At 34.6% G+C, this 288,358-nt stretch overlaps 1 long non-coding RNA gene and 1 other non-coding gene across 2 annotated transcripts, besides 1 other annotated feature; both read left to right on the plus strand.

Moving 5' to 3' along the window:
• Window positions 10,403–10,939: an enhancer, noted in NCBI's record as "OCT4-NANOG hESC enhancer chr13:55574112-55574648 (GRCh37/hg19 assembly coordinates)". NCBI's record gives its function as "activates a minimal SCP1, AML or CMV promoter by ChIP-STARR-seq in naive and primed H9 embryonic stem cells {active_cell/tissue: H9 hESC(naive and primed)}" and the evidence as "EXISTENCE:reporter gene assay evidence [ECO:0000049][PMID:30033119]".
• On the plus strand, window positions 64,233–193,162 carry LINC02335 (long intergenic non-protein coding RNA 2335). The gene is made up of 5 exons (NR_186625.1): window positions 64,233–64,884; window positions 73,298–73,428; window positions 117,196–117,262; window positions 171,383–171,558; window positions 189,430–193,162. It is a non-coding gene; the product is annotated as a long intergenic non-protein coding RNA 2335 (long non-coding RNA).
• Window positions 184,880–184,974, plus strand: MIR5007 (microRNA 5007). Its single transcript, NR_049804.1, has one exon. It is a non-coding gene; the product is annotated as a microRNA 5007 (primary transcript).
• Window positions 193,163–288,358: the final 95,196 nt, after the last annotated feature.

Consider the following 288,358-nt stretch of genomic DNA (forward strand, 5'->3'; position numbering starts at 1 on the left):
AAATCTGCTGAGTCCTTCTGAATGCAGCAAAGATTTATCAAACTTTTTTCTTCTCCTGAGTTACGAGAAAGTTATGCCACTTTGTTCCACTAGAGTGTAGGCCCTTGCAACACAGCGCTCCCCAGAGAAATACTTGAAGCATAACTTCTCTCTTTATCCATGCTCTTTCATACCCACAATGTGGATAGAAGAGGCTGGAGTCAGTAATCAATTTTGGTTAATCTTCTTTTCCAAGAACCCCATGCTAGTCAATATTGATATTTTATTTTATTCAATATTGATGTGCATGCTTCATTCAAAATTAGAGAGAACAAACTCGATATTTATATGCTGTTTGTCTCTATGTATCCATCTATGTATCTATCTATCTATCATCTATATATCTATCTTCTTTTTTTTTGACAGAGTTTCACTCTGTCACCCAGGCTGGAGTACAGGGGGCATGATCTCAACTCACTGCAACCTCTGCCTCCCAGGTGCCTCAGCCTCCAGAGTAGCTGGGATTACAGTCACGTGCCACCATGCCTGGCTAATTTTTGTATTTTTGGTAGAGACGGAGTTTCGCCATGTTGATCAGGATGGTCTCGAACTTCTGACCTCAAGTGATCTGCCTGCCTCAGCCTCCCAAAGAGCTGGGGTTATAGGCATGAGCCACCGCACCAGGCCTATATATCTATCTTTGTATCTTTTCTTTTTATCTATTTACCTATTCTAATTGGTTTTACTATACTATATGCTTGTAGTTCAGAGTAAATTAGGTGGCATTCCAACAGGATCTTCTCATTTGCAATGTCTGCATTTAAGAATTCAGAAGGGTCTATTTTCTCATTGCCAAAATAAGCAAAATTTGATTCACCATCTTTAGATTCTCTTGTAAATCTGATATTTAAAATTATTTGTCCCTTGTTCCTACCATGGGTCCTCCGTGGAGCAAGTAAGTAAGGTATATACCATGTTCTAGATATAAAATTATTTTTTTCTTAATATGGCAAGGCATATAAATAAGTCTCAATTATGAGTGTAGATAAGCTACATTGGGTTTTCTTCAATTTTCATACTGTGTATACCAGTTCACTATAACTGTCAAGTTTCATGTAGATGAAAAGCAATATATGTGTGAATGTGAGCAGTTAAGAATACAAACAAAGAAAAGTGCCTTAGGATGCCAAATAAGATTTAAAACACTAACACAGACACACAAAGCATGACTGCAGGAGAGTTATACCCACCAGATTTGTGATAGAATCTCAAAGTTACACATTGCAACAAGGAATAGCAAATATACAAAATACACTTTCTAATAGTGTCTGAGTAAAGGAAGTACATAAATAATAGAAAAAAAGTGAAAAAGAAGTCTCACAAGATTGAATAACATTCATATGAACAAGCTCCCTCTGTGCTTAAAAAAAAAATACAGTTCGGCCGGGCGCGGTGGCTCACGCCTGTAATCCCAGCACTTTGGGAGGCCGAGGCGGGCGGATCACGAGGTCAGGAGATCGAGACCATCCCGGCTAAAACGGTGAAACCCCGTCTCTACTAAAAATACAAAAAATTAGTCGGGCGTAGTGGCGGGCGCCTGTAGTCCCAGCTACTTGGGAGGCTGAGGCAGGAGAATGGTGTGAACCCGGGAGGCGGAGCTTGCAGTGAGCCGAGATCCCGCCACTGCACTCCAGCCTGGGCTACAGAGCGAGACTCCGTCTCAAAAAAAAAAAAAAAAAAATACAGTTCATATTCCTGAATCACACTAGTCACTTCGACATAAAGCAGGGACCTGATTGTTTCATCTGCTTCCCTTATTGAATTGCGTGCATGTATATTTTGGAGAAGTTCTCAAAAGGAACTGTTTTTCCACCAGTTTATATCAAATTATATGTAATCATCCAAATACAAAGTTCAAGAACTCTAACCTCTAAAAAACAGCGAAACATATTCATTTTTATTTCCTCATTTTGACTTTTAAGTATGCATATACTTTAAAGGGCCTATTTTTTAAATGAATTCATGCTTTGAATGTTTTCTTGAAATCCTCTCTTCTGAATATGACTTAATCCATGTTGGTTTTATATGTCAACTTTTCATTGACTATTAATATTAATAAGGCTGTTTCATGCATGTTTATACTACTTGAATCTACATAACTTCATTCTTCTAAGTGTTTTGTACTGTATATTTATTAAGGATATAGTCTTTTTATCATTTTCTGTTTGTAGTCATTAGCCTCATTTTCCTACATTGTTCTATAGTGAATATCACAGTCAACTATAGTCATTAGCTAATGATCCATTGTCTCTTAGATGCAAGATTAGAAACAGAGATGCTCATGCTGAGCAAGTGAAAACTGACTATCTCACACCTTGTGAAAAGGAATTAAAGAGAAAAATCCAATTAGATACTCTTAGTAGGGGTCAGAAGAAGTAAGGGATTTTATTAGTTATTCTATATTCACTTTGTCTTTATAGCATAGAAGAAAATTATGCATTGAAGAGGCAGATATTTATGAAGTGGGTTACTGGACAATTACTGAAGTTTCTGTGGCCAAAAAAAATGTAAATTATAAGCAATGGCTTAATTTCAAGTCAGCCTTTACTCTTTAGTCAAACTACCTCTGTATGTTTCAACATACTAATTTCAGTATCAAAAGTGCTCAATAACAATAACAATTTTTGAAGGTTTTTCCAGAATGTACTGTTGGCAAAGATTCACAGATCCTTATATTTAGTGTTCATTTCCTAGAATTAATTTGATAAAGTAAGAAGTTAAGAGTACAATAGACTCCTTTAATTGGGGCTCAGTTGAATAGTTGATATTGAATAATTTTTGTGTTACAGAATAATTGTACTTTTTCCTCATTACACATGTACAATCTTACAGCTCTATCTCAGGCCATGATATAATTATTCTTTACAACGTTAATTATAGTGAACATAACACTGTGTAATGTCGACATAGGGTTTTTAATTTTAGGTCTGTGACTTATGTACACAGCATCCAGAGTTAATCATATAAATTTCACCCCCTCTCCACCAATTATTTTAGTAGATGTGATCATTTAAAACAGCAGTAAAGAGAATGTTTGGTGGCAACTTTCTGTTATTTTATATGCCATCTCTCATATTCTTTGTTTTTAATGTTTGGCTCACCTTGTATCAGTCTTTAATAGACATTTGTTATTATAATTTAAATGTTTAAATTTCTTCTTTCCCATTATTTCTATGATGTCGTTCTTTGCAATTTAAAATTTAATTAAATTCTGATGAATCTTTCTTGCCAGAGTATTATCAATCATGCCATGTGTGTTATCACTGTTTTATATGTTTAAGAAGTATGTTGCATGTGGGTTTATGTGTTACAAAGGTGTTTCCAACTACAGTCATCTGATAGTTTAATCTGATATTTTAGCAAGATATATTTAATTTCTAATTTTAGAAAGCTTAAAATTCAAAAGGTAGAAAAACAACTATGAAATAGCAGAAAGAGACCAAAGAGAAAGGCTGAAAGCCAGAAGGTGGCAACGTCATAGAAGTCAAGACAGATTGAGATGCTAAAGTTAACATGAGAAGAGAAGTGTTCCCTCTGGGTCTCAGATGAGGAATGACGGATGTATTCATGGTGTAGGTTGTAGGGTTATGCTTGGATTGAGGAGAATACTTCTTTCAATATGACAGGAAGGGAAAGGAAGAATAAATGCAGATAGTGATTTATTAGCTGGCAGTAAGATGGGGAGTGGAAGTGAAACTGACCCAGTTGTCCTATAGAGCTGATGTTTATGCTTTCTTTGAATAAACATGGAAATTGGCCCTCCTCCTCTTCAAATCTGAGAAAGTTATATTTGTCTCATCTGAGTTCCCTTCTTGGGAAACCAACCTTCATGCCTTCCAGATAGTATCAAGGAGCTGCAATGAACCAGATCACTGCATTTGGACAATAAGACTCCAAACCCCTCACCCATTATGACTACCTAATCAACCACCTGCTTCCTGTTAACCAAATCTTCTTCCTTACCCCTCCCTAATTCCTGTTTTACCACACATGGTTACATTTCTTTTCTGCTATATAAACCCGTAATTTTAGTCAGTCAGGAAGATGGATTTGATAATGATCTCCCATATTCTCAGCTGTAGCACCTGATTAAAGCCTTCTTTCTTGGCAATACTCATATTCTCAGTGATTGGAATTTGGTGTGGCAAACAGGAGGCACTAGACCTAATCCCTGGTGTTTCGGTAACAGGAGTTCTTGCTTAATTATTTTATTTGCTGAGAAGAAAAAGAGAAAGTGGTGAGGTTTAGAACCTAAGGTGACAGATGTGGGCAGAGAGAGAAATAAATGTCCATGTATAAGAAAATGAATTAATAAACATCTTTGACATTCTGGTTGAGTTTAGAAACAATGGGTTTCAAGTCATGACAATGTTTATATTTTTATTTTGCAATACTTAATAACATAAACTTAAAAATGGAAGAAAATTGTCATTTGAATAGATTTAAAATTTTGTAATTTTGGAATATGTCTGGGAAAAAAAATGAAGATAATTAAAGGTCCCAGAAAGAGGGTTCTTAAAGTAGTAGACCATAGGTTTTAGATCTAAAATAGAAAAAAAAAGTCCCAGGGGTATGTGGGTAGACCAAGAGGACATAGAAAGATAAAGGAAATTGAGCCCTCAATTAAAACAAGCAAACAAACATAAAAGGAGTAAGAATGAGGGAAAAAAAGAACATGAATATGAGGAAATTGAAGTGTTAGATTTTAAAGTTGTAAATGTCTGACAGATGTAATTGATGCCAAGTTTCTGAAGTGCCTATTAGAATGAATTACTGAAGCAGAATATTAGTAAAGATTATTAAAAATGAAAAATAATTTCTTAAAAGTTAAAGTTTGTTGGCTGAGACAACTAGAGCCAAATTGATAGTGGGGGTGGGGGGAGCAATGAAATAACAGGAAAATGAATCCACATATAAAAGCTCTTTATCAGCAAAAGGATTGTGGTGAAGAAGTAGATGCAGCCAGGAAATGATAGGTGAGGGGAAAAAAAAAAAGACAATAGGAACAACAACAAAACCTCTCATTTTTAATGTTTTATTACAATTTTAATTTTTGTCATGAGTCCTTTCATATTTTATGAATAATTTTGAAAATGTTTATTCTTTATTATTGTACGTTATATTAGATATATTTGTTAAAGGACTTTTACAAAATTTTGGAAACTACAAAGTTGGCTGTGATAAAAGAAAAAAAATCCTTGTAAAATAAGCATGGACCCACTGCTGAGAGTCATGAGTGTGCTCATTGTGCTCATTCTGTAAATAGGAATAACTGACTAGCCATTAAAGCTAGCAGTGGCCTTATGTTTACTCCTTTTAATCTAGCAAAAAGGCAATTTTTATGTTGTTATGTATGTTAATTATACCATTTGTAATTATTTATCTTCCTTAATTAGTAAACGTACAAAAATAACTCTAAATTTAGATTGGTCTTACTGCATATTACTTACAAGAGAGAGAAATATATTGCTGAGAGTTTTGACTTGTGTTGTTATTAGGAAAAGATAAGTAGCAGGAGTCTGTAACCAAATTATATTACTTTCACACTATACAAATAGGTATTTTCTTATTGCTTAGCAGAGTGTGTTCTTACCTTTGGGTTTTTGCCCTAAAATAGAGACAGGTGTGCTGACAAATTTTTACTTATGTCTCTTCTTTTAAAAATGCTTTAATTTGCCTTGGTAAACAGAAAAAAACTCATATCAGCTGCATTAAAAATGTCTTTTGAGGACAGATATATGTGTTTTTTTCTATTATGTTTTATTACATTTGTTTATTGTTTCTTTGTGCTTGGTGTGTGTGTGTGAGTGTGTGTGTGTCTGTGTGTGCTATAAATTCTCTCTTTATAGAAATTTTAGCAGAGAGATATGGTGTAGGTCATGATGATATTCATAATTTGTCAAGATTAAGATATTAATTTGGAGTGGTGAGATTGTCATTTGGACAATTTTCTGTTCGTTTCAAAGTATTGGTATGGTAATTTTTCAGATGGGCTTAGATTTTCAGAAAATGTGTCTCCATTTCCTGAAAGCAACCACACTTTCTGCCATAATAGACAATAGTGTGAAACCTTAGTCCTCAAATCTTTGGATAGAAATGTCCATGCAAATTTTTGAAAGTATGTCTTAATTACCATTGTGTTAAATAATTATTTCTGTATTTTATTGTTTTAACTTAATAGAATAGAAAACTAAGTAAACATATTGAAAATAAATAGTATGTTTTTATCTAATTTTTATGATTATCCATCTAATTTGCCAACTTATATGACCATGCAAGTTAAGAACTGAGAATTATATTTTACAGATGAATAAACCAATGATTAGAAAATTAACATGACAGTTTAAAAGTTCAATGAACCTTTCTCTCCAATGAGAAGGGAATTTACATCAGCTTTTTCACTACAACATGTCTCCTAATATTTGGAGTATGTCTAACTCCTAGGACAGTAGAAATGGTAGGAAGCCAATTCTGAAACTTAATTATTTCTTAATGAAACTGGCCCAAGAGTCCCATAGACAGTTGTTTTGGGATAAACACAGAAGTTGGCCCTTCTGCTCTTAAAAAGCTTGAAAGTTGTATTTGCTTTATCTGAGTTCCTTCCTCAGGGAAGGATCTTTAGGCCTCTCACGAAAAGTATCAAAGAACTGAAACCAGGTCCACAACAGATGCTGGATTCCTCATTTACCATGATTGCTTTTTTGCCCCTCCCAGGTTCCTATTTTCTTATACATTGTTAAATTTCTTGCCTGCTATATAAACCCCTGGTTTTAGTCAGTTAGGACATGGATTTGAGACTGAGCTCCTATCTTCTCGGCTGATGCACCCAATTAAAGCCTTCTTCCTTGGCAATACTTGTCATCTCAGTGATTGGCTTTCTCTGTGGTGAGCAGCAGCACCAAGACCAAATCTCTGGTGTTTTGATAACACTAATAAAGTATATGAAACCAGCTTCTGGTTTGTGCATTTCACAATTGCCAAATTCAGCATGTCGTATTGTTCTGTGGTCTATGTTCTGTGTTCTGTAGTCTGTGGTTAAAAACATAAGTTAAGGTACACAAATCCCATTGTTCAAGTTGCTAGAAAACTTGAGGATTAAATATACATCTCTTCTTCAGTAATGATCCAAAACATTAAAAAGATTTAATATAGGTGAGTCCTGATTTTTAAAAAAATCCTTTACTGTTATAATGAGCATCTCTTGTTAGAGAGAAAATGTGCTGTAAGAATGAGTGACCATTTATCTCTTCTGAACATTACATCAGAATATGAAATTAATCTAGGACTAACACGCCCGTTATAAGTTTAAAATGACTCTTTCAATTATTTTCAACCATCTTTCACAACATTTATTTATGGATATTTCCCACCATACCAAAATGTTGAGAATTTGACAATAAAGACTCATATACCCAGTACCATGACTCTACCTTAAACATTTCATTATACTTGTTCAATCACAGAACTTCCCTCTATCCATTCTTTTATCATTACACAATCTTATTTTTTGATTTTTATAGAAAATTGTTTAGGTATCAGTATACTTCCTCCTAAATCTTTTGTTATACGTATCATTAACCAGAGTTCACTATTCTATTTTGTATACAATGAAATATAGACAAATTTTATAAGCATATGCTGAGTTTTGACAAATGTATAACCAGATAGTGCATGTAACCTATATAATCCAAACACCTGTATGGAACACACAGCATTACTATCATCCCAGAATGATTGTCCATGACCTTTTCTAGTAACATTGTGTCTCCATCTCACCATATGAAACCATGAACTGTTTTTTTTTTTTTTTCACTGATGGGGTTTAGGACTCATTATCCTAAAATATGACTGCTCATATTTTGAAGAACGGAATTTGCTAGCCCAAAATATGTCTTTTTGGCATAAGCATTCTTTTGAATTGGTTATTTTAAGAAATACAGATACATAAGACGCTCCGGAAAGTTACCCTTTTGTAAGAGAAATTTAAACCTATAAAATAAATCTCCATTTGTAAGGGTATTTCCTTCTCTGCACCACAAAGATAAGGATGACTAAATTACTAGACAGTTTTAATCAATGCAGAAGGTATTTTAAATCCTAAATTAAAGGTGTAAATGTGCAAGACAAACCTTACTCTTGTAACACAATGCTCTTACTGGCCATTTTGCCTTAAGTAGAGCTTTTTCCACACCCTACTTTCTTTGCCTCAGAGAATGATAGTATTTAAGCCTGAGGTCAAAGCCACTTCTCTGAGATCTCCTGTAGAGATTTACTCATTTCTCTGGCTACCTCCCATATATACAGGAAGAATGCACGTTATAAAACTTCTCTTTGTTTTTCTTTTGTTAATCTGTCTTTCATTACAGGAGTCTGTCCCTACTAAAAGGTATAGAAGATAGAAAATATTTATCCTTCCCTACACTACCATATATTAATTTTGTTTGTTTTAAAGTTTCATATTATAGCACATACTCTTGTGTAAGGCTTCTTTCATGCAGCATAATGTCAATTTTCCTTTCCATCATAGTAGTCAATACTTTTATTGACCTAAGTAAATGAGAATAAGTTTATCCTCTGTATAGATAAACTGAGAGTATTTGATTGTATCTCAAACAGTGACGAGACATTGTTGTTGGCCTATCATTTCTAAAGCTCTTTAGTTTAATATTCTTTCATTTTTTCATAATTAGAACCTTCACTCTACTCATTTGTAATCACTGATTCTACAATTATATAAATTGCTTTAGCTTTTCAATCTATCTCTTTTGTCCCCAGAATTTCTCATCCTCACTTTCTCTCTAAAGCACAGATAATTCTTTCTTCAGTTACCCTCCCTTCTGACTCTAAAGTAAAACATGCCTGACCTTACGTAAAAGTGAAAATATATTGTTCGAAATGACATTTGTTTTTTAAGTTTTGAAATTTGGGAAAACTTTTTTTCTGATTATCCTTATACTTTAAAATAGGTGCTTAATAAAAACCCTGTTAACAGAAACTCTTTCAGTGTAATCAACTGAAGGGTTCTTTGTGCCCACTACGCAGATGAAATCAATTCACTGAGACTGCGGCATTGAAGTAAAGAGAGTTTAATTGATGTGAGGCTAGCCATGCAGGAGACGGAGTGATTACTCAAATCAATATCCCCCCGAATGTTGGAGGTTAGGGCTTTTCAAGGATTATTTGTTGTGCAGGGGCTTGGGAATGGGAAATGTTAATTTGTTGGGGATGAAATTTTAGGGGTGTGGAAAATGGTCCTCATGTGCTGCATCAACCTCTGGGCAGGGTCAACAGGATTGGTTGAGTCACAGGTCATAGGTCTAGGTGGAGTCAGCCAGTTGCCAGAAATGCAAAATTCTGAAAAGACATCTCAGAAGTCCAATCTTATGTTCTAAAATAGTGATGTTATCTACAGGAATAATTAGAGAAGTTAGAAATCTTGCGACTTCCCGAATGGGTTGGCTGATTATTGTTTTACTACGCCTACATAGGCAGAATGATTTTCATTACTTTTACAAAGGCAGTTTAGTTTTGGGAAGGACTATTATCATCACTGCTTTAAAGTTAAACTAGAAACTAAATTCCTCCCAAAGTAAGCTTGGCATATGCCCAGGAATGACCAAAGACAGCCTAGAGGTTAGGAGCAAGATGGAGTCAACTCTGTCAGATTTCTCTTAATGTCATAATTTTGTAAAGGCAGTTTCATTAGCACAGGCTAGAAATAGATGCTGTTGGTACCTACTCAGACCCCATTTGCTTTGCAGGTTCCCATATTCCTCGGCTGGTATGAGTATTAGCTTCTGAGAGCTCACAGCTGCACTTGTGGCTGGAGAATTTCCCAGTACTATTGGGCACAATCTGATGTAGAAATTCATGGGATGCTATAGCCTTCCCAGACACTGTATCACAGCCAATTACTTGCATACAGAAGGCCGGTCCTCTTACATCAAGTGGAAGTAACTCTAAGATGCCATTCACAAATGCAGCTCCCCACGGGATCAAGTTGAGACTTCAACTGAAATCAAATTTTGCATATCTTTTCCCCCCACTCAGTCCTGCTTTTTTCCCTTTCTCATAGGACTCTCCTGTGGGCATGCCCTCAATAAATCACTTTTAAATGAATCCCATTCAAAGCCTTTACTTCTGGGGAACCCAACTAATTGAGCTTCACTGCCTCTTTTATCTCCCTGTGCTCCATAGTGAGTCACCAGTTAATAGGAATGAATTAGTTAATATGTATACTCTTTGGGGGTAGTATAATCTTTTAACTCTTCAATAATTTTTCTTGTAATGAATATTTTAAATTTTAAAATGTGAAGATGTTACAGGGGCCAAGGGAAAGTTTTTCCTTAACACTCTGAAAGTTCACTGAAGAATCAACTGACAAAAGGCAGATTAATGGAGAAAAGACGCAAAATTTATTAATGTGAACATAAGTGAGAACCACAGAGTGATTCCCCCAACTTCCCAATGCGGTACAGAAACTTATATGCCATTTTTGGAGCTACACAAAGGATGAGGATTCAGAGCATGGTCACAAGTAGGTTATGGTGGTTAAAGCGGGTTATGGTGGCGAGACAGGTAATGGGAGGGAGAGCAAAGGAGGCCTGGCTAATAAAGGTGATTTGTTATTTAAATGAACCTCACAGGTAGCAGCCCTCAAGAGAACAGATGGTAAATGTGTCTTTCAGACCTTCAGAGGTGTCAGACTCAGTTAATCCTTCCTGAATCAGACAAGGAAAGACCTTCAGAGAAATTCTAGCTACATCAAATGCAAATATTCTCTTACAAATGCTTATCTCCCCCACAAAAGACAGTTCTGCATGACTACTTCTGTTTTCTGCCTATCTGAAAACCCATCTCAAAATATGTCAAAGAAGTATATATTGTGGGGTAAATTATTTTAATTTCCTTATTGTACATACCTTTTTTTCAATTTTCATTGTCACTCTATTATTACCTTTCTTTAATGATTTTGATATTTGCTTTTTAACTCCTTTTTGATTGTATTTGACAAATTTTCTTAATTTTGTTACTTCTCTATTTTTAACATTAAAGTTATCCTATGTTTATTTCTTTCTTTAGTTATTACTTTAATTTATTCTTTTCCTTTTTCATGCATATTTAAAATTTACTTTTAATTTTTGGATTCAATTTCTAATATGTTAAGGTTCATGATTATTTTCTCATTTATTACTGAAAATATTAATGCTATGATTTTACTTTTTAGTAGAGGATAGCTCTCTTCTGTGTGTTTCATATTGTCAGAGGCATTTGAACCAAAGAGACTCCATCTTGAGCGAGGGCTAGGAAAAATGAGGCTGGGACTTGCTGGGCTGTATTCCCAGGAGGTAAGTTATTACTAGCCTCTAGATGTTTACAGCCTAAGGGAACACTGTATCACAGTGGGCTTTGGGTGTAACAGACACCTACCCCTAGTCCCCGCCACGGGGCCGGAGCCCAAAAGCACTTGCACCAGCCTCTGCACCTGCCCATCTGCATGATCCTACTAAGGGTTTGAGCTGTAGGGTGACCAAGCAGGTGAGCCACACCCCTTGCATATCCTGTGAAGGGAATCAAGGAACTCCCCCATTTCAGTAACATGAATGATAATAGCAGCACAGTTTTTACGTTTTTTCACAGCTTTCTCCATGCTTGGTTATTTAGTTAGTATATTTTTAAAGGCAAATTATTATATACATTGCTCTGCAATTTTCTTATTTTCCTTAACATGGATATGCCTCTTAAACAATGGATGTAGTTTTAACTCATTCCTTTTAGCAGATTATAAAATTCCACAGTATGGTTCTAGCACATTTTTTTCTTTTTCAATTTGTGATGGTTAATTTCATGTGTCAATTTCACTGGGCCAAGGTATGTCCAGCTAGCTGGTAAAACATTGCTTCTGGTTGTTTCTAAAAGAGATTAGCATTTGAATTAATGAAATGAGTAATGATTACCCTCACCAAAGCAGGTGGTATCATCCAATCTGTTTCATGTCAAAATAAAACAAAAAAAGCTAAGAAGGAAATTCACTCGGTTTGAACTGGGACATCCATTTTCTTATGCCCTCAAACATCTATGCTGGTGTTTTCTGGGTCTTTGGACTCAGACTGGAACTTACACCAGGGGCTCTCCTGTACTTCCAGCCTGCTGATTTTCAGACTTCTTGATTCCATAATCAAGTGAGGCAATTCCCATTTTGTGTGTGTTTGCATGTGTGTGCACATGTGTATATTGTTGGAGTGGGGGGTCAAGGCCCTCGGCCACTTAAAGATTTGCTGAAAAATTACTGACATGAGGCAGATTGATTAATAGAAAAAAAGGCACACAAACTTAATGTGTACGCATGGGAGCGTTCAGAATGAAGACCCAACCCCCCTAAGGAGGTACAAAAGCTTGTATACCATTCCACAAAAGGTGGAAGAGTTTTTCACCTCTGTGGTGAGCTCATGGAAAAATACTGGAGGATGTTGGAGGGGAGGGTTGGTCATTGTGATTAGAACATTTGTGTTTGTTAATTGTTGCTTACTGACATTAGGCTCCTACCCTCCCCTACAAACCAGGAGATTGGGATGCTATCTCTTTAGATTATTACATTTAAAACAGATGACCCCCAGGTCCTTCAGAAAGGCATTTCTGGCAAGAGGCTGAGAGAAGATTTATATCTCAAAAGGACAGAGAAAGAATTTACAGTTGGAAATTTTCTAAAGTAAATGCTCAAATAAAGGGTAGGTCAGGGGCCTACAGTCAGGAAGAATTCTGTCTAAAAGTTTAGTTAACTTGATGGGGACTAAGGCCTTTCCTCTTATTTCTTAGGAAATCAGGTTCTTTTGGGAGTAAGAGGCGTGCCTTTTGAATTGACCTTCGGGTATTATTTTAAATCTGACAGCAACTGTCCCATCACTGCAGAAACCCCAATTTATGACACGTAGAGGGCACTCACTTTTGATTTCCAGAGCTGTTGCATGTTTCTTCCTAGTTTCATATTGTGACATTCCTTCCAAGGGACATGTGGGAGCATAAGGGTAAGCCAGAGGCACTGTCATTTTCTTTGAGTAGCCATGAATGATATGTTTTAAGTAATGGTTGGAAATCAATGAGGACAAACCTCTCATTTTATAAATGAGGAAATTAAAACCCAGAGAATGTAAGAAGTAGCTTTCCTGAGATTCTAAAACTAGTTAAGAAAGTAGCTGGAAAGTTAATATCTTCAAAATCTGTATTAGTTTTGAAGAAGTAATAGCTTACTTCTATTGCCACTTTCAGTTAACCTTAAAAATTACCTCTTCAACAGATTACTATTTTCTCTTCTTGAACTGTATTCTGATATTTGATTATTTTTAACCAATTGAAATGTTGCTATAAAATAATTCTTATTTAATTTTTCTTCTTTTACATAAAGTTAATAATTGAACTCCTTGTTTTGCTATGGACATGCACTTGCTCCTTTTGCCTGAGAACCAGTAGTTATAATAAGTTTTGAATAATTTGGAAAATGTGTGGCTTAACAAGAAATGTTGTATTTTTATATTATGTAATAATTGTAACATGTTCTTATTAACAGCTCATTTTTTGGATGTATTTCAGAGAAGTGCTTTAGTAAAGTGCCATTACTTCTGATAATTTCATGCTCAACATATATTATGACTCAATTACATAAGATTTAGTAAATTATGCTATTAAAATAGGTACTTTTAATAGGATAATTTACGTAATTAATTATATTAGGTATGTTACAACATATGACAAGTAGATTCCTAGAGCAGGAAAGAATACTTGAAAATTATAAATCAAAAATAAAGTTCTAATTCCCCCAGCCAACTGAATGGACCCCTCCTTCTCAGCCAAGGGCATTGCAAAGTTAACCCAAGAAACTAGTTCAGGCCATTGGTGGGAAGTGGGGGTTAGACATGCCTCGTTATACCCTTGTCCCTTTTGAATTCAGGCACAACTGACCAGCATTAACATTAAAACAGACTTTAAGACTGACAAAACAGACTCTTTGTAGCAATAAGATATCAACACGACAGCAGGCCCTGAAAGCAATCAAAGTATTTTACCATAATATATATTTATTTGACATATTTTGAAATGGCTCTGCAAAGCTGTCTCTTGTGGGGAAAATTTACATTCTGTAGAGAATCCTCTTTCCCTTCCAGGTCTCTTCTCTGATCCAGGAGAGAATTAACTAAGAGTCTGTCATTTTTTAAAGTCTTGTCTGAAACATTTATAATCTATTCTCTCTGAAGCCTGCTACCTCGAGGCTTTATCTGCATAATAAGACCCTTCGTCTCCACAACCCCTTATCTGAACCCAGACACTCACTTCTATTGATTCTAGGTTTTTAGATAATTTCTTAACTCTTTCAACAAAATTTCACCCAATTGCCCATCAGAAAATCTTTGAATCTACCTATAACCTGAAGACTGACCCTCACACCATCCCCACCCTGCTTCAAGTTACTGTCCTGAACCAATGTACACCTTACATGTATCAATTGGTATCTTATGTCTCCCTAAAACATATAAAACCAAGCTGCAATTATACCATTTTGGGCATATATTCTCAGGACCTCCTGGGGCTGTGTCACTGGCCATTGTCACATATATTTGACTCAGAATAAATCTCTTCAAGTATTTTACAGAATTTGGCTCTTTTCATTGACAAAATATATCTAGACTTTATAGGAATGCCAGTAATAATAAGAGTTATCTGTGTTAGTCTGTCCTTGCACTGCTGATAAAGGCATACCTGAGACTGGTTAATTTACAAAAGGAAGAGGTTTAATGGACTTACAGTTCCACATGGCTGGGGAGGCCTCTCAATCATGGCGGAAGGCAAGTAAGAGCAAGTTACATCTTATATGAATGGCAGCAGGCAAAGAGAGAGCTTGTGCGGGAAACTCCCAGTTTTAAAAACCATGAGATATTGTGAGACTCATTCACTATCATGAGAAAAGCACAGGAAAGACCTGCCCCCCATAATTCAATCACCTCCCACTGGGTTCCTACTACAACATGTGGAAATTGTGGGAGTTAACAATTCAAAATGAAATTTGGGTGGGGACACAACCAAACATATCATTCCACCCCTGGGCCCTCTCAAATCTCATGTTCTCACATTTCAAAACCAATCATGCCTTCCCAAGAGTCCCCCAAAGCCTTAACTCATTTCAGCATTAACTCAAAAGTCCACAGTCCAGTTTTTCATCTGTGACCAAGCAAGTCCCTTCTGCCTATGAGCCTGTAAAATCAAAAGCAAGTTAGTCACTTCCTAGATACAATGGGGGTACAGGCATTGGATAAATACAGCCATTACAAATGGGAGATATTGGCCAAAACAAATGGGTTACTGGCACCATGCAAGCTCAAAATCAAGTAGGGAAGTCAAGTCTTAAAGCTCCAAAATTATCTCCTTTGAATCCATGTCTCACATCCAGGTCATGCTGAGGCAAGAGGTGGGTTCTCCTGGTCTTAGGAAGCTCTGCCCCTGTGGCTTTGCAGGATATAGCTTCCCTCCCATCTGCTTTCATGGGCTGGCATTTAGTGTCTGTGGATTTTCCAGGCGCATGGTGCAAGCTGTCAATGGATCTACCATTCTGGGGTCTGGAGGACAACGGCCCTCTTCTCACAACTCCAGTAGGTGGTGCTCCAGTAAGGACTGTGTGGGGGCTTCGACCCCACATTTCGCTTCCTCACTGCCCTAGCAGAGGTTTTCCATGAGGGCCCTGCCCCTGCAGCAAACTTCTGCCTGGGCATCCAGGCATTTCCATACATCCTCTGAAATCTAGGCAGAGGTTCTCAAACTTCGATTCTTGAATTCTGTGCACCCACAGGCTCAATACCACATGGAAGCTGCCAACGCTTGGGGCTTCCACCCTTTGAAGCAATGGTCTGAGCTATACCTTGGCCCCTTTTAGTCACAGCTGGAGCAGCTTGGATGCAGGACACAAAGTCCCTAGACAGCACACAACAGAGGGAACCTGGGCCCAGTCCAGGAAACCTTTTTTTTTCTCCTAAACCTCTGGGCCTGTGATGGGAGGGGCTGCCTCAAAGGTCTCTGACATGCCCTGAAGACATTTTCCCCATCGTCTTGGTAATTAACATTTGACTCCTTGTTACTGATGTGAATTTCTGCAGCCAGCTTGAATTTCTCCTCAGAAAATGGGATTTTCTTTCTATCCCATTGTCAGGCTGTAATTTTTCCAAACTTTTGTACTCTGTTTCCTTTTTAAAACTGAATGCTTTTAACAGCACCCAAGTCACATCTTGAATGCTTGCTGCTTAGAAATTTCTTCTGGCAGATATCCTAAATCATCCCTCTCAACTTCAAAGTTCCACAAATCTCTAGGGCAAGGGCAAAATGCCACCAGTCTCTTTGCTAACACTTAACAAGAGTCACCTTTGCTCCAGTTCCCAAAAAGTTCCTCATCTCCATCTGAGACCACCTCAGCCTGGACATTATTGTCCATATCACTATCAGCATTTTGGGCAAAGCCATTCAACAAGTCTCTAGGAAGTTCCAAACTTTCCCACATATTCCTCTCTTCTTCTAGGCCCTCCAAACTGTTCCAACCTCTGCCTGTTATCCAGTTCCAAAGTTGCTTCCACATTTTTGGGTATCTTTTCAAGAGTGTCCCACTCTACTGGTACCAATTTACTGTATTAGTCCTTCTCATGCTGCTGATAAAGACATACCTGAGACTGGGTAATTTATAAAAGAAAGAGGTTTAATGCACTCACAGTTTCACCTTGCTAAGGAGGCCTCACAATCATGGCAGAAGGCATGGAGGAGCAAGTCACATCTTATGTGGATGGCAGCAGGCAAAGGGAGAGCTTGTGCAGAGAAACTCCCATTTTTGAAACCATCACATCTCTCGTGAGACTCATCCACTATCACAAGAACAGCACAGGAAAGACTCGCCCCCATAATTCAATCACCTCCCACCGGGTTTCTCCCATGACACAAGGGAACTCTGGGAGTTATAATTCGTAACTCAAATTACAAAACGTGAGGACACAGCCAAACCATGCCACTATCCTTGGAATTTTTTTTTAATAAAAACAATCTCTATAAATAACAGTTTCAGAATATATATTTATTTAAAGAAAATTTTAGCCTTTTTTTGTTATATTGTAGAAAAACAAAGAGCTTGGGAAGAACCACAAGCTCCTTGAATTACTATAGCCTTTTTGAATTCTTCTGTAGCCTTGCCTTCAATTTGTGGTATGTTGTGAAATGGCAATTTGGTATTATTGACACCCAGATTTTATAAGAGATTAGATCCCTGAACTCATGCATGTTAACATTATCATTATTTTTGCCATATGTTTAATAGGATAAATATTAACTCCACTATACAAAGTGTTAAACATGTCTCAGATTGAAAAAATAAGATGGACTGGACTATTCATTTTCATCTAAGAAAATCTTATCCTGGATTAGCTCTTAGATAGCATGTTGTACAGAATTTAATTTTATATGGGGGTTTCATATCACCAATAAACTATGAAAGATATTAGACTCGAAGAGAATGAGACATATTTCATGTCAAAAATAAATTGGTATTGATTTTCAAACTTTGCCTGAAATAGAAGAAGGAACAGAAAAGGTTTTCTGTGAAGTAAGCTACACCAGCAAATGCAAGTAAATAAAGATTATTTGGATATTCAAGAGTTTTAAATGTGATATAAATGGATGTCTTACAAGTATATGTAATGTTAATGTATGTATGTCTTTTTGGAAGTATGCTTGTATATCTTTGTATATGTGTGTATTTCCCTATTTGTTTATTTTATATATTCTACATTGTTCTTAATGATTTAGGATGTTTTTCAAATTACCATTAGATACGGTTAAATTTTCTCTTACTAACAATTCAACATCAGGAATGAGTTGAAATTTAATCTTTATTTAGGTCTTTTATTTACATTGATAACTTTGACCTTTATCTTGATTGAATAATTTAAATGAAATCAGTCTTTTCTTAACAGCTTTTCAATCTGGTAGTAAATTCTTATCATTTTAAATTGCCTCAACATCCATTTTGAGTACACGTTTAACTTTCTCATACCAGAAGCAGGGCTTAGCCACCCTTGACACAATTTCTAGTTCTACACCAAACCCAAATGGCACAAGCCTATGGCCTGAGATAAAAACTAGAGCTCTCTCTCCTGCCTAGCAGACTGTGCTCCTACTTTCCCTCTGCACCAGAGCAACGGTCAGGCAGGCATGGGTCAGCAATGGGTAAGACAAGAGCCATAAGAGTGTTTGCCAATATAAACAAGTTCCCCATGTGAGTGAGCCCTGGTCGTGGCTGGGAGAGCTAGGCATTAGGCTGCTGCCAGATAAAAGAAGTATCTTGTTGAGGTAGGAGGTAGAACTTGATTCTGAAGGCTGGGCTCAACTCCAGACCAGGTTGAAGACTGACTGACATGCCCACCAGCACCATGACAGTTTACCCATTCCCTGTCAATGACCTGGAAGTTACCACCCTTTTCTAGGAATTTCGGAATAACTTGTACCTTGATGCGCGTGCAATTAAAAGTGGATATATATGTGATTACAGAACTGCCCCTGAGCTGCTACTCTTGATGCACTGTCTATGGGGTAGCTTGCTCTGCAAGAGCAGTCATGGAGCTGCAACCCTGCCACTTCAAAAAAGCTTTCTTCTACCACCTGCTTGCCTTTGAATCCCTTCTTGGAGGAAGCCAAGAAATTTCACAGGTGGAGGCTCAAAGTTGGGGCTTCCTTTTCCTGCAACACTGTGAGAGACACACTGTAAATACTCATGTCCAGCTCCCCTCATTTCCTATTAGGGCAAGGTTGATAATGGCTCTGGTACTAGAACCTCAATTTAGCCAGAGGCTCCCAAGAAAGTCCTATAGCATCAGATAGAAAATAGTAAGCTTATATTATAGAAAGAAATTATTAATATTTGAGCAAAGGATGACTAAAACATGAATAGCTACCATTATGTTTATTAAATACACTTTGTATTGAATCATCCACAATTTTCATAATTTTTCTCATTTTCCCATTAGATCATAGTTCCAATTTTTTTTTTTTTTTTGAGACAGTGTCTTGTTCTGTCACCCAGGTTGGAGTGCAGTGGCGCAATCTCGGCTCACTGCAAGCTCCACCTCCTGGGTTCATGACGTTCTCCTGCCTCAGCCTCCCGAGTAGCTGGGACTACAGGCACCTGCCACCATGCCTGGCTAATTTTTTGTATTTTTAGTAGAGACGAGGTTTCACCATGTTAGCCAGGATGGTCTCGATCTCCTGACCTTGTGATCCTCTCACCTCAGCCTCCCAAAGTGCTGGGATTACAGACATGAGCCGCCACGCCCAGCCAGTTCCATATTTAATTTTTCTTCCTGCTATACATAGCCCCAAATTATTTGAAAACATTATGTTGATAAAGTAATTTATCTCATATAAAAATGAGGAATATTCCTAGGGAAAGTAGAAAGATTAAAATGTAAATTCATATTAAAATGATAAAATGTATTCAATATATTCTATACTTTAAATATATCTAAGTTTTAACATATACTCAAATTGTTTAAAAGAATAAAGCATTTTAAGGTTTTAAAAGTTTTTTATATTAAAATATAATACAATTCTCTCTTATAAAAATAATAAAATATTTGTTTCTTTACCTACGAAAACATGTTCATCTCAACAATGCTTCACATTTTCTTCCCTCTTATAAGACAGTGATCAAAGATGTCTGAAATATTTTTAAATGAATCGTGGTTATTTTGTAATTCATAAATGTATATATCTAGCAAAGTGATTTTTATAATAAATGGTTTAGCTTATGGTTTATTGCCTACTAAAATACTTCTAATAATTTTATGGTGGTAGTGGTAATCATGCAGTGAAAAGTGCCAGTTTGATGGTTTCCACAATCTCTTAAAGAAAAATGCATTAAATAAAATAACATTTTATATTTCTACATTTATAAATAACTACCTAAGCAGCCAGAGAGAAAGATCGGGTTACCTAAAGAGGGAAGCCCATCAGAATAACAGCAGATCTCTCTGCAGAAATCCTACAAGTCAGAAGAGAGTGGGGGCCAATATTCAACATTCTTAAAGAAAAGAATTTTCAACCCAGAATTTCATATCCAGCTAAATTAAGCTTCATAAGGGAAGGAGAAATAAAATCCTTTACTGATAAGCAAATGCTGAGAGTTTGTCACCACCAGGCCTGCCTTACAAGAGCTCCTGAAGGAAGCACTAAATATGGAAAGGAAAAACGCTACTAGCCACTGCAAATAACATACCAGATTGTAAAGACCATCGACACTATGAAGAAACTGCATCAACTATTGGGCAAAATAACCAGCTAGCATCATAATGACAGGATCAAATTTACATATAACAATATTAACCTTAAATGTAAAGAGGCTAAATGCCCCAATTCCAAGACATAGATTGGCAAATTGTATAGAGTCCAGACCCATAGGTATGCTATATTCAGGAGACCCATCTCACATGCAGAGACACACATAGGCTCAAAATAAAGGAATGGAGGAAGATTTACCAAGCAAATGGAAAGTAAAAAAAAAAAAACAGGCGTTGCAATCCTAGTCTCTGATAAAACAGAATTTAAACCAACAAAGATCAAAAGAGTCAAAGAAGTGGATTACATACTGATAAAGAGATCAATGCAACAGGAAGAGCTAACTATCCTAAATATATATGCATCCAATACAGGAGCACCCAGATCCATAAAACAAGTTCTTGGAGACCTATAAAGAATCTTAGAATCCCACACAATAACAGTGGGAGACTTTAACACCCCACTGTCAATATTAGATAGATCAATGAGACAGAAAAGTAACGAGGATATTCAGGACTTGAACTCAGCTCTGAACCAAGTGGACGTAATAGACATCTACAGAACTTTCCACCCCAAATCAACAGAATATACATTCTTCTCAGCACCACATTGCACTTATTCTAAAATTGACCACATAATTGGAAGCAAAACACTCCTGAGCAAATGCAAGAGAACGGAAATCATAACAAACAATCTCTCAGACCACAGTGCAATCAAATTAGAACTCAGGATTAAGAAACTCACTGAAAGCTGCACAATTACATCAAAATGGAACAACCCGCTCCTGGATGACTACTGGGTATAAATAACTACCCAAGTGAAAATAAGGAATAATAAAATAAATTTCACTGTTTATTTTAGCATCTGTTATGTTTAGAATTTAACACTATTTTGCACTTATATTAATTGCCTAATAATTATTTTCATTACAAAATCATTACAATCTAGAAAATTAACATGAAACTCCAAGCAATTATATTTAATTTTTTTATCTAGTCATCAGCTCTCAGATAGTTTAGTTTGAGGTCATTCATTTTAGATTATTTTATGTTATTATAACTATCTAAAATATACTTTATATTATATATTTTTCTTATTTAATTCCATATCTTCTTACCAACACAATTTTTATTGATTGGCCAACATGAAAAATCATACCATGTAATATAATAACAAGTTCTTTTACTCACATTTATTTTTTAATTAAAAATTATTTAGCTAAATAATATTTAAATTTAAATAATTTAAATTTATTTTAAAGATTTAAAGATTTAAATAATTTTTTAGCTAAATAATTTAGCTAAATAATTTCCTTGCAAGGAAAATAGGAAAAGCCAGACATTCTTTCATGTTAGATTGTTAGAGACTGTAACAATGTTAATAATAAAACATTTGCTGAGTTGAAGAACATTGATATAAAGTAGCCCAAGCTCACTTGGCTTATAAAAGTGTAATGGTATTTCATATTCAGATCTCAAGGTACTCTCGAGATTACCTGTTCTGTATATTCTTACTCTTTCCACAGACATAAATCTATGATGATATTTTTGTTCTTTAGATTTCCTTAAAATCACTATCTTCCAGAGTAGAAGTTGTCATTCTCAATCCTATTTCTGGAACAAAAAATAAACATAGCTGTGCTCCAAATACATTTCTTTGAAACTATTTTTGATGGTTTTTATTAAATAATTTCCAAATTCCCTCCTTTCTCTTCCAAAATTTATCCTGCTTGCTTAAAAAAATGTTCTCATCTTCTCTTTCACAAGCAAACCCAGCCTTCAAAACTTTCCTGCTTTTCACAACATCCAAGCATCTTTTTTCCATATCTCAGATTATGTTTTTAACTTTTTATTAAAAAAAAATTCACATTAAGTTACAAGAAACACAGTTCCATGCAAACTCTTCCACTCTCCTACAATGTTATTTGCTCATATAATTGTAGTACAAGGCAAGAAAATAAACAGGAAGAAATTTATACTGGTGCAAACTAACAGAGCTTATTCGGATTTCACCAGTTAAATGTACACTTATTTATGTGTGTGTGTGCATGTGTACTTATGCAGCTCCATGCAATTTTAACTCATGTCTATTTTTGTATTACTATTGCCACAATCAATATAAACATATGATCACCACAAGCCTCTTTTGTGTTATTGTTTTATAACTACATCCATCCCCTCCACTACCCACTTCCAAGTCCTCACAATTAATCTCTTCTCTATCTCTGTATTTATGTTATTTCATAAATGTTACATAAATGAAAGCATGCAGTATATATTAAATATCATTTTGAGACTGGCTTTTTAAAAACTCTAGGTTCATCCAAATGTTTCAGGGAACTAGTAATTCATTCCTTTTTATTATTTTATAGTATTCCATAATATGAATTTACGTTGTTTGTTTAACCATTTATCTACTCAAAGGCATAAGATGCTGTGAACTAGACTAGCTCCTATAGTAATTGAATAATCTCACATTTCTACCAGCAATGTATGAGTAATTTAATTTCTCCACATCATTGCCCACAATTGGTGTTACTACTTTTTATTTTAATCATTCTGATGGTGGGTTGTAATATCTCATAGTGGACTTAAGTTGCATTTCTGTAATGGAAAATGATGTTGAACATCTTTTCATGTGCTTATTTACCACCTGCGTATTCTTGTCAGCGAAAGGTCTCTGCGTGTTTTCTTTTAGCACATTTCTAATTGGCTTGTTTATTAAGTTTTGAGAATAAGTGGTATATATTAATAATTCTGAGGGTAGTATATATTTTTGAGAATAATTATGTGTTCTGTATTCAAGGCAGTTGTCAGATACTGAAGCATCCCCATTGTGTGGGGTAAATACCAAGGTTCTTCGTCTCACGGCCAAGGAAATCGAGGTTGTGGAAACACACACACAGGGTGAGATTGGAGCAGGAGTTTAATAGGCAAAAGAAAAGAACAGCTCTTTGTCACAGAGAGGGGTCCCGAGTGGGTTGCCAAGTGGTAGTAAAAATGCCAGGGTTTTTAAAAATTGGCTAGTGAGGAGGGGGTGTCTTATCTTCCTAAGGCTCGAAGATTTAGTTGGGATCAGGTGTGCTATCTGTACAGATGTACAGAGCAGAGTTTTCTATAGGCTCTCTCCCATTCCTTGATCAGGTAGGAAGACTTAGTCTGTGCCGCTTTGTTTTGCTTATCTGGGAGGGAGAGTTTCCATGTCTGTTCCCAGACATCTTCTAGCAGCTGCAGGCACCTCCTTGCCCCCCACCTCTGTCAGCTCCACTTCTAGCTTCCCTATTTTAGTGTGCCTAAAGGGAAAGGAATGTGCTTATTAAGGCCCACTGTTTTTTACCAGGGGCCCTTTGCAAGAGTGTGAAGCTTGGTGATTACCCAGGAGACTCCTCCGCCTCGTTCTGTGCCCGAGTTTGTCTGTGTTTTACAGCCTGATATTCCAGGCTGCTTTTTGTCAGAAGAAAAGTGATTTCTTTGAACTGCATGAGGTTAGAAAGGGAGGAAATTTTGAGTTGCTTTGTGTTAAAAGTAAAGTTTTCTGCCAGGGACTCTCTTTACCCTGTCTACCTAAATAATTTCCTTCTGTCTCCTATAACAATATGTAATTTGTAAATATTTTCTCTCAGTCTTTAATTTTGGGATGTGAATGTCTCTTCATCCTTTTAACAGGATCTTTCACAGAGCAAAAGGTGTTCTTTTTGATGAGGTCCAATTTACCAATATTTACCTTTATAAATTGTGCTTTTGATGTCAAAGTTAAGAACTTAGTCCTAGGTATCAAAGATTTTTTCTTATGTTCTTTTTCACAGATTTCAGTTTCATGTTGTACTTTTAAGCTCGTACTCCATTTTGAGTTAATTTTTGTGTGAGGTATGAAGTTTGGGACTGAGTTCAATTTTTTTGCTGATAGATCCCCAATGCTTCAGTACCATTTGCTGAAAAGGTTATCCCCTCATTGATATCACATTTGCTTCTTTTTAAAAAATTAATTAGCCATATTTGTTTGGATTTGTTTTCTGGGTTCTATATTCTTTTGCATTTATCCCCTGCCAGTACCAAACTTCCTTGGCTATTGTGGCTATATGCTAAATATTATCAGGAAGAGTTTTCACCATTTTATCATTCTTTTAAAAATGGTTTTGGTTTTTTTGTAAGGCTTTCCTTTTTATTTTTTAGAAATCATAATCCTCTAAAACTTCATCTGCCACATTGTTGACATTACTAACACTCATTTTTTCCTACATCTTTAGGCCTTTGTCTTCCCTAATCATTATACTTTGAATAATTACTCTTGCAGAGTCAACATTACCATTTAACCAATTTTGCTTACCGTCCTAACACAAAGTCAAGATTCTTTTTTGTTGTCCTGTAATTCCTTGTCTTTTAAACTTTCTTTTCTTTTTTGTTACCAATTTACTTTTTCATCCTCATCACATCTCTAAAGGTTCAAACACACTACATTTACTCAATTTATTATTTTTTGTTTTAACTTTCACTTACCTCCATGCTAAATTTGGACTCACAATCAGTAAACTCACAGTCTACAACATATCACAAAAAAACAGAATTTCTGTCTTCCTTTTTGGTTAATTCCAAGTCTTTAGTAATATCCACTTCCTATTTCATCTTTTTTTATTCCAGCTAGTGAGCAGCCTAGAGGAGAATAATAAAATTATCTAAATTCCTTGATTCTGTACAATTATTTTATTAATTTTATGTTTATTTCTTCAGAGCTCATTCATTCCAGAGATAACTCTCTTCCACTTTTCTCAGAAACCTCACATTTACTCTGTAGGTGCTCTCACCTCCAATTTTCCAAAGATCTAAGCTCTCAATATGATTTTATTCAACTTCCTTTTTCTCATGTCAAAATAATTTCTTTAAATTTTCACTCCCTTGTTTTTGCTTTCCCTCTCCTTAAATTTAAAAAAAGACGTATTCGTTTTATTCCTTTCCAAACTAAACACATCTATTTCAGCTTTTCAACTTTAGATTTCAAATATATAGATGTAGATTTTTATTGTTGTTGTTGTTTTTGGCAGGATCTTACTCTGTTACCCAGGTTGGAGTGTAGCGGCGTGATTACAGCTCACAGCAGCCTCAACCTCCTAAGTTCAAGCAATCCTCCTGCTTCAGCTGGGAATACAGGTGTGAACTACCATGCCTGGCTAATTAATTTTTTTTTTATTTTGGAGAGACACTATGTTGCCCAGCTGGTCTTGAATTCCTGGGCTTAAGTGATCCTCCCACCTTGGCGTCCCAAAATGCTGGTACTACGTGTGTGAACCCCTGCCCTAGGCCTCAAAAATATTAAATGTAAGCTATGAAGCATTTCCACATTAAAATGTACAAGCAAATTTCTTTTAATGCTTTAATTAAAAAAAAATTAGGCTGAGTGCAGTGGCTCTCACCTGTAATCCCAGCACTTTGGGAGGCCGAGGCAGGTGAATCACAGGGTCAGGAGTTTGAGACCAGCCTGGCCAACATCATGAAACCCCATCTCTACAAAAAAAATGCAAAAATTATCTGGGCATGATGGCGTGCACCTGTAATCCCAGCCACTCGGGAGGCTGAGTCAGGAGAATTGCTTGAACTGGAGAGGCGGAGGTTGCAGTGAGCCGAGATTGCACCACTGCACTCCAGCCTGGGTGACAGAGCAAGACCCTGTCTTGAAAAAAAAAAAAAATTAAATTCCAATGCACTTCAAATTAGAAAAAGTGTTACTCACATTTGTGTTTCATTGATTTATTATACTATATACTATATATGTAGTAAAGAGTTATAAATCAGTATACTGTATATAATTTATAAACACATCTCTACTAGAAGCCTCTGAATAACTCATGTAGGCATTGAAGTCAAATGATCTCATCTTCTTGAGCTCTTTCATAATTTCAATTATACCTCCTTCTTCTTAAACTCATATTTTTGTCATCCATAAATTTCATGTTTTTCCACATTTTTCTCTTGTATAACATTTATTCTCTGTACCTTCAGTAACTCTAGTTTCTTCTTTATATTGCCTATAAATAATAATTTTATTCAAAAATGATTTGTTTTATCCCTTTCCATGACTTCACATTACCCTTTTGTAGGTAAAGTCAATTACAAATATTACTCACTTCTCTTACATTATTTCTGTTAAATGTTTTCATTTATCTTTTTGAAGATATTCTACTTGGCTGTCTGCCCAATATCAGTGACCAATTCTTCTAAAATCTACTTTCATATTTCTTGTTCAATTTGTGTCTATAACTTTTGTATTATCATCTTAATTCTTGTTTTATATTAGATTATTAAAATAGCTTTCTTGTTCATTTCTCTCATTTAAATTTCCCTTTAATACACCCCAGTTGATAGATCTTCTCAGATCTCTTCTCACATCACTTACTTATCAATAAATACTTTCTCATTGCTTACTAAACTAATTTAGAAGTTTTCCTTTTGTGACTCAAAAACCTCCAAATCTATTTTCTCCATAACTATTTTTCTACAAAAACTGGAGCTCTTGTCAAAAAAAGAAAAATAAAAATGAACAAAAAATGATCATTCTCACTCATCTCTAGAATTAGATAATAAAGGTTTCAATATCTGCTCTACCACTAACTTGGGGCAAATTTCCTCCACTTATTTGTGTCAGTTTTCTAGTCATTAAAATGAGGGCAATAGTATTATTTGTCATAGAGAGGCACTGAAAAGTTTAAATGGGAAAATATGAGCAACAGTCTTAGCATGGTCTCTGTCACATAGTAGGCATATTTGGTGGCTGTCCACTTCTGTAGCTTTAGTAGCCATTAGCCTAGTGGGTCCCAATGTGGTGGTCCCTCCCCCGTGGCAAGTTTTGACTGGGCTTTCAGGCAGTCTGTGGAATTCTTTAATTTGACAAATATCCATAGTTATGTAAGCCATTATTTCTTTTCTTTTTTGTTTGTTTGTTTGTTTGTTTTTTGAGACAGAGTCTCACTCTGTTGCCCACGCTGAAGTGCAATGGCATGATCCCAGCTTACTGCAGCCACTGCTTCCCAGGTTCAAGCATTTCTCATGCCTCAGCCTCCCAAGTAGCTGGGATTATAGGCATGTGCCATCATGCCTGGCTAATTTTTGTATTTTTAGTAGAGACAGGGTTTCACCATGTTGACCAGGCTGGTCTCACACTCCTGACCTTAAGTGATCCACCTCTTCTTGGCCTGCCAAAGTGCTGCGATTACAGGTGCCATTATTCTTTCTTATTTAAAAGCTGCTATAACATGGGAAGAACTTACGAGTATTTATTCTTGCATTTATCCAGACATTAGCAGAATATAATAAGATGATACAGAAAGAGAAAGCACTCTTACTTTTTGCTTCATGCTGTGGGTTGAGTGTGTCTTATATAAGTTCATTTGTTGGAATCTTAATCCCCAGTACAACAGTGTTGAGAGGTAGGACATTGAGAAGGTGACTAGATAATGAGAGCTCTGCCCTCAAAAAAGGGTTAATGTTCTTGTTGTGAGTGTAGGCTTGGTATTGCAAGAGTGGACTTCTGATCAGTTTGGCCCTCTTCCTTTTTCTCTGTCTCATGTTTGTACTTCCTTGCCATATCATGTCTTCCTTAATGAGATGATTCTTGCCAGATGCTGGTGCCATGCTTTTGAAGTTTCTAGCCTCCAGAACTGTAAACCAAATCAACTTATATTATTTATAAATGTTGTAGTCTGTAGTACTCTCTCATAGCAGAAGGAAATAGTCTGAGACAGAAAAATTGGTACTAAGAAGTAGGGCTGTTGCTGTAACAAATAACTAAAAATGTGAAAGCAACTTTGGAACTGAGTAATGGGTAGAGGCTAAAATAACTTGAAGGAGTAGGCTCCAAAAAGCCTGTATTGCCATGAATGGAGCATTAAGAATGATTCAGGTGAGGGCTCAGAAGAAGAGGCTATAGGGAAGGTCTGAATCTTCTTGGAGATTACTTTGACCAGAATGTTAGTAGAAATATGGATAGTAAAGGCCATTCTGATGAGCTTTCAGATGAAAATGAAAAGCTAAGTATTGGAAACTGGAGAAAAGACCATCATTGTTATAAAGCAGCAGTGACTTTGGCTAAAATGTGTTCATGTCCTAAGACTTCATGGGATGCAGAATTTAAGAGCAACAACTTAGGATATCTAGTGGAATAAATATAGAAGTAGCAAAGCATTCGGGCTGCTGTGTGACTACATTTAACTGAATACAAGGAGATTATAGAGGCAATAAATAACTTAAAGACAGAATTTATAATTAAAAGAGCAGCAGAATGGAAAGAATTGGAAAATTTACTGCCAGTCCATGTAAAGAGTGTGTCCAATCAACAATTTGCTAAAGAGATTAGTGTGGAGAGAAGGATACCAGGTACAGTAGTACCTGGAGTAGACATTTGAAATATTTCTTCTAACAGACAATGGAAGAATGACCCTGTAGGTATTTTAGAGATCTTTGATGCTTCTCCTGACATCACAGGCCCAGAACCCTAGGAGGGCAGAATAACTTTTAGGGATAGGCTAAGGGTGGCCTTTACAGTCTCTCTTCCCAAAGTTGCCTTGGGTTTTTGATCCCTACTTCCCATCAAAGTGCTTCTTGGCCATCCCAGCTGTGACTCAAGCATGCCTAGCTGTGACTCAAACCTTTTCTCTAAAAATATAAGCCATAAGCCTCATCAGTGTCCATGTAGTGTCAAGTCTGTGGGTACCTAGAATGGAAGAGCTATGGAGGCATGACTTCCTCCACCTAGATTTTAAATGATATCACAGGATGCCTGGAAGGCCAGACAAAAACCTGCCACAGGGTTGGGACCACCACATGGTCCTCATTAGGATAATCACTATTGCAGCTATGGGTGTGGACAGCCATGAAGACCCAAGAACTGTAGAGCTACCCATGTGCAATGCCAGCCTGGGAGAGCTGTATGGATTGAGCCTAACAAAGTCAGAGAAATGGGATGGCCCATTGCCTTGGGGCCCCAAACCCAGCCCCAGTACATCCAGGAACCAGGACATGGAGTCAAAGAGTTTTTTCTGCAGCCTTAAGATTTAATGCTGTTTGCCCTGTTGGGTTTTGTACTTACTTGGGACCTGTTTCTTCTTGCTTACTTCTCTCTTTCGGAATGAAAGTGTCTATCCTATGCCTGTCCCACCGTTGTATTTTGAAGTAGGTAACTTGGTTTGATTTCACAGGCTCAGAGTTAGGAAGAATTTCCCTCACGATGAATCGTGCTTTGAGTCTCACCTTTATCTGATTTAGATGAGACTCTGGACTTACAAGTTTTGAGTTGATACTGTAACAAATTAAGACTTTGGGGGATACTGTGATGGAATAAATGCATTTTGCCTTTTGAGAAAGACATAAATTTTGAGAGCAAAGAGCAAAATGCTGTGGTTGGAAACTGTCTTTCAAAAGTTTATGTGTTGAATTACTAATGATCAGGCAAATGCAAATTAAAACCGCAATGAGATACCACCTTACTCCTGCAAGAATAGCCATAACTAAAAAGTCAAAAACCAGTAGATATTGGCATGGATGTGGTGAAAAAGGAACACTTTTACACTACTGGTGGAAATGCAAACTAGTACAACCACTGTGGAAAGCAGTATGGAGATTCCTTAAAGAACTAAAAGTAAAACTACCGTTCAATCCAGCAATCCCACTGCCAAGTATCTACCCAAAGGAAAAGAAGTCCTTATATGAAAAAGACACATACACACACATGTTAATAGCAGCACAATTGAGAATTGCAAAGATATAGACCTAACCTAAGTGCCCATCAACCAACGAGTGGATAAAGAAATGTGGTATATATACAGCATGAAATACTACTCAGCCATAACAAAGGAACAAAATAATGTCTTTTGCAGCAACTTGGATGGAGCTAGAGGCCATTATTTTAAGTGTAATAACTCAGGAGTAGAAAACCAAATATTGCATGTCCTTACTTATAAATGGGAGCTAAGCTATGAGGATGCATAGGGATAAGAATGGAATGATATAATGGACTTTGGGACTTGAGGGGGAGGACTAGAAGCAGGGGTGAGGGATAAAAGACTACATAATGGATACGGTGTATGCTCAGTTGGAGACGGACACACCAAAATCCCAGAAACGACCACTAAAGAACTTATCTGTGTAATCAAAAACCATCTGTACCTCAAAAACTATTGAAATAAAAATAAAAAAATTTAAATAAATTAATAAATAAATAAATATTTGCAATGAAAAGAGTTTGTATGTTGAAAACTAAATCCCCAGTGAAACCGTTGAAAGGCAAGACCTTACACAGGTCATTAGGCCATAAAGACTCTGTCCTTATCAATGGGTTATTTCCGTTATCACAGTAATGGGCACTTGATAAGTTTTATCCTTTTCTTCTGTTTCTCCTGCGTGCTTTCTTACCACGTGATACCTTCCTCCATGGGACAACCTTCCCCAGATACTTGTGTCATATTCTTGGACTTTCTAGCCTTCAGAACTATGAGTAAGATAAAGTTTTATTGTTTATAAATCACCCATTGTGTGATATTCTGTCATAGCAGCAGAAAATGCACTCACACATTTCACTACATTTTTAAAGAAGAATTGTGAACATAAAGTAGAAAAATGCAATGTAATATTATTTGGTATTGGTAATAGTATCTTTGATTCTAAATCTCCAAGTTTTTTAAAAATTTGTTATCCTATAAGTTTCACTTTTATTACTATAATATAAAATATAGGTGGATAAAATTTCTTTTATTTTTGTTACCTCTTTTTTCTCATATATTAAGAATGTATAGCAAGTCATTGATATCATGTCATTGATTTATGGACCTTTCTTCAGCTTTTATTGTTTTATCCAAGGCACCAGCAAGTTCAAATGTTCTTTCTGTTCATTATCTGCCGCTGAATTAACGTAAACTTGAATAAATATCCTGATGACTGGTGATTCTGTCATATACCTTGCTTTATAAAGGTCTATTTGATGGTTTTGTCCCTAGATCATTTTCCATTTTTCCATATAATTTATACCACATTAACAGAGTTTCATTATTATTTTTCAGTGAGTTTTGTTTCTTCCACTGAACACATTATGAGTGTATTACCATAGTTTTGAAGACTACCCTGAATATTTCTCCATTAAATTAGAAGAGCAAATACCACTGGACTTTACAAATATATATATATATATGTATATACACACACATGCATATTTATATATATATATTTGTAAAGTCCAGTGGTATTTGCTCTTCTAATTTAATGTGTGTGTATGTGTGTGTGTGTGTAACTACATTGTGACAATATGCAGAAATCGGAAATCAGACTGTCTCAGGCAAACCCACTAGATAATTGTAAGGGTTAAATAAAGAGAGTATTTAACATGGAAAATGGTACAATATAAGCACAATAAGACATTACTGTTATAGAGAATATCTCAGGCATTAAAATACTGTTCAGTGCAGTGACTTTTACTTTATCATTTTTCTCTGTGAACACTCTGAGTTAATCTTTTAAGAAAAAAAATACTAAACCCGAATTTCCCTACTTTGGGCAATGTTTTTAGAGTATAATATTATTAACTCTAACTGCTGAGGAATTTCTAAAAGTCATAAATGTAATTTGACAAGCTTAACATCAACATTGTTCCTTGACTTGCTTCCATGACCAGTGATGGAAACTAAATATTAACCACATGAGAGATAAATAAATGTCATGGACACAGTTCTAGATATTTACTATAGTAATTATAATAATTTACATCTCAAATTACCATGTTATATGATAAAGGTAAAAGTAAGAAGAAACATAATCAATATTAAATAATACTGCCTTAAGCTTTACTAGATACCCAAAAGGTTAAAAAAATGACTCTGTATAATAGTATCAACTCCTTGGTCATTGGCTCATCACAGTAAAATAGTTTTGACTGAGTTTTTCTTCTTAAAGTACTGATATAGACAATAGAACTAAGTGATAGTGGGTTATACACACGAAATTAGAAATATATAAGAGCCCAGGAGTGTGGTATAAAACATATTTACTTATTAACCATTTACTAGCTAGTTGAATAAATAAATAAAACACTTCAGAAATCAAAAATAATGTGTAATTTCAGAGGTAAATTTGTTAACAAGCATCCAGACTTCACACGTCTATATGTATTTATGCATACACACAAACACACACATACAGATGCATACTCATTGTCCAGGATATTATTGTTGCAGTACTTTTGTTTTTAGTTCAGCTAAAGACAGAATTCTTTGTCCCATGGCCATGAAAATTCAGGCTCGCAGACAATTTGAATGGTGATCAGACAGAGTTTTATTGGGTGAAAAGGAAGAAATGGGAGAAACAGAGACTTTTGCAACACCAGAGTCTCTACTAGAGCACTTCATGCCCAGTTTTATTTATCAAAGACGTAGAAAAATAGTCTTTCTTATATAAATATTTTTCATAATATTAAAGAAAGTAGCAACTTTGTGTTGTTTAATTTTCTTTATCTCCCATCAAAACATACTGCTGTGATATTGATAAAATATGGCACACAAGTAAACCTATTGATGGTATTTTTGATTCCAAAAAAAAATTACCTAACTAACACAGACGATTTTTTATTGCTGTAGGAAACACTTGCATGTAAGAAAGAATAAGGAAAATCAGTATGAGCTGTTACAGAAGGTTTTCTATCATGTATTGAAATAAGAAAAAAACATAACAAGTATAAGAGTATCAATAGTACGCTTCTGCTTTGTAAAGAAGAAAAGAAAATAAATGCGTATGTGGTTATGTAGCTGCATGCAATCGCAAAAGATATGTAGGGGGAATACAATGGAAATCAATAAAACAGATCTACTCTGTGGTAGAGGAGAATGGAGTAGAAGAGATAGAAAAAAAATAACACTTCCCTGAGTATTGTTTCTTAAAGTTTTGACTTCTAAATCATGTTACTGTCCTGCTTACTTAAAATAAATAAATCAACAGATACAGGAAAAAACAAACCTCAAAACTGAATGTAAACAGAAACAAATGAATGCAAATTAATTTCAAATGAATTACATAATCATATTGAAGGAGAAACAAACAAGAACTAATCCTGGTTACTTTTAACACAACAAACTGTATTCGCTTAAACAAGAAACAAAAAAAATGCATAGTTTTTTAATAGTATTATTTGTTGTATAGGTTTAGTAATTCCAAAATGATTAGCTATTTTATGCCTATTGTTGGAATGAACAAATTAGTAGATATATTGATGTTTTGGGCAACAGACTTCTCCCTGTGAAAACAAGAGATACAAATATGGAATAAGGAAAGTCAGAGGAGGCAAGCCTCAATCTGCTTTAGCTGTGTCTGATGAAATGGCCTAGAAGCAATGATATCCCAGCAGCAATGAGCATACTTTATGCACATATCAATATTTCTAAATATCATTTCCTTGGATAAATGGTATTCTCCAGCAAATGTTTGAAGGAGAAACATTACAAAATGAACCAGAAATATCTTTTTAAGCAAGAAGACAAGAGCTTAAAAATTAATGGTGGCCTGAAAAGACATAGAATCCAGCTTTAAAGGGTTCCTAGTAACCAACACTGCGAGTTTGTGAATAACACAATAAAAAAGGTGTATTCTTGGGTCATAAATAGTTGAATAAAATAAGAATCTATCTGTTTATACTAATGATAAATGGATAGATAGAAAATGATATAAGTGGAGACTCTTCTTTAGAGTAGAATGCCAACTAACAAATACAGAAGAAATGATGGAATAAGAGACCCTGAAAGACAAAATGTTCTTGTTACTTTAATAAAAGACACAATCTAAAATACAGATTTATTATTCACCTGACATTAAAATAAACGAGCAAAAATACTAAATGGAGTAATAATATTACCATTTCACATCATATTAAGAATTCCAGCAAAAATAATCAATGGTTAAAACACTTACAATAAATTTGGTGAGACTCATGAAGATATCTGATATGGTATGGTTGTGTCCCCATCCAAAATCTCATCTGGAATTGTAGTTCCCATAATCCCCACATGTCATGAGGGACCCGGTGGGAGGTAATTGAATCACAGGGGCGGTTACCCTCGTGCTGTTCTTGTGATAGTGAGCGAGTTCTCACGAGATCTGATTGTTTTATAAGGGGTGTTTCTCCCTTTGCCAGGCACTTCTCTCTCCTGCAGCCATGAGAAGGACATGTTTACTTTCCCTTCTGCCATAATTGTGAGTTTCCTGAGGCCCCCACAGCCCTGCAAAACTGTGAGTCAATTAAACCTTTTTGTTTCTTTTTTAATTACCCAGTCTCAGGTATTTATTCATAGCGGCATGAGAACAGACTAATACAGTAAATTGGTACCAGGATAGTATGGCTCTGCTGTAAAGATACTCAAAAATGTGGAAGCAGCTTTGGAATTGAGTAACAGGCAGAGGTTGGAACAGTTTGGAGGGCTCAGAAGAACACAGGAAAATGTAGGAAAGTTTGGAACTTCTTAGAGACTTGGAAAGCTCAGAAGACGGGAAAATGTGAAAAAGTATGGAATTTCCTAGAGACTTGGAGGGCTCAGAAGACAGGTATGTGGTAAAGTTTGGAATTTCCTAGAGATTTGTTGAATGGCTTTGACCAAAAGGCTGATAATGATATGGAAAATGAATTCCAGACTGAGGTGGTCTCAGATGGAGATGAGAAACTTGTTGGGAACTGGAGTAAAAGTCAGTCTTGCTATGCTTTAGCAAAGAGACTGGTGGCTTTTTGTCCCTGCCTTAGAGATCTGTGGAACTTTGAATGTGAGAGAGATGATTTGGGTTATGTGGTTGAAGAAATTTCTAAGCAGCAAAGCATTTAAGGGGAAGCAAAGCATAAAAGTTTGGAAAATTTGCAGTCTGGCCATGTGGTAGAAAGGAAAGACACCTTTTCTGGGGAGAAATTCAAGCCTGCTACAGAAATTTGCATAGGTAATGAGGAGCCAAATGCTCATCACTCAGACAGTGGGGAAAATGTCTCCAGGGCATGTCAGAGTTCTTCACAGCAGCCCCTCCCATTGAAGGCCCAGAGGCCCAGGAGGGAAAAATGGTTTCCTGGGCTGGGTCTAGGTCCCCCTGCTGTGTGCAGATGGACTTGGTGCCCTGCATCCAACCTGCTCCAGCTGTGGCTAAAAGGGGCCAAAGTACAGCTCTGGCCACTGCAATGGAGGGTGAAAGCCCAATCCCTGGCAGCTTCCTCATGGTGTTGGTCCTGTGGTTGCACAGGAGGCAAGAATTGACGTTTGGGAACCTCTACCTGTATCTGAGAGGATGTAAGGAAATGCTTGGATGTCCAGGCAGAAGTCTGCTGCATGGGCAGAGCCTTCATAGAGAACCTCTGCAAGAGCAGTGCAGAAGGGAAATGTTGGGTTGAAGCCCCCACACAGAGTCCCCACTGGGCACTGCTAGTGGAGCTGTGAGAAGCGGGCCACCATCCTTCAGACCCCAGAATGGTAGATCCACTGACAGCTTGCACCATGCAACTGGAAAAGCTGCAGACACTCAACACCAGCCTGTGAAAGCAGCCAGAAGGGTGGCTGTACCCCATAAAGCCTCAGGGGTGGAGCTGCCCAAGAACCTGGGAGACCACCTCTTGCATCACTGTGACCTGGATATGAGACATGGAGTCAAAAGAGATCATTTTGAATCTTTAAGGCTTAATGACTGCCCTATTGGGTTTTAGAGTTGCATGGGGCCTGCAGCCCCTTCGTTTTGGACAATTTCTACCAACTGGTATGGGTGTATTTACCCAATGTCTGTACCTCCATTGTATCTAGGAAATAACTAACTTGCTTTTCAATTTACAGGCTCTTAGGTGGAAGGGACTTGCCTTGTCTGAGGTGAGACTTTGGACTTGGACTTTTGAGTTAATGCTGGAATGAATTAAGACTTTCAGGGACTGTTGGAAAGTCATGGTTGTGTTTTGGAATGTGAGGACATGAGATTTGGGAGGGGCCAAGGGCAGAATGATATGGTTTGGCTGTGTCCCACCCAAAATCTCATCTTGAATTGTAGTTCTCATAATCCCCATATGTCATGGGAGGGACCCAGTGGGAGGTAATTAAATCATGGGGAACACCCTCATGCTGTTCTCATGATAGGGAGTGAGTTCTCTTGAGAGCTGATGGTTTTTATAAAGGGGATTTCCCCATTTGCTTGATACTTCTCTCTCCTGCTGCCATGTGAAGAAGGACATGTTTGCTTTACCTTCTGCCTTGATTGTGAGTTTCCTGAGGTCTCCCCAGTCCTTTGGGACTGTACCTCATTTAAACCTCCTTTCTTTATAAATTCCCCAGTATCAGGGTCTTTTTCTTAATAACCTGGGAGCCATCTTTTTGAAATGTCATGATCAAGGAAGATAGCACCCCATCTCTCAATTTCTGTGGAAGTGTAGGAGCCTAACTTCAGTAGGCACTTTAAATTGTAAAACTACCTTCTGTCATTAAGAAAAATACAAGAAAGTTTACATTTTATTCGGGTAAGATCAATTAGAAAATGCCGATGGCCTAAGATCCTTCCCACTTCAGCCTTTAAAGTATCTACAGCCATTTTTTTGTTTGTTTGTTTGTTAGCAGAGATGTGAGTTCTGGCCCCTCCTACCCATTACAACAGACTTAAATAAAGACTTTCTTAACCTGTCTAACTTTGTCTGTTGGAATTTTGGAACTTTTACTTTGACAAAACACAGGATATTTACAGGCTTCATGTATCTCCCTATCACCATTATTTTAATTCACAAATGGAAAATATCAACTTTACAATAGAGAAACTGAAGGAGTCCCATGGTTGTGATCTATTTTACAATGGAGATTCTTGCCCACAGAATGACACAGGGAGTTAGAGAAAAGAGAGATTCAGACTAAGTAGATAATAAAGCTAATGTGAGAAAATGTTAAACCTCAATGAAATGAATAAATGATATCTCGGAATTAGATGTGTCATTTTTGTTAATTTTTGAAAATTTTAATGTATTTTAGAAAATAAAGTAATTAGTACAACAAAAATAGCAACAAAGCAAATGTTAGGCATTGAGTACTTCTTTCCACTGCCTTACTTACCAGAGGCTGTTTCCAACAAACTGAGGAATAAAGACAAGAGTATGTCAGATTTGTATCAGTATTACCTTTATTACCAATAAAGATAATATTGAAACATGTAGCTTATGTCATTAGTTAAGTGGAATTATTTAATACATTCAGATTAAATGTTGAATTTGTGGTCATTTGAACTATCACTCTTCCTTTTTTGAAGGTCAATATTCCATCAAGATGGGCCTAATTTAACCTTCATAAAGCCAATTTACAGTAACAACCCTGACTTCTTGCATATTCCTGAGATCACTGGGCACTAGTGGATATTTTGATACCAGAAGACTCTCAAAAGAATCAGAGTAGTATATTAATTAATGCTTAGGTTACTTTGTATGTGAGGTTGAAATTAATTTTTTATTCTATTCTTCATCTTAAATTGTATGCAGCTTCATTGTTGAATAAAGTCATTGGAACTTTAAAAATGAAAGGAAATGGCACAGAATCTGAACTAATATAATTTTATCCCATTATCAAATTCTCACAGAGAAATAAAGTTAAAATAAAATCCAAAATATCTGATTGGTCTTAAAATCTAAAACCAGTGTTTCAACAAAAAAAGTTAAACATTTATTCCTTCCAATTTCTTATTTCCCAGTATTAGGGAGAAGGGTGCTTAATTCCTGGGTAGAGTTGGCATTCCTCAAGCAATTGCCATGTGAAGTGCCTCTGGTTAGAATGAGTGTAACTTCTTAGTTTGTTTAGGACATAAGATGTTTTATGCATTCAAAGTTTTTTATTTGCCTCATTTTTTATAAGGTAGAAAATATTTAATAGGGCAGGCAAAATCATTTCAGCAATGGACTGAATACCCACAACATTTAATAAACACTCCATTTTAGGCCTATATTGCACATACTCTAAAACAAATTGTTTCTAGAACCCAGTATTTGCTGTTGCTTACATATAAGTGTGATTCAGTAGTATGTGAGTATGTAAAATCTACATTCTTGGCTTTAGACTTGTCAGTATACAGTCTGTTGATTGGGTGCCAGTTGTTCAGAATTTGTAGCCTGAAAACATAAAGCAAACCCAGTCATATGATCCAATTTAAGCCTTTATAAGCCACCAACATCACAGCTTCCCAATAATATACTCAGGTTCAAGACTGAGCCACATGAAAAACCTCAACCACTCCATTTGTATTTTATTCTATAAATTTTACTTTCTTTGCCTATTTCTTGAGGCAGACAGATCAATGCAACAAATTTTGAGTGTTCAAAGAGCTAAATAAATATCATCCTATTTTTTCTATCTGAGTGTCCATCCAGTTGAAAATATAATGACATATAATAAAGTTGTAAGGATAAAAATATTACCTTTATTATGAACAAAGTTAGTATGGAAAATATGGCTTTATCTGTATAAGAAAGTCGTTTACATTAGATTTCATGCTCTCAATGGTCAGCAACGTCTTAAGGGAAAGAGAAAGAGCAAGGCACCATGCCTAGTTTCTCCTTCCAAAATCATTAGTCAGGCAGTTTTCCTTCTCACTCCAACCTCCATCCCTAGGAAAAGAGCAAGTAAGAGACAAAGAAAACATAAATGTTTTATTAATAAAGGTCTCTCCATACTACACTGCTGGGCATAAACATTAGGACTTGGATGCAAATATTACCCCTTCAACAGACATTGCAAAATGTTACATTTCCAGTAAACCACATGGAAACAATGGGAAGATCACTAGAAGTTGAATATTGAGGGGTGGGGGTAAAGGGGATACAGCAGAACACCTGTCGCTAAACACAATCTTATAAATCTCTGGCTTGCTAACACTTTCTACTTCTATTTCCCTTAGGTAGAGTCAAAAGAAAGTATTAATTAGTGCATTTAACCTAACATAAACAGCATCATGACCTTGTACGTGATACGTATTCCTGCTGACAAGAATGCTCACCAGAGACTTTGTAAGCAAATTCTTGTTTGTTTTCCTGTTTCTCTGGATTTCTCTTATATGAGCTTATTAGTAAATGGTAAGACTTTTTAACAAAGTGGGATTTCATTATTTATTTTGAAAATTTTTGACATGCATGAGTAATTTAATTTTGCAATACAATTTTATAGCCGACTAATACTTTTTGTCTAGCCTGATCTCAATTGTTTGTTATAATAGATGTCACACACTAACTTATCTAGCCAAGTACTTTCTAACAGGTACAAAATACACATTTTATATGGAACTTTTTTTTTATTTTTAGAGATCAACTTTTAAAACATTAGGGTGATACTAGAATACAGCTTATATTCCTTTTTAAATTTACTGGTTCAGTCATTCATATATAAATGAATTCTAAGTTCAGTATTAACTTATAAAGCAACATTTTATTTTTAGTTTATTTCCCTAGTGTTGCTCTGGAAGTACAATTTGGGTAAGTTAAGTTCTAATCTGAAGTCTGACAATAACTTGATTTACAAATATAGACAAATTGCGTAATTTCTGTAAGCTTCATTTTTTTTCAAACTACAATAATTTCTCAGCCCATTTCCATTCCAGTTCCACCGGAACATGTTGTTAATAGGCAGGTTGTTTCAGCTGGAAGGCACTGGGATTGAAAGCAATGCATCTCTTTTGAGAGTCATACACTCAGGGCAAATTCAGTAACACTCTCTTGATATTCAGTTTTATTATTTTCAAACTAATATTGTCAATGATATCATCTGTTTCAAAGAATCAAAGGGAAGATCAAATAAAATAAGATTACATAAAATTATTTTGTATCTGTAGAGTATTATTAAATTGTAAAGAATTCTCTAATTCCAAAAAATATCTTTCATGCTTCAAAGGTAGTGTTTAATGTATGCTATTATATGGTTTTATGACTGATACATTTGTTTTAGCTATAATTTGTATTTTATTTAATCAGAAGCCTTTATAGTACCTATTCTGTAACTAATATTGATGCTATTAATATATATTTACAAGTCATGATGTTCTCACCTTTGTTTCTGATAGAATAGTCTTTGTTCTACTAAGGCTGTTCTCTGCCACCTTGGTCATCTTTGAGCCATACTTTTGGAACTTATTAAAGAGTACCATGGCTTTTTGTGTGTGGATAAACAGATAATAGAGCAAGTAAAGATACTATATTTTTGACATGGAACTAAATAATAATTCCTTTTCTGTTTCTAACACTCATTCTAATGGTGAAATGCTTAAATCTGACAACTTATAGTCCTCATATTGCTGATGAAAAGCACATCAATCATCATCTTAGTGGCATTTAGTAGTCACATAGGCCAGATGTCCATCAGCTTCTGGACATTTTCCAATCCAAAGTAAAATATGAATATGGGTTATTGGCATCTACTGTATGCCTGAGTTGTTAATAGGCATCAGTATCAAGCCTTTCTAAATGATTACCAATATTTACTGGCAGGAGGAGGAGCAGTGTGTCACTTTTTATAGTTGGTCATTTTTCCAATCTGATTTCTTGATATCTGTATTCTCAGAAAGCAAGTTATTCTCTGGGTTTCTTGGATCTGGACTGAGAAAAGTAAAGTCTACCAAAAATGATCCTCAATACTCAATCATACTCTTATCCTTTAATCAGACTCTTAATAACTTTATGTATAAAGTGTTTCACTCTTTATAGCATTTTTGGTTAGGGCTTTTCTCTTGAACTGATTCTGTAAGATTCTCTGCCCTACATTCTCAGAATTTATACATACAGAGGACTTCAACATTTTCATCCATTAATGTAATAAAAATGTATACTCCCTTGAGATAAAAACAAAAGAATGAGAAAGTAAAGTATAATAATTCCCCAAAGATACTTATTGCTGTACATTGACATTTGTGACCTCAAATGTGAACTTAAATGTAGGACTTTTTTTTTTAAAGCCATTATTAAATAGAGAGCATTGGAGTAAACACTTCTTAGAATTAAGAATATTTGGATGTAGTTAGGAATACACATGCCCCATTTAGTGTCAAAAATAGATTAAAAATATGTATTTATCCTTCATTTCTCTGGTTAACTCTTAAAGGTTCCACATGTTCTCTAAGCAAGACAGTGTACAAAGCAGTATTTATCTGAAAAAGACAGGAGTGAGACATAGATCTTGTCTTTATCACACTTACAGTCCAGTGCAGTTGGTACAGCAATTACGGGGAGGTAGGGGCAATATAAAATTGAAAGGGAAAATAAAAAAATAATGAAACCACTAGGGAATTCACAAAAGAGAGGTAATTTAAAAGTCATTTTAGTATAGCAAACCCTCATGACACACAATTACGTATGTAACAAATCTGCACATCCTAAGCATGTACCCCTGAACTTAAATGTTTTTAAAAATGTTACTTTAACTTGACACGGTAGTATGATATGCCACATTTCTTAAATTTCATGATTTGATTTTGCAAAATTCTGGTAAGGAGCTAACTCCAAAATAATATTGTGAGTCTAGAAGAGAACCATGGTATACCAGTGCTCTTGTCCACATTATTTTCTTCCTTTGTCTTGCTGAAATTTATAATAATGCATCCCGTTTTTTAACTCTAGATCCACAGTTACAATGATTAATATTGGGGCCCCTGCGTCTTTCATAAAAAGGTCCTTTCTTGACCAACTACTGTTGTTACTATTCAAAGAACTCCCCAGTCTCTCCCAGGTTCCAGGTCACACAGGAAGTTTGTGTTTCCATTTCACTGAAGCCAATTGAATCAGATTGGAGTTGTATTGTCAGTGCCGAAAAACTGTGTTAATTATACACCCATGAACTTAATTCAAATAATAACTACTTAAGGCATCAGATATTCTCAACCCATTTTACATATAAGAAAATTAAGATTCCTAGCTTGTAATGTGATAAAATAATGCAGCCAATATGTCACAGGTCTAGGACTAAATCTAGTTCTGAACTTCCTGCTATGTTTCCAGCAAAAAAATCACAAATGTAAATCTTTTAATGACTTTTTCGTTTTTAAATATTTAAGACTAAGTGTCCTTTTGTAACTTCCATTTAACTTAAAAATATGTGAAATCATGCAGCAGGCACCTTAATAATCCCTTTTGCATCCCGTACCCCTCCATGCAGTTGGCAGAATTTATTAAAATAAAGCCATCATGTCATTTCCCAGATCAAATATATTTTATGTATCTTCATATTCAGAATGAAAACACTAAATAAACTTCTTCACTTGAAAAACAAGGATCTTCTCAACTAGCCTTCTTCTTTTGTTTTTCTTGCACTGCTCACAAGTATTCAAGCCCATCCCTAACTACTTACTGTTCCTCAAAATTGCCGTTCTCTTTCCTACTAAGGAATTATGAATTCAGCACATCCAAGCAAAATGAAGTGCTGAGAAGATATTTGAACAACTCTGGTTTGTTTGTTTGCTTGTTTGTTATAGAAAACAGACATTTAGGCCAGGCGCGGTGGCTCACGCCTGTAATCCCAGCACTTTGGGAGGCCAAGGCGGGCAGATCATGAGGTCAGGAGATCGAGACCATCCTGGCTAACACAGTGAAACCCCGTCTCTACTAAAAACACAAAAAATTCGCTGGGCGTGGTGGTGGGCACCTGTAGTCCCAGCTACTCAGGAGGCTGAGGCAGGAGAATGACATGAACCCGGGAGGTGGACCTTGCAGTGAGTCGAGATTGCACCACTGCACTCCAGCCTGGGCGATAGAGCAAGACTCAGTCAAAAAAAACAAAAACAAAAACAAAAAACCCTAATACAATATTCAGTGAAAAAAAAAAAAAAAAAGGAAAAAGGAAAATTTGGTAGGCTTAATTGCCTAGAAATAGAAATATAACTTTTGATTTATGTCAACTTTTTCCTTGGTTATATTTTATTCTTTCTGTTCCTCATTATTAAATGTATTTCAGTGAGTTGTGTCAAGGAAATAAGGTTGAAGCTGTAAAGAACATAACTGAGCTATGACACTTAGAAGGAACCTTATAAATTTTAATAGATGACCTTTCCAAAAGTTGTCAATAGCAAAAGCTTTAGGCGATAAATGTAGTGATTTCATTTTATATCTACCTACACACACACGTATGGTTAAAATTTACAATTATACATAAGGAAGAAAAGTAAAAATATATTAATATTTCTAAACACTGATACTAAAGAGAGTTTATTTAAAGCATTGCTCTTATTTAAATTTTAAAAAGTTTTATAAGCAATACTATTTTTTCAATATGTTTAATATACAACTCAAAGGTATAGGATGTGCATAAATGTACACATGTAGAGAAAAAAAAATGTATCCTAAATAATGTGGTTGTCAGAATGCTCAAGGCCTGCTTTTCAAATGATGTATAATATCACAAAGCAAGGGGGAAATCCTGTCAGTTTAGCTATGGAGATCAAACATGCTAATGAGTACATATTCTGGCATAAATGAGGTTAGAAATATACTGTGTCAAAGAGATTGATCTCCATAATAGTTAATGAATCTGAAATGAAGAATAGAAGATACAGTGTAGTAGATCCGATTTTATTGCTTGAAATTATATTTGCCCTTGGCAAAGCAGCTTGTTTATTGGTGCTCATTATAGCTGATACAGTACAGTAAACCACTTTCATCTAAAAATAAAGGTTATCAAATATCATAACATAATACAGGCAGGAGACATTTTCACAACATTTCAGCATGCTTTTATTGTTGACTATAATACAGCAATACATGTAGTGTAAGTATTAGCATTACAATTATATTACCAACATCTTACCTGTAGTTTTAGTGTCAGAAGAAATTATATTTAGTCAAGCTTGGATAATGGTACAACTAAGAGCAGTATTGAAAAATCAAAACTGAATGCATGGCAAACATTTGAAAACACGTAGGAACGATTTATTATTCATATTGAATACAATTATTTCATATTATCAATGGAAAGAAAACACAAAAAAACATGACTCACTAAAGACTTCTATTGTTTTAACCTCAATTTACTGGGAATCCTCTTAGCTTAAAGAAGCAGACAGGGGTGTGGGACTGCTGTATAAAGCTATCATGTTCCCTACAAATTTTATGGTTTAAAATGTATTGGATTTTCTTTCATGCAGAGGTTTTTCAAAGGCAATAATTTTATTATACAAGTTATATTGAAGCCATACCTAAGCAAAGTTTGAAAACTTGAAATAATCTTAAAATGAATTGGCTTGCTATTAGGAATCTTTAATTACATGTCTTTTTAAAAGTAAGTAGTTATTGTATAGTAAGGTAACTATAATTAATGATGATATATTGTATTCTTAAAAAAAGAAATAGAGTGGATGTTATATGCTCTTATCACAAACATGATAACAATGTGAGGTAACATTTTGGTTAATGAGCTAGATCTAACCATCCCACAATGTCTATGTACTGCAAAACATGATGCTGTACACAACAGAAAACACGTGAAAAATAAATAAAATACAAAGTCAGTAGAGGGCCAGGTGTGGTGGCTCATGCCTGTAATCCCAGCAGTTTGGGAGGCTGAGATGGGTGGATCACTTGAGGTCAGGAGTTCTAGACCAGCCTGGTCAACATGGTGAGACTCCATCTCTACCAAAAATATAAAAATTAGTCAGGCATGGTAGTGCATGCCTGTAATCCCAGCTACTCAGGAGCCTGAGGCAGGAGAATTGCTTGAACCTTGGAGGCAGAGGTTGCAGTGAGCTGAGATTGTACCGCTGCACTCCAGCCTGGGAAACAGAATAAGATTCTATCTCAAAAAAAAAAAAAAAAAAAAAGTCAGTAGAGGCTGTTAATTTAATTGAGGAAGGTAGTCATATTACAAACCGTGACTACCCAACAGTATAAAAATGTATGCTCCAACAGTATAAAAATGTATGAATAAACAATTAAAGGGAAAACAAGAATATCTTGAAAAAAATCATGAAGTGATAAGTGTCGAATGAATGAATATAAGCTTTTGATTTCAAAACTAAGCTTATGGAATTTTCTAAAGCTTTAGAAATTTTCGTATAGGTTATTGAGACTCTTTGATTCATTTTGTCGTCACATACTTATGAAGAAAAAATGTGCTTCATTAGCGCCCCTTATAGAGTATTTCTTATTGTTCTGCTAAAATACCTATAAGAACAAAGAAAAAGATGTAACTAAAAGTAAGGGGTTTTCAAATAAATAAATAAATGACACCTAACATTTTAAAATATTGTGAAACTTCCACTGACTAAATTAATGATTTAAGTATGAAGAGAAACATATAGACATGAACCAGAAATGCTTAGTCATGGGTGACATTAATGTTTAATCAATCTGTAATTCGTTCTTTTCATATATATCTATTTCAGAGGCTCCATAGGTTGGATCTGTTAAACAAGAAGCTAATTTATGATATCACAAATCCAATATTTAAATTACCATGTTGTCCATGGATTCTGAGTGTCAGAGAATAATTAGGGAAAGTATATCTTTAGCAAACATTATTGTTGATTTAATTCTTGCTATACAGTGTTAATTGGGCTGGGTGAAGGCAATTTGAACATTTCTCATTTAGGAGGTGAGAGTAACGGTATAATTTCAGAAATTCAGATTGTTTAGCAAAAGTCAACTGAATAGAGTTTTCGTTGTTTAAGAATGATTAAGGTTATCAAAAGATGTCATTAAAGAAGAAAAATGCTGTGGAAGAGAGAACAAAGTTTTCATCATGCTTAAGATGAAGGAGGCTTATTTGTGAAACATAATATTTCTTTCACAAGTTTCAAAATAAAATTTCAGAAACGTGGCTAATATATTCAATAACATGCAAGAAGAGCATGGTGTTTGTATCAAAGATTTGCTATTAGGAGATAAGTGTTTATTGAGATAGAAAATAAATTAAAAAAACACAATACATTTCAAAGAGAAAAGTTTAGATTAAAAGTCAGGTGGTTGAACTAAATAAAGGACTGCAAGTTAATGGTAGAACTAACATCACATTGGGTAAAGTAGGAAGCAAAATTAAAAAAGAGGAAATTGAATGCTCATACAGGAAATAAATCAAGACAAACTGCTGTAATGCATAAACCCTGGAAAGACATGGTGAAAATAATTAGAATATATAAGGAAGAAACAGTAAATTCATATAAGATTCATTTAAAGAAAAAACAAAATCAACAAGAGAAATGTCAAAGGCATGATTTTAAAAATATATATTGGGTTGAAAAATAGGCTTTAACAATACAGATTCAAATTATTTACTATAGTAAAGTAAAATAAATAAAAAAGACTCACCTGTACATGAAATTAGTCACATTTTTCATTTGAGGAAAGAAAATACAAGCATTTAGGTAAAATATATTGCAAATAATAACAAATCAAGCAGTGTTCAGTGATCTCCACTATAATGATAAATAATAGATAATAATGGGGTTTGGTAACTAGAGAAATAACTGAAGAAAACTGCAGTTGTAAACAAGGATTCCCTACATATTAGTTACTTGTTCATATGTGAAAGCCGCTTCCAAATTTGCAAGATAATAACAAAGAGGAAGACGAAAATTAAAAAAAAAAAAAAGGTGTATTTCTCTTTTGACATAGAACAAAGTCAGATAATATTGTTCAGGGTTTTTACAGGGAAAAATAGATTAAAATAGGTTTGTAAACCCTACCAAAAACTTTAAGTTCAGAATATAGAGCTATAGATAGAGATATGGATATAAGTATCCGTGATGGTTAATACTGAGTGATAACTTGATTGGATTGAGGGATACACAGTATTAGCCTTGGGTGTGTCTGTGTGGGCATTGCCAGAAGAGATTAACATTTGAGTCAGTGGGCTGGGGAAGGCAGATCCACCCTTAATCTGGTGGGTACATTCTAATCAGCTTCCAGTGAATAAAAAGCAGACAGAAAAATGTGAATTGAGAGAGGGGTCTAGCCTCCCAGCCTACATCTTTCTCCTGTGCTGGTTGCTTCCTGCCCTTGAACATCGGATTCCAGGCTCTTTAGCATTGGGACTTGAGCTGGCTCACGTTGCCCCTCAGCTTGCAGACAGCCTATTGTGAGACCTTGTGATCATGTTAGTTAATACTTAATAAACTCCTATATATATATAGGAGTTGAATGTGTGTGTATATATATGTGTGTGTTTATATATACACACATATATACACACATATATATACACACACACACATATATACACATATATATACACACATATATATACACATATATATACACATATATATATACATATATACACATATATATACACATATATACACACACATATATACACACACACACACACACACACACACACACACACACACATACATCTATCCTATTCTGTCCCTCTAAGATAATCCTGACTAATACAGTATCTATATCCAGGTCTTCATAAAGAGCCATCATGAATTTTAATTAGGCGTATGCCATGGCAATATTTGCATTGAGGAATTTTATGGTGGCAGCAATGTAAAATACACTTGAAGGTAGCAATGTTAGTGAATATTAAAAACTAATAGTTCTAATATGACTTTTGGTATAAAATTATGAGGCATGGGAAAGGAGGAAAACTGTTAGTGATTGTAAAGAGAAATAGCAACATACTGAAGAGATAAAATCAACTAGAATTTATGAAAAAATTGAAAGTACAGATTTAGGAAGGAGAGAGAAGTAAAAATGACTTCCCCATTTCTTGCTTGACAGAATAAATAGATTATGGTATTTTCATTTGGGGGATGAAAATTACCAAGTTAAATAAAATTTTAGGAGTGAGGAAGTTGAGGAAAGATGGAATATTATGGCTTCATTTCATGTACTGGTTTTTCAGTGCTCATTGGAGTCTAAAGAGAGATATAGAGTAGGTAATTCAATATGTAAATATGGAGTCAGTAAGGGGAGAGTGATAATTTGAGTTGCAGCTAAAGTTGGTTTTTCAAACAATAAGAATAGTTGGCATTCAGCTGGGAAGGTGTATAGATGCAGATTTGTGATTAGTGGGTCGTGGCATATTGGTATGCTGCAAAAGGCTTCAAAGTGGCCTTGAATATATTTCCCATTATTTTTCATGAAGGCCTGGAAGAGCTTATTGTTTCAGGGGTTAGGACACTGTGTACCTCAACGCTTTCACACCAGTCCCCTACAATACAACACTAATATATAGACTTCAGGCACTTTATCAGACAGAAGCAATTGTAATGAAACAATTAAAGAAATGATGTCCTAGAAGCCAAGAAAAAAGATTTATCAGTTGAATGAGCTAAAATATCTAATTTCCAGCAATGCCAAGTGATTGCTTGGCATGGTAGAAGCTATCTCAATTATAAACCTAGAGATCAGATGTAAATACATTGAGGAGGTAGTGACATATGGTCATTACACATTAGCTATTCTTTTGAGCAGCTTGGCTGTAAATGAAAGAAGCAAGACACCTTAATAGTGGGAGATTTAGCATAAAGAGAAAGGGAAACTATGTAGCATACTTGTTGGTGGAGGGAAGAGAGGTAAAGAGTGACTGATTTACAATATAAAAAAGAGATTTACAATATAAACAAGATTCCGGAAGAGAAAACAGATGTGAAATTATTCACTGAAGAAAAAAATGGGATTATGGGATTACATTGAGGTGAAAACAAAACTAGAGGAAATTCCCACATCAAAGCTTCTATTTCTTTAGTAAGAAGGTAGACAGTGCCATTCACTTAGAGTGAGTGGGAAATCTTGAGTAGAAGGAGTCTCTGGAAGAATAAACTATTTTCTTGAAATAGTGGTTTCAAGAAAAAAAAGAAAAAGAAAGACATTACTTTGTCAAACAGCTAAATTTGAAACCACAAATTTGTAGTGTTGCAAAATATACTGTGTATACTAGCAATGCTACCAGCATTTATCTATTTCATATAAAATTATCTGGTACTGGAAAATCACGTTATATTGCACAAGTTTTTTTTTTAATCCCTGCCAACTTCAGAATGACTTTATTTTTTAATGTGGGAGTGAATGATGATTATTCCCTAATACATTTTAAATCTGCTGAAATAATCTTGATATTTTCATTTAACTTAGATTTGTTCATTTTATTCACATTTTTCCTAAATCTAAACCATCTATGCTTTCCATGAATAAGCTTCTCTCTAAAGTTAGAAAAAGCAGAAGGAGGAGCAGAGATTGAAAGAGAAACCTATGGTATTAAAGAAGGGCTTTTTCATGAGCTTGTTAAGCAAGGTGCTAAGTGTATGTGACCTTTCTCATTTAATCTTTATGTGATTTTTACTGTGATTTTCATATTTAAGTTAGGTCCCTGTTGCCTAATGGTAATAGAAATGAGAATCGTCTACACTAGTATTTGAGTATGTGTGTTACATGATTTCTTTCTAATTCAAACTCTCTGGCTGTTCTGCTGAAGAGTGGCTAGTCCCAGTCAAGTTGTACCACTTACAGCTGTTCTTTAGACTAAAAGGAGAAGAGTGTAGTTATTTGGTTAGTCTAATTGATGTTAGCAGTCACTTGGATAATATAGACCAAAGATATAACTTTCTTCTCATTAACATAGCCTCTGGGCCACATTTCTTCAAGTAAGTGACCCATTTTTTTCTTTTACTTTAATTTTCCAGGGTGGTGTATAAAGTGATGCGTTTCCTAACTAATACAGCTTGCTTTGTGTCCCCACCCAAACCTCATCTTGAATTGAAATCCCTTAACTCCATAATCCTCATTTGTCATGGGAGGGACATGGTGGGAGGTAATTGAATAATGGGGTGGTTTCCCCCATGCTGTTCTTGTGATAGTGAGTGAGTTCTCACAAGATCTAATGGTTTTATAAGCATCTGGCATTTCCTCTGCTGGTACTCATTCTGTCTCCTGCTGCCCTGTGAAGAGGTGCCTTCCACCATGATTGTAAGTTTCCTGAGGCCTCCCCAGCCATGTGGAACTGTGAGTCAATTAAACCTCTTTTCTTTATAAATTATCCAGTCTCAGGTATTTCTTCATAGCAGCATGAGAACAGACTAATACGTGAACATACTCTGGTTTTGATCTCAGTGACTGTGAAATATTTGGGAAATTATTTCAATCTTGAATATGCAACTGTGTTAAATCACATGCTCTAATATAACATTTTACCCCTCATTTGAATTATTTATGGAATCTGTAATTCAAGCTACAATGCCAAAATATTGTTGTACAATGTTTCATATTTTTAATTCTTGACCTAGACTGTTTTCATAAAAATATACACTTGGCCCAGGAGTTCAAGGTTGCAGCGAGCTATGATTGTACCATGCACTCCAGCCTGCATTACACAGCACAGCCATGTCTCTAAATAAAATAAAAATGTCCTGTTGTTAATCTTTTAGAGTTGAAAATGAGTAAAAATAATTAAAAGTTTTCTGAATTGGAGATTGATTAGGAGGAATACTACAAACAAATACTATTATTTTTGTCAAATCCCATGTTTTATCTGAAATAGTAGTGTTCGAGCATTAGATTAGTCAGGAAACATGATGTTTCTTTCTAAATTTGAATTTTATTTTGTTTCCTCTTACTATCACAATACTTTTCAGCATAGCATTTGTTTTGAGATCTTAAAAAACTCTCCTGTTTGAAAAATTATTATAGGAAGGAAGAGGACACCAAAGACAAACAGTAATTGCTATAGTTACTCTTACAGAAAGCCTGGATTTGCAAGACATTTTTTAAAAAATCAATTTGATATGTATTTTCTCTTCTCAAAATAATTGACTATAGCTATTCATGCTAAATATACCCCAGAGTTGTATATATCTTGAAGTCTATGCTTACCCTTTTTAAAATAAATTTTCTAAAATTAGCACCTTTAAAATGGATCTGCGGCAAATACTCCCTTCTTGTTCCAATATTGTATTTTCTTTTAATTTATAGCTTCGCTTGTGCAATTCTGTTGGAGGACAATGTCTAAATGAACTGATTTATTCCTACTTGAAATGGAGTATATTTTTAATAAACACAGACTATATCAAAATCAACCACACACAGTGAATCTCTCTGGCTGTAGCTCATAGCAACAGAAGCCACAAACTGCTGCACATATATTTGCAACACAAAACACAAAAGTTTTTTTTTTTTTTTGGTAACCTTTTTGAACACTTCTCACTGTTGGCCTTTATAAATGTTAGAAAATGACAACAAAATCAACTATTTTGCTTTATATATTTCAAAGAGTATAATTGATAATAATAATATCCAAACAAATGTGATTAAAATGCCAGTGTTGGCATTTTGTGCTCTTTTTATTTTTTGGGCACATTGTATCTTGAACAAGTAATTACATGTTTAGGTTTGTTATCTCTTCCTGGTAAATCAACCCATTGATCATTATAATTTCTTTTTTTGTTTCCCATATTTCTTGTCACCAGTCCACATAGTCTGATACTACCACAACCAGTTTAGTCTTTACACTTCCCTGGTATACTTTTACCACCCTTTTGCATTCAGCTTATCTCTTTTTATTAAAAATGCTTCAATAGTAACTGCATATAAATGCATTGTTTTTTTAAAAAAAAAAACACTTCTGAAATCTACTTTTATTTGGAGTGTTTATTTCATTTGTAGTTAACATAGGTAAGGATAATGTTGGGTTTAAGTATACAATTTTATACTTTTTTCTGTTATTTTTACTTATATTTGTATCTCCTGCTTCTCCTTTCTTTTCCTTTTGAGTTGATACTTTTAATATTGCATTTTAATTCCACTAATTCTTTTTAGTTCTAGATTTGTATCTTTTTAGAAGATGCTCTTAATATTATAATAGGTAACCTTAATCACCCCTTAGAATTAATATTGTTTTATTTCACATAAAATGTAAGAAAATTGCAACACTATAACCGTCTACTTTACTTAAATCTTTTGGGTTACTATTGTCATATAATGATACCTGCATACAATCTAAGTCCCACAATACAATGTTATAAGTTTTAGGTTAAAGTCAGCTGCTTTCAATTAATTTAAATAATAATAAAAAATTCATTTTATATTTAGCTATGTATTTTCCATTTCCATTACCACTCATCCAATCTTATAAATCACAATTTCCTTCTGTTATGATTTTCTTTTGGCCTGAAGAACATTCTTACACATTTTTTTTTTTGTAATGTAGTTCTGCTGTCTTTATAGCCTCTCAGTTTTTTCTCCATTTATTGGCCACAGTTTTTATATATTCATTCATTGTGACTATATTTTTCTTTAAGTCATTAAGAATACTTATAATTCTGCTTAATGTCCTTACTAGCAAATTGCAACAATCGAACACTGTGAAATTTCTTTGGACTGCTTTTCTCTTGAAAATCAGTCACTTTTTCTAATTATTCACATGTAAAATGCTCATTGTTGTTGTTTTAATATATTGGGCATTGCAGATAAAACACTGTAGAGACCTTCAATTTTTTTTTTACGGTTGATTTTTTCCCTAGAATGTATTTAATGCCTGATCACTTTCAAACTGTGGAGTTATTACTAAACACTTTCCTACAGCTGACCTGTTTTGGTTTTGGCTACAGTCACAGTAATTTCTCAATCCTCGAAAAATTATAATCACACTATATGGTCTTCTGAAAATTTTATGGAAATATGGAAATGTTCACAAAGTCCTCTGTCTTAAAGACCTACATATTTCAACTCGCTCATCCAGAGCAGCAGCTGAAATCTATAATCAGCTTATTTAGTCTTCTATCCACTTCTTTCCTTTTTTGTGTGTGTGAGTTCCTTGGAGTTTCTCCTAAACATATCTAAATCAGAAGTCAGCCATGGATTTGAAGTGAGCTTATGTGAAGATTTAAGGCTTGCTCTCTGAGGCTTTCTCCCTTCTGGGACTTACCCCTTTGGTTGCTAGCTGGAAGCCCTAAAATTCATCCTCTGATACCTCAAACCTGTATGACTGGATTTCCTTTTGAATTCTAAGCACCATGTTCTGCATAGACTAGTAACTGTTTTCATTGAGAATTTGATCTTACTTAACATGGGACCTATTTTATCGGTCAAATTTTCTACAATATCTATATGCATATTGTCACTTTTCAGTGCTGTTGAGTAGTATTTTTATTATTTAAAAAAATTTATTTTTAGGATTTATAATTGTTAATGTAAGAGGGTTTGTTCATACAAGCTATTTCACTATCAATGGAACTAGATTTATATATTCACATTTAAGATAACATTTTTATAATGAAAATTATACTGGCTTACTATTTATGACAGTGATATAGGCCTTCATTAAAAGAAATTTATCTAACCAAAAAATGTGTTGATTCAAAGAAAGCATTAAGTATATAAATCCATACAGATAAAGATATGCCAAAATCATAAATTTAAATATGAAAGACCCAAATGCTTGAAACATTTTACTGGGTTCTTAGCTGCCTATATGACTGAAATAAACTAGTAAAGTAATTGATAAACACAATATTTTTTAAAACCTCTGATGCTTACATAATTTATAACTCAGTCATCTTACAAAAATTGAGCTTATTGCAATAAAATTTAATAGTTTTATTAGGCTTCTTTTAAATCTATGGCAATCCCTTAATAGAGCAAGAGTTATAAAACTCTGCAGATAAAAACAAATATTCAAAATGTCATGAAACAAAATTATATCACAGACCCCTGGGATGTCATCAGCATATACCTAAAATAATCATTATCAGAACTTGAGTTTATTAAGTACTTGCTATATGGTAAGTTGAGCATTTAAAAGTAATTGGAAATCTTTCTTAACCTAACTTGAAAGGCTTTTTATGTGAGACAATTTGTCAAGTAAAATAATAATAGCTGCACCTACCTCACAAGACTGTTGTGAATATTTAATTACATAAAATACATGCAGAAAACTTAGAATAGCCTGCCAACTATTGAAGACAAAAGACTATCTAATGTTAACATTACTGGAGGGGTTGTGGCACATGATAAGAACCATACTTTAGAATGATAAAGGTGGCATAATGACTACATGTGAAAAGGATAGATATTGGAGGTGATTAATAAGATTAATAATTAAAAGGTAATTTTGATAATGTATCCAAGTTATGATGAAGACATGGCCAGGGCAGTGCCATTGAGAATGGATAACAAGAGTGCCTATTAAAGTCTTGGTGACTATTAAGTATGGTATGCTAGGAAAATAGTCAAAGATATCCCAAGTTCCCTAAGTTTTATACCTCAACATAGAATTATATTGACAAAATAGATAAGTGGGCCTGGCGCTTTGGCTCATGCCTGTAATCCCAGCACTTTGGGGGGCCAAGGCAGGCAGATCACAAGGTCAGGAGTTCAAGACCAGCCTGGCCAACATGGTGAAACTCCTTCTCTACTAAAAATAGAAAAAAATTAGCTGGGCATGGTGGTGTGCCCCTGTAATCCCAGCTACTCGGGAGGCTGAGGCAGGAGAATTACTTGAACCAGAACCCAGGAGGCTGAGGTTGCAGTGAGCTGAGATCATGCCACTACATTCCAGCGTGAGCTACAGAATGAGACTCCATCTTAAAAAAAAAAAAAGATAAGTGATGAAATACAGCTTGTAACCAGGCAGAAACATTATTTGTAAGTTACAAAAATGAAATGGAGAGGTAAGGTGCTCCAATTTTGATATGTTGAGTTTGAGTAGCTTTGGAATAACCAGCTGTTAGTATCTAGCAGTAACTGGTAAAAAATGATATCATGAGAAATGACAGAGTTATCTACTCATTCCGAGTAATTCACCATTGTGCTAGATTAGTCTCCTTTTTATCAAAATTCATGGGACTCATTATCGTCAGTATATCCACAGACTGGTATCCATGAAAAATGCGTGGCTGTTTGCATAAAATTTGCTAAGCATTAGTGTAGGGAGAGGATGAGTAAAAGAAGTGTGTAGATAAATTGTGGGAATGATCAAAGTACAACAATAGGAGGAGATGTAGAGAAAGGAAAAGATATACCCAGAGTCAAGGGAGAGAAGCGGTTGGGGAAGAGTCTTATGTGAGACTTCAAAACCAAAGTAAAATAGTAAAGATAAAAGGAAACCAAAGAAAGCAAGATACATAATGGAGTCTTAGTGAACATTAGTTATAAATATTGCATTTTAGTATATGATATTATAAATATAAATACCTTTTGCAATAATGATTTGCCGTATAAATATTTTTATAGCTCAACTATAACATACAGCTATAAGATTAGAAATATGCTAAATAACATAATAAAAGGGATCATATAAAGCCTAATTATTAATACTTAGGGGGTTGTAGTATTAGCGATAAAAGCACTGTCACTATAATGGTTAAATTAAATCAAGCAGAGAGCTGAATTTGGCCCTTGTCCATAACTTCTTAACTCCATTGTAGAAGGTTATGTGATTAGGACTGTGTTTATAAAAACAAAATGATTTTATTTTGTTTTTATATATTCAAATAATAAATCCAGAATTGAAACCTGGCTATATGGAGAAAAAACTGGGGTAACAAATAATTCTAGTTTATAGGTCACACCATCTTATAAACAAACTATATACTATAGGATTAGTTGAAACCACACACACACACATTCAGTCACTATGATTGAAAACACAGGCTAAATATTTGACTGAATGAATTGGGCAACTTTACTATTTCAATTACAATTTTGTCAATGGAAGGGCATAGTTTATGTTATCTATTTGAACTAACTATATAATTTTCTAAATAACTAATTAATAAAAATGAATTTATTATAAATTCTAAAGAAATAAAACAGATAAACATTTTTTGTAATAATAGAGTACTGCTCTGATGTAATTAAGATTATTGGTGACTGATAGAATTCAGACAATCCCTTGCCATTATTAACATTAAAATTTTTTTTTTCTAATGCCCACTATGCATTATTCAAACGGGAAATTAGAGTGAATAGCACAAATAGACATTTTAACAGCAGCCAAAAATCAGGATTCGTAACTTGCAATGTGATAGCTGTTCTAAGTCTACAATCCATTTACCTTAAGGAGCCAAATAATAGCCTTAATACTCTGTATTTTAGCTACTTTGTTTATAGTTTTACAAATATTTAAGAAGTTAACCATTTTTTCATTTAAAACTACAAAAAGAACATCAATAATTAATGATTCTAGTTCAACATGAGCAGGTTGATAAGTCATATTATTAGGATGGAATGGATTAAAGGACTTAAGCAGGACATTTTTATGCTCACATGAAAGATGTTTTGTGCTTTCTCCAGGCCCTATGTTGGTTTACAATGGAGTACCTTTAATAACCTGAAGTCTTTTATGAAATAAGGTGAGGTATAAATACATAAGAATAAAAAAACTGTTCACTATTGTAGAATTACATTTTGTTGTTTTTCTAGTAGGAAGATTAAGATGATGGAGAATGAAATGTAAATCAATTAGCAGAGTCTTCAGATGATTAAACCCCTCCTGATTTGCCAGCACGCTCTCAATAAACAACAACTACTTTTTCTTCTTCTTCTTCTTCTTCCTCTTCCTCTTCCTCTTCCTCTTCTTCTTCTTCTTCTTCTTCTTCCTCTTCTTCCTATTTCTTTGTAGTTGCTGTGTAGGAACAAAAGCACAAAAATGCCAACTCTATGTATACAGGTAGATGAAACAAACACGTAACGAATAAACATAATGAGGAAAAAACTTAAAGAAAGCTGGCAGTGGCCAACACAAATATTTCAATAATTGATGAGATTTTGAGTGAACAACATTTTAATGCTTACACTGACTTTAAAGCTTCTTTCTTTTTGCCTTCTAGTTTGGTTTCAAAATATTTATTTTCACACTTTTAAGGTTATGGATTTTCCAATAAAACCTCCCAGTTGCCAGTCAGTTGGATTTCAGTTTTTAAAAGTATTTTCTAGGCATTATAAAGATATTAAAATTTTTATCTGTGTACTTTAAAACTATCATAATATCATCTGAAAAAACTCTATACTTTTGTAACCAAGGACAGATTAACTAGAGATGACCTAAATACCAATGTCAAATCTTCACATTGGAAGCTGTGGTGCTTCTAGGTATTGAAATGCCTAAGAGTTTGTATGGATTATCAGGAAGTTGGTGGGCCAAATATCGTTTAGATTCCAAGCTCTTTTTCTCCCACATTTTGTATATCTGAAGTCAATAAATTTTATCTTGGGAAAATGAGATTATTGGATGTCAAATATTGAACTATGGGCTGAGGATCTAGCATATAGAATAGCCTTACATTATGAAAAATAAAGCACTAAGAAAATGCCTGTAATAATTTAGCCTTTAGTTCTTCTCCCTGAGTTGATTCATTGGTACTGCTCTACAATTAGATGACGTGAACACACATGTGGATGGTAAATGATGCCAAAGATCATTGTTAACATGATTAATAAATTATGCTTGACATCATTTTATATTTACTTACTCTTTATCCATGTGCTCTTACCATGCAGAAAGCTTAGTTCACGTCCATTCTAGGGAGAGTTTGACATGTCAGACAATGAAGTTTTATGTGACACCTACTCAGAAGGTAGCTGGCATTGTGGCCACTGCTCTGTGTTTTGCCAGCATATCTGTAAGTATGAGAAGATCGTGTCCTCTTTTCATCAGCATGCTCCTTCTCCTCCTTCAATCATTAGTCCCTTAGGCTTTAGTAAAAGAACAGTGCACATTCCTTTTATGGGCAAATGTGTGAGCCTAAATACTTTATTTTTTTGTAGTCAATCTTTTTTAGGCTAAATAGGCAATCAGGGAGTCACTTACGTTTAAACTAAAGACATTTTAAACTAAAAAAAAATCAGTTTTCAGCATTTGATTTGTGGTGTGTATTATATATACACAATCAAAATAAATACTGCTATGCCCTTTTCATTTATCTAGTTTGTTCCTCTTGAATTTACCAAGTTCACTAAAGATGTTCATCTTTCCATCTTTAATGTATGGACGTCACAACAGATTTTGGCAATGCTGTGCGAATCTGATTTGTTTTCTTCACTAGCACACAACATAAAGCTATTAGCTGCCTTGAATTATACAAAAAATGTTGAAATCTGGCAAACCAATGGAGTGCTGACTCTTGTTTTTGATCTATTGAACTATCAGCACCTTTTAGCCCAACAGCTTTAAATCTCCAATCAAAATATTTACTTACTTAGAAAAAAAATCTATTTTTTGAATATTATTGCTGATTGTAATGGCAGACCAATCATAATCATGCATGTAAGATAAATATTGTGTTTGACTAAGGATAAAAGAAATATTTTGCATCATATGTATTTTATTCTATTATTTTGTGATATAGAAGGACCAGTGATAAATGTAGGGTAATAAATAGAACATAATCTGCGTATTTTAATCTGTTTTAAAACATTTTCTTACTATTTTAATGTCCCTACTTATAAGCATGTAAATAGAAAGCATTAAGACAGAGGAGGTTGTAAAGAAAACTATGGCAAGCAAAATTTAACAAACATTTAGTAGTCATTACATTTAACTATACTTTAACTTTATTTTTATTATGGGATACAGTATTTACCTTTATTAAAAGGTTTGACAAAAAGATTTTTAAGGTTTTATCAAATTCCTGAGATAAGTTAAAAAAAGAAGCAAGTTTCAAAAAAAGATATAAACAGTTTATTTTGGAATGAAGATTCAAGTCTGATCCTTTGCATATGAATCTTGGATCTTGGATGTGAATTCCTGACTAATGGTTAAAGTGGACTTAGAATCTTTCCTTGAGGACAAATAGAATTGAGGAAGAGAAAAATCTGAGAAGCATTCAGAAGCTATGTCTTCCTGCATGAGATCATAAGTAATAAATCCAGGCAGAGATAAGGAAGATGATGAAGTAAAGATTATCTGCTAATGTAAGAGTTCTCCATAGATACATAGCAAAAGTGGTGAATTGTTTGCCTAATAACAGTAACTCTGGGCTATATCAACAATTTTAAGAGAGAATAAAGAAGATATTATATCTGGTGATCAATTTAGAATATTCACAATGTTTTAGACCTAAAATTTAAGCATTATAGAAAAGTCTCAAATTAGTGACTATTTTAATAAAACCTGCCTAATAATCTTACTAATTCAAATCTCAATATATAATCCTCATTCATTATAGGAACTATATTTTCATTAAAAATTTTTCTTGAATGACTAGTTTGTAGTAGTTTACTCTGAAATGTTAGAGATTAGAAAATCAGCAGAATTTTTTTCACAAAAAAAATATTTGATATAGTAAGATATTTAACTGGTGTTTACAAATATGTTGACAGAGTAAACATATAAGGGATTTGGACTAGGTGTTTACATTTGAATATCATTCATTATGAAGAAAATGGAAATAGAAAAAGGCAGTTATTCCCAAGTAACTCTCATGTTTGCGTTATATTTTGCTTTGAAGGATAAGGAACACGAAAGCATGTTTGTAAACTGTGAATGATGGAATAGGAACACAGGCTAATTATGCAGTATAGTGATGGCATAATGAAGAGGCACAGTGCTTTCAAAGATAATAGAAGATGGCATCCAGAACACATGTATAGGAACTAATCGTTGATGGAAAGAGGACCAATTCTGCCACTGACATGGGAGAAAAGAATGAGAGCACAGATTACTGGATTTGTGGAGGGAGAAGATACAACTCCTTTTGGATACCTTCTGTTTGTTTAACTATGTGATGAAAAACCATTAACTAAGAGCGAAGTGGTGAGGAGAGAATAAAATATTTAAGAATAGAGAAAGTGATACAAAATAATCTCCTGAGGAGAGTGAGAGTGAGTGTACGACTTACTATAGGACTAGAGTAAATTGCTGATCCAGCTACAAGTTTATCTGATTTTACAGAAGATGAAGTGAAATCATCCAACCTGCCCAGTGGGTCAATATGTCTAGCCATGCTTAGTCCCTACCCCCACTTCAACCACAGAAAATGAGGTAAGAGAAGGAGAAAAAATCTGAGAGGACTTTTTTCCCCTTTTCCAAAAGAAAGATTATGATAGATGATGGATGTATTACATTTGCTAGAGTTGCCACAATAAATTACCTCTCATTGGGTAGACTAAAAAAAGAGAATTGTATTCTTTCACAGTTCTGGAGGCTAGAAATATAAAGTCAAAGTATCAGCAGAGCTATGAAGGATCTAAGGATGAATCCTTCCTTATCTTTTCTGGCTTTGGGTAGCCCCAGATTTTCTTTGACTTGCAGCAGCATAAATCCAATCTCTGCCTTGTTTTCTGTCATCATGTGGCTTTCTTTTCCCTTTGTACAACTCTGGTAAACCATAATCAAATAATTTATAAGTAAGACCCCAAAAGTAGATGCAACAAAACAAAAATAAATATATGAGATTTAATTAAACTAAAAATCTCCTGCACAGCAAAAGAAATTATCAACAGACTAAAGAGATAACCTGCAGATTGGGAGAAAATATTTTCAAACTATGCATCCAATAAAGAACAAACATCTAGCATCTACAAAGAATTTAAACAAATCACCAAGAAAAAAACTTCAACTAAAAAGTGGGCAAATGTCATGAACAGACAGTTCTCAAAAGAAGATATACAAATAGCCAACAAACATAAAAATTGATCAACATCAAGTCAGTAGTCGTGAGAGAAATGCAAATTAAAACCACAATGAGATGCCACATTACCCCTGTAAGCATGACCATTATTAAAAAGCCAAAAACAACAGATGTTAGCAATGGTGCAATGAAAAGGGAATGCTATTCACTGTTGGTGAGAATGTATATTAGTATGACTTTTATGGAAAATAGTATCAAGATTTCTGAAAGAACTGGAAGTAGATTTATCATTTGATCAAGCAATCCTGCCACTGGGTATCTACTCAAAGTAAAATAAGTCATTATATCATGACACCTGCACTCAAACCTTTATTATAGCACAATTCACAATTGCAAAGATATGGAATTAATTTAAATGCCCATTAACAGATGAGTGGATAAAGAAAATATGGCACAGATATGTGTGTGTGTGTGTGTGTTTATGCACACAGATATGTGTGTGTGTGTTTATGCACACACATACACCACACAATATATTTGTGTGTGAATATATGTGTGTGTATATATATATGTAGACATGGAATATCTATATGTGTGTGTATATATATACATATACATACATAGACACACACACACACACACACACACACACACACACACACACACCATGGAATGCTACCCTCCAGCCACAAAAAAGATGAAATAATGCCTTTTGCAGTGACTTGGATGGAACTGGAGGCCATTATCCTAAGTGAAGTTACTCGGAATGGAAAACCAAATACTATATGTCTTTTTACTTATAAGTGGGGGAGCTAAGCTATGGGTATGCAAAGGCATATAGAGTGGTATAATAGATACTGGAGATTCAGAAGAGAGAAGGAAGGGAGGAGGGTACAGGATGAAACATTATCTATTGGGTACAGTGAACACTATTCAGGTGATGGGTGCACTAAAAGCCCCAGATTTTACCACTATACAACTCATCCGTGTAACCAGAAACCACTTGAATCCCTAAAGCTATTGAAATAAAAAAAAATATTCCCCTTTCTCTTATTCAACACCGTTCATTGTTTTTAGGGCTCACTTAAGTCCAAGATGATTTCATCTTGAGATCCTGAACTAATAATATCTGCAAAGACTCATTTCAAAATAAAATTATTTTCTGAGGTTTCAATGGACATCAGTTTGGGGTGCACACTGTTCAACCCACTACAATGGACTCAGTACAACCAAAAGAGGTTCTTACCTGAGGCTAAATTCCTAAGTGTGTCTGTGATATTTGACTGAGATGATTATGCTATGTACAAGATTTCACTTACTCCTCTTGTTTTCCACCTTATTTTCCTCACATTCTCTCTAGTACCTGCTACATTTGGGCCCTTTTCAAATTTTATTTTTATTTTTTCAATTTTTCCAACAGTTTTTACCCTCCTCTGTAATGTCTTTATAATATATTATGAGCATATTAGGGTTCTCTATAGAGACAGAACTAATAGGAAAGATGTAGGAGTTTATTAAGGAGTACTGACTCGATCACAAGGTGAGGTCCCGCAATAGGCCGTCTGCAAGCTGAGGAGCAAGAAAGTCAGTCCAAGTCCCAAACATGAAGAACTTGGAGTCTGATGTTCAAGGGCAGGAAGCATCCAGCACAGGAGAAAGATGTGAGCTGGGAGACCGAACCAGTCTAGTCTTTCCACATTCTTCTGCCTGCTTTTATTCTGGCCATGCTGGCAGCTGATTAGATTTTGCCCACCAAGATTGAGGGTGGGTCTGTGTTCCCCAGCCCACTAACTCAAATGTTAATCTCCTTTGACAACACCCTCACAGACACACCCAGGAAGAATACTTTGCATCCTTCAATCCAATTAAGTTGACAGGCAATATTAACCATCACAATGAGTTACATTTTTCCCACATTTTAATACACTAAATGTATATCGCTCACTTTGTTTTTCATCTTCCATAAATTTGTTAAGATCTCTCACTTTTTGTCTCCCCAGCCTCCTCCTTACATTATCTTGTCATTGTCTGAGTTGATTCCTTTTTGAATTTCTATATTTTAATTGCAATGTGGTTTCCCAATGGATAATAGAGTACTTAACATTTCATTTGAGACTAAAAATTTTATTTTCCAGTTGTTAAAGCTACTTTTGTTTTCTTGTTTTGCTATAGGAATTGCCTTTCCATTGTGTTGCTTTGCTTTTATGAGCATGTTTCCCTTAGTATTTTCCAAGACCCATCTTCAAATTTTCTTTCTACTGATTGATTTTTAACTTAATATCATAATGCTCTTTATTTCCCATTATGAAAAATGGGAAAAATGAGAAAATTAGTTCATTTATATTTCCTCATACTTCTCCTTCAAGCTTCCTTTTCCCCACTATTTATTAATTATATTTACTATTTTTAGTACTTTTCATAGTTCTTTTCAAAATTATAGCAGACATTCTTGTTTATTAACTTTATTAAATTTAGATGCCTTTTTGGCCCAACACCTCAGCAAGAAAAATGAGAAACCATATGCACTTACATATGGTGTTCTCTGTTGTCTTCTATTTTATGTTTTTTTAATTATTGTATTTAACTATCAATATCATATTTACTTTTTATTAAATATAATTTTCATGGTTGATTACTCTTGGTAATGGCTACACCAGGCATTTCACCATACTTGGAGAGAATTTCTTTCAAAATTAGCTGAACTTTAAAATCTTTTAATGCAAGCATAATGAGGTCAGCAGAGAGGAAAATGAGAGGAGGTGATAACTCTAGTAGAAGTAATGTCCATCAGTGAAAGGCAGGGCAGATATTCCAAAAATACAGGGAGGAAAGGAGGAACAGAATGAGAGTACAGGCAATTTTAGTGACTGATAGTAAATGGTCAAGGAAGAGCCCACCTAACGCTATTTTTTTAAAACTGTGAAAACAATACCATTATATCCTGAACGGAGGGCAATGTTTGCCGGCTCAGGATCTGGGAATGAATAGAGAATGTGTAAAAGAGAGAATGAACATTAAGAAATGTTGTGTGGGCCTTGAATACACATACCAAAGACATAAAAATGGCGAACAAGTATATGAGAAGATACTCAACATCAGTAATCATCAGGAAAACACAAATTAGAAATACTATGAGATGCCACCACATACCTATTAAGACAGTTGTCATCAAAAAGATAAGAGATAATGAGAGACAGGACTAGCTGGATTTCCTAGGCCGACTAAGAATCCCTAAGCCTAGCTGGGAAGGTGACCGCATCCACCTTTAAACACGGGGCTTGCAACTTAACTCACACCCAACCAATCAGAGAGCTCACTAAAATGCTAATTAGGCAAAAACAGGAGGTAAAGAAATAGCCAATCATCTATTGCCTGAGAGCACAGCAGGAGGGACAAGGATCGGGATATAAACCCAGGCATTCGAGCCGGCAACAGCAACCCCCTTTGGGTCCCCTCCTTCCTATGGGAGCTTTGTTTTCACTCTATTTCACTCTATTAAATCTTGCACTGCACTCTTCTCGTCCATGTTTGTTACGGCTCGAGCTGAGCTTTTCGCTCGCCGTCCACCACTGCTGTTTGCCACTGTCGTAGACCCGCCCCTGACTCCCATCCCGCCACTGACTCCCATCCCTCCAGATCCGGCAGGGTGTCCGCTGTGCTCCTGATCCAGCAAGACTCCGGTTGCCACTCCTGATTTTGCTAAAGGCTTGCCATTGTTCCTGCACGGCTAAGTGCCTGGGTTCGTCCTAATTGAGCTGAACACTAGTCACTGGGTTCCACGGTTCTCTTCCATGACCCACAGCTTCTAATAGAGCTATAACACTCACTGCATGATCCAAGATTCCATTCCTTGGAATCCGTGAGGCCAAGAATCCCGGGTCAGAGAACACAAAGCTTGCCACCATCTTGGAAGCGGCCCACCACCATCTTGGAAGCGGCTTGCCACCATCTTGGGAACTCTGTGAGCAAGGGCCTCAGGTAACATTTTGGTGACCACGAAGTGACCTCCAAAGCGGTGAGTAATATTGGACCACTTTCGCTTGCTATTCTGTCCTATCCTTCCTTGGAATTGGAGGAAAATACCGGGCACCTGTCGACCAGTTAAAAACGATTAGCATGGCCGCCGGACTTAAGACTCAGGTGTGAGACTATCTGGCGAAGGGCTTTCTAACAACCCCCAACCCTTCTGGCTTGGGGACGTTGGTCTGGTCGGAGCAGCTTCCACTTTCAATTTTCATGGGGAAGCCGAGGGCCGACTAGAGGCAGAAAGCTGTCATCCCGAACTCCTGGCAGTAGCCGGTTGAGATCATGGCGCAGCCAGAATTCTCTACTCAGTAGATGCCCATCCGTGCGCCCCTACCTTTCCCTTCTGATCCATACCTCCTGGGTCCCGACCATGACTTTCTTGAAAGCATAGCCCCCAAATTCTCCTTACCTCTGAATCTACTTCCTCTGATCCTTGCGTCCTAGGTACTAATGGTTCAGACTTTCATTTCCTCTAGCAAGTTGTATCTCCAAAGGGATCTCAGGAAGCTCTATGCTGTGTCCTTAGGCATCTAGGCTGTAACCCAGGGAGTCTTATCCCTGGTGTCCCTCCCGATTTAGGTATACAGCTCTCGACATGGGCAGTTATGTGGGACCCATTCCCCACCACCCTTGCCAGGGGCCCAAGTCTGTAATGGCTAAGAGAGAGATGGAGAGAGAGAGACAGATGGAGAGAGAGAGAGAGAGAGACAGAGAGAGATGGAGAGAGAGAGACAGAGAGAGAGAGAGAGACAGAGAGAGAGACAAAGACGGAGTCAAAGAGAAAGAAAGAAAAAGATAGAAATAGTAAAAAGAAAAGTGTGCCCTATTCCTTTAAAAGCCAGGGTAAATTTAAAACCTGTAATTGATAATTGAAGGTCTTCTCCATGATCCTATAACACTCCAATGCCACTTTGTTGTCAGTGTAAATAAGGGCGTAGCCCGAAAGCACTGAGGCCACTGACAACCCATAGCTTTCCTATCAAAAATCCTTAACCCAGTAACCCACGGATGGCCAAATGCATTCAGTCGGTAGCGGCAACTGCTTTGCTAAAAGTAGAAAAGTAACTTTTAGAGGAAACCTCGTTGTGAGCACACCTTACCAGTTCAGAATTATTCTAAGTCAAAAAAAAAAAAAAAAAAAAAAAAAAAGCAAAGGTAGCTTACTAACTCAAAAATCTTAAAGTATGGGGCTATTATTTTAGAAAAGGGTAATGTAACTCCAACCACTGATAATTCCCTTAACCCAGCAGATTTCCTAACAGGGGATTTAAATCTTAATTACCATACAAAGGTCTGACCAGACCTAGGAGGAACTCCCTTCAGGACAGGATGGTAGATGGTTCCTCCCAGGTGATTAAGGAAAAAAACCACAATGTGTATTCAGTAATTGATACAGAGACTCTTGTGGAAGCAGAGCTAGAAAAATTGCTTAACAATTGGTCTCCTCAAACGTGCGAGCTGTTTGCACTCAGCCAAGCCTTAAAGTACTTACAGAATCAAAACACTACCTCAATCCTGACTCCAAAGATTCGCTACATCCTCTCTGGAATGAATTTGCATAAGAACTATTGTTTATGGGGATGCATCTTCATGGGGCAGCTGGGTTGTTATGAAATACTCGGGAACCCGGCCCAGCTCTAGGACTCACTCCTGAGCACAAAGGCAATGTTGGGCACGCTGGTAAAGGATCACTAGAATCCTGCAGCCCGAACCCCTCTCTTTGTGGTCAAGAGAGGCGCTAAAATAGGTGCAGGGCTGCTACATTGGTGAGCATAACTAATCTGATAAGCAGAGGTCCATGGGTGGTTACGCACCCTGGAAAAGAATAAGCATTAGGCCCTTAGAGGACGCTCTAGGACTAATGCTTATCGGAAAATGACTAGGGGTGCTGGCATCCCTATGTTCTTTTTTCAGATGGGAAACGTTCCCCCCACCCCAAAGCAAAAATGCCCCTAAGATGTACTCTGGAGAATTAGGACCAATTTGACCCTCAGATGCTAAGAAAGAAATGACTTATAGTCTTCTGCAGTACTGCCTGGCCACAATACCCTCTTAAAAGGGAGAAACCTGGCCTTCTGAGGGAAGTATAAATTATAACACTATCTTACAGCTAGACCTCTTCTGTAGAAAGGAGGGCAAATGGAGTGAAGTGCCATATGTGCAAACTTTCTTTTCATTAAGAGACAACTCATAATTACGTAAAAAATGTGGTTTATGCCCTACAGGAAGCCCTCAGAGTCTACCTCCCTATCCCAGTGTCCCCCCGACTCCTTCCCCAACTAATAAGGACCCCCCTTTTACCCAAATGGTTCAAAGGAGATAGACAAAGGGATAAATAATGAACCAAACAGTGCCAATATTCCGATTATGCCCCCTCCAAGCAGTGGGAGGAGGAGAATTCGGCCCAGCCAGAGTGCATGTACCTTTTTCTCTCTCAGACTTAAAGCAAATTAAAATAGACCTAGGTAACTTCTCAGATAACCCTGATGGCTATATTGATGTTTTACAAGGGTTAGGACAATCTTTTGATCTGACATGGAGAGATATAATGTTACTGCTAAATCAGACATTAACCCCAAATGAGAGAAGTGCCGCCACAACTGCAGCCCGAGAGTTTGGCAATATCTGGTATCTCAGTTAGGTCAATGATAGGATGACAACAGAGGAAAGAGAATGATTCTCCACAGGCCAGCAGGCAGTTCCGAGTGTAGCCCCTCACTGGGACACAGAATCAGAACATGGAGATTGGTGCCGCAGACATTTGCTAACTTGCATGCTAGAAGGACTAAGGAAAACTAAGAAGACTATGATTTATTCAGTGATGTCCACTATAACACAGGGAAAGGAAGAAAATCCTACTGCCTTTCTGGAGAGACTAAGGGAGGCATGGAGGAATCATACCTCTCTGTCACCTGACTCTATTGAAGGCCAACTAATCTTAAAGGATAAGTTTATCACTCAGTCAGCTGCAGACATTAGAAAAAAACTTCAAAAGTCCACCTTAGGCCCAGCGCAAAATTTAGAAACCCTATTGAACTTGGCAACCTCAGTTTTTTATAATAGAGATCAGGAGGAGCAGGCGGAATGGGACTAACGGGATAAAAAAATAAAAGGCCACCACTTTAGTCATGGCCCTCAGGCAAGCGGACTTTGGAGTCTCTGGAAAAGGGAAAAGCTGGGCAAATTGAATGCCTGATAGGGCTTTCTTCCAGTGCAGTCTACAAGGACACTTTAAAAAAGATTGTCCAAGTAGAAGTAAGCTGCCCTCTAGTCCACGCCCCTTATGTCAAAGGAATCACTGGAAGGCCCACTGCCCCAGGGGACAAAGGTCATCTGAGTTAGAAGCCACTAACCAGATGATCCAGCAGCAGGACTGAGGGTGCCTGGGGCAAGTGCCAGCCCATGCCATCACCCTCACAGAGCCCCTGATATGCTTGAACATTGAGGGCCAGGAGGTTAACTGTCTCCTGGACACTGGCACGGCCTTCTCAGTCTTACTCTCCTGTCCCGGACAACTGTCCTCCAGATCTGTCACTATCCTAGGGGTCCTAGGACAGCCGGTCACTAGATACTTCTCCCACCCACCAAGCTGTGACCGAGGAGCTTTACTCTTTTCACATGTTTTTCTAATTACACCTGAAAGCCCCACTCCCTTGTTAGGGAGAGACATTCCAGCAAAAGCAGGGGCCATTATACACCTGAACATAGGAGAAGGAACACCTGTTTGTTGTCCCCTGCTTGAGGAAGGAATTAATCCTAAAGTCTAGGCAACAGAAGGACAATATAGATGAGCAAAGAATGCCCATCCTGTTCAAGTTAAACTAAAGGATTCTGCCTCCTTTCCCTACCCCCTCAGACCCAAGGCCCAACAAGGACTCCAAAAGATTGTTAAGGACCTAAAAGCCCAAGGCCTAGTAAAAGCATGCAATAGCCACTGCAGTACTCCAATTTTAGGAGTACAGAAGCCCAACAGACAGTAGAGGTTAGTGCAAGATCTCAGGATTATCAGTGAGGCTGTTGTTCCTCTATACCCAGCTGTACCTAGCCCTCATACTCTGCTTTCCCAAATACCAGAGGAAGCAGAGTGGTTTATAGTCCTGGACCTTAAGGATGCCTTTTTCTGCATCCCTGTACATCCTGACTCTCAATTCTTGTTTGCCTTTGAAGATCCTTCAAACCCAACGTCTCAACTCACCTGGACTGTTTTACTCAAGGGTTCAAGGATAGCCCCCATCTATTTGACCAGGCATTAGCCCAAGACTTGAGCCAATTCTCATATATGGACACTCTTGTCCTTCGGTATGGGGATGATTTAATTTTAGCCACCCATTCAGAAACCTTGTGCCATCAAGCCACCCAAGCGCTCTTAAATTTCCTTGCTACCTGTGGCTACAAGGTTTCCAAACTAAAGGCTCAGCTCTGCTCACAGCAGGTTAAATACTTAGGGCTAAAATTATCCAAAGGCACCAGGGCCCTCAGTGAGGAACGTATCCAGCCTAAACTGGCTTATCCTTATCCCAAAACCATAAAGCAACTAAGAGGGTTCCTTGGCATAACAGGCTTCTGCCGAATATGGATTCCCAGGTACAGCAAAATAGCCAGGCCATTATATACACTAATTAAGGAAACTCAGAAAGCCAATACCCATTTAGTAAGATGGACACCTGAAGCAGAAGCAGCTTTCCAGGCCCTAAAATAGGCCCTAACCCAAGCCCCAGTGTTAAGCTTGCCAACGGGGCAAGACTTTTCTTTATATGTCACAGAAGAAACAGGAATAGCTTTAAGAGTCCTTACACAGGTCCGAGGGATGAGCTTGCAACCCGTGGCATATCTGAGTAAGGAAAATGATGTAGTGGCAAAGGGTTGGCCTCATTGTTTATGGGTAGTGGCAGCAGTAGCAGTCTTAGTATCTGCAGCAGTTAAAATAATACAGGAGATCTTACTGTGTGGACATCTCATGATGTGAACAGCATACACAGTGCTAAAGGAGACTTGTGGCTGTCAGACAACCATTTACTTAAATATCAGGCTCTTACTTGAAGGGCCAGTGCTGCAACTGCGCACTTGTGCAACTCTTAACCCAGCCACATTTCTTCCAGACAATGAAGAAAAGATAGAACATAACTGTCAACAAGTAATTACTCAAACCAACTCCACTCGAGGGGACCTTTTAGAGGTTCCCTTGACTGATCCTGACCTCAACTTGTATACTGATGGAAGTTCCTTTGTAGAAAAAGGACTTTGAAAAGCGGGGTATGCAGTGGTCAGTGATAATGGAATACTTGAAAATAATCCCCTCACTCCAGGAACTAGTGCTCAGCTGGCAGAACTAATAGCCCTCACTCGGGCACTAGAATTAGGAGAAGGGAAAAGGGTAAATATATATACAGACTCTAAGTATGCTTACCTAGTCCTCCAGGCCTATGCAGCAATATGGAGAGAAAGAGAATTCCTAACTTCTGAGGGAACACCTATCAAACATCAGGAAGCCATTAGGAGATTATTATTGGCTGTACAGAAACCTAAAGAGGTGGCAGTCTTACACTGCCGGGGTCATCAGAAAGGAAAGGAAAGGGAAATAGAAGGGAACTGCCAAGCAGATATTGAAGCCAAAAGAGCTGCAAGGAAGCCATTAGGAGATTATTATTGGCTGTACAGAAACCTAAAGAGGTGGCAGTCTTACATCAGGAAGCCATTAGGAGATTATTATTGGCTGTACAGAAACCTAAAGAGGTGGCAGTCTTACACTGCCGGGGTCATCAGAAAGGAAAGGAAAGGGAAATAGAAGGGAACTGCCAAGCAGATATTGAAGCCAAAAGAGCTGCAAGGCAGGACCTTCCATTAGAAATGCTTATAGAGGACCCCTAGTATGGGGTAATCCCCTCCAGGAAACCAAGCCCCAGTACTCAGAAGAAAAAATAGAATGAGGAACCTCATGAAGACATAGTTTCCTCCCCTCAGGATGGCCAGCCACCAAAGAAGGAAAAATACTTATGCCTGCAGCTAACCAGTAGAAATTACTTAAAACCCTTTACCAAACCTTTCACTTTGGCATTGATAGCACCCATCAGATGGCCAAATTATTATTTACTAGACCAGGTCTTTCAAAACTATCAAGCGGATAGTCAGGGCCTGTGAAGTGTGCCAAAGAAGTAATCCCCTGCACTGCAGGCCATACATTTCAATCCCTGTATCTTTAACCTCCTTGTTAAGTTTGACTCTTCCAGAATTAAAACTGTAAAACTACAAATTGTTCTTCAAATGGAGCCCCAGATGCAGTCCATGACTAAGATCCACTGCGGACCCCTGGACCGGCCTGCTAGCCCATGCTCCGATGTTAATGACATCGAAGGCACCCCTCCTGAGGAAATCTCAACTGCACAACCCCTACTATGCCCCAATTCAGCAGGAAACAGAGCAGTCATTGGCCAACTTCCCCAACAGCACTTGGGTTTTCCTGTTGAGAGGGGGGACTGAGAGACAGGACTAGTTGGATTTCCTAGGCCAACTAAGAATCCCTAAGCCTAGCTGGGAAGGTGACCGCATCCACCTTTAAACATGGGGCTTGCAACTTAACTCACACCCAACCAATCAGAGAGCTCACTAAAATGCTAACTAGGCAAAAACAGGAGGTAAAGAAATAGCCAATCATCTATTGCCTGAAAGCACAGCGGGAGGGACAAGGATCGGGATATGAACCCAGACATTCGAGCCGGCAACAGCAACCCCCTTTGGGTCCCCTCCCTTCCTATGGGAGCTCTGTTTTCACTCTATTTCACTCTGTTAAATCTTGCAACTGCACTCTTCTCGTCCATGTTTGTTACGGCTCGAGCTGAGCTTTTCGCTCGCCGTCCACCACTGCTGTTTGCCACTGTCGCAGACCCGCCCCTGACTCCCATCCCGCCACTGACTCCCATCCCTCCAGATCTGGCAGGGTGTCCACTGTGCTCCTGATCCAGCGAGACTCCCATTGCCACTACCGATCGTGCTAAAGGCTTGCCATTGTTCCTGCACGGCTAAGTGCCTGGGTTCGTCCTAATTGAGCTGAACACTAGTCACTGGGTTCCACGGTTCTCTTCCATGACCCACAGCTTCTAATAGAGCTATAACACTCACCACATGATCCAAGATTCCATTCCTTGGAATCCGTGAGGCCAAGAACCCCAGGTCAGAGAACACAAGGCTTGCCACCATCTTGGAAGCGGCCTGCCACTATCTTGGAAGCGGCTTGCCACCATCTTGGGAGCTCTGTGAGCAAGGACCCCCGGTAACAATAACAAGTGTTGGTGAGAGTGTAGAGAAGAAGAAATCCTTGTACACAGTTTCTGGGGATGTAGATTGGTTCTGCCATTATGGAAAAAAGTGTGAAGGTTCCCAAATAAAGATAGAACTACAATATGACCGAGCAAATTCTCTTCTGGGTATATACCCAAAGGAAATGAATTCACCACCTCATAAAGATAACTGCCCTCCCATGTACATTGCAACATTGCTTCACAATAGCCAAGATATGGAAACAACCTAGTGGCCATTGATGGATGAATAGATAAAGAAACTGGTACATATATATGATGGAATATGATTCTGTCTTACAAAAGAAAAAAAATCCTGTCATTTGCTACAACACGGATGAATGTGGAGGACAAAATGTTAAGTAAAATAATCCAGACACAGAAAGAAAAATATTGCATGATCTCACTTATATGTGGAACCCCAGAAAAAGCCAAATATACAGAGATACAGTATAAAGAGTGGTTATTAGAGGCAGGCTAGAAGAAATATAGGACGTAGGTCAAAAGATATAAAGTAGCATTTACATAGAGTGAACAAGTCTCAAGCTGTGATGTACCACATGAGAACTATAGTTTATAAGAGTATATTGTATTCAGGATTTTAAATAAATGAGTAGATGCTGCTGTTGCCACATACATACACACACACACACACAGACAAACAGGAACGGATAACTATGTGACATAATAGATACGTTACTTCAACATAGTAATCATTTTACTATCTATAGGTATTTTCTCCTTACATCATGTTGTATACTTTAATTATACACAATAAAATGTATTTAAAAAAGAAAAATGTGGGAAGTCAAAGAATAAACTGACAAGAAAAATATAGCACTGTGAGCCGGGATTTAAATGCTTAATGAAGTCAGTGAGCATGCTTTTAAACATGATTTTGTAATGGCACTTAAAAAAAAATAAATTATTTGTTCTTTTAGAGATGAGTTCTCCCTCTGTTGCTGAGGCTAGAGTACATGGTACAATTATAGCTCATCGCAGCCACTAACTCCTGGGCTTAGGTGACTCTTCCTCCTTAGCCTCTCCAGCAGCTAGATCTACAAGCACATACCACCACACCCAGCTAATTTTCGTGCTCTTTTTTTGTAGATGCGGAGTCTCACTGTGTTGCAAATTCCTGACCTCAAGTGATCTTCCTGCCTGGGCCTCAAAGTGCGGGGATTATACGCAGGGGCCACTGCTTTCAGCCTTTAAATTCTGTTAAAAACAGCGTTGGTGAGGTATGGAATTATTATATGCCATATGCTTTACGCTACTGTTAGTGGGTCTTGTAAAGATCCTATCACATTTGTCTTATAATTCTCATTTTACATATGAAGGAATTAACACAACATTGAAGTATTGCCAAAACTCACAGTTTGAAAGTCAGCATATATTTTGTTATGCATCAGAAATAGTAAAATAAAACTTATATGCCTCTAATAAATCTATTATTTCAAAAAAATTACTTGCACTTGCTTTATCACAAATGAAGTTTAAAAACACATAAACAAAAATAGAAAGTAACTTGGGTCAAAATCCCCAGAAATCATTTTTTTTGATTATGTTGCCACCAATAAGCAATATACTTTATACAAACTTTTTGCCCAGACACCAAATTACTATTATCACTAGATCTATTCAATATATGCTACTAAATTTTGTTTAATCTGTTCACTTAGATGAGTCTTTTAAAAAAATTACCTATAGGCCGGGCGCGGTGGCTCACGCCTGTAATCCCAGCACTTTGGGAGGCCGAGGCGGGCGGATCACGAGGTCAGGAGATCGATACCATCCTGGCTAAAACGGTGAAACCCCGTCTCTACTAAAAATACAAAAAAATTAGCCGGGCGTAGTGGCGGGCGCCTGTAGTCCCAGCTACTTGGGAGGCTGAGGCAGGAGAATGGCGTGAACCCGGGAGGCGGAGCTTGCAGTGAGCCGAGATCCCGCCACTGCACTCCAGCCTGGGCGACAGAGCGAGACTCCGTCTCAAAAAAAAAAAAAAATTACCTATAATGAGAAGGTGAGCCAAAGCAATTCTGTGCTTCATATGGTGTTCATAATTTGGCATACTACAATCATGAAAAACCCCAAAGCATGGGTTTTTAAGCAGATGTCTTGCTTGTATAGGTTCATAATACATTGGCAGATTTTTCATCATAAACTCTAAGACTTCCTGCGTTTCAGTTAGGTGGAAGAAGAGACAGGCCTGATAAATGTCTAGGAGAAAAAATAAATCAGTGCAGCTGTGACCCAGGTCAGAATTATTCTTAATATTCACAATTGATTTCTGGAGAGCAGCTTGTATATAATATTACCAGCTGCTCCTTTAACAAGTGTGTGCACATTTTGGCAACTACAGATTTTGTAATTTGCTCCACTCACATGAAAACCAAAAAAAGGTGAAATTATCTAGTATGCTTTTCTTTTTTCTCTTCTTAGTTTATTTTACAATAATAATGCTTTATAGCATATGCACTGTAAGCAAGAGTAAATTAAGAATGATGTGGCACCTGAGCTACAAATGAGCCTCTTTCAAGTTAGGAGGCATATCTTAATTAAAAATTGGATGAATGGTAAAGATAGACCTCTCAAAGACTTTGTTTTTGTTATGAATCTCTGTAGAGATATTTTCTATTTCATTTTGCTAATCCATTTATGTACTTTGTTTATAAAGTAGACACGGGATGAAATTATGTTATTTCAGATTCAACTATGAATGGTTTAAATCTGCAATGAAAGGCAGTATAATTATGCATGTTTTAATGGAGGTGAATAGTACAAAGCAGTGAATATTTCTTATGCAAGGTGGTACTGCTCTCTCATTCCAAATCTCTTCAGAGTTGGTTTTTATAGATTCCTGCTCAGAGCCTGAAGGATGAACTAGGAGACCTTTTGACATCAACTCTTTCTATGTGTGAACTCCTAACACTGAAAAAACACCAATTAAGAAAATTCAGTGATACAAGTTGACTATTACATAAATGCATTCAAAAGGGAGACAACTTAAATAGCTTGATTTAGCCATTCCATAATGTATACATATATCAAAACATCAGGCTGTGTGGCATAAGTACATTCAAGTTTTACTTGTCAAGGAAAATAAATTAATTTGTAAAAGGATGAACAGAATCACATTATGATGAATACAGAGAAACTTTGGGAAAATACAGACTTTGTATTTACAACTTACTAATTACAAGCTATGTTTTCTTCAAAAACCCATTCTTTCTAGGTTTCATTTGTAAAAAAGAGGTTTATATGCATGAACTTAATAGGATTTCTGAAATATAGCCTCAAATACTTACAAAATAAAATAGATTATGTTCCACTTTTGTAAAATACACTTATTTGAAGCATTTTGAAAGCTAAATGATATGAGTGTTAATGGGAGAGCACTTGTAGGGGTCATACGAAGAATCCCCGTATAAGTAGTAATAACTGAACAATAATCAAACCTTATCCTGAGTATCTGAATATTCAAAGAAATAGTAGGAAGGATCAATTTTAAATTTATATTTTGCTTGTTTTAAAAATATTTTTTCTACTATTAATATTAATTAAAAATAAAAACGTCAAAATTTTTGTCATTGATTTCTAGGGGAGGCATGTATTTTTTAATAACTTCTAATTAAATATATATACATATATATATTTACAATATATAGCCTCTGATTTGGGAGAAGGATTAGGGGAAGATATGACCTGATTTTATTAAAATTCAAGTGAGTTAAAGAGTTATATTAATTAGCTAGAGCTGCCATAACAAAATGTCACAGACTGAGTGACTTAAACTACAGAAATTTGTTTTCTCACAATTCAGGAGGCTAAAAGTCTGAGATCAAGATGCCAACAGGGTTGATTTTTTCTGAGGCCCTTTTCCTTCACGTGTAATTGGACTTCTTTTTCTCCCTGTGTCTTCGTATGGTCTTCTGTGTTCATGTCTGTGTCTTAATCTCCTCCTCTTATAAGAACACCAGTCAGATTGGATTAGCGCCCACTCATATGACCTCATGTAGCATTAATTACTCTTTAAAAAAACTCTACAAATGCCATCACCTTTTAAGATACCACACTATGAATTCTTTGGGTGTTGAATTATTATGTTCCAAATAGTTAACCTTTCCAATACTCAGCAATGCTTTATATGAAACATTTTGGGAGAAACTTGATGATTTGTACCTTGTATATTAATCATTATAAAATATTGCTTTTTAGTCTCTTCTATTGCCATAGTTTTCAATTTATCATAACAATATTGCTACCAATGCCTTTTTCTGAGTTTCATATTCAATTGTCTAGCGCTTTATCCATTACATGATAATCAGTGGTGCCATGTCACTTTTATTTTAATTTCTTAACAATAGAATATTGCTGTTTTTTTAAAGCTCATTTGGAAGTTTATTCATTGATTTGTTTATTTGTTTTGAAACTTCAATTATTTAAACACTTTTGATGGCTTCACATTGCATTAAGAATTAAATTCAAGTTCCTTACTCTGGCCCACCTGGCCCCAGCTGATCTCGCCTCTTTCTACATATCTAACTATATTTCTCAATGCCTCATCTCTCATTTTACCATGAGCGTATTTCAAAGCCTTCCTCTTTATTGTCAGTTTCTCTGTGTACTCTGCCTAGAATTTGCCCAGTGTTACCTCTTCCCAGACTGAACTTTTACAAACTGTTGTCTTTGTTGTTCTAGTGTTATCATTCAGATTTCAGCTTGTATATCTTTTCACAAAAGCATTTGGTGACCTCCCTGTCTGTCACTCAGCCCAGCTCTTGTTTTTAAAAAGTTGCCAGTCATTTTCTATCACACTGCTATTCCTTATTTCCTTCACAGCCCAAATCTGAAATTGTCTTGGTTTATTTCTATATTAGCATTGCCCAATAGCATGTTTTGCAATGAATGATATGCTCTATATCATGTACCACATGGGGTAATGTGGTAGCCATTAACCACATATGTCTATTGAGCACTGGAAATGTAGCTACTGAGACTGCAAACTAAATTATTACTTTTATTTCATTTTAATTCATTTAAATATAAAATAAAGAAGCCACATGTGGATGCTGGTTACCGTATTAGGCAGCACAGTTCTGTCTCCTCTGTTAAATCCAAAATTCCATGATGATAAGAAATTTTTCTGTGCACAGTAGTAATCTATGTAATATGGTACTGAGAATATTCATACCTGGGAATGGCAAGTATACAAAATATTTGTGAAATTAATGAATGAATAAATTGATAAATTATAGGAACATATATTCATTTTTATTGTGGTTATAAATATGTTCTGTTTGAATCCTGCTTTGTAATCTAAGATCCGTGTGATCATCTTTCTTCTTTCCCTTCTCCTGACTTTAGTAAAATTGACCATATCTTTGCTTTCAGGTTTCCTCATATATGATGAAATATTCTATTAATAATTGTTAATATATATTAAATTTTAATAATTAACTCCATCCTCTTTTCCAAGTGGTTTACATATGTTAACTCATTTGATCTTTACAATAACCATATGAATTGGGTTTCATTATTACTCCCATTCTACAGAGATAGAACCTGAGGCACGAGGTATTTAAGTAACATATCCAAGTTACCTAGCTCATAAATGAGTGAGGGAGGCTGCAGAGTCCAGTCTCTTAGCCATTATTCTATATTGCATCTCACTTGAAAACCTTTATTCTCTTATAGTAGTAGCTATCCTTAAATTGACAAACATATTTGAAATTATTTAACATTATATTGAAATGTAAATATTAAGAAATTAAGAGTATTTATAAAACAAGACAAGATCTTGATGACACATTCTTTTCTAGAATTTTTTTGTCTTTTACTGGAAGCTTCATCCCAGTCTGACAGTTGTGCTGCTTAAATAACTTGGAATTGAAAAAGGCTGAAAAAGAGGAACAGAGAAAGAGATAAAAGTTGCCTCTGCTTAGCCTTTGAGCAGGCTTGATTTTAAGAGAATGTGGAGAACAATATAAGCCACATACTATCCCTGTGGGCTCTTTCTTCTCTTCCAGGCCAACTTATCCCAAATATTAGTATAGTGAACTCTGCTATTATTCCATCATACATCTATACTGACTAATTGGTAAACAAGTAAAGCAAATTTGTTATATTATTACATGATTTATTAATGCCACTGCACTATTTAGAGTCAAGAGAGAAATCAACTGCTTTGCAAAAACCCTAAAATTTCAAAAACACTCATGTCTGGAAGTACATATTTTTACAAAATCCAAATTCATGTTTTGGATCCACTTGCAGTTTTAACTTGTCTTTTTGAAGCTGTCTGTGTCAAAGTTCTGCCTATATTCTTTCCCAAATTAGTCTTTCCCTCCACCATTTATTTATATGTCATTAGTGGCATTGTAACTTCAGTTTGGAGCCAGCACAGTTCATTCTTAAAGCCTGTTTATTTCTTTTTTTGTAATGACGCTAAAGCTAGTTGATATTCTTCCAAATGTGCAGAAAATATGGTTCTGAGATAAAAATTGTATAAAGAACCAAATGTTTCCTTTTTGTTATTTCTTATAAATATCATTTGGTTTTAATCTGACCTTTGCCATTCTTATTTTGATTGATTATGCAAGCCTCTTTTTACCTCATATTAACTTATTTACTTCTGAAATACTATTTGAATTAAATACTAATATATTCGATTAGTTTTATTCTTCATCATTTTACTCCCAAGATATGTACATACATAAATAGAAATGTAGAAATATATACATTCAAATCCAGATGGATTCAAGTGTTGCTTGGCAAAGATAATATTTTAAAACTCTCAGGAAATGTAGGTGAATAATTTTTAGACCTGATGTAGGGAAGGATTTGATAAGTAAGATGTAAAAAAAAAAAGTTTGATATATTTGACCATATTAAAATAAAGCACTCTTAAAGATAGTAAATATAAAGGTTATAAACTGGGAAAGCAATTTAAACAGATATAACCATCAAAGGATTCATATAAAAATACATAAAGAATCATCCCAAGTCAATAAAAGTGGTATAAAAATCTGGGGAAAAAATGGAGGAGAAATACAAACATACATTTCAAAGACTAGGAAACACACATGTCCAATTAATATATAAAAAGACACACAATCTTCAATTACAAAAATCTAGTTGTCTTCTTTATTTTTATTTTACTTTAATTTTCTGTGGCACTGAATGATGGTTTCACATTTCTTGGAATCTCTTTGCTTTACTGACTTGCAGTAGTATATGCTCAATCACACTCCTTCGTATGTCGGACAGATTCCTTCCTGTTACAACCTCTTGCCTATTCTTAGTTCAATAGTTTCATTTAACAAACTTGTCTTACACACCTTTTATATCCCAGTCACTACATTACTCATGGATGATAGGAAATGAAAAAGACATACTCCTTGTTATCCTTGTCCTCGAAGTGCTTATGATCTAGTGAAAGAAGACAAGGACAAAACAGATAAATTTCAGCATCAACTTCCTCACCCAATCATTCTACCAAACTAATGTGATATATGACCTCTTCTGTGAAACTATCTGGAGCTTGGTTGTCAGCTGTCACAGATAATGTAGGTGCCGAGGATACCACTATTGATTTGTATTTGCTATTTTCTTTCTTTTTTTATGATGGGGGTGAAACTTTACATTGTCTATGATAAGGAAAAATAACAATTATAAAAATCATGTTCTAAATTTTATAATAAATTTTAAATGTATATATACAATTTTAATGCAAATAAAATCAGTAACAGAGACATCAAAAAGGAAATAACAGTGGACTAAACCATGATGGGCAAAATAGGCATATTGATAAGGGTTGCTGGTTAGATATGCGAGATACAAAAATAATTGTTTATGTTGATTATGTGTAGAGAAATTAAGACCAGTTTGTCTCCAGAGAGATATTTGGCATTTGCAATGCATAAACTTTTTTCCAGTCAACTAGAAATCATGAGAAAAGAAGTAGCAACCATTAAAAAATATGAGCAACTTTAAGCTCTATTAATGCTAAAGTAGGTTGTTGTTTTACATATTAATCATATCCCTTGCCCTTGAGGATTTTGAAATATTGTGAGGAAAGAAAAAGATGAATATTATATAACATAATTTCAAAACTGCACTGGGTTAAGAGAGGTGAGTCACAGATTATATTGCTAGGTTACAAAATTCATCTTTTAATGGCAGAAATACCTATGTATGGCTCTGCTTTAGTTCTTGCACAAAAAGGAGTTAGACATTTCATCATCTCTTGGAATTTATAACCTGGCAGTAACCATATGTCTAGTCAAATGAAGTCTCAGAAATTGTCCAACTGTAATTTTATTCACATTCTTCAGTTGCAGATGAATAGCGAAAATTAACTGTATGGATAAGGATGCACTATTTTCATTACTTGTAAATATATGCTTGGCAAATAATATAATTAGTGGTCTCAACACAGTGCTTTTGGAGAAATATTCAAAGAGAAGGCTTTCAAAAACTAGTAATTATGTAGGCTACAAATACTAACTAGAAATAACCTGAAATTTGACTTTACTTTTTAATGTTAAATTTTTCAAGAATATGACTTATTTATTTTTAATTAATTCAACAAATGTCTATGTTACTACAGCTTACTTTTTCCTAGATACTAAGTACAATGCTGTTGAGCATGTGTGTGGTGAGTATGGTGTGGTGAGTGGGTCATTAAGAAAATGTTTCCACATCGAAAAACTCATAGTTTAGTGGGAAAAAAAAGTCATGTGAACAAATCGCAACCCAACGAGAAAAATAGAAGTGTGTATGTAGTGCTATGAAACTACTGATGGTTTAGAGGTTAAATGAGCCTTAGGGAAATAAGCAAACCTTTCATAGGAGTGATATTTGAGCTGGCACTCAAGGTTGATTATGACACTAAGTGGACATTGGAAGAACATTTCAGGCTATTTTCTTTCATCCCAGTGCCACTATTTCCCACAAACAACTCCATTCTCAATTATTGCTGTGCTTCTTTAGTGCTGGGCCTCAACACTTAGTCAAACATCCACAATCCTCTTAATGTTGACTCACTATTGACAATATCTAAAACTTTTATGTCGTGTTGAGTGTAGTACCATTTTTAACTAATGCTCTCTCACTACAATTATTTCTGTTTTTTAAAAAATATATTGAATTTCCTATGGATTCCAGGAACTCAGCTTTTCATTGTGGGGAAATTTGCCTATACACTTTCAGTACAAACTGCATGTTCCTTCCGAGCCCCAAGCTCTATGGCTCATGCTACTCACTCACTCTTCTTCCCCCAATAGTTTTTTTCTTTTCTTTTCTTTTCTTTTCTTTTCTTTTTCTTTTTCTTTTTCTTTTCTTTTCTTTTTTTTTTTTTTTTTTTTTGAGACAGAGTCTTGCTCTTTCACCCAGGCTGGATTGCAGTGGCCCGATCATGGCTCATTGCAACTACCTTTCCCTGGGCTCAAGCCATCCTCCCACCTCAGCCTCCCAAGTAGCTGGGACTACAGGCACACCACGCCCGGTTAATTTTTGTGTATTTTGTAGAGATGGGGTTTCACTACATTGGGCTCAATCAATCCTCCTGCCTAGGCCTCCCAAAGTGGTGGGATTACAAGCATGAACCACCACTTCTAGCCTTGTAATGTATGTAACTATATCTATATGTGTGTTTTCTTTATTTTATGTATGTATTTATTTATTTTTTGAGACGGAGTCTCACTCTCTAGCTCTGTCGTCCAGGCTGGAGTGCAGCGGTGCGATCGCAGCTCTCTGCAAGCTCCACCTCCCAGGTTCACGCCATTCTCCTGCCTCAGCCTCCCGAGTAGCTGGGACTACAGGCGCCTGCCACCACGCCCTGTTAATTTTTTGTATTTTTAGTAGAGACGGGGTTTCACGGTGTTAGCCAGGGTGGTCTCGATCTCCTGACCTCGTGATCCGCCCGCCTTAGCCTCCCAAAGTTCTGGGATTACAGGCGTGAGCCACTGCGCCTGGCCCTTATATGTGTGTTTTCTTAATGAGCAAACTATTACTTAGATTTATACATTCCTCACTGAATGCCAAAAGTGATTAGAAAATGTATTTATGCCCACAAAAGCAAACTTGATAGCATGAAAAACGTACATTTCAAAATGCCCCTAACTTTTCATTTTGTTTTGTAATTTTATTACAAAACGTTTTTTGCAGGACCCTTTTGCTGCCAAATGGAAACTTGATTCTTTCGATTGAGATGGAAAAGTTTATTTCTAAAGATTTCAAAACTTGAAGAAAAGTTAGGTTAAGAAAAAGTGTGTACATAAAGATTTCTTTATTCAAAAGATTCACAGTCTAATTTAAGTAGGTCGATCGACCACCATTTTTTATCTCTTAATCAGGTACTGTTTGCATTTTTTTCAATTTGAACATGTCTATATCTTTTAAGGTAATGAACTATATAGTTACAACTGCTCTGCAATGTTGAAAAGATAGACTTTCCAAATTATCAGAACTGTTTGGGTAACATAAGTCAATTTAATTTGTGCAAAGCAGATCTCCCTTTCAGGATTTTCTGCCACAGGTCTTTTAATTTCCCCATAGATTTCTAACTTCATGATGATTTTTTGTAATTAAGAGTTATGTATCTAATGACATGAAGCTTGCTAGCAAAAGTGCCGCTGCTCACACTACTGATAGCAACGTAGGAAATCTCTCTGAAAGGCTTGCAGCATTTCTCAGAGGTAAAAGCAGAGACTGCTAAGCCTTCCTTTACAGTAAATATGCCATGCTCTCAGACCTGTAATTCACCTGACTCATGAGCCAAGGTTTGTACTTGATAGACTCAATAAACAATCTTACACTGTTGAAAGGCTCCAGATATGCTACAAAACTATACAAAATTTAACACTATAGTTATATTGCATACTTTGCAGTTGCTGCTGATGGGGAAAATGTCTTTCATAGGCAAAAGACTCAAAGTTTTAAAAAACAACAAAGTAACAAACCAGTGCTCCAAAGTAACAAGACCATAATTCTGATAGTAGGCTCCCAGTATTTTGCTGTGTTTCATAAAAGAGAGGATTATTTATTATTATTACACATGAAAGGTGGAGGCATATAATTGTAGATATCTTAAAGGGCAACTTTAGGGAGAAACAGCAAGATGGCTGACCAGGACATCCTAGCCCTTACCTTGCCTTGCCACAAAAACAATGATTTAACAACTGCCCATGGGTGAAAATAGCTCTGGGAGAGCTCTCAAGTACAATTAGGGAGCTGTCCAATTAGGGCACAAAAACTGAGGATGGCCACATAGAAAAGTGTAGGAATCATTTTACCTGTATCACCTGTCCTAGGTAGATATAGCTTAGAGCCAAGAGAGATCCTCTTGGCTTTAACTCCCCACTCACCCGCCAGAGGGAAAGGAGAGCAGGAGGACTTTTGGATTCTGTGCACTGAGGACTCTAGCAGCCCTCACCACCTCACCATTGTTGTAGACAACTGTAGCACCAGCTGCTGAGAACCCCTACAGTATTTGCTGATGCTGACTCCGGCTGATGGAGCAGCCCAGAATTTACATTTCTGAGCCTTGCAACCCTGGAGCAAGAAATATTTGTTGTGTCTCCCCAGGGTCAGCGCTGCCACTGCACAACCTCAGGGTTGGAACCACCACCATGGAAACTTTTGCTGCTGACACACATGTACCCACCCACAGAACCAGAAGCCACCACACCCACCCCCAAATGGACAATTCAGTACTTCCCTAGTTTCTTATAGACAACATATAGGTTTCTCATGCTATTTGATTTCCTCTGACAATCTGTTTTTATTGGTGCATTTAGACTACTGATGTTCAAAATGTTTATTGATACAGTTGGATACATACCTATTTATTACTTTTTATATTTGTTGCCTTGTTCTTTGCTTTTATTTTGTATCCCACTCTTTTTCTGTCCTTTGTATTTAATTGAGCATTTCATATAATGCAACATCTCTTCTGTCTGACAGTTTTTATTTTGATTATCCTGTTCCCATTATAAGTTGTAGGGTAGGGAATGAACAGATGAATTTTTCTCTTAGTCATTTGACTTCACTGCCAGCATGCCAGCATTACTAAAATGTTTAAGAAGATCTTTCTGGCATAAGGATAATTATACTAGATGAAAATTTAGATCTACATAATTGAATAAAGAGTAGTTGGGAATGATAGGTATATAGATAGATATAATTTTTATTTCACATACTGAAAACATTAGTGGAAAAGCTGATGAACTTTGAACAAGGTGTTTAGTTTATTTAATAATAATATACCAAAAGTAATTTTCTGGTTTGATCATTACAATGTGGTTTTGCCAAGTGATAAAATTAGTGGAATCTGGTTGTAGGAGTATGTGGAAACTCTCTGTACAATTTCTGTAACTTTTCCATAAGCCTAAAATTAGTTTTAAAGAAGTTTAGAAAGAAAGAAAATAAACTGCCAGAAAGAAGATAAAACATATGTGAAAATAATCAATTAATCCAAAAGTAGAAAAAATCAAAATTGGCCGGGTGCAGCTCACGCCTGTATTCCTAGCACTTTGGGAGGCTGAGGCAGGCTGATTGCCTGAGCTCAGGAGTTCAAAACCAGCCTGGACAACATGGTGAAACCTTGTCTCTACTAAAAATACAAAAAAAAAAAAAAAAAAAAAATTTAGCCAGCGTGGCTGTGTGCACCTGTAGTCCCGGTTCTTGGGAGGCTGAGACAGGAGAATCACTTGAACCTGGGAGGCAGAGGTTGCAGTGAGCCGAGATCACGCCACTGCACTCCAGCCTGGGCAACAGAGCGAGACTCCATCTCAAAAATAAATAAATAAATAAATAAATAAATAAATAAATAAATAAATCAGATGGAACACATAGGAAAAAGAAAATCAGATTTACATCCAACATTATCAATAAATAATGTAAATGAATTAATTCCTCTAATTAGAAGGTGACATTGAAATTATATATTTTAAAAAAGCAGAACCAAACTATATGTTCCCTGTAAGAAACAGAGTCTAAAGTCATAGGATTTAAAAAAATGTGAACAATGCTAATGTTAATCTAATAAAAGCTGGAATTATTATATTAAATCAGAAAACGTTGATTTCAGGGCAAGGAATGTTACCAGGAATGAAGAGGATCATCTCATAATGATTAAAGAGTCAATTTAATAGATATGACGTAAATGCCTTAATATGCATGTACCTAATATAAGAACTTCAAAGTACAGAAATCAAAAATAAATAAAAATTAAAGGATAAATAAATACTTTTCTATTATATTTGTTAATGTCAACCCTGTACTTGACAGAGTAAGTGAGTACTTCCTGTGGAACAGATCTGAAAAATAAAAAAAAATAAGTAAACATAAAATAAGTTTGTTTAAGTGAATATGAAACATTTACCTAGATATGTCATATTCTGAACCATAAGCCTATTTCAATAAATCTAACAGAGTACAGAAAGGGAATCATGTTAAAAATTAAATAGGCCAGGTGCAGTGTCTCACGCCTGTAATCCCAGTACTTTGGGAGGCAGAGGCAGGTGGATCACGAGGTCAGGAGTTCGAGACCAGCCTGGCCAAGATGGTGAAACCCTGTCTCTACTAAAAACACAAAAATTAGCCGGGCGCGGTGGCTGGAGCTTGTAATCCCAGCTACTCGGGAGGCTGAGGCAGGAGAACTGCTTGAACCCGGGAGGCAGAGTTTGTAGTGAGCTGAGATCGTGCCACTGCATTCTAGCCTGGGCGACAGAGCAAGGCTCTGTCTCAAAATAATAATAATAATGATAATAATAATAAAATAAATATATCTTGAATATTTGAATATTTGAAAGGTAAACAAAACTTCTAAATTAGCCAGGGGTTAAAGAATTTTGTAAGTGATTAGAAAATATTTTCCTCTGATTTAAAATAAAACCAAAAAGAGGAAAGCTCTCAAATAATTGACGTAAGCTTCCAGCTAGAGAAACCAGGAAAAAGTAAGTGAAAATTAAATCTGGCCAGGTGCGGTGGCTCAGGCCTGTAATCCCAGCACTTTGGCAGGCTGAGGTGGGCGGATCACGAGGTCAGAAGACAGAGACCATCTTGGCTAACACAGTGAAACCCCGTCTCTACTAAAAATACAAAAAAAATAGCAGGGCATGGTGATGGACGCCTGTAGTCCCAGCTACTTGGGAGGCTGAGGCAGAATGGCGTGAACCCAGGAGGCGGAGCTTGCAGGGAGCGGAGATCGCACCACTGCACTCCAGCCTGGGCAACAGAGCGAGACTCCTTCTTAAAAAAAAAAAAAAAAAAAGAAAAGAAAAGAAAAAAAGAAAATTAAATCTAAAACAAAGAAGGAGATAATAAAGAAAACAGCAGAAATCCGTGAAATAGAGCACAGGAAAATAGAAATCAATGAATCCAAAAGTTGGCTTTCTGAAATCGGTAATAATATTGACAAAACTCTGACCAAACAATTAAGAAGGAAGGAAGGAAAGAAAAAACATAAATTACCCTGTGAAGAATAAGAGAGATGATTTCTTTACAGATGTTACAGATATTGAAAGTGTAATAACTGAATATTATGAAAAACTTGTCAATACATTCAACAGAAACCAAAAAATAATAAATTCAATTATTATTGAGTCATGTAATAAAATTATTAACAATGAGAAATATTGAGTTGTTTCTGCATGTCTTTTACATATGCCGGGTGCAGTACTTCATACCTGTATTATTACCTTTAACATATGCATTTCATGTATGTAACATATGTAATACCAGCACTTTGGGAGGCCAAGGCGGGTAGATCGCCTAAAGTCAGGAGTTCAAGACCAGCCTGACCAAAATGGTGGAACCCTGTCTCTACTAAAAAATACAAAAATTAGCCAGGTGTGATGGTGGGTGCTTGTAATCCCAGTTACCCAGGTGGATGAGGCAGGATAATTGCTTTAGCCCAGAAGGCAGAGGCTGTGGTGAACCTAGATCATGCCACTGCACTCCAGCCTGGGTGACAGAGTGAGACTCCATCTCAAAAAAAAAAAAAAAGAAAAAGAAATTTATCTTTTACATATTGTTATATTAAAAAAAGATGTATAGAGTATAATTGTATTTGATAAAAATAGCGATTCTTAGTGTGAATATGCAAAAATATAATCATACTTATCAAGACAATATATCAAAAAAATTTCCAGGATATATATTATGATTGTGGGAAGATAGATAATTTTACTTTTTATTTCACATGATTCATTATGGTGTGATTTTAGTTTATATAAAGAGGGTATTCAAAAAAAATTTCAATAGGTTTTAGAAAAGATAAATTAGTATACACAAGCAAATCAGTAATTTTTTAAAGTATGAATAACTGTGAAGCACTGTGGTATTATGAAAAGACCATGGATAAGTCTGTTCCTTCTCATGATGGATTCCTGCCTGCAAACAAAAAATTTTGTTCTTTTCTTTTTTGGAGATAGAGTCTTGCTTTGTCACCCAGGCTGAATTCCAGTGCTGTGAACACAGCTCACTTCAGCCTTGACCTCCTGGGCTCGAGTTATCCTCCCACCTCAGCTTCCTGAGTAGCTGGGACCACAGGTGTGCACCACCACTCCTGGCTAATTTTTTCTAAAGACAGGGCCTTGCCATGTTGACCAGACTGGTCTTGAACTCCTGGGCTCAAGTGATCCACCCATCTCGGCCTCCCAAATTGCTGGGACTACAGGCATGAGCCATGGTGCCCAGCTTGGTAAATTTTCTTGACTTCCATATTCGTAAGTTCCTCATTGACAAAAAAAAGTGTTATGAGCTACTATATACCTATAACCATTATTTTAAACTTACTGTGATATGTTACGTAATACACTTTTGGCCCCAAAACTTTCACCTTATTTCTTCTTCTCTTATTTTGACTTTTTCCTCTTCAGGTAATTTTCAGTGGAAATAAAAGAAAGTGTGTGTGTGTGTGTGTGTGTGTGTGTGTGTGTTTTAGAAATGGAACAATTGAAAAACACACAAGAAATATTTTTAACTTCTTCAGTTACTGGATATCTTGAATTTCACTGTAGGAATCTTTCCAGAGATGTCAAGACTAGTTTTAGTGGTTTTTATATACTGTCCATACTTTCTTAGCTATTCTCAAAGTATACTAGTGAGACGACACGAGTTTTTCATAAAAGAAAAGCTTTATTGTCTTTTTTTTGTGTTTAATGAACTTCTCAACTTGTCTTAGATGCTCAACAACAACTTAAATGCAAAGTATTTTGCTTTCAACAAATCATCAAATGTGTTTGTCTAAATTAGAATGATCCCTACTTACCTATTAGAGAGTTTCACTTAGCTTTTCTGAAACAAATAGAATAATTCTGAAAAAAAAATCTGAAAAAAATCTTAAAAAAAGAAATGGCTTGCATTTTAACACTACATTTTTTCTCCTTAAAAGTAAGTATTTGGTACTGAAGTTTCCATGCTTCATCCTTATTAATTTCATCAGTTTTTAAATGCACATTATGAATAATTTGTTTCTCATATTTTCCTCTCCTATCAGTCAACTCTCTTATATTAAGTGTTGCCCAAGAAAAAAAATGTTACCTAATGTCAAGAACTTTGTTTCTGGAAAATTCAGCTGATTTGGAGTTAGTTATTTTCATAATTCTAGAACACTATTTGCTGTTATATTAGCATACTGCTAGAATAAGTTACACTGCTTTAACTATTTCATAAGTAATGATTTTCTGACATTTAATGTTTTATTCTTCATCTACTGATATTTTATCTTTTATCTTTCCAACCCTCTATTATTATTACCTTTAATATATGTATTCCATATAGCTATTTTATAAAAATAGAATTATGTTTGAACAATTGAAATACGTTTCTTCAGAATATCTTACCTTAGCACTGAATTTAGACAAACATGGATGCATATTTTAGAACTGATTTCTTTTTCTTCACATACTTTTTAAAATACAGTTCTGAGAAATTTTAATTGTAATTATTGACTGCTGTTTAATTTCTTAGTTTTTCCTGTTGCTAATAACCCGACCTCAAAAACCTCAAAGTTTTCAGTCAGACACATCAGAATTATTTTTCCTTTTAGTCCAACAACATGGAATTTTGGATTACTCCTAACCATATTCTTTCATACAAGATAACAGAAGCTTTGCTTCAGTGACTCTATTGGGATATCTCAGTTTAATCAAACAACCTCTACTTTGTACTGAGTCGGAATCCAACCACAACGTCTACTTGAGTGATGGGAACACAAAGAATTGAAGCAGTTCATTTCAGAAATAATTCTTGATTCAATTGTAACCCAAATGATTTAGCTCAATTTGCATGCTTAGGAAGTAACTTTCATACTTAAATAAAGGCACTTTTAATTTTGCCCTCTCCTTTTCCTTTGATTATGCTTAAAACCTCAAGGATTTCATTAAGAACATGGTAGCTGTTTCAGTATCTTTTTAATTAAATTTCAGTTTCAATTAAGAGCTCCCTGTATTGACAAATACTCTCTTGCACTTCTATGTCCAGATATTTTAACTATGCTTTCCCCTCCAGAAAAATCAAATATTTAATATAAAGAATCATATTATTACTCAATTCTTCAAATTTTATTGTTTGAATAGCTTTGATTACAAAAATTATCATAATGAGTACACCATAGCACGTAATTATATAACTATTTCATTTAGTCTTTCAACTCAAACAATAGCTTTTAAGGGTATTCATAAGAAACAAAATAATAGGTCACACATGTTTCACAAATATGTATGTATGTATACATTTTAATAAAATGTATGACAATTTTATATTTTTAAATTTTTAAATTACCTAGGATACATGCACAATTAAAATTAAATATAGATCTTCAGCAGACCCTTTTTATTCAGGCCTGATTTTTACTTCCAATATTTATGATGTAAATATACTTTGGGACTCAATTAATTACTTCATTATGATATGTTTAAAATCTATTTTACATGTGTTCACATGAGGTAAACCCACGAGTTACAGAAGAAAATGATTGTTGATCTAAGGCGCTGTGTGTTTGTTTCTTAAGGCTGATTCCCAGAGTATTATGCTGGGAGATTTTTTTTTTCTTTTTTCCTTTTTTCTTAGAGACAGGGTCTTGGTCTGTCACCCAGGCTGCAGTGCTGTGCTGCAATTATAGCTTACTGTAACCTCAAACCTCAGACTCAAGTTATCCTCCAGCCTCAGGCTTTTGAGTATTCTGGGACTATAAATGTGTGTCATCATGTCTGGCTCATATATATATATATATTTTATATATATATATTTTATATATGCTGGGACTACAAGCATGAGCCACTGCATCCAAGTTATGCTAGGAGGTTTTAGAAGATAGATATGCATGCCTACATATTTAGGTTGATATGTATGCATATTTTACCTGAAATGTTTGCATTCAAATTTTTTTAATGTAACTTTTCCCCACAATTCTTAATAAAGTTTTTTAACTGCAATTTTAGAGTGCATTTTTTGTTTTGCTTTGCTTTCCAGGGTTTCCAAGCGAATAATTTTCTGTAGGAATTTCGGTAATAGTTACCTAGGTACTGATTTTCTCACATTTGTGATTTTTTTTTCTGTTAGTCAAACTCTTAAAGCCAAACTGCCATTCAGTTTTTCTTGTATGATTATATTTTGTAGGCATAACTAACATATCCTAAATTATTTCAGGGATGCTTCAAAGTAGAGTTTCTTTTGTGTCCACTGTAAACTGTAATGCATGTGGACTTGATTGCATGGGAATTACTTTTCTAGACGAATATCAGATTATTTCAGGCTTCATAGTTCATCTTTGAATGAAGTGATGTTTCTTAAAAATTTCAAATATATTCCAACAGTTAAAACATCTCAAAATTTAAACTTAATGATTTCTTATAAAATTCCTCATTTATGGAATGCTAGCAATTATAGCAATCATTCATTCACTGAGCATGTATTTAAAGTCTATTCTATGCCAAGCACTAGCACAGTTTTAAGTGCTTGATGAATGTATGTGAGACTTTACTCTTTCGGTGCTTTCATTCTAGTGAGCAATGTCCAAAAATTGGTAATGAAAGTAAAAATACCATTCAAATAGAGATGAGTGATATAGATAAAACAGAACAGGGTAATATAAGGAGAATAATGGGAGTGAAATTTATACAGAGAGCTCAGAGAAGATTGCTCTGAAGAGAGATATTTGAGATGAGATCTGAAGGAGGAGAGAAATCTAATATTGGAGAAATCTTGGATACATTTTGGGCAGGCATTATGTCAAATTAAAGCCAAAAATATACAGTGAGAGACTGAAGAAAATGCTAATATTCAGGGCAGGGCATTTGGGAACGGTAGCAGAATGAGATTGTTGTTGGAAAAATAGAGGACCTGTGATGCAAGCCCTTGTGTTCTTGTGAACAGAGCATGGGGTTTGGACTTTATTCAAATTACAATAGAATCTCATAGGCAATACTTTAGTCATTATTCAATCCAGCTCTGTCACGGAAGTTTACACTCACTTACATTAGATTCAATGCTAGAACTATAGTCACTGGATATCCTGTTACATTTGCTCAGAACATACAAATATTTATGAAAATAATTATACTCCCATATTTGGCTCCCTTATCTGATGTTTGTCTTTTAAAAATATCTTTTTATTATTTAAAAATTTATTTTTAATTTTTGTAGGTACATAGTAGGTGTATATATTTATGGGATATATGAGATATATTGACACAGGCATAGAATGTGTAATAATCACAGCAGGGTAAATGGACTATCCATCACCCGAAGCAGTTATCCTTTGTGTTACAAAAAATCCACTTATGCTCTTTTAGTTATTTTGAAATGTATAATTGAAATATTATTGCTTATAGTCACCCCATTATGCTATCAAATACTAGACCTTATTCATGCTTTTTATTTTTTGTACCCATTAACTATCCCCAATCCCCTCTCCCAGCCTTTCACTACCCTTCCCAACCTCTAGTAACAATCATTTTACTATTTCTATGAGTTTAATTGTTTTAATTTTTAGCTCCCACAAATACGTGAGAAGATGTGAAGTTTGTCTTTCTGTGCCTGGCTTATTTTGCTTAACATAATGACCTCCAGCTCCACACATTCTGTCACCAATGACAGGATTCCATTAATTTTTATGAACAAATAGTACTCCATTTTGTATATGTACCACATTTTCTTTATCCATTCATTTGTTGATGGACAACTGGGTTGCTTCCAAATCTTGGTTATTGTGAACAGTGCTGCAATAAACATGGGAGTGCAGATATTTCTTAGATACACTGACTTCCTTTCTTCTGTATATACATAGAAGTGACATTGCTGGATCATATGGTAGTTCTATTTTTAGTTTTTTGAGGAATCTGCAAACTATTTTTTATAGTGGTTTTACTAATTTACATTCCCACCAGCAGTGGATGAGGGTTCCCTTTTCTCCACATCCTCACCAGTATTCATTATTGTCTGTCTTTTTGATAAAAGCCATTTTAACTGGGGTGAGATAATATCTCATTGTAGTTTTAATTCACATTTCACTGATGATCAATGACCTTGAGTACCTTTTCATGTGCCTTTTTTCCATTTGTATGTCTTCTTTTTAGAAATGTCTATTCAATCTTTTGCCCATTTTAAAATTGGATTATTAGGATCTTTTCCCATTGAGTTGTTTGAGCTCCTTCTGCATTCTGGTTATTAATCCCTTGTCAGACAGAGTTTGCAAATATTTTCTCCCATTATGTAGGTTGTCTCTTCACTTTGTTTCCTTTTCTGGGTAGAAGTTTTTAACTTGATGGGACCCCATTTGTTCAATTTTGCTTTGATTGCCTGTGGTTGTGGAGTATTATTCAAGAAATCTTTGCCCAGTACAGTGTCCTGGAGAGTTTCCCCAATGTTTTCTTTAGTAGTTTCATAGTTTCAGGTCTTAGAGTTAAGTATTTAAGCCATGTTGATTTTATTTGTTATGTGGCAAGAGATAGCAGTCTACTTTCATTCTTCTGCATATGGATATCTAGTTTTCCCAGCACCATTTATTGAAGAGACTGTCCTTTTCCAAATAGTCTTGGAAACTTTGTTGAAAATGAGTTAACTGTAGATGTATGGATTTATCTCTGGGTTCTCTATCCTGTTCTACTGGTCTGTTTTTCTCCTTTATTACAGTACCGTGCTGTTTTGGTTGCTATAGGTCTGTAGTATAATTTAAAGTCAGGTAATGTAATTCCTTCAGTTTTATTCTTTTTGCTCAGGAGAGTGTTGGCTACTGTGTGTCTTTTGTAGCTTTATATAAATTTTAGGATTTTTTCTCCTATTTTTGTCAAGAATGTCATTGGTATTTTGATAAGAATTGCCTTGAATCTGTAGATTGCTTTTGGTGCTATGAATATTTTAACAATATTGACTCTTTCAATCCATAAACGTAGAATATCTTTTCATTTTCTGGTGTACTCAATTTCTTTCAGCAGTGTTTTATAGTTTTCATTGTAGAGAACTTTTCCTTCTTTGACTAAGTTAATTCCTAGGTATTTGGTTTTATTTGTAGCTATTGTAAATGGGATTACTTTCTTGATTTCTTTTTCTGATTGTTTGCTATTGGCAAATATTAATAGAAATGCTACTGATTTTTGTATGTTGATGTTGTATCCTGCAACTTTTTTGAATTTATCAGTTCTAATAGCTTTGTGCTGGAGTCTTTCAGTTTTTCCAAATATAAAATTATATCATCTGCAAACAAGCATAATTTGACTTTTTCCATTCCAACTTGGATGGCCTTTGTTTCTTGTTTGATTGCTCTAGCTAGGACTTCCAGAACTATATTGAATAACACTGATGAAAGTGAGCTTCCTTGTCATGTTCCAGATACTAGAGGAAAGGCTTTCAGTTTGTTCCCATTCAGTAAGATACTACCTGTGAGTCTGTTACATATGGCTTTTATTGTGTTGAGATGTTTTTTCTGTACTCAGTTATTTGAGGAATTTTATCATGAAAGAATGTTGAATTTTATCAAATGCTTTCTCAGCATCAATTTAAATGATCATATGGTTTTTGTCCTTCATTGTGTTGATATGATGTATCACATTAATTGATTTGCATATATCAAATTATCCTTGCCTCTACTGCGATAAATTAACTTTGTCAAGATGAATAATTCTTTTCAGGGATATTGGTTTGTAGTTTTCTTTTTTGATATGCCTTTGTCTGGTTTTGGTATCAGGGTAATACTGGCCTTGTACAATGAGTTTGGAAGTATTCTCTCATCCTCTAATTTTTAAAAAGTTTGAGTAGGATTGGTGTTAGTTCTTTAAATGTTCGATAAAATTCAGCAGTGAAGCAATCAGTTCCTGGGATTTTCTTTGTTAGGAAACATTGTTACCACTTCAATCTTATTGTTTGTTTTTGTTCTACTCAGGTGTTGGATTTCTTCATGGTTCCATCTTGGTAGATTGTACGAATCTAGGGATTTATCCAATCTAGGGATTTATCCATTTTTTTTCTAGGTTTTTCAATTTATTGGCATATAGCTCCTCATAGTAGCCTCTAATGATCCTTTGAGTTTCTGTGGTGTTAACTCATTTTTCTGCTTGTAATAACTCCTTTTTCATTTCTGATTTTATTTATTTGGGTAGTCTCTCTCTCTCTTTTCTTTTTTTTTTTTCTTTTGGGACAGAGTTTTCCCTCTTGTCCCCCAGGCTGGAGTGCAATGGCATGATCTCAGCTCACTGCAAACTCCGCCTCCCAGATTCAAGCAATTCTCCTGCCTCAGCCTCCTGAGTAGCTGAGATTGCTGGCATGCACCACCACACCTGGCTAATTTTGTATTTTTAGTAGAAACAGAGTTTCACCATGTTGGTCAGGCTGGTCTCGAACTCCTGACCTCAGGTGATCCACCTGTCTAGGCCTCCCGAAGTGCTGGGATTACAGGCGTGAGCCACTGCACTGAGCTGGGTGTCATTTTTTAATCTATGCAGCCACTCTATTCAGCCAACTCTATGGTTGTTGATTTGAGCGTTTACTCCATTTACATTCAATATTACTATTGATAAGTCAGGACTTACTCTTGCCATTTAGTTATTTGTTTTCTGATTGTTTCGCAATCTCTTCCTTCTTTCCTTCCTTCCTCTCTTCCTTCTAGGGAAGATAATTTTCTCTGGGAATATGTTTTAATTTCCTTCTTTTCATTTTTTGTTTATCCATTGTACGTTTTTAGATTTGAGATTACCATGAGGCTAGCAAATAATGACTTATAATCCATTAATTTAAAATGATGACAACTTAACACTGATTGTAGAAACCAACAGACTAACAAACAAGCAAAGAGAAAAGTAACAAAAACTCTACACTTTGACTTTGTTTCCTGCTTTTTATCTTTTTGGTTTTTGTATTTATATCTTTTCAGACTGTCTATGTCTTCAAAAGTTGTAGTTATTATTTTTGATTGATTCATCTTTTCATCTTTCTATTCAAGATGAGTAATTTACATACCACAATTATAGTGTTATAATATTCTGTTTTTCTGTGTATTTACTATTATCAGTAAATTTTGTATCTTCAGATAATTTTTTAATGCTTATTAATATTATCTTCTTTTCAATTGAAGAATTCCCTTTAGCATTTCTTGTAGGACAGGCCTGGTGTTGATGAAATCCCTCAGCTTTTGTTTGTCTGGGAAAGTCTTTATTTCTTCCTCATGTTTGAAGGATATTTTCAACAAGTATACTACTTTAGGGTAAAAGTTTGTTTGTCTGTTTGTTTTTCTTCAGCACTTTAAATATGTCATGACTCTCTTTCTTGACCTGTAAGGTTTCCACTGAAATGTCTGCTGCCAGATATATTGAAACTTCATTGCATGTTATTTGTTTCTTTTCTCTTTCTGAGATCCTTAGGATCCATTCTTTATCTTTGGCCTTTGGGAGTTTGATTATTAAATGCCTTGAGGTAGACTCCTTTGGGTTAAATTGGCTTGGTGTTCTATAACCTTCTTGTATTTGAATATTTATATCTTTCTCTAGGTTTGAGAAATTCCCTGTTTTTATCCCTTTCAATAAATTTTTTATCACGCTTTCTCTCTACCTCCTCTGTAAGGCCAACAACTCTTAGGTTCACCCTCTTGAAGCTGTTTTCTAGATCTTGTATGTGTACTTATTTCTTTTTTATTCTTTTTTCTTTTGTCTTCTCTGTGTATTTTCAAATAGTCTATTTTTAAGCTCACTAATTCATTCTTCTGCTTGATAAATTCTGCTATGAAGAGACCCTGATGCATTCTTCCAAATGTCAATTATATTTTTCAATTCCAAAATTTCTGCTTGATTCTTTTTTATTATTTCAATTTTTTTGTTAAATTTATCTGATAGAGCTAGGTGCAGTGGCTCACACCTGTAATCCCAGAAAATTGGGAGGCTAGGCAGATGGATTGCTTGACCTCAGGAGTTCAAGACCAGCCTGCACAACATGGCTAAACCTGTTTCTACAAAAAAATAGAAAAATTAGCCAGGTGTGGTGGTACATGCCTGTGGTTCCAGCAACTTGAGAGACTAAGGTGGGAAGATCACTTGACTCCAGCAGGATGAGGCTGCAGTGAGCTGTAATAACACCACTGCACTTCAGCCAGGGCAACAGAGCGAGAACTTGTTACAAACAAACAAACAAACACACAGAAACTGTATGATAGACTTCTGAATTCCTTTGTGTTATCTTGAGCTTTTTTGAGTTTCCTCAACATAGCTATTTTGAATTATTTGTCTGAAAGGTCACATATTTCTGTTTCTCTGGGATTGGTCACTGGTACCTTATTTAGTTTGTTTGGTGAAGTCAATCAATTGTGGCTATTTGTCAGTGTCTGTGCATTAAAGAATTAAGTATTTATTGTAGTCTTCGCAGTCTGGGGTCCTAAATAAACTTGAAGGGCAGTCTAAGTCACAAAGACTGCACCTCCTAGGCAAATCGTAGTGCTGTGCTAGGCTCAGAGCAAAGGCCTTGGGGAAAGAGGGTGGGTACATGAACTGGTGAGACCTGTTTTTTTTTGTATCTGTCCTTGAGAATGCCTTCCAGGTATTCAAAAGGACTTGTGTGTTGTGATCTAAGTTTTTAGTACTGTAGCAGAATCTGCATTAAAGGGCACTCTCAAGCACAATAACACTGTCATTCTGGTAGCCTTGTAGAGATACCACCTTTGTAGTCTTGGATAAGTTCCAGAAGAATTCTCTGGATTACCAGAGACTCTTGTTCTCTTCCCTTACTTTTTCCCCAAGCAAATGAAGTTTCTTTCTGTATTGAGCCGCCTGGAGCTAGGGGAGATGTGACACAAGCACTCCTTTGGCCGCCACCAAAGAGTTTCCTCCTGGCCCAGGCTGTGTCCAGAAATGTCATCCAGGAGCTAGGGCTTGGAATGAAGGCTTCACAAGTCTTCCTGGTGCCCTATCCTACTGTGGCTGAGCTTGTATTCAAGTTACAAGACAAAGCTGTCTTTACTCTTTCCTTTCCTCTCCCCAAGTGAAAGGAAGAGGTTTCTTTTGGAGCTGTGAGCTGCACTGCCTAGGTTTGGGGGAGAGGTGGCACTAACACTCCCTTAACTGCGCCAGCTGGTATCTCACCAGGTCATGTACCCACCCCCTCCTTCCCCAAGACCTTTTGCTCTGAGCCTAGCACAGCACTACGATTTGCCTAGGAGGTGCAGTCTTTGTGACTTAGACTGCCCTTCAAGTTTATTTAGGACCCCAGAGAACATTAGCCTGCACTGGCAAAGCTTGCTGAAACTCAAGGTGCAACAGTTGGGATGGGCTTTTCCCCTCTCTCTAGGGCTCAAGTAAATGCTCTGTGGGCACCAGCTGAGTTCTACCCAGAGTTGTTTTACACTGCAAAAGGGCAACACTGAGTTCCAATGCAAAGTTCCACAGTAACTGTGCTCTCTCTCTCACAAGCACATAGATTTGCTCTCTGTGCCATGTCTATTTGTCAGGGTCTTGTGGCTGTCAAGGGAATGATGGAGGGGTCGTGTCAGCAATTAAGACTTTTTTTTTCCTGCCCTCTTTTGTGGCTCTTTCAGCAATATGAAGTTATAACCAGGTACTGTGATTGCTCACTTAATTTTTGGTTCTCATGAAGGAGCTTTTTTATGTAGATAGTTGTTGATTTTGGTGTTCCTGTCTGGAAGGCTATCAGTAGAGGTTTCTACTAGGCCATCTTGCTCTGCCTCCTCCTGATACCTAAAGTAGCATCTCCCTAGTATTATATTTAGGGTGTCAGTCCATTTTATTTTCTCTTACTTGGCATAAACTTCTACTAAATAATATAATCATGAAGACAAAGATGATGGTCCCGTTAAGTACTATGATTTTACAAATAGTGTTAATATACTGGCTTTTGATGAACAATTGACCAAAGCTGTATCAGAAACCATATCAGGTTTCTGATATGAATTGAAACTGATAATCTTTAAATGTTCATGCACAGTCATTATTCGATTATTCAGCATTTGCTATGGACTAATGATTTAAAGCATTTAATTAAATTTTTTATTTACTTGTTGTTTCACTACTTCATTGTTTGAAATCATTTTTATTTATGGGGGGAAATACAAAAGGAGAGTAAGAGGCATCATTAAAGAATTAATCAGCCCTGAATCTAGATGCCACTGCTGTTTCAGAATTTATAAGATGCTATATATTGGGCTGGGTTAAGCAGCTGAGCAAAAGATAACTGTTCTATTACTTTATGTATAACAACAATATGAACTTTCTGTATAATTTTAAATCATTTCCATGTAACATTGATTATTGATATGGTTGGATTTAAAGTTTTCAGTTCGTTTTTTTTTCTGCTTGTTTTATCTACTCTTTTTCCAAACCCTTTCTCCTTTCTCTGTCTTCTTTTTGATTAACTATTTTTTAATAATTGCATTTTATTCCCCTTTTTGGCCTTATAGATAAAACTCTTGTATTTTTTTTGTTAGTGGTTTCTTGAGGTTTTATAGTACAGAACTTTAACTTACTGGCATCTTCTTTCAAGTGTTATTATGCTACTTCTCACAATATAAGAACTTTAAAACATTGTACTTTCATTTGTTTTCTAACATTTGTGCTATTGTTGTCATATAGTTTATTTACACATGTATAATAAATCCATTCTAAAGTGTTGTTATTTTTGTTTAAACCGTCATTTAAAATAAAAAGTGGTTTAAATAGTAAGAAAATAATCTTATATATTAGCTCATGCAGTTATTGTTTTCTATGTTCATCATTTCATTGTGCAGATGCACATTCTATCTGATATAATTTTCCTTCTGCCTGAAGAACTTCCTTTAACATTTCTTGTAGTATGTGTCTGATATTGATGACTTATTTTAATTTTTTTAAACATATGAGTAAGTTTTTATTTTGCCTTCATATTTGAAAGAGAGACATTTGGCTAGTGTTACGGTGTGGGTATTTGGCCCTCCAAACATTATGTTGGAAGTTGATCCACTATGTTGAGGTTGTGGCCTAATGAGAAGTGTTGGGTCATGGGAGTGGATCCCTCATGAGTGGCTTGGTGTTGTCCTGGCAGTAATCAGTGAGTTCTGGCATTATTAGTTCCCACAGATGTTCCCCCATGAGTGAGTTGTTAAAAAGAGCCTGGTACCTTCCCCCCTGCCTCTTGCTTCCTTGGTTACCATGTAATGTCTGCACATGCCAGCAACCCTTCACCTTCTGTCATGAGTAAGAGACTTCTGAGTCCCCCCTCAGAAGCAAATATTGGAAATATTTTTGTATAGCATGTAGAACTGTGAGACAATTTTTATTTATTTATTTTTTTAAATAAATTACCCAGTTTTGGGTATTTCTTGTTTTTTTTTTTGACAGAGTCTCCCTCTGTCACCCAACCTGGAGTGGAGTGGTGCTATCTCTACTCACTGCAAGCTCCACCTGCCAGGTTCAAGTGATTCTCTGGTCTAAGCTTCCTGAGTAGCTGGGACTATAGGTACAGGCCACCATGCCTGGGGCTATTTTTTTTTTTTTTTTTTTTGCATTTTTAGTAGAGACAGGGTTTCACCATGTTGACCAGCTGGTCTTGAACTCCTGACCTCAAGTGATCCACCCGGCTCAGCCTCCCAATAGGTATTTCTTTATAGCAACACAAATGGACTAAGACAGGTGAGTAGAGAACGCTATAGTGTTTTTATTTTATTTTTTAATTTTTTTAATTGCTGTGCTGTTTTCTTGCTTATATTGTATTTTACAACAAATCTGCTACCTTTCTTTTTTTTTTTTTTTTTTTTTTTGAGACACAGTCTCTCTCTGTTGCTCTGTCACCCAGGCTGGAGTGCAGTGGCACGATCTCTGCTCACTGGAAGCTCCGCTTCCTTGGTTTACACTTCTGCCTCAGCCTCCCGAGTACATGGGACTACAGGTGCCCGCCACCACGCCTGGCTAATCTTTTTTATTTTTAGTAGAGATGGGGTTTCACTGTGTTAGCCAGGATGGTCTCGGTCTTCTGACCTCGTGATCCTCCCACGTCGGCCTCCCAAAGTGCTGGGATTACAGGCGTGAGCCACCACACCTGGTCCAAATCTTCTGCCTTTCTAAACTTTTCTCCTTTGCACACAATGCATCTTCTATCACCTGGCTGCATTTAGATTTTAATGTAAATTAAAATCATTTTTAAATCATTGGTTTTAAGTAATTTATGATTTGAATTAATTTTTTTCTTTCATTTCTTGTTCTCAGAGTTTTTCAATATTTTTGAATCTCTGAGGTAATACTTGTCATTTAATGTGGCAATTTTCCAGCAAGTATTTTCTTAAAAAAAAGTTTGCATTCTCTACCACATCACTCTCTGCTATGATGACTAATAAATCACAATTTTACTAAGACTTTTCTGGTTTTGAACCTAGAAGTCCCACATCAATGGAAATTCCATTCTTGGCAAGACTAGATAGTGTAGTCACTCTATGCTTTCTTCTTTCCTTTGGGATATTCTACATACATTAGACTATTGTATTTTTTTTCATGGCACACTGATGCTGTTTTCAAATTTTTAAAAAGTATTTTTTCTTTTTATTTTTCCTTTTGCATAGGTTTTAATGCTATGTCATCAAATTTATTAATATTTTCTTCTGCAATTTCTAGTCTGCTATTAATACAAATCATATATTTCACTTCAGATAGTGCATTTTTCATATCTAGAAGTTTGGTTTCATTCTGTTTTTATATCTTCCATGTTTCTAAATAGCTTTTCAACATATGGAACACAATTATAATACATTTTTAATTGCTTTGTATGATAATTCTAACATCTGTGTTAATTCTTGGGAAGTTTCAATTGATTATCTCCTCATTGGGTTGTAGTTTCCCATTTCTTTTCATGACTGTTAATTTTCTATTGGATCCCAGATGCTGTGAATTTTACCTTGTTGGGTTCTGGATATGGACGTTTTACAATCTTACGTATATTCTTGAAATTTATTGTGAGATAAAATACTTGACTTGGAAACATCTTTTCTCCTTTCAGGTGTTGCTTTTATTTTTTTCTATTGGAATGAAGCAGTGTTCTGTCTAAAACAAATTATATCTCACTACTGAGGCAGAAGTTTTCTGTTTACTCTACCCAGTGTCCCATGAATAATGAGATTTTACAGGCTGACTGATGGGAACAAGCATGATTTCCAGCTCCGTGTGAGTGCTGTACACTGTTAGCTTTAGTCTTTATAATTGTTTCTTTCCTTGGCCTTGGATTGTTTCCTCATGCTCATGAGCTCATTGGTATTCATCTGAATACTTAAGAGGGATCTTCTGAAAATCTTTGGAGATTTTTCTCCTTCCTAGTCTCTCATTTGTTATACTCAGTTCTGCAAATTCTAGATCTCTTGTTATTCCTGCATCCGCAGTTTGTCTCCTCAACTTAGGGAGTCCACTGGTCTATGCCTTTCCTCCTTGCCATGTGGCTTGGAAGTTCTTTCAAGTCTGTGGCTTGGTTCATCACAGTGCTCATTTCCTTTGGTTTTTACTTCTCAAGAACCAGTGCGTTTCAAAGCCTTATGTTCAGTATCCTGCAAACCCTTGTTTTATATATTTGGCTATTTTTTTTCATTGTTTTATCTGGAAAAGTAAATCTGGGTCCTGTCTTTTTCATTTTGATCAGAAGTAGAAGTCATATATGTATAATTTATTTGTTTGTTTTATTAATTCTGCCAACCAAGGAGTAGTTTAAAAGGTCATACTAGGCCGGGCACGATGGCTCAGGCCTGTAATCCCAGCATTTTGGGAGGCCAAGGCAGGTGAATCACCTGAGGTCAAGAGTTTGAGACCAGCCTGACCAACGTGGAGAAACCCCATCTCTACTAAAAATACAAAATTAGCTGGGCGTAATGGCACATGGCTATAATCCTAGCTGCTTGGGAGACTGAGGCAGGAGAATCACTTGAACCTGGGAGGTGGAGGTTGCAGTGCCCCGAGATCATGCCATTGCACTCCAGCCTGAGCAACAAGAGTGAAACTCCATCTCAAAAAAAAAAAAAAAAAGGTCATACTAACTATATTACACAAATCATGATCAAAGTTAATTTATATATACTTCATCAAATGAACTAAAATGCCAATCTGTATATATCACTTTAAATGTGTTACTTATTAGTATATGCTTAATGTTATGTCATATATGTATATTTGTATACATACATATACTTCTAATTATTGTTATGTGTATATGTACTGAATGACAACTGTGTGCTTAGGTTTATGTTAGATGTCCTGAGAATACAAAAACCAACAGGGTTGTGATCAGTCAACTTTGTGATCTGCACAATTTTTATGGAAAGCGGTCTTGTTACATAAAAGTTAAATAACTTGAAGAGCAAGGTAAATGAGTAGTAATGAGAAAGAGAGATGAATACTTTTTGCAGAAGTTCTGAAGACAAATTATGAGAAATTATTAATGGATTTAATCCTTTATGCTGTTCTTTTTGCTTGAAAATATTTATGTTCATGTATATATTTTTCATTTAGTAACACATTAGTGTAAGTGCAGGGATAAGGGATGGAGGATTATCTGTAATATTTCTTCTCCTTTCGTCCTTAGTAATTTTACCTCAATTTTTAGGTGATCAGCAACAGTTCAAAACAGAGACTACATTACTCTATCATCCTTGAAGCTAAGTGTGATCATTTGACGAAAGTTAATTCAAGTTAAATATAAGTGAAAAGTGATATGGTAATTTCCATGAATGATCCGTAAGAGATAGTTGGAGCCTAAGCTGAGCCCACACTTATTTGTTTCTGCTTTCATCCTCTTTACTTGGATATGAATCCCACCAAGTTATCTTTCAAATCCTAAAGGTGGCAGATTGATTAAGTGAAAGGAGTCAGGATTTCCAAGGATATTGTACCATTGCTGCTTACATAATGACATTGATCTCAGAGAAGAATCAACTTCTATCTTGTTTAAGCTGTTGCATTTTTTGTCTCTGTAATTATCAGCTAAACTAATTTTTACTGATATACTGTGTTACCAGCTTATACTTAATTGATTAATGTTTCTTATCTAGATTATAAAATAGTCTTTTTAACCAGTAAAATCTGTCTTTACAGTCAAACATTCCATATTTTAAAAGTCCCATCATTGATGATTAAATACTTAATATATTTAAGACTCTTTCTGGGGTTCTAGAAGAAAAAATACAAAGGTGACCAGCTGAGGGAATCACTGGGCATGAGGAAAGAGTTCTCTTTTTTGTGTATAATAAAGATTTCAACTTGTAAGGCATCACTAAATTACAACATGTATGGGCATTAGCCTGGAAAAGCAAATGATTTGTCCACAGTTCCTCTGGCTTATAATTTACCTGGAACAACCATTAGGTAGATGCCGGACATTGTTTATTCTTTACTTCTGGTGTTCAATGACTATAACAATGAGGCTAATACATCTCTGATCACAAATTAATCACTTTACAAATCACTTTTGAGAGAAAGGAGTTTTCCTCTGGGCTATACTAGAAAGTTAACTTTGTTAGTCAATTAGTTTTGTGCATTTTCACAGTGTGGGGAAAAAAAGTTGGTAGATATATTTCTAGACAGGATTATTTTCCTATAGATCAGAGTTATTTTGTTATTCACTCATTAATATTTAAAACCATCACAATCATATAGACAAAAAAAGATTGATACAATTTTCAGAAAAAAATACTAACAGTAAGCATAATAAATAAACTAAATGAAAAAAGGAACAATATCAGAATTTAGTAATCTTTCTCTTCTCAGGTTGAAAAGAGGTTACAGGCTCTTATCTTCAAATTTTAGCCCCCCTCAGTATTCAAGAAGAAATTCTAAGATATTTTTGATAAAATAAAAAACCTCCCACCACCACAGTTTGTATAGAGAATAATCCTTGGATGCTTTAATATAGAATGTTTCCTTACATGAAATATTTATCCTATAATAGATTGCTTGTCCTACCCTGACTCTGAAATTCAACTCTAAAGCAAATTTTGTTATGCAGGACTCTCACACAAAACTGCTTTCACATCTGTCATTGTCCTCTGCAAGGCAAGCTTTGAGTCTGTACTATATTTATTATGCAAATTTCTTTGAAATCTGTGTGCAGGTGTCTTTTGCCTTTCAAAATTAGTTTGCATATTAAATGTTGCATAGAAAATGATGGCCCACAAACTTTCACAGTTTTGGTCTTAATGAGAGACTGTAGAATAAAATGTATTGGATATTCAGGGTAATTCACACACAGTGGAAACAATGAAAAATACTCTAGCAAGTCCTCTGTTTCATGCTATACAAGTTGAAGAAAGCAGATATTACTCAACGTGTTTTTCTCAATTATTGCATTTTATTTGTAAAATATCTGAATAAGCAGAAATAGTACAATCCTTGCTAGAAGCATTTTTGTATGATTGTTTTTGTTTTTTCTCCAAATTTACTTTTTTCCAAGTGGCAAAATTGCTTCAAGATGTCAAATATGAACGTACTTTAAAAATGACTAAATCCTTTATAAAACATTTATAAGAACAATAAAGCATTGGAGCATTGTTGTAATAAAAGATTTTAAAGAAATAAGGTATAAGTCAGCAAATAAATTAATATCTAATTTTAAACATTACAGAAATGAACTAATCACCCTAGTCCTTTTTTCTTTGGTAAAACCTGAATTACATGATCATGAGTAAAAAATATTTTTTTAAATACTTGTATGTAATATTTAAATACCATTTAAAAAGCAATTCAGGACTTTCTGTTTTAGCTCCAACATGTAAAATGCTTGGAAGTGAGCTCTCCCATTCTTTCAATAAGAAAAAATGATGAATACACTGGAAATGAATTTTCTTGGATCCATTAAAGAAAATAACTGAGATTTCAGGGCAAATCACCACCTGAGAATCTGAAGAGACAGGCAAATTCACAGAGTGACAATTCAGATCAGGTTACTTGGAGCAGGAACTGCTGGAGCCATTAACTGCTAGGAACAATTAAATGATATTGTTGACAAATTGCTGGAGGCTGAATGTAGACTAGTATGAGAGTAAAAAACTACTGTAGGGAGGAAAAAGTTGGGGAGAGTCCACACTTTTGTAGGTTTAACCTCCAGGAACCCCACCATGTTCAAGTGCAAATTGGACAAAGATCCCATCTTGGCTCTTGCAAGGCAAGTGGAAAAGGTATCATTGTGAAATACACATATAATGTTCTTCAAAACAAAGACCTACTGTCCAGGGAAAAAGGCTCTACCTGGTCCTTAACATACTTGGATGAAAGTGATTTCTTTGACCCTAGCCCTCTCTAGCTTACTTCAACCTAAGGAGACTGGAGCGATTTGGGTAACAAACAAAAAAATTGTTCAGGTCATAGTTGAGGGGCACAGGATCACTAAACAATTAACACTAAATCATAAGATTATATAATGCTTCACTTCTCCAATATTTTAGCCCCATATCAATAGAGTTCCTGTATAAAAACAATGGACTACAACTAAAAGAACCGGAAGAATCAGACTCAATCTAAGAGTTCTTAGGGAAACCTACAGTAACAGTGGAGGCAAAAACAAGGATTCCAGCAGCATCAGATACCTCTGACTCCTACAGTTATAGGAAGAATTAATCATAGCAGAATGCTTACTCAGAACAACCTAAACCTCACACTAAAGAACCTGCTAACTCATTTTGCACTATTTAATACATAATAATAATTATTATAATTGTTAGTATAATTATTACAAATACTTGCAAAGCATCTAAAAGACAAGGAAATGACATACAGTTTGAAGGGACAAGACAGGCATCAGAATTAGCCTTAGATATTCTACAGATTTTAAAATTGACAGGAAGCTGAAATAACTATGATTAATATGTTAAAAACTCTAATGGCACATAAGTAGACAGTAGGCAAGAACAAACAAATAATGTAAGTAGAGAAGTGAAAAATCTTAAAAAGAATCAAAAGTGAAATACACGAAGAATGAAAAACACGAAGAGAAATGAAAAATGCCTATAATAGATTTATCAGTAGACTGGAAATAGATAAGGCAAGAATTTGTGAGCTGGAAGATAAGATTGAAATTTTGCAAATGGAATTGCAGGTAGAAAATATAAGGTAGAATTCTGAACAGAATATCCAAGTACCAAGAACAGCGGTATAGTTTCAAAAGGTATAGCATACATGCGATGGGGATACCTGAAGGAGAAAAAAGTAATACAGAAAAAGAAATAATATGTATAGTAATAATGGCTGAAAACTTTTGAAAATTAATGACAGAAATTAAAACATAGATCCAAGAAACTCAGCAAACCCAAAGCAGGATAAATAACAAAAAATATACTCCTAGGCATATCATTTTCAAACTGAAGAAAATGAAAGACCAACAGTACATCTCAAAAGAAGCTGTGGGGTAAGGAGGATTACCTGAACAGTAACAAGAGTAAGAATTATTGTGAACTTTATGTCAGAATCCATGCAGTAATAAGACAGTTCAGTGAAATATTTTAAATGCTGAATGAAAAAAATAACATCAATGTAGAATAATAAATCCAGTGAAATTATCCTTGTTTACTCATGAACAAGAAATGAATTTTCTCAGATAAGCCATAATGGTGGAAATTTATCAATAGACCTTCCTGTTAAGAATTTTAAATACTTTTCTTTAGGCAGAGGAAAATTACGTAGTTCTTGGATGTACATTAGAGAGAGAGAGAGAGAAAGAGAGAGAGAAAGCGAGAAAGGAAAAGGGGAAGAGAACATTGGAGAAGTAAATGAAGGCAAATAATTATTTAAAATTCCTAATTAACTTAAGAATAATACTGTTCCTTTAATTGATATTATATAATTGATATTATATAATAATATACTGGAAGATTATAGCATATGGATAATTTAGATGAATGACAGGAATGTCATAAATGATGGTAGGAAGGAATTGGAACTACTCTGTTAAAAGATACCTGCACTACTCATAAAGTGAATAGTATTATCTGAAGATAGACATAAATTAGTTAAAATTGTATATTGCAAGCTATATAGGGCAAACAGGAAAATAAATTTAAAAATAACTCATTGATATGCTAAGGCAAAAGTTAAAAGCAAATCATAAAATTCTCAGTTAAAACCAGAGAAGAAAGAAAAATACTAGGAATTAAAATGAAGCACAGAACACATTCAATGAATAGAAAACTGTTACAAATATGAAAGGTATTAATCCAACTATATCAATTATCACTTTAAATAGGAATCATGAAAATATACCAACTAAAAGAGAAAGTTTTTCAGAATAATAAAAAAAGTCTCTATTATATGTTGTCTAAAGGAAATCTACATTAAATATCAACGCAGCTTAAAAGTAACGGTTTAGAGAAAGATACAACTTCAATACAAATCAGAAGAGACCCAGAGTAGCTCTATTAATTTCAGACAATGCATACTGCAGAACATTGAAAAAATATCCTATTCAAACGAGGAATGGAAAAAATTATCAGTTTAAAAGGTATTATAAAATAATGACAAAAGGGTCAATTCTCTAAGGTATCATGACAATCTTTAATATGTATGCGCCTAATAGCAAGACATTAAATTATAAATGGCAATTTATAAATAGAAATTCAAACAGAAATAGACAATACTACCATTATAGTTGGTAACTTTAACAATTTTTCTTTTAAAAATTGATAAATCAAGGAAGTAAAAAAAACAATAAGAATAGAATATAATTGAATGAAAAACACCATTAATTAATTTCATCTAATTGACATTATACCACATCCAATGACATCAGAGTACATATTCTTAAGCTTGTATGCAAGATTTAGACTACATTCTGGGCCAGAAAAACATACCTTAACAAGTTTCAAAAAGCAGAAATCATAAAAGACAGATTTCCAGATAGCAATACAATTAACAAGATATAAATAAAAGGAATAGAGCTGGACAATGCCCTAATGTTTGGAAATTAAATAAAACATTTCTAAATAACATCTGGATCAAAAAATTCTCAAGATAAATTTTAAAATGTCTTGAAGTTAAAGAAAATGTATCAAAATTTGTGGGATGCAACAAAAACAGTGCGTAGAGAGAAAATAGAGGCATAAAATGTATATGTAAGAAAAGAAAAATTAAAAATCAATAATTTGTACGCTTACCTTAGAAAACTAGAGAAATAAGAGAAATTTAAGTCTACAGCATGCAGGAAAAAATAAATATTAGAGCAGAAATTAATAACATTGCAAATAGGAAAACAATAGAGAAAAAGAAATAAAAAAACAAAAGCTATATTTTTAAATCAATAACTAATAAACTTCTCCCCAAAAGTTCAAGACCCAGATGACTTCACTACTGAATTCTACAAAACAATTAAGATAAAAATAATATCAATTCTCTAGAATATTTTCTAGATAATGAAGCAAAGGGAAAAATTCTCTGATTTTAGGATATTTTATCACCCAAATATTCAAATCAGAAAAAGTCATTACGAGAAAAAAAAGATCATGGTAATGTCTCTCGTTAATGTAGATGCAAAAATCTTGAACAAAATATTAGAAAATTGAGCCTAAGCCTACATTGGAATCGAACACAATAATCAATATGCATTTATTCCAGGTATGCAAGGCTGGTTAAATATGAAAAATATCTTAAATTTTATTAAACCTTAAATTCAACCAATGTAATCCCCCACATCAGTATGCTTAAAAGGAAAAATTATACTATCACATCAATTCATGCAAAAAAGAATTTGACAAAATTTTACAATAATATATGATAAAATTCTCAACAAAGTAAGAGTAGATGGGAACTTTAACTTGATAAAGAACATCTACGAATAACCTACATTTAACATTAATGGTAAGAAACTAGATATTTTCTCATTAAGATCAGGAAAAAGCCAAGATTTTGTCTACTCATCATCATACTAAAAATTCTAGGCTATGCAGTAAAAATAAAAAAAGTAACTAAAAATAGAGTTCGAAAAGGATGAAATAAACTGTCTTTGTTTGCAGATTACATGACTATCAAAATAGAAAATCATACTCATGTAACAAACCTGCACATGGACCCCCATATCTAAAATAAGTGTTGAAATGAAATAAATAAAAATTATAAACAAAGAAAATCAAAGGAATAGAACAAATTGACATTAATAGATGAGCACTTTAAGGTCATAGGATACTGTGTTAATGTACAAAAATAAACTGTTATTCTCTACAACAGAAATGAACAATTGAAAGTAGAAATTAAAAGAAATTAATAGCTTCCAAACATGAAACACTTAAGTAACAATTTAATAAAATATATAAAAGTTCTACATGTATCAAAAACTACAAATATTGTGTGACAAAAGTACAAGAAGATATAAACACAGGCATATTTATAATATGTATTGAAAGACTAATCTATTGTGAAGCTGTCAATTCTTCTCAACTTGACATTCAGATTTAATTTAATCCCAAATAAAAACCTTGCAAGCTATTTTGTAGATATTTGCAAATTCTAAAGTTTGTCAAGGTGAAAGACCTAGAATAGCCAACAAAATACTGAAGAGAAGGCATCTTCCCCTCCCCCTTTTCCCTTATCCCTTCGCTTTCACTTTAAAAAAAATACTGAAGAGAAGAAAAATGTTGGAGGATTCCCACTACCTGCTTTTGGCAATTATGAAGCTATTGTAATCCAGACAGTGTGGTATTAATGAAAGAAGAGATATATGAAGTTATAGTAATCCAGACAGTGTGATAGTGGTGGAAGAAGAGAAATATGGATCACTGATAAAATATGGAGAGCCTAGGAATAGAATTATGCAAATATAGTCAGTGGAGTTTTTACCAAGTGGTAAAATCTTCCCAATCAATGAAGCTAGGACACTGGATAACCAAATGCACAAAAAATTAATTTAGACACAAATTTTACATTTACCACAAAAATTAACTCAAAATGAATTGTAGACCTAAATATGAAATACACAACTATGAAACTTGTAGAAGTAAACATAAGAAAAATCTATAAGGCCTTGGGTTAGTGATGAGTTTTTAGATACAATATAGAAATTATATCATGATTCATGAAAGAAAAAAATTTCTGAGTTAGACTGTATTAAAATTTAAAACTTGTTGAAGAGACACTGTTATAAAATGAACAACAACACTAAAAGCTAGCCACAGAATGAGATAACATGTTGGCAAACATTTCTGATATAGGACTTGTATCACAAATATACAAATCTTTAAAACTGAGGAGTAAGAAATCAAAAAAGCAAGTGTATTATTTTATTCAAAATTTACATATATCTAATCTTAGCAGAAACTAGAATAAGGCTTGAAAAAGGGTCTATCTTATCAAGCTCATGTTATTCAAATTTATTTCTAATTGCATTTTAGATAAAACATAAAAATATAGGCAGACAAGACTAGCTATAAGGAGGGAATGGGAAAGATGAATTTAGAATTACAGATTTTGTTTCATCAATTTAGAATAATGAGATCATCAACTAATTGCATGAAGAACAAGAAGTTCACGTATAGCAAGAGAATTCCTGACCTATTGATATCTAATTATTTTAAAAATTGTATTTTAAAATATTTGTGTATGAAAAGATGCTTCACATTATATAGAGAAATATAAATTAAAAGAAAGAGAACCTATACGCCTGTTAAAATGGCCAAATCCAGAGCACTTAACAGCGTCAATTCCTGGGAATAATGTGGAGCAATAGGAATTAATTCATTGCTGGTGGAAATGCAAGATGATCCAGGTACTCGGAAAAACAATTGGGCAGTTTCTTGCAAAATTATACATACTCTCACCATACGATCCAGCATTTGCGCTCAAAATGAGTTGAAAACTCACACAAAAGTCTGCACACAGAAATTTTAAAGATCTGTTTATTTTTATTTACCGTGTCATTTTTATTATGTTCGATTTATTCCAAAAGTCAGTGTCTCTTTCCTCTTAGCCATATCAACCTTTTTTTTTTTTTTTCTGAGACGGAGTTTCGCTCTTGTTGCCCAGGTTGGAATGCAACAACGCGATCTCGGCTCACTGCAACCTTTGCCTCCCCAGTTCAAGCTATTCTCCTATCTCAGCCTCCTGAGTAGCTGGGATTATAGGCGCCTGCCACTATGCCTGGCTAATTTTTGGTATTTTTAGTAGAGACGGGGTTTCACCATGTTGGCCAGGCTGGTCTCGAACTCCTGACCTCAGGTGGTCCGCCCGCCTCGGCCTCCCAAAGTTCTGGGATTACAGGCGTGAGCCACTATGCCCAGCCTATAGTTTTTAGAAAGTTTGACCTACACATCCCCGCCCCTCCCTTTTTTTTTCTTCTTATTTTTCCCTCCTTTTAATTTTATGGAATTGTCCTCTTTTTGCATTCCTCTTGCTCTCTGATTATCCTTCTCTATTTTTGCTTAGTACTTTGATTCCAACATGCTGCAGGTTAACGTTTCCCTGGCTTCTCTTTTCTACCATCTTGCCTAACTGATTCTGTCTTGATGATGTTAAGCACGTTATAGCTTTATCTGTTTTCTTTCTGCATATGATTCTTTCCTTTTAGAATGTAAGCTTCACCAGGGCACTTGTTTTTTTTCCTCCACTCATGTTTTCCAATAACAGTGGCTGCCACTGTTATAATAGGCAATCAGCAAGTAATTGCTCATGGAATCACTTCCAAATGTACACTCCCAATGAATCTCAAAGCTTAACATGCATCAGAATCACCTAGGGTGTATGCTTCAGATGCATACTTCCAAGTCCCATGCTAAAGGATTCCTGTTCAGTGGTGCAAACCAGAAATCTTCATTTTTAACAAAGTTGCTTGGTAACAGATGCTGTTCTTGCTTTGAGAAACACTGGATTAGATATGTATTTTTAACTGCTACTAACCAAACATCTTTGGCTCGATATACTTTTAATACTTTAAAATAAATATTTGTAAATCCACACTTTTTATTTCATAAATATTTGCCTTTTTGTTTCTATGACTGTAGTCTTTCTCACTTTTCTCCCATATTAAAAAAAGGCCTCCATTTTTCTGTATACATTTAAGGTTTTGTCACTATCTCTTCCTTCCTTTGGGTATTTATTTGCCTCCACTGCCATTTTATTATTTTAGAAACTCATAGAATTTTAGAATGTTATAACTAAAGATATTATTACTACATAGACAATTTTATGTTCTTGAAGAATTTGAAAATAAAGATTAAAATAACTCACCATAAATTTAGAACAGGAGACTAAAACTAGAAATATGTAAACATTCCCTAAGTGAACAAATTAATTATTAGACTTTGGTTCCTGACCTAAAATTTTTATTTATATTATATTTAGTATTATATTACATTATATTGCACTAAATTATAGTGTATTTTATTGTTTCTATTTTGAATTTAGTCATATTACTTTTAAAATTTATTTTTAAGAAGAAAATATATACACAAGATAGTATTTTAAGTACTTTGGGGGTTATGTGGATAAAATCAGCAAAAAGATCATGTATTCATGTACTTTATAGACTTAAAGAAAAGGGAAACATAGGGAGACAACTCTGTTAAAGAGAAGAATGCTTTAAGTATTACAAAAAAAGAATAAAAAGTTCAACTTTTGTGTTTGTATGTGTATGTGTTATGTGTATATATGACATTATGCATTTGTGAAAGCATATGTTCACTGATTAACTCAATTAACAATTTGGAATAATTTGGAATAAAGAAAAAATAATCATTTAATTTCTGACAATATAATGCCTGCCTGTCATTATGGCAAATGAAACATTAAACTTATTTTTAAATTTTGAATACTCTCTTCTTTACTTTTTCTCTCTAGAAATACGAAAAATGTCTCTTCTACTTAAACAAAAAGCTTTGCACAAAATGAACAGACATGTATGTTAAATGGAGACGATGCTAGAAAAAATCAATCAATAGGAATGGAATAGCAGTAGATATTTATAGTAAAGCAGTAAAAAGATAAATTCAAATATTCTTTAACTTTAGCTCCCTTGAAGACTACTTCTATTATGAATAGCAATATATTCAGCTTAAATATGAAAAAAATGCTCAGTATGTATATCTATTTAGTTTGATTCTTACTCTGAAGCACCAGGTGCATAAGATAAAATTTTAAAATTCAAATTTTACATGATTTTAGTAATGACCAATTGTTTTGCTTTTCCATTATGCTAACTCCATTTGTCAGTTTTACCTTTGAATGGTGGAGGAAAATAAGTAAATGGTGACTTAATAGAAAATCACTTTGAAAGTGTAATAAAGTAATGTTTTTAGTCAATTTATTTTAATTTACATTTTCCTTTTCAGATATGGCTTTCTCTGTGGACATTCTAAGACATTCATCCGCCCTGCTGGGGATGTGGGAAATGAGCAGTTTTGAATAAATCTGATGTAGCAGATGTGAAATAAGGCATTCATATTTTAATCATGAAATGTACATCTTTATTGAAACAGTAGTTTTAAATCCAGTTTTTGTTAGGAAAGAAAATAATTTCTAAATTTTCTAACTTCCTTGAATGCTAGTAAACATATTATAATTAGGTCTGGTGGACCCGATCACACAGTTTTTTATAGAACATAGAGTGTAGGCTGGGCACAGTGGCTCACGCCTGTAATCCCAGCACTTTGGGAGGCCAAGGAGGGCAGATCACAAGGTCAGGAGATCAAAACCATCCTGGCTAACATGGTGAAACCCTGTCTCTACTAAACATACAAAAAATTAGCCGGGCTTTGTGGTGGGCACCCATAGTCCCAGCCATCCCGGAGGATGAGGCAAGAGAATCGTTTGAACCCGGGAGGTGGAGGTTGCAGCGAACCGAGATCACGCCACTGCACTGCAGCCAGGGCGACAGAGCAATACTCTGTCTTAAAAAAAAAAAAAAAAAAAAGGAACATAGAGTGTATATTTTCTGCAATTTCCCAAAGTAGTCAATAGACTTCAAATTTACAAACTTTTCTAAGTACTACCTTGCTAGTTTAATTTTAACTGTCTCTGTGGCATAATGTTCTATTTGTTATGGTGTTGTCCATTTCTTTATCGCTAAAAAGGCCTGACTTGAAGCTTTGTTCAGTGAGACCGAACTCAATCTTTTAGTGAAATTTGATGTCACAGCATATGTATATAACCTGCCCTTTCTGGTGCAGCTTATTATGGAGTATATCTGAAAGATAGAAATAGAATAAGAACATATTGAGACACATGTTTTGCAGCCCTCTCATTCTGTATACTTCCTAGAGAGAAGTGTTTAAAAAATTGAGAGTAATTCTAGGAAAAATGTTTGAGACACAGGAAATGAACAAATGCCAACTTGCGATTAAAATAAACCTAGTAGAAGAGCATGTTTAGGTCTTTATTTTCCTCTAGCTGCCAATGCTTGGTTTCTGGGTGTGTGAACTCCCATAGGCCCTTAGGGAGTTTATGTGAAAGTTGGTTGGGCTTGATTGATAATCTTTTCAGAAGGTGTCAAAGTGTCTCAGTGGTAATAGAACTTAAGGGCAAGCCGACTGGATGGAGAAAAATGTGAATTATATCCGAGGTGTGGGGAACTCCAGGAGCTGACATGGAGTTTCAGGGAAAATTGTTGGGCATGACTCAATTGAGAGGGAATAGACCCATGAGAATCAGATACACAGTCTTAAATCTCCAAGTTCCAGAAAGATGAACAGTGGAAGGTGGAAAAGGACCATTGCTGGATAAACCATACAAGTTCATGGGCAATATAAGCATCTAATATGGATTTAATATAGGAGGTTATATCTTTACCACCCCTACGAGCTCATGCAAGACCTTCTTCATACATGAAAACATCAGTAACAGGGAGGAAGAGAAGGAAAGCCTGGATATTTAAACAAAACAGGCTGAAATACCCAAAGAGAAAATTTAGATCTTTGAAATAAACTGTGAATGTTGGACTGATCTCAATTTATTAATTTTTTATTCTTATACTGCTCAGTAGGGTGAGGACCTCAAAAGGAGAGCCAAATTGATTATAGAAAAAAAAGTGTTACATTTTATTTTTTGTATTTTTAAATGTACTGTAATTGAATTTACAATGTTGGCATATAGTACATTCTTAACATGCATGTCTGTAACCAAATCTGTATCTATCTATCTATCTATCTATCTATCTATCTGTTAATCCATCCATTCATCCATCCATCCATCCATCCATTCATCTATCTATATTTCTCTTATGACTATATATCACTTGGGAAGAATTGAACATTTTATATGTAATGTGAATGATTTTTCTTAGATTAAAATAAAAGCTAGAATTAAAAACCTAAATAGGTCAAAATTCAAATACTGAAAACAATAAAATTAAAACATTATATTTATATATTGGAAAGCCCCTTTATTTTATTTAAAACATATTCAAACTCTATACCTCAACATTATTAACTCTTTGTTGTTCTTACAGTATATCATTATTTAGAAAATTATTTTAATAATTAAAAAATACATTTATAACAATTTTATTTAGAAAAAATGGCTCTTTTGCAGAACACTCTGGATGGTTTATAAAAAATTCTTTATTTTCCTGTAGACAAAATGTTTTAATGCTCTGTATAAAACAAACTAAATAATATAAAAATATAATTTCCTACAAAAATTTATTGCAACATATAATCAGGTTTTATATATGTAGCATGAATGACTTACATTAGCTATAATCCATTGTCTTTTGATGTTGTGCTTTTCCATATTTTACTTTATACAAATATTGACATTCAATATCATCTCTCATTTTAGGAAATAATCATATATTTTGTGGTTTCTGTGTTTTATTAATCCCTTCTTCTTGTTTATAAACTAAAAAGTCAGAATGTCTCTTGATGTTATAAAATTATTAATAACTAGTAAGAGAAGACTTTTTAATAGGATTTCATTTTTCAGAGTAACAAAATGCTTAATTTACTACTCTTGAATAATGATCTTTTGGAAAGTCATGTAGACAATGGGGTTTCATGTGTTAATTATTAAAACATAATTGCAATTAAAGTTATTGTTACATTTGAACATCATATTTATTTGTTATGTGAGAATTTTAAATAAGACTTGACATTTAATAGTTCCTGGCTATAAAACAAAGAAACAATGAATTTTAAAAATATAATTCCAATTAATGTGTCTTGAAATTCAGAGGTATGAAAATTAACATCAACAAACAGACTTTACTTTCAAAGAAAATAATAACTTTAACTTTCCACCATTAGTTAATTTCAAAATTCAAAGAAAGGCATATTTGATATAGCATATATACCTAATTTAAGATGTGTTCACTATTCTTTAAATGTTGTAATAAAGTATTTCTTTTATGGAAGGAAATTCTACATATATACTGAGGAGTTAGCAGAATATGTTCTTAGAGGGACAGGGACTTCAGTATGCAATGATACTTCCTTTCTTAGCACTGGTTCATTATTCTCAGATGGCACAGACAGGCACTCGGAAGACTTTAGTTCTTTGCCCAAAATCACACAACTGCTGTCAAAAAGAACAGAAGAGCCCAGAGCCTGGGCTTCTAACCACTGTATCTGATGATCTCCCCTTGATATCTCTTCTTTACAGAAAGAAAATGTCTACTTCCTGAGAAAGACTGATAAGAATCTAAAAGGCATAATTTTCTCATAAAAGGGTAAGCATGAGCCAAACATGAAAACAGTTCTTAATGAGGATATAGCTAACTAATAGGGCACTTGATGTGGCAATAGTCGACATCACTGAGATTATAGAGGACATGAGTCTTACTAACTAGAAATTGTCATTTTTATGGAGGATGAATTAGAAGCAGAAGAGAAACATTCTTGGACATAAATCACAGTTCATGTTCTCAAGAATTGTTAAGAGGCTGTAACAGTGAAATTCTTGAGTCTTAGGTTTTGTATATAGTTGATTTTATTACATAATCAAATTGTTTAATAAATTGATCTCACTAATTTTCACATTACTAGATAAATGTAAACATTGCTCTATATTCCTGTTATTCCTTGACTTCATAAATTTTTACATTTTGTGTCATGTAAAAGGGTATAATTTTTTAACAAGTATCTATCGAGGTTTTTTGCCCATTTTACTACTGTGGTACTTCCCTTATTCTTCTTTTCCCCTGGAGATTTTTAAAAATGTTGATTATTAATTACTTTTCAGTTATCTATTAAATAAGTAGCTTCTACCAGTTTAGGGATAGCTGTTTCACTGTTCTATGGGGTCCATTTACTTTTTTAAAAAAAGTTATTCAATTTTAATTTAATAAGACTTATTTAACTTTGTTAATACTTAGATATAATGTACTTTGTAGAAAAATTAAGACCTGGGCGATTGGAAGCTCCCAAAAAAAAGATACAAAACAGTGTGCAAATCCTGCACCAGCATTCGAGGTATCCAGGTTCTGTCATTGGGACTGACTAGGTAGCTGGCATGACCACGGTCCACCTAAGAGCCACACAGGGCAGGGAAGCCCCCACCCCCAGCCAAGGGAGGTGGTGAGTGAGTGTGCTATCCAGCCTGGGAAACCATGCTTTTTTCATGGAACTGTACAACCCATGGATTGGAAGATCCCACTCGTGAGCCCATGACGCTAGGGTCTTGGTTTCCAAACACAAAGCCGCACGGATTCTCAACAGCCAGCCACTGGCTAGAATCGGCCTAAGCCTGCCATATTACCAGGGAGAGGGGATGCCATCACCACTGCTGTCTACAGGCAATTGATTTTCAACAGGCAATTGATTTTCAACAAAGGTGCCAGAAACATACATTGGTGAAAGAACAGTCTCTTCAGTAAATGGTGCTGGGAAAACTGGACATGCATATGCAGAACAATAAAGCTAAACCCTTTCTCAAACCATATACACAAATAAACCTCAAATGGATTAACCCCAAATTATAAAACCAACAGAAAAAAAAAAAAAAAAGAAAAAACACAGGAAAATGCTTCAGGACATTGGTGTAGGCAAATGTTTTATGACTAAGACTTAAAAGAACGTAACAAAAACAAACATAGACAAATGGAGCTATATTAAACTAAAAAGCTTCTGTACAGCAAAGAAACTACTCAACAGAATTAAGAGACAACATGTAGAATGGGTTGGAAGAATTAATATTGTTAATTAGTAATTAATGATGAACTAGCTAAAAAAGGAGACAATAAAACAATTTCATGTGCTGGCCGGGCACGGTGGCTTACGCCTGTAATCCCAGCATTTTGGGAGGCTGAGGTGGGCAGATCTGTACAAGATCAGGAGCTCAAGACCAACCTGGCCAGCATGGTGAAACCCCGTCTCTACCAAAAAAGTACAAAAAGTTAGCCGGGCATGGTGGCGTGTGGCTGTAATCCCAGCTACTCCGTAGGCTGAGGCAGGAGAATTGCTTGAACCCAGGAGGCGGAGGTTGCAGTGAGCCGAGATCGTGCCACGTCACTCCAGCCTGGGTGACAGAGCAAGACTGTCTCAAAAGAAAAAGAAAAACAATCCCATTTGCAATATCTAAAAAAATAGTTAATTTGCAAACTATTAATCTAACTAGGGACTAATATCCAAAATATACAAGAAATTCAAACTCAACAGCAAAACATATTAAATAATCCCATTAAAAAGTGGGCAAAGGATTTGACTAGACATTTCTCAAAAAAAAAATCCATACAAATGGCCAATAGGTATATGAAAAATGCTCAACATCACTAATCATCAGAGAAATGCAAATCAAATCCACAATGAGATATCATCTTATCTCAGTTAGAATGACTATCATTAATAAGATAAAAAATAACAGATGCTGGCAAGGATGTGGAGAAAAGGGAATACTTACACACTGTTGGTGAGAATGTAAATTAGCACAATCATTATGAAAAAGTATAAAGTTTAAACAAAAATAAAAAGAAAACAACCAAAAATAGTACTATCATAAGAGCTACTGATTATTTATTCAAAGGAAAGGAAATCAGTATATTGAAGGGATCCCTGCACCCTCATTGTTATTGCAGCTATACTCACAATAGCCAAGACAGCAAATCAATCTAAGTGTTGATCAACAGATGAGTGGATGCAAAAAGTGGTATATATACACAATGAAATACTATTTGTCCAGAAAAAAAGAATAACATCTTGTCATTTGCAGCAGCATGGATAGCACTGAGGTCATTATATTAAGTGAAATAAGCCAGGCCTAGAAAGGCCAATATCATATATTTTCACTCATATGTGGGAGCTAAAAAGGTTGATATCATGGAGGTAGAGAGTAGAATGATGGTTATCAGAGGCTGGAAAGGGTGGAGGGATAGGGGAAGGTTGCTTAATGGGTACGAATATATAGTTAGATAGAAGGGATAAGTTCTAGTATTCAATAGCACGGTAGGGTGAATATGGTTAACAATAATTTTAGTGTATGTTTTCAGAAAAGTAGAAGAGAAGATTCTGAATGGTCATAACACTAAGAAGTAATAAATGTTTAAGGTGATTGGTACGCTAATTACACTGATTTGATCGTTACACATAGAATACATGTATCAAGATATCACACTGTATTCCATAAATATGTACAATTATTAAATATTAACTAAAAATAAAAGAAAAAAATAATGGTTATATTTAATCTTGTGGTTTGAGTGAGATACTGAGTACAGTTAAAATTTTCAAAAATCTTTTAAAATTATTATTTGACAGATTATGATAATTAAAAATAATATAATAGCAAATTATAGACACAGAAAGAATCAACTCTTTAAATTTATAATACCTATGTTCATAAGATTCTAACAATAGACACACAACTTCAATATTTCAGTATAATACTTATACAGATATGTTTGTGTGTAAATGTGTACGTGTGTGATGCCTAAATTAAAATATAAAAGTAAAAAATTAATTCAACAGACATTTAATGAACATATATGTTTCAGAATCTGAGCTTGCCATCACCTGGTTTGGAACAGATAAAAATATGTACCTCTTGACCTTAAATATTTCCAAAGTTAATGGAGGGAAATTGATTCAATATGATGAGTTCACTGGCTATTCTGCGATGTAACACATGCTAAAATAAAGGTATAAACAAAATGTTTTAGGAGTGTCAAGAATGGAATGATTACATGCCAACTCAGAAGATTATTTTTAAAATTCATAAAATATATGTCAAAGCTATTTATATAAAAGTGACTAAAAATCCAGGAATTTTGCACTTAAGTCAAAAGATAATTGATTACATTTTTTGAATATTCTAGTCTAATATTTTTCAGAAAGTCTTTCTAGCTTTAGACCCATTCAGGCATTAAAATGGAAATTTTAGCTATTGCTCAGAAATTTGAACTTAAAATTTAAACTTAGAAGAGATTTCATATTCTTATAATTTTGCTGAATATAACACATTTGTTCTGAACACCTTCTAACAGAAAGACTTCTTCATTTATACTTTATTTACCACACAGGGAATTTGTTTTATAAAACACATTTACACACATGTAAATGATTTACATATAGTCATGCATATATCCAAATAAAATTATTTTCTTTTGCCTCACACATAAATGGAAAATATTATTTAATAAATAATACAAAGCTCTGAGGATTTATCTTGAAAATAAATAAAATGATAGTTTAATAAATTATTAAATAAATAATAAACAATAATATAATTATTATTTATAATTAATAAATATGATAATTAATAAATAATAATCATTTAATTAATATATAAATATAGGAACCATGGTGCATATAAAAGTAAACCCAGACATCTTATTTACTAGGAATATAATATTACTGCTATATTTATGATTAATATTTAAATATAATCACTATATGCTAAATACCATATGAATAATGTAGATTTTCATGAAATCGAACAGGATGAGTTGGTTTGTGATTGGGAGTAAGAGAAAGTTCATATACTGGAGCAAGGCCTTAGAAGGTAGATAAGACCTTTCTACAGATTGGCTGCCTAGGTAAGTAGATTGTAAGATGGATACCTGCAAGAAGAATTTTAGGGACTGCTATTGGAATTATTATTAAGGAAGCAGGCTTACACAGTGGGAGAATTAAGGCTGCCACATTTCAAGAAACCATCAACCAAAGTCAAGGAGATCTTGGGGCTGGTATAGCCCTTCATATTTTTTGTTGCTGTTGTTTTGAGACAGAACTTTGCTCTTGTCGCCCAGGCTGGAGCTCAGTGGCACAATCTTGGTTCACTACATCCACTGCCTCCTGAGTTCAAGCAATTCTCCTGCCTCAGCCTCCCAAGTAGCTGGGATTACAGGAGCCCACCACCACGTCCGGCTGAACTTTGGGAGGCCGAGGCGGGAGGATCATTTGAGGTCAGGAGTTCCAGACCATCCTGGCCAACATACTGAAAGCCCTTCATTGTTATCATGAGATGAGGCAATAAGCCAGAGAATTTACACTTACTTGTTGATGAGTTCCTGGATGTGGGCTACCCCAAGAAGGAGTCATAATCATGGGCATGGCAACTCAGACAATTATGAAGGCTTACAGCTTCTGTTTTCTTACTTTCAACAGCTAGGGCAATACATACTTTAGTCCAAAGAGGGAATATGGATGGCACACATAAGAGCAGCCATTGTAGACTTTAACAACCAGAAATAGTAGGAAACGCAATTCCAGTAAATGCAAACAGCATTAACGTATGTTTCATATATGTAGGAAAGTGCAGATTAGTTTCTGGTTTGCCCGTAGCTTAGAAAGGAGCAAAGAGAACAAAAGTCTAGAAAAGTAATTTTGACCACATTGAGACCCTGGAATATTATTTTTAGGTCTTTGAATCTTGTTTTGAAGACACTTTGTTAGTATAACATTTGCATGGTTATTTAGAGAAGTTGATGAATGGGAGCTAGAATGAGAACTTGAAATGGACACAAAGTGCCTATGGTATTGAAGTATTCCAGGTGGGAGGTAATGAGAATACTTTGTGTATTATCAGTAGATATGAATGGAAAGTAGCAGATTCCGAATAAAATTCATAAATAATACCAGCAAAAAATTCATAAGAGGTTACTGGATACTAAGCATTTTACATGAATCATTTTATTTGCGCTTCATAATAATGCCAAAAGAAAAATGCTATTATTATTGTTCACATTTTACAGAAGAGAATTCTGAAAAACAGGCTGTTTAAGTAACACAAAGTAAGGTCACATAACTTGTAAGTGGTTGTACCTGCATTCAAACATAGGCGATTGACTCCAGAGTTAGCGTGTGTGTGTGTGTGTGTGTGTGTGTGTGTGTGTGTGTGTGTTGACGAATTCTCAGACTTGGTAACTAACAGAGTAATAATAATGTGGGAAAAAGAAAGAAGTTTCCTTAAGTTCCACACTAGAGTGGCAAATGATATTGTTAAGAAAATTAAAATTATAAGAATAAGACAAGGTTTAAGGATAAAAGTATGAGTTTTGTTTTGATCACATACATATGATCTAAACATATATATATAAAATATATATATTTGACAATTCATCTAGGTAAAAAAGAAATATAATACAAAAGAGAAGTTGAGATTACAGTGTAAATTTTCAAAGTTTGCTTATCAGAGATACACTGTCGGCGTTAAGATACTACAGAACACGAATAATTTTACATACAGTCCTGGAAATTTGATCAGTCATAATATTCCAAAATAAATAAATATTAGCATCCTTAGATGCTAATTTACTACTGTTTCATGTGCTATGTTTTCTTTCATTTTATTTTCAGAGTTATCTTACCTGTACTACTTGATTCATGATATCTTCTAATTAGACAAGTAATCATCTATTCTGATTTTACTTTGCTTGGCCACCTTTTACATTAGGGGGTATACATTGCTCACTTACAGCTTTCAGAAGCTTCAGGAATGAACATGACCACATTTTCCCTGTATACTTATACTCTCAAGTAATAAAGATATGTAAACCTTTGAGAGTTATGCAGGAAGAAAGGAATAACCTCATCTTTACCCACACCCACCATGATTTGTTCATAGTTGCTCCTCATGTTTTCACCTGATTAATACCTATTATTTGCTTCTTCAGGAGTGCAAATATAACCCACATAACAATTTGGTGCTTAGTATTAATTTTTTCATAGAATTGTTTAATGCCTTTAAGAGATAGTAATTTAAAAGCAAACACATTTAATTTGAAGAAGTTTTACTTTATTAAGGGAGAAATTTTGTTGGAATGCTTGCAACTGGACACTTAGCAGTATCAGACAAGCTTGCATGACTGTAAACTGCAGAATTTATACAAAAAAGCCATTAAGTTTATCTAAATTATGACATGGATTCTAACCACGCAGAATAAGGAAGAAAACTCTTGTTGAGGCTCAGGAGTAAGAGGAAAGGATTAGAGATCAGAAGTGATTGTTTCGCTTTTCTCTTGTCAAAACCCCAGTGAGATGGAGATAGAAACTCAGCTTGGCATAGAGGAATCTGGCCACATTTTGCCTGGTGCTCTTCTCCTCCAGCATATCCTGTGGGTTCTAAAATATTTCAGATGATCAATGTGTTGGTCAGAGTGTCATGTCCAACATAACATAAGAATCCATTATAGTATAAGCACAATAGCAAAAGTAAGGTGATTAAGCATATTGAATGAGCAGGGTGGGTGATAAAAGGTGAATGTTAAATTTCTTGTAAAATTTTGACTTTATTACTATAGAGGCAATGAGAAGTTAAAGTCTGTATATATAGTAGTCTTATGATCTCTTTTACTTCCTATACAAAGCACTCTAGTGGCTATAGACAGAAACTATGGAGATGGTAGTGGAGACTGAGACTTGTAAAGGGGAGACTAGCTACTCGTCTGCCACAGTAGTTCATGCCAAAAATGAGAATAGCTTTAACTAGGTTTGAATAAAGACATTGTGGGAGGTAATCAGATACATGAATTATTTTAGAGGTAAAATTTAAAAGACAAGTAATGAAATCGTGGTGAGCTATAGAGAAAAGAAGGAAGGTAGATCATACCAAAGTTTTAAGTCCAAGCTTCTGAGTGGGTGGTGGTAAAATGTGTTGAGATGGATTCATAAAGGTATCAGAGTTTATGCTACTAAATATCTAAATTCAATAACTCATCTCTTTGCCTTATTTTCATGCCTATCCAGCTATCTCCTAGTGATCATTTTTCTTCCCTTGTAGCTTGTCTATAGGGGAAATAAATTAATGGTTAGACAAACACAAATGTCTGACCTACCTCCCGTAATATCCTCACTGCAAATTAATTAATTGCCTTTCTGGACTACATACTTTGTGTTTTGTGAGTTAATCAGTGAAGGTTATCTTTTAAAATTCTAATCAACAGTGTGAACTAACAAGTCTTATAGTATAGACTCCTTAGATAATACAGAAAATTTAAAAATACCTTGGTGAACTAACTACCAAGTGGAAAAACCCTACACTACCATTCTCTTTCCATTCAATTTTCCATATCCGTCTATCTTCAATAGACTATACAAGAAATATGAAATTCATATTTCTGATCAATGAGAACCTTTAACATCTTTTTGCAGAAACTAATGCAGAGCGCACTCAACTGACACAACAAATATAGCATTTGGAAAGAAATATCAAAATTAATCTGAATTTCCCCAAGGTCTATAAATTCTTGATGACACATTGCACTATTTTTTTCCACTGGAGAATTAGTTGTCTTACACTCAGACCCATTATGTCTCCTCTTTCTCTCTTATTTTTCTCCACTCTGTCCCCTTCCTGAGACATTTCTGGAATGAATCAGTTTGCCAGCAAATTCTCTTCTTAATCCCTGAAGGCACTGAAGTTTTTCCAGAGATGATTGTTAGTCCAAGCATATAAAAAGGTTTACTCTTTGGGAGATTCCCATTATTTGTTATTTTGAAAACCAGCTAAAGCTCCATTGCTCCAGTAAAGCAGAAAACATTTGTCAATCATCCGTGGAAATCCCTTATCGGCAGTTTCCTGTCTATAGTTTAAAGAAAAAAAAATCATGGCTCTTACCATAATACAGTAAAAAGCAGCTCTTTAAGCAAACCTATTGAGCCCACCTCAATTTTCTACAGAAAACATTGTAAAGAGAGGTTGAAATATTTTTATTTTCACTTTTCTGAAGGAAATTTATTAGAGATTGAAAATGGTACTATCATTTATTTATTTTTTTGTCACATAGCTGTGACTCTATACTTAATACCTTTGACCATGTGTGTACTCTAATTAGCAATACACACCCAGACATAGTTTTGTTAATATTTGAGAAACTAAGGAGTAGTTTATGGTTTTGGACATTAACAGAATGCCATAAGTAAGTCATTATGAATGTAATTATTAACATATATAGATTGAATAAAAATATTGTATAGGCATCCATGAAGTTACATGAATATTATATAAGAAAGTAATAACCCCAATAGTTTAACACACTCTAGCGGTGCCTGAGGGGCTGACAACCTCATTCAATCCTATGTCCCAGCACTAAGTTAAGCATTTACATCCTAATTTGACTAGCGAGATAGCTAAATGATACAACAAAAACAATGACTGTTTTCTTCAATTGCTGGAAAAGGTCTGTTTATATGGTGAAACTTGGTCTTAGATTTACTTCATTGTTTCAAACAGGTAGTGAGACTGTGGAGGTGGGAGACACAAGCCTGATATTCCTCTAAATCTGGAGGCTACAAAAATCAAGTAGGGACATAGAAAGAGGAAGCAAAATTACATTTCTTTGGCATATACTAAGGATCAGACTTTAGATTAGGTGAGTGCTTCTCACACATTAGGCAGCATGTGAGTCCTGTGTTACAGTGCAGATTCTCACTCGGTAGGCTTGGGCTCTGGCCTAATATACTCTCAGTGGAGTACCTGTGCTGCTCCTCACCTGGAAGCAAGACGTAGGTACAATTTTTTAAAAATAATATATATATATATATTTATATATTGTAAGTGCTGCAGTACTGATAAAAATTTTCAATTAAAAAAAGTAAAATTGTGGCTGGGCACGGTGGCTCATGCCTGTAGTCTCAGCACTTTGGGAGGCCGAGGGGGGCAGATTAACTGAGGTCAGGAGTTCAAGACCAGCCTGGCCAATATGCTGAAACCCCATTTCTACTAAAAATACGAAAATTAGCGAGGCATGGTGGCACGCGCCTGTAGTCCCAGCTACTCGGGGGGCTGAGGCAGGATAATAACTGGAATCCCCGAGGTGGAGGTTGCAGTGAGCCAGATCGTGCCACTTCACACCAGCCTGGGTAACAGAGTGAGACTGTCTCAAAAAAAAAAAAAAAAGAGAGAGAGAAAATGATTAAGAAAGAAAACAGTTTTCTTTTTTACTACACTACATATAAAACAATGGGATATTTTATAGATTTCCTGCATAATCCTGTGGTAAATATTTCTATTTGAACTTGAAAATGATCGTTTTTAGTTGATTACTGAGTTCTTTTCCTCTTGATTTAGTTCTGGTGCCTTCCAGATGCAAAAGTACACTTCTCTTGCTCTAAGTTGACAATGACTCCTACCAATGTCATCAGTTATTTTATAGTACAATCTTAGATTTGCGACTTCCTTTATTAGCTTCTATAATGGCAGATTCATTTTCTTTTCATGTAGATATCATGGAAAGGTTCATGAAAAGGAAAGTTTTAAAATATTTGCCTGTCGTTACTTGGTACTATTTTCTAATTTTTTTATATAGAAAAATATTAATGTAATTTATTTTTTATAATTTTATAAATCTAAAGCCCAATATATTGTTTAACACCAAATAGATAACTATCCACCAGGCTTTCTGTTTTACACATTTATTGAATTGAATTGAATTGAATTCAATTCAATTCAATTCAACTCAATAAAGCAATTATTAAATGTTTATGTTGTATCAGGTATCATCCTAGGAACTATTGATAACTATAGTGATTAAGCATGTTTTTAAGTAACACACAGGATAATAAATTAATCAAATAAACAACTAATGTAACAGAAATTATTAGATGTATTTATAGGTACAATAAGATTTTGAGCAAATAAAAATAATAAGAGATAGCTCAATGTTAAATATTTACTCTAATATGTAAAGTAGGAGTTATTTTGTGTGGATGGAGTTAGCAGATGGAAAGTAATTTTTCAAGACTTCAAAAACATGACCATTGAGTTGGACATTGAGGATGGATAAAGCTGTACCCAGTGGATGAGGGTTTACACTGCTTTGGGCAAAAAGAAAAACCTAAGTCAAGTGAGGAGGCAGGGAGTGAAGAAATGATTCAGAGAAGATCAAGAAGCCAAAAATGACTAACATTGTCGGCCAATGGTTAGGCATGTTTAAAAGGCAGTAGGAGATATAACTTTTAGAAAGTATTTAGATAGAATTTTGAGGGCTATTGAATACAAGGTAAATAAGAAATGCCATGTTTTATTATTTTCCTTTACATATTGATGATATCTTTATGAAATTCATTGGATGATTCCTATTCACAAGAATCATTTATTCATTTTGCTTAATAAGCAACTGATAAATATAAAACAAATATCTTTTCATTTTCCTGTATTCCTAACTAAGGCAGTCTCTTAACTATTAGAAGTGCATATTACCTTTGATTCCTGATTAAATTATTTTCTATATTTAATTATTATAGATATATTCATTAAACTTCCCACAGGACTGGAACATGATTATGCAATATACAGCTTTTAAAACAAATTCTTTTGTAGAAAACAACCACAGAGTAATATGATATTTTAAACACCAACATGCATTTTCAACAGAAATTAAATTTCCTGAAAGAAAATACTTTCACTTTAAACATTGGGAACTTAAAATTGAAGATATCGATAGTACATGTAATTGTCATTATACTAATTTACCTCTATTTTATTATTCAGTTTTAAACATATTTTGATAAGATATTATCTTCAACTTTGTTTCAGAAAGCCAGCCTTCTTTGACCCATAAAATGAGCTAAAAAGTAGGTAGAGTGAGAAAATAAAAATAACAGTGGGAAAAAGCTAAGACATGAATAAGCTTAAACTTATTAACTATAATGGTTTCATATATACTAAATTTGGGTTTGTTAATTAAGTTAATTGCTCCTCCTTCTAATACTGGTATTCTGGCCTGTGCTTTCAAAAATTGTTTGCATTTTTCTCTCTGCCTTTGTCTATCTATTAATTTAATTATTTTATCACTTCTGAGCAACGTATGCTCCAGTGCGGAAGGAGTTTTTTTTTGATAATAGATAACCTTATTCCATTTGTATGGAATAAAAATTTTATAGTTTTAAGTCTGACACTTCTTTTTATAGTATGCTTTCTATTTGATAGTTTTCTTTCTAGTTTTTATTACACTATATTGTTTCCTGAATCAATTAGGGTAGACTAAACTGTTTTAACAAATTGATTAAAAAATATGGCCCTTTATATAAAGCTTATTTTTTGCTGATCTAAAATCATTACATTTGTTATTTTCTTACATGTCTTATATCTCCTCAAATAGTCTGCAAGTTTCATGAAAGCAAACATTTTTAATGTCCTCAAAATCTTTTATTAGAGACATATTATAGCATTTGTTTGTGTTTTCTTGCCAAATCTTGCATGTTCTAGTTTTAGTGAATAGGTTTAAATATATCTCTTTCTCTTCATTTGTCCATTTATGTTGCTTTCTTTATACCTTGTTTGGCTAATTGATATCATCAGAATTTCATTGCTGATGTAATTTGTTTTTTTTTAATTTCTGCTTTAATATATATTTTTCTAGCTAGTCAAGTATTCCCTATTTTAAGCTTCAATAACATTTTGTGCAAAAGTCTCTCTTGCAAAATTAATACTATTAATACATTGATTCCTTATGAATAGTATTTTGCCCTCATGGAGTCCTGAAATAGGAGAGAATACAGACTACACACTATTTTGACTGAAATCCTGGCTATTTTTTAACTCCATGAGGTGTTCAGCTTCAGAGGAAAATACAATAGAGATTCTAAAATTAGGCCAAAGTTGTATTTTGACCAAGACTTAACATGGGCTAAAAGACTAAATGGCCTGCAACCTATCGCTAAATCTCTGACTCATTTTCTAAATTTCTTCCCATTATTCACTTGTCTCCAGCCATTCTAGTCTTATTGCTTTTCCCCAAAACATGCCAAACTCACTCTCATTCCACAGTATTTGTACTTAATGTTATCTCTGCTTGTAATGATTTTGAAAAAAAATGTTCAGGTAGCTTGCTTCTCTACTTCATTCAGACGTCTGTTCAAATGTCATGTCATCAGAGAGATTTTCTCTAATAATCTTTCTTAGGCATCCTCCACTTTATCAATCTTTATCATTCATCTGGTCTTACTCATCATCGTAGCACTTATTATTAGAAGTAAATTAATTTTTTTATTGTTTGCTCTACAAAAACATAAGCTCTATGAGAGTTTTATGTATGTTTTGTAAACTTCTGTTTTCTAGGATCTAGGTCAATACCCACCCAGTAAGCTTTGGTTGTTTGAATGAACCAAAAATGTGTCAGTAATAAATGGATGTTCAACAAATTGCAGTTGATAGTCCTCAGCCAAATACTCCAAGTGCTTATACAGATGAATATTTAATACTATATGGACAGTTTATTATATTTAAATTCATAATTCCCAGATTGGGTTGATAATTTAAGAACAAACATGTTTTTAATACCTTCTCATGCCTTGATGTAAAATATCATAAAGTTCTGAGATCCTAAACATGAGTAAAGCACAGCTCTGTATTTAAGATATGCACAATCTAAGAAAATAGATTACTAGGTACACGTATATTCCAAACTGTATAAAATCTCATGCCAGATAACAGTACTTTTGAGGTCTGAGATTATATATATATTTTTCATACCAAATTTCCTTAATCTAGTACAAAAAGCCCTCAACATTGTTGAGTTGTATTTTCTCCTTATTTGTTGTCATGTTTCTTTTTATTTTGAGAGATTACATCTGGCTATAATCACCCACCATGGGCAAAATTCTCTGTCCAAGTAGTAGCTCTACAAAAAGGAAATTAAAATTATATCCCATGCTGATCATACCAGTGGTTTCTGCCTATTTATATATAGCTTTCTTTAAATAGAAAATAAAGATATTTTTTGTTCTGCATTCTCCAATCTGGGTATTTTGCTCTCAATCCTTGTTATTTGTCCAATTTTCTCAAAGTACATTTTGGAAATAAGACAAAATTTAGGCAACAATTTATTTTAAAATCCATTAGAGTTACTTGTTTAAATTTAAATAAGTTTAAAATTATGTGTTTTTTACTTCATTTCACCCATCTCTAAGGGCAACATTTATTATAATGCAAATTGCCACTGTTAAGATACATCTTTTCATCTTTATAAAGTAAAAATTATTAGGTATTCATTTGTAAAATGCAATATCTTTGTGCCAGTCATTCAAGTAATACCAGTGCTAGATCACTAATAATGCTAGATTTACCGTAATTGAATTTCTCTAAAATAGCAAGCTGTTAGGACTATTAAGTGCCCAGTCAAAAATTTCCCATATGTCTCAATTAAAATGTGTCAGCTACACAGGATAGATAAACATATGAAACTTGAAGTCATGTGAAACTCCAAACTTCTGTTTTCAAATGAGTAATTTAAAACATCTAACTCTTTATTTAAAAATGTGCATGAATATATCTTTTCCTTGCAAAATATCCATTATTATCTCATTTAGTCTCTTGGGGCAAAGCCAAGTAAAACTCATAGGGTAGGAGATCTTTTTCTTTTATCAGTTGTTTATAGAGATTTTCAAACATTATGTGCCTTGGAATAAAGTTACATCATAATTATGACTCATTACAGTGCTACCAAATAGGTGCAAAATCAAATTATAAGTCATAATTATCTAATAGCTCTTAGGGTTGGTTTGATTGCTTCAAGGAGCAGTTAGTTATCACTTGCAGCTAAGGTATTTTTCATTGTTTGAGTTTCATATTTCTTGAATCATTTGTCTTTTCACTGGTTTTAAGTTTTTATTCTCCTTGATATCCTAATGAAATGGAAATTTCTCCTGAACAAAGACTGTGACTTTATACAGATTGAATATAACTGTGAATATATGCATGTGTATCTGTGTGTGCATTTTTAAGTTTCTTTAGAATACCTAATTTACAAACACACCTACTGCTTTTAATATGTGCATGTTTATATAAAAGCATATACATGTGTATGTAAGAGCTGAATGTAAAATGAGTATCATAGGTATTTTCTAATATTAGGATTTACCAAAGCATCAGTAATGCACTTTTAAAAAATAAAATCTGCCATAATTAGAGATTCAGTTGTTCTTTTATAATTAAAAAAAACACTAAAACAAAATTCACAATCATTGATAATAATCACTGTCTATGAAAATTAGAATTTTTGGCAATTTTATTTTTGAAGGAACTAAGAAAACATGCATTTAAACACATTGATAGGGATGTGTCAATGGAGCATACATATTTTTGTTTAGACCCCATAGATTCATGTTGCAGAATTTAATCACAAATATCTCTAACCTAATGCATAATCAATGAAATATTAGACATGTGTGTATATTTTTAAATTCTAAGAATCTTAAAGTTGTAAGAACATCAGAATATTTGTGTGGGAATGTTTCTCACTTCTGTATCAAACCACTTTCCCATTTAGGAGTTTTTTACGCGGTTATCAGTCAAAAGTGCGTTTTGATCTATTATGTCATCTGGGAGAACAAAACAATCTCATATCTACGATAACATTACAGCAATTTCTCGGTGCTGTGCCTTTTTAACTTTTACTGTGTTTTGATTGTTCGTTTGTGTTTGTTTTTGTTTTTCCTTTTTTTCTCAAGTTAACCTTGAAGTCAGAAAATGTCCAAATGACCAGGGATTATTCTGTCTTGAAATTAAATGTATGCCTCCCCTAAAATTTCCTGGCAATTGTACTATTTGCTCTAATATTTTTCAAAATCACAATGCACTTAGTTTTCTCTGTGATAAATGTATTAATCTCTCATTAATTTTGTGTGTTTAGATGTATTTGATATATTTATTTTTAAAAAAATAGGCCAGGCACGGTGGCTCACACCCATAATCCAGCACTTTAGGAGGCCAAGGTGAAAGGATTGCTTGAGCCCAGGAGTTCAAGATCAGCCTGGGCAACATAGAGAGACCCAGCTCTACAAAAAATAATGAAAAGAAAAAAATAGCCCAGTGTGGTGGTGCATACCTGTTGTCTCAGCTACTCAGGAGGCTGAGGTGGGAGGATCACTTGAGCCCAAGAGATCAAGGATGCAGTGAGCAGTGATCATGCCACTACACTCCAGCCTGGGCAACAGAATGAGACTCTGCCTCCAAAAGAATAAAAATAAAATAGAAAAAAATACTATTGTGTGCACACTATGTGTCAGTTTCTAAGACTGCAAACACCTGTGCTTGTGAAGTTTGCAATACAGTAAAGAAGACGAGCAAATAAGAAAGCAAGCAAGGTGCATTGCTGGAGACAAAAAGCCAAGAGGAAGCAGAAAATGTAGGTTATGGGACTTAGAGTGGGTCATCAGGATCAGCTTCTTTGAGGTGGCTTTAGGTCAAAACCAGAAAGATCATGGTTTTTAGCTTGTGCGAAAAGCAAAAGGAATGAAACTTCAGGCAGAAACAGGAGCAGAAATGAGAATATTCTCGACAGAAAGGAGCATTTTACTTTCTGCTTTTGGCATTCAAATAAAATTTCAATAAAAGCAAACTACAGCAATTCCGTGGATCATTGACCGCAGCATGATGCTCATTGCAAAACAGGCATTCAATAAAGATTTGTTGAATAAACTTTGCATGTATTGAGAAATACATCAATGCTCATAACCATGACTACTGCTTTAACATTTGGAAAGAATAGAAAATTTTCGAATTTGGGATATTTACTTATTTTATTGTTTTAATTTTAGAATTGAGTAAAATGTATTCTTAACTTCATGAAAATTGCCAATAGTTTTGAAAAGAAACATATCCCAACATGTACATATGTCTATTTATTGATGTATACTTACTAATCTAAATTTTTTACACCATTCTCCTTGCCACAAGCAATCATACTTATTTTCATCTGTTTTTGGTGCATACATTTTAATTTTGTTATTATAATTTGTTATTTTGAAATTGATTTTAATTTCTATGGATACTACATTGTTATAGGGTTCTTTCTGCTTCTCCACTTACAAACTTAGTCTATATTTCAAACAGATTCATTGAGGTATATATGATGTATAATAAACTGCATATACATATATATATATATATATATATATATATAGTGTACAATCAAATGAGTCTTAGCATACGTATATACCTTGGAAACCATTACTACAAGAATATAAGCATATCCATCAGCCTCAGAAGTTTCCTTGTGTCCCATGGTAACCCAATTGCTCTCTACTCCATTCTTCCATCCATGGGCTTTGATTTGTTTTCTGTCAGAATAGATTAGCTTGTACTTCTAGAATTTTATTTAAATGAACTCGTAAGTATAAACTTGTTTTTTTTCCTTGCTACTTCCACACAACATAATTATTTTGAAATGTGTGCATATTGTTACATGTCCCAATAGTTCATTTGTTTCACTGATGGTAGTATTCTTTTGTATGGCTATACCACAGATTGTTCATCTATTCATCAGTTGGTGAACATATGAGTTATTTTCAATATTGATTAACATAAATAGAGTGTGTATGTGCACATAAAACTTTTATTTTTCTTCAATAAATATCTTGGAGAAAAGTGGATGGGTTGTATGACAGATGTATGTTTAATTTTTAAGAAAACTGTTAAACTATTTACTCAAGTAGTTGTTTCCCTATTATAAACTGATAAGCAGTGCTTGTGAATTCTGGTTCCTCTGCCTTCTTCCCATAACTTGGTATGGTCAATCTGTTAAATTTTAGCTCTTTGTAGTGTGTGTGTAATGAGCTTTCACAGTGGTTGTAATTTCAATTTCCCTAACGGTTGATAATGTTAACATCTTGCACATTTTGTATCCTTGTCTTTATCAAAGTATCTCTTCAAATTTATGCTGTTTTTGTGTGTGTGTTACTGTTGATGTTTTGCTCATTTTTAAATTGGGCTTTTTGTCTTAATAGCCCAGTTGGGTGGAAGGTTTTTTACACATGAGAGATATAAGTTCTTTGTTGGATATATGTTCTGAGAATTTTTCATGGTATATTTTGATGAACAAAAGTTCGATTTTGATGAAGTCAAATTTACGGATTTTCAATAACTTGCTTTTTGTGTACTATTAAAAATCTTTTCCAAGTCCTATCTCACTGTGATTTTCTCCTATGTTTACTTATACAAGCATAAATTTTACTTCTAGCATTTATTGTTATGATCCATTTCAGTTTAATTTTGATTGTGATAAAGGACAAGATGGGTTCATTATTTTGCTTATGGTTATCCAATTTTTCTGGCCCAATTTGTTTTAAAGTTTATCCTTTCTCCATTGAACTGTCTTGGTAACTTTGTTGAAAAGCAACTGCCAATATATACACGTGGGTTTACTTCTGTGCTCTCTGTTCTGTTTCATTCTTAAAGTATATGCTTATCTTCACATCCAAACTCACTGTCTAGGTAACCATGGCTCTATGATGTCTTCAAATCTGGTAATACAAGTCTTCCAGCTTTTTCTTCTTTTGAAAGTTGTTTAAGCTATTGTAATTCTTTGCAATTTGATACAATCTTAGAATTAGCTTCTCAATTTCTACCAAATAATCATTTTTCATCTTCACTCTGCAATGTTTCTCTGCTTCTAGAAGGCCATCCCATACCCAGATCACTGTCTATCTGCTTTCATGTGTCTTGTTTAGTTTCTTTTTAAAATACAATTCATCAAGGTTTCCTTGGATCCAACACTCTTGGCTAGTTCCGTAGAAAACTATGATTACCGTATTTTTGTATTTCTTGTTACCACAAGAAAACAAGGTGCTTTGCATGATTGTAAAAACATTTGGGCCCTAGAGTTTTGAATATAGCTTAAACTTTCTTTCATGCCTATTGGCTTACACAATTTTCTATCATTTCTTATGCCAATTATAGCTTTTTATGTTTTTTCAGAAATTTGTCTGTTATTTTTCCAAATATTCAAACTGATGAGTAGATACAGAGATAATAGTCCTTATCTGTGTGGTTCTATATGCACACCTTTTAGTTCCCAAAGTTTAGTTAAATAACACCAGTCCCCCATCTACCATGGTTCACATTTCGGTTACCATGACTGAAATAACTGTAAATAATCACATATAGTCTGAATTTTGCTGCTAACTCTTCAATCTACAAATCACTGTATAAATAATAAATGTATACCATAATTAGTGACCAATCGTCACATTCCTTGTCTGCAGTGAATGGTGACTGTACATATATTATTTATTTCAAAAATAGACAACAAAGAATGTTGTTGTGTTGCCGCCTTGGCCCCCAGTGATAAGCCCAAATGATCGTTTACAAAATAGATAATCCAAAGACAGAGTTGCCCAACAAAGGTACAAGTGTCACAAAAACACAGAACATGAAATTTGAATGGAATGTAAACATAGTTATAAAAGAAATAGCTGATCATGAGAATGTTGATACCTCCACCTTTCCAGAGACTCCAGATATGCAGACACAGGAACTTAGTGAAAGTAAATCTACCAATATAAATTAGGAAAGGAAGTGTGTCCAAAAGGATGAGGATGCCGAAGAAGAAGTGACACCAGGTAAATCCTTATTTTAAAGGGACTCAGAGATACTCCACAATATTGCAAATGTGATAAAATGCTGAAGCAGATCCAAACTTATAAATGAGCAAGTCAATTCCTAATGTATAGAAAATAAATGTTCCCTTCTCATAATAAGCTGCATCATGAGAATTAGAAAGAGAGCAATGTTCCAAGTTCTTTTCATAATTTTTTTTTACAAAGAAATATAACATATTGATGCTTGGTGTTTCTAATGTTTTAAATTAGTGTGTAAAATATAGTTTCATGATTTAAAAATTTTCTTGTACATTGTTAACTAACCATAAGATAGATTTTAATGTGACAAGTTAAGTAAAGATCTTAGAACAATTGTAATTTTCTCAATTGATTACTCAGATTGCTTTGCATGGTTTTGGCTTGCTGGAGTTCAGCTTGTATAGTCATTTCTATGGTTCTACACTGCCACGCTCAAGTGGGGATCACCTGAATTTGTTCATGACAAGCCATTATGCTTTTAAAACTCTGTTATCTACAGCTATTTGCCATTTTTTTCTGTGTGCTATTTCTGCATTTCTTCCTGATAAGTATTTTCAAATATCTAGCTTATAATTTTTTACAAAGGCGCAACTGCTAGTCTTGTTTATAGTCTCTATTTTTTTGTGTTTGTTTCCAGTTTCTATAATTACTTTTATTGTTTTATCATTTTGTTATTTTTTCTACTTATGTGCTTTCTCCATTACTCTTTTGACATAAAAGAAGTATTTGTAGAACTCATATGCATTCAGTTTTTCTTATTTCCTAATAAAGCATCTGTTAAAGTGCCTCTCCCCTGGTAGAAATGTAATATTTTAATATTAATATTATTTTAATATTAAGTAAGTTAATGAATTTTAATGCTCTTTGCCAATCCCTTCCACTTTTTCAGCTAAAATGAGCTGAAACTCCTAAAGTTGGGGATTTTTGTGGAGTTAATAGTGAGGTTTAAGAAAAGTCAGAATGTACATTTTATTCACGCTTGTGACACTAACCATATAATATTGAGCCAATCCTACTACCCTCTAGATCAGTTTATTCATGGATTTAAATAGCTTTATACTATAATTCTTTCCCTCTGAAATGGCATGATTATAAGTTTTGGGACAAGCACCATGCTATATCTTTAAACCACATATAAAATTTTTGTAGTTACAGGGAAAATTTTTTTCCCTGGAACATAACTGATTCTCTATACCTTTTACTGTTTCATTCCTTCTTCAAAGACATATATCTGCTGTCTTTAATTTTCTCTTTATGCCTAAATATCTTTGGGAAGTGATTCTAAATTAAATGTACTCTCCATTAGTAGGTTTGCAGTCAGGATTTAATAAAAGAAACCACTTTAGGTGTTCCCCACGAAAGGAATTTAATACAGGGGACTTAGAAATATTGCAAGTATGGATGAGAGAAACTCAGGGTTCACTGCAACTGTTACTGCACTTCAGAGATGAGGATCCTACTTTAGTTTCCACAGTCCCCACAGCCAAGTCTGCCTACAGATTCTTGCACATATGTTGTTAGAGCCTGAAATGCTGAGTCTAGATGCCTTTAAGCATCCTAAAGCACCCACTTTTTGTGGCTTCTTTCTAGCTGAAACAACAAGGTGGCTTTTGCTTTACTTCTGCCTTCTATAACTCAAAGAAGTAAATTAATTTATTCATACCTATCATCCCAGTTGCAACAGAGATTACAGAATGTAGTTTGAACTTCTTATCTTCTTTAAATTGCAAAAATTGGAATGGTAAAACCGAATGTGTTTACTACACAGTTACAGCTAACAAGACTGTAAAATAAATACCTGTAATGGGTAGAGCTGGGTTTTTCTCATTGCATATTGCTAATTTGTTTGAAAATCTCAGGTAAGTATGCATCTCATTAAAAAAAAACCAGATTTCAAAGACTAAAAGAGTTTTTTTAAGGACTGCCTCAATGAATAGATTAACATCAAACTTTAAAAAATGTACAGGAATTATACAGATCAGTGTACTTTTCAAATGATTGACAGGCAGTGGTTTTAAGCTTAACGGTACTATTTTACAGTTATCCACAAAACTCTAGTGGCTGGATGCAGCTCAGAATTTACTACTTAGGGCTTATATCAATAGCAATGTCACTGCAAGGATTTTTGCTGAAACTTATTTAACTCATCTAATATGATTAGAATTTGAAAAGAAAAATTTGTAATTTTCTCAACTAGATTGGCTATTTATAGTGCCGAACTTCAAACCCATGCAGAAAAATGTCTTAAACATAATCTGAGTAATCAGTGGGCATTATGTTTTGGGTTTGGGAACTGGGAGCATAGCCAATTGGGGTGGAATTTTAATAACTGCTTTGCTACTTTTACTGTTTGCTTTAAGCAAATTTTTCTTAAAAAGAACTGTATTGACAGTCTCAGAGATCAAAGTTCTCTTTTTATCAACTGAACAGATATAGCACAGGGAGTACAAATTTCCCATCTGCTCAAACCACTGCTCTGGAGATTTTACCTACAAAGGATGAGAGGATTTTTCAAGCTCTTTACCTTTGTCTTTCTCTTGAGAGGATTTCTCATTCAGTGGCACTCTCACATAGGCTACAATGTTTTTTTTTGAATTAACAAAGCTACATAAATTTCACTGGCTTTAGGCATCTTTCCACTAATACTTAACATATCATATTTGGATATTATTTTGGAATCTACCATACATTTTAAACCTAATAAAATGTTTGCAGCTTGTATTACCATTTTGCTAATTAATAAAGTGAATCAAGATAATTAAGTTACTTCTCTAAAACCGCGTGGCAAATTAAAAGTAGTGCTTGAGTAAATATTCATAGATTCTGAACATAAAATGCAACAGTAAGCAAAAGAATTGGCAATGGATTTGTGGGATACTATCATGCATGTAAACCACATTTAATATGATCATCAAAACTACTAGAATAAGAGCCTAACTGAAAGTGAATCAGAAAAGAAACTAACATAAGAAAGCTCTAGGGAACCATGCTATATATTTTACATATATTACTATTCAACAAATATGCAAAATATTTGTCATTTTTAGGAAGCATCTCTGAAATTAGAGTGTATCTTACTATTGAAGATTTGTCACAATTGTTAGTATTTATTATAGCTTCTTAGTGGTAAATAAACAGTGATATTCTTTACAATAAAAGGTATTTTAGATTAGATGAAATTCAATAATGATGATTATCTTCACTCTAGAGAGAAGGAAAATGAGGATCATAGAAGGGAAGTAACATTTTTCAAGTAATTTTTGGAAACTGGTAGCCTGAATCTGAATCTGTTAATGTTATTCTGAATCCTACCCTTATATACACATGACGTGTTAACAGAGAGTAGTGTATATGACAGTAAAGGCAAATTGAATTGGAGATTTTCAGAAGATGTTTAATTACCTTGCCTCATGATGTAGATAAATCTGCCTGAGGTCAGACAAAATGATTGATTTTTAAATTTTGTAGCTATGGTTGAAGTCTATACAATCATTAACGGTAAGTATGTATTGAAAGGTGATTTCTTTCTTTAATCAAGATATCATAGAGTCAGGTATTAACTATTTAAAACCTGGCACTAATACTTTCAGGACAAAAGTTTAGACAGATGTTGCAGCATTTCTAATATACATAGGAATTGCTATGCTGAAAAACCATTTAGGGATGATGGATATATCCTTTACTGAGTCTTTTGGACTTGTCAAAATATGTGTTTGCAGTTTCAAAGATACAATACTGAGCAAGTGTTAGTAATGAAGGATGAATGGTAGTGAGCACAAGAAATACAAAATATCCTACTTTCTACACAATATAAATCAGGTTTCAAATATTACTATTTCTACTCTGAGGAATAATATTAGAATAGCTAATGCATTGAGTACAATAATGCAAAGATGGAAGTCTGGAGAATCCATATTTATTATTATTATTATTACTTTTTCGAAGACAAGAGCTAGCTCTGTGGTTCAGGCTGGAGTGAAGTGGCACGATCATAGCTCACTGCAACATGGAACCCCTGGGCTCAAGTGATCCTTCCACCTCAGCCTCCCAAGTGCCAGGACCACAAGTGCCGGTCAGTGTGTGTGGCTAATTTTTTAAATTTATTTTTGAGATGGGGTCTCACTATGTTGCCCCGGCTGGTATCAAACTCCTGGGCTCAAGCAACTCTCCTATCTCAATCTCCCAAAGTGCTGACAGTACAGGCTTAAGCCACCATACCTGTCCATATTTCATTATGAAATTCAGAAGGTCACCATCTTTATGAAGGCAGGATGGTGCCAATTATTTTAATATGCACTGTAACTCTAATCCTCACTGGGGCTCTTACACCTGCCAGTGTGACTGCCACAGTTGTTCTTAGTAAGTATTGTTATCAAATGGATTAATTAATCCAGCAAAATAATTTTGAGACTCTAGTGTTACGTGTAGAAAGAGAAGCCACTCCCAGGTTATTTAAAAAAAACAAAAACAAACAAACAAACAAACAAAAAACACACACATGTTGTGCAGACAATTTGCAGCATACTTTGGAACCATTAACTCCCTTGAGTAATTCTGTTAAATGTCAGAGACTTCAAAATACGAGCCTCAGTGACAATGAAGGTGCCTGTGGCTCATTCCTATGGTTTAAATATGTAATAAAAAAAGTTCTGTTGAGATAAATGCATATCTTAAATTACCTCCTAATCAAATAAATATTGATTGACTACATAATATGTGACAGGCACTATGCAACATTTTGGTGATACAGAATATACCCACATTTACACAAACACATGCACACAGACCAAATATGAAAATAGAATTATAAGCCATCTAGATTAGTTAAATACTCTGTAATTTCATGATACAAGAAGAGGCACATGGCATAATTAACATGATTAATGGATAAATTAACCCTACAATTAAATCACATAATGCTTTTTGAGAAACAAATTTGCCTAGCGACTTTAAAGATATGCTTCCATTCTTTAAGTTTTCAGAGGGATAATTTCTAGATTATTGATTGAGCGTTTGATAGGTTAGAATATATGCGTGTGGGCCAAGCACAGTGGCTCACACCTGTAATCCCAGCACTTTGGGAGGTCGAGGTGGGTTGGTCACTTGAGGTAACGGTTTGAGACCAGCCTGGCCAACATGGTGAAACTCTGCCTCTACTAAAAAAAAAAAAAAAAAAAAAAAAATTAGCTGGGCGTAGTGGCAGGAACCTGTAATCCCAGCTACTCGGGAGGCTGAGGCAGGAGAATTGCTTGGATCCATGAAGCAGAGGTTGCAGTGAGCCAAGATTGCACTACAGCCTGGGTGACGGAGTAAAACTCCATCTCAAAAAAAAAAACAGAAAGAAAAGAAAAGAATATATGTATGTGTGTGTGTGTGTATGTGTATATATACGCACCTTCTTTTTTTTTTTTCTTTTTGAGACGGAGTCTTGCTCTGTCACCCAGGCTTGAGTGAAGTGGCACTATCTTGGCTTACTGCAACCTCCACCTGCTGGGTTCAAGCAATTCTCCTGCCTCAGCCTCCCGTGTAGCTGGGATTACAGGCACCCGCCACCACACCCGGCTAATTTTTGTATTTTTAGTAGAGGTGGAGTTTCACCATGTTGTCCAGGCTGGTCTCAAACTCCTGACCTCAGGTAATCCGCCCGCCTCTGCCTCCTGAAGTGTTGGGATTACAGGCGTGAGCCACCGCGCCAGGCCTATATACACACCTATATACCTTCAAAACTCTCGTTGTACTATGCATGTTTCCTTCCTTCCTTCCTTCCTTCCTTCCTTCCTTCCTTCCTTCCTTCCTTCCTATTCCCTTTTTGAGAAAGGGGTTGCTTTTAAACCTTTGTTTAAAATACTGTCTTTAACTACTGTCTTTAACTACTTAGGACATCAGTTTTCATAAAAATATTTTATTTTTTCTTTTTTTATATTTCAAATATGTGTTTATTTTCAAATCATGTATACATTTGAAAATTGTGTTGTACAAATGTAAAATATTACTGTCAATTTTCTGATTTTTTTATTATACTTTAAGGTCTAGGGTACATGTGCACAACATGCAGGTTTGTTACATATGTATACATGTGCCATGTTGGTGTGCTGGACCCATTAACTCGTCATTTACATCAGGTATATCTCCTAATGCTATCCCTCCCCGCTACCCCCACCCCACAACAGGCCCCATTGTGGGATGTTCCCTGCCCTGTGTCCAAGTGTTCTCATTGTTCAATTCCCACCTATGAGTGAGAACATGTGGTGTTTGGTTTTCTGTCCTTGCGATAATTTGCTCAGAATGATGGTTTCCAGCATCATCCCTGTCCTTACAAAGGACATGAATTCATCCTTTTTTTATGGCTGCATAGTATTCCATGGTGTATATGTGCCACATTTTCTCAATCCAGTCTATCATTGATGGACATTTGGGTTGGTTCCAAGTCTTTGCTATTGTGAATAGTGCCACAGTAAACATACGTGTGCATGTGTCTTTATAGCAGCATGATTTATAATCCTTTGGGTACATACCCAGCAATGGGGTGGCTGGGTCAAATGGTATTTCTAGTTCTAGATCTTTGAGGAATCACCACACTATCTTCCACAATGGTTGAACTAGTTTACAGTCCCACCAACGGTGTAAAAGTGTTCCTATTTCTCCACATCCTCTCCAGCACCTGTTGTTTCCTGACTTTTTGATGATCGCCATTCAAACTGGTGTGAGATGGTATCTCATTGTGGTTTTGATTTGCATTTCTCTGATGGCCAGTGATGATGAGTATTTTTTCATGTGTCTCCTGGCTGCATAAATGTCTTCTTTTGGGAAGTGTCTGTTCATATTGTTTGCCCACTTTTTGATGGGGTTGTTTGATTTTTTTCTTGTAAATTTGTTTAAGTTCTTTGTAGATTCTGGATATTAGCCCTTTGTCAGATGGGTAGATTGTAAAAATTTTCTCTCATTCTGTAGGTTGCCTGTTCAATCTGATGGTAGTTTCTTTTGCTGTGCAGAAGCTCGTTTAATTAGATCCCATTTATCTATTTTGGCTTTTGTTGCCATTGCTTTTCGTGTTTTAGTCAATGAAGTCCTTGCCCTTGCCTATGTCCTGAATGGTATTGCCTAGGTTTTCTTCTAGGGTTTTTATGGTTTTAGGTTTAACATGTAAGTCTTTAATCCATCTTGAATTAATTTTTGTGTATGCTGTAAGGAAGGGATCCAGTTTCAGCTTGTACATATGGCTAGCCAGTTTTCCCAGCACCATTTATTAAATAGGGAATCCTTTCCCCATTTCTTGTTTTTGTCAGGTTTGTCAAAGATCAGATGGTTGCAGTTGTGTGGTATTATTTCTGAGGTCTCTGTTCTGTTCCATTGGTCTATATCTCTGTTTTGGTGCCACTATCATGCTGCTTTGGGTACTGTAGCCTTGTAGTATAGTTTGAAGTCAGGTAGCATGATGCCTCCAGCTTTGTTCTTTTGGCTTAGGATTGTCTTGGCAATGCGGGCTCTTTTTTGGTTCCATATGAACTTTAAAGTAGTTTTTTCCAATTCTGTGAAGAAAGCCATTGGTAGCTTGATGGGGATGGCATTGAATCTATGAATTACCTTGGGCAGTATGGCCATTTTCACCATATTGAATTTTTCTATCCATGAGCATGGAATGTTCTTCCATTTGTTTGTGTCCTTTTTTATTTTGTTGAGCAGTGGTTTGTAGTTCTCCTTGAAAAGGTCCTTCACATCCCTTGTAAGTTGGATTCCTGGGTATTTTATTCTGTTTGAAGCAATTGTGAATGGGAGTTCACTCATGATTTGGCTCTCTGTTTGTTTGTTATTTGTGTATATGAATGCTTGTGATTTTTGCACATTGATTTTGTATCCTGAGACTTTGCTGAAGTTGCTTATCCCCTTAAGGAGATTTTGGACTGAGATGATGGAGTTTCCTAAATATACAATCATGTCATCTGCAAACAGGGACAATTTGACTTCCTCTTTTCCTAATTGAATACTCTTTATTTCTTTCTCCTGCCTGGTTGCCCTGGCCAGAACTTCAAACGCTACATTGAATAGGAGTGGTGAGAGAGGGCATCCCTGTCCTGTGCTAGTTTTCAAAGGGAATGCTTCCAGTTTTTGCCCATTCAGCATGATATTGGCTATGGGTTTGTCTTAAACAGCTCTTATTATTTTGAGATACGTCCCATCAGTACCTAGTTTATTGAGAGTTTTTAGCATGAAGGGCTGTTGAATTTTGTTGAAGGCCTTTTCTGTATCTATTGAGATAATCATGTGTTTTTTTTCTTTGGTTCTGTTTATATGATGGATTACGTTTATTGATTTGCTTATGTTGAACCAGCCTTGCATCCCAGGGATGAAACCAACTTGATCATGGTGGATAAGCTTTTTGAGGTGCTGCTGGATTCGGCTTGCCAGTACTTCATTGAGGATTTTTGCATCGATGTTCATCAGGGATATTGGTCTAAAATTCTCTTTTTTTTTGGTGTGTCTCTGCCAGGCTTTGGTATCAGGATGATGCTGGCCTCATAAAATGAGTTAGGGAGTATTCCCTCTTTTTCTATTGATTGGAATAGTTTCAGAAGGAATAGTACCAGCTCCTCTTTGCACCTCTGGTAGAATTCGGCTGTGAATCCGTCTGGCCCTGGACTTTTTTTGGTTGGTAGGCTATTAATTATTGCCTCAATTTCGGAGCCTGTTATTGGTCTATTCAGGGATTCAACTTCTTCCTAGTTTAGTATTGGGAGGGTGTATGTGTCCAGGAATTTATCCATTTCTTCTAGATTTTCTAGTTTATTTGCATAGAGATGTTTATAGTATTCTCTGATGGTAGTTTGTATTTCTATGGGATCGGTGGTGATATCCCCTTTATCATTTTTTATTGCGTCTATTTGATTCTTCTCTCTTTTCTTCTTTATTAGTCTTGCTAGAGGTCCATCAATTTTTTTGATCTTTTCAAAAAACCAGCTCCTGGATTCATTGATTTTTTGAATAATAATGGGAGACTAACACTCCACTGTCAACATTAGACAGATCAACGAGACAGAAAGTTAACAAGGATTTCCAGGAATTGAACTCAGCTCTGCAGCAAGTGGACCTAATAGACATCTACAGAACTCTCCACCCCAAATCAACAGAATATACATTCTTCTCAGCACCACATCACACTTATTCCAAAATTGACCACATAGTTGGAAGTAAAGCACTCCTCAGCAAATGTAAAAGAACAGAAATTGTAACAGTCTCTCAGACCACAGTACAATCAAACTAGAACTCAGGATTAAGAAACTTGCTCAAAACCTCTCAACTACATGGAAACAGAACAACCTGCTCCTGAATGACTACTAGGTACATAGCGAAATGAAGGCAGAAATAAAGATGTTCTTTGAAACCAGTGAGGACAAAGACACAACATACCAGAATCTCTGGGACACATTTAAAGCAGTGTGTAGAGGGAATTTTATGGCACTAAATGCCCACAAGGGAAAGCAGGAAAGATCTAAAATTGACACCCTAACATCACAATTAAAAGAACTAGAAAAGCAAGAGCAAACACATTGAAAAGCTAGCAGAAGGCAAGAAATAACAAAGATCAGAGCACAACTGAAGGAGATAGAGATTATCTTTTATTTTCTCTTTGCTACTTTAGACACAAATTTTGTCCCCTGTGTTTGACTTACGAGTAACACGCAACCTGCTATTACAGAAAAAACACTGCATGGAAGTTAGGAGAATCAGGTTCTGTTGTCAACTTTACCACCAGTTCAATATCTGTCAGGAGCATAGCTTCACACCTAATATTGGTTCTAGCCTTTGTTCTCCTTTAAAATAATGTGGCTAAACTCCATGATCCCCAAGATTATGTGCAGATTCAAGATTTTACAATTTTAGGAATCTATCACTCTAATTTACTTTGTTCTGTTTATTTGACCTTACATATATTCACTTATCTATACTCAGTTTTGACAAAAAAGAAAACTTCTGAAGTCATGGCAAAATGTACAATAGGAAAATCTGATTGAAAATAACAGCAAAATGGTAAAATTAAAATTTATTTTTCATTTTAGAGGCTTAAACGTTTCTGCATTGACTGTATTTTCAAATCACAAGAAGAAAAACTCAGAAATCAGTTAATTCTAATAGTTCTTGTAGCATGTTTTTGTCTACATTTTTCACCTTGTAGTCAATTTTCGTTGTGGATTTTCTTTTTACTTATATGTTTTATATTCTTACCTTAAATACTTTACTGTTCTGGAAAAGCAACTATCTAAGTAGTTTTGTTTGAAGTATTACATTTCTACACATTTTGATATATAGTAGAGATATTTCTTCCAACACATCTTATGTTTTCATCAGTGCCAGGTGTAATGAATCAATCCATTTGAAAACCCCAGTTATTAGAATCCTTTACTAGGTGTTAACTCTTGCCCAGATACTTTTTTATTCTGATTTTCTTTTTCTTCTCTGACATGGGAGTATATATATGAGTAGTCATTTTCTTACTCTGTCATATTTATATTGTTGTAAAGAATGATTACATCTTTGTTTTTGAAGAGACTCTATTTTGCTGTTTATCACAGTTTTTTAAAGAAATAAAATTAGCTCTAGGAAAGTTAATATATTTGTGGGATTACAGATCATTATATCATATTTAGAAACTTTAGGCCAGTGCTTATTGTTCCTTTACATTTTTTAATGCAAAAATGCAAATTTTAAACTACTGAAAGAATCTGATGGATTTAACTTTTGTATACACATAGCTTTTCTGTTCACGGTCTACACAATTAAATAGTTTTGAATCCCATAGAGAGAATTTCAGTGAATTTTTATTAATTCAACAAATATTTATTGATTATTTACTATGTTCTAAGCTCTAAGTTGGATACTAAGGATGCAGTCAATATATGCTTAATAAGTTGCCAAGAGTAAGCAGAGAACAACTAAATTATTTGGATGTCTCTGAGGGAGACACTGAGTAAGAGAGCCTTCTAGGGAGAATTAAGATGTTAAAGCTTGAAGAGCGATATGGTTTGGATCTGTGTCCCCACCAAATCTCATGTCAAAGTGTAACCCCCTGGGGCCTGGTGGGAGGAGATTGGATTATGGAGGCAGAGTTCTCAGGAATGGGTTAGCACCATCTTCTCAGTGCTGGTCTCCTGATAGTGAGTCAGTGAGTTACCCTGAGATCTGGTTGTTTAAAAGTGTGTAGCATCTCCCCCGGTCTCTTTCTCCTACTCCTGCCATGTGAAGTGGCTCACTCCCCCTTTGCCTTCCACCATGATTGCATGTTTCCTAAGGCCTCCTCAGAAGCTGAGCAGATGCTGTCATGCTTCCTGTACAGCCTGTGGAACTGTGAGCCAATTAAACCCCTCTTCTTTAGAAATTACGCAGCCTCAGATATTTCTATATAGCAGTGCATGAACAGACTAATATAAAGAGTAAACTGGAATTATCCAGATGTGGCAAATAGGGGTCAGGTGGTGGGTTTATAACTGAAACTTTCCTTTTCTATAGCAATGCTCTCCTCCCCAGGATCACGGATACCAGAAGTGCTAGAGGAGTTAACCTCCTCTCATGGATATCATCAAACCACACTTTCATCACTCTTTCCTAACAACCCCTCCTCCTAGAACATACTTAATATGGGGTATGTTAACCTCTCCCCATGCTCACTATCATCACCTACTAATCCTTAGGGCAGTCTTTGATATGCTTTGGAATATTTAAGTACTTTACATCTGGCAATTATTTTCTCTGCCCTTGATCCTATCATAATTCTCAGGAACTTAATGCTTAGTAAGTATTCTTGAACTGGCCTTACAAATCTTGATTCTCAAAATTAATACCTTTCTATTATATCTAATTTTAGTCCCATCTTTCCTCTCAACAGTGCATAAGTATGGTTTCTTAAAAAACCAAAGATTTCATTATCACATGACTTTAACGACACTTGAGATTACATAACCTCTTCATATTTCCTATGATCTCTTCTTTTCTCTTTTCTTGCCTCCATTCCCAGGATGCCCACAATCAAAGATGTTATTTATCACAGACAGAGAATATTTCCTGTTGTACTGCTGAGATAGGCCAGTTCCAGGGATTGCCATCTCAGGAGCTGAAGGTAATCTCTATCAAGGATATCAAAGAGAATTTGGGAATAAATACAAAATGAGTCCTCAGAAAGTGCTGTAGGTCTACACTGAAGAAATAAAATATGTCCATCATATCCAAAGGAGAGTTACTAGGTATATATAAGTGTTACAGCAAGGTATTAATATATGAATATATAATAAACAAAATGAAAGCTATTATCCTCAGAAAAGCAAGAAAAAAACTGAAATATTAACATGAAACAAATCAGAAGTCTCTTTAATTAACATTTATTTCAATTTAGCTGCATGTTATATGGGAGTGAAAGGAGGCCTGAAGTTTAAGTTTGGGTCAAACCCTAGATTTTCTAAATGTTTGATTTTCTGATCTACTTATTATATTAGTCTCATGGGTAAATAACCTATGGAATTATTGTTACTCATTTTTCCCACTAGTGCTCATTTTACTCTAAGTAAAAGTAAAAAGTAAAAGAATTACTTTTCTTTTCATATACCTAAAATGTGTTTTATTTTTTACTCAGAATTTATTCATCTCCTCTAATCTTTTTTTGGTTCTTGTTGTTTTACTTTCAGGGAATACCTTTGCAGATTTGATACATGGGTATATTATGTAATGGTGGAGTTTGGGCTTGTAGTGTACCCATCACCCAAATAGTGAATATTTTATCTAAATGGTAATTTTTCAACTCTCACCCTCTGTTACCCTTTTTTCTTTTGGAGTCCTCTGTGTCTATTATTTCCAACTTTATGTCTATGTGTACTCATTTTTTTAGCTCTCACATATAACTGAGAACATGCGATATTTGATTTTCTGTTTCTGGGTTGTTTCGTCTAGGATAACATCCTCCAGCTCCAGCCATGTTGCTACAAAGGACATGATTTTCTTTATTTTTGTGACTGCATAGTATTCTATGGCATATATGTGTGTGTGTATATATATATATTATAATATATATATAATATGTGTATATAACAATATATAACGTGTGTATATATATATATAATATATTTTATATATATTACATTTTCTTTATCCAATCAACCATTGATGAACATGTAGCTTGATTCCATGACTTTGCTATTGTGAATAGTTCTATGATAAACATTCAACTGCAGGTGTCTTTCTAATAAAATGATTTCCTTTGCATAGATACTCAGTAGTGAGATTGTAGTGAGCTTGTACATTTCAACCAAGTAGTGAGCTTTGTTGAATAGTAGTTCTATTTTTAGTTCTTTGAGAAATCTCCATACTGTTTTCCATAGAGGTTGAAATAATTTACATTCTCACCCAAAGTATATGTGCTCCATTTTCTCCATACTTACGGCAACATCTGTTCTCTTTTGACTTTTTAATAATAGTCATTCTGTCTGTGTAAGTTGATATTGTAGTTTTAATTTGCATTTCTCTAATAATTAGTTATATTGAGCATTTTTTCCTTGTATGTCTTCTTTTCAGAAATGTCTGTTCATGTCCTTTGCCAAATTTTTAAAGGGGTCATCTGATTTTTTTCTTTTTGAGTTGTTAGAGTTTCTTGTGGATTCTGGATATTAATCCTTTGTCAGAGGCATTTGCACATGTTTTCTCCTATTCTTGGTTATTTGTTTTCTCCTATTTCTCAGTTATTTGTTCACTCTGTTTATTACTTTAGTTCTGCAGAAGATTTTTAGCTTAATTAAGTCTTACTTGTGTATATTTGTTTTTGTTTCATTTGCTTTTGGGGTCTTTGTAATAAATTAGTTGCCTACGCCAGTGTCCAGAAGAGTTTTTCCTAGGTTTTCTTCTAGAATTTTTATAGTTTCAGGTCTTATATGTAGGTATTTAATTTATCTTGAGTTGATTTTGGTGTATAATGAGAAATCAGGGTCCAGTTTTATTCTTCTGCAAATGGCTATTAAATTTTCCCATTTATTGAATAGGGTGTCCGTTCCTCATTTTTTACTTTTGTCAACTTTGTTGAAGGTCAGTTGATTGAACATGGTGAAACTCCATCTCTACTAAAAATACAAAAGTTAGGTGGGATTGATGGCATGGGTGTGGTGGCTGCACCTGTAATCCCTGCTACTGGGGAGGCTGAGACATGAGAATCGCTTGAACCTGGGAGGTGGAGGTTTCAGTGAGCCAAGATCGTGCCACTGCACTCCAGCCTGGGAGACAGAGTGAGAAAGGTCTCAAAAAACAAAATCACTTAGTTGTAGGTATGTGGCTTTATATCTGGGTTTTCTGTTCTGTTCCATTGAACTATTATTGTACCAGTAACATGCTGTTTCTGTCATGGTAGCCTTGTAGTATAATTTGAAGCCAGGTAATGTGATGCCTCTGGCTTTGTTCTTTTTGTGTAGGATTACTTTGGTAACTTGGGCTCTTTTTGGTTTCATATGAACTTTAGAACTATTTTTCTAATTATGGAAAAACTACATTTGGGATTTGATGAGAATTGCATTGAATCTGTAGATTGATTTGGGCAATATGGTCATTTTAACAATATTAATTATTCCAATTCATGAGCCTGAGATGTATTTGCATTTCTTTATATCATCTATATATTTTTTTTTCTTTTTGAGATGGAGTCTCACTCTGTTGCTCAGGCTGGAGTGCAGTGGCATGTTCTGGGCTCACTGCAAGCTCTGCCTCCCGGGTTTACATCATTCTCCTGCCTCAGCCTCCTGAGTAGCTGGGACTACAGGTGCCCACCATCATGTCAGGCTAATATTTTTTTGTATTTTTAGTAGAAACGGAGTTTCACTGTGTTAGCCAGGATGGTCTCGATCTCTTTTTAAAACAGTGTTTTGTTATTCTCTTTGTTAAGATCTTTCATCTCCTTTGTTAAATATATCCCAAGGTGTTTAATTTTTTGTGGCTATTGCAAATGAGATTGCATTCTTCATTTGGCTCTCAGCTTGAATGTTAATATAAAAATGTTACTGATTTTTGTACATTGGCCTTGTATTCTGAAACTTTATTGAAGTAACATTTATCAAGTCTAGAGGTCCATTGGAGGAGACTTTATGATTTTCTAGATGTACAATTATGTCATTAGTGAACAGAGATGATTGGACTTCTTGTTTTCCAATTTGGATGACTTTTTTTTTTTTTTTTTTTTTTTTTTTGCCTGAATGCCCTGGGTAGGACTTCCAGCATTATGTTGAATAGGAGTGGTAAGCCTAGACATCCTTGTCTTGTTCCAGTTCTTAGAGGGAATACTTTAAACATTTTCATTCAGTATGATGTTGGCAGTGGGTTTTTGATAGATGGCTCTTATTATTTTGAGTTATGTTCCTTTGATTCTTAGTGTGTTGAGGGTTTTTACAATGAAGCATTCATGGATACTATTGAATGCTTTTTCTTCATCTATTGAGATGATCATATGGTTTTGGTTTTTAATTCTCTTTACATGGTGAATCACATTTATTGATTTGTGAATGTGGAACTTTTCTTGCATCACTGGAATATAATCCAACTGATTGTGATACATTGTGTTTTTGATGTGCTATTTTGATTCAGTCTGCTAGTATTTTGCTGGAGATTTTTGCATCTATGTTCAACAGGGATAATGGTCTGTAGTTTTCTTTTTTTTTTGTTTTGTCTTTGCCTGATTTTGGCATCAGGTTGACACTGGTTTTCACTGGTTTCATAGAATGAGTTAGGAAGGACTCTCTTTTCTTCAATTTTTTTTGGAATAGTTTTAGTAAGATTGGTACTAGCTCTGCTTTGTAGGTCTGGTAGAATTTGTGGTGATGTCCCAGTATAAACATTTCCGAAAAATTCCTAGGTGATACTGCTGCTGCTGGTTCATGAAGCATACATTGAGAACCATTGCTTTAATCTCTTCAGATAAATCGTTATCTTGAAGTTTTTAATTCTGCTAATGACATTTTTTTGTAATTAATCATTGCCTACAAATTAAAGTTGAAGTTACATGGTGTGATGGTTAATATTAGGTCTCAACTTGATTGAAGGATGCCTAGATGGCTGTTAACATGTTGTTTCTGAGTGTGTTTGTGAAGGTGTTGCCAGAGGGGACTGACATTTGAGTTGGTGGACTGGGAGAGGAAGACCCACCCTCACTGGGAGTGGGCCCCATCCAATCAGCTGCCAGTGTGGCTAGGTCAAAACAGGTGGAAGAAGGCAGGATGAGTTTATTTGCTGGGTCTTCTGACTCACTTTCTTCTTTCTGTGCTAGACACTTACTTCCACTCCTCCTGTCTTTGGACTTCAAACTCTAGGTTCTTCGGCTTTTGAACTCTAGGACTTGCACCAGCAACTTCCCAAGGGCTCTCTGGCCTTCGGCCACAGACTGATGGCCTCACTGTCAATTTCCCTGGTTTTGAGGCCTTCAGATTTGGACTGAGCGACTATCAGTTTTTCTCTTTCCCCAGCTTGCAGATGGCTTATTGTGGGACTTCACCTTTTAATCATGTGAGCCAACTCTTTCTAATAAACTCCCTCTTATATATACATATATCGTATTGGTTCTGTCCCTCTGGAGAACTCTGACTAATACAAATGGTAAAGATTTCAAAACCTTTGTTGATCAGGTTCTGATTCCTCAGAAATACCATATGAAGTTACCACTCTCAAAACATATTTGACCCTCTAAGAGTGACTAATCCTTTAAAAAATTTGTTCTTTCTGTGATATATTACTTCTTCTAAGAGAAACTCTCCAAATATAATCAAAGTAGAGAAGAAAAAAAACTAAAAAAAAAAAAAAAACATAAATCCTTTAAATACCCTGAATTTCAACCTTCCATTTCTATTTATATTTTTGGACATTTCTACCTGGATATCCTGCTAGCTAACAACTCAGATTTAACAAAACAATAAATGTTAAGATATCAGCCACAATGTACTCATCTTTTTTTCTCATAGCACTTAACCCACTGTTTTAATTAATATGTATTAATAAATTTTTGACAATAGTGAATGTCTCAAATTAAATATAAACAGATACTATTTGTATATCATAGGCCTATAGACATTGTGCCAAAATTTAAATCTAGGTCAGGTATGTGGAGAACGAATGTCAGCTTCAGTCTTAAGTATTGTATATTATGGGATGTATTCTAGATGAATAAAATTACTATTTCCCACATTTGGCTAGATACTTCTATGTGTATGGCCATGAATTATTATTTAAAACCTCTAACAGAAGAGAAGTGAGTGACTCTTTTTATTATTATTATTATTATTATTTTTTTTTAATTTGAGATGGAGTCTTACTCTGTCACCCAGGCTGGAGAGCAGAGGTGCAGTCTTGGCCCACTGCAAACTCCGCCCCCTGGGTTCAAGTGATTCTTCTGCCTCAGCCTCCCAAGTAGCTGGGACTACAGGCATGCGCCACCATGCCCAGTTAATTTTGTAGTTTTAGTAGATACGGGGTTTCGCCATATTGGCCAGGCTGGTCTTGAACTCCTGACCTCGTGATCCACCTGCCTCGGCCTCCCAAAGTGATGGGATTACAGGTGTGAGCCTCCGCGCCCGGCCTGGAGACTCTTTTTTTTTTTTTTTTTCTCTGTGTGTGTGTGTGGTGTGTGTGTCTGTATGTGTGTGTGATAGGGTCTTGCTCTATGACCCAGGCTGGAATGCAGTGGTGCAATCTCTGCTCACTGGAGCACTGACCTCCTGGGCTCAAGCGATTCTCTTGCCTCAGCCTTCCAAGTAACTGGGACTACAGACATGCACCACCACACCTGGCCAATTTTGTTCATTTTTTGTAGAGATGCTGTCTCACTGTGTTACCCAGCTGATCTCAAACTCCTGGAGTCAAGCCATCCTCCTGCCTCAGCCCCCACAAAGTGCTGGGATTATAGGAATGAGCCACTACAGCTGGCCTGAATGACTCTTATTGAAAAAAAAAACAATATTTATTATACTTATTAAGATAGTAAGGCAAATTTTATTCAGGACTATTTCAATAGTTATGGGGACAACGTCAACGAGGTTTTGCAGCGCAAGACACAAACTGGGCTCAATTTAATACAGACAAATGCAGGTTGATAGTCCAGAAGCAGGGTGTGGAACAGTGAAGGAAACATTACTGTGATAAAACATCAAGGGTAGGGAGATTCTCGCTAGACTCACTCACAGGATTTTTGCTGAATATAGTCTAGTGTGATACGATATACAGGGTGAGGGATGAGAAACTTCATCTGATATCAAGGCTGGAGGATTTTCACCAGACTGCCCCAGAAGAATTCTTGTGAAAGTGCACTAAATAGGCCAAGGACAGAGCCTAAGGCAGGGGCCTTAAGGGCTTAGAGGAGCGTGACTTTAGTTAGATCAAAGAGAGAGTCTTTGTCATTCTCAGACTTAAACATGATCTCTTTTATAATAAACAATATTTAAGCAGGAGGGTATATTCCTATACAAATGGGGGCAAAATAAACTGGTATAACAGTACATTGTGCTCTTCTCCTAAGCACAATTCCTCTAAAGCATGGGAATTTAGAGTTGCTGAGGGACAATTGGGAGACGTTCTGTCTACCGTCAAAGAACATGTTTACACACAAAGAAAGCTGAACCATGAATACAAATTGCTCTGAACAAGGAAATTACTGATCTTACACTAATTAGTAATACCTTCTCTAGGAAGAAAATCACTCTGGAGGTTTAGCAAATGGTAAATGCCAATGAGCTACTCACAGGCTTGTCTCAAAGAATAGCCCACTTCCAGATACAAACATACTTGCTTTTTTTTTTTTCTTTTTCTTTTCTTCACCAGTCTCTGAACAAGTTACTTGATATTGAAAATGGTTTCATGTCCAGTTCTATTCTCCAGAATGGAAATGATCTTGCTTTTATTTTTTCTATCTCTCAGTTGTCTTTTATTACAAAAGAAAAGAGGGAACATTTTGCATGCTCTTCTACAGAAATCATTCTTTTGAGAGCTTTCTTTATTCTGATTTCTGTTAGTTTTTCCATATCATCCTGTTGGATCTTATAAATGTCAAGAGTGTCAACTACCTGAATGCCTTTGAACTCCCTCAGAACTTCCTTCCTTATAGTTATTCTCTGATTGTTAAGCTAGCTTTCCATTGATCTGTTTTCCTCCCTCCCTCTTTTAAGCTTCTTTCTATGTTAGTCACTACTTCTGTTTACCCACTCAGATACTAACTCCCATTCACTTTAAACCACTTTTTATTAGAAGTCATGCTGACTCTGCCATGCTCTCATGCTGTCTCTTGGCAGCTGTCCTCTCAAAGCTTTAGATTATTGATCATCCTGCAGATGATAAATTAAGCTGAAATTCCTCTCCTTCACTTCTGATGTTATCCATTTTTAAGTTTGAAATCAGCATTTCCAATATGCTTTACTTTATAGAAAGTATTATATGCATTAGTTGATGGATTGTTTATTAGTAACTAATATATTCAAAAAGAACCTATAGAAATTGAGAGCTCCAATGACCTTGAATTTATTTTGTGTATAACTTAAATATGAGGTAGATGAGACTTAGAAACATTGTGATATGAAATAGGTTTAAGTTGTAAGTTAGTAAATAAACTAGAAAAATAGATTCCACTTTATTAGTATGAATAGCTTATTAATATATGTAAATATTAACAGCATTACTTCATAATATAGATCATTAAAACCTTTATATATATACTATATATTGTTTGCTTAAATATATAAATAGAAAAATACTCCATTTCTTGTATTTTGTTATTCTCCATTAGTCCTGTGAGAAAATGGGAACCAGATTTTTACTCTCAAGTGACATCTCAAAGCCAAATATATTAGTAGATTACCAATTAGTTAGATATTGACAAGTTACCAATATTTAAACATGGTCATCTACTGTTTTAATTTTACAATTTTTCTTTTCCTTTCTTCTTTAACCAGAAAAGTCACCAATAACTTCTTTGAAATAGTACAAATATTTTGTTTCATATTTTTTTTTCAGTTTTCCTTCATTGCTTGTGTAGAGGAAAAAGGTTTTCCTCAACCCTATTAGAGTCACTGGCTAGTTCTGCAAATAAAATTGGCAAAGATAGATTAATAGGAGAAAAGTGCATGAATTTATTTAATAGATTTCACATGATACAGGAACTTTCATAAGGAAATGAATATCCCAAGGAACAGGAGATATCTGAGTGTTTTTAGCTAGGTTTAATAAATAAATGAATGGTTGTGAAGTATGATTGGCCAAAGGGGATATAATCTAATGATATCAAGCTGCAAGGAATTTAGGCCTATTTGTTCAAGTTCTTCTCTGTGTCTCTGTGTCTTCAGAGATAAGGACATTCCTTCTTTTTGGGTATGGGTAGGCACCTTTCACACGGCCCTTATGACCTGCTTTAAAGGGAAACTGGAGCTTTTTTTTCTTTATGGCTTGCTTTATAGAAGGCCAGATAGTCCTCTCTAGATTTTAAACCCTGCTTCAGGGAGGAAGGCTGGGAGAAGGTCAGAGAAATTTTTTTTGCTTCTGTTATGTTCTTAATTTATTTCAACCTAAAATACTCAGTATGAGAAGGTGCCATATTTTGGGGTAGTATGTCCTGAGCCCCCCTCACTTGAAAAAAAACTTGATATGAAGCTTCTTGGTTTGAAAAATTAGTTATAGAAATTGACTAGTAGTGAAAGGGTAAATAATCTGAAACACTAAAATGCTGCTCCAGAGGTTCCAGTTGATTTCAAAACCCCAAAGTCCTCATGTTGTAACAGTGGATTCATTTGTCTTTCACCTTAAGATCTAATCTGCTTTCAAAGACCAATATTGATTTTAGAGGAAGAAAATTACACTTACCAATGGTTATATATTTTTTATAATTATATAACTTTGAATTCAGGATTATATTTACTAGAGGAATTTTTATTCGATTCTAAAACAAACTCACTATTAGCTCCCCAGGAGTGAAAAATGCCTCCCTGTGATTATGTTATTTTATTGATTATTTGTCTTTCCATATTTCTAGGCCTGACTTGCTGAATCATTCTAGACCAATTGTTAGGTGCTCAAATCATATCATTTTGCTTCAGCTACCTCTCAGTTTACAGCTCTCTAGTTTGTAGTTATAATATTCCTGTATGAGAAATTCCATACTCTTGCCATAGAGTTCCAAAGAGAAGGAACTCTATGATAGCAGAAGCATGGCTGCTGCGATTGGCCCTGCTTTAAAATAGTGCACAATTCAGGAGTGGACTCTCTACTACACGCTTTTTCAGTTGGAAGAACATTTTCCAAGGTCCAGATCGTAGCATTCTAAATGTTCTCCATCTCTTTGATCTCAAGTGAAATTGAACAATAACAGATGCTATTAAATGTCCCATGAAATTTTGAATTTTATTTAAAATGTTTATTTTTTTTTACTTAATAGATATGATGTGCATTATTCAAGTGATGGATATTCAAAAAGGCCTGACTTTACCATTCACAATCCATGCATGTAATTGGTTAATCGAACAGACCCTTCTTGGCCAAGGTGATCCCTGAGAAACCTGAAAACCTAAATTCCCAGCCATGATTGGAAGGGAGATCAGATACACTTCATTGCACCCCCTCCCTTTTGGAATTTAGGCACAATAGCATTAAGGTTAAAATACACATCATAAGACTGACAAAATACTCTTTGTGGCAATAAGATATCAGATTATAAACAAGACTTAAGGCTATGCAAGGCAAGAGTTAAGATACACCCTATTCACCATAAAATCTTCTTAAATTTTTAAAAATTAACCTGGTGTAATGTGGCTTGCTTTTTAACCTGATTCTGGTATAGCAATCATATGACAGATAGCATATGCCGAAGGAAATTAAAATGTTTTACCCTAAAATCTATTTCTTTGACATATTTTGAAATGGCCCTTCAAAGCTGTCTTTTGTGGGGGAAATTTGCATCTGTAGAAAATTTTCATTAATGCAGCCAGACCCTCCTTTTCTAGGCCTTTCCTACATCTAGGAGAAATAAACTGAGTCTGACACCTTTAAAGTTCTGAAAAGAGACATTTACTATTTTCTCTGAAGACTACCTATGAGGCTTCATCTACATACCAAAGGCCTTGGCTGTCTCTCTCCCCATCCTAATTCAAGCATTCCGGTCTACTAACTTCAAGTCTTTAGGCAATAGCTTAATTTTCTAATCCCATTGTTAACTAAAGAATCCCTAAAACCCACCTATGACTTATAAACCCCCACTTCAAGGTAGCTCACCTTTTTGGGACAAACCAGTGTACACCTTTCTCATATTGATTTATGTCTTTGCTTATAATTGCTGTATCCCTAAAATGTATAAAACGAAACTGACCCCACCAACTTGGGGCCACTTATTCAAGGCTTCTTGTGTTTGTGTTTTCTCTGGGCCATGATTACCCATATTGGCTCAAGATAAATCTCTTTAAAATACTTTAGAGTTTGGGTTTTCCATTAACAAATGGGTTGACATATACAAGTAGAAAAGGTAAAAAGAGGGAGGTCGATGCAGGAGGATCACTTGAGGTCAGGAGTTTGAAACCAGCCTGGCCAACATGGTGAAAACCCATCTCTACTAAAAATACAAAAATTAGCTGAGCATGGTGGCACACACCTGTAATCCCAGCTACTTAGGAGACTGAGGCAGGAGAATGGCTTGAACCTGGGAGGCAGAGGTTGCAGTGAGCCAAGATCTTGCCACTGCACTCCAGGCTGGGCGACAGAGACTCTGTCACAAAAAAAAAAAAAAAGAAAAAAAAAGGCAAAAGGGAAAAAAACGAAACACTTATAGGACAATTGGAAAATGTAAACACTGACTGGGTATTTGTTAAGGTTAAAGGATGATGGTATTGTTATTATCTTTAAGACGAGTTCTTGTTTTTTAGAGATACTTATTGAGATATTTATACATAAAATAACATGCCTGGGATCTGCTTCAAAATAATCAGGGGAGAATATAGAAGTACAAGTGGCCACAAATTGATATTTGTTGAGGAAGGATAATGAATGCTTGGGAATTCACTGTACTCATTTCTCTGCTTTGGTATGTTGAAAACGTCAATTTTCCCAGTCTTTTAAATTCCTGGGAAAAATTATAAATCAATCAATCAATAAAAGCAAAATAAACATTGAGAAAGAAAAGTGTTTATTTTTTAAATGTATTTTTTTAAATAACCAAGCAGGCTTTGAATAGAATAAACACACACATACACACAAACCACACATACACATACTAAATTTTTAGTCTGATATTTAAGTGTAGGGGATCAACTGAGTCAAATGTTCTAAAAGTAAGCTGTGTTTATGTAACCACATTTGCAGTTATTGTATTATTAGAACATAAATATTACAATTGTAAATGTAAAGTTTCCCCTTTGGGATAGCTAAACAACTACAGAATCATGCGTAATAAACTTGAAACTTGCAAATTATAATTTGATTACAAAATTATATTTGGCATTATTATGAACTTTAAAAAAATTGAAAAGAAACAAGCTATATTTTATTTTCTGTTTTGTTCTTTCTTATATATGAATTAATTTGTTCAAAGATGAGAAATAAGAACTAAAGTACCATTATTTATATTTAAATTGGTGAATATTCCTCAAAGTGTAGTCCCTGGACTAGCATCATCAGTGTCATAGAGGAATCATGCAAATTTTCTGGTCCTAACCCAAGACCTATTGGATTAAAAACTGGTGCTAGGACCCAACATTGTTTTACCAAGCCCAACAGGTGATTCTGATGCAGCACAATTTAAGAGCCACTGGCTTAAATTGAAAGAAAAAAACAAAAACAAAAACAACACAAAAACAGCTCTTAATTAGAAAGTAAGCTATTCTTAAATAGTAAAAACCAATGAAAACTTTATTTAAAATGCAAACAAAGGTTTACAGAATAAAATTAAAATAAAAGCAAACATTAAATAATAGATGAGTAGGTCTTTATTGTTCATAAATTTTTTTTTAGAAATTCTAGGGCCGGGCGCGGTGGCTCACGCCTGTAATCCCAGCACTTTGGGAGGCCGAGGCAGGTGGATCATGAGGTCAGGAGATCGAGACCATCCTGGCTAACAAGGTGAAACCCCGTCTCTACTAAAAATACAAAAAATTAGCCGGGCGCGGTGGCGGGCGCCTGTAGTCCCAGCTACTCGGGAGGCTGAGGCAGGAGAATGGTGTGAACCCGGGAAGCGGAGCTTGCAGTGAGCCGAGATTGCGCCACTGCAGTCCGCAGTCCGGCCTGGGCGACAGAGCGAGACTCCGTCTCAAAAAAAAAAAAAAAAAAAAAAAAAAAATTCTAAAATGTGTTTGCTTTTCATAATCTTAGAAAGAATTAGAAATTCTAATGAAATTTATTATATGAATTTGAATATTGCATATGATACTCTATGCTTGTTGAATATGATGACTTCATTCATAGGGTCAGGTTATACATAATTGTCAATGGCCAGTTTGCTACTCACATGTAAAACGATATAATTTTAAAACCATAGAAGTGAATGTTTAGTAATTAGCTTCTTAATGAAGAATTTGGAAGTGAGCCTATTTTTTTGGCTTTGTTAACAATGAGTTTATTAGCCCTGCTCTAATGAAACTCACATTTTTCTCTCTCTGCTTACCGAATGAGCTGTTTAAAGGCAAAGATCAAGAGCTTTGCTTAGTAAACAAAAATTAACAAACTCACAGCAGGTGTTGTCAGCCTGATATTCGAGTTTCATAGGGAAGTAATTTAAACACATCAATGAAAGCAAGACTGTAGAAACTATTAGTTTAAATTTATTATCTTTTATGGCTATTTCTTAAGAAATTCATAGTCTTTCGAGGGTAATTTTAATAATTTGCCATCTATTTTGCCCATAAATCTATTTTTTCTAATTTAGGGCTAATATTGTTTTACTAGGTGCTAAGGAACCCATATAAAGGATAGATGTATTTAATTCAATGCTTTCTTGTAATAAATTGTTAAGAGCAGTTATTAGAGTTGACCATCAAACTGATAAAAACCTCTATGAGCAGTGAAGAAAATTGCAGTGTGGGGTACACTAGTATAAGAGTTTAAGTTTTTATTTAGCAAACATTTATTGACCACTTTTTATATGCTAGAGCAGTGGTTCTCAAAGTGTAGTTCCAATGCAGGCAACATTACCATTATCTGGAAACTTATTAGACATGATAACCCAAAGGTATGCAACCCTAGATCTATTGAATTGTAAAGTCCGAGTCTGGGAGCAACAATCTGCACTTGTTAAAATTATGTCCACATGTTTCTAAAACCCATTAACATTATGAAACCACTATCCCAGTGAAGCAGTATAGTATTTACTGACTATATAAATATGGAAAGATACAAAAGAAGGAAGGGAATGAGAGAAAAAAGAGATAGAGGGAGAATAAAAGATGTATGGATGGATAAAGCACAATTTCTACTTTAAATTTGTTCACAGTCTAGGAGAGAAGAGAGCTATATCAGTAATAAATGTAAGTGAATAGGCTTCAAGAAAGATATGTGCTGGGTTATTTGACAACATTATAGGACTGGTTAATACCTAAGAGTTAGTGGAGAAAGCTATACCTGAGAAGTTATGAAGGGGATTGGTAGATAAGTTTCAGATAAGAGTCTGTCTGTATTATACTTCACCTCTTTCCTTCTCTGCCTCATGTTTAGATTATGTTTCCATGTTTGGTTTAGTAAATCAATTATTATTACTGATTATTTATACTGAAAACAGTGTTTTTCATAATTAGATTAGTAATAAATATAATTAAAGGCAATTGGGTGGCTATTTTACATTGCAAAGCATTTATTTATTCATCACTTCAATTTAGTTTTAAAAGATAGTTCTATGCATTAAAGAGATTAGTTATAATTTTGCTTTGTCAAATAAGGAACTGAAGCATGGAACGATTGACTTGTTACCTCTGGGTGTTGAAGCTACTTAAGGGGAGAGATGAGACTCAATATGTTATCTCACCATGATCCTTAGGGTCTTCCCTTCATCCACATTGTTTTTCTCTGCACGACTTAAAATAAGCACAAATTAACTCAAATTTTGGCCACCTTGCCAAGCACCATGGCTCATGCCTGTAATCCTAGCACTTTGGAAAGCCAATGTGGGTAGATCTCTTGAGACCAGGAGTTCGAGACCAGCCTGGGCAATGAGGTGAAACCCCATCTCTACAAAAAATGCAAAAATTAGCTGGGCATGGTTGTGTGCACCTACAGTCCCGGCCACTCTGAAGGCTGAGGTGGGAGAAGCGCTTGAGCCCAGGAGGTCAAAGCTGCAGTGAGCTGCGATGGCACCACTGCACTCCAACCTCAGCAACAGAGTGAGACCCTGTCTCAAAAAAAAAAAAAAAATACAACCAAAAAACAACAATAACAACAAAAACTGGCCATCAATGAGGAGTTTATGTTCTATTTGTCTCAAAAAATGGCATGTATAGTAAAATATGTCATGCAAAAACATTTTCAAAGTATATATGAAACAAAAATAAAATAATTTATAATTAAATAGTTATGAAGGTACAGAACAACTCACAAAGGCCAATATTTCTCTGTATGAAGCAGTCAACAAAAACATATATGGGCTCTGCAGCCTGATTGTTAAATAGTTAAATCTTAGGTTGACTATGTCTTTCATGGTGCTTAACCATGCAGACTGATAGTTAAATCCTGAATTTTGTTATTATTAAGTTTTTAATGTTATATCTTTAAAACGAAACTCAGTCAAGTTAAAAAAAAAGAAGTGAACAATATCTACAAAAGCCTAACAAATATATTTCCTAAATGATGCACCATCAGAAAGCTATCGTTTTTTACTTAAAGTAGATAGAAAGTTTATTGTTTACCTTCTTAGTATACTCTGAATAGTTATTAAATTAATTATGTTACAGATATTTCTATACATCCTAATAAAATTTGCAATAATATTGATGAATAAATTGTTTTCTTCTATTTTCAGTATATAACATTAACTGTTTATTATTTTAGATTTTTGAAATTAAATGGACAGAATTTTCATTTGTAAATGAATTTTGTCAAAATTAAAGTTTGTTTCAACAGCAAATTACATATAGAAAATTGAAATAAATTTTGAAAACTGAATGATTTTCTCTAATTTTATAAACGTTAAGATGATGTTTATTCAGCATTAACTCAGCATTTCACTATATCCCATGTTGGTTTTATAAATATTGAATAATTATACAGGTTCTATTTAAATAATCAGTATAGGACTACACATTATTTGATCAACCACATGCTCAAAGAAGATGTTAAAACAATTATTTGCAAGTGTATGAATCAAAAATGCATTTATTTTGCATTATCAAAATATCTGTTGATTGCTGTAGTTTTAAGTAATTGTTTTCCAGAATTTAAGATAATTTTAATAATGAAGTTTTCACATTCAGAATAAAGTTAGAAGTTAACTATCAGTAAGAATTTTTAAATCATAACAGTGTCCTGCAATCAGTGGAAGCATGTTACAGATAAGTGCATGTATATGTGTACAGGAATGGTTATCCCTTCTATTTCTAGTTCAAAATTGATAAAATCTTGAGAATTTTCTATAAGTTACTGAAGCCTAGCAAATTAACTTTAGCCATTACTTTTGTGATAGTGACATCTGAAATAGGCAACGAAAAGTTTTCCAGTTTTCCACCAGGAACTTGAAAACGTTGATAATCTTGCAATTAAAAAACATTTAAATGCATATCGTATTGTTTTTTACTTGAAGAATCCATCTGGATTCTCTCTTTTCTAAGTCCATTTGTTTAAGTCTTCTTTTCAAAAGGTCAAAGTCCATGTATTAATTTTATATTATGCTCTATTACAAGTAAACAGCAAAACAAAACAAAAAATAGAAAATATTTTAGTTTCCTTAGTAAGCTTAATATTATTATTTCCTTAGTTTAGGAGGTTGAATGGTATCCCCCCAACATACGTCAACCAGTAATCTTCCCATGTAGACTTATTTGCAATAAGTTTATTTGCAGGTATAATTAGGGTTAGGATCTTTCGAAGAGATCATCTTAAAATAGGGTGTGCCCTGAATACAATGACAAGTGTTTTTGTAAGAGACAGAAAAGAAGACACATACACACAAGACAGAAGGCCACATGAAGATGGGGGAAGAGATTAGAGTCATATAGTTACAAGCTAAGGAATGCCAAGGATTGCCAGAAGGTACCAAACTCTTAAAAATAAGCATGAAGCAGATTCTCCCCCTGAGCCTCCAGAAGGAATCAGCCCTGCCACCTTGATTTCAGATTTCTGCTTTCTGGAACTGTGAGAGAATACATTTCTGTTTTTTAAAGCCACCAAGTTTGTGGTGATTTGTTACAGCAGCCCTAGGAAATAAATACATTGATTATAGATGCTAAGTCAATACTTAAAAAATTATCTGTCCATCATTCATTGCCCACCAAGTACATTTCTGTAGATGTAAATTGAAGTTACATCACTTGTACATTAGAAAAGTTTATTATAATCTCTGTTACAAAATTTTGCTGGGGATTCTTAATGTCTCCACCTTTAGAATCAACTCAATTTTATTGAATCAGACAGAATTCAATTATAAACAAGAAAAACAAACAAACACAGACCAATTTAGGTATTTTAAGAAAGATATCTCTAAGAGAATTAGATGTTCACAAAATTGTTGGGAGGGTAGAGGCAGTGTTTTCTTGTCTGAATCCCCTTGAATAATTTTTCCATGTAATTAAACAATGATTTGCTGTGGGTACTTATGCCCTAAGGCAACCTTTTGAGTTTTGGTTACAGTAAAAACTTCACCACTATAACACCTGTCTCTCAATATTCAGAAAGCTGTAGAATGAAGAACCACAGCTTTGGTTTAAGTAACACAAGTCAAATTGCTTACTAGCAGCCATAGCCAAAAACCTTACTTCTGCTTTTTAAATCAGTTGTGACTGCATCTAATTGGTAAAACCAAAGTCAAGTCCAGAATTCTAGCTACAAAGAATTTTGTGAAATGTATATTTTAGCTTCTCAACTCCCTACATGTACAATTGCCTTACATTTGGTTTCATGCTTTGCTGTTGACATGTTGGAATTCTTAAGAATTGAGTAAAAAGCCCAATATTCTTATTTTGCATTGAGTCCCCCAAATTATGGAGCTGGTACTATTAATAATCTTTACAGTTCTGACATGTTACCAAGTTCTAATATTGCAAAGATATCTGTTAGGGTATTTCTTTTATTACTTGTCCCTCTAAATCTCAATTTCCTGGATTCTATTGTTATATTGTTTCTTGATGCTGACTGTTGGTGGAATCACAGTTTTCTGCATCTTCTCAAATTACTGGACTTGGAAGTCTGCCAGTATCCACTTATTATCTTTGTCTGGAGTTCCATAATACTCCTACTATCTGAATACTTCTATCCTTCACTCACAGTTACACTATCCTAATGCTGAAATGTTCCGCTGCTTCAGATTTTATTTGCTCTCTCATACCCAATTCTACTTGAAACTAATATCCTGTTGATATGGTTTGGATCTGTGTCCCCAACCAAGTATCATGTTCAATTGTAATCCCCAATGTTGGATGTGGAGCTGGTGGGAGGTGATTGAATCAAGGAGGTGCATCCTTCATGAATGGTTTAGAACCATCCCTTTGGTGCTGTTTTTGTGATATAATTCTCAAAATATCTGGTTAAAAGTGTATGGAACCTCCCCACCTTTGTCTTTCTCCCACCATGTAAGACACCTCAGTCTCCCTTGGCCTTCTGTCATAATTGTAAGTTTCCTGAGGCCTCCCCAGAAGCTGAGCAGTTACCAGAATCATGCTTTCTGTACAGCTGCAGAACCAGCAGCCAATTAAACCTCTTTTCTTTGTAAATTACCCAGTCTCAGGTATTTCTTTATAACAGTATGGCAACGGACTAATACAGAAAATTGATACTGAGATGTGGGGCATTGCTCTAAAGATACTTGAAAATGTGGAAGCCACTTTGGAACTGGGTAATGGACAAAGGTTGGAAGAGTTTGGAGGGCTCAAAAGAAATCAGAAATATGAGAAAAAATTTAGAACTTCCTAGAGACTTGTTGAATAGTTGTGACCCAAATGCTGATAGTGATATGGACAGGGAAGGCAAGGCTGATTAAGTCTTAGACAGAGATGAGGAACTTATTGGAAATTGTGGCAAAGTTCACTTTTGTTATGCTTTAGCTTAGAACCTTAGTACATTTTGTCCCTGCCCTAGGGAATTTTGAATTTCAGAGAGCTGATTTATGGTATCTGGCAGAAGAAAATTTTAAGCAGCAAAGCATTGAAAATGTGACCTGGGTGCTTCTAACAACACAGGCTTATGTGCGTGAGCAAAGAAAGGACCAGATATTGGAACTAATATTTAAAAGGGATGCAGAGCATAAATGTTTGGAAACACTGCAATCTGGCCAGGTGGTAGAAAGAAAAGCTCATTTTTGGGGAGGAATTCAAGCAGGTTGCAGAAATTTGCATAACTGAAAGGAAGGCAAATGCTGATAACCAAGATGATGGGACAAAGGTCTTGAAGGTATTTTAGAGTCCTTCATGGTAGCCCCTCCCATCACAGGCCCATAGGCCTAGGGGGTCCGAATAGTTTCCTGAGACAAGACCAGGCCTCTGCTGCCCTGCTTAGCCTCAGGGCACTGATTCTTGCATCCCAGCCACTCCAGTTCCAACTGTGGCTAAAAGGGGCTAATGTACAGCTTGGGCTGATGCTTCAGAGAGTGCAAGCCATAAGCCTTGGAGACTTCCATGTGGTGTTAAGCCTGCGCTTGCACACAGTACAAGATTTGAGGCTTGGGAGCTTCCACCTAGATTTCAGAGGATGTATGGAAAAGCCTAGATATCCAGGAATAAGCCTACTGCATTATTGGAGCCCTCACAGAGAAACTATACTAGGCCAGTGTGGAGGAGAAATGTGGGGTTGGAGCCCTCACACAGAGTCCCCACTGGGATACTGCTGTGAGAAGAGGACCACTGTCCTCTGGTGGAGCTGCAAGAAAAGGGCCACTGTCCTCCAGACCCTAGAATGTAGATACACTAGCAGCTTGCACCTTGCATCTGTACAAACTACAGGCACTAAAAAGGAAGCCTTGAGAGCAGCCATGAGGGCTGAATCTTGCAAAGCTATGGAGACGGACCTGCCCATGGCTTTGAGAGCTCACTCTTCGCACCAGTGTGCCCTGGATGTAGACATAGAGTCAAGGTAAATTATTTTGGAGCATTAAGATGTAATGACTGCCCTGCTGGGCTTTGGACTTGCATGAGGTCTGGAGCCCCTTTCTTTTGGCTGATTTCCCCCTTTTTGTATGGCAGTATTTACCCATTGCCTATATCCACATTGTATCTTGCAAGTAAACTACTTGTTTTTGATTTTACAGGTTCATAGGTGGAAGGGACTATCCTTTTCTCAGATAAGACTTTGGACTTTGGAGTTTTGAGTTAAGGCTGGAATGACTTAAGACATTGCGGGACTGTTGGGAAGGCATGACTTTATTTTGCAATGTGTGAAGGACATAAAATTTGGGAGGGGTCAGAGGTGAAATGATGTGGTTTGGATCTATGTCCCCATCCAATTGTCATATTCGATTGTAATCCCCAGTGTTGGAGGTAAGGCCTGGTGGGAGGTGATTAGATTCATCATGGGCATGCATCCTTCATGAGTAACTTAGAACCATCCCTTTGGTGTTGTTTTTGTGATAGAGTTCTCATGAGATCTGGTTGTTTAAAAGTGTTTGGCATCTCCCCACTTCCTCCTGCTGCCATCATGTGAAACACCTTGCTCTCCCTTTGCCTTCCATCATGACTGTTTCCTGAGGCCTTCCTAGGAGCCAAGCAGATGCCAGAATCATGCATTCTGTATAGCCTATGGAACCACCTATTTTCTGTATAAATTACCCAGTCACAGGTATTTATTTATAGCAGCATGAGAATGGGCTAATAGACCTGCCTTAGAATATAGACAGATACATGGTACATTGCATCACTAGTATGACTTTTCTACCACTGACCAGGGAAGACAGTCATGCATTTAAGCATTACAACACAGCTTTCCTCAAGTTTATTTTATATCTTAAATAAGGATACTGTGTGTGTTATAGCTACATGACAGGAGGCAGTTTGTAATTTAGTTTAAAGCTGACCAATTAGGAAATGTGGAGACCTTACTTCACATCTCAGTTATGCAGTTAACTACACATGAGACCTCTGCATATCTCCTTCTTCCTCTTTCTCAGCCTATAAGTTAGAGAGACCATACAAATGGCCTGTTAGTTCCCCTCCAACACAGCCTTTTTTTTTTTTTTACAACTATGCCAACAAGCATAGTTCAGTAGGTCATGTTATAAAGAAAAAAATACACAATTTTTCTCCTAATAGTGCACTGTGGATGCAAGGCAATGTGACTTGCAGTCAAATGTGGCATGCTGTCTCCATGCTGTATGCAGTCATGCTAAATAAAAGTTAATTTTAACTGAAAGACAAACTGTGTTTGTTCTGCCTGACAGGAAACTAGTGCTATCTTCTCAGTATTCACACAAGCAAACTGATATTAAAATGTGCTACTGTGCTGGGGTTTGACTACTCAATTCCTGCAGAAAGGGGAGATCCAAGTTGAGAGAAACATGATTAAAATAAGAAGAGGAACAAATAGTAGCATGAGAGTGGTTGAAGATGAAATTGACAAAATGTTTTTTAGACAGTTTACCCCAAGCCACTGCATCTTTTGGGTGTTAAGAAAGGCTATAAAACGTGTTGCTATAACAACACTAATTAATTATGGTGGAATTTCATGCACTGTAGCTTAGAGCCAATTTACGATGCTCTTATTATATGTCACACAAAATGTGGCAAAAATGATTACATTGAAGTGTTTTGAAATATGAGATGATATGCAGGACCACTTTTATTATTTTATTATATTATTGTAATAGAGACACTTTTAACCTATGCCTCGGTTATGTCCATAATATCATTTTGATTATAAACATATGCCAACGCCATCAGAGTTAATTGAGCTTAGAGTATACAGACACCATGGATATTCTTTGAAGTTAAAGGTAAATTGAGATAAAGGGAAAGATTTGTGGAGCCCAGGTTACCACTAGTACTAACATAAAGGCCTGAAAAAAGCCATGGCTCTCAATGTGCTTGTTGCAATTAGTCCCAGAGATTCCACAACGGCTTCAGTAACCATCTAACAGGCAGATGAAATCCAATGTATGCAAGAAAGAATCTGAGATATATATATATATATATAGAATATGTTCAAAACAATAAATAAAATTCGAGTACCCAGATGTCTAAGTAGTACCTGGACATTATAAAATGTCATTGTCAATGTTGTAGTTACTGAATTTATATCTTCTTTTCCCTCCCACAAATGACACATTTTCTGTAGTTTTATGCAATAATTGCTACTACAAAAAACAACTGTATTAAAATCCAAATAATTTATTTCTCTTGAGGATTTATTTCTATAACATACCTCAAGCAATTACAAATTCTGAAGAAAGGTTAAAATCAACTCTCAGCTTAATATCTGATTTAAAATCTTTAGCTAATTCATTTGGAGAGATGCCTATATGTTCCTAAGGTGGAGATAGCTGTTAATATTAGATCACAGACCACTAAGTAACTTACTAGGTGAGGAGAAATTTGAACTCTCAGCAGTGATTAAAATAATAAAAACACAGCAACAATCAACTGTCTCATAATGTAGATTGAAGAAAAGCGGACATTTAGAAGACAAGGTGGACACTTCCCATTTAGCAGTGTCGAACCTGATTCTCATGTTCCTGCATTGGGCTGCCAGCTGTGTAAGGGGCTGCCAAAGACTGTGATTCCCCTGCAGACATAACAACAGCTGTAATGCCACCTGTGTAAGGAGATGTGCTTGAGAGACGAGAGAATTACATTGACCTCAGGCTGGTTTTGTCTTTCTCTAATTTCTGCACCACTGTCAGATTTGAGAAAGTAAATCACCATCTTCTGATATTGTTTCGTCAGACCCCCACCACACAGTGCTCTCTGTAGGGCACCGGGTAGAAATCATAAGCATATAAATATAAAATCCATCAGAAAAAAGGACCTGAGCTCTCTGGTCCTTTTAGATAAATCTAAATTAGATGGAGGATGAAGGATTGATTCAATGTAGAGTTGTGATAACAAGGAGTAAAAACGACTAAGTGTCTAATGGTGGAGTTCATCATCATCTAACCTTAGGGAATCTGTGGTTATTAGTCAAGAGTTCCCAGGAGAGGTCTGTTTTCAGCCAAAAAGGAAAGAACTGCAAGTGATTTATTTTCTTGATGTGAAATAGAATGTTGGTGCAGTACTATGAGGAATTAGAAAAGAATGTTCAAAAAATTACATACATATAAAATGTATATATATGTACATTTATGTTTATAGTGTCTATGTATATTAAAAAAGTTAAAATAAACTAATGTTAATCTAATCAGAATAAAAGAGTGAAGGAGAAAGTATAATAATGAAGTAATGGATTAAGGCAATATTGTGATAAGTATTTTGAAGATCAGCTATGAACTAATAGAACAAAGGAAAATGAAATGAAAATAAAAAGAATTGTCTTACACTATGTGGATCATCATGCAGTCATTGTTACAGACAAATTCTCACGGATTTCAGTTGGGGCTTTGGACAAAACAAGAAGACATGTGCTTTGGTATATTACCTAGAACTACAATGTTTATTTTAGCTGCATATTCATTAGTAATACATTTTGTAAAATTAAAGAGAAGATATTACTTGACAAATGTAAAAAAAAAGTCTTACCTATATTTTTAAGAAGGTTAGCAACTTTAAAAAAATACAAAAGGATTATGTTTCAGAATTATTTAAATTAATCACATTAATATGTACCAGTGACTTTTATCAATTAACCAGAAATCTGGGTCTATCAGCAGAATTTATCCATCCATCTTTGCTGTGAAACTGGTAACGAATTTGTTTAAATTATTGGCCTTTTAATTTACCTCATTTCGTCTCCTGTCTGAGAAGCCTGTTTATTTTCAGGCAGCTGCATATGTTGGCATGATTGATGAGATCTGCTACAGTCAAGCAAGCAGCCCTGGGTGACCAGTTTACCCTTCCCTGCGAGGGTTCCAGCTGCCAGTTGCCCCCATTCTGTGACAGCTTCTCCTTCTCCTCACCTTGTCATCCAGCCAAGATTGTACACTGTAGGAGTACAGGTGAGCATCTGCCTCCATAATCATTGCCAACAGCCCTCCATTATCAACTGCCAGGGGTGCTTCAAAGCAATGTGGAGTTCTTTCTCTTGACACAGGGACCAAGTGTATTTATGCCTGAAACAAACTCTGCCTTTGCTGACTAGGGAAACTCACATGTAAAATGTTTTTTTTTAATTGCATCACAAATCACTACAGTATTATAAAACAGGTCGTAGCATCCTCCAGCCCTCACCACCATGACCCCCATCAGGTATTGTACATTAGACTATGTAAAGACCTTTCACTTAAAAATAGGGATTTTCTCCCTGGTTATTATATTCTCATATAAAAGAAAAAATAAAAAGCTCTGTCAAACATTTTCACTCCAGCGTCGTGTAAATTAAATCTACCTATAAAGGTGAATTATCTTACAACATCTGTCCTTCTGTTTGTACAGCCACACCATGTGTGGATCAGAAATAAACAAGACAGATAATTTGTGTATAGCAACATTAAAGTGAATTCTACTGTTTTGGTTTTTAACTGCATGATGTTAAAATTTTTATTGTTAAATGATCTATGGTTGTAATTTAATATTTACTGAGAGTCCACAGTAATCTAGGAACTATATGGACTATAAATAAGATGTAACTCCTGCTTTTAAAATGAACTAAATTTCTATTGTAATATATATTATGAATTATATTTATGCATTTACTTTGTATAGAGAATATGATGCATAATTTTGACAGTGATATGTGTCTGTCAGAATAACAATGCAATTGCCTCAAAATAGTCAAAAGAGACATTGTTATACAATGCTTATTAAGATCAAAGGCTTTTTCAGAGAAATATTATATTTTAAATCTGGGCTGCTACATACCAGCTGCAAGATCTTGGACAAGTTATTTAACTTCACAGAATGTTAAGTTTCCTTATCTTCAAATGGAGATAATAAAATTTACCTTGTCTGGTAGTTCTGAGAATTGAGTATGAAAATATATGTAAACATATGTAAAGCTCTTAGTGCAATGCTTGACACATGGATCTTATTATTACTAAAGCAGTAAATGAAGAACATAAGGATTGCTTATTGATAGCTTCTGATACAGCCATGATCCCCACACCAAGAAACTTGTATCAGTTGAAGTTCATTAATATACCTATATATAAAAATAGACATGGTATATAAATATAGTGGTGGAAGAGGTTTTTTTTATTGAATTATTGTCCCATATAGAGATATTTAATCTGAATTAACAAGTAAGAGAAACTATTCTGAATTGTCTCCTCTATAAAGACAGGGTGTTCAAGGTATATTAAGTCTTCTAATTATGTGCTAACTTGCACTTTTGTAAGCTTGACACATAGTTGGTCTCTTTAACTTTTGGAGTCTATTTCTCACATGTAAAATGATCCACTTAATAATTTACAGTGTACACCTGCCTTTCCCTAGCTTCATATCTCCTGTCTTTAAGCAATAATGGAATGTCTTTTTGTGGAATTGTTCAAAAATTTAGCTAATGACAATACTTCTCATTGTACATAACAATTATGAACAATTAATATATCTAATTCTCAGTTTCTTTATAAATAGCATAGTAATGAGTATCAATGAAATAATTATGGAAAAGAGTATTGTGCTTCATGTATTTTTTGTTTATAATTAATAGTATTCTTGTTATTATATTTTTTTATATTTAAGTTTAACTAAAATTAGGAAATTGAATTTTATGGTCACATCTAACTCAATTTAGACTACTAATGCTATTGATTCCTAGATCACGAATGGAGGCTTGAGGTGATTTTGCAAAAAAAAGTTTTGCATACTCTGCAGCGTATGTTTCCCTTATTCTAAGCCTCAGAATATGGAGAGAGACTTGTGTTTGTACATTTGGTCTGAAATCCTCACCAGGGGCTACAGTTCCCCCTAATTAATCCACATGTACATGTAGCTCTCCAGGAAATGCCCTTCAGGATGTGCATGTGATCACAGCTGACAGCAAAAAAGCAAAATATGCTCAGTGTAGGAAAATTCTTTTTTCTTTTCTTTTCTTTTCTCTTTTCTTTACTCTTTCTTTCTTTCTTTCTTTCCTTCCTTCCTTCCTTCCTTCCTTCCTTCCTTCCTTCCTTCCTTCCTTCTTTCTTTCTTTCTCTTTCTTTCTTTCTTTCTTTCTTTCTTTCTTTCTTTCTTTCTTTCTTTCTTTCTTTCTTTCTTTCTCTCTCTCTCTCTTTTCTTTCTTTCTTTGTTTCTTTCCTCTGTCTTTTTGTCTTGGAAAGAACACAAATGACTATCATGACTATGATTATTAGTCACATTGGATTAGAAGTAATCTATCAACAATATGATTTACTAAAATAGCATTCTGACCACAAACAATATTGACTTTAATTATATTTTAGTTGTTATTCATGCTCTAATGTTGGCAGAAAAAGGAAGACAGAAACAAAAGAAATATGGATGAACACAAAACAGCTAGGTTACTTTGCATCATAACCTCAAGGTGGAGAGGTCTTTGGGTACTCACAGCAGGGAAGAGGCCAGTATCTTGCAGCATAACAAATGGATGTCACACATGAATGAGAAGGCAGAAGGGCAGTATTCAGACTAAATTTGCTGGACATTTTATCCTAGTAGGTGAGCACTGAAGCAGTGCATATGCCAGGGCTCTTGGGTTAATATAGAAGGATATGGATAATATTTTGTAAGTAAAAAATGACTGAGAAGGAGTGAAACATTTGATGCACTAAAGCATGAAATGGAAGATGGATTAAAAGGATATATTAAAAATGTTCATGTATATTCAACTGGCCTAAGAGAAAAGTATTCTTTATTTCATATTCTCCTATTTTTGGTAAACTATGACCTAAAAATCATTTCTATGTTTCACACACACACTGGAATATATCTATTTTCCCATGGAAATTGAGATAAAAATTAGCATCAAATGATATATAACATAGTAATATTATGATTAGTATCTATTGCCTTGCACGCTGTGGTCAAACTCATAACAATTCATATGAATGTAGAATATATAATATATATGTATTGTAATTTGTGTAATATGATGAGTGCTGCCAGACAAATTAATATATTTAAAACATTAAACATAGTAACTGCTTTGATGGCTCCTTTCTGAGAAAGCCAGTATCTGTTATGCTAAGTTTTTGTTATCCTGAATTATTTGGGAGGTCATACAACTTTCATTCCTGGAAATTCAAATGTGTCCTACAGCCGTGAAACAGTCCCAAAAATGTAGGCTTAAGGTAATACATTTGTAAAATATTGAATTGCCTTTTTTCATGTAATAATAAATGTGGGATCTCTTGCTCCTGCTCTTGCTATGTGACATGCCTGATCTAGCTTTCCCTTTTACCATGAGTAAAAGCTTCATGAGGCCTCCCCAGAATCTGAGTAGATACCAGTATCATGCTTGTTCAGCCTGCAGAACCAACTCTTAGGTATATTCAGCCAATATGGTCAACTAGACATAGCCAGCAAGAACATCTCCCATTGAGACTGGGACATTGGGAAGACCAACACACTACTGGCAGATCTTTGAAAGGAGGGCATTGAGAGTGGGCAGGGGAGGATACAAATACTAGGCTGAAGAGGGACGAAGCTGGGAACCCTGGACAGGGCTGCCAAGCACTGGGACTTGTTCTTGGTCCCCAGAAACTCTTGGGGAAGGGGTAAATTGAACAGGTAAAGAATGGACCACTCTTGCCACAGGCCTCTTGAATCCTGGTAGCAAAAGACCCCAAGAACCTCACAGACACTTAAGCTGGCAGGCAGAGCTGCTTAGAGGGGAGGCAAGGGCAGAACTCCAGCCTGTGTGGAGCCTAGAGGTTTTGGCAGAGGAATGGCTACAGTGGAGCATGGCCAGGGTCGCCCAACCCCCAAGGCTTGCCATCTTTCTCTTAAAGACTTTAGCCTGGGAGACTGTCAGACCTGCACAGAGTAGGAGCTTGTGTGCTTTTCAGGGAACTTAATCACAGCTCCTTCACCAGCAGACTACAACTGTCTGTCAGATAGCTCCAGTAGTCCAGCCTCTGATGACATACACCAGCCCACCTGCAGCCTCCCCCCATTGCAGACTCCCTCTGCCACTTTTCCAGCATGCACTCACCCATGATTGCACTTCACCTATTTACTGGTGTGCAGGTGTGGGAGGACTTTGTCTCCTCTTTCCTGCTGCCATTTCATGTGTACATGTATCCTACCACCACATTATTGCCAGCATGAGTGCACTCCACTGCCCTGCCACTGCTGATGTGGTGGGCACACCACCATGCAGCTGCTGCTGGTGTGAACACACACTCAAATGCCACCTGCTGCACTCCACCAGTGCCATGCCCATAGTGATGTGTGGGTAACCTGCCATACTCCTGCCACTGCCAGTGCAAGTGCAAACACAAACACCAGCTGCTCCACCCCTACTGGTGCCCTGCCCCTGCTGCGCCACAACAGCTGCTAGCATGTGGAAGCAAGAATGTATCTCACTGCCACTGCCCCAACACAGTGCTTTGGCTGGCACCCCTCATCAGATTGTTGTGGCCAGAAGACTAGGAATATCTTGCCTTTCTAGCACAAGAGATTACTAACTTTGAGGGGCCAGAGAACAAAGCTGGTGGCCTGGTACCAGCCCTCCAGAATTAGAACACACAGTCCAGAAGTGCTGAGCTGACCCTTGGACCCCTAAAATCCTCCAGAAACAGAACCAGTTGGCTGAACCCACCTTATACCACAATTGAACTCCCAGGTATATCAAAGAAGATAAAAGAAAAAAAATGTTATCCAAAGGACAGCAACATCCTTTGAGAATAAAGGAATTTCAGCCCACACAGATGAGAAAGAATCATTGCAAGAGCCCTGGAAACTCAAAATGACAGCATCTTCTTACCTCCAAATGATTTTATTAATTCCCTAGCAATGGTTCTTAACCAGATGAAACGGCTGAAATGACAGAAATAGAATTCAGAATATCGATAGAAATAAAAATCAAGAATCAGGATATTTTGGGAGGCCGAGGCAGGTGGATCGTGAGGTCAAGAGATCAAGACCATCCTGACTAACATGGTGAAACCCCATCCCTACTAAAAATACAAAAATTAGCTGAGCATGGTGGCATGCTCCTGTAGTCCCAGCTACTTAGGAGGCTGAGGCAGAAGAATCACTTGAACCCGGGAGGCAGAGGTTGCAGTGAGCTGAGATTGTGCCACTGCACTAAAGCCTGGTGATAGAGTGAGACTCCATCTAAAGAAAGAAAAAAGAAAAAGAATCCGGAGAAAGTCTAACCTAATCCATGGAATCTGAGAGATACAATAAAGTTACACAGGAGCTGAAAGATATACCGGCCATTTTATGAAAAGAGCAAGCTCACCTTGTAGAGCTAAAAATACACAACAAGAATTTCATAATAAAATTGCAATCATTAACAGTGGAATAGATCAAGCTGAAAAAAGACTCTTAGAGCCTGAAGACCACTTCTCCAGGTTAACTCAGTCAGAAAAAATAAAGAATAAAGAAGAATGAATAAAGCCTCCAAGAAATATGAGATTATGTAAAGAACCAAATGAATGACTCATTGATATTCCTGAATGAGAGAGACAGAAAGCAAGCAACTTGGAAAAAATATTCTGATATATTGTCCATGAAAATTTTCCAGACTTATCTAGAGAGGCCAACATTCAAATACAAGAAATGCAGAGAAAGCCTGAGAGATACAGTATAACATGAGCATTGCCAAGACACATAGTCATCAGATTTTCCAAGGTCAAAATGCAATAAAAAATATGAAAGACACTGAGACAGAGGGGACAGGTCACCTACAAAAGGAACCCGATCAAGCTAACAGTGAACTTTTCTACAAAAAAATACTACAGACCAGAAGAAATTGGGGACCTATATTCAGTATCCTCGAAGGAAAGAAATAATAAGAATTTCAGATCCAGCCAAACTAAACTTTGTAATCAAAGGATAAATAAGATGCTTTTCAGACAAGCAAATGCTAAAGGAATTCATTACCACTAGACCTGGCTTACAAGAGATACTTAAGGGGCTGCTAAATATGAAAACAAAAACCATTACCAGTCACAACAAAAACACACTACAGTACATAGACCACTGATATTATAAAACGACCACACAATTAAGCCTGCTTAGTAACCAGCTAAAAACATGATGAGGGGTCCAAATCCACACATATCTATATTAATGCTCAATGTAATGGGGCTAAATGCCCCAATTAAAAGGCACAGAGTAGCAAAATAGATAAAGAAGCAAGACCCAATGGAATGCTGTCTTCAAGAGACCCACCTCAAATGTAAAGACACCCATAGGCTCAAAGTAAAGGGATGAAGAAAAATCTACCAAGGAAATGGAAAATGGAGAAAAAGCATGAGTTGGTATTCTAATTTCAGGCAAAACAGACTTTAAACCAACAATGACTAAAAAAGAGAAAGAAGGGCATTACATAATGTTAAAAGGATCAATTAAAAAAGAAAACCTAATGATCTTAAATATATATGTATCCAATAGAGGAGCACCCAGATTCATGGAAAAAGTTCTTAGAGATCAATGAAGAATCTTAGATGAATAATAATAGCAAGAGACTTTAATATCACACTGATAGTATCAGACAGATCATTCAGGTAGAAAACTAACAAAGATATTAGGGACCTAATCTTGACACTTGACCTCATGTACCTAACAGACATCTATAGAAAACTCCACCCAACAAAAGCAGAATATACATTCTTGTTATCCTTACACAGCACCTACTCAAAAACTGAATACAAATGCAGCTGTGATGCAATTCTCAACAAATTTTAAGACAATTATACCAACCACATTTTTGGACCACAGTGCAATGAAAAGAAAAACCAACACCCAAATCTCTCAAAACCATATAATTACATGGAAATTAAATAATCTGTTTCAGAATGACTTTTGGGTAAACAATAAAATTGAGTCATAAGTAAAAAACATTTTTGAAACTAATGAGAACAAAGATAAACCATATCAAAATCTATGAAACACAGCTAAAACATTGTTGAAAGGAAAGTTTATAGCACTAAATGAACACATCAAAAAGGTAGAAAGACCACAAATTAACAATCTAACATCACACCTAGAGGAACTAGATAAACAAGAGCAAATCAACACCAAAGCTGTCAGCAGAAAAGAAATAACCAATAATAAGAGCTGAACTGAATGAAATTGAGGTGTGAAAACCACATAAAAAATCAACATATCTAGAAGTTTGTTCTCTGAAAGAATAAATAAGATTGATAGACCACTAGCTAGACTAACATTGAAAAAAAGAGAGAAGAACTAAATAAACAAAATCAGAAATGACAAAGGTGATAACACCACTGACCCCAGAGAAATACAAAAACCCTCAGGGACTATTATGAACACCTTTATGTACACAGATTAGAAAACCTACAAGAAATGAATAAATTTCTGGAAACATACAACCTCTGTCGATTAAACAAGGAAGAAATTGAAACCTTGAACAGACCAATAATGAGTTCCAAAACTGAATCAGTAATAAAAAGTCTACCAATTAGAAAGAGCTCAGGACCCGATGGATTCATAGCCAAATTCTAGCAAATATATAAAGAAGCGATGGTACCATACCTAATAAAACTATTCTAAACAATTGAGAAGAGGTGATTCCTCCCTAACTCATTCTATGAGGACAGCATCATTCTGACACCAAACCTGGCAGAGATACAACAAAAAAGTAAACTTTAGGCCAATATCACTGATCAACATGAATGCAAGGATCCTCAACAAAATATTAGCAAATCAAATCCAGTAGCATATCAAAAAAATGAATCTACCACAATCCAGTAGGTTTTATCCCTGGGATGCAAAGTTAGTTCAACCTACATAAATCAGTACATGTGGTTAATTACATAAACAGAAGTAAAAACAAACACCAAATGATCATCTCTATGGATGTAGAAGAGGCTTTCAATAAAATCCAGCATCCCGTCATCATAAAAACTCTCAAAAAACTAGATATCAAAAGAACGTACCTTAAAATAATGAGCTATTTATGGCAAACCCATAGCCAACATCATACTAAATGGAACGAAACTGGACACATTTCCTTTGAGAACTGGAACAGCACAAGGATGTTCACTCTCACCACTCGTATTCAACATCATACTGAAACTTCTAACCAAGGGAATAAGATAAAAAAAAATCCAAATAAGAAAGGAGAAAGTAAAACTACTTTTGTTTGTAGACAATATGATTCTATATGTGCAAAATCTCTGCCAAATAATCTCTATCAAATCCCATAATCTCTGCCAAAAATCTCCTAGGTCTGATAAACAACTTAAGCAAATTTTAGAATACAAAGTCAAAGTACAAAAATCAGTAGTATTCCCATATAGAAACAACATTCAAGCTTAGAGCCAAATCAAGAATGTAATACCATTCACAATAGACACAAAAAGAATAAAATATCTGGGAATATGGTTAACCAGGGAAGTGAAAAATCTCTGCAATGAGAATTACAAAACACTGCTGAAACGAATCAGAGATGCTGCAAACAAATGGAAAATTATTTTATGTTCATGGATAAATGAATATCATTAAAGAGGCCATACTGCCCAAAGCAATTTATGGATTCAATGTTATTCCCATCAAGCTACCTATAGCAACCTTCACAGAATTAGAAAAAACAATTTTAGAATTCCAATGAAACCAAAAAAGAGCCTGAATATCCAAGAAAATCCTAAGCAAAAAGAACAGAGCTAGAGTCTATCTGACTTCAAACTATACTACAAGGCTACCGTAACCCAAACAGCATAGTACTGGTACAAGGGAACAGAACTGAGAGCCCAGAAATAATGCCACACACCTACAACCATCTGATTTTCAACAAAGTTGACAAAAACAAGTAATCAGGAAAGGACTTCCTAGTCAATAAATGATGATGGGATAACTGGCTAACCATATGCAGAATACTGACACTGTTTCACTTATACCACATAAGAAAATAAACTCAAGATGAATTAAGGACTTAAAAATATGACCTACAACTATAAAAATCCTGGAGGATAACCTAGGAAATACCATTTTGGGCACAGGCCCTGACACAGGTTCTATAATGAAGATGTCAAAAACAACTGCAACAAAAACAAAAATTGACAGATGGACCTAGTTAAACTAAAAAGCTTCTGCACAAAAAATGAAATTGTCAGCAGAGTAAACAGACAGTCTACAAAATGGGAGAAAATATTTGCAAGCTATGCATCCAATAAAGGCCTAATATCCACAATCCATAAGGAATTTAAACAAATTTACAGGCAAGAAAACAAACAACCCCATTAAAAAGTGAGCAAATGATATGAACAGACACTTTTCAAAAGAAGACACAGATGTATGAAAAAATGCTCAAACCACTAATCATTAGAGAAGTATAAATCAAAACCCCAATGAGATACCATCTTAAACCAGTCGGAACAGCCATTATTAAAAACTAAAAAAATAAGAGATGCTGGTGAGGTTGTAAAGAAAAGGGAATGCTTATAAACTGTTGGGGGCAATGTGAGTTGGGTTAACCATTATGGAAAGCAGTTTGATGATTTCTGAAAGAACTTAAAGCAGAATTACCATTTGATCCAGCAATCCCATGATTGGGTATATACCCAAAGGAATATAAATTATTCTACCAGAAGGAAACATGGATGTGAATGTTCATCAGAGCACTATTCACAATTGCAAAGACATGGAATCAACCTAAATGCCCATCGGTGGTAGAATGGATAAGGAAAATAGGATACATATACCACGGAATACTATGCAGACATGAAAAGGAACAAGACCATGTCCTTTGCAGCAACGTGGATAAAGCTGGAGGCCATTAACTTAAGTGAACTAATGCAAGAACAGAAAACCAAATACCACGTGTCTCTCTTATATAGCAGGAATATGCATTGAGTGCACAGGGACACAAAGAAGAGAACAATAGACATCAGAGCCTACTTGAGAGTAGAGGGTTGGAGGAGGGTGATGATTGAAAAATTACCTATTAAGTACTGTACTTATTACCAGGATGATGAAATACATCATTGAACACTTGATAAACTCCTACTGATATGGCTAATGCTTTTCTTCTCCATACTGTAAAGATCCTCAGAAGTCAGTTGCTTTTACCTAGCTGTGCTAACAGTAAACCTTCAGAGCCTTGTTTCAGGGTTGTATCATTTTTTTTTCTTCTAGATATGATCTGATTTGCAGAGAGTTTGATCATCATGACATTCCACAAAGCCCCAGTCTTGTCCACTACATTGATGACATTGAGTTTATTGAATCTGATGTGTAAGAGGTAGCAATTACTATGACATAGTTTCGTAAGGTAAATTCTAGCCAGAATCTGGGCAGTAATTCCACAAAAATGCATGGATCCACCTCTTCATTAAAGTTTCGTGGTTTCAAATGTCTGGAATATGTCTATACTTGCCTCGAAGGTAGCAAATATATTTTTTCATTTTGCACTGTCACAAAAAAAATGTAAAAGCTCAATGCATGGCAGGGTTTTCAAGATTTTGGAGACAACATACCACAGTTGAGAGTGCTTCTTCAGCATATTTACCAAATCATATATTAAGGCTGCCTATATCTTTGAGAGCTATATAGTAAGAGGTGACTTTTCAATAAATACAGGCCAAAGTACAAGATGCTCTTCTCCATGGCCTAATGATTCAGTAAATCCATTGATATTCAAAGTATCTGTGGTAAATAGAGATGCTTTATAGGCCATTCTGATAGACACTAATAGAAGAACCACAAGGACAACTTCTAGGATTTTGGAGTAAATCAATGTTCTCTTCTGAAAGTAAATTTCCTACTTCTTGAGAATTAGCTTCTGACTTACTATTAGCCCTTAGAAGAGAACAAACTGAAGATGACATCAGGTGACCATACAGTCTGCATTTTCCAAGTCAAACGCATCTATTAATAAAGTTGGATATGTGCAGCACCAATCTATCATTGAGTAAAAATGATATGTAAGAAAATGAGTTTGGGCAGGGCTAGGGGATAGAGTGTCTTTTGACACTGCTTCTTTCTGCATTGCTTCCCTTCCAACCATTCACACCTACGGCTTTATGGGAGTTTCATTCAACTAGTTGACTAGAAATAAAACACTTCAGTCTGTTTTACAGTTTGTTCTTCAGGATATGCTGGTATTGCCAATGCAGTTTCTATTTCCTTAATAGTTATTAATTGATACTTATTCTTAAGGAACAGATTATATAAGCAACCTTGATTCCGTAATTTTCTAACATACTATTCTTGGTTTTATTTCTGTCATATAAACTATGTATTTTTCCAACAGCTTAAAGCCAAGTTTATCTTTTAATTTCTCTATAAGTTTCAATCACATTAATCCAATTGTCAACATTGTATCAGTTAATTCTTTTAGGTTATTATTTTTATAAGGTCTTCCACAAATTTAAAAGCATGAATATTTTGCTTTTTTTAAAAAAAATAAACTTAAATTATTCTGTTTTTGACTTATTGTAATGCCTGAGTATAGTATTGAGAAAAATATTACTTACTTTTTCTTTAATTTATTTGGAATCATTCCAATATTTTATTATAAACATTAGATTTCTACTGCTTATCCTTTGCATGCAAACATACAAAGTCTAGGGGATTTTTTAGCCACTTTTTGCCACTTAACAACAACAAAAACAAAACAAAGAAATCTTAGTGCTTTTCTTTTTTTCATACAATTGTATATAGCTACAATTTTTTAATGTTCTACCACTTAGTAGGTTAAAATAAATTTATAGAAAAATAAATGGGAGATCAAATATTCATACTTTAACATAAGAACTATCAAGATACTAGAAGGCAAGAGTGATCTTATACATAAATAAGAGTTATATTCCACAAATCATAAAGGAAATATTGATATATTTAACAACATTTTAAAGGGGCTACACTTACATCATAAACAAAGTAAATGAAGAAATAAATAATGGGGAAATGGGATTTTTAACTTATAAGACAACTTTGTGATTAATTTTATATTCTAAATGTATAAAAATGCCATACAAATCAATACCAATGGAGTAAAGAAGCTTAAAATATAATAAAGTCAGACCTAAAAAACTATACAAATTGCTTATAAAGATGTAATAATATTTAGAATCACTTGTCAGATACATATGAAGTAAAATATGCAATTTTACACTGAGATTGGATTGGAAAATCTCTATTTTTTGTATTATATAGTTTTGTAAGCTATTGCATGGGAAATAAGATTTCTCATTTAACTAGATAATATAAATTAGAGGAGAACTTTGCAATCATTATTTGTTTTAAATATTACATGTTCTTGCAGATAATAAATAATCACTTAGGAATTTTGCCTACAATTTTGCATCTCAATAGAAAGCTATAAGAACACAGATATTCTTGATGCATTATTGGTAAAAGCAGAAGAGTGGTGGAAAACAATTGTATACCCACATTTAATGCAAACATAATAAATTTATGACTTATCTCATTATGTTATTTCCCAATTGGATTTTTTCATAAGTTTCTTCTGATAAACACAAAGGATACCAGGAATTGACTCTATATTACTGCTGTCCAATAGATCGTTCAATAAGGAAGAAAATCTTGTTTATTTGTGCTTTCCAATATGGTAGCCACAAGCCACATGAAGCTATTGAGTACTTAAAATTGACTATTTCTACTGAGATATAATTTTTTGTTTTAGAGATGGGGGTCTCAAATTCTTGCCTCAATCTCCTGAGTTGCTGAGACTCAGGATTCCTTCATGCCAGCTCAGGAATTAAATTTACCTATTAATCAATATAAAGTAAAAGTGGATAACCACATCGGGCTCAAGAATATCTTATTGGGCAGTGCAGTTTGAGGTAAATGTTGCTTCTTTAGCCAGTGTATTAGTTCATTCTCACATTGCTATAAAAAAATGCCTGAGACTGGGTAATTTATTAAAAAAAAGAGATTTAATTGGCTTATGGTTGTGAAGGTTGTATGTAGGAAGTATGACAGCATCTGCTTGGTTTCTAGGGAGTCCTTAGGAAATTTACAACCATGGTGGGTGGCAAACAAGGAGTCAGCACTTCACATGGCTGAAGCAGAAGGAAGAGAGAGAGGGGAGTGGTGCCACACACTTTTAAAACAACCAGACTTTGTGATAACTGACTCACTATCAGAGAACGGCACTGAGGCAGTGGTGCCTAACCATTTTTGAGAACTCTACCCTCATGATCCAGTCACTTCCCAATGGACACCCCTCTCTAAGACTGGGGATTACAATTTGACATGAGATTTGGTAAACCTTGGTGACTAATTAGAGTCTGGCTGATATGGTTTGACACAGAGCTAAATCATATGAACCAAACTCTAATTAGTCAATAATTTCTGTTAAAAATTATCCCTCAAATATCTTCCAAATCAGCCTTCTCTTTCTTATACTGATGAATGCTTCTTTTAATTAAATTTTTATTTTTTTCACCTGTATTACTGTACCATCTTTCTAAATGAACTCTTGTCATTTAAAACCAACCCTAAATTCATCTCCTGAGATGTCTGTAAAATGTAGATCTTCGTCACTTCTATATTTGCAAACTTTCAGCTCCCCCAAGTTGTTAATATTTTGGCCCCAGATTCTCCCTTTAGCCTCACATGGCTGCCAAATCTTCAAAACTCATTTACCTTCCAGACATAAAGCTTCTTCTAAAATTCTCTTTATAAAACATCATGCATTTTCATGTTTCCAAAGTTTTGCACATTTGTATTCATCTTTCTGGAATGCTTTCCTCAATGTTTTCACTTTTGTTTCTTCATTTATTCTTCAAAGACTAAGCTCACTTGTAACCTGCTGATAATTAACTATCCCCAGTTCTACAAGCATATTTGTTAGGGATGTCTCTTCACTGTTTATATAATATCCAGTCTTACTACCCCAGTGATAACTAATGATTCGACGAATAAATATGGTCAAAACTAAAAGCTCAGTAGCCAAGAACTAACAACGTAGAATAAATATTCTTCAATGTAAAAGGCAGAGTAGGAGAGAATCCCTGAAAATGGCAAGAATTGCTAGACATTAAATAAGACAGTAAATTTGATGGTTTGAGTTATTTTTTTCTTGTGATCGTCTTATTTTCACAGCCTATCAACATTTCTTCTTAGAAAAAAAGTAATGTTAGGATAAAAAATTTTAAGTAGGAGTGATTATAGCTATTGGGGACATAATTAATGAGATACCCCTCTTCTACTAGTCTATCTTTGAGTCATGCCTTTCTACTTATAATAGTAAGCTGACATCAGCTATAATAGGGAAATTATCTTCTCTCCTGGTTCCGCTAGTGTCTGTAGAAAAGATGCAAAATTTCACCTACTATAGACATATCCCAAAGACATACCCAATGCCGCCTACATGTTTCTCTAAAAACCCATCTTTTACTCATTGTCACTACATTTCCAGTCCACCTACCAAGTCTGCATTAACTAATTAAACAAACAAGCACTGTTTGAGAGTCTACAGAATTACAAGAAACCTAAGCATTCACAATGTTTCTAGTTCATCAGGAAGCTCAGATTTTGATCTATCTTTGGTTGTTAATTTTTCTGTCACTCCAATCATATTATTTGTTCTGTTGTAGTGCATCTATTGCAGGTCCCATTGAAACTCAAGTATGGCTTATCACACTGATCTTCAAACCCAATGCATATATCAGTAATCATACAAATAATAATAATGTTGACACATTACATTTATTACATATTTACTATGTGTAATTTACTATTCTGAGCACTCCTTTACGTTATGTGGTTTGGAGATTTATAGTACTCACTAGTAACTTACTCAAGGGATATTGAAAGAGTCATACTGAGTAAATGCTATTAAGTATTCTATGATACCAGAAACAACCTTAGTATTGCAACCTTTCAAATATAAACATATGTGAGTCAATCTGAGCTGTGGGTGGACACACTCTAGTGTAACCCCCAGGAAGTCACCTATTGTATAATACCATACCCTTGAATGTGGGCAAAACTGGAACTTGCATTTAATGGAATATGACAAAACGTGCTGGGGTATCTCTGCAGTGATTAGATTACAATACACTTATAAGACTTCATTTTAATAAATTGTTGTATAGCTCTTCTCTTGCTGACCTTAAAGAACAAAACAGAGAGGTTGTGAAAATTTCTACAGAAAGGGCTTCATGGCAGGGAAGTGCAGGCAGCCTCTTGGACATGAGCATGTACTTGGAATCCTAACCTATGGAAACTGAAAAAATGAATAGGTATTGTTTTAAGTCACTAAGTTTGTGACAATTTGTTGTGTAGAAATAGAAAATTAATGTAAGGGCTATCCTAAAAGGAAAAAGAATTTAACTTTGGGCCTTTTAACATATTCAGTCTCTTTAATAAAAGGTGGCTGGTTTTACTGTTACAAATTCTCAAATGTATATTTTCACAATTTGTAAGTATATTGATAATTATGTATTATACATTTAGACTCTCAATGAATTTTAATCAAACTGAAAATGTTTTCTCACTTCCCTTCAATAATAAATAGTTGTTTATTTGAAAATGTCTTCTACCATGTCTTAATTTACAGTACCATCAAATATATAATTGAAGGGTAAGAAAATTCTTAAATTATACAATATTAACCAACACATCCCATTTAACAGAACATGGCAATAATGTTTATCTCTTTTTGTTTAATTTAAAAAGTGTTTGTGAGAAGATGGCATAATGGAGAGCAATGAAATTACTCAGAAAGTGGTTTCTGTGAGACTTTAGTTTATGTTAACATCTTATTTTTCCCTCAGGTGTCAAAGATGTAATGTTAATATTAAAATTCTCATTGTCTTAAAGTTTCCTGAATAATAAACATTCAGGATGGAAACAAGTTGGAAAAGACAAACCACACTCCTTAATAATATATAATCTATAATAGGGAGCAGCTTAGTCATTGGCTTAAATTAAATATTCATTCATTGATAAAATATTTCTGTTCCTATTTATATCATAAAATAATCAATACTCTTTAAAATTTTTCTTAATGTGTGATATGGTTTGACTGTGTCCCCACCCAAATCTCATCTTGAATTGTAGTTCCCATAATCCCCACATATCATGGAGGAACCCAATGTTAGGTAATTGAATCATGGAGGCAGTTACCCCCATACTGTTCTCATGATAGGAAGTTCTCATGAGATCTGATGGTTTTCTTAGGGGCTTTTCCCCCTTTGGCTCAGCACTTCTCCTTCCTGCTATCATATGAAGAACATGTGTGCTTCCTCTTCCATCATAATTGTAAGTTTCCCAAGGCCTCCCAAGCCATGTGGAACTGTGAGTCAATTAAACCTCTTTTCTTTATGAATTACCCAGTATTGGGTATGTCTTTATTAGCAGCACGAGAACAGACTAATATAGTAAATTGGTAACACAGAGAGTGGGTGCTGTTATAAGGATGATTGAAAATGTGGAAGCAGTTTTGGAACTGGACAATAGACAGAGGTTGAAATAGTTTGGAGGAATCAGAAGAAGACAAGAAAATGTGGGAAAATTTGGAATGTCCAAGAGACATGGAGGTCTCAGAAGACAGGAAGATGTGGGAAAGTTTGGAACTTCCTAGAGACTTGTTGAATGGCTTTGACCAAAATGCTGATAGTGATAAAGACAATGAAGTCTAGGTTTAAGGGGTTTCAGATGGAGATGACAAACTTGTTGGGAACTGAAGTAAAGGCTACCTTGCTATATTCTAGCAAAGATACTGGTGGCAGTTTGCCTCTGCCCTACAGGTCTGCAAAACTTTAAACTTGAGAGAGATGATTTAGGGTATCTGTTGGAATAAATTTTAAGCAGCAAAGCATTCAAGAGGAAGCAGACCATAAAAGTTTGGAAAATTTGCCACCTGATGATGCAACAGATAAGAAAAACTCATTTTCTGGGAAGAAATTCAAGACTGCTTCAGAAATTTGCATAAATAACAGGGAGCCAAATGTAAATCACCAAGACAATGGTGAAAATGTCTCCAGGGCATATCAGAGACCCTTCCTGGCAGCACCTCCCATCACAGGCTTAGAGGCCTAGGAGAAAAAAATGGTTCTGTGGTCTGGGTCCAGGACCCCTGCTCTGTGCAGCCTCGGGACATAGTGTCCTGCATCCCAGCTGCTTTAGCTCCAGCTGTGGCTAAATCGGGCCAAGATACAACTCAAGCCATTGCTTCAGAGGGTGCAAGCCCCAAGCCTTCGTGGTTTCCATGTGATGTTGAGCCTACTGGTGCACAGAAGTCAAGAATTAATGTTTGGGAACATCCACCTGGATTTCAGAGGATGTATGGAAACACCTGGATGTCCAGGCAAAAGTTTGCTGCAGGGGTAGAGCCCTCATGGAGAATCTCTGCTAGGGCAGTGCAGAAGGATATATATAAGGTCAGAACCTCAACACAGGGTCCCCACTGGGGCACTGCTTAGTGGAGCTGTGAGAAGAGGGCCACCATCCTGCAGACCCCAGAATAGTAGATCCACTGACAGCTTACACTGTGCACCTGGAAAAGCTGCAGACACTCAACACCAGCCTGTGAAAGCAGCCAGTAGCAGAGATGTGCCCTGCAATGCCATAGGGGCAGAGCCACCCAAGGCCATGGGAGCCCACTTCTTGCATCAGCATGCCTTGGATTTGAGACATGCAGTCATAGGCGATCATTTTGGAACTTTAAGATTTAATGACTGCCCTATTGGATTTCAGACTTGCATGGGGCCTGTAGATTCTTGGTTTTGACCAGTTTCTCCCAATTGGAATGCCTGTATCCCCATTGTATCTAGGAAGTAACTAACTTGCTTTTGATTTTACAGGCTTATAGGCAGAAGAGATTTGCCTTGTCTCAGATGAGACTTTGGACTTGGACTTTTGAGTTAATGCTGGAATGAGGTAAGACTTTGGGGGACTGTTGAAAGGTTATGATTGTGTTTTAAAATGTGAGAACATGAAATTTGGGAGGGGCCAAAGGTTGAATGATAGGGTTTGGCTGTGTCTCCACCCAAATTTCATCTTGACTTGTACTTCTCATAATCCCCATATATCATGGAGGGACCCAGTGGGAGGTAATTGAATCATGGGGGAAGTTACCCTCATACTGTTCTTGTGATAGTGAGTTCTCATGAGAGTGGATGGTTTTCTTAAGGGCTTTTCCCCTTTAGGCTCTGCCCTTCTTCTTCCTGCCACCATGTGAAGAAGGACATGTTTGCTTCCCCTTCTGCTGTAATTGTAAGTTTCTTGAGGCCTCCCAGCCATGCTGAACTGTGAGTCAAACCTCTTTCCCTTATAAATTACCCAGTCTCAGGTACGTCTGTATTGGCAATGTGAGAACAGACTAATACAATGTGTTATCTATTCTCATTGAGAATCTCATTCTTGGTACACTTTGCATGCTTATCTATTTTACACATATTTTTCTTGCTATCTCACTATCTTGAGTCATAAAAGTGTGCATAATGAGAATAATTACTTTTAAGCTTGTGTGTCCTTCATTTCACAGTACATTTAAAATATCCAGTCTGTAAAAGGTTCAGAGTAACTTCCCTTTTTTCCTGAAATAACTACCAATTCAACAAGGTGTTTATTGGTGGCAGCATGGTCCATTAACACAATCCCTCAGGACTTGCACTACTATGATGAACAGATTCTGCTATGGAAGTAACATCCCTGGCAATAAAAATATACTCTCTTTTCAGAGCCATTACCTTCAGCAATTAAATCTCCTAAAAGTGGAAAACATATTCTTGAAAATTGCTGAGAGTAGATTTTGTGTTCTCACCACAAAAAAAGGATAAGTGTGTGAGGTAATGTATATGTTTATTAGCTTGATTTAGCCATTTTACACATCTTTCAAAACAGTCTGTACACAATAGGTATAGGTAATTTCATTTGACAACTAAATATATTATTAAAGTAGAAAACATTTTTAAGTCTTTTCACTAGGTCATCTCATTGGAAAATAATATTTGTCTTTCTATGCCTGGCTTATTCCACTTAGCATAGTGTATCTCAAGTTCATCATACTGTATGACCTCACTTATATGTGAAATCTAAAAATGTGCAACTTATAAAAGCAGTGTGGAATGGTTGTTGTCGGGAACTGGAGGTCGGAGAAATGGGGAAATGTTTGTTGAAGGCTATAAACTTTCAGTTATAAAATGAATAAGTTCTGAAGACCTAATGTGTAGCATGGTGAATATAGTTAAGAATACTGTTACTTAAAATATGCTAAGAGAGTAGATCTCACATGTCTTCACCATAGACATACACACATACAAAAATAGTAACTGTGTGTGGTGTTGGATATGTTAATTAATTTGTTTGGGATAATCATTTCACAATGTATACATTGTATACATACATCAAATCATCATGTTGTACACCTTGAATATAAACCGTTTTTGTCAATTATACCTCACTAAAATTGGAGAAAAATGAAGTGTAAATAAGGCAGTGACAGTGGGATATTTTTGCTTCCTTACAAATAACTTTCTAATCTGACTTGCACTTTGAAGTTAGGTTGTTCCACCAAAGTAATTTTGTTCTTTTAAGAATTCCCTAATATTAACATTTTCAGTTTTAAAATGCTTGTTTTGTAATTTTAAAACCTCATTTATTACTTCTGTTGATAATACTGTATAAAACTGCATGTCTCACCATAGCTGCCATCAGTAAAAATTAAACTTCTTCAGGTTAACTGCTGAGAGGTCACAAAAGTAAAGATTTGATAGAATACAAAGAGAAAGTTAAAGGAGAAATTATGGGAAAACATAAGGTTGTGGCATGATGGCCACCTGCGGTGCAATGGACAGAGACAAAACCTAGATTCTTTCCAAGATGAAATTTAACAAACGATATAGCCCCTCACCCTTACACCCACAACACATACACACACACACACACACACACACACACACACACACACAGATACATACACACACACACAGTGCTGTAATCAATATGGTCTACAAAATAAAAGTGGGCAAAAAATAAACTATTTTTCAAAGAGAAGACATAACAAAACCTATGTATTTGACTTTTTAGTACTGAGAAGGGGGAGAAAAGAAATACATTCACCTTGAGATGTGTAATACCTAGTGGACCATATATGATTTTTGTAGTCCAAAATTTCTAGACTTTGTAGAAAAAAATGTACATACCCAGAAAAATCTAAATAAACCCAAACTTATAAAAATACAATTATTTTCAAGGTGAAAATTTAATTGCAGTTCTCTAAAGCAATACTCTTGAATAACTAATGGCTACAAAGACAAATCCTCTCTGAAAGAATGTAACTTAACTCTTGTATCACAGTAATTCCAAAAATTCCAAGAAAACAAGTTATGTAAAATAAAAAACAAAATCATAAACCATGTAGAATAATGTACCAAAAATGAAGGTCAGGGCAAAAAAAAAGGCAATAAGTTGAGTCAAAATTGTTAGACACTAAAATAATCAGATATAGAGTACAAAGTACATATATTTAATACATATAAAGATAACAGAACATAATATAAGCTAAGAAGAGAATTCTACATGAAAAGTGGTAAAATACTTTGGGGGAAGAAACCCAATTTAGAAAAGAAAATATAATGATTCGATAATCATTCAATTGGTGGATCATACAGTCGAAATTAAAACGTGTAATAACATTCTATGTTGTTAAAAGCATGTAATTGAGGGATTGGAATATACATAAGAAAAGGGACAATGGTAACTAGGAAACTGGTGGGCTAAAGCTGAAGGGGGGATGATGTCGAGATCTGAAGAAATTATCTTTTATGCCACTCAGAGAGAGGAAAAAAAGAGAAGACAATATGAATAATAATATGAAAAAGAGATGGTGAAATGAAAGTTAGAATGGGAAGATGTAATATATAATTTATTGAAGTTGTATACAAACAAAAGTAAGAATGGGAAAGCAGAAATATCTAATGAGATAATAGATAAGAATTTGACAAGATTATTCAAAGATGTCATAGACCTAAGAATTTTATCAAAACTTATAGGATAAGCAAATATCCTATAAGTTGTTTAAAATATAGATACATCATTGAAACTAAATACTATAAAGAGAATAAGATATTAAAATCAGTTAAAGTGGGAACAATGATCTACAATGGGTTTACAATTAAAATTATAACACATTTTTTAATAGCACAATAGAGGCCAGAAGACAAAAAATAATGTTTGAAGTTCTAAGAGAAAATGGTCTCCAATTTTCAATTTTATAGAGGGCTAAATTATCCTATCTGGTCTGGTGCAGTGGTTCACGCCTGTGGTCTCAGCACTTTGGGAGGCCAAGGCAAGCAGATCATTTGAGGTCAGGAGTTCAAGACCAGCCTGGCCAACATGATGAACACTGTTTACTAAAAATACAATAAATAGCCCCCTGTAGTGATATGTGCCTGTAGTTCCAGGTACCTGGGAGGCTGAGGCAGGAGAATTGCTTGAACCCGGGAGGCGGAGGTTACAGTGAGCAGAGATTGCACCACTGCACTCCAGCCTGGATGACAAAGCAATACTTCATTTCAAAAAAAAAAAAAAAAATTTTCCCACCTATAGTATTTTCAGAAGTTAGTAGAAACATAGGACATATTTCTAATAGAGTCTCCAGTAAACTAGCTTTTAAAAGGTGTGCTTTACATAAGAGAAAAATAGTTGTCAGTGGAAATCTAAAGGTAAAAATTTAATATTAAGTGAAGACATTATAAAATAGTTTCATGAAATAAGATAAATGTTGATTCCATAGAATTCTAATTTTTGAAGAAAAACAAGATAGAACTAAAATACTGGGACAAAAGGGCACATGAGTTGCAAAATAGTTTATTGGAGTTTAAATGTTCTAACATCTGTGTACATTTTAGGATAAGATAAAGATTTTGAATAACTTTAGATATGGTTGAATATGCATATTTATATAGGTATGTTAATCACTAAAAAAAATTAATATGGCCGGGCACAGTGGCTCATGCCTGTAATCCCAGCACTTTAGGAGGCCGAGGAGGGTGGATCACGAGGTCAAGAGATTGAGACCACCCTGGCCAACATGGTGAATCCCTGTCTATACTAAAAAAAATAGAAAAATTAGCTGGGCATGGTGGCACATGCCTGTAATCCCAGCTACTTGGGATGCTGAGGCAGGAGAATCACTTGAACCTGGAAGGCAGAGGTTGCAGTAAGTCGAGATCATGCCACTGCACTCCAGCCTGGCAACAGAGAGAGGCTCCGTATCAAAAAAAAAAAAAAACAAACAACAACAAAAAAAAAAACACACACACACACACAAAACAATAATTAATATAACCTCAAAAGAAATTGAAGACAAACAAAATAAGAAAAAGAAGCAAGAAACCCAAAACAAATAAGACCCAGAAAAGAAGAAAATATATATGATTTTAAAGAGTGGTAAATAGAAAGCATAAGACTGAAAAACAAATTGAATTAAGAACTCTCCTTTCAAATCATATAAATGTTTAGTGTAAACAAAGTACAAAATCTAGTTATATTTTGCTGAAAAAAGGACACATCTAAGTTAAAAAGACTGAGTTATGTTGAAATTATAAAATACAAATTAGTTTTACCCAGCAAATTTAAGCAAATAAAACTGATACACAATTTCAAGCAGGTAAATTTTAAAAGAAAAATATAGAACTAAAGAATGTAACAACATGAAAAACTCAATTTACAAGGAATATATAAACATTATAAATATATGAGTAAGAAATACCCTTAAATATGAAAAGCAAATTTGTAGCTCTTTTATATGAGAAATTGACAAATACAGCAAAAAAAAAACATTTAAAACACTTCCATATTATATTGATTGATGCTCAAAACAAAAACAAGAAAAAATCTATATAGCAGTTTTAAGGAATCTAATTAACAAATTTGATCTCTGAAACATGTATCATCAAACAATTAGAGAACATACTTATACATTTTCAGGCACATATAGAATATTTATAGAAATGAGTCCATATGCTAAGTCGTAAAACTGAGCCTAACAAATTTCAAATGATTACTGTTATTGAGTCTATGTTGTAACTGGGTTAGAAAGTAATGATTTAAAAATACATTTGGAAATTACAAAACCTCATGTAAATAATGCATTAGTAAATTGAAGTACATAATTAAAATAAAGCAAATTGGACAGGATGATGGTAAAGTGATATTTTTAGTGAAATGCAAATAGAAGCCACGATGCAATACCACCTTACTCTTGCAAAAATGGCCATAATCGAAAAAGCAAAAAACAGTGATGGTGGCGTGGATACGGTCATCAGAACCTTTCTACACTGCGGTGGAAATGTAAACTAGTACAACCACTATGGAAAACAGTGTGGCTATTCCTTACAGAACTAAAAGTAGAACTACCATTTGATCCAGCAATCACACTACTGGGTATCCACTCAGAGGAAAAGAAGTCATTATTTGAAAAAGATATTTGCACACACGTGTTTATGGCGGCACAATTCACAATAGCAAAATTGTGGAACCAACCCAAATGCCCATCAATCAATGAGAGGATAAAGAAACTGTGATATATATATATATATATATATATATATATATATATATATATATACACACACACACACACACACACACACACACACACCTATATGTATAGGTATATGTGTATGTATAGGTATACATACATACCTATATGATGTACATACATATATATGATATACATACATATATAAATATGTATATATCATATATATGATGAAATACTGTGCAGCCATAGAAAGGAATGAATTAACAGCATTTGCAGTTATGTGGATGAGATTGAAGACTATTATTCTAAGTGAAGTAATTCAGGAGTGGAAAACCAAACATCATATGTTCCCACTGATAGGTGGAAGCTAAGCTATGAGGATGCAAAGGCATAAGCATCATACAATAGATTTGGGGGACTTGCGGGGAGGAACAGGAGGGAGCAAGGGATAAAAGACTACAAATCTGGTGCAGTGTATACTGCTCTGGTGATAATTGCACAGAAATCTCACAAATCACCACTAATGAACTAACTCACGTAACCAAATACCACCTGTACCCCAATAACTTACAGACAATTTTTTTAAAGTTATCCAAACTTGTACTGTGAAGTCATGGGTGTAATCCCATTGTAATTCCTGGAGTAGAACAGGGACTACCACCATTAAGATTCATCTCCTCTACCAATCTCAAAGGAAAAAAAGCATTATTCTGCAAGGGAAAGTGTATTCAAGTGGTAGTTGGAGGGCACTGGTGGAAAGCAACTAGAGCTAAGGGAGGAAGGAGAAGAAAAAAAATTTAGACAGTACACATTGGGGGAAGGACAAGCATATAGGTTAGGCCCTGAATTATGTCTGAAGATTTGGAAGAAATATTTGTGAAGTTAACTTCTAAAACCTAGGCTTATAGTGCATGGGTTAGACTGAGTCGACTTAAAGATCAAAAATAGTTGCCCCCTTTCTCACTTTCCCCTATCACATGAATATGCATTGAGTAAAAATAATGATAGAGTACAATTGGAAGAGTTATAAAAGGCATCCTCTCCCTGGAGACCATCACAAAGTGAGATCCAAAGCCAAATGGGGCTGATAAAAACAAGGTATCACTAGAAAATTTGAAGTCTCTAATGTCCATAGCAAAAGCAAATTTCGAATATGTCAATAATAGCAACAACATCTTAAACACTGAAGCTCAATTTCTGACAAGGTTAATACAAACCTACAAACTAAAGACCCAGTAGAAGGAAAGGGTTACCTTTAAGGGTTTAAAACAAACAAATAAACTTTTGGTTTTACATATCCTATTCAGCATTTCTAGCATTCATAAAAAAATACAATTAATAAAAAAGAAAAAAAGCAGTCTGAAAAGACAATCATAACCAGACTCAAATATGACACTGATGTTAAAAATATCAGACAAGAGATTTGAAATAACCATGATTAATGTGTTAGAGATTATAATGGAAAAGATAGACAAAATGCAAGATCAGATAATTTTAGCAGAGGTATGAAAATTAAGAAAAAGAATGAAAAATGATGGAAATCAGTAGAACAGTTAGATAAATAAAGATTGATTGCCTTTGATGTGCTCATCAGTATCTAAGACGAACCTGAAGAAATTATTTGTAAGCTTGAAAATAGGTCAATATAAAATATGAAATGTAAGCTTTCTTTTTAAAACTCATGTTGAAATTAATCTTTGACATTTTCAGGTACTTTTAATATCTTCAGTTAAAATGTCAAGAGTGAGTCTAATAAAAAACCACTTATTCTTGTTGGTATATTTAATTATTTTAAATGAAATCAATTGCCCTTTACTCTGACATATGATCTTGAAACAAGTTTTGAAAGAAGTGGTTTCTCTGAAGCTCAATTAAATCATAGTATTATCAAGCTTGGTAATATAAATATAAGTATCCAGTTTAGATGCACTGGGAGTGGATTTCATGGCTATAAATAATTACTAGCCTACATTCTCATCACTACTTCAGTAGAGCCATTCCATAATTATCCCTACCATTCTTTTAGCATTCCTTCCATCTATGTGCCTAGCATAGTTAGGTAGTGTTTACATTATTCTTTATTTTTACTCTCAGCAAATACGAAATATTTTTCAGAAGAGAAAATTGCAGTACTATTACATACAGTTGCAAATAGCTAAGCCAGGGTTTGATAGTTATCTGAGAGTTCAATAACTATTTCCCTAACAATACTTTCCAGATAGAAACTAAATCTAGTCTAAAATGATGAACCAGAATATATGTTAGTTAATTATTTTTGTCAAAGTTCTAGTCAAGACAATTGTAATAAATGGATTGCCTCTGTTTTAGTTGCATTTATTCAGCACACACAGATTTAGTTAAATAGAATGTAAACTAACTGCGTTCTAGTTCATTAGAAATATAATTAGGAGAAGGAGCATATGGGGGAAAACGAAAGGAACAAACACTGGTAGTTAAAAGCTAAAAAATAAGTGAGACATCCCTAAAAGATGAATTAAAACAGAGGCAATCATTTTAAAGGTTGAATAAACTATAAATATTTTCATCATTTTAAATAAGCAGTGGTAAGGAAGAAAATGTATTTTTTATTTTCAGAAATATCTAGAAATTCAAACTAATTAGAGGAAGCATTCATTTTTCCTTTTAGTAATTCACCTATAAAAGTAATAGTATGGTATTTTGAAAAGATGATCAGTTTTGGAATTAAATCTATCTCTGCTTACATCCCAACTGTGCCATTTATTGTTTTAGCTGTGGGATAGACAGTGAGCTAGCTATTTAAGCATTTGTAGCATAAGTTTAATCATCTTTGAAACGGGCATAATATCAGCTCCATTAATGTCATCCCATCTCCAGTAGATTTGTTGTGAGATTAAATGAGGTATTAGATGCATGGAAATCACCTGACTTCAGACCTGTCTCTTCTTAATTAATTAATGTTATCATACTTATGGCTCAAAATAACTTGTATGGTAAAAATTCTTAAAAATGTTATGATTATAAATTTAATATTTTAAAATATATTAAAATTACTTCCAAAATATTTTTTGTCAGAACTGTGCATGCATTTCAATACTTGTAACAATGCAAATGTACTTATCACTATTTACTCCCATGTAATTTATGAGAATTGTTTACATAATTTAGGAAAAAATATCTTTATTCCACAAAAGGCAAACATGTATTACTTTTCTTTAATAGAATGGAGAATGGATTAAGAATTAAGTGAAATATGTGTGTGTGTGTGTGTGTGTATATATATATATATATATATATATATATATATATATATATATGTATCTATAAAACTTTAATTTCTTGAAAGTCTAACCCAGGCATGAGAGATACAAATCATAATACAACATGATGTTCGAGGTGGTAATATCACTTTAAAGAGCCATTTGTAAGTATATTTCAAATGTACTTCGGATTGACTTAATTTATAATTACTGATTATTACTCTAATTTATCTATAATTGCTATAATTACTTTATCATAATTAGGGCACCAAAGGCCCAATTAAAGTCCCAATTAAGGGCTAAGATTGGATGACTCCCAAATTTTTATTTGAGACTGAAGAAAAGGGCTAAAAGTAGGCAACTTAAAATGGTTGCTATGACATCAAGGGCTTCTTTCAGGTTAAAATAATAAAGAGCGTAAATAAATTTAGCAATAATTCAAGTAGAATTACAATGGCATCATATTTACCTTTCTGTTTTATGGCATAGATATCTTAAAAGTAACAATTTTCTATTTTTTTCTCTGTTCTGTTTCATTAATTGGAAAATATTTAACAAAGCGATATTTACTTATTTTGATTTCTGATGTTAACATTTTCAGGCGTACTTATAGGCTTTCTTAACTTTTCTCTTAAGTCATACTCTTAGTGGCTTTGTGTTAGTATAACTGTTATTCTTCAAAATATGATTTATTTTATGATTTAAAGTTCCAAATAATGGAATCCATCTATTTGAATTTTACTTTGTTTCTGTAAATTTGCTCCAATCATTAGAGGTATTCTCTATTATGTACCAGGTTACAAGGGGCACTGAAATTTTAAAATAACTGAACGAAACCAAAATATCCTTCCTTGTCAGTTTTTAGTGGTCCTTATCAACAAAATTAAAATTAAGAATAAACGTAAAGTCAGTATTTACTACAGTATACTTCTATTGCTGCAAGCTGTTTCCAGTAGCCTTACTTGTAGAAACCTCTGAAACAGCATTATCTAATTATCAAAAAAAAAAAAAAAAATTGGACAGCCCAGGATTTGATGACAGAATCAGAGCCTTTCCCCCACTGCTTTTTAAAAACTGTAGATAAGCTCATTTTGTGAATAAAGAAGATAATAAAACTGAGCTCAAATTGGTCACTAATCAAATGCCTTATAGAAAAGGGATAACATACCTGCATCTTTTTAACTAGTTTAAATGTAGCATATTCAATTTAACTGGATTTCATCACCATAAGTGGAAATCACATGTGAGCTTAAGAGGAATTCACTTGGCTCACACCAAAGCATTCATCCACAATGAGGACTGAATCAAGTGCTGAGTAACTGATCTTTGTTCCATTTCTCATATTCATGCTGTCAGGTTCCAGTCTTATAAGCTAGGAAGATTCACATAACTGATCTGATTCACATTAATGATCTGGTACCCGATTCCATTTTTAGCAGTGATAAGATATATATTTCATCAGTGAATATCTGAGCCCAAGGCCATGCTTATCATTATGTTTTCACTAGTGGATAAAAAATGAATGAATTTAACCATGGAAAATTTAAGTTCCATAATTCATTGTAACTAATTTACTCATTTTATTAACGAATGGAATTTTGAGTAGTAGAATATAATGTTTCAGATCCTAGCTGCTGGACTCAAACTCCCTTGGTTTGAAGATAATTAAAAATTATAAAACATTAGAAAAGTACTTTAATTACTGTGTTCTACAAATTCATTTGCAAATAGGAGTAAAATTAGCACTCACTTCCTAATTATTGTGTATAATAAATATTACATATATGTAAAACACTTAAAACTGCCTGAAATTTTGCACATTATATATAATGATTACTGTTGCTCCTATTTATTATTATAATTAACACTGCATATAAATACACTTTTAGAGGTGTTTGAATTATAATGCCAAGTATATGGTGGATGAAAGAAGAGATAGTTGATGTAATAATAAATGATGAAGTTCATGAAGGGAACAAAACTTGTGTCCAACACTAAATAGTCATCCTGCTCTAAGAGGTGTTTTGTATTAGCAAATAACTTTGAGGAAAAGAAAAGTGAGCTAAGCACACAAATAATATTTTTCTTAACATGACTATTATCAAGTTAGAAGTGAATTGTGGCTCAATTCTGGGAAGCAAGAAAGAGGTGTGAGCAAGAAAGCTAAAAGGATTCAACCAACAATAATTTCCAAGGGTTCATACTGAAAAACATAAGCCAGCAACATCCCCTGTCTTTACACAGATTCTATATGAAAAGAGTTAAGATATTAAGAACTGTCCAGCAAGATGTTATGTTTGCATAAAAAATTATATTGCTTGAATTCCCAAGTACATGTATTACAAAAAAAATTACAGTAAAATAAAATCTATCTAAATACAGAATTCAAAAATAATAATAGATAATTGTTTTCAAGTCTATATTTTTGTTAAGGACTGTGATAAGCATGTTACATGCATTAATTCACTTATTTATCTCTAAAAGCCTGTGCAGTAGATTACTAAAATTAGTCTTGAATCAAATTTATTGACACGATTTACATATGATAAAATTCCCTATTTTAAGTTCAGAGTTCAATGAAATATAAAAAGTATATACCTTTAACTAACCAACACTACTAAGATATTGTACTTTAATATACTAGCAATAAAATATAAAATTTAAATTTAAAAATAAACTTAACAGCATTCAAAGTATAAAATATTTAGTGATAACTAAATATGCATACTCAGTACAACGAAAATTACAAAACGTTGCTACAAAAACAAAAGCAAGCATAATAATAAATTAAGTTATATATACCACGCTCATGGACCAGAGAAATCCATATTGTTACATTCCTGTGCTTAAATCTGACAAACTAGTACCATTTTGGTCAAAGGTAGAAATGAATCATTAAAAAGAAATTATTACTGTATAGATGGAATGGGCCCCTGTGCCTAAATGGCCCCATTGATTGATCAATATTTTTATATGATTTCAGGCAGCTTTAGGATAATTTTCTAGCACTGTACTGTCCAATATTTTAGCCTCATTGAGACACAGTTATTATTTTCTATCAGTGCCTTAGACAGTACATGGTAAATGTCACTTTGAAGAACTTGTTTAGCACTTCAGTCCACTAGTCCACGTCATTTGCATTTCTGCTGCAGTTCTGAGAGCTATAACCACACGTTTAAAAATGAGTCCCAAAGATAACATACCTCATTTGATGCCTACTATACCACAAAAGCAGAGAGCTGCTTTGTTACTGGTTACTGGTGAAATATTAAATTGCTGAGCAAGCCTAATTTTAACATATATTTATTGCAATGGTTAAGAAGTCTTATTTTTATTAAAAGCAAAATTTTAATCTAATACTAAAATTGATTTTTGAGTATGAACCTAAAGCAGACTTAACAAGATTCCATTTAATGTGCAGCTATAATATCTAAATGTTACACATAGTTTTTTCATATTGTAGGAAATGCATGAAAAATTATTAGTGATAGGAAAAAAGACCTCTGGGACCTTATATGTCAGTTATAAAAGACAGATTGTTAAAACTATAAATTTATCTCTCGTGGAACTGACATCCAAGGTTCCAGAGCCTTTTTCCCTTCACTGAGGATTTTTTACGTAATTCCTACAGCATACTGTATTCCATCCTTTACAACAAATGTTCAACCATTCACATAAGAGAGCCAGCCAGACACCTTGCCTACTACCAACAAATAAGAGAAATTAGATGTGAAGTCATAAAGTAATACATCTTTGGATTTTTTTAAGGACTTAATTACAAAGAAACTCATTTGTTATGTTAATGCATGAAAGACTGGGAACTTGCCATGTATCTCATTAAAAAAAATAATGCAATGATTTAAAATGATTTTTGTTTAGCAAAACTCACATGAGCTAGTTAGCTCTTAATAATTTCAACAAATATTTTATGGTTTTGTACTGATAATCAATAAATTAAAATTTTGAAGTTTAAATATGATTAATACAACTATAGGTCTCCACAATGATATAACAGATAAAATCAGCAATGATTTTTAATTTTTATTATAATCATCACCACTGAAGATTTGTCAACCAATTTCGGTAGGGAAATCCACCATTAGGGTACTCAGTATTGTATTCTTTTCATTTAATAAAATATGGTATTTAATTCTCCATTGAGATGATCCAACATTTGCATTGTGTATTTATGGGCAGCCCTGGGCTTATTCACTAAGGAAGTTTTTAACATGGAGAATACATATAGCTTTAAAAGTCATATTCATTAATTATAATAAAATATGCTTAATGACTTCTTTGCATATTTATCTGTGGTTTTATACGATATCTGGAATATTTCAGAAGTATTTTATTCTGACTACTGAAGTCTAAACTCTGTTGATTTTAGTCCTATCATTCTGATATTTTAGTTTCATGCCCCTAAAGCAAATTCCCTTTTTCTTACTCCTGTGCTCAAAAAAAAAAAAAAACACAACCCTGAAAACCTGAACTTTAATGGGGTACATGCAAATGATCTGTCCCTCAATCCAAAATATATTTCAAAGTGGCAAGGTGTATACTTACTTTGCATGTGACCTTTTTCTAATGAAAAGTATTGACTGTTATTTCTTCCAATTCTATCTATTGTTTCATAGGAGAATGATGTGTTGAGTAAATCTTCTGGTCTCTAATGGTAACACCGAAAAACAACAGACATTTAACACACAGAAAAAAACTATTAAGCACTATCATTTCTAGTGTTTTCATGAGGAGAAAATCTCACTTTTAATACAGGTACAGCAGGTCCTTGAATAACATTGTTTTCTTATAGTGTTGATGAAAAAAATCAACCTCTATCTGTGGTCACTGCTTGTGTGGAGTTTGCACATTGTTGGCACGTTTGGCTGTGCGCAGTGGCAGGACTCCATGCTTGCTCGCTCGCTCACACAACCCTCTCCACTCTGCTCACTTTACTTTTTCAAAGTAAAGATGAAATAAATTATATACACCATTAGCAGATTAATGCATATAAGATGCTGTACTCTTAGGTGGGCTTCAATCCATTTTCTCGTATTATTTTCCTAAATATCCTCAAGTTCCAGACACTTTTACAAATTATGATGAGGTTTGGTTTCGTGGTCTTTGTGACATGCTTGAATTATATTTTTGATCACTTTTTCGTTTTCTGTCATAACAAGATATGTATGTCAGGGTCTTCTGCACCTACCCTCTCTCAGACTGGACTAAGCCATTTTCCCAGGATATCTGGTATAATCACTCACTTTTCAAGCAAGTATTTTGGGCCAGGTGCTGTGATTCATGCCTGTAATTGGAGCACTTTAGGAGGCTGAGGCAGGCGGATCCCTTGAGGCCAGGAGTTCAAGACCAACCTGGGAAACATTGCCAGACCTAATCTCTACCCAAAATAATAATAATAATAATAAAGATTTTGCTCACAATAATTTTTCAAACCACCATTTATTTGTGGGTAATAATATCCCACCCAGACAGAATGGAGGATGGTATAATAAAATAACATAATTAATGAGGTTTGTCTTACATGATAGAATAATACAATGACATGAAAGTCTCCTAAAACTGGAATTTTAACTCTATGGGCAAAGTGAGTACCCAGAGATGATCAATAGCTCCAGATACAAAAATTCAACTTGATGGTTCTAATTTAGAATTGAAAGGTGGGTAAATTTTCTTCTGATTTGTAGGATAAAAGGAATTAATAAAAATTTGATTAACAGGTTATGAGTTGGGAACAATTTTATATAATGCTGTTATTCTTTTTGACTTCCCTTAATTAAATTGCACTTCTAAATTTGGAAACTTCTGATTTTACAAATATTGCTAGAAGGCAGAACTTGTGTCCCATAAATAGGTTGAACATGTCAAATATTCATGACATTGATGATCAAAATCATAACTTTATGATAATGATAATCTTGTTAAGAAACTAATACTAATTTAGCTCTTCTTGTCGGCACTTGTCTAAGAATTTTATGATAATTAACGAATTGAATCTTCCATACAACATTTTTAGGTAAGTACAGTATTATTTCCATTTTTGTGGTGAATAAAGTAAGGCATAACGAGTAACTAACTCTCCCAAGACACAGAGCTTATAAACAGTAAATCCAAGATCTCAGGAAAATCTCTTAATTTGTGTGCATTGCTGTTATCAAAAAATTACTTTTTTACCTCTTTACAACTAGGATGTTGGCTCCACCAATCAGATATTAATCATGGATTTTTATTTAGAAGTTAGTGAGAAAGGGAAACAGAATAATAACAAATATTCTCTGTTGAAGGATGGTTAAGTTCCCAGGACAGAAGTGGCTCTGGTGGCAGTGCCATGATAAGTAAAATGGTTTGATTCATAAATGTATCTTTTAGAGATAAAAGTATTTATGGAATATTAAATAATAAAATTGTGTATGGTACACTAAAGTCTAACTTGATTTATATAAATGCAATCATTCTTGATCTGGCAAACTGAATTCAAATTTTATACACTATTATAAGGTGACAGTACTTTGCCAAACTCCAGACATCATTAATAGATTCCCAGCCCCTATAAATGGGAGGACAAATACCCTTGAGGAAGGCATGTAAAGTTGGTCATTAGCACAATCTGTGAATCATCTATTAGCTTTCCTCAAAGGGATCTACATCAGAAAAAGAAAAATAGCCAGACCTTATGAAGGTTTTTGTAAAACACTTCCCATGGATCTTGAATGCCACTGCAGTTCATCAGGAGGAGTAGTCTTTGATGGAGAGTGGGTGATAAATAGACTTTTAACATAAGTTCTACTTTAGGTAAGATACCGTGAGAGACACACAATGTAGTCATTTCTGAAGTTCTTGTGTGTGCTATTAGATGAAGTATACTCAGAAACTACTACAACTCCTGTATTGGTGTCCATTTTGCCCAGAACAATTTTTCAAAAAGACTTTTCTTTCTTCTGACTTACCTTTGCACCTCTCCCAAAGATCAACTTACTATATTTGTGTGAGACTAAATTTTATTACTTTGGCTTATAGTAAGGTTTGAAGTCAGGTAGTCTGTATCCTCCAACTTTATTGTTCTTCAGTATTGTATTGATACTTCTAAGTCTTTTGCTGTCCCCCACAAACATTAGAATCAGTTTGTCAATATCTTTAAAATAGCTTACAGGGATTTTGATTGAAGTGACATTGAGTCAATAAAGTGGAAAAGAATGACATCTTAAAAATATGTAGCCTTCCAATTTACGAACATAGACTATCTCTCCATTTATTTGACCTTTTTTCTCAAGATTTGTAGTGTTCAGTCTACAGATTTTATATGCATTTGATTAGATTTATAACTAAGTATTTTATATTTTGATGCTAATCAAATATTTAAAAAATTTTATTTTCCGAATGTTTATTACTGGTTTGTAGAAAAGTAATTGACTTTTGTATATTAGCCTTATGATTTCTGACTTTGCTATTCTTGCTTCTTTGTTCTAGGAGATTTTCTTTTTCATTATTCTTTGAGATTTTTCTACATAGATAATCATTTCACCTGTTAATAGAAAGAATTTTATTGCTTCCTTTTTAATCTCTTGGTTTCCTTTTCTTGTCTTATTGGACTGGCTAGTACTTCCAATTCAGTGTTGAATAGGAATGATGAGAAATGTATTTTTACATTGTTTCTGATCTTAGAGAAATGCATTCTTCTTTTCACCTTTACGTATCAAGTTAGTGTGGGTTCCTACAGATGTTATCTATCAAATTGAATAATTTCCCCTATATTCCTAGTGTGAAACTCCTAGAGAGTTTGTTTTATTTCTTTCTGCAGGGGTTTTGGAATTGATTAACTGCTTCATAGGCATCAATTGATATGGTCATATAATTATGCTGGTATGGCAAGTGACATGGATTGACTGTTCCATAATGAACCAGCCATCCATAAGTTGGACAATTCCCATTGGATTGTTATATATAATTCTTTTTATACATTGCTTGATTCTATTAGTTAATGTTTTGTTGACTTTTTTCCACATCTAAACTCAAGACATGTAGGTTGTAGTTTTCCTTCCTTGTAATGTCTTTACCTTATTTAGGTATTAGAGTAATATTATAGTAATGCTGGTAACATAGAACAAGCTAAAAAGAGTTCCTTTTGCTTTTATTTTGTGAAAACAATTGTAGAGTATTAGTATTACTTAGTTCTTAAATGTTTGGTAGAATTTACCAGTAAAACCATCAGAAAATGATATTTTCTTTTACAGAGATTATTCTTGACTCAATATTTTTAAAAACATAGGCCTATTAATATAATGATTTTCCTTGTGTACAATTTGATAGTGTTATCTTTGAGGAATTTGCTCATGTTTTCCTAAGTTATCAAATTTGAAGGCATACAATAGTTTATACTCTTCCTTTAATATTCCTGTAATGTCCATGGGATCAGTCGTGATGACCCTTTACAATTTCTGCTATTAGTAAGTAAGATCCTCATTTTTTTGTTAATCTAACTAAAGGTTTAGCAATTTTAGTCATCTTGTCAAGGGACTGGTTCTTTGTTTTGTAATTTTTCTCTATTGTTTTGTTCATTTCAAATTTTATTAGTCTACTCATATTTATAATTTCTTTTCCTCTACATGCTTTAGGTTTATATTTCTCTTCTTTCTCTAGTGTTCTAAAATAGAAGCTTAAGTAATTGATTTCAGGTCTTTCTTATTTTGCAAGATATGCATTTAATGCTATACATTTCCCTCTGGGTACTGCTTTAGCTGCATACAAGTAGTTTTACAGTTTGTATTTTTAATTTTATTTAGTTAAAATATTTTTAACTTTCTTTTGGGACTTCTTTAACTTATAAGTTATTTATTAGGCTTCTATCAATTTTCCAAATAGTTTGAGATTTCCAACTATCTTTTGTTATTGATTTCTAAATTTAGTTTTATAAAGATTTGAGAATATGCTTTTCTCTTTTCCTTTTTAAACCTAGCTAGTGACCTATCAATCGTGTTTATCCTTTCAAACAACCCCTTTTCATTTTCTTGATACTGTGTATTTTTTGTTGTTGTTTTTGTCTCAATTTCATTTAGAACTGCTCTGATTTTAGTTATTTGTTTTATTCTGCTAACTTTGGGTTTGTTCTTATTTTTCTAATTCCTTTTGATGCAGTGTCAAGTTGTTAATTTGAGATCTTTCTAACCACTTGATGTAGGTGTTTAACCCTATGAATTTTTCTCTTAAGACTGCTTTTGCAGTATCCCAGAGGTTTGGGTATGTTGTGTCTTTATTTTCATTTGTTTCAAATTATTTTTTGATTTGTTTTAATTTTGTTGGTTATCCAAAAGTCATTCAGGGGTAAATTGTTTGCTTTTTGTAAGTGGTTTTGGGAGTTCTTTTTTCTATTAATTTCTATTTTAATTCCACTGTGGTTAAGAAGGTACTTGGTATGATTTCAATTTTTAAACATTTACTAAGACTTGCTTTATGACCAAACATGTGGTAAATCTTGGAGTATGTTCCATGTGCATACGAGAAGAATGTATCTTGTATAGTTACCGAGTGGAGTATTCCATAGATATCCATTAAGACCATTGGTCAGGTGTTCAATATAAGTCCAGAATTTCTTTATTAGATTTCTTTCTTGAGGATTTGTTTAACGCTGTAAGTTGGGTTTTGAAGTACTCCATTATTATTGTGTGGCTGTCTTTTTCTTAGGTCTAGCAGTAATTTTTTAATAAATATAGTTGCTCCAGTGTTGGTTGCACATATATTTAGATTGGTTAAATCTTGCTGAATTTACCCCTTTATCATTATGAAATATGATTCTTTGTGCTTTTTTTACTTTTGTTGTTTTAAAATCTGTTATATCTGATACAAGAAAATTGGCCTCTACTCTTTTTGTTTGTTTTCCATTTGCATGATAATCATTTTCTATCTCTTTACTTTGAGCCTATGAGTGTCATTACATGTGAACTGGGTCACTTGAAGACAGCAGAGTTTGGGGCTTATTTTTTTTAAAACCAGTTTGCCCCTCTGTCTTTTAATTGGAACATTTCTGCTATTTATGTTCAGTATTAATACTGATATTTGAAGTTTAGTTTCTGTTATAGTGTTGTTAACTAGTTACACTGTAGTCTTTCTCATGTAGTTGCTTTATAGGATCTGTGGGCTTTGTACTTAATGTGCTTTGTGGTAGAAAGTATTGTTCTTTCATTTCTACGTTTATAACTTCTTTGAGCATTTCTTGTAGGTCTGGTTTGGTGGTAATTCACTTACTTAGTGTTTACTTGTCTGGGAAAGACTTTATTTCTCCTTCGTTTATGAACCTTACTTTGGCAGGGTAAAAAATTCTTGGCTGGCATTTTTTCTCTTTCAATGGCTAAACATAGGCTCCCCATCTCTTCTGGCTTGTAAGGTTTCTGCTGAGAAATCCACTGTTAGTCTGATGGGATTCCCTTTATAGGCAATTCGGCCTTTTCTCCTAACTGCTTTTAAGATTTTTTTTCTTTTGTGTTGACCTTGGGTAGTTTGATTACTGTGTCTTGAGAATCATCATCCTGTACAGAATCTTGCAGCAGTTCTCTGAATTTCTTGTCCTGTATGTCAACCTCTCTAGCAAGATCAAATAAATTTTCCTGAAGTATACACTCACACGTTTTTCTAAGTTGTCTACTTTTTCTTCTTTCTCAGGAATACCAAAATGTCGTAAGTTTGGTCTCTTTACATAATCCCATATTTCTCAAAGGTTTTGTTTTCTAAAATTATTTTTTCTTTGTTTTTATTTGATGGTGTTAATTCAAAAGACTGGTCTTTTAGCTCTGAAATTCTTTCTTTTGCTTGGTTGTGTCTATTATTAACATTTCCAATTATATTTTGAAATCCCATTGTGAAATTTTCAATTCCAGAAATTCTGTCTGTTTCTTTGTTAATATGATTATGTCATCTTTCATATCCTGGATTGTTTTTCTCACTTCTTTGTATTGGATTTCAACTTTCTCTTGAATCTCATTGAGTTTCTTTGTCATTCACATTCTGAGTTCTATGTCTCTCATTTCAGATATTTCCATTTGGTTAGCACCCATTCCTAAAGAGTTAATGTGATCCTTTGGAAAAGATTAAACACCCTGGCTTTTTGTACTGCCAGAGTTCTTGTGCTAATGACTTCACTTCCAATGAAGCTGACAATTTCCTGTCATTTGAATGAAGCTTTTTATTATTTTTTTCTTTTTTCCCTTAAATGCCTGACTGTGGTGTATGTTGTATATGATTGACTGGCTTGTTTCTGGGTGCTTTCAGGGGTCAAAGTTCTCTATTGATTCCTTTGTTCCAGAAAGTTTCATAAGGTGACTTTTTCACATGCTTCTCATTGTAAGGATGTATTTTTGTTTGATGGTACAATTCAGGCTGAAGTCCAGCAGATGGTGCTTGAGCATAAGTGCTGGCCAGTAAGCTGGTGCCCCAGTGGATGCACTCTCCCTAACAGTTGGTGACAGGAAGAGAATGTGATATTCTGAAGCCTCAGTTGAAGGAATGAGGGTGTGCATCAGCTCCTCCTCCAGACCCAGAAGAGCATAATTCACTTTCCTATCATGCCCCTGTTGCAGGGTTCATGACATTTCCATTTATAAAAGCTTTGTCTTTTGGTTCCCGGCCAGAGTATGGCTGTGGGCCATGGTCTCACCTCTCTGACAGCTACCAGTAGGATGAGGTTTGGGGACACAGCCTCTTTCCCTAGTTTGGGTCGGGCAGCTCCATGGATTGTACTTCATTGCCAGGATACTATTGCTCAGTTTAGGGAGGAGGAGTTGGACCCCACCCTTTGTAATAGCTGTAGCCACCATGGGCTAACTTTCAACAGGGATGGAGCCACTGGAAAAGCCCTAAAGTGCTTTCTTTCAGTATCTTTAGTGGTTTTGGAGCCACCAGAGAAGCATAAAAAGCACTTTCTTTCAGTGCATGCTCACTTTCAATGAGGGTGAAGCCATCAGAAAAGTCAAAAAGTGCTTTCTTTCTGTGCATGCTCATAGGGATGCAGTGGCAAGAACTGCTGCTGCAGCTAAAACAGTGCAAGGGAGGGAGAGAGGCAAGAGATGACCCCCTCTCCATGTTTTTGCTTGGGTACTTGTGGTTCCTCCTCTAGCAGTTGGCACCACACCCATGTTTTCTTTGTCCCAAGAGGTGCTTTGGTGGGCTATACTCCTTTCTTCTTAGGGGTGATCTACACTGAGGGTTACATACCCAGGGGTCCCACAACTACCCAGGGAACTAACAATCCCTGTGCTTGCCAAAGTTAGAGCAGGTTGTGGGGTTTGTTTGTATATGGTTTGGTGGTGCAGTGGCTTAAGAGCAGAGGATTTCCAGGCTGGGCAGTGGCATCTCAGGTGCACTATCAGTGTGGTGCCTACCATCTCAACTTGGGTCTGAGGGAGGGGTAGCATGCCTGCTTGAGCGGGCCACCAGGTTCTCTGGTCCCAGAAAGTTCTCTTATCACCAGCCTTTGTGTTGACCTGGCTCATGAGGGTGGAGGGACTCCCCAATAGCAATGATCAGATTGTCAGAGGGGTGAGGGAAGACAAGAAGTACTCCCACGTATCCTTTCCACTGAGCTATGAATTCCTCTGGAGTTAGTCTCAGCCAGACTTTTGCTGCTTTCTTTCTTTGCTCCCTAGCCTCTTCCCATAAGCTCTCTGAGAGTTCCTGGCTGCCTTCTCTCCATTTTTCATTCAAATCCCGACCATTCACTGGTAACTTTGATCTTTCTTCTGAGGAGTACTGGCATGCAATGTCCCTACTCATCAATTTTGAATTAAAAAAAAATAAGCTGTTCCCTTACTTTTAATAACTGTCCTTTCATTTTAATCCAACTGTTAAGTTTGTATAACAAATATGATACTGAAAATTTTCCTTTTTTTTGCACTGTTGAATCTATACGACCAACATTTTAAATAATGATTTCCATTCACAGGTGATCAGCCTATTCCCTGATTACAGTCCTGTTTTGATATATTCTTATCAAATGAAGTTTGTTTGAAGTTGGTTTCTCTTTCCATGTGTTTGTTTAGATCGTCACCACAAGGGTAAGGCACATTATTACTATTAGCGAAGTGACAGTCAACAATTTTTCATCTGAAAAGCATTTTACCAATATTGACTTTGGAAGTCTTTATTACTAAGATTATTTATTCATATATATCTGAACATAACTTGTGGGGTACAAGGAGAACTGATATGAACTTGAAGCTCATCCGTCTGTTACACCATGAGTCTTTTGTCCCTGGCCCAGGAGTTGCAGCTTCTGTCAACATCTATGAAACAGTGGCTGGCTAAATTGTGAGCTTGCAAGCAGAATAAAATCTCAGACTCTGCAATTCCTGAAAACTGTAAGCAGATATATTCATAGAATATCTTCTGGCCGGGCACGGTGACTCATGCCTATAATCCCAGCACTTTGGGAGGCCGACGGGTGGATCACGAAGTCAAGAGATCGAGACCATCCTGGCTAACATGGTAAAACCCCGTTTCTATCAAAAATACAAAAATTAGCTGGGCATGGTGGTGCCTGTAGTCCCAGCTACTCGGGAGGCTGAGGCAGGAGAATTGTTTAAACCCGGGAGGCAGAGGTTGCAGTGAGCAGAGATCGTTCCACTGCACTCCAGCTTGGTGACAGAGCAAGACTCCATCAAAAAAAAAAAAAAAAAAAAAAAAGAGAAGAAAAGAAAAGAAAAGAATATCTTCCACTATACTCATAATTAATGTATCTTCATGTAACTGTTTTGTAGAAGCCAAATTAGGTTGTGAATAGAAATAAGCTAAGTTGTTCATTTAAAAAACAGAAGAAAGAGAGATAAAGACAAAGAAAGAGAGAAAAGAGGAGAGAAAGAAAGAGAGACACAAAGAAAGAAAAAGAGAAAAGAACAACTGACTTTTCCTTTGCTATTTAATCATTAAACAGATATAATGAGTGTGTACTCTATCCCATTCATACTTTAAGATAATACAGCAGAGAACAGAGTGGACATGGTACCACTTTTATGGAATACATCTTTTAGTTATATATAAGGAACAATATTACAGATAATGATATATAACGTAAAAGAAGTGAACATTCTTGGGATAATTGTAATTAACAGACAGCTACATTAGACAGGGTGATAAAAATTCCTTTTTAACTCTGAACCTGGGAGCATGGTTTAGTGAAAGAAGTCCTGAATTCCAGTGATAGACCTGATACCTATTCATTCTGAGGAATTTGCAAGTAGGTAATCACACGTTCTCTGTCATACTGATGGATATATTTTCTAATAATAATACCAACATACTGTAAGTATATTTTGGCATAGTGGAACACAAAATAAAGGTTAAATGTGATTAGTAGTAGCAATTGAACTACCAGAGTTCTTGTTAACCAGTGTCTTTTCTGCTAAAGTAAAAGTTGACATGACTATCTTTTGTTTTTGATTTTATAATATGGATTTTTTTATAAGCATTAGTATCCTTATGAAGTATTGTGGTAAAAGTCAAGCTGTCTTTGATAAAAGCTCATAAAAATATGTCTGGATTGTCATTTTATACATGCTATCATAGTCATTCTGCAGATGTAATTGTAGGAGTTGAGCTTCAATGAACACTACCCTAGGATAAATCTAGAAAGCTAGATAGACTTCCTTTTTTAGCTTGCGCTTATTTTTCTCTTTTATATTTTTTCTTCTTCCTGATTTAAAAAAAAAAGTATCTAATTTTAGCTAAACAGAATCTGGGCTAATCAGAAATCTTTTTTTTCTGTAGCATACTATAAATTAGAACTTTTGAAATAAGTGTTTCTATTTTAATAATTCCAAAAGGTCTTATCATTACTTTTAATCTCCCCAAATCACAAGACTACAAATGCATAGTCCTCATAGTTTTACATTCAACTCTAGGAAATTCAGGGACATATTTCTTGTAGACAAAATACAACTTGAAATCACATTCTTTATAGTAAAAAAGATCAGGAAGAGGAAAAGATTATATGTTAATTTTGTGTTTAATGGACAATGTTATGCAATAGATTAGGTTAAAAATTGAAAGCTTAATTAGAATTTATTTTGTGTTGAAAATTCATATTTGATTTATTCTTTCATATTTCAAGCAAGAAGAATACACTCAGGAAAAAAGAATTTTCTCATGATGACAGGACCAGTGAAATTAAAGTACATTTTACATTGTACTTTATTGTACTTTAATTTCACTGGTCCTGTCGTCATGAGAAAATTCTCCTTCTCTTTCCTTGTCACAGGCCCTACTGACTATTCTATATTTTAAAGGTGTGATCCTTGGATTACATAATCAGCATCACCTCTGTCTTGTGACTGTTTAATAATCAGATTTCTAAGCCCCCAAGCAGACTTGCTGATATTGAATTTCGATGATGAGGCTTAGAAAGAAGAATTTTGATAAGCTTTTAGGACTTTTTGTGTACTTGAGAGATATATAACCCTTGAATTATATAAGTCAATAAAATTAAAACAAAATGTCTGACTGGAGTGGTAAAGTTATCTGTTATAATTTATACCAGTGAAACTATCAAATACATAAACAATCGAGCTTTCTTCAGAATCTTATGGTACACTTATTTTTCCCTTTAGTGAAATTTTATTTTTCATCAGTAATTATATTGCCACAGTCTATAAAAACGCTGTGAATAAAATATGTATATACACATCCTTAAAGAGCTCAAATGATATAATTCTAAATAAGTAGTAGTTTTAATAATAACTAAAAAGTTTTAAATAGTGAATAATTATAATAAAGAAATGTAATTGAAGATAATTTATATATGAGTTATACTGACGCTTATCATTTATTATATTTTATTCCTTTAGCTTCATTTAATCAGGTATCATATTTGATTTTATTTAAAATCAAAGCCAACAGTTTAAGTTTTGGTTCCCCCAAAGTCTTCATTTTACTCTCTTCTCTAGGGCAATGACTGTGAGTCTTTTTTAAAAGTGAGTTCTAATTTATATGTCATCATTTGCAAAACAAAATTGTATGTTTGCAACTGGATATATTAGTGTAGTTAAATGGTGAAACTGCTGCTAGAACTATTGAGAAGGAAAATTTATCAGATAATATTTTAAAACAATATCCTGGTTTATAAGAAAGAAGACATAGCTTCGTTAAGAAAAATGATTACATTTCTGACAGTTATAATAGCAAAATCATGGGAAAAAAGAATAATATGTTGTTATAGTGTGAACTTAAATACGAGAATCAGCAAAAGAACAGCCCAAGAGTAGTTGACAAAGCTGAGATAGCAAGTGAAGCTCAGATACTGTCTTGGAAAAGGGAGCTGAGAGCTATAGTTCTGGGACACAGTCATGTTACTTAGTCACTCTAAGTCAATTTTACAACTGCAAATTGGGATGGTTTCATAACAGTATTCAAGAAGTATTTATTGGGCCTATATGTTAGATGCTGTACTTTTTGTTAGGGATAGAGTACAAGAAAAAATAATGGATATAGAGTCCTTAGAAATTTCTGGTGTACAAATGACACATACTCTAATATTGACCACAGAGTTGGAAATAAAACAATCCTCAGCAAAATCAAAAGAACCAAAATCATAACAGCACATTCTCAGTCTATAGTGCAGTAAAAAAATCACCACTAAAAACATCACTCAAAACCGCACAGTTACATGAAAATTAAACAACATACTCCTGAATTATTTTTGAGTAAATAATGAAATTAACACAGAAATAAAGAAGTTACTTGAAACTAATGAGAGCAAAGATACAACACACCAAAATGCATGAGACACAGCTAAGGCAGTGTCGAGTGGAAAATTTATAGCACTAAAAGCACACATCAAAAAGTTAGAAAGATCTCAAATTAATGACCCAACATCACAACCTAAATAATCAGAGAAGCAAAACAACCCCAAATCTAGCAGAATACAAGAAATAACCAAAATCAGAGCTGAGTTGAAGGAGATTGTGATACAAAAATAATCATTCAAATGATCAACAAATCCAAGAGTTGTTTTTTTGAAAAAAAAATAGTAAGATAGATAGGCTGTTAGCTAGATTCATAAAGAAGAAAAGAGAGAAGACCCAAATAAATACAATTAGAAATGACATAGGGAATGTTACCATCGAGTCCACTGAGAAATACAAATAGCCATCAGAGACTACTATGAACACCTCTATACAAACAAACTAGAAAACCTAGAAGAGATGAATAAATTCCTGGAATCTGAAGTTGAATAAGTAGTAAATTGCCTGCCAGCCACAAAAATCCCAAGACTAGGTGGATTCACAGTCAAATTCTACCAGATGTACAAAGAAAAGCTGGTACAAATACTCCTGAAACTATTCCAAAAAAATGAGAAGGAGAGACTTATCTCCAACTCACTATCTGAGACCAGCATCATCCTCATACCCAAACCTGGCAGAGACACAACAAAAAAAGAAAACTTCAGGCCATTATTTTTGATGAACATTGATGCGAAAATTCTCAACAAAATACTTGAAAACTGAATCCAGCATCACATCAAAAAGCTGTTCCAACATGATCAAGTAAGTTCTATTCCTGAGATGCAAAGTTGGTTCAACATATGTCAATCAATAAATTTGATTCATCACATAAACATAACTAAAGAAATAACTACATGATAATGTCAATAAATGCAGAAAAGGTTTTCAAAATTTCAAAATTCATTCATATGAAAACTCTCAATAAACTAGGTATTGAAGGAACATACCTGAAAATAAGAGCCATCTATGATAAATGCACAGCCAACATCATACTTAATGGGAAAAAGCTCAGAGCATTCCCCTTGAAAGCAGCACAAGATAAAGATGCCCTTTCTCACCACTCCTATATATTCCAATATAGTATTGGAAGTCCTGGCCAGGGCAATCACACAACAGAAAGAAATAAAGGACATCCAAATAAGAAGAGAGGAAGTCCATTCTTGTTTGGAGATGACATGATTCTATAAGTATAATAGAAAATCCCTTCGTTCCCACACCTAAAAAACTACTACTGCTGATAAAAACTTCAGTAAAGTTTCAGAATACAAAATCAATGTACGAAAATGGCTAGTATTCGTATTTAGCAACAATATCCAAGTTGAGAGCCAAACCAGGAACACAATCCCATTCACAACTACACAAAAAGAATAAAATACCTAAGAATACAGCTAGCCAAGGAGGTAAAATTCTCTACAATGAGAATTATAAAACGCTCCAGAGATAACATAAACAAATGGAAATCATTCCGTCTCATGGAAGAATCAATATCATTAAAATTGTCATATTGCCCAAACCAATTTACAGATTCAATGCTATCCCTACAAAACTGCCAATGACATTTTTCACAGAACTAGAAAAATCTTTTTGAAAATTGATATGGAACCAAAAGGGAGCCCAAATTGCCAGTGTGATCCTAAACAAAAAGAACAAAGCTGTAAGCATCATGTTACTCCATTTCAAACTATACTACATGGCTACTGTAACCAAAACAGCACGTTACTGTTACAAAACCAGACACATAGACCAAGGTAACAGAATAGAGAAACCAGAAATAAGGCCATACACCTATATGTATCTGATCTTTGAGAAAACTGATAAAACAAGCAATAGGAAAAAAATTCCCTATTCAATAAATGGTGCTGGAATAACTGGCTAGCCAAATATGCACAGGACTGAAACCGAATCCCTTCCTTACACCTTATTAAAAAATCAACTCAAGATGGATTAAAGACTTAAAGGTAAAACCCAAAACCCTGAAAACAACATGTTCAATACCATTCTAGACATAGGAGTGGGTGAAGATTTCACTATTAAGAGCTAAACGCAATCCCAAGCAAAAACTGACAAATGGAATCTAATTAAACTTAAGAGCTTCTGCACAGCAAAAGAAACTATCAACAGAGTAAACAGACAACCAAAAAATTTGGAGAAAGTATTTGCAAACTATGCATCTGAAAGAGATCTAATATCCAACATCTCTAAGGAACTTAAACATACTAATAAGCAAAAAGACAAAGAATCCCATAAAACATGGGCAAAAGACATGAACAGATACTTTTCCAAAGAAGACATACATGTGGCCAATAATCATATGAAAAAACTCAGTATCACTGATTATTGGAGAAATGCAAATCAAAACCATACTGAGATACCATCTCACACCAGTCAGAATGGCTATTATTAAAAAGTGAAAAAAATAAGAGATGCTTGTGAAATTGTGGAGAAAAAGGAACACTTACACACGGTTGGTGGGAATGTAAATTAGTTCAGCCACTATGAAAAACAGTGTGGTGATTCCTCAAGGGGGTAAAAACAGAACTACCATTCAACCCAGCAATCCTGTTTCTGGCTATATACCCAAAAGAATATGAATTGTTCTCCATAAAGATACATGCATGTGCAATTTCAATGCAGCACTAGTCTCAATATTAAAGATCTGGAATCAGCCTAAATGCTCATCAATGACAGACTGGATAAAGAAAATTTGGTATATATACACCATGGAATACTATGCAGCCATATAAAAGGACTAGATCATGCCTTTTGCAGGAACATGGATGGAGCTGGAGGCCATCATCTTTAGCAAACTAACACAGAAATAGAAAATCAAATACTGCATGTTCTCACCTATAAGTGGGAACTAAATGATAAGAACACATGGATACAAGAGGGGAACAACAGACACTGGGGCCTACTTAAGGGTGGAGCATGGGAGGAAACAGAGAAAAAACAAGAAACAAGCAAACAAAAAACAACTATTGCGTGCTTGGCTTGTTACCTGAATGATGAAGTAATCTGTACACCAAATTTCCACCATGCAAGTTTACCTATATTACAAACTTGCCGATGTACCTCTGAACCTAAAATAAAAGTTAAAAAAAAGAAATTACTGGCATATAGAAAACACACAGCAAATCATGTTAGATGAGATTATGCAGAACACATATTAAAATAAATTATGTGTACATAGTAAGAAAGGGCTACAGCAGAGTTTAAAATGCAGGGAAAAAGACAGGGACAGGATGCACTGAAATGGGGTTCTAAGAAATAGATATTATCTTCTAATGACCTCTGATATTATGTATAGGGCAGAATGAGGGAGAGAAATAAGGCAAATGAGATCTAGCCCTTCTTATAGATTCTAATTAAAGCTATCACAGGCTGAAATGTATTTATGTTTGCATATGAATATCTGTATATCTGTGTGGCAAAAGATTCAAGGTAGACCAAAATTCAGGAATAGGCTGCAATTATAGAAGAAGACTGGGCCAAGGTAGGGTAAACAGTCAATCCCTCCATCTCCCGTTTCCTCTAAAGTTCATGTGAGACTAAGTGCTCCTCGAATACTCTGAAAATCAAGCTAGCATTTATCACAGAATATTATCCAAACATCTTACTTGTCTGCACTCTAGAAAATCTATCAGAGCAGGAACTGTGTGTGTCATTTTTTTTCATGTATCCCTGGTGCCTAGTGCAGAGCCTTGAAACAGAAAAGAGGCTCAGTGAATATTTGTTCATTGTCGAATCTCATCTCAACTTATTCAACAATAGACATTTTTCTCTTCAATTGCTATTTTCATGTTTAATCTGTGCATATTCTCCTTGTAAAGGGAGGGGAGAAATAGGAGGAGAGAAATATGTTTGAATCAAACATTTCTCTTTTCCTGCCTCAGAGGTTCTGAAGCTAGAGGTTCTTGAACCTCACATTGCTTTTCTAAGAATGTTACTTGTCCTGTCCTCCACAAAATCACAAATTTCACCTAATAATTCCAACGTGATGGTGCATGTTTGGATGTCGCCTCCAGGTTAAGCATCTTGACATCAATGTGGTACACTATAATGTTTTTAAGTTCTCTTCTTCTCCTGGAATTTCTAAAATTTATTCTTCTATATATCTGCCAAACACTATATAGATGGGATAGTTTATAGAAGTTTCCCTAGTTATAAAGTTTTTATTAGCGCTAATAATCTTTCAAGACTGAGTACCAAAGAACATTTCATCTGCGGGAGAGGAATCTTTCACATTCTTTTCTACACTCTAAAAATATCAACTTAAGCTGTGATGGAATAATTATGTGTACTGTAGCACTTTGTGTATTACTATTCTGGGATATGTGCACATTTGCCTGAGGGTGTATATAAGATGGATAGTATAAAAACATAAACAAAGTGGGTGGGTGCTAGCGAAGCATAAAAGAGGAAACATTTGATGGACTGTTTTGTACTTGGTATTCTGCTTCTATTGCTCTGCTTACGTGGCAATCACAGAACTTGAATTCAGGATACAATAATATTTTTCTGGCAGCAAATTCCAGAAGTAACTGTGTAGGCTGTTTTAGAACTGCTGCTAAGTCACTTTTCTCATTAGCCTACTGATGAGATGCCTCAGGTACCTTGTTCTTCCCTGCAGTCCATTTCCTTTTTTTTTTTTTTTTTTTTTTGCGACGGAGTCTCTTTCTGTCACCCGTGCTGGAGTGCAGTGGCAAAATCTGGGCTCACTGCAAACTCCGCCCAAGCAATTCTCTTCCCTCAGCCTCCCGAGTAGCTGGGACTACAGGCGTGCGACACCACGCCTGGCTAATTTTTGTATTTTTAGTAGAGACAGGTTTCACTATGTTGGCCAGGCTTGTCTCGACCTCCTGACCTCGTAATCTGCCCACCTCGGCCTCCCAAAGTGCTGGGATTACAGGCGTGAGCCACCGTGCCTGGCCGCCATTTCCTGTTAATTCCAATTTCAGTCCAGAGACATATATAGGATGGCCTAGAAAGCTCAGCTTGTTCTGGCCCTTACTGCCCCTCTTACCTCATTTCATGCCACAAGAAAAAGAGAAGAAATACAGGGTGAGTTCCACAAGAGTTATGTGAAGAACTCTATGAACTGACTCTATGTAGCGGCCATTTCTGGCCCTCTAGGGTAGCACAAAGAGTCAATAAATGAGACAACAAATGGCCAAAACAGAAATCAACTTGGGTATTAGTATTTCAAGAATCTCAGTGTATGCCCCAATATTATATACAGTTTTGATATGTTGATTAACCTAAAGTAGCAGTTTTCCTGATTCTTTGCCTATGGTTCAAGAATAGTGATGGCATCAGTGAGACTACGATATCGTCATTTTCAGGAGAGGTAAATTTCTAACATAGTAAGCATTCAATAAATATTCGTTAAAATTGAATAAATAAAAATTGACGAAAAATTATTGGCCCCATTTGAAATAATTACAGTTAACTTGCGTGATTACAACATTAATATTCAATAGCAATTTAAATTTGATATGACTTACATTATGGGCTTGAACCCAGTTTTGAATGTTGTTTGTCAATTTTCAACATCTTAGAAATAAGTACTATGCATACTTTGGGGTCTAATTTTAAATAAAAAATATTGATGAGAATGCTCTGAAAATTACAACAAATTATCAAAATTAGATCGAATACTTCACAAAATAAATATAGTAACTTGCCTTTTAGATTTTTAAAAAAATACTTCTTAGTAGAATCTCACTTTGTAAGAAAAGACTTGCTTTAAGTTAATATATCCAGTTTTTTTCTTTCCTTTATATAAAATTATTTTACTTTGATGTGAGGTTATAAAGTAAAGTTGGGATTAGGAATGTAATCATGCATGCAGAGACACCATCAGTACAATCATCCCATAGGTAACACTGATAGGTAGAAAGAAGGGTGTATCAGCCATTTTACCTCAAACCTCAGTATCACACAATATACCCATGTAACAAACCTGCCACATATTCCCTGAATCTAGAATAAAAATTGAAATTAAAAAAGTGAATAAATAACATTTCTTCATTTGAAACTGCCTATTTTCTCAAACTATTTAATCGAGAATACAACAAATTAAAGACATTATTTTTACTTAAAGAGAAATTTTTTTGTGATTTGTGTTTGTTACTAAATTAACTGTCAAATATAGTAACTAAATGGAAGGTAATGCTGAATTAATGCAAATGAAATTTGTTTAGAAGGTGAAAAAAGGGACAGAAAAGATAGCATCTAAAATGAATGGCAGGGTGAATAAGGATTTTTTTTGCTTATTTGTTTAGCTAGGAAAACATCTACATGGCATATTAGTAAAGCTTTAGATTCATCTTATATAACAAATATTAATTTCACATTATCATAAAGTTTATCGTAAGTTTTATACCTTTCAAATGAATGTATTTTAAACTCTTATGTAGTTAAAATTAACTGTCTGGTTACATTTTATTATCTTAACGTTGCTAAATGCTACTAATATTTTAAAATATTTACTAAGAGTTCATATTTTACTCTTTATGATGCAGATTAGAAAAAGAGTTATAGTGTGATAATATAATGAGCTTGGATATTTATTCAACAGTTCAGTTTACAGATGACTGTTCACATATACAGACCATTCTATTTCAGAATGCTTTTTACATTTTGCAGAAAAGAAAACTGAATAGTATAACAAGTAATAAGAGAAGGAACTACATATAAAATTGAGGTCCTCTGGCTTTGTAGGTCATGAATATTCAAATACAGCCAGTTGGAAGGAGTCTTTAACACCCATGACCTTGATGGTCAACAAATTGGAGTTTTAGTGCATACTTCTACCACAAATTAACTGTTAATTAACCTGCTTAGACAGTACATTCCTTGTTTGTGAAATAATGATTGATATAAACATTGATTCTCATTCCTACTAGCTCTAAAATTATTCTGTGTAGCTGGAGCCCTACCATCTTCCTGCACATGTGTTACGGTATGAATATGTTCAATGTAACAGCACATTTCCCTGCTTAAGTTCTGAACCAACTCATTCAAGTAGAATAAATGAAGAACATAAATATCATCTTTATTACTAATACAGCTTGTATAGGATAACTTGCTCCACCACTGATAAGGAAAGGTAAAGTGTAAGAGAAAAGCCAGAGATCCTATGATAATTTATTAATATAGTCCTCTTCTTGAAATACCAAGAGTGAAATGTGTTTATCTCTTATTATTTTGTTAGATTATACACTTAACTCAAACCTAAATAATCCTACTGGAACTGCCAAAAGAGCGAATAAAAACGACTGAGTTTCTTAAAAACCTGAATACATGTACACATTTATTCTATTTACTTCTTTCTCATTTGCCTTTTTTTTTAAACTACCTATTTCAGTCAAAAGTTACAATACCAAAGAACCTTTTTTTTCTTTTGGTTTGAAATGCATTTATTTATTCACATTAAAGACCAACCTCTCTATATTCCCTGGAAATAGGCAATTTTTTAAATTTATATTATTCAAATATCTGTTTACTGAAAGATAGATTAACTAGATATTTTAGATTTTGTAAATGAGATATCTAGATTTAGATATCTAGATATTTTAAAAAATAAAAATATTAGTGGCAAAAAAGTTAAAAAAAGAAAATGGAGTAAAGAATAAACACATTTTAAATCTAAGAATAGACAGTAAAAAAATGAAAAATCACAGATATAATTTACAATATATTTTTGTAATAAAATACTTATTGAACATGTATAATATATTATATGTAATATATTATATATATTAAATACATGTATAATGTATTAATCACTGTCCCAGGCACCTTGTGTAAAAGGTGGTATCTAACTTCAATGAAGAGGAGACTGACACTTAAGGTAACAATTTACTACAGTTAGCTCAAATCGCTAACAAGTTTATGCATATGCAACACTGCATAACTAGTGGTAAAACTCAGATAGAGTATATTTAACATCAGATATTAAAATAAATAAGGCCTACGTATTTAAGATAAATAAGACATTAAAATAAACAAGGCCTATTTGTTAGAATTCTGTGTTTCACAAAGGGGAAAAATAAACATAACATCAGTCACATTTGGCCACCTATTTTCCCATGCCATTGAGCCATTCTACTGCATTATGGAATGGCTAGTAATTGATTTGATATTAATGATCGTTTTGAGGCCGTAATTTTTGTTATTGAGAGAGAAAGCCAAAGTTACAGAGATTTTCTCCTCTGCTTTCTTTTATAAATTGTATGGTTTTAGATTTTAATTTTAAATCTTTGGGGCATTTAGAGATTAATTTTTTGAGTAAGGATGTGAAGGATGGGTTAATGTCTCTCTCCTCTTTTTATACAGCAGATATCTGGTTGTTCCAGCATCATTTCTTAAAAAGGCTTCCCTTTTCCATTTGAATTTCTTTAGTACTTTTATTAAAAATCATCTGAAAATATGTAATTTGTATGTTTCTATATTTTCTATTTTGTTCCACTGACCTATATGTCAGTCTTTTTGCCAATAACATGTTGTCTTGATTAATGTAGCATTGTAATAACTCTTGAAATTAAAAGGTATTAATTATATAAACTTTATTCTTTATAATTTCTTTCTCTAACCTAGATTACTTATACTTCTACAAAAATTATGTGTTTATTTATTTAACTTTTAAGTTTAGGGGTACAAGCTCAGGCTTGTTACTTAGGTAAACTTGTGTCATATAGGTTTGTTGTACAGATAATTTCATCAACGAAGTACTAAGCCTAGTACTCATTACTTATTTTTCCTGATCCTCTTCCTCCTCCCACCTTTCATCCTCTGAAATGGACCAGTGTGTGTTGTTCCACTCTATGTGTCCAAATTTATAATTAGCTTGTCAGTTACTACATTAAATAAATACCTGCCCAAAATTTTATTGTAATTTCACTGAATCTATAGATAATTTGGGAAAATTGATGTCTTAAAAAGCATTGAGTTTCCAAATCATTAAATATGGTATATTTCTCCACTTAATTCTTCAATAATTTTTCAGCAATATTTGTAGGTTTAGTATAGCAGATTCAACATCTTTTTTGTTTGGTTAACTCCAAGTACTTTTTCCTGAAAATTAGATACCTCAATTACTGTATCACTACAAACTTAAACTGCTTTTACATTACAGACTCATTCTCTTTTATCATATATATATATGTGTGTGTGTGTGTGTGTGTGTGTGTGTGTGTGTGTGTGTGTGTGTGTATAAATGTAAATTCTAATTAAAGCTCCTGAAACTATATTAAGATATTTGGATATAAATGCAATACAATATTATTTTTAAATAAGCCAATTTCTAACAAAATGTGTAACTAAAACTAGATCAAAATGTCTAAATGTATTTAAGAATCTATGAATGGACCACAACTAAATCATGATAGGACACTGTTGAAAGAAGAAAGAAATCAAGTAATATGTTCCTGTAACCTTACAGTTATTACCAAGATATACGTGTAAAAATCAATTATTTTTAAAAAGCCATTGAAAGAAATATAACAGATTATAAAATAAACATTGTCTTTTTTCATTTTAAAAGTTTTAAATGGTATAATGATATTTTACTTCCTTTGGTTACCATTTAGAGTGTTTAAGGAGTTTTATACCAGAAATATTAGCATTTCTAAACGTTCAAACTTCACATAAAGCAGTTGTCATTTTAAAATCAATTACTGGGCTTTCTATCTCTCACATAAACTTGTTTGTTATTATATCGCTCAATTAAATTTAGAAGTACCCACTCTTAAGACCATTTGAATCAAAAGTACTAACCTTTTCTTTTGGTTTCTTTTATTTTTTTTCATCCTCTTTTCAGACAGGCAATCGAAAAGCATTATGGTAAAAGAAGGGAAATTTCACATTCTAACATGGCCCATCAAATAGCTAACATTTTAGCTTTATGTATGAAACAGAAGGTTTTTAAAGTAACTTAAATGCATAGACTAGATAAAAATTATACAGTATAATAACCATAAAGCCAGATTTTATACAGAGACAACAATACATACACACAAAAAAACATATTTGCTCTCTTTCACACACACATACACACACACACATCGTCATCATCATTATCACCACAACCACTATGGCCAACTTTTATTTTTAGAAATATAAATTCAGCTCAGTAATCTAGATATTTAATCATTAAAAAAATAAGTTTGGTTAAATATTATATTTAATTCTGCTTATCTTAGAGAACACAGTTTCTGAAGAAAAGGAATAGCCAAAGTTAGCAGCCTGCTACTGTTTCATCTTTAAATCAGACTGTGGACTTCCCTCTACATGCCTGACCTTTTGTCTCATACATTACATCTACAATTAATGTGGTTCAGTGCCCCTCTTGTCAGTAGCTGCTAATGAGATTTAAAGCCATCTTTAGAACCAGCTTCAACAGCCTTAGTGTTATTTGACAGCATTTTTTGATCTGCTTTAGTATTAGGCATGTAAAAGGAACACACAAATTGATGTTTGGCAGAGATGTCAATCAGGCATCTGATATATTCTTCCTGTTAAATTTAAATGTATTTTGATAAGATTTATGGCTGATGAAGATTCCTTAGCCTAGGAGTTTTCTTTTTATGATCACCTTTATGTTTGTTTATTTGTTTTTTGGTGTTTGCTTCAGTCTCATTCATAAAACTTAAAGATAAAGTGACTTAGAGTGAGTGTCAAAATAATTTTGAACAATCCCTAAACGAAATACAGTAGCAGTATAAAACTACATACTGTCTGTCAAGTACTTTAAATTTTTAGGATTCTTAATGTATTAACATGTTTGTAGACTTACCAGACCAATATAAGCTTATAGTATTCTACAATTTTTAAAATATAATGCATGCATAATTTGTTGAAATTGTAAAGGTCCTTTTGGATATATAAGAAATATATATCTTTAGAAAAGAAAAAAAAATTCGATTTTTTCAAGCATTCAGTAAATACAAAAATGATATACAATATTTTCTTATCAGATTGGAAAAAAGAATGCAAAGGCACAATTCTATTATCCAATTTTAATGAGAACATAATTAGTATATAGATTTTTGAATGGTAAATTTTAATAAGTATGAGAAAAATTGAAAGTTTTATTAGTCTTTCAATCATATACTCCTCTCCAATGAATACATACTAAATAAATAACCCAGTTAAAGCAGAAGATTTATGTATATATCCATGTATTACATTATATTGCAGTTATTTTAAACAACAGTATATTAGAAATTAATATTTTGTTCAAAAATAAGGTCATAGTTATATACTACTGTACATGTATAAGAGATACAATACATAGATAAGAAAGTATGATGCAGTATTTATAAATAGAAGTAAATGTTTAAATATTGGAAAGTGAAAATAAGTTCTTTCAAAACTGTAAAGTTAGTGTAATCAGAATACTTGGAGAAATGTTAGATAGCTAGACAGGTAAGTAACAAACAGTTAAAACTACCATTAACTGTGTTATTTGTCACTATTGGAATTATGAAGAATTTTCATTTTTACACAGTTTTTATGTATAAATTTTCTTTACTATGTATGCATGTCTTCAACAATCAGAAAAATAATGTATATTAGATTCAAATCAAATCAAACAAATGTGAAACTTCCTACCTGACTCTCCCGTGTCTAGAGCCAGTTCTTCTATGGTTATTGGATCTTTCTTGCTGTCATTATCTGCCCTGGGTGAAGCAACTGGTGCTAAAATGAATTTTTGTGTGTTAAGACATGATTATGATACCATCACTTCTTAAAGCCTACGTAGAATACATATCCCATCTTATAAGCTATCTCTTGTTGTTATTGTTGTTGTTGTTTTCCATAGTCAACATTTCAGGAATGAATCCGTAATGTGATTCATTTGTAGACAGATTAAGCCTCACAAAGATATAATACTACAAGGATTTACCACCTGTGATTTTTCTTTTAAAACATCTAAGAACCACAGTTGTCAAAAATAAGCAGGTGTCATCCATCCAGTAGAAGCATTTTTGCATAACAAATATAAACTGGTTTTAAATTGGATGATATAACTATGACAAAGGTTTTTCCTGGATAATGCAACCCATATATACCTTTTTAATCTAAATGATAATACATCCTGAAGCAGGGGTCAGTAAAATATACCCTGTATGCTATACATGGCTTATCTCTTGTTTTTGCAGAGCCCAGGAGATAAAAATGGTCTTACATTTTTACATTCATGAAAAGAAATTAAAACAATAATTATCTTGTAACATGTGAAAATTATATGAAGTTCAAATTTCAGCATTCACAAAGTTTTATTGAAATATAGCCACACTCAATATCTGCACATTGTCTATGACTGCTTTCACTCTACAACTGCAGAGTTGAGTAGTTAACACAGAGACCATATGTCCTGAAAAGTTGACAATGTTCACTCTCTGATCCTTTTTACAGAAAAATTTATCGATGCCTACATTAAAGTAGATTGCTTGTGGAATTGATTCTGAGTCCACAAGAAATGCATAATGATTCTGGCTACAGAATATTTATTCTTGGTACCCCACCTGGACTTTTTACATGACATCTACATGGGTGATTTGAAGGTTTTATTATGTCTTTTAGTCTTTTTAATACACGTATTATGATGCAATGTATTTAAGAAAATACACATTTTCTTTTGTTCCTTGAGAGAGTGGTACACTCCTGGCTCAGACTCTGTGATGTTGCAGTCTTATATTTTTCTAAATGAAGCCCTCTATCCAAAGTAGTGTTATTTTCACAGCTGTGTTTTTCTGGCTACAATAGCTTCTGACTGCTCAATTGCAATAGGAGATGAATTTTTAAGTATCTAGAATAAAATGAGTCTTTCTGTTTGGCATATTAATTTCTAACTATTCACTGTCCTATGACATCTCAGTATACTATAAAAAGTCCCCTTGGAAACACAGCAAATGAGCATTATTCTTTGACCTGCACATGACTAATACTGTTGTTTTGTCTGTTACGTAAATCCAATTTGATTTTTTTCACAAACACTGGTTTCAGGAAAATAACTACAACCAGACATATTACCACACTTTTCTAGAGCCTTAAAAGAAAAACTCAACGACAAGTAGTGCAACATTTGATCAAATATTGATAGAAGTATCTAGATATGCAAGTTTCTACAGAAGGATCAATGTACATTTATTATCTGCACTCACAATCTTCTACGAAACTTCAGGAATTTTACCATTTTCTTTTTTAGCTACAATGTATAAACGTGTATTTGTCACACACATAATCAATATCCAAACTTTTATACAAGTCAAAGTGAACATATTGTTATTTTCTTATTGACTGATGAAGTTATTAACATGAAAAGTCAATGTGACAGAAAAGTTATTGATATCTGAGACATTTGATGATTAACTGATTTCTACCCAAACTAATTCTGTGACTCATTTTACATTTTGGAAAATACTTCACTATTAATTTTCCTATAGTAAACTTTCTATGGCATCGAAGACATACTTTAACTTTGCTCTATTTTAAATATAATTTTTTTCAAACAAAATAATTACATGATATATTTACAAATTTGTTTGGAAGGACTTCTTATGATTTTTTTGTTAGGAAATTGAGATGTAACCAGACCCATTTACTGTTTCTAATTTCATCATCTGTGTATGTTTTCATTAATGGAAATTCATGTGGTTCCAGTACTTGAGACCTTAGGAGATGAGGAAGGACACAGTGCAAGTCCCCTGGATTTTCTTTTTGTGTCCCTTAACCCAGACTGGAGACAATAGAAATTATAAATACAGAAACACCATGGGCATAGTGATAATAAATTTCCAGTCTTCTAGGAAAGGGCAACCAAGCAACACAGAAAACTTACCACAAGTACCTCTGTATATCAGTAAAACAACACGGAAAAAAATTGCAGTCCTACCTCAATTAGCAAAAGCAGAGAGGAAAAACTGGACAACCACCCTCTCCAGGCTTAAATGAGGCATGCTGATCTGTCCTCCAGTGTATGTCAGAGAAGCACAATTAAAGAACCGAGACTTTCATTTTTTTTTTTTTATATTAAGGAGATTGTCTTTTCACAGTGTCAATGTAGACCACGTGGAGAGACTGTAATTTTACTTGCAGCAGTGGTAACAAAGCACCTGTCCGCATCCCATAAGGGTGGTGTCAAAGGGGGGCTAGAGGAGAGTCAGATCCTTCACCATCACCCTGCAGTAACAAGGCCACTTCCTATCATATTGTATTGGAAATTAAAACTAACAACACTTAAAAAGCATTTATGAATTAATTTAACTATAAAATATGACTATTACTTGTTAAATAAAGAATATATTTTAACATAAGTATGTATTCAAAGTCAAATAAATGTAGTGACAAATGTGTCATTTAGTTATATTTACAGAACTTCCTTAATATTAGGTTGGTGCAAAAGTAATTGAGGTTTTTGCCATTACTTTAAATGGCAAAACCCACAGTTACTAACGTCTCATAATTGTTTCTGCTTGTAATCACTTGTGCTGTATTATTTTAAATGAAGCACATAAATCAGACATTATAAGTGTATTCGTTTACATACATATAAATACATACATAAAATTGGAAATAATAATATTTTAGTAACTTTTCTGTGGCTTTAATGTTACATCAAACTTGATAAAGGCTGATTGTGATATTGGATTAAAAATCCATATAACAGAAGCTTTTTATACACTGTTGCATTAAAACCCATTAGTTTGCCTTGATTATTTTTAAAGCAGAGTTGAGGTTGTGGACAATTTGTGTGTTTCTCAATGCTCCCAATGTCCTATAGTCTAATCTCCAAGATCAGAAGAAAATATCAATTCTCCTTAGCACTTGAGAATGCAAACACCCCACGCATCTGTCATATTCTAATACCATCTAATTAAGGAAGGCCTTCATCACATGGTCTGCCCCTTAGTCAGGGATTTCATACAGAACTGCATTTATAGAAAAAGAAAGGAATCATTTGTGAATCCTCAAAAAGTGGGAGTACTGATGACCTGGGCAGTACACACAGTGCTGTCACCTGACTTGCCCCCCACTGTGTGATGCTGCTATGTGTTTCTGCTTTTCTTCCTATTGTTTTTGCATAGTAAAGGGGAGTCCTGGTTAACTTGGATGCCCAGTCAAATATCTCTATGCACTCTATTCTTTAAATAAAGAGATTAAGTTGACTGGAGAGGCTAGTGAAAAGTGGAGATCTTTCATCCAAAAATATGAAAGATACTAAAATTAGTTAATCATACAAATTTTAAAGTAGTGAAAAGCCAGAGATCACAAACAGTGTCTGAAATGTTTGCCAAAGCCAAAAGGTTAGGAACTGACACTGAAGGCCAGATTAAAGTACCAGATATTTGTATGCCTATGGGGGCATAGTCTGTGGGAGGGTTGGCTTCATATGAAGGGGTAGAGGTAGGATAGATATCTTAGGTGAAAATACATACAAGAACATGCATTTCTAGACTCAGTGCTCTAGATATGATAACCGTGGTGAGTACTAACAAAATATAGTTAGTCATTTACATATTACTTATGTTCAGCCAAACTGATAACGTTTTTAAAAGAGTTACATCAAACAATAACTCCCGAAAAGCACGTCATCTCTATCTACTCCCCTCCCCCATATATTGTCAGATATTTTTCACAGTGATATTTTTGACTTAGGTCTTTTATTTTTTTAATTTTGTTTTAATTTATATAATGTATTTGTGAATTTAAATCAAATAATGTAATCTCTCTTTTTCTTTATTGTTATTTGTTTTTTGCTCACTTTCTATAATATTAAATCTCTCTGACTTACTGCAGTGATGACAAGATAAGAGCTTTAAAGAGTTTTAAAGGTAGAACCGTTTTTCTTTCTTTAGATCAAATAATATATTTTGCAGGGTTTTGCAAATATTGCTGGGGATTTTCCTCCAGCTTTTCTGATGTAAGTCATTAAATTGACCTCAAGAAAAGAGAATTTGTTCTTTTATTCTGGAAGCCGTTTCAGTATTTTGATAGACAGATAAAGTCTTTGTATTTTTCTAGAATTCTGGTCTATTTCCATATACTCAGGTGTTAATGAATTGAGATAATTCTGTTACGTCAGCTGTGGCCACAATTCTTATCCTGTGCTGTGTTTTGTGTTAGCAACTAGCAAGACTAAGCTCCAGCTACCCACAGTGGTTTGGTGATTTGCTTGATGATGCATCCTTTATTGATGGGGGCTTACTTCCAATTTTACTCATCTACTCCTCTAATGATGTTTCTTGATTTTCTTCCCAAATATACTACTTCTGTTTGTATGCTCGTTTTAACATCTGCATCTGAGAGGTGAAAACTAAACCTGCCACCGTTTTCAAATTTTTTTTATGTGGCAATAACTCAATAGCCCTAGTACTTTATTTTCATGGTTCTCACCTAGGAGATTATCCAATTAGAACACTGTAAAGTCATTAAAATCCAAAAGCTAATGGAAATGGTCAGTGTAGACAGCACACTGTTGCCTATAGGCAGGAGTATTTGCAAGGACATAGAGAAAATCCTATGAGAAGAGGAATATACATCTCATTCAGATGCACAATTCATATACATAAATGTATATGGGTGGATGAAACTAGCCTTGACCTGCCATCATTATCCTTTAAAGTAGTTAACAGAGTAGGAGAGAAACTCATAGCATTATACTGGAAGAAACATTTACCTCTCAAATATAGTCTGGTTCAAATATTGTCTGACCCAGTAGAGACTTATTAGAATATATTATCTGATTTTGTAAGCCCCACTATAGATTAAATTTATCACCAAGTGGACCTAGAATAACTTTAGCTCTAGGTAGCATCCACTTAAGAGGGGTCTGAGTATAGGGGGGTCAGGAATGATATGTGATCCGGCTCTGCAACACTGCTAAATACCATGCATTCATAGGTACTGTCTCTGCTAGAAAGAGAACAGTCAGTCTCTCAAGAACAACAGACACCCAACTTAGCATCTTTGTAAATATGTACCTCACTAGCTTTCATTATAGTGCAAGTTTATACATACATACACATGCATATGTGTTGTGTGTGTATTTTGAAAGATCTACATGTTCACTAATTGCTAAACCTAATTAAATGCATAGTAGTTATTAATTACCAAAATCTTACTTTCACAGATCAAAAAACCAAGGCTGAAAGAGGTAAAAATGTGGCCTAAAGTCTAACCTGCTCGCTCACTGCGTTATACATCCTCTCGGGACTTCTGTCTGTATTTTCAAATCTCAATACTCATATAAACTTCCAAAATGTGGTACATACAGCAAGGAAGTTCAAAGATTTCTAACTTTAAATCAGCACCTCAAGGCAAAACAAATTTCTGCAATAATTTAACTGATAATAAAACAATAACAAGAATGCATCCCAAAAAGGTGTAGTAATTAGTATTAGTGTACCCAAAGAGCCATGTGAATTATTCTGTGTGATGAATGTTATCCCACAAAACACAAACAAGGTAATTTGGGAACTTTAGCAATAACCAAGACAAAGCAATGAAGAATATGTTGACTTTTTATTTTTCACTTTTTTTTTGTAGAATCAGTCATCTGCTTATTTTTCTCTTTCTATTTGAAGTAAAATAAATACTTTTCTAGTTCAGTCTCACATTACTTCCATTCAGAGTTTCAGAGATAGTTCAATCTGAAAGTGGCCTTTGAAGAAACCACATATCTAGTGAAATGCTCCAGCCCTTTTCAGAAATAGTCTCAGAGTCTTTGTAAATGTCAAAGGAGAGCCACAAATCTCAAACAGTTGCCAAAACCAGAATATCTCTGAATGTCACAATGATGCTTGGTACATGTCTACCATACAGGGCTTTTTTTGTGGGTGTCAAATTCTGTCAGGTTCATCTCAAAGAAGCATAACATTTTAGGAGAGGATTTAAGAGGTTTAGGGTAAGATAATACTTATGTTTTGCATGGGTCAACAGTTACTGCAGTTGAACATGATCAGGTTGAATAGAGGCATGTTGGCGCATTTCAATTGCAGAGAAGTTTTCAAATGATTTTAATTTTTCCCCATAAAGCTATGATTAATCATGTTTTCATGCTGTCTACTTAAGTAACAAGAAAGTAACTATTTCCATTTTTAATTCTAAGTCATTGGTGAGTTTTTGACATTTTATTTAGTGACATGGGTTAATTTCATACTCACCAAGATAGCTTCATAATTGAGACACATTGGGTTACTATAGCAGCAAGCTAGTATTTTTAATAAAAACTAGGGACCCTACTGTTACTCCCTATAATGAGATAACAAATTTAACCCGTGACACTATTTTATCATGTGATTTACAAAGTTTCACAGAGAAATATAGATATCTGCTCTAATGGCTTGTTATTTGAATAACACAAAATATAAATGCTTGAAACATTTTAAAATTTGTTTTTAACTGAGGTATTACTTTGAGTTGTAAACATTTTTTCTTTTAGGTTTTATTTAGCTGTTTTTGTGTGTGAGTCTATTGCTTTAAGTGTTTATTCAAATATATATGTTTTTAAAGGCATTTTTATGAGTGCTATTTTGATTATTTCTTTTGATTCATTGTAAGTTTTGCCTATTACAGGGTATCCTAAATTTGTATTCAAGCTTTTAATACTTTATATTGTTTATTTCTTTCATGTTTTCTACTTTCTAAAATTTCAACTGAATCCTTTCTAAAATTAAACTGTGTAACACACAGTTTTAAAATAAAAACTTATATTTCACCATATCTATTCCATTTCTGATCTTCTTTTTTCTAACAAGGATATCTTTTAACTCCTCACATTTCTACTTCCCACTATAAAAACCCTTCCTTTTAAAGCTTATTATAATGGTTTTTCCACAAAACTTACTTGATACTTCAGGTTCCACATAACTTTTCCTTTGAAATAAATGTCTATATTGTACAAGTGACCCTTCCTATTACCAATTAGAATGAAATCTGATCCCTCCTTTCCTTGGTAGGGCAGGAACCAATTGTTAAATATCGTCATATCTCACCATAATGCAGTACCTAATATAGTACCTAATACCAAGGTTAGCATATAACAGATGTTCAATATAATTTTGAAAGCAAGATTGGTTGCCTTCATTTTATGGGTATAGTGTTTCCTATTTGGAGACTACATTTTACATTTTTCGTTACAATTGCTTCTGACCGTGTGACTGAATTCTTGCCAATGGATTGGAACAGAATTGCTTTAGAGAATTTCACATTTACTTTCTTAAAGAGAAATCCCTCCTCCTGACTATGTCTCAGCCTCCCAGGACAGAGAACTAGAATCCCTTGGGGATAATGGAGAAAGTATTAGAAGCAACTGAACAACTAAAAAGTGAAGTCTCTTCTTTTTTTAATTTTATTTTTTAAACTTGCATAGGGATAAATGTACATATTTATGGAGTACATAGTGAGTTTCATTACATAAAGTGTACAGTGATCAAATTAGGATAATTAACATGTTCATGTTCATCCCCTCAAACATTTATCATTTGTTTGTGTTGGCAGCATTCAAAATTGTCTCTTCTAGCATTTGAAAATATGTAATAAATTTGTTGTTGACTATAGTCACTCTACAGTTGTATAGAATACTAGGAGAGAAACAAAGCCTCTTCTTGGATTTACAATACATACTTCAGTATTATTGTTTGAAAAACAACAACAATAACAAAACCTTATTTTGGTTCATTAACTGTTGTTTTATTGGGTCTTTCCCACTCTCTCTCTCTCTTTTTTTTTTTAACATTAGCCTAGTCTTAACCTAATAAATTTATTTAATAAAATAAATTGATGAATTTGAAGTTTTCAGTAAGTGTTTTACATTTTTTAACATCCATATATGCACTTATTTTATATATCCTGATTTACTATCACACACTCAGAGGGTCTACATAGAATTATCATTTCGGGTTTGATAACACACATGCACAAGGCATGTTTAAAAATCTGTAAAGAAGCCAGAATATTAGGAAATGAAATATTAGGAAACTAAAGAATAGACCATTTTATAGCGTCTTAGTTGGAAATATGGTAATCTTCTTTAAAATTATTCTGTAAAACCACTAGAAAACCTGAAATTGTAAATACCCATAAGCTACTAACATAGGAACAATTTTATGTGAGAAAAAGGTCAAAAACTTATTTCTTCAAATATCATTTTTGTTAAAAAGCAGACAGTGATTTGGAAAGATTTTTAAAAATCATATATTACGTTTGTTTTTCAGCATTTAATATTGCATTTTTTACAAAGTCCTGATTTAATGGCATATAATCAGCTCAATGATATTCATCTTTTAAATGCTTTACTAATATTAACAAATTTTCCCTCAGAAGAACACTCCATATAATTATAAGACAATGAAACTAAACAAGCAACCTAATATTTTATTTACCACAAATAAATAATCTTGGGCATGAGTAATAGCTTTTCATCAAGTAATGCCCATGTTATGGAGTGGATATTTGTGTTCCTCCCACCAAAAAAATTAAAGTTTGAAATCCTAATCCCCGATGTGATATTAGGAGGTGGAGCATTTGGGAGGTAATTAGGTCGTTAGGGTAGACCCTTTAGGAATGGGATTATGGATCTCATAAAAGAGAGCCCAGAAAACTCTCTAGCTGTCTCTTTCCACCACATGAAGACAGGGCAAGAAGTAGAGACTGCTACCCTAAAGAAGACCTCACCAGAGCACAGCCTCGCTGGCACCTGAATCTCAGACTTCCAGCTTCCGGAACTGTGAGAAATCAGTATCTGTGGTTTATAAGCTATTCCGTTTATGATACTTTGGCTAAGCAACCTGAATGGACTAAGAAAACCTACTTTTTAAATAAAATATAACACACAGCAAATTTAATGATGAATTTTTTTTTTAGTTTCACATCACTGATATCTGAAATTTCATCAGCTGTCTCTAAAACATTCTTCATCTATTTCTATGCTGAAAGAAAAGGAAAAAAGAAAGTTAAATTATGAATCATAAACCTATCAGATAAATTTAGTCATAATAGATCATCTTCCTAGTTCATACGTTTTCATTATTTTATCCAAGTATGCTTATGTTAATATTAAATGTATATGTGTACTAGACACTCTGTTGCCTGAGTAGTTTGTTTTGCTTGAACTATAATTATATTATAAAGTACATATTTGGTGGTCACATGTACATGAAGCTGACATAATTATAGAGTACTATCATGGAAATACATAGATCTTAATTTTTGTTTTCTCTGCATACTCTGACACTTTATGTCTTAAATACGGATGTGGAGGCTAAGAGTATTTTCTTTTTTTAATTATTTTATTTATTTATTTATTTATTGAGACGGGATCTCACTCTGTCACCCAGGCTGGAGTGCAGTGGCAGGATCTCAGCTCACTGCAACCTCCACCTCCCGGGTTCAAGCCATTCTCCTGCCTCAACTTCCCGAGTAGCTGGGATTACAGGTGTGCACCACCACACCCAGCTAAATTCTGTAATTTTTAGTAGAGATGGGGTTTCACCATGTTGGCCAGGTTGGTCTCCAACTCCTGAACTTAAGTGATCTGCCTGCCTCGGCCTCCCAAAGTGCTGGGATTACAGGCATGGGCCATTGCGCCCTGCCTTATTTTCCAATATCTTCTTTGAAGTTTTGCTTTTTGCTTCTTGGTACCTCAGCTGAAACTTCTAGTGTAAGATTTTGTTATATTACAAAGATGTTGTCCCAATAAAGGGAAAGGAACAAAGGATCTGTATAAATCTAATGATATTTATCTAATGAACATTTTGGTAAATTATTCAATAGAAAGAAATAAAAAGGAAGAGCCAGAGTGACAGAGGAGTTAGAAAGGAGCAGGAAGACCACTGAATTATTGTTTTTCCCTATACTAACTCAACCTTTTATTGTCCCATTCTTAAATAATACTGTAGAAATAAATCAGCAATTGTCTCCCTGATAGATGATTGTCTCAAACGATAATTAGAATGTCTGTTGACATAAGGTCAAATCTAAGAGATGACTCTGAATTATGCTCATCGAAAGCCAAGTTGACTCATATTTTCAGATTGTAAGAGAAACTCATTTAATTATGGATAAGAAGAACAATACCAGCACACATGTAGATGCACACATACCCACAGATGTCCTTGAGAACTCAGCAAAATAAAGTGGGCAAAGTAGCCAAAAGTATAATAAGCGTATCTTTCGGGAAAAAATAATAGTTCTTCATAGATTCCTGCTTAAAACATAATAGACATGTATATGATTTTGGTTCCAGACACTAGATCCTCAATTCAAATTGGCTGGGGAAAAATTACTTTTTCATATAAATTATGATCTTTTTGTTTAATGTGGTTAGCTAGCATATTCTCTCAACCAATGGTTCTTGAATCATATTGGAGAATTCTTAAGAGTACTGGGAAGCATTAATCCTTTTCCTTGATCGCCAAGTTGATAAAAACCAGTTTAAGCTTCCTGATTACTTGCCAATTGAATGTGAGTCTGTCTCGTTTTTTTATGATGTCTATGAGGATGGGATGAAATCACTGAATGAGGAAGAAAACCAGAGGTTTTGGAATGTTCTAAAACATAAAGCTACTGGTCAAAATCTTAAAATTGTTTTTATAATAAGAATCGAATAAGTGGCTGCCTGTATAAAGTCTTGAGAATTTTCATCTCAAAATCATTTCCCTAATTGGAATAAGTCAGTGAAAGATTCTATTAAATGAACCTAATATTTAGGATATGATGGTCTTTGAATCTGTCATTTGCTAGGCAACAGTCCTCGGCTGTAAAATCAAACACTAATCTAGGTATTGCTCTGAAGGTATTTTGTAGATGTAATTAAAGCTCGTAAATAGTAAAGGATTTACTAACTAAGGGAGATTACCCTAGATAATCTAAGTTGGGCTGATTCAATCAGTTAAATGACCTTAAAAGTAGAGCTGAGGCTTCGTCGATGAAAAAGAAACTTTGTTGATGAATAAGGACTTTAGCCCTGTTGATGAATAAGGACTTTAGCCCGTGCCCAGGAATTTTGGAATGCCCTTCCTGTTGGTCTGCCCTATGAATATGGGGCTTGCCTAATCAGCCCCTATACTCACATAAGCTAATTCTTTACAATAAACATTTTAATATATCTCCCCTGCTAGTTTTGTTTTTTTTCTGATTGAACACTTGACAGTTACAGGTTTTGGTACCAGCAGTGGTCCTAGAGGAACAAAGTATTAAGAATAAATTTTGTGAATTTATTCTGGCTCTTCTGGCATTGGTTCACTAATTCAATTTATGATAAAGTCACTAATAATTCAAATTCCAGTGGTAAAGAGACCATTGGTAGTTCATGGCATGATGTAGCAATAGAGATATACAAAATATAGCCTACTTAAATACCTATAGAATACGAGGTATTCAGCGACCACGTATTTGCTAAGTTAGAACATTTTAGTCAAACTAGAATATATAATAAAATTGGATTGACTAACTGCTCTAAATTACATTGGAAAAAGTTGAAAAAAATGAGTTCAGGGTTTCAAATTCCCAGATCAATATTTGCATAAAACACCTGAAATAATCTATGTCTGCCTATAAATAAATTCTTATTAAAGAAGATTCAGAGTTGAAATTTCTGAAAAGCAAACACAAAGTTTCAGCCTGCAAGTCATTGAATTACAACACACATTGAATTCTCATTTTCTCAGGTGTTTTTCCATCAAGTGTGGGTATTGTTTGGGAAGGAATGGAATGGAAAAAATAAAATGAGGACAAATAGGAAGATCCCAATAAAGCTGGGAAAATCAAATATTTAATTTATCTGAGTCTTCTTTAGTAGTAAAAGTAGCCCTTTCATCCCTATGAAAGGAAGTTAATTCTCCTTTGCCTAAAAACCTGTAAGAGACTTCTCTGAAGAAGTTTCCTGGCAAGGCAGGCCCTGCTGATTATCTTCAAGATCTACCTCCACAACCCCTCTTTACTTCTAGACATATAAATAGACGTTAGTCCTAGCAGACCCCTAAAAATAAGACACAATTTATGTTCTATGGGAACATGTATTGCATAACAAAGGAACTGCATCCATTTTTTTCAATTTATATAGAAAGAAATTTGGGGAATGTATATAGAAAGGGATCTTAGGAATGTTGACTCATAGTGGAAAAAATATAAGGTTGGATCAGGTCCAATTTATTGAAACAGGCCCTCTAAGTTGAGATTCTGCATTTAATGTTTTAGCTTGAGGGGTTAGAAGGGGTGCCAATAGTCCACCTGCCTGCTTGGCAGAAACATTAACCAATTGTAGCCAACACTAAATAAAGTTGAAATGCCAGAATTACCTTAGTATTTTGTGGAAGAAAGTATCCAGAGACTTAGGGAGATTGAAATGTTATCTTTCAAGTCCTGTTTACTCAAATTACAAGATTCCAGAAGACACACTTTTTACCATGAGAGTGAGAAATACATTTTCGAGGGAACACTGGAATCCTGGAATCATTCTGGTTGCTTGTCTCTGTAGATCAGAAATTATAGTTGGAACTGCTATAATTAAAGCTGGATCCACAACACAGTGGGGACAATGAGATCCTAGACTGGCAGGGGTCAAGTAGTGCCACTTAATTAACAAAGACAAGGGTGTGCTTATCATAATGAACAGTGAACACAAAGCAGTTGTCAGAATAGTTTGACTCACAGATACCTATAGAATTGGCCAGATGATCATAGTATCCATAAAAATATATACGTAGGCCGTCTATTAAATTCTTACATGATCTGTACAGATAGGGAGTTGTAGGTTGAGTGGACATAAGTTTAACTAGAATAACAAAAACAGAGTCAAAACCCCTCCAGTCAATTTCTAGATATAAACTAGTTTATTAACTCAGAATACCTTGAATACAGAGGAGGTTGGGCCTTTTTAAGGGAGGACCCCATTACTCTGCTAAAATATTATATGATTAGTCCTTTTTTTAGACTTCCCCAAAAAGACTTACACCATCTACCAGGGTAACTGTACATTGGTTGGAGGAACATAGACTTTCCAGGAGTTGCCAAATACTGGCTCTGTTCTGACTCTAATTCCTATAGCCTCAAAACGTCACTGGGCTCACTCAGTCAGAGTAGGGGGTTACTACATAGGTCAAGTGATGAATAAGGTTTTAGGTTAGGTCCGTCTTAAAATGGTTGTAGTGGCTCTCCAAACACATGTATTGATTATTTCTACATTTCTGGAATACATAATTGGAATAAAACTACTCAGCAATAGGCAGAATCTCCATATTGGTTCCCTAACTGTGTAGTTAGAGCTATTTTGGTAGACAAGGCAAAATGGAAGCCACTAGAACTTCCTTTACCTACCAAAATGTTGACCAAAAGCAATGCCGTATTCTTCAACGGATTGTGGAGATTAGTGCCACCAAAGAGGATTTAAAAGATGCAGGGATGGTGATTCTACCACATCAGCATTTAACTTGCGTATTTTGCTTATGCAGCGATCAGATTTTAGAGAATGACAAAAGAGTATGGTAAGTTTAATTATGTGGTGACTCCACAGTTTACATTATGAATGGCTTCATTGTTTCAGAAAATTAACATTTCTTTGGTACCTGGTATGTTGTTACTGATCTGGTATTTTTAAAATATACCTATTAGTAGCCACCAAAATTGATTTGCTTTCAGCTGACAAGCCATCAATATACCTTCACTATTTTACCTTAAGGGTATATCAGTAAGCAAGTCTTCTGTTCTCATTTAGTCCACAAGGGTTGTCTTTCTCTTCCACAAGATACCATAGCAGTTCATTATATTGATGCTATTATGCTGATTGGACCTGGTGAGCACTAAATAGCAATTAGTCTAAATGTATGGGTAAGGCATTTATGTGTCAGAAGGTGGGAGGTAAATCACTCAAAAATTCAAGGGCCTTCCATCTCAGTAAAATTTCTGAGTCCAGTGGTCCAGGGCATTATGAGGTATTCCTTCTAAGGTGAAAAATAGGTTGCTACATCTGGCTCCTCTTGCAACTGAAAAAGAAGCATGACACCTAGTGGGCCTCTTAGGATTTAAGAGGCAATATAGCCCTCATTTGGTTATGATAAAGCAAGCTGTTTCAAAAGTGACCCCAAAAGCTGCAAGCTTTGAGTAGGGCCCGGAACAAGAGAAAACGTCCAGGCTCCCATGCAAACTGCAATAACTATTCGTGATAAATGTATCTCAGATATCAAAATAAGCTAATATTTTGAGGAGGCAATAAAAGTTACAACTTCTTATAAATTTTGTAATATTAGTCAAATATGGAGATTTTCCTGTTGTAAGTTTGTTAATGTTGAATGCTTCTTTATACACCTCAGAAGATAATTAAAAATGCAAATTGATAATATGTTTGTTGCTATTATTTCTGCATATTACATCTTATCATGGGCAGGTGACTATATGCTTTTTATGACTATACTCAAACAAATGACAGTTGCTTTCTGCCTTTTTACGTAAAGATTTTAAAATAAATGATTTATTGAAATATCACTTTTTTTTTGCTTGTAGTGGATTCTGATAAAAAAATGTTCATGCTGTGTGACTTTGAAAATACCCTTTACTGGCAGCCAGCCTTTATTACAGCATTACTGTTTGCTGGCATTAAACAACACAATCAGGGGCCAATTTAAAGTCTAGAAATCAATCTATTTGAGATTAAGAGGCTCCCTATATGGCAATTATTCCCTTAGATGAATATACAATCTTTATTGTTCCATAAATTTTGCTTAGCTTAAATCATAGAAGCACTTATGTATATTACATCATTGTAGATAACATTTTATGTAGAATTTTCCAAAAAGGAACTTTGCTATATCTCATAATATCTAGTGATTTAAAACATTCATATTACAAGTCATTCCAACATGCTACATTGGAATGTGATGAGAGGACTGAAAGGAACACCACAGTCAAGGTATTATATATCTTATATAGATGAGTTTATTAAGTAGAGATAAAATGTACTTTTACAGGGAGATTCACAGAATTTGATAAGTACTACATTTCCATTTCCAATAAGCTCAGTATTGAATCTTTTTCAGCATTTCTCTAGGATTCTGGAACAGAATATACTATTTCAACATTTGAATTTAGAAAGGGTATTATTTATATTAGAATTAAATTTTGTTAGTGACTAAAATAATTATTACTTCTCCATTAAAGAAGTTATTCTTATCTCAGCTTTTGCTTTGAAATTATACACTAAGTATTAAATACAAAGAAAACAATGTGAATATTTCTAAACTTATTTTTGTGTGGTTAAAAGTACAAGGAATCCATTAAAGACATTAAAGACATTTATTCATAATACATAATACATAATAGCTCAATCCTTAAAACATGTGTTCCACAAACCACTGCCATTGTTGCAACTTTACTGTTTTGATAAGCTTATCTACCAAATCTGAATTCCTAATTGTTTCATGAGGAAATGAAGACATTGGTGCCAATAAGAATAAAATGGAAGAAAAGAAATACATGCTATAGAAAAGCAGTATCATGACATATTTATAGGCCTTCCCACCCTGCCTCATATGGCTTTTTGTGCTGATTCACAGAATTTGATTATACATTAAAGAAGCTGGAGAACACATTTGGCATTCTTAGATAAAAATTAAAAAAAAAAGTCTTTATCTTAATCTCTTTATGCAGGCACACAGGAATGCTACATGAAAATTAACATGCCAACCAATCCAAATTTAAATTATGAATCTTCACCTCAAATAAGCTCTCAATTATTCCCAACAATATTTTAATTACCTCCCCTTTTGTACAGTCTCTCTGCCTTCCTAGAAAATAATTCCACACCCTACTATCCAACACCTCCTCCCTATTATCATTCTCAGATGATGAATTTGCATCTACTTCCAGAATAAAACTTCCCTGACTCCTTCTACCACCTCTACCTCTATCCATATACCCTGCTGTTTTTGCTGATACTATGAAGCTGTCCATTCTCCAGTCTAATTCAACCCCTCCATATGTGCAGGAGATCCCATACATTGTAGCTTATGCAAATAAATTTTACCACTATGCATCATATTTCCCCTCTTCTCTGGATTATTCCCTTCTGCATACAAACATTCAGACTTACATTGTTTTCCCACCTTAAATATTTTCTTGACTCTACTATGACTTCTTTGTTTATGATAACAATAATCCCATTTCTCTGCTTCTCAACGTGAAGGTCTTATATACAGTGCCTACATTAAAATTGTACTTTATAAATACACAACTAGATTAAAAGTAAAAGAATAGAATAACATAAACTATGCCAGTACTAATGAAAATAAACCAGCCTGGGCAAAATGGCAAGATCCGATCTCTAAAAAATATAAAAAACATTACCCAGACATGGTGGTGTGCACCTGTGCTTCCTGCTACTAGGAAGGCTGAGGCAGGAAGATCACTTAAGTCCAGGAGTTCACAGCTGCAGTGAGTTGTGTTTGCAATCCAGCCAGACTGGGTTACAGAGTAAACTCCTGTCTCAAAAAATAAATAAATAAAAATAAAAATAATGGGGCTTGTCACAGTGGGTCACACCTGTAATCGCAGCACTTTGGGAGGCCGAGGCAGTCAGATCACATGAGACCAGGAGTTCTAGACCAGTCTGGCCAACATGGTGAAACCTTGTCTCTACTGAAAATGCAAAAATTAGTTTAGAGTGATGGTGCATGCCTGTAGTCCCAGCTACTCAAGAGGCTGAGGTGAGAAATCGCTTGAACTCGGGGGATGGAGGTTGCAGTGAGCCAAGATCGTGCCACTGCACTCCAGCCTGGGCAACAGAGCAAGACTCCTTCTCTGAATAAATAAATAAATTTGAAAATAATAGAGCACAGTGGTTATTTTATATCAGAGATGGTAGATTTCAGAATAAAAAATGTTACTGGGAATAAAAAGGCTCATTTCAAAATGACAAAGGGGTTGATTCACTAAGAACCAATAACAATCTTAAACATTTATATACCTAATAACAAAGCTTTTCACCTTCAGTGTGAAATAATTTGATCACAGTCCTCCCTAACTAATCTGATGACAGCTCTCATCTTCCAAGTAGTTAGGTCAAATTATTTGACGTTATTTTGGATCCTTTATTCAACATCTACAATTAATTAATCAACAATATATTGTTGTTTCTACCACCAAAATATATTTAGAGGTCCAATGCTTCTCATTGCCACCACTGCCTTTACCCTGGTTTGTGTGCCATTTTCTCTTGCCAGGATTACTGTTGTAGTCTTCCAGTTTGCCAAATTGCTTCCATATTGGCCCCTCCTTTCCCACTGTCTACCTTTGATTTTGTTTATTGTTTGTCTATTCCTACTTGCGTATGAATTTCAGGAAAACTTGGATTTTTTTGTTTATTGGAATTTTGTTTTGTACCTAACTAATCCCTAGAAAATAACAAATATTCAATAAATTAGTGTTTAATATTTTTGTTTAAATGTTATTTTTATTGTCTTGAGTGTATACATGCGGTTATACGTAGGACTAAAAATTGTGCTAGGATTATGTTATTTTCTGTCTGCCATTTGCTTTAAGGCTGTCTCAAACTCATTGCAACATTATTAGGGACAAATTTGAATGTTTTTCTCCTTACACAACACTGAGGGCTTATATTGTTTTCCCATGTTCTAAATTATTCCAAGGTTTTTCTTTTCTTTTCTTTTTTTTCTTTAATTTTAGAGATTTTCTTTCTAGAGCTATTTTCTCTCCTGATATAGTTTGGCTGTGTCTCCATCCAAATCTCATCTTGAATTGTACTCCCATAATTCCCACGTGTCGTGGGAGGGATGCTGTGGGAGAAAATTGAATCATGGGGGCGGTTTTCCCTGTACTATTTTTGTAGTAGTGAGTAAGTCTCACAACCTATGATGGTTTGATAAGGGGAAACTCATTTCCCTTGGTTTTCATTCTCTCTCTTGCCACCTGCATGTGAGACGTGCCTTTCACCTTCCGCCATGATTGTGAGGCCTCCCCAGCCATGGGGAACTGTAAGTCCAACAAACCTCTTTTGTAAATTGCCCAGTCTCAGATATGTCTTTATCAGCAGTGTGAAAATGGACTAATACATCTCCCTTTCAATCTGTAGTGGTCACACTGTTTCTGCTGCATACTATCACCCTGGGAGAGAATATCATTGTTTTTAGTAAATTTTGAAGTGTTTACTGTGGTTTACTGCATAGTTTTATGTTTCTCACAGTTTTAGAATTACTTGCCATAAAATAAAATCTTATAGATATTAAGCTTCAATCAGGTATCCAAAATCTTCAAAGCTTTGATATCTCATTATTGCAAACAAATGTAATAATTGGTGGACATTTAAGGTAGCCTGATGATATGAAAAAGAAAGATGATGGTAAACAAAAAAAAAAAAAGAAAAAAATACCAAAAATAAACAAAATTTTTCCAGAAACCAGTATTATCTGAAATTCTTAAATTAGTTTGTGCAAAAATAGCAGCCGAAGGGGCAAGGGGAACATTAAGTATCAGGTAACAACAACTCAAATTGCTAATTTCTTATCATAAATCATGGAGGATAGAAGGAAATGGTACATAATTTTCTAGGAGCTGTAAAGAAAGTATGTCTGTATTTTTCCTGTATTTGATATATCCTTCAGAAATTAAAGTGAAGTAAAGACATTCTCAGATGTAGAAAATCTAGAGATTTAATTGCTAGCATACTAGTGCTAAACAAATTACTGAAAAGAAAACTTCTTAAAACAGTGGAAAAATTGAAACACTTGGAACATGAGAAACATTTGATTGAAATGTTAAATAGCTAGATAAATTGAATAAATTTTTTTTCTTTTCAGTTCTATGAATTTGTCAGTTGAAAAAATAAAACATTTTTTGATAGGGCTTTACATCTATTAAGATATAATACACAATACAAACATAACACAGAGTTTAGGTAAATGGATCAATATATAGTATTTTTCCTATTTTCCACTTGAGTTAGTAAAATATTAATACTAAATAGACTCTAAAGATATATATTATATTTTAATCTTTAGAGTAACAACTTAAATATATGCAAAGGTATATAAGTGAAAAGAAAATAGGTAATGAAAATAAAATACTACAAATAATATTCTATAAACCCACAGAAAGGAAGAATAGAGAAATAGAAGAACCAAACAGAACAAACACAATATGAACAATAAAATGATAAACCTGAATCCTGCTATTTCAATAATGTTAAATACAACTTGTCATACATATAAAGATAAATTTTTCAGAGAATAAGAACATTACTCAATTATAGCTGCATGAAATTTTCTTAAAATAGAAAATATGTAGTTTAAATGTAAAAGGATCTAAAAACATATAATGTCAACAAAAATTTAAAGAACACTAAAGTGGCTATATTAATAACAGAGAAAGTAGACTTCAGAGAAAAAAAACAAACAAAACTACCAGGCATAAAGTACATTATTACAAAATGACAAATGGATCAATTCACTAAGGGGACATAACAAATGTAATTGTGTATCCTTCAAAATATATGAAGCTAACACTGAAAAATAGAGAAATCCAATATTACAGGTATCAACACCAATCTCTCAGTATTAAACAGAAATAGTAGACATAGTTTGAGTATCCCTACAGAAAAACTGAAAACTACCATCAACCACCTGGATCTAATTTCAATTTATATAACACTCAATGAGCAATGTGCGTTCCTTTCAAGTGTACCTGGAACATTCACCAAATAAGATTGTTTATGAGATTGTAAAATTACTACCTATTGGGGGCTATGCTTATGACCCAGGTGATGAATTCAGTTGTACCCTAAACTTCATCATTACATAACATACATTTGTAACAAACCTGCACATGTACCCCCCCTATCTAAAATAAAAGTTGAAAAAGAAAAAATGATAAAGTAAACCCTGACAGTTTTAAAATGAAATCATATATAAATTCTCTTCTCTGATCGTTATGAAATTAAACTAGAAAAAAAAAACCAGCAAAATTTCCAAACATGTGGAAATCAACTGTTTCTAAATAAACCATGGGTCAAAGAGGAACTAAAAATTATAGAAAATATTTTGAACTAAACTAATATAAAAATACAAAATATCAAAATTAATGGGATACAACTAAAGCAGTTCTTCACAATATTAAACATCAGAAAATGTTGTTTAATGTTGTTTAATACATGACCATATAATTAATACAGAAAAATGCATGAATCCAAATTTAATATTTATTCCTGATGAAAAATTCTCAGCAAACTATAAATACAAGATAACTTCCTCAACCTGATAAAGGACTTATATAAAAATCTACAGTTCATATTATTCTTAACAGTGAAAGGTGGAAGAGCTTATTCCAAAAATTGGGAACAAGAGAAGGAAACCCCTTTCCCTCTCCTGCTGGAAATATTGCTCAATTTACTAAGAAAGGAAAAAGAAATACAAGACCTAACTCTTAGAAAAAAGAAATAAAGTACTACATGTTCAAAGAAGACATGACTGTCATTGTAGAAAATCAATTAGAATCTTTAAATATACAATTAAAATTAATATGTGCATTTATCAACGTTACAAAATACAACACAATACAAAGTCAATGTAAAAATCAACTATATTAATTTAATATAGCACAGAACATTTCAGATGAGAATAAAAAATATTATGCCACTTACAATACTTTCAAAAATAAAATATTTATATATAAATCTAACTAAATATCATAAGGAGTGTGAATTAAAAAGAGTGTATTTTTCTGAGTGTAATTTGAACTTTTAGTTGATTTTGAGACACTCCAAATTAGATTTAAAGATTATTCTAGTCAATGGCCCAGAATAACTACATGGGAGCAATTAGTAAGATATTGATTCAAAGAAGTAAAAAAATATGTAGTCCTAGAATAGAGTGACGAAAAGTGGCTAAGCTCATAATATGTGTTAAACATACACATCAGCAAACTTGCTTATGGATTGAAGGTAAAAGGGGAATCAAATATGAATTGAGATATATGGGCATGACAATTGTGTAACTAGTAAATGAAGTTACTTCATTTACTAAAATGAAGAAGACTATGGAGGAATCATGTGATGAGGAAGTCCGCAAATTGCAATTTTGGACATGTTAAGTTTGAAATAGTTGTTTTCCAAGATTCAAAATGAGAAATAAAATATACCAGAAGTAAAATATAGTAGAACTTAGTAGAGAGGTCAAAGTTCTTATTTCAGCCAAATAACCTAGAGTAAGCATACTTAAGAAACACATACACACACACACAGACACACACAAACAGTTGAAAACAAAGTCTGGAGACAGTCCACCATTTTGTACCAAGAAAGAGAGGCAAAAGAAAAAAAAAAAAGAAAAGCAGGTGGAGGGGGAGTGGCTAGTAGAGTAGGAAGAGACAACAAAGTAGTATATCACTTCAGAAACAAAGTGAAGAAAAATGTAGAAGCATACAAGTGTTTATATAAGTGGTATAAATATATAGTATAAAATACTTTTAAGAGTTTGAATTGACAACTGAAAAGTGAACAATTAAATTTAGCAGTATTAGGTACCTCTGATAAGATAGTGTGATAAAGGTTTGGTGTAGATTGAAAATGAGATAGAAAAAAGAAAAATAAAAACTGTGTATAATTTTTTTAGAAAACTTTGATATAAAATGTAATAGAAATAAAGAACAGAAAATAGGAACATATTGTTGATGGAAAGAGACATAGAAAGACTTTTTAAAATGAAGATAGATATTACAGCATGTGTGAATGTTGACTGGACTGGGCAGCCACTAAAATGGAAAAAAAAATAATGCTGAAAAATAAAGGTGTTATACAGGAACAAATGACCTGGCTATAGTAGAGTAGATGAGAACAAATGCACAAGTTGAGTAGCCTTTTTTTACTGCCATCTATTGCTACGTAACAAATCACTCCAAATTTACTGGCTTAGAAAAGAGTGTATTGTATCTCATAATTTTGTGAATCAGAAATTTGAGCAAGGCTGGGATGGATAGTTTTTTTGCCCTAGGAGATTTTAACTTAGGTCATTTCAAAAATGTTTTTACCTTGTGATTGGTACCTAAGTAGACATGACTGGAAGGCTAGGTTTAGCCAGACCATTGACTGAACAGCATTCACGTAGTCTATCTAATGTATCAATCTCATAGCAGTCAACAATTTTGCATGCGACTCAGGGGCATCAAGGAAAGAGCATCAAGAGTCCAGACATAATCTGCAATGTATTTTATGACATACCTCAAAATGTACAGGACATCGCTTCTGCCACAATATAATGTTCAATTCCTTACATCCAACTAGATTCAAGGGAAGATACATTAGTTTACCTGTTAATGTAAAGGATGTTGAAGCATGTTGAAAGCATGTTGAAGGATGTGCAGTTATTTTTAATGTACTTTAACCTTGCAATGTCATCACCAGATTTTAGTAGCTGTTAAGTATTAAAAAGCTTTAATCTATTTGAGGGTTTATTTAGTGTTTACTTTAAAAATATTTACTTATTAGATTTTTTAATAGAAAGATCTTATTAAATACAGTTGCCAAAATCTCTTTGAGTTTTAGACAAACTAATTCTATTATTTTCTTTTGAAATAAATACCTTTTGTTATTTATATTAAATATTAAATTAATTGGTAAATTATAGTGTATTTGATACATATCAGGTGTTAGCTTATGGTACCTTTTGGCATTTTCTTTACAAATCAGCATGCATTTGCGAAATACTTCAAAATTAAATCAAAGCTGAGCTCAAATTACAGACGAATTACCTTCCATACAACCTTATTGTATTTAATAAAGTCCAATTTACCTTGGACAAAATGGTGTGTGTGTGCGTGCATGCGTGTGTGTGTGTGTGTGTAAGCTGACAAAAGTCATTACAGGAACAAAGGAAAAGGAGTAGCCAAGAAAACCTAAAATACTAGGAAGAGAGTACAACCCATGAGCAAGAAAAAGCAATAAAAGTGGAGAAAAAGAGAGGGAGGAGAAAAACCACAAAGTATAGTAAGTCTACTGCTGTCACAATTTGTCAAATATTTTTTATGACTAAATTTCTCATTCTGAGATAATTAACATTTCAGGTGAAAACTGGTATGAGTAAAGGAAGAGGGATGGTTAACAAGACTGCAACCAAGTTAGGTGTTGTGCTGAGATCTACTTCAGGAAAAAAATGGAATGAACAGTCTACAATTACCATTATCCCAATTTGGAATTAGTAAAATGGCTTGATGACAGTTAAATAAGCTCCGTGTTTAATACCCAATAAAATAAAATAAAATAAAATATTTTCTTTAAAATTAATGACATTGAAATGATATAACATATCTATTTAAATTGATACATTTTTGAACAAAAAATAGATTGTTAAATTTGTTTTTTTGACAATCAAGATGATTGATTTTAAAAAGAAATTCTGATGCCAATCTTAGAAAATACTGAGAGAATTTAAAAATGTATATGACTTCCTCACCAAACTACAGATTAGTATGTCCTGTTGCTGTTTGCATCCCATCTGTGAATAATGTGAAGAAATACAGCTGCTTCTGAATTAAATACTCTTCTTCCTAATTTACATCTTTATTTCACTAGAGAAATGATTAAGAGATTTTTTTTTAAAAGCACTAAAACAGATGTCATTGAGAATGACCAAGTTTTACAACCTAAGTTGTAGTTCATAAAACTAGTAAAAAAAATGAGTTATATATCCTTCATTGACTCAATCACTAAATGAATGACATGAAATATATACAGAGACCAAAGAACGCCTTCCTTCCTAAATTGTGTGTATTTGTATGCGAGTTTGTGTATATGTGGGTTGCCTTCTAAAGTAGAAATACAAATACATCAAAGAGATTCAGACTATGCTTCTTAAAAGTTAATGCATATAGCAAACTGATAAAACCAATGATTGATCTTTCTGTTCCTAATATTTTACTCACAAACCCTTCACACTAGAGCTGATTCTTATTAAAATAGATCTGCTCATCTTTTCTTTTTACATTTTTCTTGCTCAAAATTATTTGGGAACTCCTCATTAAAATATATTTTGTAGGCCAATTCTTTGATCTTAAAAACCCTAACAAAATGAGGTACCAATATATCGTCTCATTTTCCACTACCTCACCATCTTACTTAGCCACAATGTCCTCTCACTTATCACTCACTCATGTTATTCTTGGTGCTCCAATGCTCTTCTCCTGCTGTTTACTTTCAACAGAGTCATCATTCAAAGGTCAACTCAAATGCCACATCTGTGAATGCTCCTCTAATTTTCTCTACTCTGTCAAAATTCACACATTCCTTTGATTATCACATTTTTTGTTTATTCCTTATAACATTTAGATAATTTATCTCATATTAGTGGTAATTCTGTAAATCTGCTCCATGTAGTAAAACTAAGTCTGCATCTTTGTCAAGTATTTGTGCCCCTGTATCCCACACAATTGCTCATTCAATACATTCTTTACACATCAATGCGTATATTCATAAGGAATAACAGCTACCTGTACAAAAATGATTTATTTAACAGCAGAAGCTAATAAATTTAAGAGGAGAGAAACATAGCTAAATTTATCTTAACTAAATTTAGAAAGTAGAATGTTTACAATCAGGCCTTGCATCCATGAGTAGTTTTTGAGAAGGTGCATTTTATGTTAAGAATTATACTTTAATTCTTTCATTTCTTAATTTCAGGCTATTTTGAATTGTATAACCAATTAGATTTCTCTAATAAAAAGAAACATAAATAGCATATATGTATTTTTATATCCTTGATATTCTTTTGGTAGTTTATAACTTGGTACTTTTAAGTGACATCTTAATAAATTTTCAAATTTAATTATAAATTGTTAAATTAAAAATGACCTATAGAATTTTTTTTGCTTCATTGTAAGGATTAGTATATATTAATAAACTCATACAAAGACTTTCAAATATTCTCTTTTACACATAAGGAGAAATTGCACTTGAAGGTTTTTTTTTTCATTTGATGAATAAATTTAGCCATTAGAGTCTCTAGTCTTATTGTCTTTAAATATATGTGTCAAAGCTGGAAATTTAGCATAAACCTGAAGCCTTAATAGTTGTTATTTTACAAAGTTCTATTACCAGTTATGGAACACTGACATTTGAAATATTTTGGCAATGCCAGAAGCACCACTATCATTAAAAGTACCCTAAAAGAAACAAGGATAACTTTCTTTATTGACCTAAAAAAAGCTTTTCAGAAATCATTTTTCTAACAAAACTTTGTATACATTATTGTGTCAAATACAATATTTAATGCACTAATAAGCTGAAGAAACAAAATATAACTAGGTTTACGTAAATGTCATTAAAAGCACTAGAAAGTTTTATATGACAAAGCATTTAGTATATTTCATTGATTTTCAAATATAAGCATTTAATAAAATGTTATAAGCATTTAATAAAAATAAAAATATATTATCCTCAATGAGGTAGAAAAATGCATTCTAAATATTCATTTAAATTATATTTTCATTTCTTAAGCAACTGACTTTGAAATACTTTCCTTGAAAATTGAGGCAAAAGTTTCTATAACATTTCCCTGAAAAGCTTTAATAGTGAACAATTTTATTCCTACAAAACATATTTTATTTGAATATATACAATAAAAATTACATAAAGCTAACTTCAAAGACTAATACAGTTATTTTATGTAAGTAACATTAGCATTAGTCCAAAAATAGATATTTCTAAAAAGTATTGGGAGAGATCCTTAGGTGATATATAATTCATTATCATGCAGTACAATTTTAAAGCAAGTTTTTAAACTGTTTGAAACAATGGTGTCTTTGTGGATATAAATAAAGTATTTGAAAATCAATGAAATATACTAAATTCTTTGTCATATAAAACTTTCTAGTGCTTTTAATGACATTTATGTTAAACCTAATTATATTTTGTTTCTTCAACTTATTAGTGCATTAAATATTGTATTTGACACAATAATGTATACAAAGTTTTGTTAGAAAAATGATTTCTGAAAAGCTTTGGGTCAATAAAGAAAGTTATCCTTGTTTCTTTTAGGGTACTTTTAATGATAGTGGTGCTTCTGGCATTACCAAAATATTTCAAATGTCAGTGTTCCATAACTGGTAATAGAACTTTGTAAAAGAACAACTATTAAGGCTTCAGGTTTATGCTAAATTTCCAGCTTTGACACATATATTTAAAGACAATAAGACTAGAGACTCTAATGGCTAAATTTATTCATCAAATGAAAAAAAAAAAACCTTCAAGTGCAATTTCTCCTTATGTGTAAAAGAGAATATTTGAAAGTATTTGTATGAGTTTATTAATATATACTAATCCTTACAATGAAGCAAAATAATAAACATGACACTTTTAAAATTTAACATACTTTTATCTTAGAAAAATAGTCTGCCATTTTATAAAAGAATATATATAATTTCAAACATATTGTAAAATAGAAGTATTTTCACTATGTATAATGAAATGAAATTAAATGCCCAAGTTTTAAATGGCCAGATGCTTCGTGGTAACTATACTCAAAAGAACCATCTATCATTTATTGCTCCCCACCTGGCCAGTGTTTTTCAAGAGGCATCCTGCAATTAGAATCCCAATATTTGGAATTGTTTCACTCATTATTCTTATTAGCTGCTTTAGCTATTTCAGTAGTTTTATGGGGGCAAAAATGATATGTTGTAGTTTTTGTTGACAGTCTTTACAGAGTCATTTTCTAACAAAATATTTTTTAAATGTATGAGTTTGTGTGAAGTAAAATTTTACACCAAAATAAGTTTATATAAGAGCAATTTGATATCCCCCATTATTGAAATGACAAGCCTGTAAGACCATTGCATTATTTGTGATATAATGTGGTCAATTATGGTTCATCATTTCTTAGTAAAATTGAAATGATATTTCAAATTTTGAACTCTAGAAAATACATTTAAGATGAAACTCACTTTCTCCAAATTTTCCATCATATACATATATAATTAAGATTTTTATATTTTTATTCAAGATCTCAGTGCTACCCAAGTCTGTAAGAGCTAAGAACATTAAACCATTTAACAAAATGTTGTAAATGAATGATGTGCAAGACATTATAGTAAGCATTTTGTATGACACAAAGGCAAAAACCACATGGTTCCTACTCTTAAAAATTTCAAGGTCCAGTTAACAGTATCAGTCACAGAAACACTGAATTAATTGGTAAATTTGGCAACAAACACAGAGTGGGAGAGAAAACGAGAATTAAAAATAACTGTTCTATGAGGATCAGAAAATATCTTAAAAAGGAAGAAGAGGCATCAAAGAGAGAATCTTATTTTCATAAGTAGAGAAAGAGGTGATAAAAATTTTGACTGAACTATTTAAAAACTCAGACATTTATCTATATATATTTATACACAAATGTTAGAGTTTGAAATATCACACCCAGCTGTTAGAAGACATCAAGTTTACACTTGCAAATTATAGAAATGTTAATATTAGAAAATTTAATTTTCAAATGTTCAATTAGAAATAAAAATAACAAGAACTAGACAATAAAACAAAATCATCACAAAACCATAACCTATCTTGGAAGGGTTTATGCTTGAGATGTAGGGTGAACAGAATAAATTTGGGAGGTGGAGCAAGATGGTCAAATAGAACCCTTCAGTAATTGTTCCCCCTACAGAAACACCAAATTAATAAACACCTATCATGTAAAAAGAAAACATCTTCATAAAAAACAAAAATTAAGCTAAGGGATCACAGTACCTGGTTTTAGCATTGTAACAAGGAAAGACACAATGAAGATTATAGGAAGGACAATTTCAACAGTGCCTACACCACCCCTCTCTCATCCCCAGGCAGTGCAGCCACAGCAGAGAATCTGTGCCTTTAGGAGAGGGACAGCAAAGTGATTGTGGAATATTGCATTAAAACTAAGTGTTGCCTTGTCACAGTAGAATACAGTACTGGACAGAATTCTGCTGGTGCTCATGGAAGGAGCATTTAGACTGGCCCTGCACCAGAGGAGAATTGTCTTCTCTGGCAGAAGAAACCTGAGTCTTGGCCCATTTCACTACCACCTAACTAAAGTGTCCTGGGCCCTAAATAAATGTGAACGGTAATCAGGCCATAGGGACTGCAGTCCTTGGGCAAGACTTGGACATGTGGACACGGGGTACAGGCCAGCATAACACCAGCTGTGGTAGCTATGGAATTGCATGCATCACCCCTCCCCCAATTCCAAGAAGTACAGGGTGCAAAGAAACTTCTATCTGGGGAAAGGAGAGGGAAGAGTACAATGGACTTTGTCTTGCAACCAGATACCAGCTCAGACAGAAAAATAAAGAACCAGGAAGAATCCTGAGGCCTCCAGTTTTAGACCTCTGCTCCCCAATGGGAATTCTAGGCCCACACCATGCCAGAAAGGAATCTGCTGCCCTGGTGTAACAGAGTCCTAACAGGATTCACCACCTGCTGACTAAAGTAGCCTTGGACCTTGAATAAACATTAGCAAAAGCCAGGCAGTAGCAGCCACAGGTCTTGGGTGAATCCTGCCTGGTACTATGTTGGTCAGGGAGGTTCTCAGCTTTGTGGGTGAGCCAGTGCCGTGCCAACTCTGGGAGCCACATCAGCCCTGTCCCAACTCCAGGCAGCCTAGCCAGAAGAAAAATTTCTTATCCTAGGGGGAAAGAACTGGAAGAGAATGAGGGATTTTACCTGGGAACCATGAAATTTGCTCTTATTTTCCCCAAATTTACCATAGCTGTGTATCTGAGCGTCAGCAAGAGTCACAACGTACCTTGACTTAGAGTGCCCCCCAGTGTTGAAACAGCTGCAGTGACCACAGGCTTAGGGAACTTAAAATTCAATTCCCTTAGGATTTGGGGAACTGCCTTTCTCCAGGGTGGGTTAAAACAAGACCAGACTACGAAGATTGAAATAAACACCTATCTCTGTAATGCCCTGATATTAATGAAAATTTACAAACATCAAGAGGTTCCAGGAAATACGATCTCACCAAACGGACTAAATAAGGCAACAGTGACCAATCCTAGAGTAGCAATGATATGTGACATCTGAGATAAGGAATTCAAAATAGCCGTTTTGAGGAAGCTAGATGAATTTCAAGATCTCACAAGGAAAAAATTCAAAATTCTATCAGAAAAACTTAAAGAGTTTGAAATAATTTTTGAAAAACAGGAAATTCTGGAGTTAAAAAATTTAATTGATAAACTATAAAATGCATCAGTGTCTCAACAGCAGAATTGATCAAGCAGAAGAAAGAATTAGTAAGCTCATAGGCTATTTTAAATTATACAGCTAGAGGAGAAAAAAGAAATTAATTTTTTAAAATATGCTTACAGGATTTAGAAAATAGCCTCAAAAGGGAAAATTTAAGTGTTATTGATCTTAAAAAAGATGTATTCATATAAATAATAACAGAACTTTTCAAACAGAGAAATATATAAATACCTAGGTACAAGAAAGTCAAAGAACACAAAGAAAATTCCACCTACATAAAACTGCCCCAAGGTATATGATAATCAAACTCTCAACAGTCAAAAACAAAGAAAGGATCCTAAAACCACCAAGAAGAAAGAAGCTAATAACAAATAAAAAAGCTCTGATATATCTGGAAGGAGACTTGTGTGGAAACTTTACAGGCCAGTTGAGAGTGAGATGATGTACTTAAAGTGCTGAAGGAAAAAACAAACAAACAAACAAAACAAAACCAAAAACCTATTCAACCAAGAATACTGTATGCAGCAAAGTTTCTCACCAAATATGGAGGTGATATAAAGGCTTTTCCAGACAAACAAAAGCTGAGACTTTTTATCAACAACAGCTCTGTCCTACAAGAAATGCTGAAGGTTTAAACTCACAGGTAAAAGTAAGTAAACAGACAAATTCAGAATGCTCAAATATTGTATTTGTGATGTATAAACCACTGGTATCCTTAGTATGAAGACTAAAAGACAAACCTATCAAAAATAATAATAACAAGTTGTTAATAGAGAGACAACATAAAATATATGAAGAGGGAAAACAAAAAAGGTAAAAATGTAGGGGACATGAAGTTAAAGTGTAGAGGTTTTTTTTTTTTTTAATTTTCTCTTTGCCTGCTTGTTGTTCTTTAATTTTCTTTGTAATCAGAGTTAAGCTGTCGTCAGTTTAAAATAATTGCTTAGAAGATTTTTTTGCAAGTCTCATGGAAGCCATGAAGCAAAATTCTGTAGGAGATACACAAAAAATAAAAAATATATATTAAAACATCCTTCCAGAGAAAATCACCTAGAAATCACCTACAAAGAACACACACACACACACACACACACACACACACAGAAAGAAGGAGTTACAAAACAACCAGAAAACAAACAGCAAAATGTCATTAGTAAGTCCTTACCTATTAATATTAATCTTGATTGTAAATGGGATAAATTATTCAATTAAAAGGCATAGAGGACCTTAACTGATTTTAAAAGAAAGATTCAATTATATGATGCCTACAGTAAACTCATTTCATTTATATAGACACACATAGACTTAAATGAAGGGAAGGAAAAATATATTTTATGCAAATGGAAATTTTCTAAAAAGCAGGAATAGCTATGCTTGTATTAGATAAAATAGATTTGAAGTCAAATACTATAGAGACAAGAAAGTCATTATATAAGGAGATAAATTAAACAAGATGGTATATAATAGTGTGTGTGAACATGGAAACACCCAACACTAGAGCACTCAGATATATAAAGCAAATATTATTAAAGCCAAGGAAAGAGAAGACCCAAATACAGTAATAGTTGTAGACTTTAACAACCTACTTTTAGCATGGACCCGTCTTTTGGACAGAAAATCAACAAAGAAATATCATACAATAGATCAAATAAATGTAATAGACATTTACAGAACATTTCATCTCACAACTGCAGAATGAACATTCTCATTAGCACATAAAATGTACTCTAAGATAGACCATATGTTGAACAAAAATAAAAACAACAAAAATCTCCATAAAAATAAAACAGTTAAAATTATATCAAGTGTCTTTTCTGACTGCAATAGAGTAAAACAAGAAATCAATTTAAAAAAGAACTCTGAAAACTGTCCAAATGCACGAAACTTAAATCACATGCTCCTGAACAACCAATAGGTCAACGAAGACATTTTAAAACTACATAATTTTTTGAAACAAATGAAAATGAAAATACAATATACTAAAATCTATGGGATACAAAAAAAGCAGTACTGAGAGTTTTTAGACTAAATATCTACTTCGAAAAGATAAAAAGATTTCACATAAACAACCTAACCATGCACCTCAAGGAATTAGAAAAGTAAGAACAAACCCAAACCCCAAGTTAGTATAAGAAAAGAAATAATAATGACCGGTTCAGAAATAAAATTAACACTAAAAAATAATACAAAAGATTAGCAAAATGATGGGTTTTTTGAAAAGATAAACAAAATTGACAAACCTTTAGTTATACTGAGAAAAAGAGAAGACTCAAAACACAAAGTTTGAGATGAAAAATGAGATATTACAATTGATACAACAGAAATTCAAAATACTTCTAGAGACCATTATGAATAAATATATACCAATATATTGAAAAGCCTAGAAGAAATAGATAAATTTCTAGATACACACAACTTACCAAAATTGAACCATGAAGAAACAGAAAGTCCGCACACACCAATAACAAGTAATGAGATAGAAGCAGTAATAAAAAGTCTCTCATCAAAGAAAAACCCAGGACTTGATGGCTTCATTTCTGAAAACTACCAAATACATAAAGAAAACCTGAGACCAATTCTACTCAAACTATTCCAAAAAATTGAGGAGGACAGAATACTTCCAATCTCCTACTATGAAGCCTGATACCAAAACCACATGAATACACTACAACAACACCAAAACCACCAGCCAGTTTTACTGATGATGAACATAGATGCAAAACTCCTTAACAAAATACTAGCAAACTGAATTAAACAACAAATTTTTTAAAAATCATTCATTGTGAACAACTGGGATTCATTTCAGGGATGCCAGAATGATGGTTCAACATACACAAATCAATGAATATTAATAACATCAAGGATAAAAACCATAAGATTATTTAAGTAGATGCTGAAAAATCATTGAATAAAATTTATCATCTCTTCATAATTAAAACTCTCAACATATAGAAGGAACACACCTCAAAACAATAAAGGTCATATATGACAAATCCACAGATAGCATCATACTGAAGGTGAACAAAAACACTTTCTTCTATATCCGAAACAAGACAAAGAGGCCCGCTTTTACCACTTTTATTCAACATAATACTGGAAGTCCTAAACAGAGCTATTGGACAGAGAAAAAAATAAAGGGCGTCTAAATTAGAAAGGAAGAAATCAAATTGTTCTTGTTTGCAGATGGTATAATCTTATATTTAGAAAAACTTAAAAGACTCCACCAAAAGAACTATTAGAACTGATAAATGAATTTGGTAATATTAAGGATACAAAATCAACATACAAAACTAGGCAGTATTGTTATATGCCAACATACTACCAGAGAAAACATCTTTTTCTCCGAAAAAGACATAAAATAAGCAATCTCATTTATAATATCTACCAAAAATTAAAATACCTAGGAATAAATGTAACCAGATAAGCAAAAGGCTTTTACAATAAAAACTGTAAATTATTTATCAAATAAACTAGAGGGCACCCAAATGTAAAGATTTCCCATGTTAATGGGTTAGAAGAATCAATGTTGTTAAAATGTCCATACTGTCTGAAGCAATGTACAGATTCAATACAATCTCTATCAAATAGCAATGACATTCTTTGCATAAATAAAAAAGTTCTAAAGTTCATATGAAACAACAAAAGACTCAGAAATAGCTAAAGCAATCCTGAGCAAAAAGAATAAAGGTGGAGGCTTCACATTACCTGACTTCAAATTATATTATAAAGCCGTAGTAGCCAAAACAGCATGATAATGGCATAAAACAGATACTTAGGCTAATGGAACAGATTAGAGAACCTAGAAAAAAATCCACTAATTTTTGGTCAACTCATTTTTTACAAAGACACCAAAAACATACATTGAAGTAAAAACTGTCTTGTCAATAAATGGTGCTGGGAAAACTGTATATTCATATGTAGAAGAATGAAACTAGATCTCTATCTTTCATCATGTATAAACAGCAAATCAAAATGAATTAAAGGCTTAAATGTAAGACCTGAAACTATAAAATTACTAGAAGAAAGTTTTGGGGAATTGCTTCAGGACATTGGTATGGGCAAAGATTTCTTATTTAAGACCTCAAAAGCACAGGCAACTAAAGCAACAGTTGACAAATGTAATTACATCAAGCTAAAAAGCTTGTAAACAGCTAAGGAAACAACAAAATGAAAGGAAAACCTACAGAATGGGAGAAAATATTTGTAAACTATTTAACTGACAAAGGATTAGCACCCAAAATATATAAGAAACTCACACCAGAGCAAACAACTAAATAAACTGGTTAAAAATGGACAGAAGATGTGAACAGATATTTCCCAAAGGAAGGCATACAAATGGCCGATGGGTATATAAAAATGATCAAAATCTTAAATCATTAGAGAAATACAACTCAAAACCAGAAGAAGAACTCATCCCAGCTACAATGGCTATAATCGAATAGACAAAAAAACAACAAAAGCTAGCGAGGGTGTGGACAAAGAGGAATGCTTGTACATGTTGGAGATAATGTAAATTAGTATAGCCACTATGAAAAATAGTCTGGAAATTTCTCAAAGAACTAAAAGTAGAACTACCATGTAATCCAGCAATCCTACTGCTGAGAATCTATCCACAAAGAAAAAAAAATCAGTATATTAAAGAGAAATCTTCACTCCTATGTTCACTGCAGCACTGTTCACAGTAGCCAAGATATGGAATCAACCTAAATGTTCATCAAAGGATGAACAGATAAAGAAAATGTCATATACATGGATATAATTCTGCCGTAAAAAATGAAATCCTGTCATTTGCAAAAAAATGGATGAAACCAGATAACATTATGTTAAGTGAAATAAGTCAGTCACAGAGAGACAAATGTCTCCTCTTCTCACTCATATGTGAGAAATACAAAGATTAATAACATGGAGGTGGCCGGGCGCGGTGGCTCACGCCTGTAATCCCAGCACTTTGGGAGGCCGAGGCGGGCGGATCACGAGGTCAGGAGATCGAGACCATCCTGGCTAACACGGTGAAACCCAGTCTCTACTAATAATACAAAAAATTAGCCGGGCTCGGTGGCAGGCGTCTGTAGTCCCAGCTAGTGGGAGGCTGAGGCAGGAGAATGGCGTGAATCCGTGGGGCGGAGCTTGCTGTGAGCCGAGATGGCTCCACTGCACTTCAGCCTGGGCGACAGAGCGAGACTCCGTCTCAAAAAAAGAAGAAAAAAAAAATCTTGGGAGTGGTAAATAGAATGGCGGTTATTAGAGGCCAGAGAGCATTCTGGGATGGGTGGAGGAGGGGTTGGTTAATGGGTACAAAATGTAGTTATACTGAAGGAATAAGATCTGATGTTTAGAAGCACATAGGCTATAGTTTAAAGTAACTTAAAATACTTTACTATATATTTCAAAATAACTGGAAGAATAGCTTTGAAATGTATCCAACACAAAGAAATGACACATATTTAAGTTGATGAATATCCCAGTTTTTCAGATTTGAACATTACATATTGTATGGTTATATCAAAATATTACATTTGTGACATAAATATGTACAACTGTTATGTATACGTAACTTAAAAAAATTGGTTTTACTATAAATTCCAGTGGGGTGTGCATGGTTTCAATCACACTAGCAATTTTAGTAGGAGTTGAATACGGAGGACTGGTTATCAAATTCAGATATTCAGGTATAAGAAGTGACAACCTTCTTATAAAATAAACAAGTAGAATCAATTATTTATTGATCCATTTGTTAATTCATTTTTAAAGGGAGAACTATGCAACAGGAACTGTGTGCTAAACATGGTATAGTCAAGAAGACAGACACTCCTGTTGCTATCTCTAACACTTAGAGTTCAGTGGCAAATATGAAATTTTACAATATGTGTGGTGAGAAGTAAGACAGTGAAACAGGCTACTAGGAAAGCTCACCTAGCTTAGAAAGCTTTCGAGAGTAATAAAGTATAAGCTGACACCTTCAGAATGAGTTGTGTTTTGCCAGTTCATGAAAAATGTGCTATGTATTAGACACAGCTCACTCAAGGAGAGGAAAACACATGTGCAAAACCTATATCTCAATTATAGAGGAAGAAAAGAGGATGTTGAGAAAGGACCTATGCATTTTTTTCAGAGATGCAGTCCTGTATTCCCTTGTAAATAAGACAGAGTGAATCACCAAACAATTTTAGGTATTGGATCAAATTAATCTGCTATTTTAATCCTTAAAAAGCTTTAATAAAGAGATATAAGAACTTGTGGAGAGTTTGGGTTCTTGAGCTACAATCCTCAAACTGGGGTAGAAGTTTCAGGTTATGGTTAAGGTTATGATGAATGCAGCAAGGTCCCTTTGCTTTTTTTTTTTTTTTTTGAGAAGGAGTTTCACTCTTGTTGCCCAGGCTGGAGTGCAATGGCGTTGTCTTGGCTCACTGAAGCCTCCATCTCCCGGGTTCAAGGGATTCTCCTGCCTCAGCCTCCCAAGTAGCTGGGATTACAGGCATGTGCCACCACGCCCAGCTAGCTTTGTAATTTTTTAGTAGAGATGGGGTTTCTCCATGTTGGTCAGGCTCGTCTTGAACTCCCTACCTGAGGTGATCTGCCCGGCTTGGCCTCCCAAAGTGCTGGGATTACAGCCATGAGCCACCGTGCCCGGCCCCCTTTGCTTTAAAGTCTCTTCTTCCTTATTGAAGGTAATTGGAGACAATATGGGCCCAACCTCATGTCTGAGGCAGAGTAGGGCAACACTGACATGAGGAAAAGGAAAGGGTTCAAAATTCTAAAATGGTGGAAAAAGGGATGTCATTTTCACTTTTACTGCTTTTAAGATTCTCTCAAAAGAGCCTCTTGAAAAGGGCTCAAAGACACACTATCAGTTTAGAATAATTATTGCTTTAAATTAACTTAATCGTAACCTACTGAAGCTTTCTGTGGAAGTTTTGGCTTTCCCTCTACCTTGATACTTGGGAATCAATCACTCATCAAGCATAAGTCACATACTCAGTTTTGGGGGCTGTGCCAAGACAAACCTGCACCTTTGGGGCTTCTGGGCGTGAATCTGTATCCTAAATATATTGTCTCTTTAGGACCTAAAACCTCTGGTCTGGAAAAGGAAAAATAAACTCATCAAGAGTGAAAAGATCACAAGAAACAATTCACTGGACGCCCCACCCCCCACTTCTAGTTTGATGCACAATGTATGCTGTTATTGTTTCTCTAGATATCAGTAGAGAGTAACTCAGTTCTGTTGAGGTAGTCTTTGCAGGAGCATGGGTGTAGGGCTGGATTTCATCATTCAAAATTAGAGAGACATCTGAGCAGTCAACACTTCTGAGGCTTCTGCCAGCTATGATTCAAAGCATCCTCCCAGTCTGATTGGGGAATCTTACTCTAATTTTAGTAATCCCAGAGATGGCAATGAGAGAATTGGGCTGTGGAGGGTGCACCTGCAGAAATGGCTGTAGCTTATATCTGCATCTCAGAAAAAAAGGGGAAAATCATGCATATATTACAAGAAATAGACTGAGAGGAAGCAAAATTGGATTAAAAAATAGGAAACAATTTCAAATAGTCTGTTCAAAGAATGATGTTGATTACCTAGATTATTATAATGTCAAAGAAAAAAGATAGAATTCTTTGTTAATTCAAACTGTGTATGATTCACTCCAAATCTGAACCTTAATTCCTTGACCACTCCTCCAGAAATAATGTCATGAATTCTGTCTCCTTTGGTCACAACAATAATCCTGCCATGGCCAACTACTGCAAACTCTCCTATTCTCGATTTCAATGACCCTACTCTACAGACACCACTAGCCATCTTTCCAACTTGCTCACTCTTTATATTTCGTCCTGACTTTAATGATCCTCTGATCCCACTCAAACATTCCTTGCAGTGCTTGAAGAAAATAATAATACAGAGACATCAGATCTCCAGCCTCAATGGCCAACTTTCACACTCCATTTCTCTAACCCATTCTGTCTCCCTCAAGTATACACGCTTATTTCATACTTGTTCTTCTCTCCTCATACTTCCAACTTCTATCCTCAGTCTCAGTCTATCATGTTGTTTCCTATTTGCTCCAGAAAATAGAAGCAATAACCATAGCATTTTACGATCACCTTTAACCAAATCAGCTCAGCTATTTGTATCCATGACTATTTCCTCTGCCTTTTCTTCTTTTCTTACAGAAGAAGTGTCTGTCTCTCTTCTAAGGCCAGCCCTTCCATTTGTGCCCTAGATCCAAACTCCTTTCACCTAACTAAAGACATTAATTCAGAAACCTGTCTGATCGTCTCCTTTATCAATTTTTTTCTCACCTTATTATGTCAGCCTTATCAAAATACTAACGTGCCTCACATTCTAATTTTAAAAAAATTACCTTTTGACTTCATAACCCTCTCCTGTTGTCACCTTTGCTCTTCTATACTGTGAAATGTTATTAAATCCTGACTATACTAATTGTTGCCAATTCCTTTTCCCCTATTCTCACTTGGAAATAATCCAGTTATTTTTATCTCCACTATTTTATAAAAAGTAGTTTTTTCAATATTTATTAATTAGTGTTTTGATATATTTAATAATTGTTATCCATTCTTGAAAAACACACTTCACTTCATTTAAAAGACACTGTGCTGTCCTAATTTTCCTTCTACCTTTGGTCTCATTCTTAGTGTTCTGATATATTCCTGCACCTTTCTCCTGCCTGGGCTTCATGCTTGGATGTTCTCTGTTCTCTAGAAGTTCCCATTTTTTCTGGGGAGAAGAAAAAAAGTCTTTCTGACATCATACAGAATTTCTTTCTGCAACATAGTTACATACTTATATTGTATACACATATACTTTATGTCTTACTGTGTCATTTTGGCCACATGGTAGCCAAAACGTAACCTTGTTCATAGACTACCACAAAGACCATGGGTGGCATCAGTCTAATAAAAGTTATTGTATTTAATGTTTTTTGTAGTCAGCAGCAGCAATAGCAGAAACTTTGGCAAACGTCAGCAGGGGTGTCTAAATTTCAGCATCATCAACATTGGGATATGATAAATGGAGAACTAAAACAGCAAACAAGGCAAATAGGAAATAAAGTGGCATCTAAACTAAGCATTAATTGTTAATAAGGGAGATACATTCTGTGGTGTCATAGGGCCAATGGGGACATATTCGATATCTAGGCAGGGACTCTTTCCAACACTATACAGTTTCTTTATTTTTATATAATTTGTATTTAGGCATCTAGAATTGTATCCACTGGAATTCTGTAGATTAGATTTTAAATCTCAAAATGCCAAATCAATATGAATTTCTGGTGATAAATGTAATCTCTTGATCAGCAGATTTGGTTTTACACTGAAGACTGCTCTATGTGATGTTCTACAATGTTGAATACTTGATCTAAACTCTTCCAAATGCTTCTAAAAATAGAGTACGCATGGAGAACTTTTACAGATTAACTAGGACTGGCTGTGGATGCCTACCATCTGGTCCTACAAAGCATGGATAGATTAGTTATAACAGCAGAGAGAATGAAACGCTTTACACAATCAAATGGGAAAAAGGCAATAATGATCTGTGCACATAATCGATGTACAGTGTGGGGTAGACAGAATTCTGGCAGCCAGAGTCCAAAGAAAGATCTGGAGTAATTCTTCCTTTGGAAAGCTGCCAAATTAATATTGTTGGGATATTACGACGTGCAACTGGAAACAGCACGCACTATATTCCATTGGAGAGTTAGAATTTTAAGACTTTTTTAAACTAACTGTGGGTTTTGTTGGCAAGTTAATCAACTACACTGGAATTTGTAAAAATAAAGTAATAATATAATAAATATATGTGCAGTTTTTTCTATGTCTGCCAACCTAAGAAGTATGAATTAAGAAAAACATAGGAAATGAAAAAAAGTAAACTGAAGAACAATAGATGGGTTTATAGTACTTAACAGTTTTGGAAAAATTAGTATTTTCTGACATACTCGAAAGAAAAAATGATGATGCAGGAAAAGGCAAGATAGTTTTTATGTTTCTAAGTGAAGTATACATCAAAGATTATATAAACCAATTAACAAGGTTCGGAGAGACTTCCAGAGAAAATGAAGATACACAAAAAACAGAGCGAAAGAAGAGGAACACCAAGTTAAAAATGAAGGTACATATATAAATTATTTTAGTCTCTAAATATGCTTGTTAATAAATTATCCATAAGTTTATACTTTACAAGTCAGACACATCTATATAAATACATAAGAACTGTAAACATATAAAAAATTAAACCAAAAGAACACAACATCATTAAAAATGTATGACAGATCCAAAAATAAAAGAAAGAAAAATGACCAGGAAAATATTTGAGTAAATTAGTTATAAAACTAAGGAAACAAATAATAAATAATTAGTTTCATAAGTGTGGTCAATGAAAGTTACTTCTGATTGTAGACACAGGAAAAATGAGCTATTCTTTCTGATAGCAGTTTCAAATAACCACTTTACTTCAAATAACAAGATTTGTAATACATTCAAAAAAGAGAGAAAAGTAGCTTTATGTTCTGCTATTAAAAATTTATGACAACTACAGTATCAATTTTTTAAGCTTTATCTTAGGAGAATCATCTGAAGGGAAATATATAAAATATTTCAAGTAGTTGAAATAAATTCAAGTAGTTGAGATAGTTGCACTTATGCTCAAAACCTATGTATAGTCTCCTAACAAATGGAGAAATGTGTATAATTTAAAATGCATGTCTCTCTTTTTTTACTTTTAAAAAACTAAAATGTTTAAGATGTCTGAACAGGTTTATACCATTGTTCCTGAAGGGCTAGAACAGAGAACCTTTCAAACATATCATATCTACAATGCATAAAAGGAGGTGGAATATGGATGTAGCAGGTTATAGTAGAGTGAATATTCAAAATAGTTAATTAGTGGTTTTTGTAAATTTTGGAAGTAGGTATGGAGGCGTGTGTATGCAGAGCCCTGAAGTCAAGATATAGGAATGGGAAAAAATAGATTCAAGCACAAGGAAGTCAAGAATGTTTTCAATGATGATGGCTAATTCTCATGATGGAATTTTCATGATCATACCAGATTTGTAAAGGAACTGGTTCTCCTTATTATAATCATAATCGTACAGTCCTCAGCACTTGCCTTCTGTGAATTAGGTAGATCCATGTTTTATCTTCTATCTTCTGTGTTTAGTACAGTCTTCTACATATTTTTAGAAGTGAAGCCTGTTCCCCCTTGTCCCGACAATTTCATGCTGGAAACCTAGGAGCTGAATTACTCCAGTTAAAAGGTGGGAGGAAACCTTTACTTAAAGTCAACTGATTATAAATGTTATACACATCTCCAAAATGCTTTCATAGCAACATCGCGACTAGTGTTTCACCAAACAACTGAGTACTACTATCTTGCCAAGTGTGACTTCCCATCGCAGGGAGATTTCTTTTATCTTTTGTGTTAGGAGCTTATAGAAGTGTTGACAGATATTTTGAGAAGGCAAAAAGCAAATTGTGATGGTGCAGATAAATGACTGATGCCTAGAACATCTAAGGCAAGCATGGAAATGTACCATGTGCCAGGGGAGGTAAAATGGCTGTATTTGAGAATCTTCACTTACCCACTTGCTACATGCTAAACTGTTAAAAACATAGACAAATGTCCTGTCTAAACATGGCTTTTTAAAGGGGCAGCAGAGATCGAGCTTCACTTCTCTGAGGCATTCTTTCAGCAAGATATTTTCAGCCAGCTAGCACAAGGTAGATAAGATAGGCCAACTTTTGTTGAACCACATTTGGATACCTAAACACATCAGCACTGGATAAAATCGAAGGTTTGTCTATAGAAGCCTTAGATCATGAGTGGAGGAGAGAGCAGAAGGATCTTTATCCTAGGGCCAACAGCTTCTGGTCTTAAGCACATATCCAATTGCTGTGAGGGAAGCATAATGCCCTATATCAATATCTGTCAGGATATCCTTCTACACTGAAAAATTTGTCATAAAAATGGCACGTTTCATTTCCTGTCTTTACATGACAAACACCAATACCTTGTTTATCAAATATGTCTTACTATGAAAATTAGGAATTATTTGAATTTGTTATGAAGACAATGTGCCAAAATGGCATTACATTCCCTGATGTTTAGTAATGCCTATTTTGCTTTTATAAAGAGAACAATTTGACTTAATCCACATTTTTCTTTCAGAGCATTCTGGATACTTTTCACTCTTTAGGGCATTGAATGGCACTGAGTAAAACCAGCTTGATGTTTTCCCTTTGTATGGTCTTGATCCTACATTAAGCTATCTCATTCCGAAGTGTTGAAGATTTGTAGTATATTTTTCAAGAGCATACTGTGCTCCTTCAGTGGATTCAAGTCTTTCTTTACTGCAGAAATATTTTATTCTATTGTATCTTGAAATTTGTTTTATTTTCAGTTTGTATGGCTTTTTTCTTCAGGCAACAAAATTGATTGCATTCACGATCATGTTGTTCAATGTGTTTTTGATCTTATTCATTTGTTACTTCTAAAGAAGATTTCACCACAGTAAAATTTTGCTTTGTTTTATTTTATTATGTGTCTTGTTTTGGGTTGGGTTATTCACTATTAAATATTTTAAAATCAAACAAGACAACTAAATGGGTCATTTCCTTTCTCTTTTTTGTCTACATGCAGACAGTTGGTGTTATTTTCTGCCCCTTTACTATTCTTACATTTTATGTTCTTACAAAAAAAAAAATAAAAAGAAAGAAAAAACCTCATCATTTTAAAGAAAAACCTTATAATGAGGCAGGGGAACTGAATTTTTAAGATTCAAATAATCTTCCCTCTAATTGGGTTAACTTGTACCTCCTCCTGCAGCCAGATGTATGCCCATTACTAATGAGTTACAGTAGTCTGTGGATTATGAAGCACCCTATCCCCAATCCCACACTATGCTCAACTCCAGATAATGAGAACTGTTTAAACAGCAAAAGCTCCCTAGGGGCAGGAATCAGGAGTTTTTCTTTCAACTGATGAGAGCTGCTGGGTGGGCAAGACAAATTGAAAAGTGCTGGCAGTGACAAATGAGGAAGATGAGAGGCACTGCCCTGTGTGAGGTCAGCTGTGACTTTGGGTTCAGATCACAACTAGGTATCATGCTAGGGCTTATGTTTACCAGCTTATTATGAAGGTTATTATGAAGAATACAGATGAATACAGATGTGATACAGATGAATAGATGCAGAGGGCAAAGTATGGGACAAGGGGCTTGGGGGTGAGCAAGGAGCATCCCTGCCTTCTCTGGGCACACCACCCTCTAGGACTTCCACGTCTTCAGCAACCCAGAAGCTGAGGTAAAATTTTATTTTTGACTCTTACGTTTCTTTCCTGAGCTCTACCCATCTCACAGTTAACTTATATTTTCTGTGTTGTACTCTAGCATCAACACTTTGAAATTTCTTTCCTCTTTTCTTACTTTTCTTTCTTTTTTTTAATCTCACTGTCTTTAAAAGAGAACTCTTGGTATATTTATGATTTCTGGTAAATGAAGAAAACATTTTCTAAAACATTCCTTTATTTTCAAAAATAATTCATCTTTATATCGCTTTTACCTGCATATTTCACCTCTCCCCCTCCCACTCTTTTACCTTGATCAGTAAATAGGTCTTATGAATGATTTTCTAATGTTTATAGCTATTGGGTATTTTTCCTGCATCATAAAGTATGCCAAGGGAAAGAACTATACTTTTGCTTCAAGTTTGTGGTCTTAAACACTTTCTCATCAAATCTGTGAGATTGCCCTGGGACATTTTTTACCTCTGTTTTTAGTATTGGTGAGGTTGAAGTGGCTCACTCTAATCCCCATTATATCAAAGGTTGTTATGACTATTATCTGGTATTTGCTATTTCCTGTTTTCCTTCATTCTGCTTTATTTTTGTCACTTGCCTCTGACAGAAGGTGCAGAAGGATGTACCATGGTCTTGGTTACAGACTGAGAATAATGTAGCTTCTTCAGTATAACTACATTTTGCTGTTCTTTTGGACTCAAACAGAGTATCTATAGGAGTATATAGAACAAACTGAGTATCCCTATTACCACACCTCACCCATGTTGCTAGATTTAGTTACCCTAATCACAGGCCCACTGACCAGCCCATTCAGCACTGTGTAACTTATTTTTGGGGAAGGAGACTTTCTTACTGAGGTCTGTGAAAGTATGTATCATTGCTCAAAATTCCGTTTTTGTTTCCAAATTCAAAATATCTGTCAAACAAGCTTCTTGGTATCCCCTTTACTACTGTGGGTGAAGGTTTATTCCAAAAGACAAATGTTTCTCATTAAAAAAAAAAAAATTCTTGTGGCAACTTTCGCTGCTTTAATAGAAAAAATGAAATAAAATGACATTGTTTGATATTTATCCAGAATTAGCACTTTACATATTTATTTGTTTGTTTATTTATACATTGTCTATACAAATTTCAAGCTCCTGAATGATGAAATTTTATTTTGTTTCATGTGCTACACCTTTTGTCCCGCAATATGTTCTCTATGTCCCTGGTATCCAAGGAATATTTATTGAAAGTTTAAATAGGATTTATATCATTTAAATTACTTTATTATATCCTTGGTCAGTAGGTATAAGAACACAACTGAACAATTTACTTTATGGTTTATAGTAAAAATGTATATTGTTTACACAAATCTTAAGATTCCCAACTTAAAATTATTTATAATATTAATCAAATAGGTTTTGGTCGTAATAAATACATACAGACAGGCAACAGAAATCTTGAAATGACTACAATCTTCATAAAGCAATGGTATATAAATTATCATTTTATTATGTTGTATGGATCTAACATTCTCCCTGATGGTCTCTTCCTAAGTGACAGGTTTGTAGTAAACAGCATTAGTTTTTCACATTGCTGAAAACAAATTCTAAGTATGAATTTTAAAGTTTCCTTGAGTGGTTAGCTTGACAATGCTTGAAAACAAGCGTTTCTTAGGTCATAAAGACTTTAGAGAAGAACAGTTAATTATTTTTAAGGAAAAAGTCTGTTTGTAGATTTAAGGAATGTAAAGTTTGAGTAGTTTTAATAGCATAACATTTTATTAACAAAGTGTCATGTGTAGATTGTTCTTCAGAAAGTTTAAAGCAGATCCGATTTTTCTGTGTTCAACTTTATTGTTTTTCATTTACATGACCAAAATTTCACAAATTAAAAAAAAAGTTGCTTATATTTATTACCCTCACTGTTTGTCACTTCTGGCTGACATAATTCTTTACAGCATCTTGGGAATGTATAGGATGGATTATGTTCCAGGATGTCCAACCTGGAAATATTTGAATTTTCTGGCATTTGTGAGTCCCTCCATCGAGAACAAATATAGCTGCATGGTATCCTATTTCCCAGGAGTTGATTTTTTTAAAAAATTATTATTATTATTATTATTAGGCAGAGATGGGGCTTTGTTCTGTCACCCAGACAGTGGTTCAATCATAGCTCATTGCAGTCTCAAACTCCTGGACTCAAGTGATCTTTCTGCCTCAGCCTCTCAAGTAGCTGAGGTTAGAGATTTAAGCCATCATGCCCAGCTTAGACTTTTCAAATTAGTATTTTACCATTTTTCTACTTAATTCATTTAATTCTTATTTTCATGCTGTGTAAATAAATGAAGCATGGAAGAAATGGAAACCAAGCCTGGAAGAATATGTTAGAGCTTTAACACATTCATTTTGGAAGACAGAAATAATAAAGTAGCACACACAAAGAGACACTAAAGATTTTTGAGCATAGAGAAAAATTCAGGAGAAGAAAGAGAAGGCCTCCAAGTTGAGAGGAGTCAGAATAAAATCAACTCTGCTGGCACCCTGATCTTGGATTTCCAACCGTCTGAACTGTGAGAAAATTTCTTTCTTTTACTTACATCACCTAGTCTGAAGTACTAAAACTATTCCCACAGCGCTGACAAGAATTGCATGCCAGGTTCTGCACAGAAATATAGTTATAATTAAGTATTATTCAGGCTGTACTTTGGCCCACTTCCTTGTTGTAAAAGTCATGTAAAAGCACTAGATACTGACCATTTGTATCTCCATTATTCCTATAGATAGGATTTTTGATGTTAGGGCTATAAGACGGTTTAAAAATTGATTTTCATCCCCGTTGTTCTTATAGACTGGCTCTTTGACAATAGAATCATAAAGCTTTTGTTTAAGGATTGCCTAAGATGTTTTTCAGACATCAAATTCCAGCAAAACAGCTGACACCAATCAGTTTGGAGATCCCCACAGAGAAATTGGTTGGACATGAGAATACAGCTTCTTCATCTCCCTGTCCATTGACAGAGAGATGCACTTTTCAATCAATCAGTGATCTTCACATTTAGGCCCACTCCAAAATGCTTAAAAGATTTAGCCCCAGATTCCTCAGGGAGATGGATTTAAGGTTTCCTCCCATCTCCTTGTTCAGTGATCCTATGATTAAACCTCTTTCTCTGCTGCAAGCTGGTCTGTTGGTATATTGACTTGCAGTGCGGATCAGATAGTGAACCGCTTATGGTTACAGTATTTTGTTATGGCAATCCTGGCAGACCTAGCAAACAAATACACCAAGTTATTGCTTAGCTCTATAATTATTCTTAAGTTTTTATACTTTGAATTTTCCATCAGTGTTTCCTCTGATTTCCCATGCCCTGTGAACCTCATGATTTCTTTGAAGAAAGAAATAGAAGTTGTAAAACTTTAGTTTTCACCCTTTTACCATCTAGCTGTGTGATCTCATGCAATTCAGTTAACCATTGTGCTGTAAGGTCTAAATCTATCAAGTGAGAAAAATAATGCTGGGTCAATCTATTTCAATTAATGCTGTTTTTTCATGACATTTGGTTGTAGTTGTTAAAGTTCTTGATAAAGTGTTCTAAACATACACACCATGTCTGCAATGCCCTCTCACCTTTCTGACATTCTCTATTGTCCTGAGTTCTTGAGTAGGCCCTCTGTAACAAAAGCTAACAAGAGAAAAACAAGCAATTTTATCAATATGTGTATCATGCATGTAATGTAACTGATAGAGGAGTACCCAGAAATGTAACTGATAGAGGTGGCTTAGAACTCTGACTTATATGGCATTTTCAATAAGGAACAACAAATTTTTAGAGAAATGACAAGACAAAAAAAAGTATCTTGAGTCTCTAGGGACAGCAAATTGTAGGAAAGCAAATATGTGTGGAAAACTAGTGTTAGATAAAGGCTAATTAATGAAATGTTATGTAGGTTCTTCTAGTGCTGTTTGCAAGCTATTAAGGGTCTAAAGTTGTCTCTGGTAATTAACTTTTGTCCTTCTTTGAAGAAAGAGGAAGTGGGACACGTTTGCAATTTTTTTTTCTACTTTTAGGCAAATAGAAAAATGACAGAAGTTTTCTTGTATTTGCTCCTTCCTAGTTGCCTTCAGCTCAAAATAATCCTTATTCCAAAGTGGTATCTTTTGGGGTGGCCCATTTTTGCCACACTTCACAGTCAATTACTCTTTTTTAAAACCCATTTTAAGTATCACCTCATATTTTAGAACTTTTCCAAAGACCAAAAAGTGAATTAACTGTTTCATTACATTTTCTTCTCCTTTTAAAACATTTTATCTATTACTATTTTATAACACTTACCCTGTTGCATTGTAATTTATGTGTTTATAATGCATTTTTAACACACAAGAATCTTACCTGCATAGTAGCAGAAATAGTGTCACATAATTTCATTATCAGTGAATCCCTGGTGCATCTGCACAGAGTCTGGAATACATTAGACGTTCTGTTAACAAATTAGGTAAATAAATGAAAGTGAATTAAATGTAAGCAAACTTGGGATTTAAAATTGTGATTTTCAAGAAAACTATTCAAAAAAAGGGATATTTATTAATATTTGATATTAAACTATGCATATTTTTCAATTTCTTAAAAAAGATAATATTTTTACTTAAGATATAAACTAAACACATGCTAAAGATTTTGTTTAACTAATGAATCATTGAAAGAACAAGGCTCTCATTGATTTGATTTCACATTGATGAAATGATTGATTTCATTTTTTTGAAATGGTTATAGCCATTTCAAAAAAAGAATACCAACAACAGACATATTTTTGTTTAGAAATACTGACATGAATGTACAAATGTGTGGCAAAATTGTTCCCCTGTTCCCCTGACAACCCCCACCCTCTGTCACAGGGAGGAATAAGTTATTCTTCCACTAGACATAATTGATTTGCATGTCTATATACAATAATTATTTTGTTCTCTATCAGTCATCAACAACTTGCAGTATTATAAAAAATCTCCCATGTAATCAATGTATGGTTTTGCACTGAACCACAAATTACTGCCTACAATATAAAAGCCACAAATGGTCAAAGCCTAGCTGTATTTCCCTCTCCTCAGTAACAAAAAATTGGTAAATATTAGCTGGAGGAAAATTTAAAATCCTTGGCTGTGTTGATGGACAATTTTTCTGTGTATAAATACATTGGAATAACTATTTGAGGAAAATTTGTATGAAGGGATTTTGCAGGTAATGCCAGCAAGGTCGATGTCAGCTTAGATTAACTACGGCTTGGTATCTGTCAACCAAATTAGTGCTGCCTAGGAGGGAAGTTTAACCTGAGCACTGAACACTTCAGGAAGGTTTTCCTTCATGAATCAGCAATTCTCTTCACCCCCTTTTTTCTCTCCAAGGTCAAAAGGGTTTAGATCTATCCCTGTAGGCCGATGCCCCGATGTTACTTGCCAACTTGTTTATACCCTTTAGTAGCAGCTGACAAGTAACTTGTTGCCCACTGTTATTTTAATCTCTAGTGATGAATTACAATTCAGTGAAATTTACAAGAAGCATCACATTAAACCTGTGTGAGTGTGTGTGTTACATAAAATTTTAGCATATGTAGGACACAGGTCTTTTCTGAATACACCATTTTATTATACTAAAATGTGGAATGTTTTATTAAAAGGAAATTTAAAATGGATCTCAACTGAATTGTGACCTGATCACAGAATCCATAGTTGAAGTCTATTATGCAATTGAATGAGAAATTTAAGCAGATGTGTGTTCGCACAGTTCTGACAATCCTTCCCTAGATGTTGAGCAAAAGAAGAAAATTTAAGAATATTTTATTAGATATTGGCCATGCTTTAAAAATGTTCCAAAGAACTGAAAGGTTTTGAATATTTTCTATTAATGATAATATGGGAGGGCCTTGTGATTGTTGACTTCTTGCAACTTGTAATTGTTGACTTCTTTCTTCATGTAAGTGGCAGTTATGGAGGTGCATTCTACTTCTGCAAGAAGTATAGTTAGCTGAGAGGCTACAGCTGAAGCACCTGCAGGATCCACTGCAATGTTGTAGCAAAGGTCTTGCTTTTTCAGAACAGTGCCAGCCAGACTGAGAAGGATGGTCTTCTATGACCTGGCTACTTTTTTCCAAATGGGGACTCTTCTATGAAAGAATCTTTGGGCTTTGCCCTTTCAGCTCTCTGGGACATTCTCAGATCTGCTCTGCAGTCAAAGGTGCTTCTTACCCAATCTGCCTCGCTTCTGCCTCTCCTTTCACATGTGTCAAACTTGAGTGGTGGTCCTTAGGTTTTTCGTGCTGAATGTCTGCTCCCTTTCCTCTATCTTTCGCTGATGCCATCCCCAATAAATATTTTACACTTCCATTTTAGTGTAGGCATCTGCTTTCTAGAAGATCCAAACAGATACAGTGTATTATCTACAAATAGAAGATAGTATTCATATCATTACTATATATACACAAGCACATATACACATATGTATAAATTTCTCTCTATATATATAGAGAGAGATTTTATATGTTTTCATATAAACCTTTGTATCATTCATGAGGTAGATTAGTCTATTTCCATAATACAATTAAAATATTTTAGGCTCAGAGATGTATACATAATTGCCTATGCTTACAAGATAACAAACATATGACTACCGTAGTCCCCACTTATCCATAGCATTACTTGCCACAGTTTTAGTTACCATAGTTTAACAATAGTAAGTGAAAATTTTCAGAAATACACATCCCATGATTTTTAAACTGCATGTCATTCTGAGTAGCATGACAATATCTCACCTGTATTAGTCCATTTTCATATGGCTGTAAAGAACTGCCTGAGACTGGGTAATTTATAAAGGAAGGAGGTTTAATTGATTCACGTTTCCACATGGCTGGGGAGGCCTCAGGAAACTTAGGATCATGGCGGAAGCCACCTCTTCACAGGCTGGCAGGGGAGAGAACAAGTGCCAGCAGGGGAAATGCCAGACACTTACGAAAAATCTTATGAGAACTCACTATCACAAGAACAGCATGGGGGAAACTGCCACCATGATTCAGTTACCTCCAACCAGGTCCTTCTCATGACATGTGGGGATTATTACAATTCAAGATGAGATTTGGGTGGGCACACAAAGCCAAACCATATCATCACCCCATCTGGCTCCATCCCACTAAGCAAATAAATTATCTTTTTTTCTAGCATTTCCGTACTGTGTATACTACCCATTCATTTGTCACATGGTAGCCTCTCAGCTATCACATGAAAAACAATATAAATAGGGTTCAGTACTATTCATGGTTTCAGGTACTCATTGGAAGTCTGCAGTGTATCCCCCATGGATAAAGGTGGAGAGTATATATATTTCATATCCTTAATCATTGTAGGTTATATGGTTAGAAGAATGTTAATAGTTTCTATCCAATACAAAGTTGCTTTGCTATTTATACAAAAAGATAAAAGTTATTAAATTTTAAGTTATTATAGTTTTTCATTCTCTTCCAATCATAACAAACATTTGACTTCTGAATCAAGGATGGATGAGGGCACAAGTAAAAAGACAAAAGCCAAAGACTATACTTGCTTTACATAAGAAAGAGCTAAGCCACAGGGAATGAGTGAAAGATTGGAGCACAATACAGTCTGGAGATTGGGAGTAAATAAAGACTGGAATTGGTCTTTCAATTACTCTTTCTTATCAGACTTATTTTATAAGCCTGCTGCTTAGAATAGATACTATAATATGAGGAGTTCGGACTTCAGACTACACCATTCAAACCCTATTTCTCTTTCATATTCTTACCCTTCCAGTCAACGTGGAAATATGGAAAGGGGAGAAAATAACTGAACTATTTATATCAGTGAGTGGTTAGAAGGATCCAATACTTGAGCAATTATTATACTTTGTACTTTTCTTGCTTCCAGAGTGTTTGATAACTTAGAAGCTGGATATAAACTGCTTGCTTTTGCATTAGTTTTTTGACCTTCAGTTGCACAGTTTAAATTTTCTTTGCATGTTATGTGTTCAAATAAAAGCCTACATAGGAGTGAAGACAAATGTTACCTAATTAAAGTGGGTGGAGATTGCCAAATGCATATAAACAAATCCTAGGAAAGAATTCAGTTATATGAGAGTGAACTTCTTGTAAAAATTGTAAAAGAGAAAATTAGCTTTTATTGGTTCTCATTCTTCTTTTTTACATAGATCTTCTTCAAGATTTTAGAATATTGGTAATTCTTCACTGCTTAATTTGCCTGCTGCTATTTTTATTATTCATACAGAAGAGGCTCTCTCTGCCTACACTGTCCTATCATCTTTCTTCTGTCTAGTTAATATCTACTTATTCTATGAAATTATCCTCATACCGCATGCTAATTCCCCTCTTCTCCTATAGCAGTTTACTTTTATTTTTCAATACACTTCTCTTTTCCATTAAACTTAAAATATTCAAGGGCATGGCTTTTTCATCTTGTTTCTTCAATACCTGACTGGAGTAGCCAGCAAATCCTCACACTGGCATTTAATTACTTCAGAATATGTCACTATTTTAAATTTCCAAACTTACCATTCAATTATCTGTCATACAGACTCTGACTCATTCAGGCTAGTCCATTTACCATGCAAAGTGTATCTGAATATAATTATTTAAAAAAATTTCCTAGTCAAAATAATCCACGTTCTAAATCACTTCTCTATTACATTCACTATTCTTTCCAAGACGGCATTTTTATTCCTTTCCCACCTTTTCATATACCACTGACTTTTTTCAGTGCTAAAGGGAAGTCTCACCTTCTCCATAACCTTCCGCTTTTATTCCAGATTATATTGACCATCTTTTTCTTTTGACCTCATGGTCTTTTCTATTTAAATCATTCATTGACACTAAGTATTATTTATTTTCAGCATTCTTTATATTGGTCTTGTTGTATTGTTGGTTTGGTAGTATTTTTGTGGGGGAGTTGTGTGTGTGTGTCGGTGTGAGTATTATACCTAAATTATATGTTGTAAACCAAAAATATATATGAGATTTTATTCAAGTATCTTTAATTGGGGGCAGATGGCCAGTGGGGAATCTGTAAGAGAAGAATGTATGTTTCTTGTGAAGAAACTCAGTAGAAACACCAACAGTAGAAGGAAAAGAATGAGGAGGTTTGGGCTTTTGCATGGGGGAGGGGAGCATGTGCAGAGATGAGGTTGGCAGTGGCAGAATCATCACAGCTTCCTGTGTAGTTTAACTTCATGTGAGCAGTTTATAATTGAGAAGAGAAGAGAAATACTAGCCAAGGTGGCACGAGGTAGCAAAAACCAAGCCAGCAGCCTGAATTCTCTTGCTAAGGAAAGCACTTCTCTTTTGTAGAAAGCCAGCATCTACAGCCAGCAACAGTAGTAATGATAAGAGTGAAGTGTTCTACCTTGTCACTTGGAACTATGGGTACCAGGACAACATAAGACTGCAATGAATGAGTTATTTAATCCAGATAAAATTTAGACCAACTCGGGTAACTCCACAAATGATGGAGCGTTAAATGGCACGAGAACATGACGTGGGTGGTATTTTTAACCCTATAAGAACAAGTAATTTTTGCTTAATTATGTTGTATAAGTACAGATTACTATCACCTAAAAGCATGCTTAATAACATTTCAAAATATTTTAAAAAGTTATTATTTAACTTGTAACTTTTTTTTTCTGTAAGTATATTAGGTCTTCAAATATATTCTAAGACATATTGTTGTTATTTCTGTACATATGTAGTAAAAAATAAAGACAAGATGTTTTATGTGGGCTTTACAAGATGTTTTGCGTGGGCTTTTTTTGCTCAGCTTTATTATTAACTACTGATGTGACTTTGGATAATTTACAGTAAAAATAGATTATAAATATTATTTGCATCTCATTGAATTAATTCTAGTAAAGTTAGACAATTAGTATAGACATACTATGAAACTCATACAAACTACAAGAATCACAGAATTTTATGTTTCTCACAAAAAATAGCAGTCTCATTTATTTAATAGGTAATGATGCAAAAATTATTGAATAATAGGTGAGAAAGTGAGAGGTAAATGTAACAGCAAAAAAATACATAACACAGCAAGAATTATGTAGGCTAATTAAGTTAACTAGGATTGATCAACATTAATCCACAGTCCACATCCTGGATGTAACATTTGAAATACCAAAATGTTACTACATCACTTCTCTAAGCAACTAGCTATCTAACAATTGGATCACTGTGAGTAAACTCAAATGAAATGCTCAAGTCAGAAAGATACTAAATGACTGAGGCACAATTCTACTTAATAGAATATCAACAGGTTCAAGTTAAATATCATCTGATTCTTTGGCAAGTGTAATTTGGGGTGGGTGGGTGGAAGGGAAATCAGATAATCTAAATGAAACTGTTTTATTGTATGAATTTCTCCTCTCAGCTGTCAAACTTCAATCATGAGAATCAGAAAATATGATTAAATATAGACTTCATTGGGGTGCAGAGCTTGAGGATAGCACCTGGAGGACACAGACTCCAAATGAATAAGTGAAGTTAAAGTTTCACCTTTATAGGCAGAGACAGAAAACTTTTAGCAGGATCACATTTTTTGTAAGAGACTAGCACATATGTCATAGTAATTTGGTTGGCTACAGGTTGCTACATTCCAAGAAAGATTACGTTATTACTATATGAGGAGGGGCAGTGATCTGGGGCGGGAGGTCTTATCTCTGATGCTGCTTGGTTTTAGCTATTTAAAGGGAAAAAAAGGTAGAAGTTGCAGCTGCATGCCACATGACTCAAGCCACATAGCAACACTCCTTTCAAGGCTCAGAATAATTTAACATTCCAACAGCTTTAAATTTGAATTATTTTATTTCCTATGGCAAATGGAGAAATTTCAAACTAGATAATTGATACTGAACATTTAATATGTGCAAAGTTTCTCTTCTGGATAATGTTATTTAAAGTTACTTTTTAAAGACTCTTATTAATGAATTACCAAAAAGTATTAGCCAATATTTAAGTAATAGTGTAGCTAAGTAGACTGCATTTTTTGTTTGATGTTTTGCATCATTCACATTGACTGTCAAATCTAGTGACAGCACATTTCAGTTTAATACCAAGTTCTTGATGACTTCCTCAGCAGTATGTGCATTGCTATCCATCCTTCTAGGAAGGGTTACACTATTGATGCCCAATCAATCACAATGTATGATAAAGTATACCAACTTAATTCACAAAAGATGGCATTTCTTGAACTTATCCCTCATTCTGAAGTTCCTTGGGATAGCGAGTGAATAGTCCCCTGAAGTTGAGAAAACCACATGACCTTACAGTGTGAAATCTACCCTATTCAGGGTGGCTATTCATCTCATGGATATTAGACTTTCTAAATAGATTAGCTCTTTCTGAATAGAATAGTTTCATTAAGAATTATAATTGCATGTTTTGTCCTGCTACTACTAAGTGTGTAAACTCAGTGATGCAAAATTATTAAAAATCCACATCTTATTTTATCACCAGCTTTCATCCTAAGTTTCCAACAAATCTTGATAATGGATAAACATATTCAGTCATTTACTGAGTACATAACAGGATTTCAGCTAGATGAGACCTGGCAGGTTACTTTCCACACTTAAAATCATATGACTTTACTCATACCATTTATCGCAGCTTAGATAAGTTGGAATTCCTAAAGGTAAAGGGTGGGAAATTAAAAATAAAGAAATTTCATTGACATTGTAAGATAAGGGTACTTATGGCGACGGAATTGGACCCATACAGCAAAAGTAATGTAAGTTTTCTTTTTTGAATCTTTAAGTCAGAGATATGACAACAACCCATTTAGATGTTCAGTGATGGATTTTTAGCTAGAAATCCCAACACTTTGGTGCTGTGAATTACATTTGTGTGAAATTTACTTTTGCCTATTTTTTTTTCTTCTTGCCAACATTGGTTTAAAGCATAAGCAATATCTTTAGTGTTTTAGATAAGAGGTAGGCAGATAGTTACATTTATATTCAGTTCTGTATAATGGTAAAAAATTTATTTAACTGCTTAGGATTTTTTGATAGTGTCAAAATTCGTAGTTTGAATAGGTATATCTTTTTTACCATATGCAAAGCAGAGATTTCAGTGGATAGAAAGGGAAACCTTCCATGAAATAGAGAAGACAGGTTAGGCAAAGAATAAAGAACAGATGCTTAGGAATAAATAAACAATTTTGTTGGTGAGTGTTGTTACCAAATTATAATCAATTCAAGTCACTAAATTGGACTATTTTATGGTGCTATTGAAAATTATACTTACTTGGATAGTAAAAGAAAAGACTAGATAAGGATTAAATGTTTTACTATGTTCCCTGATTCTTCCAGAATTTGTGTCAAGTGCAAGCTTATGAAACAAAGTGCCAACTTACAGGACTTTTACTCTCTGCAGTGATTTGTCTATGTTATGACTTTCTAAATGTTTCAAGATTTTACCATACGATCTCAGTTCTCAAAAACAAAATTATGTATGCTATCTTAATGAATAATCACCAAATGAAGGTTAGTATACTACATACAAAAATACATATAAAAATAATAATAAAAAATTCTGGAACTTAAAAAAGATTAGGCAGTCTGTTCATATACATGTTACAATGCTGTTTTAAATGAATTTTTTTTGAATCATACACATTGGCTATCTCATACATTCCCATTCCATCTTATCTTCACATCACATTCTCCCCTGACTGCTTGGACCATTGCATTTATCGCTAACCCACTCTGATTTATTCCTTGTCCATATCTTTGGCTTTCATGCTTTTGTTATTTCCATGCTAGCTATGCTATTGAAGAGGGCATTTCTGATCTCCAGGAGCAATGCTTAAAACCCCCCGCTTCTAAACCTTGAGCTGTTTCATCTGGACCTATTTACTTTAGGGGCTATTACCTGGACCAAAGTTTTGAGTGAGGATAGTTATATTGTAACTATTTAATGCTCTGTGTGTATAGAGATTTTTTGATAAAATTATAATATTTGTCATCATTTACCCACTAATACCGTCTATTAGCATTATTTTCATATATACCTTTGCTATGATTTAATGTCCTCTCCAAAACTCATGTGGAAATTTAATCTCCATTGTAATGCCACTAAGAGATGGGGCCTTTGTAAAGTAATTAGGATTAAATTAGGACATCAGGGTGGGACCCCCATGATAGTACTGGAGGCTACATAAGCAGAGGAAGGCCATATGGTAGTTTTTTTTTTTTTTCCGTACTAGTTCTGAACATGAGCTCTCTTTCTTTTTTTCCTGCTTCTTTTTTTTAAAATTTTTTTAAAAAATTATACTTTAAGTTCTAGGGTACCTATGCACAACATGCAGGTTTGTTACATACATATACATGTGCCATGTTGGTGTGCTGCACCCATTAACTCGTCATTTAAATTAGGTATATCTCTGAATGCTATCCCTCCCTCCTCCTCCCACCCCACAACAGGCCCCATTGTGGGATGTTCCCCACCCTGTGTCCAAGTGTTCTGATTGTTGAATTCCCACCTATGAGTGAGAGCATGCAGTGTTTGATTTTCTGTCCTTGTGATAGTTTGCTCAGAATGATGGTTTCCAGCTTCATCCATGTCCCTACAAAGGACAAGAACTCATCCTTTTTATGGCTGCATAGTATTCCATGGTGTATATGTGCCACATTTTCTTAATCCAGTCTATCATTGATGGACATTTGGGTTGGTTCCAAGTCTTTGCTATTGTGAATAGTGCCACAATAAACATATGTGTGCATGTGTCTTTGTAGCAGCATGATTTATAATCCTTTGGGTACATACCCAGTAATGGGATGGCTGGGTCAAATGGTATTTCTAGCTCTAGATCCTTAAGGAATCACCACACTGTCTCCCACAATGGTTGAACTAGTTTACAGTCCCACCAACAGTGTAAAAGTGTTCCTATTTCTCTACATCCTCTCCAGCACCTGTTTTTTCCTGACCTTTTAATGATCACCATTCTAACTGATGTGAGATGGTGTCTCATTGTGGTTTTGATTTGCATTTCTCTGATGGCCAGTGATGATGAGCATTTTTTCATGTGTCTGCTGGCTGCATAAATGTCTTCTTTTGAGAAGTGTCTGTTCATATCCTTCACCCACTTTTTGATGGGGTTGTTTGATTTTTTCTTGTAAATATGTTTAAGTTCTTTGTAGATTCTGGATATTAGCCCTTTGTCAGATGGGTAGATTGTAAAAATTTTATCCCATTCTGTATGTTGCCTGTTCACTCTGATGGTAGATTCTTTTGCTGTGAGGAAGCTCTTTAGTTTAATTAGATCCAATTTGTCAATTTTGGCTTTTGTTGCCATTGCCTTTGGTGTTTTAGACATGAAGTCCTTGCCCATGCCTATGTCCTGAATAGTATTGCCTAGATTTTCTTCTAGGATTTTTATGGTTTTAGGTCTAACACTTAAGTCTTTAATCCATCTTGAATTAATTTTTGTATATGGTATAAGGAAGGGATCCAGTTTCAGCTTTCTACATATGGCTAGCCAGTTTTCCCAGCACCATTTATTAAATAGGGAATCCTTTCCCCATTTCTTGTTTTTGTCAAATTTGTCAAAGATCAGATGGTTGCAGATGTGTGGTATTATTTCTGAGGGTTCTGTTCTGTTCCATTGGTCTATGTATCTGTTTTGGTACCAGTACCATGCTGTTTTGGTTACTGTAGCCTTGTAGTATAGTTTGAAGTCAGGTAGCATGATGCCTCCAGCTTTGTTCTTTTGGCTTAGGATTGTCTTGGCAATGCAGGCTCTTTTTTGGTTCCATATGAACTTCAAAGTGGGCTCTTTTTTGGTTCCATATGAACTTCAAAGTAGTTTTTCCAATTCTGTGAAGAAAGTCATTGGTAGCTTGATGGGGATGGCATTGAATCTATAAATTACCTTGGGCAGTATGGCCATTTTCACCATATTGATTCTTCCTACCCATGAGCATGGAATGTTCTTCCATTTGTTTGTGTCCTCTTTTATTTCATTGAGCAGTGGTTTGTAGTTCTCTTTGAAGAGGTCCTTCACATACCTTGTAAGTTGGATTCCTAGGTATTTTATTCTCTTTGAAGGAATTGTGAATGGGAGTTCACTCATGATTTGGCTCTCTGTTTGTCTGTTATTGGTGTATAGGAATAATTGTGATTTTTGCACATTGATTTTATATCCTGAGACTTTGCTGAAGTTGCTTTATCAGCTTAAGGAGATTTTGGGCTGAGATGATGGGGTTTTCTTAATATACAATCATGTCATCTGCAAACAGAGGCAATTTGACTTCCTCTTTTCCTAATTGAATGCCCGTTATTTCTTTCTCCTGCCTGATTAACCTGGTCAGAGAACTTCTAACACTTTGGTGAATAGGAGTGGTGAGAGAGGGCATCCCTGTTTTGTGTTAGTTTTCAAAGGGAATGCTTCCAGTTTTTGTCCATTCAGTATGATATTGGCTGTGGGTTTGTCATAAACAGCTCTTATTATTTTGACATATGTCCCATCAATACCTAGTTTATTGAGAGTTTTTAGCATGAAGGGCTATTGAATTTTGTCGAAGGCCTTTCCTACATCTATTGATATAATGTGGTTTTTGTCTTTGGTTCTGTTTATATGATGGATTACGTTTATTGATTTGCATATGTTGAACCAGCCTTGCATCCCAGGGCTGAAGCCAATTTGATCGTGGTGGATAAGGTTTTTGATGTGCTGCTGGATTTGGTTTGCCAGTATTTTATTGAGGATTTTTGCATTGATGTTCATCAGGGATATTGGTCTAAAATTCTCTTTTTTTGTTGTGTCTCTTCCAGCTTTGGTATCAGGATGATGCTGGCCTCATAAAATGAGTTAGGGAGGATTCCCTCTTTTTCTATCAATTGGAATACTTTCAGAAGGAATGGTACCAGCTCCTCTTTGTACCCCTGGTAGAATTCGGCTGTGAATCCATCTGGTCCTGGACTTTTTTGGTTGGTAGGCTATTAATTACTGCCTCAATTTCAGAGCCTGTTATTGGTCTACTCTGGGATTCAGCTTCTTCCTGGTTTAGTCTCGGGAGGGTGTGTGTGTCCAGGAATTTATCCATGTCTTCTAGATTTTCTAGTTTATTTGCATAGAGGTGTTTATAGTATTCTCTGATGGTAGTTTGTATTTCTGTGGGATCAGTGGTGATAGCCCTTTCTCATTTTTTATTGTGTCTCTTTGATTCTTCTCTCTTTTCTTCTTTATTACTCTTGCTAGTGGTCCATCAATTTTGTTGATTTTTTCCAAAAACCAGCTCCTGGATTCATTGATTTTTTTGAAGGGTTATTTGTGTCTCTATTTCCTTCAGTTATGCTCTGATCTTAGTTATTTCTTGCCTTCTGCTAGCTTTTGAATGTGTTTGCTCTTCCATCTCTAGTTCTTTTAATTGTGATGTTAGGGTGTCAATTTTAGATCTTTCCTGCTTTCTCTTGTGGGCATCTGGTGCTATAAAATTGTCTCTACACACTGCTTTAAATGTGTCCCAGAGATTCTGGTATGTTGTGTCTTTGTTCTCATTGGTTTCAAAGAACATCTTTATTTCTGCCTTCATTTTGTTACGTACCCAGTAGTCATTCAGGAGCAGGTTGTTCAGTTTCCACGTAGTTGAGTGGTTTTGAATGAGTTTCTTAATCCTGAGTTCTAATTTGGTTGCACTGTGGTCGGAGAGACAGTTTGTTATAATTTCTGTTCTTTTACATTTGCTGAGGAGTGTTTTACTTCCAACTATGTGTTCAATTTTGGAATAAGTGCAATGTGGTGCTGAGAAGAATGTATATTCTGTTGATTTAGGGTGGAGAGTTCTGTAGATGTCTATTAGTTCTGCTTGGTGCAGAGCTGAGTTTAAGTCCTAGATATCCTTGTTAACTTTCTGTCTCCTAGATCTGTCTAATGTTGATAGTGGGGTGTTAAAATCTCCCATTATTATTGTGTGAGAGTCTAAGTCTCTTTGTAGATCTCTAAAGACTTGCTTTATGAATCTGGGTGCTCCTATATTGGATGCATATATATTTAGGATAGTTAGCTCTTCTTGTTGAATTGATCCCTTTACCATTATGTAATGGCCTTCTTTGTCTCTTTTGATCTTTGTTGGTTTAAAGTCTGCTTTATCAGAGACTAGGATTGCAACCCCTGCTTTTTTTTGTTTTCCATTTGCTTGGTAGATCTTCCTCCATCCCTTTATTTTGAGCCTATGTGTGTCTCTGCTCATGAGATAGGTCTCCTGAATACAGAACACTGATGGGTCTTGACTCTTTATCCAATTTGCCAGTCTGTGTCTTTTAATTGGAGCATTTAGCCCATTTGCATTTAAGGTTAATATTGTTATGTGTGAATTTGATCCTGTCATTATGATGTTAGCTCGTTATTTTGCTTGTTAGTTGATACAGTTTCTTCCTAGCATTGATGATCTTTACAATTTGGCATGATTTTACAGTGGCTGGTACTTGTTGTTCCTTTCCATGTTTAGTGCTTCCTTCAGGAGCTCTTGTAAGGCAGTCCTGGTGGTAACAAAATCTGTCAGCATTTGCTTGTCCCTAAAGGATTTTATTTCTCCTTCAATTATGATGCTTAGTTTGGCTGGATAGGAAATTCTGGGTTGAAAATTCTTTTCTTTAAGAATGTTGAATATTGGCCCCCATTTTCTTCTGGCTTGTAGAGTTTCTGCTGAGAGATCAGCTGTTAGTCTGATGGGCTTCCCTTTGTGGGTATCTTGACCTTTCTCTCTGGCTGCACTTAACATTTTTTTTCTTCATTTCAACTTTGGTGAATCTGACAATTATGTGTCTTGGAGTTGCTCTTCTTGAGGAGTATCTTTGTGGTGTTCTCTGTATTTCCTGAATTTGAATGTTGGCCTGCCTTGCTAGGTTGGGGAAGTTCTCCTGGATAATACCCTGAAGAGTGTTTTCCAACTTGGTTCCATTCTCTCCATCACTTTCAGGTACACCGATCAGATGTAGATTTGCTCTTTGGTCTTTTCACATAGTCCCATATTTCTTGGGGGCTTTGTTCATTTCTTTTTACTCTTTTTTCTCTAAACTTCTCACTTCATTTCATTCATTTGATCTTCAATCACTGATAGCCTTCCTTCCACTTGATCGAATCAGCTACTGAAGCTTGTGCATGCATCACGTAGTTCTCATGCCGTGGTTTTAAGCTCCATCAGGTCATTTAAGGTCTTCTCTATGCTGTTTATTCTGGTTAGCCATTCATCTAATTTTTTTCAAGGTTTTTTAGCTTCTTTGCAATGGGTTTTAGCATCCTCCTTTAGCTCGGAGTAGTTTGTTATTACTGATTATCTGAAGCCTACTTCCATCAACTCGTCAAAGTCATTCTCTGTCCAGTTTCACTCCATTGCTGGCGAGGAGCTGCGTTCCCTTAGAGTAAAAGAGGTCCTCTGATTTTCAGAATTTTCTGCTTTTCTGCTCTGATTTCTCCCCATCTTTGTGGTTTTATCTACCTTTGGTCTCTGATGATGGTGACATACAGATGGGGTTTTGGTGTGGACGTCCTTTCTGTTTGTTAGTTTTCCTTCTAATAGTCAGGACCCTCAGCTGCAAGTCTGTTGGAGTTTGCTGGGGGTCCACTCCAGACTCTGTTTGCTTGGGTATCACCAGCAGAGGCTGCAGAACAGCAAATATTGAAGAACAGCAAATGTTGCTGCCTGATCCTTCCTC

The sequence above is a fragment of the Homo sapiens genome, chromosome 13, assembly GCF_000001405.40.
Source record: "Homo sapiens chromosome 13, GRCh38.p14 Primary Assembly".
NCBI lineage: Eukaryota > Metazoa > Chordata > Mammalia > Primates > Hominidae > Homo > Homo sapiens.